The sequence below is a fragment of the Malaclemys terrapin genome, chromosome 7 (assembly GCF_027887155.1).
Source record: "Malaclemys terrapin pileata isolate rMalTer1 chromosome 7, rMalTer1.hap1, whole genome shotgun sequence".
Classification (NCBI taxonomy): Eukaryota; Metazoa; Chordata; order Testudines; family Emydidae; genus Malaclemys; species Malaclemys terrapin.
Genome location: NC_071511.1, coordinates 116,582,827 through 116,871,184, shown reverse-complemented (window position 1 = coordinate 116,871,184; position 288,358 = coordinate 116,582,827). Strand labels below are relative to the sequence as shown.

At 42.9% G+C, this 288,358-nt stretch overlaps 4 protein-coding genes and 1 long non-coding RNA gene across 14 annotated transcripts; 4 read left to right on the top strand and 1 right to left on the bottom strand.

Annotated features, from left to right (window-relative positions):
* The first annotated feature begins 15,560 nt into the window (after positions 1-15,560).
* LOC128839925 (uncharacterized) lies at positions 15,561-28,427 on the top strand. Of its 3 annotated transcripts, none has more exons than XR_008445573.1 (5): positions 15,561-15,805; positions 16,803-16,858; positions 17,793-17,824; positions 24,774-24,899; positions 26,941-28,427. It is a non-coding gene; the product is annotated as an uncharacterized LOC128839925 (long non-coding RNA). The 3 variants fall into 3 exon arrangements; XR_008445572.1 differs by having other exon boundaries at positions 24,732-24,899; XR_008445571.1 differs by having other exon boundaries at positions 24,729-24,899.
* An 85,296-nt stretch (positions 28,428-113,723) lies between these two features.
* On the top strand, positions 113,724-166,895 carry HABP2 (hyaluronan binding protein 2). 4 transcript variants are annotated; one of them, XM_054033984.1, is made up of 14 exons: positions 113,724-113,849; positions 128,443-128,482; positions 140,347-140,466; positions 142,573-142,680; positions 143,432-143,548; positions 143,856-143,975; positions 145,341-145,512; positions 146,072-146,166; positions 147,123-147,378; positions 149,899-150,041; positions 150,457-150,591; positions 152,200-152,345; positions 153,241-153,442; positions 166,259-166,895. In XM_054033984.1, the coding sequence occupies exons 1-13, from the start codon at positions 113,781-113,783 to the stop codon at positions 153,415-153,417; spliced, it is 1,698 nt and encodes a 565-aa protein (XP_053889959.1). In that variant the 5' UTR covers positions 113,724-113,780; the 3' UTR covers positions 153,418-153,442; positions 166,259-166,895. The 4 variants fall into 4 exon arrangements, with proteins under 4 accessions (XP_053889959.1, XP_053889957.1, XP_053889958.1 ...); XM_054033982.1 differs by lacking the exon at positions 166,259-166,895 and adding an exon at positions 159,403-160,451; XM_054033983.1 differs by lacking the exon at positions 166,259-166,895 and adding an exon at positions 159,398-160,451.
* On the bottom strand, positions 154,811-217,806 carry NRAP (nebulin related anchoring protein). 3 transcript variants are annotated; one of them, XM_054033978.1, is made up of 41 exons: positions 217,568-217,806; positions 217,108-217,202; positions 216,215-216,302; positions 212,055-212,159; positions 210,339-210,443; positions 209,400-209,507; positions 207,995-208,099; positions 207,560-207,667; positions 205,722-205,826; positions 203,085-203,189; positions 201,023-201,139; positions 198,249-198,353; positions 197,198-197,305; positions 196,379-196,483; positions 193,810-193,908; positions 191,993-192,100; positions 190,947-191,048; positions 190,221-190,418; positions 189,900-190,004; positions 187,650-187,748; positions 183,841-183,945; positions 183,243-183,350; positions 179,926-180,237; positions 178,610-178,714; positions 176,298-176,396; positions 174,370-174,474; positions 173,735-173,842; positions 172,743-172,856; positions 170,980-171,177; positions 169,427-169,531; positions 168,253-168,351; positions 167,383-167,487; positions 166,911-167,018; positions 165,231-165,542; positions 162,073-162,177; positions 161,308-161,406; positions 161,080-161,184; positions 158,481-158,588; positions 157,454-157,765; positions 156,557-156,709; positions 154,811-155,301 (listed from the first exon to the last, which is right to left on the bottom strand). In XM_054033978.1, exons 1-41 carry the CDS (start codon positions 217,637-217,639, stop codon positions 155,200-155,202), a joined length of 5,109 nt encoding a protein of 1,702 aa, XP_053889953.1. In that variant the 5' UTR covers positions 217,640-217,806; the 3' UTR covers positions 154,811-155,199. The 3 variants fall into 3 exon arrangements, with proteins under 3 accessions (XP_053889953.1, XP_053889955.1, XP_053889954.1); XM_054033980.1 differs by lacking the exon at positions 178,610-178,714; XM_054033979.1 differs by lacking the exon at positions 189,900-190,004.
* A 3,361-nt stretch (positions 217,807-221,167) lies between these two features.
* Positions 221,168-251,305, top strand: CASP7 (caspase 7). Of its 2 annotated transcripts, XM_054035814.1 has the most exons (8): positions 221,168-221,302; positions 225,101-225,174; positions 225,738-225,853; positions 244,114-244,262; positions 247,302-247,430; positions 247,848-248,023; positions 249,366-249,504; positions 250,840-251,305. In XM_054035814.1, the coding sequence occupies exons 2-8, from the start codon at positions 225,172-225,174 to the stop codon at positions 251,061-251,063; spliced, it is 936 nt and encodes a 311-aa protein (XP_053891789.1). In that variant the 5' UTR covers positions 221,168-221,302; positions 225,101-225,171; the 3' UTR covers positions 251,064-251,305. The 2 variants fall into 2 exon arrangements, with proteins under 2 accessions (XP_053891789.1, XP_053891790.1); XM_054035815.1 differs by lacking the exons at positions 221,168-221,302; positions 225,101-225,174 and adding an exon at positions 232,369-232,573 and having other exon boundaries at positions 225,775-225,853.
* Positions 251,306-256,131: 4,826 nt separating this feature from the next.
* On the top strand, positions 256,132-282,344 carry PLEKHS1 (pleckstrin homology domain containing S1). 2 transcript variants are annotated; one of them, XM_054035877.1, is made up of 15 exons: positions 256,132-256,217; positions 259,202-259,247; positions 261,569-261,657; positions 261,757-261,863; positions 263,511-263,645; positions 265,209-265,284; positions 265,797-265,907; positions 266,731-266,841; positions 270,919-271,029; positions 271,366-271,469; positions 272,803-273,012; positions 273,802-273,903; positions 276,731-276,866; positions 278,941-279,009; positions 280,820-282,344. In XM_054035877.1, exons 2-14 carry the CDS (start codon positions 259,217-259,219, stop codon positions 279,007-279,009), a joined length of 1,392 nt encoding a protein of 463 aa, XP_053891852.1. In that variant the 5' UTR covers positions 256,132-256,217; positions 259,202-259,216; the 3' UTR covers positions 280,820-282,344. The 2 variants fall into 2 exon arrangements, with proteins under 2 accessions (XP_053891852.1, XP_053891853.1); XM_054035878.1 differs by lacking the exons at positions 278,941-279,009; positions 280,820-282,344 and having other exon boundaries at positions 274,126-276,818.
* Positions 282,345-288,358: the final 6,014 nt, after the last annotated feature.

Genomic DNA, 288,358 nt, shown 5'->3' with positions numbered 1-288,358 from the left:
TGATGCGTGCGGGGGCTTGTATGAATTTATCATCTCTGTCAATCCTTAAATCTACTCTTCCATTGGAATTTCCTCCTCATTTGACATCTGCTTCTTGAGTCTGCCTATTACAAGTTAGAGTGACTAACTCTGTTAGTCACAGACCCTTCAGGAATATATCCTCGAAGGCGCATTGTAATTGACAATCTTTAACACAACACAGCAACTATTATGGTTTCTCTTTGCTTTAATTTTGTATATGCAAATTGGGTCACCAACTCAGGTCTCCTTTTTCACAAATGAGGTCTAGGGAAGACAGCATCGCCTGGTGATTAGAAGAAGGGGCTGGAATTCAGCAGGCTTGGGTGCAATTCCCCAATTCAGACACTGCCTCACTCTGTGAGCTTGGGCATCTATAAAATAGGTATGGTAAAGTGGATAGTATTCACTGCTGGTAGGTAGAGGCCAGAAGGGACCACTCTGATGATCTAGTCTGATTTCCTGTAGAACATAGGTCATAGCACCTCACCCAGTCATGAGAAGTGGACAGTTATAGGACATGGAGGGGCACATAGATCATTGTACTCACTGGTGAGTGGTGGCTGAATAGTAGAGATGACAGGGAAGCTGATTTCAGTTCTGTCCACATTTTCAAATTTTTGGAAACTGTTTTTTGTCATGAATCAGGATGAAAAGCCAAAAACTTTAAAACTTTTGCAGGTCTGAAATCCCCTGATATTTATTTTTGGAAATGCTGAAACAGGGTGTTTCTGAAATGAAATATGCTCCCTGGGATACCCAGTTGCCTGACTGGTGGGCTGCAGCCCAGCACCGACCTTGGAAGCTCTGAAATTGATATGATTCTTGTCAGTTTCACAGCTAAGGAATATGCCTGTTTCAATCCCCAGCTTCCAACCTCCCTGGTTCTGCTGCAGCCTGCCAGTCAACCGGGCAGGCAGCCAGGGTTCCCAACTAGATGGAAAGCCCAGGAAGTCTTGGATTCTTGGTAGCCTGCTGGGCTAACCGATGGGGAACTGGGAGTCTAGAAGCTCTGGGAGTGCAGGCTCCAAGACGCCCAGCCTGATAGACCGAGAACCTAGGAGACTGAGAGCGAAGTCTCCTATGGCTTCCAGATTCCCAGGCCAGCTAGCTTCCTGGGCTGGCCTAGGAGTCTGGAAACTCTGGGGACCCTGCTTCTGAGGCAGCCCACGTGGCAGTATCCTGGAGCCATGGACCCTGGAAAGCTTGAGGTCTCCATCTCCAGGGAATTCTGTCTGCTGGGCTGCCATGGAGCTTCAGAGCCTGGAAGGTGAGCTGGTGGGCAACCAGGCAGGAAATCTGCTAAAATCAATATGGCCCCCGTGAAACATTTCAACAAATCGGCAAACTCTGATGGAAGAAATGTTTTTGTCAAAAAAAATTCTGACCAACTCTACTGAATAGTCTAAGCGGCTATCATAAACTAGCCATCTCCCCATAAGCCATGGGTTCAAATCCTCCCCCAGCATATCTATACATGAGGTGTATGTATTATGAGTCCTAGTCTGTACATTCCATTATGTAATTTCTATCGTATGCATATAGGTGCATTTTTCAATACATCAAAATAATAGGTGCAGCATCAGCTGGCTGGATGCCCAGATATCACAGTTATATGCATGGTGTAAAACTCTAGATAGTTGTAACTGTGTAATGATTACAAAAGCCTGTATATAAAAAAAAACTAGTCATATAAAAAAATGATCAGGCACACATAGTCATATCCCCAGTGTTTGTTAGCGTAGGGGGCGCTATTATTCTGAAATTTCAGTTCCACCAACAAAACCCCATTTCATCTTTAGTGGTAAAGATGCTCCACAGGATTCATTAAATATGAAATGTTTTGTCCAATACACATCTTGTTGGTAGCTCATATAAACCCTCTGGCTTTGTACCACTTGCAAGCGGAGTAACAAAAGTGAACATTCCATCGTTTGTAAGTGTTTCTCCTCCCACTAGATTTCATATTTTAAGCTAATGTCAGCTTCCTTTGTTTAATTTATTTTTACAGCCTGCATTGAAAGGGGTTACAGCAATAGTAACGTTTTTTAAAAAATAAGGAATAAATGAATTATTATATTCTTCTTGTGGTGGAATAATGGAGAAAGGTCCTCATGTTAGGCTGGTGGAATGCATGTCACTGTTTTGATACTTAAGAATTAGAAGTGATTCACTGCACAGAGCAAAATAGCAGCTGTGTTCAGATCCCAGCCTTTCTCTGTTGGGAAAGAATGGCTATTAGTCATGAAAACTAGCATGCTCATTTTCTCCATCCTGGGATAATGGAACACTGTGGGCCTGATCCAACGCCCATTGACATCTTTTTCATTAACCTCACTGGATCAAGATGAAGAGGGTTTGTTTGTTTTTAAACAGAAAGGCAGAAACATTTCCATTCCCCCCTCTCTCCCCCCATGTAATTTAAGGGCAGGGGAATTATTTTATTTGCTACAAATAAAGACAATCAGTAAACAAAATGTACAGGTCCTGATTGGGGAATATTTAACAAGATTGACAAGACAGTTTAGGCTACAAATCCCCAGGTCTGTAAACTAACCCACAAAAGCAGATCCCTGCACCCATATGGAATACCATTTATCTCTAATGGGTATGTCATTAGCCATCTGCAAAATGGTATCTAGTTACTTGCTTGCTGTACCCCTCCCGGTTGGTGTGAAGCTTAGCTAATATTGGCAAAGTCTTTAAGCTTCTCTACTTAAAATCATAGAATCGTAGGACTGGAAGGGACCTCAAGAGGTCATCTAGTCCAGTCCCCTGGACCCATGGCTAAGGACTAAGTATTATGTAGACCATCCATGGTAGGCATTTGTCTAACCTGCTCTTAAAGATCTCCAATGATGGAGATTTCACATCTTCCGTAGGCAATTTACTCCACCCTGACAGTTAGGAAGTTTTTCCTAGTGTCCAACCTAAATCGTCCTTGCTGCAATTTAACCCCATTGCTTCTTGTCCGATCCTCAGAGGTTAAGGAGAACAATTTTTCTCCCTCCTCCCTATAACACTCTTTTATGTGCCTGAAAACTGTTGTTATGTCCCCTCAGTTTTCTCTTCTCCAGACTAAATAAACCCATTTTTTTCAATCTTCCCTCCTAGGACATGTTTTCTAGACATTTAATCATTTTTGTTGCTCTTCTCTGGACTCTCTCCAATTTGTCCACATCCTTCCTGAAATGTGTCACTCAGAACTGGACACAATATTCCAGTTGGGGTCTTATCAGTGCAGAATAGAGAGGAAGAGTTACTTCTTGTGTCTTACTTACAACACTCCTGCTAATGCATTCAAGAATGATGTTCGCTTTTTTTGCAACAGTGTTACACTTAACTCATATTTAGCTTGTGATCCACTATGATCCCCAGATCTCTTTCCACAGTACTCCCTCCTAGGCATCATTTCCCATTTTGTATGTGTGCAACAGATTGTTCCTTCCTAAGCAGAGTACTTTGCATTTGTCCATATTGAATTTAATTTTTACTTCAGACCATTTCTCCAGTTTGTCCAGATCATTTTGAATTTTAATCCTATCCTCCAAAGCACCTGCAACCTTCCCAGCTTGGTATCGTCTGCAAACTTCATAAGTGTAGCCTCTATGCCATTATCTAAATCTTTGATAAGATATTGAATAGAATCAGAGCCAAAACTGATCCCTGCAGGACCCCACTCGTTATGCCCTTCCAGCATGACTGTGAACCACTGATAACTACTCTCTGGAAACGGTTTTCCAACCAGTTTTTAAAACATAGTCCCTTGGAGTTTCTTTTTCATTCCCTTTGGGTTTCTTAACAATTAGGGTGCGAACACAGTATTGCCAAGTCCAAATGTTCAGCAATCAGGAGTCTGGCCCTAAAAGTCATGAGAGTGGCTTACAAATCATGAGGTGTCTTTAAAATAATAAATGTATGTGTGTGGAGGGGGAGGGTATTTCTCTTCTAGCTACATTGGGACAGAGTGTTAAGCAAAAGGGATTCACATACGTTGGAGGCGACCACTGAAAATGAAGTTGGCAGTTGTAGCATTAGCAGGCAGTGAGGTGTGTTACAAATTATGAGCCGTAAAACCAATGCCTGAATCAATGGTTTTTAGCTTCCAGGCTTGCCTTTTGATGGTATTGCGCAGGTTTCCTTTGAGGACAAGGACTGATAGGTCAAATATGGAGTGAAAAGAGAGTGGACAGCTTCCATCTCTGAACAGCCCTCGCAAATGCCCCCCGCATATTTTTCAGATCACTGTAAGCCAACTGCCCCACTGTTAATGTCTTTTACCGCACCTTGTAGCACAACGTTCAGAAAATAATAATTGGGCTCGTGTTTAGCACTTTTGCCATGTGTATCTGTGATAGGGAGGGGAGTTGCATTTGCACAGAGTGCAGGAGATAGAGGGGCTTTCGGCTGGAATTACAAGGCTGTGGACTAGCTCTATGCCTTGACCTGTAACAAAGGGCTGTAAATTCTTCAGCTCTTGTTATGTTTTCCAAAGGTCATGGTCTTTAACAGTTTGTTGAGTGGAGGAGGAGGAAAGACATCCTTTTAAATTGTGCAGTAGTGTATGAGGATTGTTTCCCTCAGACTGGCAGCTGGTGCTGACACAGTGCTGTTCTTCAGGTGTTACTTTGATGGGGACTGCCCCCTTACCCCACAAGGAGCAGCAGGGGTGGCGGGAACTTAACCAGCTTTGGTTGAAGAAGAACCTGCAGAGTCTGTCAGAGTGGGACCTGGAGCTGACTCTCTATCCTTTTCATTACATTTCAGATGGAGACCAAGCTTGGCTTCAGCCTAATTGCCTACAGCTATGGCCTGCTGAAATGAGCTTTTGCGGAGATCATGCACAACTGAATGATTGCCGTGCCAGGCCAGTATTGGTACAACAGGCAACCCCAGAGTAGTAGAGTATGGAGTCCTGGGAGGCAAAGACATTTAGGAACCCTTAGTGGGATGAGGAAGAGCAGATACAGTTTTACTGTGCCATGGGCTGTCTTTGTGCAGCAAAGCGACTTGGTGCTGTGTGATCACATTGCGACCCCACACCATAATGCAGCATCCATATTTGAAAGGATGTTACTATAGTAAATGTTGCGTTGGGAGGCTAGGTTCTCCCAGGCTTTCCTAGGCGGTGTCTTTCAGATGCATGGTTATGCCCTCCTGCTCTTCTCTGCTATTAAGATGGAAGGTAAAGATGCCAGGGCCCTTTTCAAAAAGACTGTTCCCTCCATTGCCTTCATATACATCCCCTTCATTGGATAACAGGTTTTAGACGACAAGGTTATGTGACATCTACAGCTGAGCACAAAATGGCTGTTGCATTTGCTCATTGCCCATATCCAGCTCCTTGCTAAGGCTTTGAGACCTAGAGCGTGAAGTATGTTATGTGAAACCAGATTCCTGAGGGAGATCAGGTAACTGGAGATGGCACAGGAAGACTCTAGGCCTGGTTCTACACACAGTTCCCATACAGTGTTCCCACTGAAGAGAAAGGGAGGTGGTTTGCTATCTAAGGCCCTGAACCAATACCCATCAGTAGCAATGGGACTTCAATGGCCTTGGGGTTGGGCCTTAAAAGAACAAAGTTTTTTTCACTACTCGTGCTGGTTTTCTCAAGGATAAATTAGGCTACGTCTTCACTAGAAATGCCGCAGTGGCACAGCTGTAATGCTTCAGTATAGGCAGTCAAAACAGTCCTGGGAGGGGGGTTTCCCATCACTGTAGTTAATCCACCTCCACAAGAGGTGGTAGCTAGGTCGGTGAAAGAATTCTTCTGTTGACTACTGGTGTCTACCCTGGGGGTTAGTTTATCTTAACTACATTGCTCAGGGGTGTGGATTTTTCACACCCCCGAGCAACATAGCTGGATTCATCTAACTTTTTAGGGTAGATCTGGCCTTAGATTAACAAATTCCGCCAGCGGACAACAACCACTCTACCTGCTGGTCTCTACAAGCACTTGTGTTCGGAGAGAACTCCCATTTGGCCAAACGGGTTGAGCTAGCTGGCCGTTAGGACCTTAAAAAAAGAATAAGGAGAAGAAAGCTTACTTTCTCCTAGGCGTGTGGTGAACTACACAAACCAAACCAACGCAAAAGACAGACTAGTAGAACAGGGGAAAATGCCATTAGTAAAACTCTTCCATAGTGACAAGAACTGTAATAAGACAAAGATTCTGTGTGTTTATCTTTTGCATGGAGGGATTAAGGTGAAAAGAAGTTCTGATACAAACCCCACATTTCTGTTCACGTTTCTTTCTTTCTTTTTTTGTTGGTGTTAAATGCATGTCTTTCCACCTTTTTAATTTAAAAAAGCATGTAGGTTAAGCCTACACTTCTCTGTGGCTAAGAGGAATGGGGTCTGATTGATTGTAATAAGGGACAGTCTAAATGAAGTGCTTGGACTTGCCCCAGGCTCTTCTATCTGCAGGTGCTGCTGAGCCCTCACCCATGAGAATGACTTTTTGGAACATAAGTGATTATTTACTGCTGAAACAAGCCAAAGGCTTTGCTTTTCCTCGCTGCTCCCAGCCCTCGGCCTCCAACAGGAAATGTATTTAGTTTTCAAATCCCTCTCCGAGCAAAAGAAATTCCAGCAAAATAGCAATAAACTTTCAGAGTCTCCTCTTCTGTACAACAACATTAGCTTGGGTTTAAAAGAAGATGTCCTGTGACTAAGCGACTCTAAGGCTGGGATGGAGTCGGGCTGTTGTATGTGGGAGTCAGTGACAGGACCCTGGAGAAGGCCACCTCACCCTATTCCACCCCACACCCAATTTTTGAAATGCAATAAATCACCCACAGGATGTTCTCAAACAATGCTCGCAAAAGGGCTCGTTGTCTGATCCTTCTCAATCTGTCACTGATTTCCCCATCAAAACAGTTTGTGCAACCAATCCCAGCTGTATCCCTAGTGTTTTGTAGCTAATAAATAAAATCCAAATGTTAATTCTTTGGCTCACAAACCTCAGTGCCAAGAAATGAATAATCTGTACAGGGCTAAACAAACAGTATATTGATGGGGTGGGGGGAGCAGGGTGGCTGAGTCAGAGAGACAGACATACACGAGCATAAGGACTGCAAATGGTGCATCAAAGCTTCTTCTGTCAGAAGAGTCGGACACATGCTATTTGTTTTTTGTCTGCTAATCTCGTTACGTGTTAAACTATTAGTATTTCCAAGCAACACTGTAGGCATTTTAAAACACAAAACCAGCAGAATTGTTCTCCTATACACTAACGTGTAGTAAGACTCGCCTTATTTGTCTTTCTACGTTAGCAATGCAACAGTAGCATTTGGCATCCATAGCTCTCGACAGGTGGCTAAATACGATCATCCTCATTTTACAAATGGAGGGAACTGAGATTCTTGGGATTTTCACAGGAGCCCAAGGGAGTCAGGCACCTACATCCCCTTGAAATTCAATAGGTTCAACTCCCTTAGCAAATCCAAACCATTTTTCCAAGGTCTCACAGCAAGTCAATGGCAGAGGCAAAAATAGGCCTGAAGTCTCCAGCATCTCAGTTTAGTGCCCTAGCCACTGGATATGGAACGGCCGTTACGGCAGTCCCTGGATACTGACCCCCATCACGGGACAGGGTATCAAGATTTGCAACCCCGACCCAAGTAAGGTGATTGGGGCTAGGAACTGAAGATGATCAATTTGCCAGTACTCCTGTGTGTCACACCTTTATCACAAGCCAAACTGCCCTTCTCCGATGGAGGGATAGAGCCGGTTTCCAACAAAAGCCGGGCAGTTCTATATGCTGGCTGAATAATGGAAACAAACATTGGTTGGAAAAAATATATTAAAGATCTCATAAAGTGTGTTGAATAAGTTGGTGGGTGACCTATTATTTTGCCGCTCTAATTAAAACAATAATACTTGAGTTCCTGATGATTCATGTTGGCTAGAAGGTGCTTAATTTGTGGAGGAAGCAACATGCTGCAATTTTCAGGTTGCAAAACTAGCTTAAATAAAAGACTTCTTCTGATCAAGGTCACATGGCATTAGTATTGAACAACATACACAAGGTTATTTGGCATTCAGAGGAATTCTCAGCTGTGTGCGTAGGATGGGTGGTTGGGGGTGGGGGAGAATTCAAGAAAAACGGGGAGGGGAATCCCTAATAAAATCACCGGTTGTGACAGGAAGTTATAAAGGTGGGTGAGCTAGTTAGGTCTGTCCAGGGTTAATGTAACTCATGTACTGTAGTTGGCACTTATGTGCAGATAACTGATGCTGCTGTCAGCATTACAGCAGGAAGATTGTATCTTCATAAGGATAAAGACTGTATTTTCACAAGGGTAAATTGATCTGGAAAGGGACATGTTAGGTATGACCAGGCTTTTCTTATGCTGTCTTTTATCACCTACTGTTTCCTTGATCAAACACACTCAACTTGTATGGTCAGTGCAAGGAAAGTCATGTTTCCCTTTATGCTGGATAAACCTCTTTGTGCTCCTTACAGTATCGCTGGCTCAATCTACCTATCTAATTACCTTCATGGCCATAGTACTGATGGAGCTGCAAAGGCAAGATTCTCCTTATTTTGTAATGTCCAGAGTTGTGCTAGATATTTCACAGAACACAAAAACCATCATAGAACCATAGGACTGGAAGGGACCTCAAGAGGTCATCTAGTCCAGCGCCCTGCACTCATGGCAGGGCTAAGTATTATCTAGACCATCCCTGACAGCTCCAGTGACGGAGATTCCACACCCTCCCTAGGCAATTTATTCCAGTGCTTAACCACCCTGACAGTTAGGAAGATTTTCCTCATGTCCAACCTAAACCGCCCTTGCTGCAATTTAACCCCATTGCTTCTTGTCCTATCCTCAGAGGATAAGGAGAACAATTTTTCTCCCTCCTCCTTGTAACAATCTTTTATGTACTTGAAAACTCTTATCATGTCCTCTCTCAGTCCTCTCGTCTTCAGATTAAACAAACCCAGTTTTTCAATCTTACTTCATAGGTCATGCTTTCTAGACCTTTAATCATATTTGTTGCTCTTCTCTGGATTTTCTCCAATTTGTCCACATCTTTCCTGAAATGTGGCACCCAGAACTGGACTGATACTCCAGTTGAGGCCTAATGAGCGCAGAGTAGAGCGGAAGAATTACTTCTCGTGTCTTGTTTACAACACTCCTGCTAATACATCTCAGAATGTTTGCTTTTTTTTTTTTTTTTTTTCTCAACAAGTAACATAGTCCTTGTCCCCAAACAGCTTATGAACTATACTGATGTGACATACGTAGGTATGAATAATAGTGGGAGTGAAGGAGATATAGAGGGAGAAGAAGGCAAAGAGATAAAGCAATCCCTTGTCTACACTGAAAAGGGATTGCTTGTATAGATATACCAGTAGAGCTTTAAACAGTGTCTGCACTAGTGTGGTTTGCTGGGATATTGGTCACAGTTCTTTTGCTGGTATAGCTTTTACCAGTTCCCCAAACAGAATAAGCTATATTGATAAAAGGACTTTTTTTGCTAGTATAAATGCGTATAGCTATGCTGGTAAAACTTTCTAGTGTAGACTAGGCCAGCAGGTTTTGCTGGTATAGTAATACTGACAAAACCCTCTGGTGCAGATACAGTTGTAGTTGTATGAAAGTGCTTAAACTGATATAGTTGCATTTATTGTAGGGCTTTTACTGACATAGCTACATTGGTAGAAATATTACACTCCGAACCGACATAGCTATGTCAGTAAAACGTCTAGTTGTAGACCAGGCCTAAGATCATGTGCAGACTCAGATTAGGGGAGGATACAGCAAGGCATCTGAATTAAACTGTGCTTGTTTTTTAAGAGAAATATTTGTTAAAACTGTTTATCACTGTATATCTTATTCTTGACAAAGATGCATTGTAGTCTTTGTTCTGTTCCGAGGACCCGATCCCATGCAGGGCTGAGACACAAGCTAGCTTCCTCTCCCTTCCACACAACATCACCCTGCAAAGCCTTACTCAAAACTTGAAGAGTTTTTGAAAAATGCGACTTTCCTTTCCAAGTGAGTGTTCTGTTTGGCACAGTTCTGCACTTCTGGGCTATGTCTGGAGCTACCTGAGGAAATGTGAAAGGCCGGAAATCTCCCGAGGCAGCCTACTTTGGCCGGTCCAAGCAGTCTGGTTGCTGTAGATAACCATCTGAATTTTGGCGCTCTTTATCTGAACCAACTTCACACTCTATGCCGCTTGAGATTGACGAATTCAGGGTTAGTGCAGTGGAAGCTGGCATCCCCGATTAAGAAATAAGTAGAGATTTAATGATTGTATGTGACCAATCCTAATAGTTTCTTGTCTTGTACTGGAGACACCCTTCCCTAGCACATGCTGGAGGTCAAATGTGGGAGGTTCGGATGGATGTCCATACCCCCGGAAAAGGAATTTCACACACTCACATGCTGTTAGAACATGTGCAAAAAGTGCCTTCATTTCATTTGCTCAAACAGAGTTAGGGGTAGAAAAAAACTCTAATAGGAGCTCTGGGAAAACTGCAGGGTAGCCCTCCATCCTGCCTTAGACACATCTATGAATTAGACTGAGCTCTAAGATTAGACCAGACAATTCATTGGACTGTATGGATCAGAACTACAAATTCATTCCCCCTCCATCTCTGACCCTCCACCCACCATTCCCTGCTCCTGCTGAATTGCCCTTTCTCAAAGAGATGACTTAGAAGGGTCTGTGCAGATCGTGGTGATTCCTTGCATGCTGCCCACACAGTAAGGTAGATAACATCCTAATGTTCTGAACAAAAGCAGAATGATGTGCTGAGACAGGGCACCTTGTGCTCTGTTGCTTGAAAGCAGGTGGGCATTGAGCAGTCGCTACCAGCCTTCATCATTTGAGGGCTTCCTAGTCTTTGATGTAGGAAGTAGTATAGAAGCCATCTCTCATGACGGTGAGTCTGTCTTTCATTGAAATGCTCTCTTTCCGCCAAAGCCCTGGGTTAGTGCTGCTGGGAATTGTTTCTTTATTGATGGCGGAGCACATGTAGGGCTCATAGATCACCTGTCTTATTGGTGTACTGGGGATTGAGGGGGATTGCCTCCAGGAGGGAGGTGCTGGCATACCAACACTGCCATTGATTATTCTTAATTATCATTTAATGTAACCTCCAATTAGAGTTAATCAATTGCCACTTTCTCCTGAGTTTTACTGCCGAGATGATTTAGAGCAAGGAGGACACTTGTCTTGAGCTTTCCCTGGCTTCCCAGATGGCTATTTTATATCCTTTTCTTTCATTTGTAATAGAGCCAGGCGAATAATTGATTTGCCTGAATTTAGTCTCCTCTTCTGCGTCAGATTTGTCCGCAAGCAGCTTTTGATTGTATTTATTAGTGAAAAATTATTTCTCAAGTAATAATTCTTGGGCTGCGGCTTGTGCATGAACAGCTGTTTGATAATGGAAATTCACGCTGTGTGTTTAGTTTTCATTAGATGTATAGTCAGGTAACATGGCATTGTTTCTATTTCCTGATTGGATAGGCATAACTCTTGGTATCCGATTTTGGATGATCAGGTTCAAAATTACTTTTTCCAATATTTGCTTAAAATGCTCTGGTTCCACTAATATTTTGGCCAGGAAAATCACTTGCTAATACATAAGAAGAAAGCAAACATAAACAAGAGTTACAAAGGGAGATTGCTTTCTGGCTGGGTTATCTGCAGGCGCTGAACCAAAGATCTGGGGATTGATCAGGATGAACTGCTACTGCTTTGGCTAAAGGACAACACTATTATATTAGAGGCAGCATCAGAGTCACAAACTTCCTAATGGTTCAGCCACTAGAGGTGGACAAAGACCTACCTTAGTATTGCTTCTCGGCTCCTTAGAGCTCAGATCATGTGTAAGTAGTCTCTCGGGCTACCCAAGGCCGTGATCAAGTGTCTTGATGTTTTTGGTCTTTTGGCCCTGAGATGAAAACCTGGTCTGTATCTCTTGGACCATGAAGTACAAAAATTATTTAATGTCAGTTACACAAGCATAGTCATTCAGTTTTCTATTTGGTTGAATAGTCCGAATTTTTGACAGGTAGTTGCCCACTCCATTGTAACAATATTGGTAATAGCTCTTTCTATCCATGTGCATTACAAAAATCATCAATTAAACACCACAATCGTTGTACGTAGGTCACCATTTTACTGGGAAAAGTGATGGGTCTTGCATCCTACCCTGACAGTCTGTAAATGAGGGCAATTCTGCAAAACAACCCTCTGTGATCTCTCTGAAAGATGAGGGCAAAACTAGTGGAGGGAAGTAACTATTCTCGCTAGGGCTCATTGGCATCTCAGCAATAGCTTATGGCATCAAAGGCAGCTCATAGGCACAGGTGCAAACTTTCATGCGGTAACTAAGCACCCCGACTTTCACAATCAACCAAAAATTAAGCTAATCCCATTTCAAAACAAGGCCAAAACAAGCCAATCCCTAAGAACCCCAACACTCTATGTGACTAGATCTCCATGGCATGCAGTCTGGGACTGTGGTGGGCCTGCTGTGCACCCCTGACTCTCTCTCCCCTTGCCCCTGCTTGCTGGAAGCCAATCCAAAAAAAGAAGCTACAAGCTACAAGCCAAAAACTAGCCAACAAGCTACTCACAAGCCAATTAAGCCAAAAACAAGCCCAATTTCTGCATTTTTTCGTGGGTTTGGCCTGTCTGCTCATAGGCCTAACAAGATCATTGCAGAACCCTGATTTCCATCCATCGCCAGAACTGCCTGTGCGGTGCAGTCTGTGTGCCGTAACCAGACTGACACAGGAAAAGATTGAGGCAGCCAGATATCCAGGGAATTATCTTCTCTACAAAACTTTCTCTCTAACCTTACCCAAGGGTGGAAGGATAGAGACAAGATGATAGCTGGCCAGTGTGTCAGCAGCCAACGGTGGCTGTTTGAGTGGTCGTAGAACAGCTCCTCTGTGCTTTGCAGAGGTGTCATGTATTGGCCAACTGTCTTTGGTTGGTCAGGTTGGCTCATTGCTCCTTCCTCCCCCCAGCCAGTGCTGCAGCAAAGTGGAATTTTAGTGCTAAGGGAAGGTGACAATTAGACAACCCTCGAGAGTGAAGTCCACAGATAAGATCAGTAAGGGCAGTGGCAGTAGAAGCTACCACCACCAACTCCTCTCAGGGTACCTTGGCCTGGCCTGGTGGGACCCCTGAAGGAAGGCAAAAGTAATTGTGGCTCCATGCTCATGGAGTTTCTCTTATGAGACTCCCAACATGGGTGCCATTTTTGCTGAGAGAATTTTCCATCTCACTAAACATAATAAACTAAGGGCCTGATCGCTGAGGAGCTGAGAACCCCCAACTCCCATAGAAATTCTCAGTCGGATTCAAGGGTGCTTAGCACCTCACAGGAAATACCCAGCTCCTTGCTGGACTTAACCCTAAGTTCCACATCTTTTGTCTTGTTTTAGAAACTATCAAAGTCATCAGGCTGGTTTAAATTGGGTACAACAGAGCTCTTCCTCTTCCTCTTCCTACACAGCCTGCTCCGACCTCAGCAGCTCGCGTTACATAGGCTTGTGTGTCCTCAGCAGCCAGTTATGATTTGGTTCAACATAATCTCTTTAGAAGAATTTAAGTTAGAGAAGAGTTTTAGTAAAAAAAAAAAAAAAAGGAACGGATAGAGTAAAGCAGATCCACTGCTCCGCAGAAATAAAAACCGACCCTGTGTTCCCCTAAGTACGTGGGGCTAGAGAACACATCCATTCTGTGATGAAAATAAAAAAATGTTAAAGCTTGTTTTGTTCCAATAAACACGGGACTTCAACTTTACTTTCCACAAAGCTTTGACAGGGCAATGGAAGAAATTTGAGCTATCTCACAATGTTCCCTTGGCATAACACGGTGCTTTCAGTCTCATTATTATTGCATTATATGTCGCACATCTGTTACTGGTCAGGAGCCAAACTATTTAATTCTATTAGATACCTCTATACAGCTAAGTGATAATCTACACCAGGTTTATGGAACAAGCACTTAATTCTTGGCAGGGAGCAGTTCAAGGCTCGCTACAAGAGCAACACAATATATGCAGCACAGTTGTAGATCAGTGTCAGAAACTGGCCAGAAATCATTTCTGCGTTCTTCTGCATGCAAGCATTCCAGTGTGGGAAACTATTCATTCAATTTATTGTTCTAACATCTGTAAGTTATTGTTGGGGAGGGTGGGGAGAGAGAAGGGGGGGGAATGCGCAGAGTGAAAAACGTTTACCTAACAAAATACTAACCCTTACAGGGGGTTTCACGTCAGCACTCTATAAATAATAGGATTCTTTTAATGCACATATGGTAGTATTTACCCTACGGAGAGGTACACAAATTCATGTCCTGTTCAGTAACTTCTGTGCCCTGGGGTTGCTTGGGCATGTATCTTTGCCATGCATATTTGAGCTAATCCATCTTTTATCTATTTAATGCAGCTACTGAAAAACAGGTTACGCTGCATTGCCTTTCTCCGTGTGTGCATGTGTGTGGGTCCACATGTCAGTCCTGGATTTAAAAATGTTGCTCTAAAAAGAATGAGCTCAGATACTCAGTGGGTGTAAACGGGCATAGCTCCCACTGAAGTTAATGGAGCGACACCAATTTATACCAGTTGATGATCTGGATTGTATTACTCCTTTCCCTCCTTCAGCACCATCTGAAGGCCACAAAACCCTTCTCAGGTGATAACGAATGAAGCCCTAGCAACATAACACCCTCAGCAAGGTAAGTAAATATGTGCGGGAAACTGAGGTACAAAGAGATTATGACTTGCTCAGGGTCACCCTGGGAAGTCTATGGCAGAGGTGGGACTAGAATGTGGCTCGCCTGACCATCAGCAGGGCCTGTACCTTTACCCAGCAGACGTTTCTTCCTTCCTCCTTCTAGATTGAAGAACTGGAATAATTCTGCAGCTCTGTAAAATATCCCCACCTACAAACTTCCCTGACCTTCTATTACCTGGGTGTGGTTTGGTTTGGTTTTGCTTTTAGTCTCTGTGCAGGCAATTGAACATATTTCTGAAAGAAGTGATGTCAGGAGTCTTACGTCTTCCAAGAACCGTTGTTTCCATACGCATGGGCTCTATAGACTGGGACAAATACATAGTTAGAGTTTGAAGGTATCTGGTCATTTGAATTGTGGTGATGGCCAATCTTTAAGTGTCTACAGCTGGAGAGGAATTCATTTACTGGATTGCCTTTAGGGACCATCAACATTTTTAACTGTCTTTTATCTACAGTGTTCTGTTCTTGCCCTCTATTGGGCATATAAACGAAATACTCTGAACTGATTTAATTCCTAAGGGCCTGATCCAAAACCCATTGAAGTCAATGGAAAGACTCCCATTGACTTCAGTGGGCTTTGGATCGGGCCCTTAAACCCCCATGTAAATGTAATTGCTGCCCATTATTGGACAATGAACGTTCTGTTAGCAGCAAGCTGATTGGCCAAATGTTCCATCCTATTACTGTTAAATATATACTAATACTCAAGTAAATGACACAGTCCCTGCCCTGGAATTCACTATCTAAATTCAACATGACAAGTGCAGCTCTGAACAAACAGGGTGAGAAAAGATAAGGGTGACAATGCTATCACATGGTGAGGCGCTGCAGAGTAGCCATCTGTAAAAGGAATTGACAAGGTTATGCTGCACTCTTGTAACTGATCCCTGAGTCCGAAACTGGCTGTCCCTATCGAGACTGGACAGGGAGCAGACTGGAAGCAAATCTCTGTGTGGGTGCTCATTCGGTCATTCCTGTGCTACACTCACGATGTGCGTATAAGCAGCTTGATGGTGAGGTTTAAAATTGTTATGGTTATTTTGTTACCTGCTTCTCCCCTTTCCTCTCCTCCCACAGGAAGGGTGATCCAGTGGTTAGAGCACTAACCTGTACTGTGGGAGACTCGATTTAATTCCTGCTCTGCCACAAATCCCGTGTCACCCTCGGGCAAGTCACTTAGTCTCTCTGTGCCTCAGGTCCCTGGCTGTAAAATTAGGATAATAGCACTGTCCTACCGCACGGAGATCTTGTAAGGATAAATGCATTGAAGATTGTAAGGTGTTCTATGGTAATGGGGGGGGGGAGCTGTATAAATACCATAGACAGATATACATACTTTTCATAGGCAGGACATAGAAGGAAAGCTATAGAAGGGACCTCATACTGTGAGGGCAGTGGCATGGCAAACCAGTAAGATTAGCTACACCTGAAAAAGAAACCAACCTTTTTTTTTTTTTGTATTTTTCCATGTTTTTGGCCAGCTGGTGAGAATTTCTGAAAAAGGTGAATGATTTCTTTTTAAAAGGGACAAAAAAATTTGCCACTTTAAAAAAAAATTTTTTTTACCAACCAGTTTTTCTAAATGACAATGTGATATTTTAGTGTTGTGCCTCTTATAACACACCCAAAGCATGGTGGATATTCACAGTAATAATACTTAGCATCAATATAGCGCTTTCTTCCCAGCATCTCAAATAACTTTATAAATAGGAATGAACAAACGAGTCCTTGTGAGGTTGCAAGATGTTGCATTATTAATCCTATTTTAGGGATGGGGAAACCAAGGCACAGAGGTTAAGAGACTTGCTCAAGGGCCAATAGATTGTTTGTAGCAGAGCCAGGAATAGAACTCAGATAGTGTGGTTCCTGGTACAGTGCTTTAATCACCCTGCTACTCTACAATTACCTTGCCTACCACCTCTTGTGTGACTATACGACATTCGTGTTACCATCGTTAAAAGTGCTGACACTTAAAAAATACTTCAGCTATTATTTGTTTGCCAATAGCAGATCCTTCCTGAATGAGGGCACTAGGGACCATGGCATGAGAATGCTATTGCAAGAAGGTGAGTGACAAGCATTTAATTTCCAGGGCTGTTAAACAGATTTTGTTGTTGTTGTTGAGCTCTTCCCGTGGGAGAGAAGATGATGTAAATGGAATACCCCAAGGGGAGTAGCTTGTTGAAACTTACCGTTGAGCCTGCAAACCAGACAGCGTACTCGAGTTAAATGTGCCAGCCCCAGCCTTTTATGTTAATACTATGAACAGAACATTGCTTGCTGTGTGTTTTGAGATACTTACCTTGTGGGCTGTCCTCAGTCATACAGCAATCTTGACTTTAGATGGATCGATTGGCTCCATTATTGTGCCATGGTGGTTTTGTCATTCACTGTTGTCAGTCATAATCTGGACTAGTCATCGGAATATAGATGTGGGGAAATAACCATTACTTCATTGAGTCTGCCCCCCTGCAACTATGGGATACAATCCCTCCTGAAAAAGAGGAGGCAAGACTGGGATACTTCCACCCAACACCCCAAAGGCCAAATATACTCATTTATTACAGGAGTGTGTGAGAGGGTGATAAATATAGTAAACCATCTCCCCATAGGGGAGGGTAGTCCAGTGGTTAGGGTCTAGCCTGGGTTCTTAGAGACCTAGGTTCAGCCCCTGTGCCTCAACTTCTCATCTATGAAATGGGGATAATACTACCCTACTTCACGGGGATTCTCTCTGGATAAACACATTAAAGACTGTGAGGTACTACAGTGATGGTGGCCATAGATACTGTTTCATCTGCACTAGCTTCTAGAGAATATAGGAATTTGATTTTTTCCCCATATCAACAGTACAGTAACCCCCCCCCCCAATTACCCAGAATGCCTCCAAATTATCCATATTTCCACACTATGTTGAATACCTGTGATATAGCACCATTGCTAGAAGCAGGCCTTCTAGCAATGATGAATAATGATTTTCATTTTCAATGTGCTTTACAGACATTAACTCATCCTCACAAGTTGCTTGTAAGGTAAGTAAGTAAAATAAAGTATTTCTTTTCCATGGGAGATTTCAAAACATTTGAATTGTGTTTGGAAATTTTCTGCAATTTTTTTTTTGGGGGGGGGGGGGAAGCGGGGAAGGAAATGAAGCCCAAACTCTTTTTCCATTTTGAAAACCAAAAAGGTTTTGGCTTTTCTAGGGTTTTTCCCTCTTTCTCTCCTCCCCCCCTCCTTTTTCCATTTTGGCATGAAAAGGGGAAAGAAGGAAAAAAAAGAGGACAAGGAGAAAAGGGAGATGGGGAAATGCTGAGATACCAAAATGCATTTCTTTTCTTTTTGTAATTGTTTCTTTGTAAAAGTGAAATTTTGAAAAGTACAAACATTTCCATGTACACTTTAATCAAAGGGTAATTTTCACTGAAAAATATTGTTGAATGAAAAATGTCAACATCTCTGGGTATTATCATCTCCATTACATTGATGGGGAAACCGAGTCAAAGAGGCAAGGTGACTTAACCAAGGTCACAGAGGAAGTCACTGTCAGAGCTGGATTAGAATCAAGAGTCCATGGATCCCCATCCTATGCTCAGACCACATTTGTCAAAAAAAATAAAAAAATCACCCAGGTGACCCTACAATAATGGGCACAAAGGTACCAAGGATACAAAGAGCCCAAGGAAACCCTCCATGGGGAGAGAGCTATGGGTTAAAGTGTGCTCCTGAAACTTGGTGCAATTTCCTGCTTGAAGATCTCAAGGCATTCTGCCCCCAGGAGGGATGGAAGAGAGGCTGGCAGCTTTGCAAGTGGGGTAGGGGCAGAAATACAATGGTTCCTGACATGCCAACTGGTACACCCTGCCACTGATTCCCCCTCCCACAGAATCCCTAAGAGAGCAGCAGCATCAATGTTAGGGTGGATTTCTCCAGGGATCGCTGATGGATTTTCAGGGGAGCATCCTCGGCAAAGCAGCCTTTCTGTCTCTGTGGATGCCCCTTAAAATCTGTGATGCCCCATGGTGCATGCTCTTGGAAATGACTTTTTACTGGTTTGAAGGGTGTAATCATCACTCCCCTCCTTCTGATCTTTTTTCGGGGAAGGGGCACTGGGGTGGGGGACAGATATAGGGCAGGAAGGATGGGTTGCAGATAGCATAGCTCCGTGTTGTATTTCAATGGGATGGGGGGAAGCAACAGGGGTGTGGTGTAGTATGGGGGGAGGGGGAGGTGTTCGTAGATCTATAGATGCTTGCATTAATTGGCTGCAGTTTACAGCCTGGGTTTATCGCTCAGCTTTTAATTAACTGTTTCCGGATTTAATCTCACAAATGTTCCATCTTCGTCCTTGTTTAATCTGGTATTCTAATGGCGAGCTTATTTATGCAGGTCAATACTGTTTACAAACATGAAAGCCGCCTGTTGGTTTTTGAACTTTAGACACGATGACATCGGTTATCAATAGCGAAAGCAGCCTCAGCAGGTGGCATGTCAATATGCAGCCAGTCAATATTCAGAGAGCAGCGAAGATTAAAAATTCTTTTAGCAGGAGTGGAGGGGGCTCCCTGATCTCCTTGTCCTATTATCATATTGAGGATTTAGGATCTCCCCCCATCCTTTATTCCCCCTTCATTCCCAGCCATCTGAATGGAGCACTAATGAGGATAATCAGGTTATTCAAGAACATTCATTGTAGGGGGAAAGAAACCCAAAACCATTGCACAAACCTGCTTGGGAAGGTCTTTCTTTTTTAGAATTTCCTTCAGTTGTCAGCGAGTTTCTCTCCATTGAAGACTTGAGGTAACAGGGATGAAAGGTGGGCTTGTATTTTTCACTTGCTCTCAGGACCTACCTTACCATTTATTTAATTTGAAATTACTGATAGCGCTGATTATTTTTTGCTGAGTTACTCCAGTTTTTTGCTAGTGAAACTCCATTGAATTCAGTGGAGTTACACCAGCATGAAACTGGAGGAACATACTGGAAAATCAGGTTTAGGGGCTATAAAAAAAACACCTTTAAAAAAACCCATCTTGGACAGTAATGGCTTGGTTTTGCTCCAGGAATAATATGAAGTCCTGGAACAAAGGACTGGGTAACACTTGATTTAGGACCCAATCCTGCAGTCATTACTCCTGATTCTCTACTCCTTTGCACCTTGCTTAGTCACTTTCACTGATGCAAATGTATGTCTGACAATGTATGTCTTCCATCTGTGTTGCACAGGGGTAAATGACTAAGGCCCCCGTCCTGCAAAGACTTATGCACATGCTTATCTTCATGTGCTGTGCGTGGTCCCAGATAAAGTCAATGGAACGATTTGTATTTGTATTTGTATAACGTTAAGCACACGGGGAAACCTTTTCAGAATGAGGGCCCGGGTCCTGTAGAGAACCAGGTCAAAGGGCGTTTTCCTCAGTAAAGATTACAGATCAGGGCCTGATTCTGATTTTATAGCAGTGTACTCCTAATTTACATTGGTGTAAATGAGCTTGCACAGCTCTATTATTATTATTTGTTTGTTTGTATTACCATAGCATATGCTAGGTGCTGTACAAATATATATGTTAATTCCATGCTTGCTGTAAATATGGCTGTTAGTTGCTACCCCTCCATTCACAAGCTTCTAATAATCAATAAACCAGAGTGTTGGTGAGCCAGACGCATGCATACCCCATCCTGTCTGTAATAATACTTTGCACTTAATTACTGGCATTGGGCCTGTTTCTTTTCTCAGTTATATCAGGGCATGACCAGGTATAATTCCATTCAAATCAGTAACATTGTAAAATGTGTGCCTTTTGGTGTAGAACTCTTTGTATAACGCCAATGACTGTTTAGGAGTATGTTATCGGACTGCGCAGGACTTTAATAATTCACTTCCTTATTACACTTCCTATTATATTACACTGTGCTGGTAAGGCCTGGGCATAGATTAAGGGATCCAGTCCTTTTATTTAAACTTTTGCTTTGACTTTTAAGTGTCAGACATCTGCCTTGTTAGCTGACATTTGACACTTTGCTTATTTTTGTGTCCCTTTTCAATTATTTCACCAGGGACAGGCTCCTTCTGTTTACAATCATGCCATTTGCATGCGGATCCCTCGCATTGCTTTTAGCAAAGACCCTCCACAGAATCCCAAGAAGCTATTTTATTGCAACCTGCCTGAGGATTCCGGAGGGAATGTCATTACTTGGGTTGATTTCTTCCCCCCAAATTACCTGCGAGAGGGAGAGTGCTCATTCCTGAACCAACTGCCGGAAACACAGGATCACACTGGGAAGCTACAGTAATGCAATGCTCCTTAAAACAAAGCCCTGAACATATTTTTACACAACCCACCCTTGAATGCAGTCCCGGCGGCTACAAAGCTGCCCATCTTTTCTCTAGCAACTTGTGGTTCACCACAGCCTTTGTAACGTTGGCAGAGTAGGAGCAAATACTCGATCATTTCTGCTTTATTCTCTTTAGCCACAAAACCCAGCTCCCAAAGCGCAGTGCTGTTTTTAATAATGACATCTTGAGCGCCTTTCAGAGCCTGTCTGAAAGAAAATACAGGCCTTTAATAAGTTATTTTAATGCCCTTAACTCTGGAGAAAAGGAAGCAGGGGGACATACATCTCTGCAAAAGTTTCAGAGTCTGGAAGAATCTGATTCAGAAACAAAAGCCTTTTGAATCTCTCTTGATTCCCCCCCCCCATTCCTGATCTTCCCCTCTCTTTCTTCCTTCCTTCACGGTCCCCCCTCCCCTGCTGAGCAATAACAGTGCCAACTTATCAGATACGTTTAGCTGCCAGCTTCCCAGATCCTTTCCTTTGAATGTGACCCGGCAGCAGCTTGGTGGAACTTTTCAACTGCTATATGTGTCATATGCTATGAAGAAGAAGAAGAAAAACGGAAGTATAATGACTACTGGAATACATGATTCATGGCAAAGTCAAGAGTGGGGGAATGCGAGGCAATTTATTTTAACCCGTAAGGCAACTAACTATCCAACAGGAGACGGAGATGGGGAAACAAGCATTGTAATATTTTGCCTTCATCTGAGGATCTCAATCCCCTTATAATCAGCTATGAATTAAGGCTCATGACAGCCCCTTGGCAATGGCATGAGAAAAAGCTAGGCAGGGGGAGTGAAAATGAAGGGGCCCTGAAGCAATATGGATAGCAAGCGGGCTGTCTAAAGTGGGTGACAGGACAGTGGTTACACCTGTGCCACAATGGTTGTGTCATTCAATCAGTCTGACACGGGGGAAATGAAGCACATAGCCGTTAAGTGACTTGTCCATAGTAAGACGGCAAGTCAGTAGTAGATTTGAGATTAGGAACCAGGTATCTTGACTTCCAGTCTTCTGCTTTAACCACTAGATATACTGCCTGTCTTTAAAATAAAAATCCCCAGCGTAGAAACATGCAGCTTCACCTCCGTGAGTGCCTGTTCGGGAAATGGTCTGTTCTAATACATCTAATTACTATAAAACAATGACCATCCTGTGTGTCGTTGTAATCATTTTTTTAAAAAAAGGGGAAAGTATGACTCAGAACACTGGTCCTCCTCCCAGCACTGCCACTGTCTCACTGAGGCCAGTCACCTAGCCCGCTTTGTGCCTTAGTTTACCCCTCTGTAAACCAGATATAGTAATCATTTTTCATTATTAAGTACCTGGAGGAAAGTCTCAGGCGCAAATAAAGACAGCCCTTGCCCTGAGGAGTTTGCTGGTCCTCAGCTGCCCCATTAGCAATGTCAGGAGACTTAATGAATTACTTTTGCCAAGCGCTTTGAGACCAGGGGTTGACAGGCACTATAGAAATGTAAAATATAATGATTAATTGCCTTTTCTTGGTGGGAAGTTGGTCACTTTGCACCAAGAGAGGTCCTCTCTTCACTTTCTGTGACTGGCAAACCAGAGGGAGTGTTTAACTTTAAAAAAAAAAACCAACATCTTTACAAAGTAACAAATTAAGATGCAAATCTGGATGGGGGGGTTGGTTTTTTTTTTTTTTTTTTTTTTTGCTAATTGGCAGAAAATTAATGAACGTGTAGCTGACTGAGCAGATGCTCTCGTCAAAAAAGGCAGATTTGGAGTTTCTCTAACCCTCCTTTTTGAAAACACATCAAGAAGGCAGTAGCATGTGGCAGGTCAGGAATTAAGCGAAGGTAACTGTACAGATTGTAAAGAACACAAAGGAGGGTTTTATGCGTGTGTGTGTGTTTTTTTCTTCTCTCTCTTTTGTTTTAACTTCCTTGCATTGGATTTTATTTTATTTTTTTAAAACCCATATTCCTCTGCAGCTCATAATTAGCAGCCAGGCCTCTGGGACCTAATTAACCAATTCAATTAACAAAAAAAGCATACAAGTCACCCTGACATTTGTCAGCCATTAGGAGGGATGTGAGGCTGGCTGGTTCTGCCGACATACTAATGATGATTAGCTCATTTGCAGCTCACTTTTACCCTAGGTGTCCACCTGGAGAGACTGGCACAAAATGCTCTTCAGAGAGAGAGGGGTTGGGGCTGGAGCTGGGACTGGGAAGAACATGGCCATGACCCTCAAAGGGAGTTATGACCTTTTATTGAACGTACAATCAATATGTTTTTGCCTCAGTTAAGAGAAGCTGCTGTCCCCTCCACCGGCTTCTATGCTTGCTAACCTTCAGAGGAGCACTAGCCCGGAGAGCCGGGGTCCCATACTTGCCTCAGGGGCTAAAATCCCTTGTTTTCAACTCCTTCGATGGGAGAGGCCTTTCTTTTCCTTGTCGATAGCACTCTTTGCTTGCTTACCACAGCAGGGCTCCTTCGCTTGGCTGGGCTGTTTCTTAGTTCAAGCCAAGCTCTTTGTTCTTGGGATTGATTAACTACAGCACTCTATATAATATAGGCAGATATTTATATAGGCGTCGCTCCCGTCCCTGCTTCTGATCTTTCTTAATTTAACTCCATTTCCCCAACAGCTCTGGTTTGGTAACAAGCGGCTGATTACGATGGAAGTGAAACCCCAGAAAAACACGGGGCCGAAGTGCTGACAGGTTGAGGGGGCATGTGCCAGTTGCTTTCTAACACCCAAGAGCAACTTTCTCTTTCCCATTTAGGGGGGATGTCGCTGCCCGATTTCAGTCTCTCTAGATATTTGCGAAGTGCTTGTCATCCGAGTGTGCGCCAGATCCAGCTGCTGTTGAAATCAATGGAAAGACGCCCATGGATTCAACGGGATCAGGCCCTTGCAGCGCTTTGTCCAGAGGAGTGAAATTCCCTAATGCTATAAAGACTTCAGGAGAGGCACTGTGGGTGTAGGCATGGGGGCGGGGGGCAGCTATGGACTTGGATTGTATGCAGTGGAGAGGTGTTTTGCACCAAGTCCAGCCTGGTAGGAGTTTTTGGTGGGATAGGAGCATGGTCCAATGACTTAGGCCCCGGGTTGCAAGCTAGCCAGCATGGGTACTATTCCCAGTTCTGCTGCTGACCTACTGTGGAAAGTCACTACACCTGTTTCCCCTCCTACCTGTTGTTTAGTTAGACTGCAAGCTTTTCAGACCAGGGACTTTCTGTGCCCATGTGTAGTGGGGCTTTGTTCTTTGTTGGCCCCCTGGGTGTTATGGTAAATCATACCATAATAATGGCTAGTGCTTATGCTGATCCAGTGGTCACAATCTCCTATGCAGGGTTTACACAGGGGTCATGGCAACTATTTCCCTCAGTACATCTGGAGGGGCTGTGGAGCTGACCCTGCCCTCAGTAGCGCTGGTCCCCGCACCCGTTTATAGATCTCTACACAATCCATTTGCCTGGAATCTTCCACGAGCTTGGGTCTGTGCATTTCATTCTCCTTACCTATTATTCTGGTCTATAATAGTTGTCTACCTGCCCCAAGAAATGGCAACTTTGCAGATCACTGATGGATATGCATAAGTAGGTTTCAGCCTGGGTTGATGTTTCTAGCAGGTTTTCTGCTGATGGGATAAACTGTCACCTCTCTGTATCCAGAGATGAGAACAACAGCAAAGTAAGGATTGAAAGACACAAGGAATGACTTTTTACTGGAGCAGAAAGCATCCTGTATTTTAAAGGGATCCGGAAACTGTCCTTAATTTGAAGTCATCTTCATTCCAGGTATGTCTTGATTAATTACCATGAGGCTGATTAAGCATCTTGTGCAAAACAGAATCTGTCACACTAGACAGAGCCAAACATTCCATCCAGGAAATGTACAGAGCACAATAGTAAACATATAGAATTGGAACCATTCATGTATTAACAATCTAGTGGCGGCAGCCTTTTATTGTCATACACATTGTTAAACTCACAAAGAGCAACTGGTAGGTTAAACCTATTTTAGCTGGCAAAGCTCAACAAAAATCCTTGCCACCAAGCATTTGATACTGATCACAGTGTCACATCAGGGAACAGCAGCTCAAAAGAACAAGTCATTTTTATTTCTGAACTTTACAGGCAACATCCTCTCCTCTGCTCCGGCTCCCCAGGTCTTAGTCCTCTTAGGAGGAGGAGGGGTTTTTTTGTGTGCCACTCAATGACAGCAGATTCATGGGGGGAAAAAAAGAAGGAAACATACAATGCTGCATTGAGGCAGCAGAGGTGAACTGGGAATTCATTCAGTGTGAATGTCGTGCACCCGAGGGAAATCAAATCCAAACCTTGGAATTACAACAAAGGGCGTGGCTTCGGGTTTGACTTTTGACGGCACCATTTGGAACAATTATGGAATAAAACAGCTGCAGTATAGTGGTGAGATCTCTGACCTAGACTGTCTCCCTAGAGACATCCTAAATGGGAATCCACACAAAAACCTCTACTCAACTTAGTTGGCAGTAATTTATATATTTTTCCCTTTGCGTTTTCTAGGCAATGGGAAAAATATATGCCCAAATATATATATACATATGGTTCAAGCTAGCCCAAATCTGCTGACCTACTGGGCATGCTGAAAAGACACTTGTTTGAGAGGGTTTTTGGAGAAGGCTGAGGGTTTGCTTCCCATAATGATGATGGGGTGGAAAGGAGTTTCTGGAGTTTTCTGCCTGGCTCAGTTCCTGTTCTAATAGTTTCTTAATGCTGCAGGGGAGTTTATTGTGTTTTTAATGATGTGTTAGAGCCTTGTATTATTGTTGTTGTTTTTTAAATCTAAATAAATGGCCTTTGATTTCAGTAAGAACCTCTCACCATGGGTCACTGGAGGACCTTGGACCTTCAGCACAGAGCTTGGTCGCTGCCATTTAAATTAAGGAGGAATTCCACTAGCTGGGAGCAATTGTAGTCCCTTATTTTCTATGCTAGCTACTAGCAAGACACACACCCTTAGTTAGTATGTTACATGTGGACTGACTATATGGATGAAGATGGCTTTTGGATTAAGAGCTGGATATTTGCAGGCAGAAATGAATTAGTAATGGAGATACAGAGTCTTTGACCTCTAAATCATGTTTTCAAAGCCACCAGCAACCAAAAATTGCTACTATCTGATGGCTGGTTGCCTGTGAATGACAAATCAGTTGGTGATACTAGTCCAGTTCTTAGGGGTCAAATATCCATGTCACCCAATGTTCTTGCTAGTCTACTCAGCAGAGAAACCCAAAAATGAATGTGTATGGAGGCTAAAAGACCATCCCCACCAGAGATTGAACTGGGGACCTCCAGAACTAGAAAAGCATAAGCTGCTACAGCTTGAGCTAAAGACCTATAGCTGGGGTTGTAACAGATGTATCCTCTGCAGATCAGGTCACGCATAGCAGTCAACACATACACCCACTCATTTACACTAGCAATGAGACCTGCCATGAAAGCAATAGCAGCATCTCGCTTGACGATAACCAAGCAATGTAATATGACTCCATGACTCACCGCTGCCCCTTCTGGTTCTCATGTTAGCCCCCTCATCATGTCATGGCTGAAATGAGTTAACAAGCTCCTCAGGACAGTGATCATGTCTCCTAGTCAAGAACCCAGCACACTCCCGGGGCGAACGGTAAGATAATAAGGGGAAGCCCATCTCACCATCCCCAGGGCCCATCAAGAGGGATCTAAGGTAACCTATCGCCATCAGCATACCTAAAGAGACAGGCACAAGTTGGCTATTGCCATGCTTTTAAAGTACCTTAAAACTCTTCTCTATCCTTCCCACTGTGTCCGTGCACAGGACTAGTCCCTAGAAGAGGTGACAGTGAATGGATGCACTATTCAGACTAAGCCCCACCAACCAGAACTTCAGTGCCCTGTGCAGCTTGGATTAATTGACGGCCCCAACACTGACCAGTGGCTCTCACACAGGGTCCAGTGGTGATGGCTTAGTCACCGTTGAGAATGCTGAGAACTGAATAACACCCCTACCTGCCCTGGCATCTAGAGTAACACAGCGTCACTGCTCTGATGTGCACAATGTCTCCGAGGAAGGCATCTTGTGCCTCTGCCAGCCAGCCAAACAGCACCTGGGGGCTGTTGGCTCGGCCATGGAAGTAATGCTGTAAATTGAACCCTGCCATCTTGTGGCAGTTTGGCAAGAGACAGCAAGAAGAAAAGCCAGTCAGGTGGCCATGCTGCTCCAAGGCTTGCGGACTTTAAAGAAGCTTCCAAAGGATGATTATTGTCTTGAAAATGAGTATAGCACCGCTGCCAATTTGTGGTCCCAGAGGCTGTCACTATGTTGCGCACTATGGCCAGTTTCACAGTGACAGTGGGAATAGAACTTGCATCCTCCTCCTCCGAAAGGTCAAACACCTATTACTGTGGTTGGAAGAGACTCTCCATTAGCTTTGGAGACAATGACATACAGTTGAGCTGCTTTAATTATATCCACTAACGGGCTGTGTGCACTAGACGGTATATTACAGTCTTGCTACTTTTTATCCCTAGCAACTATTTCCCCTTTGAACTTTCTGAACTGTTTTGGGAAATGGCTTACCCTGATTTGGTTTTGAGTCTTCATTGGCTATCCACCCTCGACCCGAAAGAGACAGTTTCACTGGCTATGGCTTGGATTGGTAAGCACTTACTTGCATACGTATGTGCTGCTCGTGCTCATTAAAGCATTCACAATCTGTCTCTATGATGCTATTGATCGGGAAGAAAATCCCATTGCCAAGTTGCAAACAGAGGGCTGCAGAAGCCCGGCACAAATAAGACATCTCTGTGTGTTGTGGAACACTGTTTTTAGACTCTTAACACTGATAGTACAGGAAACATCTGGCTACCGCTGAAGCGAGAATTTACACGGCTTCTGAGCACTAGTCAGGGTTCTGGAAGGGGGCTGATGGTACCACAGCATGTGTGTTATTACATACTCGCTGAAATATTCAAGAACAACTCAAAGGGCCGATTGAACAGCAGACCACCAAACCACTACTGAAAAGAAAGGTGTTTGGTTAGAGAAACCACATGAAGGACCCTGGACTCAGCCCAAGATGCTTGTGCTTGAAAACATGTTTGTGTTTATTTCTTTGGCTGTTTGCTACTGGTTGAATTTTAAGGTTTCGTTTACCAGAAATTAAAAAAAAAAATGCCCCCCACAGTTCAATGTGAGCTTCATTTCCACAAAGATGGGAGGGCTCCCACAAAAACAGAATGGCTGCAGTTTTACAAAGCGATGGGCAATTTCTCTGGATAGTGCACTTCAGCTGGAACCGTTCTCAGAATTGGTTCTGGGCCATGTTCTCCCCTTGGTACAGGCCCAGTTCAGCCCATTCTCTAATAGGCTGAACAAATAGGTTCTGTGCAAGGAAGTAACTGGACTCAATCGTCCAAACCATGGTCAGGTTGTAGGGCTGCAGTGCAATCTCTCTGTAGGGCAGCTGCCCCTCAAGGCCCTGTATACAGGGGTTCCTGGAAAGTAGATCTACAAACACACACACATTCAATGTCTCTTTCTCCACCCTGTTCCAGTGCTCTCCTCTGTGTTGGAGAATATCCCAGGCAAGGGGTTGGAAATGTGCTGTGCAGCTGTACTGCCCTTCCTCTTTCCCTGAACCCCCTGGTAATGCTGTGAGGGGAATGTGCAATGCACATACACTCTCCACACGGGGGCAAACTTTGCTCTTCGGGTGCTTAATTCTCATTAGCATGAATGAGATTACGCGTTACATAAGATAGCTTGAATTTGTCTTACTTCATCTTCCAGCCACTGCATTTCGGTGTGCCTTTTCCTGCATCCTACACGCATCCACTGAGGTGCTCTGTCTTCTTCTAGTGGTGCTTGGGCCACACATGGTTGATAAGCCTGCTTCAACAGCCTTGGCGCTCAGAGGATGTGGGTTATACTAGCAAGTCAGAGACTGAGACAGCCTTAACCAGTTTGGGATCCTAGCCAGAATTTCTGGTGTGCGCTCACACTGACTTCTGTGGGATGTTAGGGTGCACAGGGGATGGCCCCTGCTCTATACTTCCCAACTTTTCCTGTGACTAAAGAGGGACAAGACCGATTCCTGCTGCCAGGTGGCAGGAGGCCCAGGCATGGGAGGCCTGGTGCAGGCCCAACCTTCCCTCACTGCGTAGCAGCAGCTCCGGCAGTGTCTGTCCCAACATAATCAGCATACATGATGAGTAGAGCTGGGTGTAGAAAATTGTCACCAAAAATCTTCAAAGAATTGAATGAGATTTCCGATTTTTTTAAAATGTTGACCATTCTACAGGGAGTCCTTGGACTTACGACACAATTCGTTCCGCAGAATTGCGTTGTAAGTTGAAACGTTGTAAGTCAAAACCGCTTTTCCCATAGGAATCAATGGTATGAAGAGGGGAATTGGTTCCCGAACCAAGGCTTGATACACTGTTTTCACCACGATAACCCAGATTTTTGTACTAAATGAATTATAGATGACTAATGTTGCAATATCAATGTATTTACTGCGTACTGTATTTTGTAGCATTCAAATAAACATATAAACTCTCATATGCTGCTCAGAATGCCGGCAACACAGAAAGCCAGGGAGAACGGCACACATGCTGAGCCTCAGCCAATCACTGTTCAAGCTTTCTGATTGGCTGAGCCCGGGGCCGGGAGCCAATCAAAAACAAGCGGCACCCCTACCCAGCAAGAAGCTACCCTGCTGCCTCGAAGCCAATCAGAAGCGACCCCTTCCAGCTACATACCTGTATATATACCTGCACCCAGGAAGTGATTTCAAGTGAACTTTATGCAAAGTGAGCATCATAAGGGCGAAACAAGCGTCATAGGGGCGAAACAGGCAGTCAATTGAAAAGCATCGTAAGTGGCTTCCGATGTAAGTCGGGCGTCGTAAGTCCGAGGACTCCCTGTATATGCAGCTTGAAAACAGCAAAAACAGTCAAAACTTTGCAATCAGCTCTAATGAAAAGGGCACTAGATCATTTTCAAAATCCTTTTCTTTGAGAGGATCTGAAATGTTAGCGGTAACTCTGGAAAGCAGAGTCATGGTAAGGTCAAAGAACTGCTTTCATTGGCCTGCGTTTTCTAAATTCAAATTCTGCATGCAGAGGAGGCAGTGGGGTTGGCTTATTCTTTCCGTACTGCAGTTGTGTTTGGGCTTTATATATTTTAGAGCCAGAAGGAACCATTGCGATCATCTAATCTGACCTCCTGCATAGTACTGTCCATAGAACCTCCCCCCCCAAAAATTTCCAGAGCAGATCTTTTAAAAAACATCCAGTCTTAATTTAAAAATTGCCAGTGATGAAGAATCCACCACAACCCTTGGTAAATTGTTCCAACGATTACTCTCACTGTTAAAAATATACGCCTTATTTCCAATCTGAATTTGTCTAGCTTAAATTTCCAGATATTGGATCGTGTTATACCTTTCTCTGCTAGATTAAATATTTGTTCCCTATGTAGGTGCTTATAGACTATAATCAAGTCGCCCTTAAACCTCTCTTTATTAAGCTAAATAAATGGAGTTCCTTGAGTATTTCACTATAAAGCAGGTTTTCTAGTCCTTTAATCATTCTCTTGGTTCTTCTATTTACTCTCTCCAATTTTTCAACAGCCTTCTTGAATAGTGGACACCAGAACTGAATGCAGTTTTCCAGTGACAGTCACACCAGTGTCAAATACAGAGATAAAATAACTTCTCTACTCCTACTTAAGCTTCCCCTCTTTATGCATCCAAACATTGCATTGGCCCTTTTGGCCATACTATCATAGGCTAGGTCTACACTATGGGGGTGGGGAGGGTGTCGACCTAAGATACGCAATTTCAGCTACGTGAATAGCGTGGTTGAAGTTGCGTATTTTAGGTCGACTTACCTGGCTGTGAGGACGGCGGCGAGTCGACCGCTGCCACTCCGCCGTCGACTCCGCTTCCGCCTCTTGCCACGGTGGATTTCCAGAGTCGACGGCAGAGCGATCAGGGATCGATTTTATCGCGTCTTCACTAGACGTGATAAGTTGATCCCCAATAGATCGATTGCTACCCGCCGATCCGGCGGATAGTGAAGACATGCCCATATTGGAGCTCATGTTCAGCTGATTATCTACTGTGAAGCCCATATCTTTTTCAAAGACATTGCTTCCCAGAGAGTTCCCCCATCCTGCAAGGGAGGCCTCCATCTTTATTCCTAGATGTACACATACACTTGGCTGTTTTAAAATGCATTTTGTTTGTTTGAGCCCAGTTTACCAAGAGATCCAGATCAATCTGTTATAGTGACCTGTCGTCTTCATTATTTACCACTCTTCCAATTTTTGTGTCATCTGCAAACTTTACCAGTGATGATTTTGTTTTCTTCTCTGTCATAAAAAGGTTAAATAGCATAGGACCAAGAACCTGCAGGTCCCTAGTAGAAACACACCCACACTGTGATGATTCCCTGTTTACAATTACTTTTGGCCAGCTTTTAATCCATTTAAGGTATGCCATGTTCATTTTATATCATTCTAGTTCTGTGCCTCATCAAATGCTTTACAGAAGTCCAAGTATATTACATCAACACTATTACCTTTATCAACCAAGCTTGCAATCTCATAAAAAAAAGATATCAAGTTAGTTTGACAAGATCTATTTTCCATAAACCCATGTTGATTGGCATTCATTATATTACTTTCCTTTAATTCTTTATTAATTGAGTACCATATCAGCTGCTCCATTATCTTGCCTGGTGTCAGACTGACAAGCCTATAATTACCCAGGTCATCTTGTTTACCCTTTTAAAATATTGGCACAAAGTTAACTTTCTTCCAGTCTCCTGGAATTTCCCCAGTGTTCCAATACGCGTTAGATAAGATAGCTTGAATTTGTCTTACTTCACCTTCCAGCCACTGCATCTCGGTGTGCCTTTTCCTGCTAGATGAAAGAACCTTCTGTTGCCAGAAATCTCTTCCCCCTTTAGAGAAATAGGTACTTTGAGGGTGCAGGCTGGTAAAATAGGATGACATATTTTCTTGGATTGAGGGCGACATGCCACCTTAACAAAGATATAAAAACTTAACATATGGATATTCTTTATTCCCACCCCTTACACACCCCAATTTAATGCTGGTGAAAGGTGAAGCCAATAGACTACTCCTGTGAGTAAAGATTACTTGCAGGAATAAGGACAGTTGCATCATTGTAACCATAGATCATACAATGTGGATTCTAAAATCTCTCTTGAATTAATTACATCTCTTTTGGCTATGTAGCGACAGTCTACAGTATGATGAGGCATCTGCCCACATGATCACAGATCCTTTTTTTTTAATAGGCATTTTCAATTTTATCCACTCAGGAATGATTTATTTTATACATTTTCATCCCTCGCTTTTTAAACACAAGCACAAGAAATAGCTTCACCTCGGGCTACATCTGTTTTAGAAAGGTTTACTATAGTCCCAACAAAAACAACCCATTTTTATGTATAAATCAACATAAAGGACTAATTTTTGCTGTAGGCTAATTGTGAAATTACATGGACGTTTATAAAAAAAACAAAAAACAACCCCAAACTCCTTAGTGGAAAATGGGTGGTCAGGGAGAGAAAGAGAAAGAAGGAAGAAATATTTGAGTGAAGGCTGCTGTATCCTAGATCTCTTAATGGAAAGTTTTGTTTCCCCTCTGGATTATTTGCAAGGGACATCTGTGATTACATGGTTAAGAAGTTTGCAGGAAGTCATCCAAGGTGGAAACAGCCTGAATATTAATTTACCCTGAATCTCCCCACAGCTTTGTGTACAAAATCAAGGAGCTTATTAATGATTAGCAGAAAGCCTCATGCTTTTGTGATTCACACTATAAATTCTGTCCTGAGTCCTTTTCAATGGGACATACCAGCCTGCCACTCACTTCCACCGGCAGTGATTGACTTGAAGTGCCTGAAAGCACTTACATCTGATCAGTGCTGAGTAGTGGATTGATTTGTTATGGCTTGTCCTTCTCATGGTCAATTGTTTGAGTCGCTATTTTATTTATTTTGGATGCTGTTTAAAGCACTGGAATGCTGAGCAGCAGATACAGCCTCTTTTGTGCCAGTCTGTTTGGTCAAGATTTTCAAAAACTCATGAGGCTCCTGAATCCAAATTTAGGCACCTAAATAAATTGCCAGATTTTCAAAGGTGCTCAGCAGCTCACAGCACCTATTGACTTCTCTACGAGTCACTAAGGACTGGATCCTCAATTGTATTCAGCCACCTAACTCCCTTTGCAATCAATGGGAGTTAGGTGCCCAAATACCTTGGAGGGTCTGGGTCTTTGCTCAGTTCTTTTAAAAATGCAGCTGCTTATTAGGTACCTAAAATATGGATTTAGGAGTCCAAATTTCAGTTCCCATTTTTGAACATGTTAACTATTTAAATCAAGACTTGGTGTCTTTCTAAAAGAGAGGCTATGGCTCAAACAAACGTTATAGGCGGGATGCAGGATTAACTGGGTGAGGTTCTATCTAGATCTTAGATGGTCCCCATTAATGTAGTATCTAAGCACCTCAAAACCTGTAATGTATTTAGCCTCAAAGCACCCATGTGAAGTAGGGTAGTGCTATGATCATCATTTTACAGATGGGGAACTGAGGCAAGAGAGATTAAGTGACCAGCCCATGGTCACATACAAAGTCTGTGGCGGAGCAAGAACTTGAACCCAGCCCTCCCAAGTTCTAGGTGAGTGCCCCATCACTGGACCATCCTTCCTACGATGTATGTTTTGAAGGAAATCAGACCAGATGGTCATAATGGTCCCTTCTGGCCTTAAGGTCTAATAAAATCTTGATTTCTATGTCTACAGGAGGCACTTAATTTTAACAGCTAAAATTAGAGATAAGCCAAAGGCCCTCCAGGTCTGAACACCCCAAAGTTTGATTAGAGATGGACACCCCTAAACCTTCATCCGGAACTGGAGCCACTTCCTGAAATGCATCTTTTCTTATAGTTCAATTAACATTTTATAGCTGTGTTTTTAGTTTTTGTGCATGTGAGGGATAGAACTCAAGCAAGCCTAAGTAGGTCTGATAAATGTCCAAACTTCTGAGTGCTTCTCAGAGCTGACTCTACCAATCTTCTGATGTTTACCCATATCAACTGTGATTCAGCCGCAGATTCTTTGGGCAGTGGCCATTTGGCATTCAACTGATTGAATTAAAAGAGCTGAAAGGGTGGGGGATGGTCAAGAGAAAAATGGGCATATCTGCTTTTGAAAGCAGGCAGGGCCAGCTACCATTTTTCACCAATGCAAATGCAAACCAATCTGTGTGGTGCTGGGCTGAGTTACAGAGGACTCAATTTTGAAAGCATTGCTGAATCAAGCCCTAACTCAGCTCTAGTACACCTCATGATCCCTGGAACAGAGCACCCTTTTTTTTAACCCAGCTACCATAATACATGGTTGTACATTGTCCACACTGGCTGGCCAACTCCAGTCCAGTCCAGTCACAAGCCTGTTTAAATAGTGCTTTGGCATGATTAATCACTATGGCTTTTTGTGCTGTGGAGATAGCCCTTAATATGTACATCCAGACTCCGTTACATGAGGATTACTAAACCAATGTTGGGTCAATACATATTTAAACCTTTTCAAATGCAGATTATTATCTCAAGATAGTTCATCAGCTTCTCTGGAGACATTGTAGCCTATCTTCTCATACGCAGCATCAGGCTGCTAATAATTCTTAAGAAGGGGAAGAAAATCCTGTTAGAAAACAAGTTGTTTTGCACCTGCCAGAGGGTTTAAGTTGATTTTTTTTCAGTATTTGTTGTATTTTTAAAACAAAAGCTTTGCCATTCACCTTCACTCCAAAGGACTTGCTTTTATATATCCCCTCACTTATGCCTCATTCTAATCCCTCCCTCTTCACTGTAGGCAATTTCTCTACAGGATAGGAAAGATTGATTTCTATTGGAAAACGAAGGCAGTCAGGGCCGTTTGCCTGCCTCTGTGCTCTGAAAGTTCCCAAGCCCTGCATTATTAATAATCCCAGGCCAAAACCCACAGTCTTTGCTCAGACAAAACTGCTGGTGAAGTCCACAGAAGTCACATGCCTCTGCTGAAAGGAGAAGTTAGTCCAGCAAGCTTTCTACAACAGAATCGTCTTGCTGGAGGGGATATGGCAATCCTCAGTTATCAGCGGGCCCTGTTTGAGTAGCAGTGCCATCCAGGAAACTACGGCAAGCTGGACAGTCCCAGGGATTTGGGAGCAGATGCTGTTCCTTCAGCATGCAGCACTTCAGGATCCCTGCCTCAGTCCAGTGGCAGCTACAAGACGCCATCATGATGACCTTCCATGTGTACTTAGTGTAGGGTGATCGCAATCACCCTGTTTAGAGGTATTTGATTGGCATTTGGACAGACTCACCCTACTGTACCTCAGGGTAGCCAGCTCTTAGATCACCATGCGAGCAACGGTCCTAGGCTGGGGGCTTCTGGGTGCCTCATGCTCATGTTTCCTCATTCGGTTCTCTTCTGATTCAAATTCTTGATACTGTTTTTCCACTGAGGCCTTCCTCCTCAGTCATATAGTGGGGTCACCAAAGGCCACAGAGCCTCCCAACTGGACAAGCAGGAATGGGATTGGTGTTTGTCATGAGGGCATGGCAACAATATGGAAGAAACTAGACACTACAGTGAGTCCAAAAAGGGAGGGGCAAAACCAAAATATTTCAGTCGAAACAAAATATTTTGAATCAGAAATGTGGCCTCAGTGCCTCATGGGAGTTGTAATTCCAGTGCCTCATGTGCCCATTCTCCTCGACCGATTTTGCCAAGGTCTTAAAAAAAATGCATAGGACTGGGCCTATCTCTGGTGAGTTACTCACGCTTTGCTGAACCATGTCTATCCATTGCTGCTAATAGCTTATGTAACACCAACAGACTCTGGTCTTCGGCAGGGGGGGATCATAGAATCGCAGAATATCAGAGTTGGAAGGGACCTCACGAGGTCATCTAATCCAACCCCCTGCTCAAAGCAGGACCAATTCCCAGCTAAATCGTTCCAGGCAGGGCTTTGTCAAGCCGGGCCTTAAAAACCTCCAAGGAAGGAGACTCCACCACCTCCCTAGGTAACGCATTCCAGTGTTTCACCACCCTCCTAGTGAAATAGTTTTTCCTGATATCCAACCTGGACCTCCCCCACTGCAACTTGAGACCATTGCTCCTTGTTCTGTCAAAACCTGATCGAACCTAGGACCTCTGAAGTTAAATGCATGAGCCTCTACTGCATGAGCTAAAAGTCACATGGCCCTTAGTTAAGGCAGTAGAGCAGACTTATTAATCTCTAAGTGGTCTCGGTGCCACTAGACAGGACAGAGCACCACACCCAGGAGGTGTGTGGGTTACATACTTCCCCTAGCTGCGGAAGCGCATCCCGAGCTTCAGAGACTTCCCGGCTTCAAATCCCTGATGAGCCTCCACTTGTAACACCAACAGACCCTGGTTGTTGGCAGGCAGGATCAAATCTGGAACCTCTGGAGCTAAATGCATGAGCCTCTACCGCATGAGCTAAAACCCACAGGACCCTTAGCTGATACTGTAGAGCAAACTCATTAATCTCTTGCTAAGCGGTCTCTGTGCCACTCGATGGGACAGAACTCCACACCCAGGAGGTGTGCAGGTTACTCTTACAGATTTGAAATGTCATGCGGATAAATATCTTCTTCTCGGTATGTCTGCAGCAGGAGTGCTGTCTGCATGTCTTGGGAGGGGAAATCTCCCCTGAGTTTCAGACCAAAACTTTAAAAGTAGGAGAGGCAGGGAGAGCCCTTTAGAATCTCATCTTAAGTTCTACACAAGGCCCAGGTACATGGAAGGGCTTAGGTCAGGGGCGGGCAAACTTTTTGGCCTGAAGACCAGATCGGGTTTTGTAAATTGTATGGAGGGCCGGTTAGGCGAGGGGGTCGTGGCCCGGCCCACACCTCCTATCTGCCCCCCCCGGGACTCCTGCCCCATCCAACGCCCCCTGTTCCCTGTGGGCTCTTCTGGGACCCCAGCCCCATCCACACACCCCTGGTCCCCATCCCCTGACTGCCCCCGGACCCTCACCGCCCCATCCAACCCCTCCTCTCATTCCTGACAGCCCCCCCGGGACCCCTGTCCCATCCAACCACCCCTTCTCCCTCTCCCCTGACTTCCCCCAGAACCCCTGCCCCTGACTGCCCCCCGCACCTCCATCCAACCCCCCTCTCCTTCCTGACTGCCCCCTGGGGACCCCATTCAACCCCCTGTTCCCCCCGACTGCCCCAACCCCTATCCACACCCCCGTCCCCTGACTACCACCCCGAAGTCCCCTGCCTTCTATCCAACCCCTCCCTCCCTGCCCCCTGCCCCCTTACCGTACTGCCTGGAGCACCGGTGGTTGGCGGCGCGGCCAGCTGGAGCTGGGCCACGCTGCCGCTGCCCCCACCACACAGCACACAGCACCGGGTCAGGCCGGGCTCTGCAGCTAAGCTGCCCCAGGTGCTCACAGCTCCGCCCCCCAGAGCATTGCGGGGGGCGGCGGTGACGGAGCGAGTGAGCTGAGGCTGTGTGTGGCGGGGGGACAGTAGAGGAGGGACTGGGGGCTAGCCTCCCAGGCCATGAGCTCGGGGGCCAGGAAGGACGGTCTGGCAGGACAGATGTGGCCCGCGGGCCATAGTTTGCCCACCCCTGGCTTAATTGGTTCTAGGGCGATATCCCTGCTTAACACGTTTAATGTAAATGGCGAGGTTTTTTGGATCAGCATTAAAATGTCCAAACCTCAACTTTAAGCGATTTTAGTTCGATTTGGAGGTTTGGTTCACGCCATTATAGATATGAGCCAGCTGATTCAGACCTAGTTTTAGATTCTGAAATCCCCAAAGTTCACATGGAAAATCCTGGTTTCTGTTTTAGGCCTGTCTCTAAAGTTAACTCATGTCATCTGGTAACATGGGACAAAACAGCACCTCTAACCTCCCTCTCAGGTGAGCCCACCCCCATAAACAGTTATACACAGGTCTCTTGTCTGCCATTTTGTTTTAGTGGCAAGCTGCTGTGCAAATATTCAGGGCTGTTTTCAGTACAGAGAGGGGGAAAGAAGTGTGTGTGGGGAGCGGGCTGGGAATTGGATTCCCAAAGGCTCCATATGGGTTGGGTTTTAGTCTACCATATCAGCCTGCAAGACCACCCACATTCTGGCATGCTAGGTCACTTGAGCAGCACATTTATTCCCTGAATAAGGAACAAGTTTCGCAGACCTCTGGCTCCATGCAGGAAGGTACTCTGCTGGGTAATGAATGTGGAGTCCAGTGGGAATACAGCCTGAAAGGCCTCAGTAGCAGACAAGTGCTTCAGAAACAAATGCGCTGGTGAGAGTCCAGCACCAGGGGAAGGAGAATCTGTGCTGCTCACCTTCCAACCCTCCAGTCTGCTCCGAGGAGCACAAAAGAAGCCGTTTCGGGGCTTTGAGGAAGAACTGGACACGGCCCCCTCCTCCCTTCCTCACCCCCCCAAAAGACATAACAAAACAAAAGATTCACAGTTAAATGTGAATCTTTTCCCCTTGTAGCAGCAGGTTGAGATACAAGATCTCCCTGAGATGGGAATTCTGTGGTAAAAGCTGGTCTCTTCTCCCACAGCTGGAAGGTTTTCACAAAACTCTGTTTAATTAAAAAAGAAGAAGAAGGAAGAAACACTTGGTTGTAATCTTGGATGATGTTCCCCAAAGACTGTTCACAGGCCTCCCTGCTTGGCCCCTGTCTTACCGTGAAGGTGGTTGCAGTGCTACCAGATACATATTTAACTATCCTAGGAGGCAATTTTACATTGACACAGAGACTCCCAGTTTGCAGGAATCACCATTTCCTTTTTGCTCCCCACAAGCATTTGTTGCTTGGCTTGGTGGCTCAGACCCTGCAGCCGTGTAATTTCCCCTCCTAGTTTGCCCCTCAGATCCCATATTACCTCGTGGGGCTTCACCTTCCCCCATATGCTTGTAGTGTAAACCAGTTCCCCTGATTTCCAAAGGCTAACCTGCTGAGAGGCTACCACGACAGATACTCCCCACCACATGTCCATGCATGGCAGGCACTAGGCTCACACAAGGGGTGGTGGTGATGGTGAAGGGAGTGAGAAGATTCCCTGCATAACCAACTGGCAAGGGAGAAGCACTGGAGAGAAGCGGAGCTGTTTCATTGACTACCAGTAAATCCACCAATATGGAAAGTCCACTGGCCCAATATGGAGGCCTACTGATCTCTGTAATCTAGGAGGTGTATTAAAGGCAGCATTGAGACTCAGGTTTCAAGCAAACAGCCTGGCAGCTACCTTGGTATCCCCACTGCTCCTGACTTCCCGTGTCCCCTCTATCTCACAAACCAGTACGTGTTGCTGAAAGCACAGTAGCTGACATTTCCGTTCCTGCTGAGCTGCATGCACAAGCCGAGACATGTCTGCCCTGCACCCCATTTGTGTGCTAGTACCTTTGCTTCTGCATTTAACCTCTCTGTGCCTCAGTTTGCCCATCTATATAATGGGGCTAACAATAATACTGACCTATCCCTCATAGGGGCACTGAAATGCCATTAATGAATGCATACAAAGTACTCCAGGATGCAGTGGTGTTTAAATGCAAAATAACAAATAAATAAAATTGTGCCGCTTCAGAGCTCTGTTAGAGTGATGAAAAGGGGTTTTTAACAGATCTTAACTAAATGTCCGTTTGCTACTGGCCAGTGAGCAAAAACCAGGCTGCCTCACTCCATGGAAGAAGAGACTTTGAAGGCAAATTAAAACTCCATGCGAACGGTCCTAAGGTTATTTTTAGGAGAAGATTTTTCTGCAGTTGGAGGCCTGGCTGAAATTCACAGCCCCCAGGCCTCAGTTTGTGTAGTGTGGTATCTAGTGCTAATACAATGGGCGGCTGTATAAAATATGCAGGAAGAGGAATGCAAGCTGGATCTGCTACCAGCTTTTTCTTAGCTTTGTGGGCAATATTTTCTAAAAGTACCCACCTCATTTGCATGTAGCAAACTGGTAAATATGCAACTAAGTATGAGCAGACGCGCATCTGGGTTTGCCCATATGCTTTAATGGCTAGATTAGCAATTTTGTCCCCATATGGGCAATGAGACTCTCTGTAAAAGCAACTTGGCTGTCTAGTCCCACGGTCCATCTAGTCTAGCAATCTGTCTCTGGCAGTGGTCAGTACGAGGTGCTTCATGTAAGATGTAAGAACCCCACTGCAGGCAGATGTGGGATAACAAAAGGGAAGGTCACAATGCAATAAAACAAGGACCAACGAAACAGCTGGGGACAAATAAAGGAAAAAACCAGGGATGGGAATGAGGTCACAGTTTGAAATAAGGGCTGAAGAAGGGGACACTGAGCAAAGCCCCTGAGGCTGAAAGGTGGAATTCTCTTTCTCCACTTAATAGGCATAGTACTAGTCAGCGGTGGTTCAAACTCATCCCAATACCAACAGAAAAATCTCTAGGGGCTAATTCAGTCTCCTGTTTAGTACTTGGCCTCTTAGCTGCACCCACCAACAATGGTGCAAGTTACAAGGATGTGAACACCTGTCCACTAGGGACTGTAGAGCACAAACTGATCTCACAGGCAACTGAACCACCAGCCGCTTATGATCGCTACTGACCCTGGTGGGATTCAATGGGTGACCTAGGGGTGAAAGACTTTGTATCCTGTTACTAATCCCCTGATCCATCTATCCAGGCCTCCTTTTCTTGCTCTCTTATTTTTTGAAGGGTTTATGCTGCTCCAGCTGCCAGAACATCTCAATTGCATTGTGTCAGAAGAGCCTTCTCAGCCTGATATTTTATACTCTGTAGGTCGGGTTTGGCTCTTCTATTAAAAAAATAAATCCATCTGCATCCAACTCAAAACAGGCTCTGTTCTAAAAGAACAATAAATGTCGATGACTTGAGACATGCATGGCTTTTTATGATGTATGATGACAACTGGTATCACTTATAGAACTTGCATCATAAAGAAACAACAGTGATGTTGAATGTCATCGGACAACGTTAAATGTCAGAAGAAATCTTTTTACCCTTTGTTTTTAACTCCAAGTTTAGTTCAAGTGTCTAAATGAAATCTAAACATTCTGGTGTTTATCATGCAGCCTTATGCAAAGTGTTGGGGCTTTTTCTGTTTGTTTGCTTGGCTGTTCATTGGCAAGGATACATTCCGGTTCTTTTGCCTACTAGAGTTTTCCTGTTGTGAAATATTCCCTTCCTCCTCCACCCTCTCTTTCTCCCCTTTTATTTTTGTGGACCTTAATCCTATGATGAAATCATGGTTCTGACTGACTGCTAAAAACCCTAAGATAATCAATGGCTCTATTGGACATAGGATGAGATTCATGAATGTAATGTAATGGAAATAAACCACATGTTTGTTGAAGAGGTTTGGAGACAGTGAGTTATAGATGAGAACACTGTCTCTAAATTTTTTTTAAAAAATGCTATACAAAATTAGGACCTCCTGGGCAACTGCACCAGGGCCTTGTGGTTGAAAGAAAACAAACTCTGTCTTTGGATATGAACCTCAAGGTCTTATTTATAGCTATGTAAATTAAAAATAAATGGCATTATTATGATATGGTCCCTCTGCTAAATGTTCTACTTGCATCTATTCTGGGTGCCCTAACATCTATTGGTGTGTGTATATATTATATATATAATTAGCCCACATAGTATAAATATATATATTCATAAGAAAGGACCCAGGATATTTAAATATGTGGGCTAGCTAATTATAATATGGAGGGTATTTAAATTATATATATAATATGGAGGGTATTTAAAGGATGGAGGATATTTAAATGTATATATATATTCATAAAAAGGATGGAGGATATTTACATATGTGGGCTAATTGTGAGGTCCTTACTCTGTCTTTACTGAAGCAAAATCCTATTGAAGGCCTTTGCCTGAGTAGGGATGGAGTAATGGATACACAAGCGATTTGGCCCTATCTTTATTCGGTTGTTTTTCATTTTTTGCTTTTGTTTGTGTGAGGATTGTAACAAGAGTAGAACACTCTGTGTGTGTGATAACGCCATCCTTCAGGTGACAGGTGAAATGAGACAGAAAATACTGCTAGGCAAACCTCAGGAGAGTTGTCTCAGTTTGGATCAGCACTCAGAAGTTTGAGTGTGGGATTTTCAAAGCGCTCAGCGCTGGACTGAGTTTGCTCCCATTCAAGTCTATGGGAGCTTTAATGTTGACTTCAATGGGAGCAAATGCCAACCAGGACTGAGTTCTTTTCAAAATCCCACCCTGAATGTCTATCTTCATCTTCTGTAAATGCCCAGATGTCTGCACTGTGTGAAACCCAGCCGCTGTCTCGCGAGAACATCCTTTCTTGTGAGACTTCCACTGCCTCCTACATACAAGGCCTTTTTCAATATTTCAACTATTGAAGGTCCCCAGGTGACATCAAATGATGCATTTGACCCCTTTCTTTATCACGGGGGACATTAAAGCACACATCCTTACATGGTGGAGAAAGTTTAGATCCAGAACTGAATTTTGCAGCTGATCTCTATTTGTAAATTGATTTTTGACCCCTGAATCTGAGCATCCCTAAAGCTGGGGAAAGTTCACACCTGGATCTTAATTGTAGCTCAGGCTTATCTTTATCTGTGTGTTTCTCATTTTTGCTGCTAGATGGATTCTGAACATGTAAAGAAGTGGTGTGCACATGCCTGTTTCGTTGTTGGGTTTTGGGGAATCAGACCTGAATATTTCAGAAATTTCAAAACAAAGTTTGATCCAGGTCCAGTTCTGGAAATAAAGGTTCTAGCCAGTTTTTATTTTCTTTTTTGGAAGTATTTGTCTTATCCCTGATTAGGGAGGTGGCTAGAATAAATGTAGCAAACTAATTGGAAAGATTTTTTTAAAAAATGATGTGTTGTCCCTCAATTCACTGAATCAGAATAATCCTGGCAGATTGTTAGAACTCATTTAGAGTCCCTGACATTTTAAAGCGGGGGCGGGGGGGAGGGGGAAGCGGAGCAACAGTTATTTTCACAAAGGAATTTTATCAACATATTTTTTCTCCAGTTGAATTTGTGGTTGAATTGTTTAAAATATTCCTGCTCCCAAAGCAAATTGAGTTTGTTATACAAAATAAATGTTAAGGTTATAAGTCTGCTGGAAAAAAAATAGACATATTATAGCAGCCAAAATAGGAAAGTTATTCTGGGAGTCTACAAAAGCATCAAAAAGTAAATACAACCTAAAAAAAAAATTCTGGCTCTCATAGGCAATGGGAGAGACTGAGTTGCATTGCTTATTTGCATGTCAATACCCACAATGCTATGCCAGCTCATAGCTATTTCACAGCAGCATTGGTGTCTGAGCCGTAGGGAACCATACAAGAGGTCATCTGAACATATTTATGGGTTCGCTGGTTTCTTTTCAGTGTGCTTTGGAAAATAAAACAAAAGTTGAGAGATGGGAGCTGTATCCTACATGATGGGTTGTCACTTTCAGGTCTTCATCGAAAGCATGGTAGCTGGTTTTCCAGCTATACTGCAGTAGCTGTGTGCATTACACATTGCATTACAGGGAAAAATATGCCCACAGACTCAACAGTGGATTCTGGTACAGTAGAACCTCAGAGTTACGAACACCAAAGTTACGAACTGACCAGTCAACCACACACCTCATCTGGAACCGTAAGTATGCAATCAGGCAGCAGCAGAGACAAAAAAAAAAAAAAAAGCAAATACAGTACAGCGTTACTGTGTTAAATGTAAACTACCCCAAAAAAAGGAAAAGCTGCATTTTTCTTCCGCATAGTAAAGTTTCAAAGCTGTATTAAGTCAATGTTGAGCTGAAAACTTTTGAAAGAACCACCATAATGTTTTGTTCAGAGTGACAAACATTTCAGAATTATGGACAACCTCCATTCCCGAGGTGTTCGTAACTCCAAGGTTCTACTGTATTGTAATTGCTGGCTGTAATTTGAGATTTAGTGCAGTATATTTTTGGGGTATGTTTTATCCTAACTTGACTCTCCTCTGTATGCGTGAGCTTTTCCTTCCCTGAACTTAAACCAAGGTCAGAGTTGTTGAAATGAAAGAACATCCAGCTTCAATAATAGCTCTTTCAACTTCTATAAAACCTTTTCTCTGAAGATTGCCAGGCACTTTACAAACATAAAGGGACAAACTCTGCTCTCATTTAAACATGCACAACTCCAGTTGAGCCACATACACAGATCTGAGAGCAGAATTTAGACCTAACTAATGAAGCCTCATAGAACCCCATTGGTAGGTACTTTAAGAAGAACATTGATCATGTCACTAAGGCTGCGTCTACAATAGCACTTTTGTCGGTAAAACTTCTGTCAGGCAGGGGTGTGAAAAAACTCCTTATGTCTTGACTGACATAATTTTCACTGACAGAAGCGCCGGTGTGGACAGCACTCTGTCAGCGTGAAACCCTCCTGCTGACATAGTTACTGCCACTCATTGGGCATGGTTTAATTATGCCAACGGGAGAGCAGCTACACAGAAGACCTTACAGCGGCACAGCTGCAGCGATACCGCTGTGTCGCTGTAGTGTGGATATATTGTCTGAGTTCCAGAGTGGAGCATAGCAGCTTTTTTAACACATCCAGCAACATTCCACAAACATTTAGGACAAGAGCTGAAGAAGAAAACCATACCCAAACTGAAACGGGAGAGCGGAAAGGTAGGCAGGCCTAATGGGACAGATCTTCCACTGGTGTAAATCAGTGTTGCTCCGTTTACTTCAGTGGAGCTTTGTGACTTTATATTAGCTGAGGATCTGACCCAACATACATGAGTTCGCAGTTGGACAAGACATTAGAGCGAACACATCTCCTATTGCAAGCAGTGCGGTGATCCTTTATGACTCCAGTGGCCTCTGCCCATAAGTTTTTGTGACCTCTGTTTTACATCGTATCATGAAGCCAGCACTTTTCTCCAGCAATAGGGGAAGAGCTAGTGTAGAACAGCTGCCAGCTCTTAAACACCTAATGTCTAACCCTACTCAACGCAGGTGACACGACAGGGTAGTATAAACCCCACACAGTGGCTACCACTGATGATGGTGATGATAATTTATTGTGTTACCATAGCACCTTGGTGCCCTAGTCAGGGACCAGGACTCCATTGTGCTAGGTTGCAGTGCTAGAACAACAGTGGGAGATGTCCCAAAAATTCTACACAAGGCTTCAGAGGACTTTCATCCATGTACAGACTTGGCCCAACCTGTTGTGTAAGGAAAGAGGGCTTGAAGATCTAAAAACAAATTCAGCAACTGGAAGATGTTGGGGGGAGGAGCTGCCAGCAAGCTCCTTCTGGCCGATTTTAGCTCGTCGGCCATTGCTGACAGCAGGCAGAGATTTTCATTCATTACTATGTACCTGCCAAAGCAGATAATCAGAGCTTTCCACCTTAACGATGTGAGTTTTGCTCAGTTGTAATTTTTGAGTTATCTTTAAACTTCAGACTAGATGATCACAATGGTCCCTTCTGGCCTTAAAATCTACGAAAACCAGAAACAAAGCCCTTTTCTGGACTGAGATTGTGTTTAATTAATTACAGGATTGAGATTCTGCCTAATTTCACTCTGGAGCACATTCGTTAACGTCAAATGTTGACCCCTCTTTGGTCTCGGATGCAGTTCTGCTGTGCTCAGATGACTGTAAAGCGTGCTTCCCACTGGAACGGTCCCTTTTCATATTCACAGGAAATCTGCTTCAGAACTACAAATAGACCCCAGAACTCTTGACTCCCCCATCTGCGTCTGAACCACAGGTCATTTGTTGGGACACCTGTACAGAAGGAAGGGAGGCAGAGGAGGAACAATTTGGGGAAGGATGACAAAGGGAAAAATTAACCAACCAAATGTGCACTGAACATCATGTCAAATATATTGCTGCATGTTATTTGTCTCTCTTGTTTGTTTAGCTTGCTAACCCTTTGAGGAAGGGACTGTATGTAATACAAGTAATGATAAAAATAAATAACAACACATTACCTCTCCTGTTCAGTATTTAGGAAAAGGCCATGAAGGCTAAATGGGTTTCATCCAGCCTTACTCCAGACTCGTGGGATTAAACCTAGGGCTTTTCCTCTGAGTGCATTAATGTTCATGGTTATACTAGGAAGGTGTGAACTTAGCTAAACCTTCGCACAAAATCCAAGTCAAACCTCTCTTGAGATTCAAAACATTTTGGTTAACTACTTGGTGTGCTCTTGTACTTCCATGTTCCGGACTGAATGCCCCAAGTTCTGAAATCTTACAAAAAAGCCAGTTCCCATTAAATTTTCAGCCCGATTTTAGAGGCTTAAGAGGTTTGTTTGGTGGTTGCAGGGCTAGATGCGCCACTGTCTGTTTTGTAGTCTCTGATTGGACCCCCTCAAGTGTTGGGGCCTTTTGCCTTTACTTTCCTGGTGTGGAATTTTGCAGTTCTTCCACTTCTAGAACAAACCCTGGGCTACTGTACCCTGTGTATCAACCGTGCATACTCAGCAGGTCTGACTACGTTTTGTATCTGCAGTTTTTCCCTTTGAGACTCTGTGACCAGTGGTGTCTATAGTGACCAGACCAGGGCCGGCTCTAGCTTTTTTAGACTCATAGACTCATAGACATTAAGGTCAGAAGGGACCATTATGATCATCTGGTCTGACCCCCTGCATGCTGCAGGCCGCAAGACCCTTCCCTGGACTCTACCGTTGAAGTCCCCAATCCTGTGTTTTAGTGACTTCAATCGGCTGAGACCCTCCTGCTAGTGATCCCTGCCCCATGCTGCGGAGGAAGGCGAAAAACCTCCAGAGGCTCAGCCAATCTACCCTGGAGGAAAATTCCTTCCCGACCCCAAATATGGCGATCAGTAATACCCCGAGCATATAGGCAAGAGTCTCTAGCCTGACCCTTGTTGGCCATTATGCTGTTCATGTACCATTGCTTGGTTTTCCTTGGCTACTATGTTTTATCATTAAACCATTCCCTCCATAAACTCATCCAACTTAATCTTAAAACCAGACAGGTCCGTCGCCCCCACCGTTTCCCTCGGAAGGCCGTTCCAATATTTCACCCCTCTGATGGTCAGAAACCTTCGTCTAATTTCAAGCCTAAACTTCCCCCCGGCCAGTTTGTATCCATTCGTTCTCGTGTCCACATTAGTACTAAACTGGAATAATTCCTCTCCCTCCCTTGTATTAACCCCTCTGATATATTTAAACATAGCAATCATATCCCCCCTCAGCCTTCGCTTTGTCAGACTAAACAACCCAAGCTCCTCTAATCTCTTTTCATACGACAGGTTTTCCATTCCTCTGATCATCTTAGTCGCCCTTCTCTGCACCCGTTCCAGTTTGAGTTCATCTTTTTTAAACATGGGAGAACAGAACTGCACACAGTACTCCAAATGAGGTCTCACCAGCGCCTTATACAACGGAAGCAGGACCTCCCTATCTCTACTAGATATACCTCGCCTAATACATCCCAAGACCGCATTGGCTTTTTTCACCGCCACGTCACATTGCCGACTCATAGTCATCCTGCGGTCCACAAGGACCCCTAGGTCCTTCTCCTCTTCCGTTACTTCTAACCAATGCGTCCCCATCTTGTAACTAAAATTGTTATTATTCGTCCCCAAGTGCATCACCTTACACTTTTTACTATTAAATTTCATCCTATTTCTGATACTCCAATTCACAAGCTCATTCAAGTCTCCCTGCAGAGTATCCCTATCCTCCTCCGAGTTTGCAACTCCTCCCACCTTCGTATCATCCGCAAACTTTATCAGCCCACTCTTGCAATCGGTCCCGAGGTCAGTTATAAATAGATTAAATAAGATGGGTCCCAAAACCGAACCTTGAGGCACTCCACTAGTAACCTCCCTCCAACCCGACAATTCACCCTTTAATACGACCCGCTGCATTCTCCCCATTAACCAATTCCCTATCCACCTCTGGATTTTCATATCGATCCCCATGTTTTTCATTTTAACCAATAGTTCCTCATGGGGTACTGTATCAAACGCTTTACTGAAATCCAGGTATATTAGGTCCACCGCATTTCCCTTATCTAATAAGTCCGTTACTTTCTCAAAGAAGGAGATCAGATTCGTTTGGCACGATCTGCCCTTTGTAAAACCATGCTGTAATTTATCGCATTTGCCATTAACTTCAAGGTCCTCAACTAGTTTCTCTTTCAGAATCTTCTCCAGCACCTTGCACACTACTGATGTTAAACTAACAGGCCTATAGTTACCCGGGTCACTTTTTTTCCCTTTCTTGAAAATAGGAACCACATTGGCTATTCTCCAGTCTAACGGGACTACCCCCGAGTTTACAGATTCATTAAATATAGTCGCTAATGGGCCTGCTATTTCCCGCGCCAATTCCTTCAATATTCTCGGATGAAGATTGTCCGGTCCACCCGACTTAGTCCCATTAAGGCGTTCTAGTTTTGTTTCTACCTCGGATGTGGTAATCCCCCATCCCGTATGCCCCTCTGTAACGGTGCTAGTATCCCTAATACCTTCATTGGCCTCATTAAACACCGATGCAAAATATTCATTGAGATATTGCGCCATGCCTAGATTATCTTTAATCTCCTCTCCGGCTATAGTCTTCAGCGGTCCCACTTCTTCTTTCTTTGCTTTCTTCCTATTTATATGGCTGTAAAACCTCTTACTATTACTTTTAATTCCCCTCGCTAAGTCCAACTCTTCCCGGCCTTTGGCCTTTCTCACTCTATCTCTACATTCTCTGACTTCACTAAGGTAAGTTTCCTTACTGATCCCTCCCCTCTTCCACTCTTTGTACGCTTTCTGTTTTTTCCTAATCGCCCCTTTCAGCCGGTCGCTCATCCAGCTCGGTCTAAGTCTCTTGCTTAGTAATCTTTTTCCCTTTTTGGGGATACAGGCCTCTGACAGCTCTTGCATCTTTAACTTAAAGTAATCCCAGGCTTCTTCTGCCTTTAGGTCCCTTAATACGTTTGCCCAATCCACTTCCCTTACCAGTCCCCTTAATTTGTTAAAATTGGCCTTTTCAAAATTATAAACCCTAGTCTTTGACTTAATTCTGGTACTCTTTCCATTTAGTTTAAAACGAATTAGCTCATGATCACTGGAGCCCAAGTTGTCCCCCACTACCACTTCCTCAACAAGGTCCTCACTACTTACCAGAATCAAATCTAAAATGGCCTCCCCCCTCGTCGGCTCAGCTACCACTTGATAAAGGAATTGATCCGCAAGCACATCTAGGAACATTTGAGCCCTATTATTGCTACTAGCGTTTGTTCCCCAATCTATATCCGGGAAGTTAAAGTCCCCCATAATTACACAGTTTCTATTAGTATTTACCTCCCTTAATACATTAAACAATTCCTTATCCATATCCTGGGTCGATCCCGGCGGTCTATAGCACACCCCAAGCACTATCCCCGGAGAGGCTCTAGTAGTACTTTTACCCAGCTTGAGTATCGCCCAGACGGACTCTGTGTTATCTATTCCATCCACTATTATTTCTTTACAGCTTATTTCACTATTGACATACAATGCCACCCCCCCACCTTTACCTTTATCCCGGTCTTTCCTAAACAGCGCATACCCCTCCATACCTGTGTTCCAGTCGTGACCGCCATTCCACCACGTTTCAGTTATTCCTATGATATCCGGTTTCAATTCTTGGACCAAGAGCTCCAATTCCTCCATTTTATTACCTAGGCTTCTCGCATTGGTGTACAAACAGCCTAATGTATGTTGTTTAGCCTGTCTCCCATTACTAGCACTGTATGTTGCGGGCCTCTTTGTGTTCGTCCCCCCTGTCCCTCCTATGTCCAATCTCATCTCCCCGGCTATGTCTCCTCTTATTACACTCAGCTTTTCAATACCGGAAACTGGCGTGGAGATTAACTGTGCATCTCCCAACCATCTCCCCAAACTTCCTAGTTTAAAGCTCTTTTGATAAGATGAGCCAGCCTCCCTCCCAGAAGTCTATTTCCTTCCCTACTCAGGTGAAGCCCATCCCGCGAGAACAGGTGTCTGTCCCCGAAAGCCTCCCAGTGGCCATACATCCCAAAGCCCTCCTTATAGCACCACTCCCTTAGCCAACTATTTATCCTCACAATCCTTTCAGCCCTTTGCTGCCCTTCCCTCGGAACAGGCAGAATCCCACTAAAGATAACCTGAGCCTCTATCTCCTTGAGAGTCTTCCCCAGCCTGGCATAATCTCCCTTGATTCTCTCTAACGAGAACCTAGCCGTGTCATTCGTTCCTACATGAAGGATTATCAAGGGGTTCTTACCTGCTCCTTTTAGGATCCTTTTCAACCGCAGGTCCACATCGCGTATCTTTGCACCCGGTAGACAGCACACCCTTCTGTTCTCCGGGTCTGCCCTGGTCACAGGCCTGTCCAATCTCCTCAGTAAAGAGTCTCCAATTACATACACCTGCCGTCGCCTGGCAACAGTGCGATCTAGTAATCTAGTCTCCGATCCCTCTAGTCCTGACCTGTGTCTGCTCCTATCTTCCCTTATGCTCCCCCTTATGCCTTCCTGTATCCTCTGGTGGCCCATAATTGGTGCTGTCTCCATCAACTCCTCCCCCCTCTCTCTCGGACTAGCAGCTCTTCTCTTCTTCCTCACCCTCCCACCTTCAGTCACCACCTGCTGCCCCTCCACCTCGTTCTCCAAACACTCAAACCTATTCCTGAGTTCTATTCCCCCCTCACTGGCCCTCCTTTTCCTTGGCCTACTTCTCACAGTCACATGCTTCCACTTCCCTGGATCTCCTCCTTCCATTCCCCTCTCGCTGTCATCTACTACTGCCTCCTCCTGCCCCAAGCAGCAAAAAAAAGCGCTGCCCCCCCCAGACCCCCCGCCGAGCCCCACGATGCCCCCCGCCGCCGGAGCCCGCCCCCGCCCCCTGCCAAGCGCCACCGGAACCCCTCTCCAGCGCCGTGCCCGCGGCGCACCCCCCCCCGAGCGCCGAGCCCCACGCTGCCCCCCAGCGCCGAGCCCCGCACTGCCGGAGCCCGCCCCCGCCCCCTGCCACCGGAACCCCCTTCCAGCGCCGCGCCCGCGCCGCCCCCTCGCCGAGCCCCACGCAACCGGAACCCGCCCTGCCAGCGCTGCAACGCGCCGCCGGAGCGCCACCCCCCCCCGTGGAATGCCGCACTGCACTCCCCCCGCCGCCCCTTACCAGGTGCTGCCCCAAGCATGTGCTTGGGTGCCTGGTGCCTAGAGCCGGCCCTGGACCAGACAGCCTTCTTAAAGCCAAAGTATTGTTCATTTTAATGTTGGGAACAAGGCGTTTAGCGAAAAAGGATTTTAAAACAACAAACAGTCCACACACACACATCTGTCTTACCTAAAGACTTACCGTCCTCCTGATGGTAACCTAGGACAGCCTAATTTTTTCACACACACCAACAGGTGCCTGTGTGCCACTCTGGTTCCCCCAAACAACTCTGCCCCATTCTTGATAGAGAGAGAGCCATTTTAAACTGTTATGGTCCTTTTCTACTTCTGCTTCCCTGGGCTTTGGCCGTACTGGACAAAACCAGTTTTGCAGCTTTGTTGAAGAGGAGGTAAATCCTTCAAGATTAACAGTTCGGGCAATATCCCTTAACAACCCTCAAGTGTTTGCAGACAGGCGGCTTATCCTGAGCCATTCTTTGGCCTTCTTGTTTATTTCTCCTTGGAGCCCACTATTAATCCAAAACCACTATAGTCAAACAGTAAACATCCCAATAACCAGGCCAATATACCATTCGTAAATTAGATCAGCTCCAGTTTGGAATCTGCATATAAATTCCAGATGAGTCTCCAAACACTGGGCGATTCAGCATTTTGTATCTATTAAGTTGACAGTTCTGTTCACATGTTTAATTACCATGCTGAATCGGGGCCTGGGTTTCTCTCCATATAAATCTTGCAGTTCAATTAATCTCTGATGTATCTCCATTGACTTCAGTGGAGCTAAATCCTGGCTGATTTTGCCCTTGGAGTCATAAGTTGTTTGATTTTCCTCCATCACTAGCCCATATCTGAACAAAAATAGCTGGAGCTGTTCTTGTAATTCAGTGTCAACATTTTAAAAAAGAAAAGTCCATCAATGGCTCTGCTAATTGTGCTTACATATTTGTTTCCACATGACTGTGTTCAGCTGTTTAGCTTAACTCTTGGAACAGTCAGGCCCCATTAACTAATCAGACCTTCAGTGAAAAAAATTGGGTCTGACAGCTTCACGGACATAAATGCCCTCTAGCGCCTGGCAATCACTGTAAGTAGCTGTACTTTATATGTATGTATATGCTTTGGTAAACATCTTGTGTGGCTGTCCTGAAGAGTTACTTAACTGTAACTTTACTGGCCTCTTATTTCCCTAGTCAGTTAGAGGAGATTTTAATTAAGTTTATTTTTTAAGCAAACAGCTTTTTCCCCCCTCACCCTTTAGCTCTATTCCAAATTAAAGCTACTGTATGTGGGAAACATCATTATGTCACTGCTCTGTTTATTCAGCTTTCCATTGCCTTTTCCCCTTAAATATCAGGAACAGATGATAGTCATCACTGATTCCTGATCAACCTTGTTGCCACATTTTCTGCAGTCTGGATGTATTTTTTCTTCCCTTCAGCATGATTTAGTCCAATTGCATTGCTTCACAGCTGGAGTAAACTTCACTCACTCTAATGAGCGGTGAGAGCAGACAACTACGAGGCAGGACTCCTGGGTTCTATTCCCAACTCTTCATGTGAATTTGTGCAAATCACGGAGGGTCTCATCTGACTTCTATTCAAATCAGCAGGAGTCTTTCCATTGTCTCCAAGGGAAGTTGCATCATGTCTACTGATTGCCACAATTCACCCATCTGTAAAATGGGGATGACCATGTTTATTTATCTTGCAGGTGGCGTGGGGACACCTAATATTTTGACAGTACTTTGCTGGAAGGATAATAATTGTTGTAAAAATAATAATACTTCTATGGCTCTGCTGTTCTCTGCCTGTGGTGCACAACAATTTAGTATCCTGAGGGCTGAGACACTTTCTTCTAACTAGCGTCATTGGGCTCAAAATGGGGGTATCCGGGTGAAATTAAATGGCCTGTGATATGCAAGAGGCCAGACTCGATGATCTAATAGTCCCTTTTGCCCTTAAACTCTATTAAATGAGCCAGATCATGCTATCCTTCCACATAACTCCTATTTTGGAAATTTTGCATTTGGCCCTAAAAGTACAAAATATTATTAATATCCACCATCATTATTAGTTTATTTATTAGCAGATGGAGGGGAAATGCTCAGTTTAAGGAACCCAAAAATTTAAAATGTTGGTTCTGAGCAGATTTGTTTTTGATGCCTCTGTGCCATTAAGGAACAAGGATGATGAGGGCTTATGCCACTTCCGCGAGTCGTTTTGGGGGTTCTTAACTCTGAAATATTCATCTCAGTCATTTCATCCTCCTCTTCTTGTTGCTTCTAATCTTTTTTTGTGTACACATGCTGGTTTTAAGATTAAAGGGAGAAAAAGAATTCCATGGTATACTTAAAAATAATCGCCAATGTCTTAGCAAAGTCACTATCCTGTGCAGAACTCGTGGTAACACACCAGCACCATGGCGCTGTTGAATTTCCAGTACAAGCCAGATCCTGCAGACAATGACTCCGGGAAAATATGCTTACTCATACATGTAGTGTGGGGTAACTGCTTGCAAGATTGGGTTCTCATTTAAAATGTTATTTAATCTGCACATGATGGTAAAAGTTAACCCCCGTCGCCACTTTGTGAAGCTCCTATGTGAAGCGAATCCAGTGGTCTTAGCCCTTTTCCCCAGTGGACAAGTATCCACATCATAATAATGGCGCCCCTTCGTTTTCCCCCAGTTAATCTTTTTCTGTCTATTGTATTTTTTTAGGTCATCAATCCCCCATCACCTGGATTCTTTAATCAAGACCAGATGTCTTTCTAAAAGGGAGGTTGTAGTTAAACCACAGTTTTTTGGGGCTAGATGGGTGAAATTTTCGGGTCCGTGTTATGCAGGCAGTCAGAGTAGATGATCATGAAGATCTCTTCTGGCCATAAGTAAACTATTAATCTATTCAATCAATCAGTATCATACGGCGACACCAAATTATAGCAGAATTCTTTTAAAGAAAAAAATAACCGAGTTTTTGATGAAATTTCCAGCGCTTCCTGGCTAGAAATACTCTGGTAACAATTGCAAGCAGTCTCAACCACTGCCTGGATGTGGCACGGGCGTAGTTTGGGGAGGTGCAGTGGGGGTATTCTCCCCCCCCCCCAACAGAGGCGAGGTGGAGTCATGTGCCACTCCCCCACCCCGATTTCTGTAGCTGCCCTACAGGGCTTGTTCTGTTCGGCCTGCTGGGGGAGTGGGAAGGGGAAATAGAGGAGGCTCTGTCCTTCCCATACTGCACCTCCCCACTCCTGGCACATTTCAGCTCATGGTGGACACCACCTCCTGGGTCCTAGTGCCCTCCTGTTTCCTGAACAATGGTGAGTGCCTGTGGGGGGTGTGTGCGTGGGGGGGGGGAGAGACAGTGGGGAAAGGGAATAAGGTAAAGGGAAGAGAAGGGGATAGGGCAGCAGACAGTGGGGAGAGGGTGGGGGAGAAGATGGGGAAGACAAGGGGATACGGGAATGGGTGGGAGGAAGAAGGAGCCTGGCATGTGGCATCCCCTTGGCATCAGCAGCCCCAGCAGGGAGGTGGCCACAGCAGCACCAGAGCAGAGACATCGCTGCACCAGCCCATGCCGGAGTGGCTGCCAGCAGCAGTTGGAGCTCCCCTGTTAAGCCAACCTGTACCACCACCAGCACCGGCAGCCCAGGTACTGCTCCAGGTGTGGGGAGAGAGCCAGTGAGCCAAGGGATGGTATGAGATCCGGAAAAGGTATGTGAAAATGGAGGGAAGCAGCAAGTTCACTGAACTTTTTTTAACTTAAAAAAATGTTTAGATTCAGTTTGTGCTCTGGGTAAAAGTCCAGATGAATTTTTATAAATCATGTTGTAGCAGGGTAAGCTGGCCCTTTAAGACAGGATACAGGATCAGCACTGCTCTAGTTCCTAGTTCAACCCAGACCCAAAGCATTCTGGAACTTGTAGTCCAGAGGGACCATGGGAGCTGTAGGCCTCTCAGCAAGGAATGTTGGGAATAGAGGCTTGAATATAAGAGCTCCCTTTTGAACACTGTGGGTATATTTGAAGGAAGTAGGACCAGACATTGAATCTCTGCAAAGAAAGGGCTAAGGAGGGGCTTTAGAAGAGCTTGCAAAGGGACTTATATGGACAACTTGCTAACGTACCCTGAGGAACGGGTGGTATTTTGGCTAGGAAGCCAGAGAAGGCCATGAATTAAGGGACTGTAGCAGAGCCTGGGAAAGAGCCCTAAAGAAAAGTGAAGTGGTGATATTTTGAGATTACATAAAATGGCTGCTTCATTGTTTAGAGTTTGAGATTATCTACACCTTTGAAGGACCATCATTGTTGTTATACCTCAAAAAGGGAGGTAAATTGATAGACCCTCAAGGGTGAGCTGCCTGAAATGATTTGAATGAAAAGGTTATTTTTATTTCTGAAAAATGCCCTTTTTGACAACAAAAAATGGGAGGAGGGAATTTTTGCCCCCCCCCTCCCCCCATGATTAATAAAGCCATAGATTTTTTTAATCCAAATTAGCAAATTTTTTGTTTACTGAAAATACATTTTTCCAGTAAATAAAAGTCAGTAACCATTTAAATAATGATAAAAATTTATATTAAATTCTCTCATGAAAACTTTTAAAAAACAATGAACCCTGCAAGATGGAATTAACATTGAAAGAGAAAGAGATTGGATGAAGGTCTTGGATTCTTGCTGTGTTTATTTTGAACTTTGGCTACCCTGTAAGAGGCAGAGTTGTAATTTTTGTTGGAGGGCTAAAATCCATCCCATTAAGGAGGGACATCCTATTATATTCTGTCTGGATTCTTCTACCATAATAGACTTATAGACTCTAAGGCCAGAAGGGACCATCATGATCATCTAGTCTGACCTCCTGCACATTGCAGGCCACAGAACCTCACCTACCCTCTCCTGTAATAGACCCGTGACCTCTGGGTGAGTCATGATTTAAAGACTTCAAGTTACAGAGAATCCATAGGAGTAAGTGATGGATCCATTAGGCTACCAGGAAATAAAGGGGGCTGTTAAGGTGGATATGGACATTGTTGAGAAGCTAAATTATTTCTTTGGAACAGTGTACACCACAAAGACTTTGTGAAGATACATCTAAGCAGTCATGGGGTGAGAGGCAAAGTATTATCCTAGACTAGAAATCATTAGACTCATACTTCTAATGGATAATAAAAACCCAAAGAGTATATTATATAGGACTTTTTCAGGAAGGGATTTAAACCTTCATGTTTTGGAGTATAAGCCAACCACTAATCAACAAAGATAATTCCCCTACAGAAGGTTACGCCATAATTGTCCACTAGAGGGTTTCTTGCACCTTCACCTGGTACTTAACACCTTATGAGACAGGCTACCATGTTGGATTTGGTATGAAAATTCCTATTTTGCTATGAATTCTTTTTAAGGTGGGTAAACCTGACTAACTGAAGACTTCCTCCCCTCCTTCCTTATATTCACCGCTGTACATTCCTCACAGGTCTGCATGTACCCTTTGTTCACTCCAGCCCACACTGAGGTCCCACATATATATTGCCACTGCTCATTTGCATGCATGTGCAAACTGTACCAGCAAGCTGCCACTCGGGGAATGCAGTGCAGATTCTTGTGTTTATATAAATGCTGTTAATTCCTGGATCCTATGTAGGACAAATGCAGAACTGCTAGAGAGCCCTTTTTATCCAAGAAGGCTCCATAAATCCATACAGCAGGCACTTGAATGTTGTGGGAAAAGAGACAAACTCCTCTTGCTAAGTTTGACTATGTATCATGGTGACTGAAGGTTTTGCATCAGGCTCTGTTTTTGTTTTTGCTGCCATTGGACTAGTTGCATTATTTGTTAAACAAACATCTCCCGTGTGCCTTGCGGTGCATGTGTTCGTGTCTCTCTCTTCTCCATGTTGCCACTGTATGGATTCCTCATTGCAATTCATACGCCTGTCACTTTGGGGAGTCATTGCCTCCTGCCATGCTGATTAAAAACCAGAAAAAAAAAAGGGGGAGGGAATTGCCATATAAATAAAAAATTATAGACTTGTCACATTTGAAAAAGGGACCGATGTTAAAACTGCCAATTTTCAGCACAATGCTTGTTTCCTGATTACCTATAGCTAGGGAGAAAAGCATCTAATGTCTTGTTTTTTAGTGTTTAAGTGGTTAATGATTTAATGAACTAAAAAGAATCTCATTTGTTGCATCCCTTGGACTTAGAAAAAACCTCAAAGAGCTGATTTTCTGTGTACCTCAGTCCAATATTGCTACCTGCTGGGATATGAACACAATCTCTAAATAAATTGCAAGTGGCCTTGGGCAAATGGAAGAGTTTCGCTTTGATCTTGCTAGAGAGAATGAAGTCAAATGTTCAATCAATCAATCAAATTCATAACTTCTAGCTACAATCGGCCTGACAACAGCCTATTATTTATTTTTAAAATCACATATTTCATTATTGCAAAACACACAGTCTCTCGTGGGGGAAAAAGGACTAAATTATTGATAAGCCTTATATGTGACTGAGTTTGTTGTTTTTGACATGCTTGTCACTAACTATTGTCAGGAAGAATTTACTAAGATGTTGAGTCTGAAAAGTTGGCTGCGAATGTGTGTGGTGCCAGATTTAAACTGGGTAGAGTAAACTTTAATGGCCTCTTTCTTATTGAATTCCTAGTTGGTAAAGACAGCTGAAGGCAAACAAGCTTTCTAGTGTGAAAACAATGCTTTAAAAAGAGCCCCCTTTGTTTTAATTGGTACGAAACAGATGATTCAGGGTCTGAAATTATCCATGAGGTGGGGATATGAAACTTTTGATTTACACGTTTCTGGAAACAACAATTCTCAGTTTGCAGCACAACTGTATAAATAGAAAAGGAAGAACAATTAACCCACACATCTCAAGAGTCTGTCTTTACAAGAGTGTCTGTCAAAAGCATCAGAAGAGCTGCAAAGATAAGAATACATTGTATAACAATGTGTAGGGAGAGTTACAGTGTGCATTCGTTCGGTTGTACTATTGCATTAATCAGGGTGTTCCAATGGCTGCTCTGGTTGGATTTAATCGTGAGGGAATTGCGTGGACACTATATAAGTCTCTAAATTATTTTACAGCACCCAAAAATGTTCTAGGCACCTCAAATCTGTCTAATTGTATTTGTCCCCATGTCCAAATTATCTGAGTACCATGGAACAGAAAAAAATGGAGAGTTACATTCTGGCCCTACTGGATATGTCTACACTGAAAACAAACAAAACAAACAAACAAAACCAGAGCAGCAAGTCTCAGAGCCCAGGTCAACTGACACAAGTTTGCATTACAGGGCTAAAAATAGCACTGGTCTGTAGGTGTTCCCGCTCAGGCTGGAGTCTAGGCTCTGAAACCTGGAGAATGGGGAGGATCTCATACCCTGGGCTTCAGCCGACACGGGGACATCTAAACTGCTATTATTAGCCCTGTAGCACGAGCCCAAGTCAGTTAACCTGGGTTCTGTGACTCGCTGCCATTGGTTGTTCGCTGGTTTGGTTTGGTTTGTTGCTGTGTACAGGTACCCATTGAAATTAGTGGGAGCTTTTGCCATTAACTTCAGTGGTGCCAGGGTGTCACCCTGTGTGTTCCCTGCCCCATCCAGTGCTGACTGAGGTAAATGAAAAGATTATCAGTGGTTTCCTTGGGTACTGGCTCAGACCCTGAGGCCCCAACCCAGCAAAGAGATCCACATACTGGAGCCATATGCTCACATGTAGTCCCCAAATAATACATAGCTCTTATAAAACACTTTTCATCAGTAGGTCTCAAAGTGCTCTACAAAGGGGGTCATCACAGCATTATCCCCGGGGAAACTGAGGTACGGAAAGGTGAAGTGACTTGCCCATGCTCACCCAGCAGGCCAGTAGCAGTCACAGGTATAAAGCCCATGCTGCCTGAGTCCCTGAAGAGGGCTCTCTCCCCTAGACCACAGTCCTGATTTGAGGTCATGAAGGGGCGTAACAGACAGTAGGGGGGAGGACAGGGATGAGCAATCAGATCATGTGGTCACTTCAGAGATAGATTTGATACTTCTGGACGTTCAAAAGAACTGTAAGTCTGAAGGAAGGATTTAAGTAAAGAGGGCATTAGAGTGATCTGATTGTAAAGCACTCAGACACTTACAATAGATGCCACATATTGTCAACACAGAATAGCGATAGCGTTCTTGATCCTCTTTATAAACAATGAAACTGCAGCCAGCTGAAGAATTTTTTGGAAAAAAAAATTAGACAAGTATACAGAGTGGCTGAAATGTTTATAAAACTGCATCTCCCCCCTACCCCCAGTTCTAAATGAAACCTTGCAAGAAAATCAATAATATTATCCTTATTTTATAAATGGGGAAACAGAGGCTAGAGACTTGGTAATTTACTTAATTGTGCTGAAATGTTTGATTATTTTTTTTCATTAGGAAAACCGAAGTGAAATATTTCATTTCAGGTTGGTTTGACACAAATCAGAATATCTGTTTGCCGAATGAAATGCAATGTTTCGGGTCAATTTGACAAACAGAAATGAAATAGTTTGATTCAGGAAATATTGAAGTATTTCATTTTAATCAATGCCAAAACAAAACATTGTGCCATTTCTGAACCAAAATTTTTCAAAACTTTTTCTTGATATTTCCTCTTTTGATTTAGGATTTGAACAGGTTGCAGGTGGGCCTCTCTAGCTTCTGCCCCTGCTGTTCCCACAAACCAGCCATAGACCTCTGCTTTCCCACCACCTTGTAGCTACAGACAGCGTCAGGCTCACAGCCGCAGGGACTGCTATCTTCTGCAGCCAGCAGGGGAGAGCAGCCTCTAACTCCCTGGTTCCTCCATTTCCTCTCCCCTTTACTTCCTTCCTGCCAGCCTTTATGTAGCCCCTGGCTAATGAGGCCAGCAGCTGTTCCCCGTTTGCCAATTAGGCCTGGGCTTATTCAGCCAGCTCCAATTCCCCTTTCCTGATTGGAGCTGGCGTGACAGAGGTATGGCTCAGGGTTTCCTAGCCAGCACCCTGTCCCAAGGATCAACAATGCAGAACTATTGGATTTCCTGAAGGGTGGAAATTTTAAGTAGAACAGAGCCAAAATCAGGAGCCTAAGGCATTCTTGACAAATGTACCCTGCGACTAACAGAGAGAAATGTGAGCTTAGTGGTCAGAATTCCAGACTAGGAACCCTGAGCTCCTGAATGCTGCCCCTGCCTATCTCATGAATGTGTTCTACTGTACTGAGCAAGTCACTGAATCTCTCTGTGCCTCATTTTACCCATCCGTAAAATGAGTATAAAATGCTGACTTAACTAATATGGATGTTGTGTGGATTAGACCCTGATTCTTCCGACACAGAGGGTATGTGTACACTTATCGGGGATCGATGCTGCGGCGATCGATGCACGGGGGTGGATTTAGCGGGTCTAGTGAAGACCCACTAAATCAACCGCAGATTGCTCTTCCATTGACTCCGGTACTCCACCGGAACGAGAAGCATAAGGTAAGTCGACAGGAGAGTTTCTCCCATTGACCCAGCACAGTGTAGACACCACAGTAAATTGACCTAAGCTACGTCGACTCCAGCTATGTTATTGTGTAACTTAGGTCAATTTACCCTCGTAGTGTAGACCAGGCCTAAGTCACGTGGGGAGTCTTTACATAGCATGCTAGTGGGTGGGACTACTCATGTGAAAGGCTTCTCAATTAAGGGTTTACAAGAGTTGGGCCCTAGATTATTAGAACTTTTCCCTGTAGTTTTCCTTTAACTAATTTGAACCCTGTGTGACGGGATGCCACCTGATGTACTGGGGTACCACTGAGCCCACCTGTTCCACCAGTCTGGCTCCCTTACACTGCCCTGCTGAGCCAGACCCTCAAGCCTCCTGGAGCACAGACACTGGTGCAGAAAGACAGACACTGAGATCAGCTCTTCATAGGAAGACTCAGCTAGGGATTTTCCCAGCATTCAAGTGCAGCCCCCACCCCCGAGAATAAACCCAAAATTGTATTGTCTTGTGCTGCACAGAGAAGTGTACAGTGTAAGCTAATTGAAATTCGCCTCCTCCCTCAATGTGGAGGAAGATATGCACAGCTTTTTGTCCCCCAGTTATGAATTCCACAAACTGGTTTTAGAATAAACAAAAACAAGGCCTCCATGCATCTGAAGAAGTGGGTTTTTCACCCACGAAAGCTTATGCCCAAATAAATCTGTTAGTCTTTAAGGTGCCACTGGACTCCTCATTGTTTTTGTGACTAATATGGCTACCCCTCCGATACTAAAAACAAGATTATTAACTACAAAAGGTAGATTTTAAATTATAATAAGGGATAGCAAACAGATCAAAGTGGATTACCCAGCAAAACAAACACGCAAACTAAGCTTAAGATACAAAACTGGTTACAAGCAGTAATTTCTCACCCTAAATGTTGTTTTAGGCATTTCTTTCACAGGCCAGACACCTTTTCCAGCCTGGGCTCAGCTCTTCTCTCCCCACCCCCTTTTGTCTTTGTTTCTTAGATGTTTCCTGCAGTCATCCTGGGCAGGGAATCAGTGAAGAATGACCCTGATTAACTCACTCCCCTGCCTTAAATAGGATTTACATATGGCAGGAATCCTTTGTTTCCCAGTTTGAGCCCCACCCCCTATTAGTGGAAAAATACTAGTAGTCCAAGATGGAGTCCAGTACCAGGTGACATGATCACATGACCCAGGAGTCCAAGGTTGTTTGCAGCATCCCAGGAAGCTTCTCATGAAAGTGGGATATTAGCATCTTAAAAGTCCTATTGTTCTCCCTAATGGCTCATCCAGGCTGATTGCATTCTGTCTGTTAGGCGTTCACCAGGTATAAACACAGTTGTAATAGGTACATAGCCAATATTCCTAACCTCAGATACAAAAATGATACATGCATACAAATAGGATAATCATAATCAGTACATCATAACCTTTCCAATGATACCTTACACGATCCATCTTGCATAAACCATATCTTAGTTATGCCATATTCATATTATAACAATATCTCTATGAAGAATATGGGACATAGTGTCACACCCTGTACTAACCAACTTTGGTTTAGCAGTACTTCCTCAGTAGCCAGAACAACTGTGTGCCAGGGAGTGTATTATAATGAAAGAGGGATGGATTTTTCCTAGTGTTTGGCTCCTCAGTGGATGGAAAGTACGATAAGGCTTTTGATCTTGCAAAGTGAATGACTTGTAAATGCTGTAGTTCAGACTGGAATCATTTTCTGCTTCTGTCCAATGCCAGGTTACGGTTACTTTAAATAACCAGAGGATTTTAAAGTCAGGAAGAAGGTAACAGATGACAATTATGAGGATCACAAATGCCATTGTGCAAAACTTAGAGTGACAGCTCACTTAGCAAGAACTATACAGAGAGAAATCCTCCTAGTTCTGGTTAGTGCAAAGCGAGCTCATTGTCAGAGAACTGCAGTACGAAAGCCAAAGAGTGCCCAAGCTGTAGCATGCTGGCTAAGTGCAGTGCACACCCTCACTTTGAAGAGGTACAATTACTAGAGAGGAAGGAAGAGTTTGTGGCTAAGGCACCTGAGTGGGACTCAGGCGATAATGGGTCAATTCCAACAGGCTTCCTGTGTGATCTCAGGAAACTCCTTTTCTCTCTGTGTGTTTTAGTTCACCATTTATAAAATGGATATTATTTCTTCCATCTCTTGTCTATCTAGATGGTGAGCTCTGCAGGGCAGGAACTATCTCTTGGTAAGTATATGTACAGTGCCTAGCACAATGGGGCCCCATCTCAGATGGGCCTCTAGATACTATAATAATACAAATAATCTATCTAGATGACATGTCCCAGCAAGCCATGTTCCATATCAATTCAAGTAGGATATTGCTTGTATCAGACTTGGAATCTCTGTGGAATACGACATCTCCTTGAATATGATGATGGCTGCAGTTTGCTCCATTTGATGAAAACTAAGTTCACCACTATATGACAATTGCCAATTCAACCCTGGAAAGAACAACCTTAGCAACCTGTTCCTAGAGTAGCAGCAAGAGAACTTCCTGTGACATAAATAATCAGGATTTATGCACAGAAGTGTGGATGAGTTGGAAAGGTGAATCTTGCCCTCCAACTAAGGCCTGGGGTTGGAATAGTGGTCCCGGCACCTCTGTGCTACTTGCACAGGTCACCCGGGCCACTGGATAATGATTATGGAGGGGTAGGTATACTTAATCTGGTCTCAGCTCATAGGGACAGACTAGATGACCTCCTGAGGTTCCTTTCAGCCCTACATTTCTATAATTCTATCATTAAGGCTCTTCTGGCCCCTTGCTCAGGTCATTCCTGCTAGGTTCTATGCAAACTGGTTGTGCCTCACTACTCCAGACTGGCATAGCAACCAATTCTGCAGTGCGCAGGGGAGGTGCAACCACAAAGCTGACCCACTCAAAGCTCCACTGCACAGAGCTCCAACCCTGGGCCTAACTGGTAGAGACTTTCACCCCCAAAAGATCAGAGAATACTGGAAGAAGAACAGCAAAGCCTCACAAAGTCCTTCCCGGGGTTCCTCTGTTTGCAGAATCATTAGAGGCCATGCTGCAGAAGTATCCAGTCTATTTTGTTGATGACACTCAGTGCCAACAAACCTGGATGTGGTTCAAGAGATTCTCCTCCCTGAGTCTCTTATTGCAGTGTAGACGTACTCTTAAGGGCTAGAACCCCAGCTTCAGATTGACTTCAGTGGAGCATTGCTGATTTGCATCAGCTGATGCTCAGTTTGCAGTTGATCTTGTAGTTTGTGCTGACACTTTTTTAGCTCTAGCCCCTTACATTATATAATGCTGTATTCCCATATTTATCCTCTTGGTAACATAAAATAAATACATCTCCTCTTGCAGACATAAGACTTGGTTATCTGTAATTGCATGGGGGAAACTGGATTATGCAAATATGATTATTACTCTCTAAGGTTTGTTGTGGTGTTGGTGGCTTTTTAAAAAAAAATCGGGCTCATTAACACTCCAGGCAACATGGAATTTTTTTTTTTCCTGCCGTTTCAACAGAATATGCTGGGGAAAAAATTGCTTCCACATCTTTTCTGTCTGGGCTGGATGCATTTAAAAAAAAAAGACTTGAAATTGTTGACCGTTTTCCCAACCCCCTTCTCTCTTTTTTTTGGTCACAAGCTGTGAGTATCAGCCAGGAGCAAATATACAATGTTTTTGTAGTGGTTTCCATAGAAATTAAGGCAGGTTTTTGTGCGTCACCTTAATCGCGTATGTTGCAGATCATGGTCATAAGTCACCATGACAAAAAGGCCAGGAAACCTTAATATTTTTGTTTACAGTATGTTAGACAGATGTTTTTTTCAGTGTAGAGATAAGACTATGTTAAATATGATTTCATAAATAGAGCCTCTCTCAGTTCAGTTCCTCTTGGGACTGCTCTGTGATTTGTTCATTGGCTTATTATAATGGGTTTTAATTATACGTGTGAGCCAAGGTATATCAGAAGTAAATTCCAAAGCACCTTATAGTCAAGATTTTTCAACATACAATAAACTAAATAAGGCTTTTTGTCCAAAACGACAAAGAAAAACAATTTCCCCCACATTATTAACTTGCAAAAGTAGGCAAACACAGCCGTGATAACACAGAAGATTTAGCCAGATAAGCTCCTAAACATTTTAGGAGGGGCAATTAACAAGCACTTATGAGTTAACCCCTTATGAACCACAGAGTGGGCAGGGCCTTCTGTGCTTCTGGTATTTTCATACTCAACAAATATTAGGTGGAATGTCCAGCAATCAATTTTTACCTCATTGTGGCCCTAAGGCTTTTCATAAGACTATGGGAGCCAAATGTTATAATTAATTTAAAACTAAAATGGACATTTTAAAGAGAAGGACAACAAGACATAATCAGTACTCCAGCAAAACAAACAAACAAGCAATAACAAAAAGCACCATGGTCTAGTCTCTTTCTCTGAGTCATCTACAGTTGCCCCATAGACTACAATGTACATCGTTCGTGAGATGCACATTTAACTATTCCCTCTGGAAACATGAAAAAGGATGAATATTTTATCCATAAATAGTGCTTAGTAAAGTCAGAAAAGCTCAGGAATTCCACACAGACACATGGCTTGGGTGAATATGCTCGACAAAACCATTTTGAACAGCCCTTTAAGAATGTTACTTAAAAAGAAATAGGTGCTATTATCTATTGGCCCATTGAAGTCGATGAAAATACTCCCATTGGTTTAACGCCGATTGTGATCAGGACCTGAATTTATGGCTTCTGAATGCAGTTGCACTAATCTGAGAAACAGGGTAAAATTTTCAAAAGGGGCTAAGTGATTTAGGCTCCTACGCCTGTTTTCAAAAGTGACTTGAGCACTCTGATGCTAAGTCTTATTGATGGTCTTTAGTTCCTAATGGCCTAAGTCATTTAGGTGCTTTTGAAAATTGTATCCATTCATACAAGGTCTTAGCTAAGATTTTTTCCATGTAAAAATCCGAAGCCTAAGCTTATCTTTGCAGATGCACAATTTCACACTAAATGAAAAGCCTTGGTGTTCGGAAAATGTGATTCTGGGCCCTGATGTCTTTACACTGTGTCGCTTGGTCCTTAATCAAGCAAACCTCAGCACTTGGTTGTTGCATTTTGGGGCAGTTTGTTTGCTGACTCTTAGGTCTGGTCTACACTGGGGGGTCGGGATCGATCTAAGATACACAACTTCAGCTATGAGAATAGCTTAGCTGAAGTCGATGTATCTTAGATCGACTTAGATTGACTTACTCCGCATCCTTGCGGCACGGGATTGACGGCTGCCGCTCCCCCGTCTACTCTGCTTCCGCCTCTCACGGCGGTGGAGTTCCAGAGTTGAGGGGGAGCGCGTTCGGGGATCGATTTATCGTGTCTAGATGAGATCCGATAAATCAATCCCTGATAGATCAATCACTACCCGCCAGATAGGCCACGCAGTCAGGAGTAGGTGGAGAGTCCAACAGTATCCCATGCGAGCCTAGATGTGTTTGGACCAGCCCTGCTTTTCAAACTGAGGAGAGGATGAAGGTTCAGGTTGTTTTTAATTTAATTTCAGTGGTTTTTCCCAGTTTAATGATGGGTACAGTTATTCCACTTTAAACTTTCTGGTACTGCACACGATGTTCTACTCATTCCAACATCATCTCTGGGAGGCAAGCACAAAGAGATGCTGCTGTTCATCAGGGGAGTAATAATAGAGTTCAATTTAGTATAATTGGGAGCCAAGGTGCATTACACTGTGTGTTTGTTTGTAGAGGGCTGTGCGGTAAATGTGACGTGTAAGGAATGACAATTTTTTGACTTTTGAATTATCATTATGAAGAGTTATCATTGACCTTGCAAATAAGTCTTTTGACCTGTATTTCAAAAGCAAGTCTTCAAATTACTGGCTGCTTTGGTGAACTAAAAACATTCCTTAATTAATCATCCAGGTCTGCACGTTTTGAAAAGCGCACGAATCAATGCTTTCATAATGTGACTGTTAAATGTATCAGTCTATTTGAACAACAAGGCTCTGGGTTCTTTGGTGCTGTATAAAAAAGGAGCTCTTTGAGAGATCCGTTCCAAGTGACATTAGTTGACACCACCACGGGCAAGGTAAAAAGTAAATGCTAGCATCCTTTCAAAGTTACGAAGATTCCTGTTTGTTTATGGAAAAGTTCTTGATTTGTTTTTATCATTTTTAATTTGGCCAATGACAGACTCGGCTGAAAAAAGACAGGAAAAATGTTGATTGTGAATGGATGAATTATTAATTGTAAATATAGTTCTCAGAAAGCTGGTAGACAAACTGTGTGTAATCAGCATAATGATTTTAATAAGACACAGGGGAGGTTAGGAACACTGCAATAATACAGCGTATGCTTTGCCATTCCAGCCATTGTTAGGCATTTTACCACAGATGTGGTGGAGCAATGTGTTTGTGGCTGCTAGCTGGTGGCATGTAATATACAAATATTTCCATCTGTGCTCAGAGCAGCAGTAGTTCTAGGATGGTAGTACCAGAACGGACTGTTTCAGCCACTGCAGTTCTATCTGTGTAGATTGTGACACACAAAGCTACAACTACTGCTTGGGGCATACAGGTTTTGAGGAATGCAATTGCTGGGAAAGAATGTGCATGGGGCTGTGTGGTAATTGAGGGGCCTCTTTTCAGTTTCAGAAAGCCAAAGGAGAGCACAATCCATCCTTTGTTAATTTCATTGGTGCCCTGTGGGTGCCAACGCTATTAAAAATACACATATTTTAGCTGATCAAGCCTTTAGGGCCTGATGCAAAGTCAGCTGAAGTGAATAGGAGTCTTTTCATTGTCTTCCATGGACTATGCATCGGGCCTTGAATTGGCTTGGGGGAAATTAAGCTCTGGAGCAAGCAAGGGGTAACTCTCAGAATTTGGCCTAATGACCTATGGCCGGATGATGTAGGAAACCAATACCTTTTTGAAAAGAGGAGGTTGAGTTGTGTAGTGGTGATGCAGTGATACGGATACCTTAGTGTAATGGCTTTTATCCCAAAGGATGCCCAGACACCTCACTGCTAGTGTTTAATATGGCACAGAAACCCTACGCTACAGGAAAGTGGAGGTATAAGGGCAAGAAATGAAGAATGCCCTGACCTGTTGAAACTCCTGGAGGCACTTGGGCAGGCTCAATGGTGCTGCAGTACAACGCAACTTTGTTTGCTCTTGTTAATTATCCAGTCTGTAATTTGTCCAGGATCACCCCATTGTGTCTTTCATGACCAGAGCTGTGACCTCCATGTCATGCAGTAACTTAGTGTCTCGTGATGCCATGCTGGGTCATTATTTCTGTACTGAACTGTAGGCAAGTGTACAACCTACTGAATCACGAACCCCACTTCCTGCAGCTCCCCGTTTTCCTTAGACGTCGCAAGTACTGACCTGGCCTAGCTTGGCTTGTGAGAGCTGGCAAGTAGGGCTGGTCGGAAAAGTTTCTTCGGACTGATTTTCCAACAGCAAATGCCCTTTTCGCAAAATTAAAACTTTCTGAAGAAAACATTCTGTTTCGCTGAAAATGTTTAGTTTTCTGTTGGAAAAATCAAAATGGTGGTTCCCCAGCTGGTCAGAAGCTTCTTGTCGGTTTCACTTTCTGCCAGTGAAACTGACCAAAGCTTTCCTGGAGGGCTGCCCAGGCTAAGTACCCTGACTCTCTGCCACTCCAGCTCCAGAGCTGAGCAGGGCAGTCTCTGGACTTCCTGCTTCTCTGACCTCCAGACTGGAAGGCTCTGAAATTGACCAGAACCTTTCAGTCCCACTGCCAGGAAACTGAAAAATTCTCCCAAAATGAAATGTAACATATAAAAACACCTCTCTTGAAAATTTTCATGTTTCTATGTTTTGCCCCAATTTTGGACCCCCTTGTCCTCCAAAATACAAAATTTTTCACTGGAATTTTTCCATTTTCCAGCCAGCTCTAACGGCAAGCTAGAGTTGGTCTGACTGCAAACATCCACTTTTACTCTGCCAGAGCGGAAAACAATAATGCTATATAATGTGTTTCACTTACACAGCACCTTCCAAACGAGGCCTATAGTAGTCCTATAGATGTGTAGAATGGAGATGTGTAGACTTTGCTGGTCCATTCAAAGACAGTTCTTTACCTTTTTGGTGTATCCTTTGTTGCAAGATGCCTAGAGGCGTGATACTCAAAAACGCCTCGTGTTGATTTACCTCTGTTCCCACTAACTTCAATGGGAGCAGAGTTAGGCCAACAACGAGCGTTCTTGAAAATCCCATCCCTAGCGAACAGAATGCAATGGCTAGTTTCTGCTCTTGTGGCAACCAGAGCTTTGATCTCCAAACAAACTCTCCTTTTATTATAATTTGAGATCAGAAATGCTGATCCACAAAAGTGAAGATCTAAACACATCAAAGGAAACTAAACTGGCCTAATTTCTAGATTCCTTCTCTCTTTCTATGTGACAATCCAGCCCTTCACTGCCATAGAGGTCAGTATCCATCTGCCAGTGACAGATGAGTATGCCCACAATAACAAAGAGAGATACAGGAAGGTTATAACAACTGTAGCATATAGGATTCTAAAAAGTAGCTTTCAAACTACTGTCAACTTTGACAAGCATTCCATTGAAATTCAGCTACCTCATTCTTATCCTGAAAGCATAAATTAATTCAGCAAGAATCTGTTGCCCTAGTTCTAGGGAGAAATGAGGAAGGACCCACTTTTAATAATGATATATAATCCATAATCATGTCATACTGCGAGATCCTCAGTGCCCGTACCATGGCTCCCTATAAATATGCACATGCTTAGCACATTTTGAGTATTATTGTTTTATAATATAATAATGGGCAAAATCCCACATTTGAACATGAGGCTGGAATTTGGAATTGTTGCTGGGATTTTGGTAATATCAAGTGGAATAATATTACACACTTACATATGAAAAATCTACTTTAAGTCTTTACCTGCATTTAGAAGATGTTAATAAGTATTTCTGACACTCTAATATCCTTCCATTTAAACATTATTAAGAATATTCTCTCTTCCTTTGTTCACTGGAGCTAGACATTTCTGAGCTTTCTCGTCATCTGAGAAGCAACAAACGCACAACAAATTGCACTTGACTAATTTTGTTAAATTCTGCAGGAAAGCAAATGTGAAGTCAAGTCTCTGGTGGCTGGAGTCTTTGGCAAGAAGAATTTATAAGTGGCCTACATATCTATTTGTTCTCTGATTATTTGCCCTGCTGACAGTAGACGAAGGAAAGGAGAAGCAGAAGATTTGTACTAATTTAGAAAAATGTTTGAAAATGTTGAGCTTGTAGGTCCAAGTATATTAGCTAAATATTATGCAGTGAAAATGAGAAGGGGAGTGTATCAGTTGAAGGACTTTGAAACTATAGTAAATTAATTTGTATTTATTTAACCCTACTCTCAATGGCTCTTTGTTCACGTTTCTGTAGCTTGGATTCTCTTGAAACAACTGATCTCTCTTTCAATCTCTTCTTTATTTTAGGAATCAGTCGAAGAGTGATATTCCCTAATGAGGTTAGAAGAAGCCATAAAGTAAATACATAAAGTTAAGAGTTCACTTATAGGAGATAATATTGTTTGTATTAGACAGACAGCAACCAAAATCTGGGCCTCATTGTAGGCCTCCCAAAAGTCCCAGCTTTTGTTTTGCTGTCCCGTTTTGACCTACAAAAACTTGGATCCAAAATGAAAGGTGCTTGTAATTTGGTACCCGTTCAGCTGCACTCAAATCTCACAGACAGCTGGTTTCATGAGATTTTGGTCCAAGGTAGTAGAAATCTCGCATGTCCTGCTGTCTGAACACCATGTGTGAGCAACATCTCTCCAGCCTTGCTCTAATTCTGCATCCACATATTTGCTGTGTGATTTCATTCAAGTAAAATAGAGACATAATCCTAGTGCCTGATGTTCTACCTGCCTTGCAGGGTGGACTCTATTACATAACATTTGAGTTCTTGTGAAAAAGCGATTGCCTTCCTGCTCATGAAATGTCAAGTTAGCAGGACTGTGCAGAAAAGCAACACTTTCCTGGTTTTTAGGGTTACCTGGCTTCTTAAATACTTGCTTTAACTAATTTGGTTTCACAACAAGAATGCAAGAATTCCTTGGGTCTGGTAAAATATAAGGAAAATGGAGCAAACCAGCAAATACTGTAGATGATTTGAGATGTTGATCTGAGGTCTCTTCTGGTGGCTGCGCAGGTAGAAGTTAAAGATTCAATAACAGTTCATGAAAATGAGTAGACGAGAAGCCTTACCATTCCTCCCTTGTCTGAGGGCTCAGTTATTAAGTGTTAAGCATCATCTCCCACTGAACTCAATGGGAACTGAGGGCACTTGGCACGTGGCAGAATCAGGCTCTGAATGTAGAACTGCTGCGCTATTGCCTATACAATCGTGTTATCTACAGCAACTCGTTGCTTTGCAGGGCATGTTGGGAAAAGTCAGACAGACATAATTAAAAAAATAACAACTATCATAAATTATCATTTATTTCTTTAGTCCATCTGGATTTAGGAAATAAAACATTTGACAGGATGCTGTTTAGCATTAGCGCAAGCAGGTTAGCATGTGCACTCGAAGCTAGGGCTTCCTGAACTTCTAATATTAGCTATGACACTGACTCACTTTGAAGCCTTAATAGATCTTCTTTAGATTACCCATCTGTAAAATGGGCGTAAATGTACCTGCTTACCTACTTTTATAAGGGTGTTCTGAGGGCATATTAGTTATTATTCATAATATATGTTATGTGAGATGAACAGTGTTATCAAGAGTTAAATATTCTCATTTGATACTTAAGGTCTGATGCTGCAAATTTGACTTGTCCGAATTAGTTTTCAGGCCTATGAGTTGCCCTGTTGAAATCAGTGGGCCTTCTCCTTTGAGAGAGGGTCTGCAGAATTAAGCCCTGTCAATGCATTTAAAATAAGCTTGCTCTCATTGGGTTCAGTGGGAATCTTGCAACTGATTTCAGTTGGAGCAGATGCTGGACCAAAGTCACAGAAAAGGTTGCTAACCCTCCAGGATTGTCCTGGAGTCTCCAGGAATTAGAGATTAATCTTTAATTAAAAATAATGTCATGTGGTGAAACCTCCAGGAATTCATCCAACCAAACCTGGCAACCCTAGTTCCAGACCAAGGTTGTGGGAATTCGAATGATATCTAATATCTGGCTGTTAAATGAAAAGTACTTTGTTTTTCCACACTGGCAAGCAGCCTGTTTATAATGAGAATGTTGGTGTATGAAGGATGGTTTATTTGGATTTCTATAATGAAAAATGGGTAGTCTATGCTAAATGCTAGATAGAGCTGGGTGACATTTTTCAGAAAAACCTGTCAAAATGCAAATTTGGCAAACCTGAAATGTTTCATGAATTCCCGTCACTTTTGCCAAATTGTTCATTTAAAACACAATCAACGTTTTGTTGGGACATTTTCCAAACAAAATGTTGTTGTTATGGTAAAGGACATTTTTCAAAATTTCCTTTAATTCTATTTTTTTTTTAAATGAAATATTTTGATCTTGTGAGAAAGCGTTTCATTGAATCCACGATGACATTTTTTTGATTCTTGGATATTGCCAACAAACCCTGAAATTCATTATTCACCCAGGCACCCCTCTGCAAATTTAAAGACCAAAAATAAAATAGCAGTTTAGCTCCAAGCATCAGTGTAACGCCGACAGGCAGGATCGAACCTGGGACCTTTGGAACTTAGTGCATGAGCCAAAAGCCATATGGCTGTTAGCAGACTCATTAATCTCTCTCTAAGTGGTCTCAGTGCTAGTAGACGGGACAGAACACCACACCCAGGAGGTATGTGGGTTACATACTCCCTCTCGCTGAGGAAGCGCGTCCCGAGCTTCAGAGACTTCGCAGTTGAAATCCCAGATGAGCCCTCACTTGTAACGCCAACAGACCCCAGTCGTTGGCAAGCAGGATTGAACCTGGGACCTCTGGAGCTTAATGCATGAGCCTCTATTGCATGAGCTAAAAGTTAGCTCAGGGTGTAGAGCAGATTCATTAATCTCTCTCTCTCTAAGTCGTCTTAGTGCTCTCTCCCATCTAGTGGCACCACACCCAGGAGGTGCGTGGGTTACACCAGCAGAGCTCAACCCCCAGCCAAACAAACAACTCACCTCCCCTGCACATCTACTCGCCATGAAATCTCACCCTCTATGGCAACCTGCCCACACAGAGGTAAAACTATAGATATAGGCACATTATGTATATTTGTTGTGTATATAATCTAAAGTCTATATCCTCATCCATTTTAGCCAGGCTCAATGCAGTACTAGGGTGTGAGGGTGAAGGTGGCCTTAAGGCACCGCTGTGGTCCTTAGATCATGGGTCCATATGGGTATAAATCCAGTTCCAAGCATAAGTCAGAGGAACTTATGTCCAGTTGCCCACAATCCCAAGGGGCTCTTTCAGTAGCTGGGCATAGCCAGAGTACAGATGCCCCCTGGCCACTTCCTTGTTCCTGAAAGAGCAGTTCCTCCCTGTGACCATTGCACCACTAGAGATTTCCCTTACTCAAGAGGGAATTCCCATGTAGGTCTTCCAGACGAGCATAAGGCAACTGCCTCTCAGACCAGAATACATCCCTAAAGCCCTGCTTTGTTCATCAGTGTGAGTAAGGGGATGAATAAGACTTAGGTCACAATTCTTGGATTTAACAAGAAGAGTTTCTAATTTGTATTTATTTAGATATGATCCTAGAGGGGAGAAGGTCAAAATCCTATTGTTCCTGTACCATAAAGCCTATCTAAGAAATCGCTGGCTTTATGCCCCTGCCTCTTCCACCTTCTCTAAACCCCTGCAGTGAGTCTATATGGCTTTTTTTGGAAAGTGGTACAGAAAAAACATTTCCATTGCTATTTTTATGTTCTTGACTCAGAGGATCGAGGACAGATGTGAATATACTTCTTAAACTTTGTAACCGGCTTTAAACATTAGGCAGCTGGGGAAGAAAGATGCATAAAATATTATGTTATTTCCTGAGCTTTACTTCCATTTTAATGGGTAAATTGGGAGAATTGGGCTAAAGAATATAGCTATTTAATCGTTTGAAGAAATACGGCTTTGGGAAGCAAAGATAGCTAGACATTTTAGATACTATTTAAAAATTTCTCTAATTTTTGTGCACATCTTCATTTCATTATAGAACCCTCCAATAGCCAAAACACAGTTAAAACTGGCTTCATTCAAGCCAGAGGTATAATAATATATGATATAGTACAACCTAATGTGACAAGTAGGTCAAGATCTAGTTGTAATTTCAGGAGGGTTTTTTTTTTAAATACTCAGAACAACTGCTCCCTTCTATCAAGAAGCAATTTTCATTGGCTGTTAAAATGTCTTGTGCTGTACAAGGAACATATGGCTTTTTTTTCTATCTGGTAAATCTGAACCTCCGTTCAACTCCTCCTCTGTCTGAGGTTGAGCCATTTAAATTTCACCGGTATGCTAAATGTTTGGGGGAGTGAAATAGGAAAGTCTTCGAGCTAGTTAGATCTTCACACTGTATTCTTGGTATGATGCCTCCTGATGGGAAGCACTCTAATAAAGCTTCCATTTTCAAGTTGAGATAAAAGCATTACCTATCCGATAGATCTGTACGTAGACACTAATACCTCTCTGCTTTGTTTTCATATATTATAGGCACAACTAACATTAATTGTTGCATTTTTCTTATGTCTTTCCAGTATGTTTTTAATCTCCACAGGCTGTATTGATTTTTTTTTTTCTGTGTTGCTTCTGCACTTGCCACCAGGACCTCCTTGTAGATAAGGTGGTACAATTCAGTGTGTGATATTTCTTGGGAAAATGCACTAAAACACTTTTTTTTAATGTGTTTTTTTTTTCTCCTCTCCCTTTTGCGACATATTAAAAGGAAGACACTGGAAAAGAATTCTGCGCTCAAAGAACACCCTTGCAGTGCCCTTTCTCTTTTAGAAAACTCGTTTATTCTACTGTTGGGAATGAAGCACTTCTGTTATAGCAAATACAGACTCTTGTTTTATAGCAAAAGCTGTTTAAAAGGTTACACAGATGGTATATGGAGCCGAAGCTAGTAGCAAGCATGTGTGTGTGTGCACGCGCGTGTGTGTGTATGTGTGTTTTATATTGGGAAGAAGGAACTAGATGCTGCTAACCAGCCCTGTTAAGGAATGATCCATCCTCTTTCAATGTTACTGTCTTCCTCAGCTCTAATTTATAGTTGAGGAGGATTCTAGAGGAGAAAAGTTAAGGCAAAATGTTAAACTGCCATAGACTCAGCTGGAGGTTAAGGAAGGGTTATCCAAGACCATTCCCATTGTCATGACATCCATTCCTCCAGTACGATGGACAACAGATAGCAAAAGCAAGGCTTGAAATGGGGTGGGTAAATTCCGCGACTGCAGTGGCATACATTGCATCATTTGTTGTTGTTTTCAGGTGCATAATGAATTCCTTTAAAAAAAAAATAAGTGTGTGTGTTGGGGGGGCTCTTTATTGTTCGAGTCTATACAACATAAGATGCGTAACAGTATCACAACATTGCAGAAGGCTATTCCACCACTGCCTCAGGCCGAGGAATTTTTTTGATAGATGGGTTAAAATATTGTCACCATCACTGTAAAACGGGGAAGGGGGAGCCTGCGGATTTAGTGCCCAGGCTGGTGATGGTAATTACAATGATGCATTTCCACAGCACCACCTGCCCCCGAGCAGTGTGCACTCTGCATTGACCCTGACACGTGCCGAGAGTAAGGCTCAGGCTAGCAACCTGTTGTTAAAAATAAAGCTGCAGTTTTGTTAACTTCTTATTTATCAATTCAGAATTATAAATATTACCTCTCTGGGATTTTAAGGGGTAAGTTTAGCCATTTTGGGTGACTTCTGCATTCAGGACCATCACTTCCCGTCAAAGGGCCTAAGGAAAGGCTACCCCATTACCCCACATGCATCTAAGGCATTAGATGCTGCCCATCCAAGTTCTGCACCACCCCTTACTCATGCAAGAGTTATAAGCCAAGATGAGGAACAGCCTCTGTCCAAACCTTTCAGAGTCACAGCCCAAGCCCTAAGCCAAAACACACAGCACACGTTGCCTAATCTTATTGGGGCTGTCAGCCTGGGCCTTGCAAACTCCATAACCCCACTTGGACCTCTCCCATTAAAAATGCCAGTGACTAGCATGGATGTGTCCTCATCACACCTCATGTCCTGGCTAAGCCACTGCTACCATAAAGCTGTAAGGAAACCGTCCAAGACAATACCAGATGGATGAATCCCATCCTCCCTAACTACCCATACAGATTTTCTTGTTTTGGTGCTTGATTGACACATATCCTGGCCTAGTCGGAGAGCAGGCCTTCTTCTGGAGCATCACTCACCACACAATCAAGGCCACTAGAAAGAGCTGCTTAATTGAGCCCAGGTGTCTCTTATTTCTAATTAACAGTACAACCCTGAGGGTTAGAACCAAGAAATTTTCCTACAAATGAATGAGACCCTGTGATGGAGGGAATGTCTCTGCTGACAGCGTATGTAGGAGGGGTATGATTTGGTCCCACAGTGTGCCCGTCCTACCATGCCAGAATACCAATAATGTGCTGGCATACCCATAAGCTCAGTGGGCAAACTTGGTCGCACCAACTTGAAATGAGTAAGATGAAATGACAAGACCGACACCTCCTGCCCTTCAGTGACTCAAAACTCACTCCCTTAAGATCTCCGTCACACTTTAAAAACAACAAAAGACACTGACACTGAAAGAGAAGGGCGGATGTAAGAGCCCAACTATTGTGACTGCCACCATCCCCACAGACTGGATTTTACGGGCTTCCGTACCCAAGGAGACAGCAACTACAGCAGCCCTCTCCCTACAAGAGTGTGAGCCATAAGCATTTGGTGACAGGCCCAGGAATCTGATACCTTTCCTCACAACCACTGTGGAAAGCTGGCAAGGAAATGCTCATCCCGTTGTACGGAAAGGGGGCTTGATATTGCAGGCTGCCTTGCTAGAAAATCCCACAGTGCCTTACCCAGCCAGCCTGGTCACCCCCACTTTTCATTGGGACTGTCTGGGTATCCCTACTGACCTTATTGGAGTACTTTAACGTCAGCAATACGTAATCCCAACTGCACTGTAGAACGTCCCCCAATAATCCTCTACCTGACCTATTTACTGAGCCTGCTACAATCTCGCTTACCTGCAGGGCCCCAAAGGCTCTGACTATGGATGGAGCCTTCAGAAATACCAGCCTGTGGAGCACACCCGTGGACAAGGCCCAAACCAAATCCAACAGGTTCTAGTTTGTAATAAGTCACCATGGATGCTCTAGCTCCACTTGCTCAGAACACGTCTCTCTACATGCTTCACGCCATGGACTCTGAGCATGGGTCTGTGAATCGAGTCACTCTGCTACAAAATGCGAAGCTAGATCTCAGGAACAGAGAAAAGCTTGCCGTGGACCCAGCATAGGCCCCAAAATGCCCTGAACTCAGTGAACTCTGCAAGCCCTTGGAGTGACAGGGCTTGCCACCAGTGCAAATGGAGTCAAAAGTCAAGTTCCATAGGGCAATGGAAGTAGGGGCTGGGCCCCGCCTCGCCAGGTCGATTTGTAGGGAAGACAGAGCTGTCTTGTTGATTGTGATTGATTGGGACAAATCTCGCAGTAACATGAATATCCTGTGCCAGACATAGAAGTGCAAAATCTTGCACCAACTACTTAATCTCTGGGAAATGGGAGACAGACCGTTCATTATCCACACTGGAAGTTGGGTGTCACTCCAAAACCCAACCCGCTTACTGAGTGATTAATTCCACAATGGGCAAGAGCTTCAGGAAAGCGATGTCCCTGCCGTGGCCCTGGTGGATCCAGTTCTCTGGCCAACACTGACCACACCAACTAACCTGCAAATAAATCCCCCAAAGCCTTTCCCTCTTGCGGCGGTTTCTGACTGCACCAGCAGATCTGTTGTTGCCAGCCAATCTACTTGCCAGAATGAAACCCTGTTTTAACCTTGTCGGAAGAAGATCTGTCTCCCTGACTGTTGCCCAGTCCACAAGGGAGCTGCATGTTTCATAAGTCACACAGGATAATGAAGAGCTCAGTGGCATACAAACAGCACTTACCCTCCAATCAAAAGCCCACTAGGTTTGAAATCAGACAGATGCATGGGAAGAAGGCTGAATGATGACTTACTGTCACACTCTTCCAATGAGTCCCATACATCCTAAGCATGAACACACCAGAATCAAATGACAAAAAGCAGATTGAACAGAGAGCCTGTGTCAATTGTATAATTCACCAAATTCCCTCTGAGGGTAAGCTAAGTGATGAATTAATTGATATTCCCTGCAGCCTACTTGGGCTCCTAAGGAAGCAATACACAGGTCCAGAAGGGGCTAGTTAGCCTAATATATGGAGATATACCTATCTCATAGAGCTGGAAGGTCATTGAGTCCAGCCCCCTGCCTTCATTAGCAGGACCAAGTACTGATTTTGCCCCAGATCCCTAGGTGGCCCTCTCTAAGATTAAACTCACAATCCTGGGTTTAGCAGGCAAATGCTCAAATCACTGAGCTATCCCTCCCCCAAATCCTGCCTGCCAAATCACATGGGCTAAGCCCTTGACTGTTTTCAGATTTCTGGCCTTTCTCCTTGATTCCGTGTTCTGAAACCCACACAGAATCATCCCCATAATGAGTGCCAGCATCCGTACTCGGGCCATCTCACAACAACAATCTGAGAGTGCTCATTTTGAGTCGGCCTGAGGCCTTCTCCTGCATTACCTGGGCCAATGGCTGCACGTAGGGCTCACTATCTTACTGCCCACCCCATGTGCCCCTTGTGGGCTGTGTGGAAAACACATGCTGTGTTGCCCACTGCCCTTGGAGCATTCACGCCGATACTTGTGAACAGCACAAACACATTTACTCACATTAAATGTAAGCATCACACTGGGCACGGGCCTGCATTGGAATCCAGTTACTACACTCTGCCTGTGAGGTGTTCGCTGGCAAAGTCAGCTGCTCCAGCCACAGATCATTATCTGGGCATTTCCATTGGATGCTTTAAATCTTCAGCTGCTCTTTAATGAAATTCTGCATACTAGCCACACTGCGACATGCACCCCAAAAGCGTTACATGGGCCCTCCTAATTATATCAATATCCTTGAGGAATGACGCACTGCTCCCTGCATCCTTTTCACAAATCGCTAGCACAAATCAGGAATGCAGCACTCCACTTGTCCAGATGTTTGGACCCCTGGGGCTGGCTTGCCCTCTCTGATTCCTTTCTGTTATCTTCTGCTTTGCTCTGCACACTGTTTTGTCTAACTAGTAATGGAAATGTATCTACGTATTCACCTCTCTAAGTGTTAGCCTTTAACTTCAGAAGATGCTGGCTTAGCACAGGCTGTTCTGGAGTCCCCCTCCCTGCTAGCTTCCCCTGGAGGCCCAGCCACAGCTCCCCTCAGGGCCTACCTCCTATTGGACTAAAGCTAAACCCTGGAGAGTGGGGTCACCAGCTGGGTTGAACTTGGGTCCTCCAGCAAGCAAACCCCAAACCTGAGCCCACGCACGGGTCCCTGCAGCCTCAGAACCAAAAGCACAACCTCAGCTCCCACACCCACTACCTCCTCGCCTCTGTGCCGCTGTCGGGGGGAGGGGGAGAAGGGCAACTACCTCAGTCATTCCGGCCAAGCTACCCCCCCTTCTTCTTCACCAGCCCCTCCAAGCATGGAATAAACCAACTGAGAGATTCTGGGAGCTGAAGGCAAGCAGATTGCTCCCTGAAGAGGCCCCAGCAGCCCTGACTGTGGCCCTGGCCGCACATGTGCCAGGAGGAGCCCTCAGGGACCTCCCCCCGAGCCTTCAGTTACAAGCCCCTCATCCCCCATTGTGCTCTGTGGTGTGAGACTTAGAGGGACTCATGTCCTCACATCATTGCAGGCCAAGCACTCCTCCAAGCAGGCTCTCCAAACAGCTATCTGCTCCTAGAGCACCTTCTTCAGTAACAGTCCTGGAGACGGAAGGAGAAATTGGGCCCTGGGGAAATTAGCCTCCACTCACCACCTAGTGCAGGAGGGCTTTCACCTAACATGATACCCCTGCTCCCTCCCCCAGTTGGGTCACAGCCCTGTGCTCTCTTTGTTCCTGCTTGGAAGGGCTCTGTGGGGTGTTCTCCTCGGCTGCGGGTGGGGTGGCATCACCTTCTGCTCCCAGTGCCATCCAACCCATCCAGGGTCATGAGCCAAATTACCTCCAGTAAGGCAATACCGGCTGGTGAACTTGGGCCACCAGAACTTCAGATCCCATATCAGGGCTACATCTGTGTCCCCATCCTCAGCTTCTACTCCCAGGAATCTTCCCTCGGCGCCGCCGGCTGCCAAATGCAACCTGGGAGGAGTAATAAGACCTCCGCTGTGAGGAGGTGGAGGGAAGAGAGGGAGGAGCAAGCCAAACAGAGCCCCTGCTTATTCAAGCCAGCCAATCAAGGGTTAGGGAAGCAGACAGGACCACATCATCAGTCCGGCCCAGCACACATGGAGCGGGGGCAGAAGCCTGTAGCCCCATTCCCACCCCCAGTGTCCAGACTGCACCAGAGGGAGAACTGGATGGAAGGAGCAGCAACCACCCTGCCTTAGCAAGCCGAGTGGGTATTTCCAGTGTCTAATTATCCATTTCCACCCCTGCCCCGATTATATAATTATCCATTTTATAATTAACATAATGATAGTGTAAAATCCATCCCCTCCACCGTTCAGTATGGGCGCTGGAATTATGCAGCTGTGCAAGGTGCTTTGTATAAAATACACCCCTCTGGAGAGCCAAAGGTGAAGCCAGCTCTGCTCTGAAATGCATCCCAGCTGTTGAAAAGTTTTGCAAAAGGTGAACAATTCTGCAGTTCATTTCGCGTCTAGACTGATCCAAGTAACAGTCAAAGAAACTGTGTAGGAGTCTGACATTTGAAAAGAAAGAAAGAAAGAAAGAAAGAAAGAAAAAGAGTAAGGGACTAAAAAAAGCAAATCAGATTTTCCCAAAGAATTAAAAAAAAAAAATTCTAAAGGAAAATGTGGCTAGAGCTCTGCTGGGCTGATGTTTGCTCTTGTCGGGAAGAATATTGCTCTATAAACTACCCATTGGGGCGAAAGAGAAGAGTATGTGTATGTGTGGGTGTACTGATGTCAGGAGTGCTTAGTGATTTAGTTCAGGGGGAGGAAATCTTTCAAGAGATCAGTTTTACCTACATCACAAGCTGCCTCAGTTGACAATAAGAAAAACTTGTAGAGGTTTTTATAGGCCATGGGAGATTTGAAGCTGGAAAATACTGAATGCGCAACAGACAGAATATTCACCCAGGAGTTTGACAAATATTTACTCTTCTTAGGCAATGAAACCACAAAACCTTGTGATTTCATTGACTAGGAGAAAGATCAAATTGGGGTAAATCTCCTAATCTCTGATGTTTTAAGAAAAATTAAGGGCAAAATTCTCTCTGATCCTGCAAAGGGATGGTCGGTGCAGTATTCTGTAGTTGTTCCACTCGCGGATGCTAACAGAAGGTGTGCATGCACAATGAGTGCCAGAATGATGAGTGTGTAATAGGGGAGAATTTAGCTTTAAGTAGTTCAAATAAAGGCCTCATTCATGTTGAACATGATGGTTAGTTATTACATAGGCTGGTGGTAGTCAGGGATGGAAAAGACATATTTGATTAAGTACATTCCCTTGAAAGGGCAGGATATAGACCTTGATCCTGCAAACTTTACTCACACCAATTGTTCTTACTCATAGGAGGCTTCCCGTGGGAGTAAAAACAAACTCCTAAATTATTCCTTCCTCTGAATTTTCCAATATCTTTTATTTTTTCCTTTCTCTCCATTGGATTATAGAGGTTGGGACTGTCCGGTGTTTTTGTGTTTTGTACAGCACTGAGAAGGGAAGATTGTCTGTGCTTAACAAATAGTAAATAATGCTGCCCATGTGAGATTAAATTACCAAGTGGCTGTTTAAAAAAAAAATGCCATTGGGGTTTCAGTAGTTAAAACTAGCATCGACATTTATTTAATAGTTATGTAACTATCTGCAATCATTTTCATTTAGCATAGTACCTTATTAGAGTTACCAGAAAAATTTCAGTCAGCCATCATTTATTTATTTCTAGGGATTTGATTTTTAATCTTTTTTGTTTCATATGAGAAAGCTAGGAATCCTGGCTGATGGGAATTTTTTTTGTAAAGGGAAGAAACTAATAGTGCTTAACAGTAATAGTAAAAAAGTATAAAGTATAAGAGAAATTATTGTTAAAAAGGGACCAGATCAGATCATCAAATTATTCCTTTATTGGGGAGGTTATCGCTTGAGAAATTTAAGGCCGCATTTTAGCAAGCCTCTTTTAATATCTACATCTAGCTTATTCCAGTCAGCTTTTATATATTTACTATTACCTTGGTGTGGTATCTTCAGATTTGGGGCTGTTAGTCTTTATGTGTTGAGGATGCCTTTTTAATGTTTTTTCTTTTACAGCTGTATTTTCACTGTATTCCTCTTCATAATAAAAAACCCCGCAGGTGAACTGAAGTGCACCAAATTCCCTTATAATATAAAAAGGATTTAAAATAAAAAGGGGCATTGGGGAAAAGAAAATCAAACTTCATGGTAGAAAAGTGTCTGTAATCAGTCACTATAGGATATGCATAAAAAGCCGGCAGAGTATAAATGATAATTTGGAGAGGGAAAAAAAGAATGGTGGAAAGACAGAAAGAATGAAAGGATTTCAATTAAAATATACCAATCTTAACTGATTGTACAGCTAGAATATCTTGATGCAATGGTAATGAACACTATAAAAATGCCTGAGATAGATTCCCAGGGCACAGCAAACAATTTGATTCTAAATGAATTTCAATACAATTATTGTTTTTGGTCTGACAAACAGCTACAACAGAAAGTCACATTTTAGAGTACAAGCTAGCAATATATGAAACATTGCATTGTACAAGAGTTATGAACCCTATTTTTGTTTCGAACCTCATAATGGACAGTTGAAACATATAGCAATGAATATACCCTTGCATCGGTTCTTTGTTCTGGAATTTTATCTGTAGATATAATTACAGCAAAAGAAGAAACCGCATCAGATCTAGGAACATCCCCCTTGCACAGTGTAGTTTCGCACATTTTCAGAAGTTCAGCGGTTTCAGTTTGTGTAGCCTTGTGCTTTAATGCCCTCTAGTGGTTGGCTACATTATCATCTGTTGACAAGAAGAAAATATTAAAAAACGACAAGCATGTCCAGATGTAGAAAGCAGAGTCAACCTTTGTCGGATAAAGAGACAAGTAGGTTCAGATCCAGCGAAGCACTTAAACATGTATGTAACTTTAAGCCCAGTTTTTGTCCCATTAGCTTCAATGGGACCACTCACATTTTGCATATGCTTCATAGAATATCAGGGTTGGAAGGGACCTCAGGAGGTCATCTAGTCCAACCCCCTGCTCAAACTGGGACCAATCCCCAACTAAATCATCCCAGCCAGGGCTTTGTCAAGCCTCACCTTAAAAACCTCAAAGGAAGGAGATTTCACCACCTCCCAAGGTAACCCATTCCAGTGCTTCACCACCCTCCTAGTGAAAAAGTTTTTCCTAATATCCAACCTAAACCTCCCCCACTGCAACTTGAGACCATTACTCCTTGTTCTGTCATCTGGTACCACAGAGAACAGTCTAGATCCATCCTCTTTGGAACCCCCTTTCAGGTAGCTGAAAGCAGCTATCAAATCCCCCCTCATTCTTCTCTTCTGCAGACTAAACAATCCTAGTTCCCTCAGCCTCTCCTCATAAATCATGTGCTCCAGTTCCCTAATCATTTTTGTTGCCCTCCGCAGGACTCTTTCCAATTAGCCTTCTTGGCAACGACACACTGTTGACTCATATCCATCTTCTCGTCCACTGTAACCCCTAGGTCCTTTTCTGCTTCAATATAGGTGCTGGAACTGCACCCCCAGGCTTGAAATGGTTTCCATTATATACAGGGTTTACAGTTTGGTTCAGTGGCTTTCAACATCCCCACTATAAAAATTGTTCCAGCATCCCTATGCTTCAATGTAGTCCTGGATCAGGGTCTAATTGGGCATCTACATAAATCTCAGAAATGGGCTTAAACCATAAACTTAGACCTAAGCACCCCCAAATTTTTGTGAAGTTTCAATCTGGATTGAAGCTTCTTGATGGTCTCTCACTATGTAATAACCTGTACGAGCATCCTGGATCTGAACACCAAAGAACTTTGTAGCTCAGACCGGTTGCTAATGGATCTCTGTCTATACAACTTCTTTTATGAGAGGCGCTATATGTATTATAGGGTGGCTGCATTAGTATCACTTGCATTTCAGAGTTTCCCTGTGGAAAACTTTTAAACACTTTCAGTTTAAAATGTACCTCCCTGTCTGTTTTTTCTTTCTACCGCTTTTCCAATTCCCCTCCCACTTCCTATATATATATTGAGTTTTATGAATTGCAGTGCTCACACAAATTAGACTTGATAACCTTAGCTGGAGGACTGGAGATGGGCATGCTATGGACAGTTGCTGTGTAAGCTTCCTTCACATATCACTGTCTATGCTCTTCATTCCTGACATGAAGCTCCTTTTCTGCAGCCTAGCCCTGAAGCCTGCTGTCAGTCATGCTGATTTGGACCAAGCTGTATGGTATGTATGTTCTGATATGGACAAATTGAAGTCATTTATCACCACGGTATCTAAAGTCTATTTAGGAGTCAAGCTGAGACCATCACATTCAGATCACTTATGACATAAGCTATATTTAAACACTTATCTCAAGATGTATAAGCCTTCTGACTTTACTTTGGTTTTAGATTATGGTAGAAGTCAGAACCACCACTATAATTATATCTATACCTCACCCTCAGAGATTTCTATAGTTGCCCATCACCATGGATATAGGATATAATATGTGAAGGCTAAAACAATCTAGATCTGGTATCAAACGTAGATCTTTTGGGTTGAGTTAGGTTTTCTTTGCAATTCCAGAATTGAATGCAATATTTTTTGCAATGCCAGAACTTAGTGTGAGGAATAAGTCCTGTCTGTGCTGAGTGTCTTCTATAGTTTCCGTAGCTGTGTGGTACAGCTTCAGAATTTTAAGGCGGAGGAGGTTATATAAATGGCACAGATCTATATTACAGGCTAAACTCATCCCACTTTTAATTCTACTGAACTCAGTCGAGTTGCAACTGGGACGCATTTGTCCCAATACATTTGGTGTAGCCATTTTTTGTTGAGCAAACAATCACACAGTCCCCTCCTCCATTTTGTGTCATGGAAGGGACAAAAGGAGCAAAATTAATTGAGCAAATACAGCATCATCCTGCTTATTTTTTGTGACAGCACCTTCCTCTGAGCATCATACATGTAGGGCTGTATGGTTTTGAGGGGCAGAGATGGGAAGGCCTGCTTTCTGTGACATCATTGCCTTCCAGACCAGTGGAGATTTCCCCTGTAAGCTTGCGCTGATCTTGCTGGCCTTCTCTCTCATGGATTCCAGGGATATGTTGCCATTCCTCTTGCAGAACAGATATGGCCAGGGAGACTTCTGAGAAAGTCATGCTACCATGAGGAATGGGGAGGCAGAAAATCCTGCAGAGCTATTGGTATGCTGCACAAATGCCCTTGTTCTCGCTTGGCCAGCCAGAGTTTTTAGGGCATCCATAGCAACAGGGCAGGGACTGCTTTTGTGTTTTTTGTCTGTACAGTACCGAGTACAATCAGAGTCAATCCTTGTGTGGGGGTCCTTAGATACAACCGCAATAGAAAAAATAAATAATAACAGAGAGCCATGAGCTCTGCCCACTCAGCAGTGAGGCAAACCCTAATCCTGAGGGGATGATTCAGTGGGATACCTTCACTCTTGTTGAGTTTTCCACATCACTTTGGCTCTCCAGGACCTCTCTTGTAGGAAAGCACAGCTCTTTGTACATATGTACATGTGTCCAAACCCAGTATTTACATAGAACATCGTTATTTAAATGAAGGTGGATGTTCTCATTTAACGCCCATTTATGACGGGATCATAGTCTACAGCCTTCACTGTTTCGCGTTGAGGGAATTAGCGGAGTTAAACATTTTCACCTCAGGAGGCAGAGCTTCAAATCTTGTTTTCAAGTTACAGGTGAAAATACGTTAGTGGTTTCATCTGATTTCCTACTTGCCTATGTCACAAAATGCTGCATGATTTGAAGTCTCTGTCCTAGGGAGTGAAATCTCAGGAGATGCTGCCATACAGGACCAAGGCAGCGACCTGGCAGAGCTCTCTAACAAGGGGTGGTATCAGAGCTGCATAACAGGAGTGTTAAATGACTGGGCCGAGATGCACTGGTGGAGCTGGGTGACAGGGCCAAGAACTAAAATACAGGGACAATGCAGGACTGAGGTGCCAGTCCTGGAAGTCCCTTCATTTTCACAAGCACTAAACTTGGCAGTCAGTTTTAACAAGACATTTTGTCTTTGAGACGGCTGGCACAGACAAGGGCCACATGACTGGCAATGATTTCTGTCTAAACACTGTATTATAGCCATTTAATTGTAATTCTGCTAGGGTGACCAGATAGCAAGGGTGAAAAATTGGGACGGGGGTGTGGGACAACAGGCACCTATATAAGACAAAGCCCCAAATATTGGGACTGTCCCTATAAAATCAGGACATCTGGTCACCCTAAATTCTGCACACATGCAGATCTCAATCCTGTACTGTATGAACCCATAGAAAGAAAAAGTCTCCTTTACATACTGGAGACTCACTTCTCTTCAGACCTCAATGTTTCAGGTATCTCCAGTATTTTTGGTTGACGCACTAGGGGGACGTGGCCAGACAGTAGGTTCACTCAGCTAATGAATAGACTTGCTAAAGGAGATTCTGAGCAAGTACATTACTGAGTGCCATTAATGATGTTAAGGTGAACTGTGGACATCCAGTGACCCCCCTAAGACTCGAACCCTAAGATGTATGCCAGTTCCCATGGTGGTGGTGGGTGCAGTAGAAACAGAAGGCTGTTGCAGTCGATTCTGATAATGTTGATACACCGACACAGCACTGCCACCGACAGTCCAACTGTGACCCGTTTTGTTCAAGACGGCTCTATTAGGCAAAAGAGAACTTCATCTGCTCAGGCCAATGGGATCCATGCTAAGTGTGCGTCAGCCTGAATTCCCTCTTGTAAAGCTCACGTTCCAATAAGCCCTCAGAGCCTCAGGTCTGTGTGGTCTTGTTGCTGACTGCCATTTCATCAAAGCTAACTGTTATTTACAGAATGAAAGGTGAATGCTCAAAAAATGACCTGGAAGTCGGTAACTAAGGCCAGGTTAATGGTTAGCTGTGTACTAACACAGACTCTGACCCGTCCATTGCAGCCATTCTATCGGAGGGCATTGCTATCCTCTTCTCACACAATGCAGGATGGAACAACATGGAGACAGCGAAGAGCGTGTCGTCTCCTGGTGTTTTTCCCTCATCTCTCATTAGCAGCAGTCTCTGCTGCAAGTGACACCGCTTTCAAAAGTTAAAGTGGGTGTGAATGCTTTTCAAAAGTGTGTTAGAAGAGTCAAGCTGAATGGCAGTCTAAGCTGGGGAGATATATGGAACTTAAAACACCATATATATATACTTACATATTAGCCAGCTCATGTATGAGCAGACCCCTAGATTTCATGACCACGGAAGAAACAAATTGAGTAATTCACCCATCATCAGAACACTTCCCCCTTTCTGCTGCATGTCCCTGGAGCACTGGTGTCATAGAAAAAAATGGTATTTGACGGACCACTAGTATACATCACTTCTGCCTTTCTCTTTTCCCCTTCTGCCAGCCAGTACAGCAGGCCACCTAGTTCTCTGTCTCCAGCATTTCCTCGTCAGAAATGTGTCCCGGTTGCTACATGTGCTGGGATTAGTGGGGACTAGAGCTGCTCTTCACTGAAATGATTTTTTGAGGAAAAATGTTGTTTTCATCAAAATCGACCCATTTAGAAAACTGTCGATTATGACAACATTTCATTTAGAAAAAAGAAACAAAGTGTTTGGATAATGTTGAAACGTCCCATTTTGACATTTTCCAAATGGAATGCTTTGATTCTTTTTGTTTCAAAATGAGTGTTTGAAACAAAATTCCTTTTTATATACTTATTTAAGTTTCAAAAGGTCAAAATATTTTGATTTTATCAAAATGAAATGTTTTAATCGGCCCCAAATGAATTTTTTTTTTCAGAATTTCATTTCACAGGGCATTTTTGTAATTTTGTTTTGTTTTGTTTTGCTCCATTTTGGAACAGAACCGCCCCCCAAAATTATGGAATTTCCTGCCAAATGGAAAATCCAGTTCCCGCCCAACTGCAGTGGTGACCAGTTAGGTGGAAATTATGCAGATGGAGAAGATCGGTATTGTCAAGCTGGTATATAGTGACTATGGTCCCAGTATTGTAGCATCTTCTTACGTTGTGGAGCTTCAGTTAGCTGCATGCTTAGCTTAGAAAGAGGAGACATAGTTTCATTATGTGTGGAAAGGAGAGAAGCCATTTCCAAACTGCTTCCTGGGTAGATGTATTCCTCAAAAGAAAAGCTTCTCAAGGAGGCAGTGTTGAGAACTGGGCTAGGTTGGTTCATGGTTTAGGTTCCAGATCAACTCTGTGCTAGGATTTGAGTCCGCATTCAATGGCACTGAACTCTATATATTCCCAGAAGATTTCTGCTCCAACCCACAGAAATCTCTTAGCAGGCAATCACTCTTATTAGGTTTCTACCCTCTCTGATCAAAACTTGCAAGAATGGCTGTTTTCGAGAAATGTTAACAGTCTCAACACCCGCACCAGAAAATAGGCATCTTCTGAGGTTGGATCTGAACCAAAACCATAACAATGGGCTCAGAGCCAAGGTTTCAAATCTGAACTCCTCAAAATTCAAAGTTTTTCTGATTCAAGGATCCATTCCCTAGAATAGGCAAACACTATAATGGAACGGAGGCAGAAAGTGTTCTGCTCAGACACATATATATGGCATTGTGCTAATGGACACAACTCCATCATATTAAAATTAGCCAACTAAGCCAAGAAAGTGTGTCCTTTCAGTCTGCATCTGGAGCAAAGAGGCCAGATAAGGGATACTAGCCAACTATTAGTGCAGGGAGCTTGAAATGATAGTGGGTTCATTTCACTTTCTTTAACCTCTCCTTGATTCAGCATTTCACATATAAATGTTTTACAGTAATAATTTATATTGCAGCTGCCCTGGAAGAGGAGTGAGGTAAACTTGCATTTTAAATGAGCGACAGTTGAGAAGTGCGAGCATGTCTGATACTTTGTCATGAAATGTTGACAATGTTGCTTGGTAGCCTTCTGCTAGCTGGTGGGCTTCATCACTAATATTGTCTTATGCACACATGATTTTGCTTCCACATCCACCTGTACCCTCACCCTTTGTGCACCATCACCTTGTGCTCATATGATCTAATTTATCACATATATATTTATCCTGGGTGATGGAGTTTACACATATGGAATTCTGTCATACTAACAGTGACCACAGCCGTGTGCACCTACAAATTGCATTCATGTAAGTGGTTTCCCTGAGAATTGGGCCCACGGTGCCTTCTGTGGGCTACACTTTGGCTTCAGATATTTGCATGAAACGCCCACCGAAGTCAATGGGGGCCCCATACCCACCTCCAAAGCCATATGATCCCATGTATCTTTTCATTACAAATATGTGGGCCAGATCCTCAGCATAACTCCATTGACTTAGATGGAGCTAATTTGATTTACATTGGCCGAGGATCTGGATCTATATGTATGTAGCTTCACCTGTGCCTGCAGTTTACAGGTTGCATTGGTGTTTCCGTTATAAAAATCATTCTTTTCAAGGGATGTGTGTCTGGGGTGCAAACTTCTGAGCTGAAACATGCAGCGTAGCTCCACAGCAGTGAGGAATTTTACAATGATGTTTACTATTTACATCTTTGCTTAGAAGCTGCCCTCCATTAATAGCCAGCTTCCATTTAACAGACATCCCTTTCCTATGTGCATTTACCATGCAAGCTGCAGGGGAAAGTAATTATGTTTAAAACAAGCCACCCTTAGCTTGAAGCCACAGGGGGAAGTAATTCAATTGAGCAGAGGCCACGGCTTCTAGATGAAGATGCATAGTGTCTGTCTCTCAAGCAGTAATAAAGGACAGGGTGGGAAGTTACAGACTGACAAAGAACCACACTTGAGGCTCTGTGTATTATGCACACTAGAGGCAAATTTGGTAGCACAACCCCCCAGACAGTGCAACAAATGGAGAATTATACAGCTGGGCTCAGGATTTGGGTGTAAGAGGGGTAGGCTCCTTTTCTTACACTATATTACTTAAAGATCCCTTCTTTGCATCTCACCCCCAGAGGACATTGTTCTGCCTGCCACTTATACCTTAGTTTAGTGTGTTGGGCCAAATTGTGTCATTGGTTTTATTGACTCCAGGGGAAGTGACATGCACAGAGCTGAAGTTGGGATTTAGCCCATGGGGTGTCTTCTTTCCCCATTTAAAATGTTTTTAAATATAATTAAATTGATATTAGGCCCAGATTGATAGAAAAACTGTTCAGCTTCAATGCCATACAATGCTGCCAATGCTATTATGCATGTATTTCCAGAGTGCGGAAGCCAGATATATAATATTACAGTAGTATCAACAAGTCTCATAGAGATCAGACTCCGTTGCCCAAGGTGTTATATGTTTAGTAGTAGACAACGCCGACCCGAAGAGCTTACTGTCTAAACAGACAGAGGATGGGAGAAAGAAAGTATTGTTATCAGGAGCGCCGCCAGCTTTTCTGCTGCTCTAGGCAGTGGAAGGTCCCGCCCCAAAATGCCGCCCCCCACAGAGGCGGCGGAAGGTCCCACCGCCGAAATACCGCCACGGTCGCCACCCGCCAAATTGTAGTGCCCTAGGCGAACACCTAGGTCGCCTAATGGGTTGCGCCGGCCCTGATTGTTATCCATGTTTTTTCATATGGGAAACTGAGGCGAGGAGAAATTAAGTCATTTGGCCAAGATGACACAAAGTGTCTGTAGACGTGCCAAGAATTAAACACAGATCTCCTGAGTCCCAGTCCAGTGCCTTGGCCACAAGACCATCCTTCCTCTTTATACATTGTTTTTGACAAATCAGGGCCTTCATGATTACTCTCTCCAGCAGACAGGCAACATTCAAATATCTAAGGCTGGTCATTCACACATCTGCCCTGACATTTCAAATCACTGCAAGTGGCACCACTGTTTCCCATTTGCATGTCAGGGCTACCATGGTTTAACCTGAACTAATTTCTCAAATGAAGACTTATGCAAGGAGTCATATAAGGGTCTGAAAAGGTAGTTATTGTGCTTTTATATTAATTCCATTTCTTATTAAATGTAGATTTATACTGATTGATTAATACATTCACTGCATTTCAGGGGCCAGGTCCTTAACCGCCATAAACCACAGTAGTTCCTTTTGTCTTCAGTGAAGCTAGGCTGACTTATAGAAGCAGAGGATCTGGCCCCAAACATTTATATGCATACTTTTAAATAGACTCCTTCATGTCATTATGAAGGCCAAGGTTACTCCTGCATTGTGCCTAGTTTGTCTGAATGCAACTCTCAGATGTATTCATAAATAAGAAGGTAACCTTTTTTATTCTTGATCCTTTCCTCCAGGGATTTGATAAAGAATTTCCATCCCATCTACTTTGTTCACATTTCAAGGAGCTGATGACAATTATTTTATTAGCCATTTTTTTTGTTCGAAACCCGGTTCCTTCTATAGATTTCAAGCTGAAGGTGAACCCATGACGATCGTGAAATATACTATAGATTATACAAGGTCAATCTACAAAACATGTTCCATTGCATTGTCCTCTATTCCATTCAAAATCTCCTCCAGTTCATAAACCCATAGAGTAGCAAGCCTATCCAGGTTTGTAATAGGATTTTTAAAAGAGTTTTGTAAGAAATGTAAACTCTCAGGCATAAGAGAAAGTGTAACTATTGGGAGTTGGGAAGAAACTTTCCCTGCTCCATAATTTCCTGCTTCTGGGTTTCTAAGGTATGTCATACTGGCCACTATCTGAAATGGGATGCAGGATTAAAAGGACAACTGGTGTTACCCAGAAGAGTAGCGGTTCTCAAACTGTGGGTCGGGACCCCATTTTAATGGGTTTGCCAGGGCTGGCATTACACTTGCTGGGGCCTGGGGCTGAAATCCAAGCCCCAGTGCTCAGGGCTGAAGCCGAAGCCCGAGGCCTTCAGCCCTGGGTGGTGGGGCCCAGGTTACAGGCCCCCCACCCGGGGCTGAAGCCATTGGGCTTCTGGCTTCCATGCGGGTGGGTGAGGCTCAGGCTTTAGTCCCCCACTCCTGGGGTTGTGTAGTAATTTTTCTTGTCAGAAGGGGGTCGTGATGTAATGAAGTTTGAGTAATTCCTTCAGTAGAGTAATGCCTAAAAGTCACTACCTAGTTGGCCAATTCAGCTAGAAATCAAGAAGGCCCAAGTAAACCTCCTTTTCCGTACCACCAATAACCTCATGGTGCTTTCACTTTTTATCTCTCTTTATTGCTGAGTCGGATGGAGGTTGAATGAACTTTCTTTCTGTACTAAACTGCACAAGCCCTGATTCAACTGAGCATTTGTTGTAGTTGATTGAGTTTTGGTGAAAGGTGCTGGATTAACAGCTTTGGTGATTGAAATGCTCCACTGACCTACCAAACAGGAATAGCTTGAGTCAGGGTAGATCAAGCTTCGCCACATCTTGCTCCATAAATGTGTCTCAAGTCTGAAAGGCCCACCTGGAAGGGAATGATGGTATTTCAGCCCCCATGACTCAGCAGGCCTTTGTCTCCTTACGGAAACTGCCAGTAATTGTATTATAGCTACTGTAGCCATAGAAGTAAATACACCCATGTAGAAACATAGATTTTTATTTTGCTCACAGTCTGGAACTGAGGGTTCTTTTCAATATTTCCCTGTGCAACCATGGATCACTTTGCACCAGAGCTGGGTGGGAAACCGTTTTCCCATTCCATGAGAATTTTTGAGTTTTTGAAAAATATTCCTTTCTCAAATCAGGACAAAAAGTTGAAATCTGAAAATTTTCACTAACCAACCCTCCCCCGCCCCAAAAAATATTTGGATTGGGTCAATTGAAACATTTTGTTTTTATTAATTTTGACATATTTCATATCAATTTGACTTTTTTAACTATAACTTAAATTTCAAAAGGAAAAGTCATTCATGGTCCTTTCTGGCCTTGGAATCTATTGTGATTATCTGGTCTGACCTCCTGTAAAGAAAAATTGAACTTTGTGCTTTGAAAGTGTTGAAATGGGTCATTTTGACAATTTCCACACTTTTTTTTATTTATTTTATTTTCAAAACTAGAAGTTTATTGAAACTGATCCTTTCCCACCAAAGTTTTGGTTTCAATGAATTAGCCTTTTCCAACAACAACTAAATTTCTGTCAAAAAATTCCAGACCTGCACTGCTTTTGATCAGCTGAAGATTCACCCCTGTGGGGCTATAATGTATGTGCTGAGGACTTGGTGACAAGTACAAGCTAAAAATATTCTTTAAAAAACAATTAGCTTATAGTGTTCCCTCCTCCTTGTGGCTCTCCTCTGCTACGGAGAACTGCCCCCTGTTTAACTGCAAAACTTGAAGCCATCAGAAAATTCTTAATCATCCCATTTGAGCTATTAAGGGAGTCATCAGAAAGAAACCATACTAATCAGTGGGGAATAATAACTTTATTTATAGAGTAGCCCATGCTTGCAACCCTCTGAGGAGCTAACAAAATACAGTATAGCAAAAAACCTGTCTCATTAAAACCTCTCTACGTGGTCCAGTAAATGCCGAAGCTGGTTCAATAACTTTATTTTTATTTATTTTGGCCTACTTTAAGGGATGTCAGGAGGGCTTTTAGCTCATGTTCTATGGAGTGTCCCCTTCTGTGAATGGCTGGGTGCCATATATGATAGTCTGAGGAGAGAGAGACACTCTAGCAGCACTGATGAATTTAAAAAACTGATGAGGTTTTAATGAATACTAAGTTCAGTTACTATTACCCACAGGCTCATCACTGGAATATACCTCAAATTTTGAAGTGTTTCTCTCTGCAACCACAGGTTGTTCCCATCCCACAAGAGTAAATTCTTAGCTAGAGGCCTGTGGTTAGTGGATTATTGGTTACGGCTGTAGTCTGATCCTTTAAATCAATGCGAAAGATGGAAACACACCACTACCAAGGGAGTGAATCCAAGATGGTGAGATGTGTTTAGTCATGTTAGGTTGTAAAGACCACTGGGTCTGTCTTTGGTGGTGTGGTTTAGTAGCCAAAGTTCTGCCTTGAAAGGTGAGGAGACCTGGGTTCTGTTCTTGGTTCCACTCCTGGATGATACCAGGCAAGTCACTTCAACCCTCTGTGCTCTGTTTCCCCACCTGTAAAATGGGGATGATTATATTGACCTCTTCTATAAAGTGCTTTGAGATCTACTGATAAAAAGCTCTGTATCAGAGTTAGGTAACCTTATGCACATAGAATATGCATAGCATTGAACACAAGGTTTTGAGAAGCCCATCACTATTGACATGTGGCTGGGCCCCCTCCCTTAATATAGTTTTGGTGCTTGTGAAAGTTGCAGGATTGACAGAAAAAGAGAATTAAGAGTCAGATCATTAGCAAGTGTAAATCAACATTGCTCTGTTGTCTTTAGTGGAGCTGTGTTGATTCACGTCAGCTGAGGATTTAACCAGAAGTCTTCTGCTTATTCACAAGTGCACTATGGTCTTTGGTAGTGCACGCTTCCTGTGCCCTTGAAGTACATTTCATCCCAGACCAGGACAGATCACATCAACCTCACTGCAAAAGAATAGTTCATTTTCAAATACCCATTCAACTTTGGCCTCTCTGTTGAGACTCATATTTGCTTTCTAAGGAGGATGATAGTGAGTTTTAGGATGGACACTACTGAAAACCAGGGCGCTGGTGAGCATAATTTATGCAGGTACACTATATCTCTTAATATCTTCATTCCAACTACAGTCCCTGTATATTGTAGCTTTTATTTTAATTATTGCATTCCAAATGACTTGCCGTTCAGTCAGCATGACTGAAAGATCTTGAAAGACCCCAGAAGTAATTTATGTGCAATTATCTGATTTTCATTTTTAGCAGTTTGTACTGTTCCAGTTTCTATCACCTTGGAATATTCTTCGCTGCAGCCTAGATAATTTAACTAATAGGAGGGACACCCATTTTAAAAGGGAGCTTTATAATGACAGGCCCTGCTGAGCCTGCTGACATTGGCCTGGGTAGTTTGAATTATTATGGTGACTCTCCGCATTTTCATTAATCTCCTCTGCACTCTCAGGGGTTTCTGATCTGACTCTTGCCGTGCAAGGTTTCAGCGAAATAACAATCTTTCCACTCTTTGTGGCTGTTGGAAGAGTGGATTTAAAAAAAAGTGTTGAAGACGTTCTCAAGGGCACAAATTAGGAAGCCTACACACAGTGGGTTTGGGTGGGACATAGGCCTTGCTCTATCTCTCTGCACAGGGGCGAATTACACCCAACCCAAAACAGAGGGTTCAGGGAAATAGAATCACCTCCCTGAGGATGCTGATCTCTTTCTGAGCGGCTACTGCATGCCCAGAACGACAACAGCCTCAGTGGCTGTTCCTGCCGAAAGGTTAGTGCCACCCACTGGATCTATTTGCTGCAGGCCCAGTGGTCATATTCTTGCTCTAGTTCCCACCCTAAAATCTTGCCTGCACCTAAGTGAAGAAGAGAGCCTGCAAGGGCCCCCTGAATCCTCTCCACCCCCTAATTCTTCCTTGTGCTCAGCTGAAGATGCTCCTCTCTCTTTAACATTACAAGCGGCAGTAGCACCCGGGGTCCTGCCTCCACTTGGTGGGGTTGCAAGGCCCAACCGGGAGCATGACGGGCTTTCTTTCTCCGCTGCCTCTCTAGGCCAGCCCAACGCGGTTACAGTTACCCTGCCGGCAGCTGGGGAGAGGAGAATGTAAGGAAAGCAGTGTGAGGTGTTCCACACAGACAGGTGAAGTCCATGCTCCCTCTCTCTTTCTCTCCAGCAAGTGGAGATAGTGTAACCAAAGAACGAAGGTTTTTAAGGAGCAGTGAGAGCAACAGGGGCTAGGGATGGGGTGAGGCCCAACCAAGATGCCTCATTTCCCCAGACACACAACTAAGCAGGGCATCCCTCTGGGTGTACCTAGGCACATGGGCCTGGGAAGGGAGAACAAGAGCTCCTGGGTGAGGAGCTATCTCCAGAAATGGCAACTGCCCTGGCAAGACTAACATTACTCTTGCTAAACTTCATTCTGTTTGCTCACTTAGGGCAGGTCTACACTGAAAACTTACCTCAGCATAGTGACATCTCTCAGGGGTGTAAAAAATCCATCCCCCCTGAGCGATGTCGCTGTTGTGACCTAACCACTGTTGTAGTCAGCACGAGGTCAATGGAAGAATTCTTCTGTTGAGCTATCTACTGGCTCTGGAGGAGGTGGATTAACTACAGCGATGGGAGAGGTGCTCCCAGTGCTGTAGTGAGTATCTACACTTAATAGCACCGCAGTAGTGTTTTGAGTGTAGACGTACCTTTATATGGTGCAGCCCTTTCCCTCCTATCTTTTGTTTATCTTGTATGTTTAGACTGTAAGCTCTTCAGAGTAGGAATTGTCTTCCTATGTGCCTATGCCTGGTGAAGGAAGGATGGTTTAGTGCTTAGGGCATTAGTCTAGGCCAAGTTTGGTTTCTTGCTCTGCCACAAACTTTCTGTGTGACCTTGGACAAGTCACTTAGCCTCTTAGTGCTTCATTTCCTTATCTGATGAATGGAGAAACTAGCACTACCCTACCTCACAGGAGTATAGTGATGCTCTCAGATACACCTCTACCCCGATATAATGCGGTCCTCGGGAGCCAAAAATCCGTACTGCGTTATAGGTGAAACCCCGTTATATCGGGGTAGCGGCGACAGGGCTCCAGCGGTGATTTAAAGAGCCCAGGGCTCCAGCTGTGGGGAGCCCTGGGCCCTTTAAATCACCTCCCGAGCCCCAGGGTAGCGGCGGCAGGGCTCCGACGGTGATTTAAAGGGGCCAGGGCTCCCCACAGCGGCCAGAGCTCCAAGCCCTTTAAAGCGCTGCCAGAGTCCCGGTGTAGCAGCGGCAGGGCTCCAGTGGTGATTTAAAGGGCCCAGGCTCCCTGCATCAGCCAGAGCCCTGGGCCCTTTAAAGCGCCACCCGAGCCCCGTTGCCGGAGCCCCGGGGTTACCGTGCTATATGCGAACCCGTGTTATATCGGGTCGCATTATATCAAGGTAGAGGTGTACTGTGTTCATGGGGGCCATATGAATAGCTAAGATAGATGTACAGGGCCTGAGTCTCAGCTGGATGCTAAGATAATACAAATCATGAATGTCATTGAAAAGCTTATAATTTCTTTGATTTTTATGCAATTTCTTCTTTCCGATAGGTTTACAAGTAGATACTTGGTAGCGGTATGCTTTTTCCATAAGCAAACAGTATACATTTAATCAGAACAACTTATATTTTTTTATTACGTGTGCAATGTGGGGGAGGGGGGAAAAGAGAAAAGTAAAGTCTCTAGGAAGGTGTTTGTGTGTTCTCTCTGCAGTAATGCACAGCATTGAACACCAAAATGATTGCCTGGCCTTGCAGACAGCAAAGTCCTTAGAGATAGAAATGAGAAATAGGCAGAAAAAAAGCATGACAGGTACACAGCGAGATATATCCCAGTTCGCTGGGAGATTTCCTCCCCCCCCACCTTTATATCTTTTTCTATTCTTCTTGAGTGTAGTGTGGGGAGATGGCTCATGGGATTTGATACATACTGGCTCTGTGGAAAACCAATCCCTAGTGTTGGGTATCTTCTTCTCCCAATCTGAAAGTCACAGCCTCAGAAACGTTCACTTTCTCCCCCCACCCACGACATGTTCACTTTCTCCCCTCACCCACGACTCCTCGGGTCAACTTTTTTCATGTGTTACTCATAGTTTCTTTAAAACAGTGTTTCCACTGATACACCCCAACATGATGAATGTTTTTCATGTATTATTAATGTATTCCTTTGTACCATGTTCTGAAAAAAAAAGTTTTGATTTATTCTGCACCTTAAACCCGATGTGACAAAATTGAGAGAAGGCAGCGGGCTGGCTCTTTCTTTCTCCAAGATTTGAAAACTGAACTTAAAAGTCTGGAATTACACTCAGATGCCTTCCGCTCTTGGAACATTAACATTTTTTTTTATTACCTGAACTATTTCCCCTCTCTCCCTTGACTCCCACAGCAGGGACCCTCATATTATTTCCTGCAGTGTTCCACCCCCGCTTTCAGAGACCTGGATTTGAGGAGCTGCCCTACAGTTTATCAAAGCTTTTCCCTTGGTCATCAGAGAGAGTCTTGTCTGGTTTGGGCTCTATGAAACTGTCTGCGTCTACTTTTTTCCTTGCTTTTTCTTCGTTTTCTTTGTATTGAGTTATCTGTTCAGAGATGAGTAATGTCACTAGAACTGCTGGGATGGAGATCTTCTTCTCTTGTGTCAAAGACACAGAACCTTTCTCAGCTCCGCTGAGGGTTTGTGATCTAGATGTGTTTTTATAGCTACACAAACAAACTGGCTATGAGGAGAGTGTGGTGGCAATACCCTTGCAATTAACTGTATTTATCAGGCGTTTTTTGCCACCTCACCTGTAGCTCTGCCCACTAACTCATTCCCACTAGGACTAACGACTTCTAACATTCTAAGCCACTGAGCATCTTTCAGGCAGTCGCTATCTTCAAAGAAATCCAACCACCCACAGAAATGGGTCCTTCCTTCCTCAAACAGGTGGCATTTCCTCCCCAATTACACACGTCTGTGGTGTAACATTTGCAATATTCATTCTAGTTGACAGGGTTAAGGTGTAATATTTGGTCAACCACCCAGGTTAATTAAAGGCAGCGTTACCTATTGGAAATTTGAGAATGCCCAGTTTCCATAGATGAATAAGCTTTGGTGCAGCATTGCTACGTAGAGGAAACATTTTTTAGATCATTTTGAGACTTTCTAACATATTCGTTCTTTTCTGTTGAGACCACTATAGCTAGACTCATGGTACTCTTTTGGGCAGGGGGGTGGAGTATATAGTATGAATGCAATTTTAACCATACACGTGATGATGGTGATAAAGTAAATGTTTTGTTAGCACTTTGTGTGAAAAGCTGACAGATTCATGCCAAATATCTTGCCTTCCTCCATATGGTATGACCTCTTTAAGCTCATCTTCAAGGCTCCTACCCCGTTTATGGTTAAGTCCCTCTTAGGGTATGTTTACACTGTAGTCTTCGCCCAAGTCTGTAGGGTGTAACTGAGCATCCGCACTGCACTGCAAACCTGGGTTTACAATTGCTGGACCTGGGTCTCACAGCTGTGCTAACATGCCCATGCTGCAGTATGCAGACCTTCTGACTCAGGTCTGTGGACGGACCTTACTCCACACTGCAAACTGACAGGGCTTACACCCCTGTTTCTGCAAGAGTAGGGCTCTGATTCACACACGCCCAGCAGAGTCTTCACACCCGTGTCCTGCGAGCTTGCTGACTCAAGTCAAACTGATTTGTGTGTGGACAGAAGGCAGGCTTGGGCTGAAACCTGAGTCCGAGCCCAGGCTTAGTGTGCGGTATAGGTGTACCCATTAAAACCCACTTCTACCATGCCGAATATAGTGAATCAAGCTGGTTTGTATAGAAATTGCCAGTGGTTGTTCCTATTCTTCTAACCTCTGTCTACTTGTCTAACTGTCCTTAGAGTGTGAACTTCACAGAACAGCTGCCATCCTTTTTGAGCTGTTGTGAAGCATCAGCCCAAAGCAGACACTACTACAAAAATAACAGTGACCTGCAGAAATGATGTGTGGCTTTGCCTTGCTGGGATAATGCAGTCATCCCACCTGGTGCCAATAGACACCTTTACACAGGACTGTGCTGTGATGTTATGAATATGTGTGCTTGAGCTGGTATCATACGGGTCATACCTCATAGACCTTTTCCATGAATATTTGCTTGAATATAAATTTGAATTTGCTTTGTCTGTGTTTGCATTAGAGCTGGTTGGGAAAAAATTGAATTTTGAAATTTTTTGATGAACACCAGACAAATTTGTCATGAAAAATGTTTGATCTAGTTGATGCCATTTTGTGGATTCACTTTCTGTTAATCATTTAGTGAATAAGTTTACTGGCAGGAATTTTTGCAGAAATGGTGATTTGTTATGTGAATTTTAGGAACTAGTCACACAGAATGAGTTTTGAACTCCAAAATGTAAGTGTTTGGATGGGAAACCTGTTTCTAAGAGTAACAGTCGTCATCAAATCAGGAGACAAAAATGAATACCATGTGATTTCATTACCAACCACAATTAACCCGGCTCAAATTTCAAATACTGTATGCTTGCAACAAACTGCTCGCGAACAATCTACAGAACATGAAGACATTAAGGTTCACATGTTTGCAAACAGAAAAAGTGAGAAAATCCATTGAATAAATTGCTCATTAAAATTTTTGCTCCACTTCTTTTGTGCGCCAGCGTAACTCTACCCATACTGTGCTAAAAAATGTGTTTTAACTCATGTGTGATCTTAATTGTTGTATCTATATTTATGAGTTGCCATGATGTATCTGTAGTAATAGAATTATTAATGTCTCTCTTGCTTACAATGGAGCACTAAAACAATCAATGCGTGAAACTCACCAGCCTGCAACAGTAGCTGGTTCATTAGTAGTGACCAAGGAACATTAAGGAATATGCATTTATCCTTAGTTGGTATTCAATATTCTGTACAAATCCAGCAAGGGAAGGAGGAATGGAATTTGTGAACATTTGATAGGCAAAGACCTTGTTTGAAATAGAGCTCTTGTAAAGCATAATTGGGAGGAGTAACCTTAAATTAACTGGTACCATCACAATGCCCTTGGGAAGAAGGGTGCATTTCCAAAACACTTACTAAGGGAGTTAGATGCCCAACACCCAGTGAGCTGATACACTTGCTTGTGTTGAATTGAGCCCCACTTTGTGAGTAGCCCCATTGATTTTAGTGGGCCTACTCACAGTAAGGAACAATTCAATGTGAGCAAAGGTGGCACAAATTTAGGTTCTGGTGAAAATCCCAACCCTAACCGGGCAACGCCCATGTAATGTTGCAACTACAGTATACTCCCAATTATTCAAATAACCTGGGGGGAGACACATTTTATCTGGATAATCAGGAGTTTAGATAAACAAGACAGCAGGAACCACTCAGCAGCGGGGTGGCCTCCCCAGTGGTTGTTGGCTTGTCTTCCTTCTTCTCCTTGCAGTCCTGGTCAGGGATCTCTGCTCTATTATCTGAATTTCTGTATTATTTAATTCCCTTCCTTGTCCCCCTTGAATCTCATGCTGGGGACAAGGAAGGGATCTGGGTAATGCGTAGGCTTGGATAATAGAGTTACAGATCAATGGGAGCATTCTGTAGCTGAGGCGTTCTTGTAGACTGTGAAACACCTAGATGCTGATTGGAGCACACACCTCCAAGATCTCAGAGGTCAGTTCTGGTACCCAAATTGCACCTACAGAATCAAGGTGAGGAAGGGTTCTTTGATTTAGGGAGCTATAGTAAGTAGATCTGGACAACACAGAATGTGTATCTTATTCCGCTTTTAAAACATCAGTCAAGCAGCCTGGAAGTTCTGCTGGTCATCTGAAGAGAATCAATTGCAATATGATGAGGTAATGACCATTTAGGAAAATTTCATTGTCTCTAGCATTGCCATTATGCTTGTGGCTCTCAGCTGTGTGTCCATCACAATAAAGTTACATGCAGAGTATTTTTCAAATTAAAGAGGGCTGTGTATGTTTGATGGACATGTCAAACTGAGGACCGGAGCTGAAGTTGGGATTAAGCTATCCTGCTATCTTAAATCGAGGATACTTTTTTTTCCATGACATGATTTTGTTTATTAGGTGAACCAAACCTCCCGTACTCAGATAGTTTTAGGATTTCAAAGTCCCTTCATACAGGTTGTAGGAAATAACTTGCAAAACATGCAGGAATTTATACAGAGATCTTTAATAAATCAAAGAGACACTTACAACAAGGAGCATCACTCAGTCTAGATGATTAGTTCTTTACAGTCATTAGGATTGGAGACCAGAGTGTGTGTGGACTAGTCTCTGTATAGATGATTGATGGGATAGGAGAGATCAGAAGCAATATTGTAGACAACAGATGAGCAGAGAATATTAAAAAAAGCAAAGGGGGAGGATGGAAGCCCTGCTGAAAGATTAAAGAATAGAAAGAAGTACAAATGAGCAAATCAATTCTTGTGTGAAGATTTCTAGGATGTTGTTTAATTCATATTGGTCTGTTCTATATTTGGTTTCCTCACCGTTTCTTTTTATTGATGTTTCTTTTAGCTCCCTCTCTGGGATCTGATTCTAAGATGCCTCCTTGAATGATCCTTTGAGGGGAAATGTTACAAAACGGGGGGACGCGAGCCTGCCAATGTTTTCTGACACAAGTCATCCTTGCACACACAAGCAGTTGTACGGACTTCAATGAGATCATGCCCGTGAGTGAGGACTACTTAGGTGAGTAAAGTTGAGCAGGACCAGGCAGTTGGGGAGGATGTGTGTGTGTGTGTGTGTGTGTGTGTGTGTGTGTGTGTGAGAGAGAGAGAGAGAGAGAGAGAGAGAGAGAGAGAGAGAATATGACCATAGAAAAGATTTTGCCCTCCTTTAACGATTTACCAGGTCTGTAGGGAATCTAGCCTCTCATCACGTAGACAGAATGGCTGGAAAAACAAAGTGGGGGCAGATCTAAGAGGCAGTGTGACTAACATTTGCCCCTCCTGAAATAGAAACAAGGGGCCGGAGTTGCTAGCCAACTCTTCAGCTCCTGCTTTTCCCCCAGGCTGAAGCCCCCTTTCCCCAAAGATGTTCCCTTGTGCCCAATCGCAATACTTTCTCCTCCCTCACTGCACTGTTTGCTGCAACCGTTGGGCCCAGCTCACTTATCTGTGCAGCCAGCCGGGGGGAGGAAACTGTTTCTGCTGTGCTTCCTCAGTGGGGGCACTATGGGCAGCCTGCAGGGGCAAGTTAGAACTGTTCCCTCCTCTCCCCCGTTTCCCTACTAAGCCTGAGGCATAAAACAGCACCATTGGTGGGTGGGTGGGGAGGGGCGAGGGCAAAAAAGGTATGGGGGACAGCCATGAGGAGAGTGAATGGAGGGGTGAGGGGTAGATGAGGGCATGAGTGTTTGAGGGGGTGGGTTGGGGATGTCAGGAGGGTACATGAATGTACTGAGTCTTGACATGTACATAGGTCACAGAGAGCACACTGATGGGTATTAGTGTTGAGGGTGACACCATGAAGGGAGCGAGGGGGAAGGAAGACAAAATTATGGTTATTACAGGGCAAAGGCACGGTTGGCTTTGTGCCCTAACTGTGCAGTCCCACACTTTAACATGTTCTGATTTCTTTAAAGTTTCACCCTGACTCTGAGTTTCTTGGGTTTGGTGTAGTAAAGTGGTCATGATAGGGTGAAGTGGCTTACCCAGAGTATTATGAGCCAAGCTCCACCGCTCCCCTATTTCCTGTTTTGTAAGTGCGAGACCCCCTACCTTGTCCTCCACGCAAACACTTTTGTGATGAAGCTGCACAAAGCAGCAAGTTCCCAGCCTACAGTCCTATGAGTTGAGAGTTTTGTTTTTGCTGAACTGAGCAGTCTCTTTACAAAACTTGTAATGCTTGTTTTTGGGATAATTACACATCCCAAATGTTTTACCCTAACTCTGAACCTTAATTCCATTTTTAATTGGAGGCTGATTGACTTTTTGTTTGTTTGTTTAAAACTTTTTGATGGAAAATTGAGTTTTTGACTAAACAAGATCTTTTGTGAAGAGCATTTCCTTTTTGTGGAAAATTTTAACTTTTCATCAAAACTGAATGCTGCAAACCCCAAAAGTTTTCAGCTGAAAGCAAAACATTTTGATTTGGAACTATCACTCTGGTGCCTCCTGGGAGCTGTAGTTCAGTGCCTTCTGCTTCCATTCTCCTCCGCGGGCTGGATTCCCTACTCAGACTACACCTCCCATGATGCAGTGTGGGCAAGGACTCCCATAATGCTCTGTAGCAGCTCAACAAGAGGGGTTACCATGATGGATCCTGGGAGATACAGTTCAGCCAAGAAGCTCCCACCCCCAATCCCCATAGAGAATGGGGACATGAGCAAACTGAACTACAACTCTCATGAGGCATCAGAAAGGCTTTCCTGAATCAAAAGTTTTCAGTCTAAAATGTTTTTTATTTATTTATTTATTTATTTATACTGGAAAAATTGAAGGTTCCATGGTGGGGAGATTTTTTTTTCCCCCAGACCAGCGCTAATCTTAGAATAGATTTGCCTGAAACTATTAACCTAGAGTGACTGCTGACTTTCCAGTGAGCTGATATAAATCTCTTGGGGTGTACTTCTTACTTGTGAGGCATCCCATTAACTCCAGAAGAACTACAAAAGAGAACTCACATGCCAGATTTCTGGTTCATGGGAAATTATGCGTTTTTAAAATTTGGTTTTGTTGCAAATCAGAACGAATCCAAATTTGTAAAAATTTTGTATGATCCAGTGTAGAGGGGTGGACTCACCCCTGCGGCGCCTCCTGCTGGTTGTCTTGGGAATTAGCTCTCCCAGTGTCCAGAGTGCCCTCTGCAGGCCGGTGATCCGCCTTACCTGCGGTCCCGTGTCCCGCCCTGGACCCCGGTGCCCCTTTAACTGGGTGCTGCCCCCTGGCAGTAACCCCTCAGTCTTAGGGTCTCCCCTCCCAGGGGAACCCCCACCCACTATTCCCACCTCTCCTCAGTATAAGGCTACTGCCAGTCATCGTCTAGCCCCACGCCCTGGGGCAGACTGCAGTATCAGCCTACACATCACAGGCAAGGTTGGGTTTGGACCTGCTGCCTTGGCCTATCCCTGGGCTGCCCTCTGCAACCCCTAGTACCCCTTGGCCTTCTGCTAGGCTGCAGCCTGGGGCTTTCCAGGCTGGAGCTCCCCAGCCTGTACCCAACCCTGCTCCACTCAGGTACTCTGTATCTAGCTCCCTGCAGCCAGGCCCTTCTCTCTCTGAATGCAGAGAGAGACTGGGTCCTTGCTCCTGGCTCCCAGCCTTTATAGGGCCAGCTGGGCCCTGACTGGGGCGTGGGCCAGCTGCGGCTGCTTCCCCAATCAGCCCAGTATTCAGAGCTGCAGCCCTCTCCAGGGCTGCTTTTACCCCTGCAGCCCTCTTTAAGGACTGATTTCAAGCCCTTCAGGGCAGGAGCGGGTGACCACCCCGCTACATCCAGAAATCCTGAAAATAAAAATGCTTTGGAAATTCTGACAGGTGATGTTCTGTCCATGGAACCCAAAAAGCTCCTTCATGAAATCAGTTTTAATACCAGTAACCAGCTCTGCTAATATGAGTACAGTGATGCATGATTGAGTCTGGAGTAAGGATTTGTCTCTTATTTTATTAATATAATAGTATAGTCCTCAGCCTTTCCAAAGAATCTTAAATCTATGGGTTTGTCTTCACTATGGCAGTAAGTTGACCTAAGTTACGCTACTCCAGCTACGTGAATAACATAGCTGGAGTCGATGTAGCTTAGGTCGACTTAACCCAGTGTCTTCACTACGCTGGATCAATGGGAGATGCTCTCCGATTGACTTCCCTTACTCTTCCCAGAGATCTGGAGTGCTCTGCTGTCGATTTAGTGGGTCTTCACTAGACCCGCTAAATCAATCCCTGCTGCAATCGATTGTAGCAGCATCAGTCTCCCCATAGAGAAGACCAGCCCTATGATCCAGGCAACCTACCACCTTCAGAAATTAGTATCAGTGTGTGAATAACAAATAAGTAAAACTATAACGAGAAAACAGATTGGAGAGGGTGTGAATTTTCAGATCAAACAAATGTTGTGTAATGCATTAATAAAAGGTCAGAGGACAGCACTGATGTGAAGCCCCCTACGAAATTCCTCTGTTTCTCTATTCTATAGTAATAGCCTTGAGTTCACTAGTAAATATCATTTCATTAGAATTGAATGAAAAAAGGCTTTTCATCAAAAATGAAAATTTTCATAGAAAAATTTCATTTTGTCATAAAAATTTCTAGGTTTTCACTAAAAAACCCAAACCACACCCAAACATTTGTTAAACATTTTCAATTTCCAAAAACTGCACGCTTTTTTTAACCATAATCAGTTTTTCCTTGGGATATTTTGACCCAAAAAAAAACCCCACTACAATTTTTCAAAATTTCCTGCAAGCAGTAATTGCCATTTTTCAACTATTTCATGTAAATTACTCAGCAGACGGGAGCCCACAACTGTTATAAGAACAAAGGCCTGAATCTTGTAACTTGTTCCATGTAGCTGGATCATTAATGGTGCTCTGACCAGGGAGCAATTGATAAAAATTCACCATCTCACCAGTGCTGTGCAACCTAAAATGCTATCCTGCCTCATGTCTTAGCAGTCATGATAAATTAATAATGTACTTGAGGTTAGTGCAGTATCCACACCTCCTGAAAGTGGATGTCATCCGAACATCCCACTGAAGATAATGCAATCTCTGTTTAAAATGACTGCACAGAAGCAGATAGGGAGAAAGGAACTGAGCAAAAACAGTTACTGTTTTTTGGCACGTGCTCTAGAGTTTTAAATGCAAGCATTCCCTAGTTCCCGCCACCCGCGAGATGCTAACATAATTGCATGGAATTCAGACGTCTTTACAGTTTTGTTTCTTCAACAGAAAAAAATCACCACAATGTTTGTTATACTCATCTTGTTTTGGGATTATAAAAATAAAGAAGTGTTGAGAGTGGGCTCATCTCTATCACACCGTGAAGGAAACACAGACTTGAATGTTAAACGAAGCACTAAAAAATTGCAACAGGGCCTGATCCTGAAAACCGTGGCTCATCTGAATCCCACTGACTGCACTGTTTACGGTTTTGCAAGATCGGATCCCTGGAATGGAACTTGCATTTTGTAAAATATGAAGAGACACAGTATAGTCTAGTGAGTAGGGCAATGGGCCGACGCTTGAGACATGTGTTCTGTTCTCCCTTTTACCTCTGACCTACTGCAATCTTGGCTAAGTCAACATCACCTCTTTCTGCCTCTATTTTTCCTCCCACTTCTTGTCTTTCTTGTCCATTTCGATTGCTAGCTTTTTGGCACAGGGACTGTCTCACCAGATGTTTGTACAGGGCTGAGCACGATGATCTCAGTTGTGGACTCTAAGTACTACTATAATACAGTCTTCGTTAAGTGTTTGTCTGCTGGGATTTTAAAGGAGCTGGTTCTGATCTCACTTGTCCCAGGATAGATCAGCAGTAACTCCATGCAAGTCAAGGCACTGGGCCAAGGAGTAACTAAGGGTTTTCCCTTGTGGACTCAGTATTGGTTTCTGTTCTTTCTCTCCCCTACATTCAGCAGCTTTGCTTATTGTTTTTTAATTTTTATTCTTTTGCCCTGGCCTCTTCCTCCTCCTCTTTTGTCATCTTTGTAATTCCCTGCCCAGGCTTGTTGTGGAAAGGCAAATTTTGCACTTTTTTGTTTTTTACCTAACCACCAAGCTTTTGCACAGCCACTTGCTCTCTAAAACAAGCAGGCCTACATTCACCGCTCACGTCACCTCACTTTTACACCGAGGCTGTAGAGGCAAGTTCTCTGCTTCACAATTCACCCTTTGCACTGATCGGGATCAATAGCTGCCTGTAAGTCCCCTGTTGGGGAATTTCTTGATGTGAGGGAGTCTCCAGCGCGGGTGCAGAGCTCACGCCTCCTCACAGCCCCCTATGCAGAGAAGGGTCACAAGGGGTGTGTCCAGTGTTCGGTGTGCCCCAGCAATACCCAATGGTGGGTGGTCCTTTGCGGACCATTATCAGCAGGCTTTTGTTACAGTAGACCTCAGACTGCTCCAATTTGTACCTGAGGCCTGACAGAGAAACAGGAAGGCCTAAGTGGCTCCCTGATGGCCTACCCTGTCTGTTATGGCCTGCGTAAGATGGTCAGTCACAGCAGAGAATCTGGCCCTATTCAGATGGGTAGTTCTTCTGTATCTAACCCTATTGATCAACCAATGGCAGAACAGGCCTTAGAGTGGATTTCAAGGATCAGGGGGCATGATCAGTGTCCACCTAACTTGGATTAGTCCATTAGTCCATGACATTCCAGCTCAGGTGGAAGCTTGGGCTCTCAAGCCCACCTGACCCCCTAGACTTCAGACCCTGAGTGCTAGCCTGAGCCAGAACATCCGCACTGCTCTTTTTAGCACTTTAACTTGAGTCCTGCTAGTGGTTTGCTCCCCACTGCAGTGTAGACATGCCCTGTGTATCTAACAAATCTTGCATTTCGACGGCCTGCAATCATTCCATTTTTGGCTGTGCTTTTGATCTGACACACAGGAAGCAAAATCATCAGTGAGAATTTGCCGCTGATGTGGATTATTAAACAAAATGCAACCACAACATTTTACATTTCAAACTGAGTGGTGTCCAGGCCTCGCGCCAGCTCTCTGCATCAGGATGAAGTTCTTCCAGAAACTAAAAACTCCAAGATTTGGTATTAAAAGCCAATCCCTGATACTCCCTCTCAGTTTTGAGCCTTCTGTATGGACTGTAATAATAGAGCTGCTGCTTTCCTTTTTTAGTCTGTGGTGTTTAAAGGTCGGTAAAGAAATCATGCCCATCTGCAGGGCTTTTTACGTTGTGAGGTTATTGAAGAAAAGCCAGGCTGGTGATGGTGGAAAGTGCCAAAGTAATGGAAAGATTGGCATTGAGCCTGGAAACTTCTATGCTTTTTTGGCAATCCCACTGTGCTCCATAGGACTGCTTGTGGGGCCTCATGGAAAGACCTCATGAGCGTCATTAGGCGTTGGATCTGGTCCCATGTGCATGAAGTTGCTCATAAGGAAATTATTTGTTTTTGAAAAGTCAAGTGTTACAGGAGTAGATTTTTACTCTAGTAATTTTATTTCCTCATTTATTATCATGGTGATTTTTCTTTTTGGTGCTAATAATTAGATCTGTGGGCCATGTTCAATATGTTTAACATGGACTGGGGCTAATGTATGTAAATCTTGTCAGACTTGGCACAATATCCTTTAATGCTTGTTTGTTTTACCTGTTGGCATGAAGAATCACCATTGACCATGGAGGAGTTCTCTGTCACTCAGGATTCACTGGTATTGTCCAGGGCTCTTAGAAATTTTTCCACAGAGAAGGTTTTTTAGGAAATGGCTAATTTTGACCAAAACAACCCCATAAAAATGAAAATAAAATAACGGGGTTATAACCAAAAACCGAAAATTTGGTTTTTGGTAACCAAAATGAAAACATGTCAGCTGAAAACTCAAAAGTGAAAATGAAATATTTTTTTTTTGGGGGGGGGGGGGAATGGTTTTGTAGGGACCTGCCTCTAGTCTTGACCTTGGTGTGGGCCAGAATTTTTGCTGTACTGTTGTTCTCTCTCAACTCTCATGCAGTCCTGGGCATAGCCTGACGCCTCTCAAGGTCAACTTGGAAGCTGTTTCTTCCGTTTTATTATTGAATCCTCCCACCTACTCAAAATCCAAATGTCAAGTCATTAATGTTTTTAAAAGAGTGAAGATCCGAGTCCACTACTCCAGTGGCATCAACAAAATAATGTAGCCCTGCATGTGCTATTTATCCTATGTTGGGATGTGCTTGTGCAGACCCTTGTGCCAACTTGCTTCAGTGGGACTCCACACTGGCAAAAAAGGATCTGTGAGACCAAGACCTAACGAGACACATCCAAAGCCAGGTCGCTCACACGTGCAAATCATCGGGCTGATGATCTGTAAGTGTCATGGCTGGTTCCAAATAAACTATCCTCAACTACACGCAGGCTGTTAGTTCCCTTTTAAATGTATCTTCATATTAATTGTTTTAAAAACCTCAGCTCTTTAGATAAACTATCCCCAACTAAACATGGAGGTGATTCATCCAGTGGTTTGAGCATTGGCCTGCTAAACCCAGGGTTCTGAGTTCAATACTTGAAGGGGCCATTTAGGGAGCTGGGGCAAAAACCTGTCTGGGGATTGGTCCTGCTTTGAGCAGGGGGTTGGACTAGATGATCTCCTGAGGTCCCTCCCAAACCTGATATTCTATGATTCTAAAAGGCCAGCATGAGGCTTATGTCTCACTGAAACCCACAAAATAGGGCTTCAGTAGCACGTCGGCCTTGTGCTGATGCCTTGCACAGTGGTGAACTTTGCTGCATGTGACTTGATTGATCAATAAATGCAATATCGGATCTTTGTGTGCAGTCTGACATACCCATCACATCTCCTCAACGTCATGTGATTTTTCTTTTAGACTGAAAACATTTCCTCCCCAAATATTCTATCTCTTGGGAGGCATTCAGATATCACACTGCTGGGCCCTGTGTACCTACCTACAATAGAGAAATAAATCACCTACTGCAGTGTGGTTTCTTCTGTACTGGAGCCTATAACCCAGTGGGCAGAACCACCAGCGATGGAAGAAGTATAATGAAGATGAGTAACACTTTCACCAGCAACAGTTTCAACCCCTTTCCTCAAGGCTTCATCACAAAAAGCAGTGGGTCCCAATTGCCAGAGACCTTGCTAACTGGGAGAGGAAAGGACAACCCTTTCCTCCCCCCAGATAGGCACTACCACAGCCATTTCCCCTCCACGTTTATATTCCAGTCCTGATCACCCATGTGTCATGGATAGGTCTGGGTCAGCCCCTCATGCATTAGGACTTTGGGCTTTCCACCATCTTGCACATTTCCAAAAGGTCATTTGTGTGAGTAAACAGCTTTTGGGAGTAGTCTGATGACTTGCATGCACAAATGCTTGTGGTTTGCAGGTGCAGATGATTATGTTGGTAACGCTGCAGTTGTAAATGTAGCAGGTGGGATGAGGCCTCAGAGCTACTGGAAAGGATTTACCAGGTTTCAATGTGCTAATAGAAGGGCTTGAATATAGCAGAATTGCACACCATCGTACTGTGTGTGGTGGGAACAAGTTTCAGAAACCCTGTCTAGGATCACTATATCTTCCAGTCTATAGCACAGCTCAGCACAGCAGAGCTCCATGTCTGTTCAATGCACTGGGATGTGCAAGGTGCATTGGAGGGGGTGGGAGAGTGGTTCCATTCACAAAACCGAGCTGCTGGCCGAAAACCTTGCACCGGGGAGGAGCAGTGCAACATGTTTGATGCTCCTTCCCATGCCTTGTAGCAATGACCATGCTTGGTAGGTTGGGGGTGAGGTTTTCATTTTTCAGCCCAATGAGTTTCCACATAGAGCTAAGCTTGGTTACCCAGGCCTCATTATTTTTACCCAGTCTAAACTTTCTGTTAAGGTTATTAAAGTTCCTTCATTTGTCAAAACCATAGTCCATCTTCTCCCATTAGCAGAAGATGCTACCAAGCTTCTCTTTCAGTAGAGCAAAATGTGACAGGAGGGCACCCTTGATTGACAAGTATAAAACTGGGTGGTGGAGTATTCACAGAGGGCAAAGTTGTCCCCTGGGCAAAGGGTCAACAGAAGTTCTATAAAATAAGTTTGTTATTGAAGACTTGTGCAAGATTTAAGTGCTGGCCTTCAGCACAGGAGTGAAGTTCACCCAAGAGCACGAGCAGCTCCTTGAAGTGTTAAACAGCATCCAGGATAATACGTTGAGATGACAATGCAGCGCACAACCTTTTCATGTAGCTTGTGCTATGCACAAGGGCACATCTAAATAAAATGCAGAGGAAGTAGCATCACCCAAATATGATCTACATTTTTGTTGATCAAAGAGGCTGTGGAGAAAAAAAAATAATTAAAAAGTAAAAGCCTTACGCAATGAGATTTAAAAGAAAACTTTGGAGGCTGACAAGATGCATCTGGCACGACTTCAAAGTACATATAATCAATGTTTGTCAATAGCAGTTTTGCATCCTTTAATTTATCTTTCATGGATATAAAGCATGATGTTATTAGGATCCAGTCCATACCTTAATTCTGTTTGAGATTTCATGAATCAGGGGTCTATTAAAATTCAGGGCAAATCAGCTTATTCAAGGACACATTAGCTAAAGCTGAGCATTATCTAATTCCTTTTATCTTACTGTCTTCCTAACTAGTTAAAGAATCTTGAATTGTTCTCTTTAACTTCTGTGCGTGACCACCAACATACAAACACCTCTATTATGGTGGGTGGGTGTGTAAATTATATATAACACCAATATAAAATATACTGCATCTAAATCGTATATTACATACTCCAAAAATTCCTTAAACATACAGCTTGCAAAGTCAAGCCCTCAAAAGTTAAGAAATGCCACAATTAAAGTCGCATGTGCAACCTTAATTCAGCCCTCTTGTGTGTTTGCATAATGATACAGTCTTTAATTACATGATCACATACGATTTTTTCCACAGGATGGCTGCCTCATTCAGTGCACAGGATGGACTGTGCTCATTTAATGAGCAGTTTTTCAATATTTTCTTTTCTCCTCATGGTCTCGTGTTTTATTTACTGCCCATTATTCACATCCTGCTCTGAAGACAGAATTATTCATTTCATCATGGGCTTCTATGGCACTCATCACTACAATATCTGAGTCCTTCACGAACATACATGAAATGTATTAATAGGACTCCCTGAATGACCTTGGGCAGGTCCCTTAATCTCTCTATACAATAATACTTCCCTTCCCTCACTCTTTTCTGTCTTTTTACTTAGGCCTGGTCTACACTGGGGGGGAAGGGAGAGGGGGAGGAGGAAGGGGATCGATCTAAGTTACACAACTTCAGCTACGTGAATAATGTAGCTGAAATCGACGTACTTATATCTACTCACTGTGGTGTCTTCACTGCGGTGAGTCGACTGCTGCTGCTCCCCCGTTGACTCCGCGTGCGCCTCTCATGGCGGTGGAGTACAGGAGTCAACGGGAGAGCGCTCGGGGGTCGATTTATCGCATCTACACTAGAGGTGATAAACTGACCCCCGCTGGATCAATCACTGCCCGCCGATCTGGCGGGTAGTATAGACATACACTTAGACTCCAAGCATTTGGGGTCAGGGTCTTATGTGTCTTTACAATGCCTTGCACATTGGAACCCCTAATCTTGGTAGGGCCAAGGAGTTGCCAACAGTTGCCAACTCTTCTGCTGTTTTTATGAATCTCATGACATTTGGTATTTCTCTTAAAGCTCCTGCTCCTGGAGTCATGTTATTACATGAGATTCTCTGCTTTCATTTTAAAAAGAAGTTAAATTCCTAGCTCTCCTGGTTGTTGGGGAAAGCTTGAAAACATAGCCCCTAAAGAGTCAAAACCCAGAAGCCAATAAAAAAGAGCCCAACATGTATTATTTTTAAAAGTCTCATGATTTTTAAGCCAAATCTCATGAGGGTTTTTGCTGTGGGATTGTCTCTGACTCATATCTTTGAATGTCTACAGTTGACAATAATGTTGATATTAATAAATACATACTACTTCTATTTATTACGCACTAGGTTGTTAAACTTTGTAATTTTGACATGTTCCCCAATGATCAAGACAAGAATGTACTGGAATGGATTCACCGGTAGCACATATTTGATCAGGATAGTCTGTTGACCAAACATTAAACATTAAACAATATTTGAGGCGTAGTTAATCATTTGCATTGCATGAACTTGCTCTCTAGCCATTTGCAGAAAAAAACATAGTCAACAAATGCAAGATTATTTGTAGGAAAATTTAGTTTGTGAGGATGGTCAATGGCGCTGTATCCCTTTGGGTTCTTCCTCTGATCCTATTCCTGGGGAATGCACCTTTCTGTGTAAGTATCCTTTTAAGGTAGTTACTGCTTGTGCAGTTCTTTGCAGAACCTTTACCTAGCAATTACAAAACTAAGCTATATCTCAGAGCAGTGCTTAATTTGTAAAGAAAGAGGTGCCGGGGCTGAAGCAATTTTTTTACATTCATAACTGATGCAGCAAACCCAGAGGTGCTGGGGGTATGAACTGCCACGCCCAGAGGTGCCGGTGCACAGCCCTGGCACTAATTAAGTACTGTCTCAGAGATTGGAAGTACTGATTTAGCCTAGATTCAGATCCACTGGAATGTCATGGGCCTAAAAGGTGGAAACCTGAGCATTATAGAATAGGCATTACACCTCAGAGAGCCCCTTGGGGGAGAGGGCCCCCAAACGGGACAGAGAAGGAAAATCCAATGTAAAAATAGGTTGAAAGATAGAGCAGAATAAAACAAGCAGAGAGCGAGAGTATAAAGAGGCAGATGGGGAACACAGAGTCTAGTGAAAAAATACGTACTGTGGGCCAGATCCTCTGTTAGTATAAATCAATAGAGCTCTATTAAGGATCTGCACTTACATCTGCAAAACACACAGTATTTATTTGACAATGGTCAGGCAGCTGGTGTGCTGAAACCACTACCTATTATACTGACCAGTATTGTCTCATTGTTTCCTTGTACTCCCCTGCCTATCTGGATCCATCTGTTGATTGTTGTCTTATACTTAAATTGTCAAATCTTTGACATCGGGACTGTCTTTGTTCTCTGTTTGTACAGCACCTAGCACCATGAGGTCCATGACTGAGGCTGCTAGGCGCAACTGCTATGAAAATAATAAATGATGATATTAACATAGTGCACCCATCTAGCCCTTGTAGAATATTCTTCTGTCCCTAATACATAGAACTGATTTCACTATAGCTAGGAGAAAACATATGTATTAATAAGTCTCCTAATCAACACACTTTCAGAGTCAGCTTTTTAAACTATCCCTAGTTCCCAATTATCCTTGACAACTGGACCCAAATGATCTAGTTTTGACTCCTCCTGTATTATTTATTATCCATATAGTGTCAAGGCATACATGGAGCTGTGCAATATGTGAACAGTGCCAGACATTTAATTGTACCTTGCTCAGAAGACCCGAGAGTCTCAAAACGCAGAATGTGGCATGTGGTTCTTAGAGCTAGAAAGCTTCATGGTTCAAATGGGTTTTCTAAACTTTTTGGAGGAGACATTAAACAGACGGGTTGCCTGGATGGGGTGGTGCGTGCATTTGTGTGAAACAAAATGTTGGAGTTCGTTTAGTCTAACTCTGGTGAACGTTAGTGTTATTAAGTGCGAAGTTAGTACAGTGGCTCTGGATAGTGTGAAGCTTACAGCTCTGCTAATGTTTCCATACAAATACTAACACATCCCAGTCGTTGCTAGGTGGAGATGGCTTCCAAAAGAGGCTAAATTAAAAGGTACTATTTGGCCAATTTGTGTGAGGAGACAAGTACCGACAAAGCCAGTAGGGTGTTTCTTTTTCCACAGTCCCACAATGCAAGAAAGGGAAACAATATGTTTATAGCCAATAAAAGGCAATACATGTTACATCTTGTTAACCTGTGGAACAACCTGCCACTGGATTTATTGAAGCAAAGATTTTTAACAAGTTTTTTTTTTTTAACTATATAAGATGTTGGAGCTTTTGCTTACTTCTATTAAAGTCAATGGAAATATTCCCCCTAATGACAGTGAGAGCATATTAGGCCCTTAATAAGTCGGAATCTGAACCAGAATTGCAGTTGCTGTGATAAAAATAAGGGCTCCCAGTCTTCATGTTTAATGGAGCTCCTGGAGGAATTCGTCTCTCTGTAGTACAGTATTGCAGTTAGGTCCATATGCGTTTTTTCCAATGACCATTGATGCAGAAAGGAGTCGATACTCACCTAAAAGGGTCAGTCGTGTTCTCGGGTTTGTTAATTTTGCAGACTTATTCAAAGAGGATTAAATTCGCTTAGCCAGGTGAGTGCTTGCGTTGATTTAGTAGAGTAGGTGCTATTCCCTGTGAGTAAGGGCATGAGAAAGTGGTGCTAAGCATGTGATCTGCCTGCCAGATAACCAGAGATGCCAAACAGCAGCTCCTCCGCATCAACAGAGCCCCCAAAATATTCACATTTCTGACTGTAGGGGGAAAAGGTTAACAGCAAAACATTCAACACAACTAGAGAACCCCCAAACCCTAGTCTTATCAGAGCTAGAGAGAAATACTTTTCCAGATCTGTTCATCCCATCACTAAAGAAAAATAAAAGATGGGCTTGTAACCCAAGAGAAGTTAAAAATCACTTTTAAAAACATTCCCATTCCTCCAAACATTTCAGCACGCAGATTTTCTCACAAAAGAGGTGGTTGTTTTTTTTTACTTATTCTTTAATGAAGATTCCAGTTGATGAGATTTCAGGTTTACTGAAATTCATTCTGAAATTCTAGACGTTGATGTGCTTAAATTCAGTCCTTTGGAAGAAAGAGAGAGAGGGTTTTTTAATGGCTTATGGATCTTTTTGAACAGGCTGGTGAATACATGATCAGTGATTTCACTACACAACAGAGTTTTATTTAAATAGTGTATTGTTAGGGCTATCCATCCACAGGCAACAATGCATACCACACACTTGATCCAATGATGCATTTGACAACTTACTGGCGGCATCAATACTAGGGTGCTTCAGTGTCAGTTTTACAGATTTTGTGGGAACCCAATCAAACAAGTCCAGAATGATGATGATGCTTTAATTCACACCCATTGCAGAAGGTTGGATCCTGTACTAAATCATGTACAGATTTTCCTAACTAATCCTTAATGTTAGAACAATTAATTAGCTTTGATGGTTTTAATCTGACTTTCCTGTGAATATCACTGAGGAAAATGGAGTATATATATATTACCCTCCACCCTCCAAAATTTCATTAACGTTGCTAAAATGCAAAAGCAATTCTGCTGTCACCGAAAAGCAGCACGACAGAATATTCAGCAGGCTAGTTTTTAATAAAACATGTTTTTATTCATAATTAATATAACAAGGTTTTTTGGCTTAGCACTTGGCATGAATCCCAGCGGAAAAAAAAAAGGCCCGGTTGCTGTGACGTGACCATGACATGACAAACATGTTACAAGAGGACATTTTGGGCTTAATGATTTGTTCCAAAGAAGTTGCATTGAAAGCAATCGGTCAAAAAAAAAATAAATAAAAATAGACTTTACACTCTGCCAAACTCAGTGGAAAAAATAAATTAATGTTTCCTTCCTTTCCATCATCATCCTCTTCATTTTATTTTTTATTAGACTTGGGTTTTAGGAGTTTTTATATGTAGCAGTATAATTATTAAAGGGTTATTGTTATAATATTGAAGAAGCCAAACAACATTTCATGCATTAGTTCCGTCTAGACAGAACTGAACAGAAAAGCACCAGGATTTCAGGATCAGGGTCGAAGGCGAAAGTCTCCTGTCAGTTCGATGCAATATGATCGGAAAAGAAACCAGTTACAAATGTGAAAATCTGGAGTAAATCCATCAAGGGTTGTGGAATTACAACATTGGTGAAACTGAGAGCAGAATTTGGCCGTATTTAAACGACATAATTGAACTATATGCAAGTTTTGCTTCAGTGACTAGAGATCTTTTACAGTTTTTATTCAATTTATTTTGCTTAGAATTTCAGTAGGAATTCACTGGTTATCACATCACTATTCTGAGAACCTGGGCTTTGCTTTTTTGTTTTTTAATGACTGTCTCACTTGACTTCTTAGCAAATATTTAGTAGCAGAGACATTCTCAGACTAAGGTCTGATATCGTTAAGGATTTCTTATTTTTGCAAAATTAAAACAAAAGACTCTGTTATTGAAACACTGAAGTTGTAGCGTTAAGCGCAGTAAGAGTTAAGACATTGCTTCAGCAAAGTATCCTTTCTCAGCAAAGTACCGAAGCTTGTGGTTTAAGTGCTTTGCCGATTTCAGCGTGGGTTTAAATACTTTGCTGAGTCAGGGCTTCAGAAGTCAGTAAATATGAGAGCTATGTTTGTGCACCGATTTCATGATGATGGGTGAATTTAGAAAAGTTCAATAGGAAATTAAGGCCCTGATTTAGCAAAGCACTTGCTCACATGGTAGGCGTTGATGGGACTTAAGTATGTGCTTAATGTTAAGCATGTGCCTAAGCGCTTTGCTGAACTGACGCCTTAATATTCAAACCTTTCCTCATAGGAATAGTCCCACTGACTTCACCAGCACTACTCACAGGAGTAAGGTTGACTCAGGTGAGTAATGGATGCAGAATCGAGCCCTTACCTCTGCCCATTGATGTGGACATTTCAGAAAGTATGAAAACTAAAGAAGGCAGGGTTGTAATGGAGAATGTTTTGAACCCACCAACATGACCACTATCTTAACCTACAGTATATTTGCTCGTGAAGTGTGAATTATTAAGAGATTATTACGATTTTTAAAATGCTCGGCGAAACCCACTGTTCAGAGTTTGTCATGCATCCCACTGCAGTGGCTGGGCCACAGGGGATCTGAATCTCCTGTAGCTACCAGCTAAAGGAGCTATTTCTTCAGCTCGAGTGCTAGATGCTCATCACTTAGTGCTAGAAGTCCCAAAGTCAGGCTACATCTACACTACCACAGTAAGTCGACCTAAGTTACGCGACTACAGCTACGTGAATAATGTAGCTGAAGTCGATGTAGCTTAGGTTGTCTTACTGCAGTGTCTACACCATGCTGGGTCGACAGGAGACACTCTCCTGTCAACTTGCTTTATTCCTCTCATTCCCAGTGGAGTACTGGGGTCGACCGGAGAGCGCTCTGCCGTCGATTTAGCAGGTCTTCACTAGACCTGATAAATCGACCCCCAGTGCATCGATCGGCACAGCATAGGAACAGGTCATGATGCCGGCTGCTGCGTTTGTCAACAGAATGCATTGATTAAATAAATCAATGATGCTGGTCTATGCATATTGTCCCCATAATTCTGTGGTATGCACATATGGGCATCATAAAACAATTCCCCGTACAGAGAAATATGAGTAGTCAAAGCAGCATTGATCACTGGTCCATCAAGGCCAATATCCTGGCACGGCAACTCTGGCCTAAGTTTGCCTGATGCTGCAGGAAAGCAAAAAGCCTTCACAATGCCCCTAGCTAATTGTGCAATGCTATAACATAGACGGAAATATTCCTTTCTGACCCCCGAAGGCAATCAGCTTATGCCCTGAAGCGGGAGGGTTGATATCCCTTGTAACTAAAGGGACTTAATGGCTTTGCATAAGCTTTAAGTCTAGCAGCATAACCTGCATTCTCAGCACTGATTGCAGAATGTTTGATGATACCCAGCACTTCTGTCAGGGTGATAGAATCTGCTTTTGCAGCCCCATTGAAACAGATTTTGCAGCCCCCTTCTTTGCTCCTGATTCCTGAAACTGAGCCTGTTTTCCATGTAAGCACAAATGCACAAGCTCAACAACTGAGCCGGTTTGAAAACACCCACACTTTCCCAGGAAGCTTCTTGTGGTGCAAGATTAACTTGTGGTGCAAAGATTGTCTTGAAATACAGTAGCCAGGAGCCCTTGGGTAGGCAGCAGAGGTGGTTACAACAGCATCTCCAATAGCCATGCCTTCAGCTCCCTTCTGGGTCCCAAGGGGTTCCTGTATCAGATGCTAAAACGGGAAAGGGTGTCAACTTAACAGTCCCAAAAATAGAGACATGAAATAAATTCAGTTTCTGATATTCTGAAACCAGGCACATTTGGTGCTTGTCATCTGATCTCCTAAAGCAAATAAAAAAAGATTGCAGCATAAATATCTGATTAGAATATGTTTGGTTGTCTTTTCTCCTCAAGACTCTAGGGCTTGTAATGGAATCAAGAGGCAGGCAGTATGTGTATTCCTAACTTGGAAAAGGCAGGGGTTGCCATATTGGGAAAGAGAAACCTAGAACCCACTAATCATGATGAAGTCCTTTTAAGTAGACCATTTCCCACTCTAAGGATAATGTGTATATGTTCCCTGTATGCTCCATGTGAGAACACACCCTGCTTCCATTATAATCCAGTTATAACATTGACTGAGTAATGCAATGCCGTTGGGAGCGTGGGGCTTTTCCAGCAAAGTTCCTGGAATGCTGCCGTTCAACAGGGTGGTACCCAAGAGTTTGGATGCTTGTTAGACTGTCAGAACATCTGATTCCTTTCTAGTCTGTCAAAAGCCCAGACAAAAGATCCCTTTGAAAGCTGTCCGAGTGGACAAGAGATTCACAATGGAGAGGCAGTTGTGGCTATGATTATAGCTCTTTCAGACCTACTGTCGGTGACAAACAGAATTTGCTCAAGCGCTCTCCCGTGTCTTACAACCAGTCTCAGTTCTGGATCTATTTGATTGTAATGGGGAACGGCAATGTGTAATCTCCAGGTTTATGGTTAGGAAGGAATTTTCCTTGGCAGGGCCTGTAGGCAGGGAAGGTTAGGGGATAGTCCGCTTCCTCTGAAGCATTACGCAGTGCAGCCAACTGGCTGTATCCCACACAATCATTTCCAGCAACTGCACTGGTCTTTCCCATCTTCCGCCTCTTTCTTTCAAAGATCTTTTGTCATGTTCTGCCTAGCAAAGGGCAGATATTTGAGAGTTCCCTGCCCTGCTACATTTCGCTCTTTCCCCAACCTGTCTCTTTATGAGTGTTACCCCGGGTATTTCTGTGGATTTATTTTATTTATTTTTATTTGAATTTTTATGGCAAGGGTCCAAGGAGAAAATTCTGGCTCCATGTGACATGCCATGCAGAAATAGGCACAATTCTCACAGGGAGCTTTAGAGCTGAGAGGTTGAAATATAGTCTCAAAAGCACTCAAGTGACTTAGGCTTATAAGTCCTGTGTCCAAAGGAGACTTAGGAGCCTAAACCCACTGACGTCCATTCACAAGACTTAGGCTCCTAAATGTTTTTTGTAAATTTTACCCATTATCATGGTCAGGTAGACATTTTTCTCAAAACAAGAAAGATAAGAGTTTTAAAAAGCATTCTGCAGCTATACTGTGTACAGGTGGACAAACTAAAAAATCAGTATTTATCTTACTGTGGCTACAAGGTATAGGAAAATATCACAACTTACTCCAATGAGGTAACTAGCTCAATTCATGTTTTGTTTTTGTTCATATATTCAAATGTTCATATATTTTAGGACCAGAGGAGGCCATTATGATAATCTAGGCTGACCTCCTCCATAATGTAGGCCATAGAACCTCTCCCAGAAATTTCTTCATCAAGCTCATAATGTCTGTTTGAGTTTTAACATATCTTTTATTAAGACATCCAGTTTTGATTTAAAGACTGCAAGTGATGGTAATCCAGCCACATCCCCAGGTAAGGTGTTCTAATGATTAATTGCCCTCAGTCTTCAAAATTTGCACCTTATTTCTGGTCCGAATTTGTCTCGTTTCAGATCCAACCATTGGATCTTATTATGCCTTTTTCTGCTAAATAAAAGATTAGTCTACTATCATAAATCTCTTCCCAATGTAGGTACTTGTAGACCATGATCAACTCACTTCTTAAACTTCTCTTAGGGTACGTCTTCACTACCCGCCGGATCGGCGGGTACTAATCGATCTATCGTGGATTGATTTATCACGTCTCATCTAGACACGATAAATCGATCCCCGAATGTGCTCCCTGTCGACTCCGGAACTCCACCAGGCCGAGAGGAGGAAGCGGAGTTGATGGGGGAACCACGGCCATCGATCCTGCGCCGTGAGGATGCGAGGTAAGTCGATCTAAGATATGTCAACTTCAGCTACGCTATTCTTGTAGCTGAAGTTGCGTATCTTAGATCGATTCCACCCCCCCCCAGTGTAGACCAACCCTTAGATCAACTAAACAGACTGAGCTTCTTAAGTCTCTCAATATAAGGTATTTTTCTAAACCTCGACTCATTCTTGTAGCTGTGTTCTGAACCCTTTCAAATGTGTCAACATATTTCAGAAGTGTTGACACCGAACTGGACACAATATTCCAGTAATGGTCTCACTAATACTGTATACAAAGGTAATCGTACCTCCCTAACACTACTTGACCCCTGCTTATACATTCAAGGACCACGTTCACCTTCTTAGCTACAGCTTTGCACTGGAAGCTCATGTTCAGCTGGTTATCTACCTTGATTGCTAACTCCTTTTCAGAGTAGGACCTACATTCTTTTATTTGTAGATGTATAACCTTGCATTTGGCTGTGTTAAAATGCGTGCTGTTCAAATGAGCCCAACTTATTACCAAACGATCCGGGTTGGTCTGTATAACTGACCTGTCCCCTTCATTATTTACCATTCCATCAATTTTTATGTTACCTGAAAATTTTACTAGCAATCATTTTATATTTTCTTCCACATCGATTAAGATAATAAAGAGCATTGGTCCGAGAACAGATCCCTGTGGGACCTTTATAGAAACACTCCCACTGGATCATAATTCTCTGTTTACAATTGCTGTTTGAGATCTATTACTGATCTAGTTTTTAATCCACTTACTATGGACTGCATTAATTTTATATAGATCTAATTTTTTATCAGAATGTCATGCAGAACTAAGTCAAATGCCCTACAGTAGTCTAAGTATATTACGTAAATGCAGTTACCTTTATCAACCAAACTTGTGATCTCATTAAAAAACAGCATCATGTTTGTTTGACAAGATCTGTTTTCCAAAAAATCATGTTGCTTGGCTTTAATTACACGACCATTTTTAATTCTTTACTGATTGCATCCAGTATCAGCCTTTCCATGATTTTGCCTGAGATTGATGTCTCTTGTTTCCCAGGTCATCCTATTTACTCTTTTTAAATATTTGCACAACATCGGCATTTTCCAGTCCTCTGGACGTTTGCTAGTGTTTCAGGTTTTCTTAAAAATCAACATTATTGCTTCAGAGAGTGCCTTAGCCAGTTCCATTAATACTCTTGGGTGCAAGTTCTCATCCTACAACTTTAAAAATGTTTAACTTCAATAGTTGCTGTTTAACATCATCCCTAGTTGCTGATGGAATACAAAGCATTTCATTATCACTGTGAAATATTGCATTGTTCTGCTTCTTTCCTAACACAGAACAGAAATATTTGTGGAATATTTCTCTTTTCTGCATAATGTTACCATCCCTGTACATCAGAACAAAAATCTGAGCTATAATATTGCTAGGATTTTATTTGTTCCTGATAGATTTAAACAATTTCTTATTCATTTGTACCATTGTGTTTCTTGCATCTGACTCAGGTTTGAAGGCTCTTTTCCAGCCATCACCTGAGGTTATAGCCACTTTCAACCATTCTTAGCGCCTAGTTTCTCAATTCCCATGATGCGCCAAAGGAAGGACACCCATTTCTGAGCACTTGAGGGTGAACATTGCACAAGGGTGAACATTGCACAAGGGTGAACAAGTGCACATTTCTGAGCACTTGAGGGTGAACATTGGCAAATCAGTGAGTAAATTTGCTTCATGAAAAGGGACTTGCAACAAACAGCCAGATGCTTATTGGCAAGTCCTGCTTACAGCTAGGGCCATATCCTGTAGTCTTTTCTCAGGCAAAATTGCCATGGGCTTAAATGGCTGCAAAAGAACTGTAGGGTTTGGGCTTCAGTGCACAAAGTGCACAGTTCTGGCATTAGGAGGTCCAGTCTGTTACATTTAACTAGCTGAATCCTTTTGCTGTCCATGAAGTTAGAACACAGATGATAAACACCTAAAATGAAAAAATATAAAGTAGCAAACATTGGTAGGGTCTGCCTTTTGTGTTCTAGATCTACTTAATGAGCTAATGTTTGTCAGTGCTTTGGAGAAATGAAGCATTGGATAATTGTTTATTCTTATTCTTATTGCTATAAAGTCCAGTCTAAGTTTGGCCATTTCAGCCATTTTTCCAATACACTGGTGACTCCAGGTTCAGCAAATTAACCAGATACATTTTATCTTAAATATTTTTGTAGGGCTTTTGTTTGTTATGAGACTGAAGAATTAAAATGTACAATGAGGTGCCTCTGACATCTAGCTTCCTCTTTTGTCTCTCTAATGCCCTGATGCACACAGGATTCACACGTTCAGCAATTTTTTTTCTCTCTTGAGAACACAAAGTATCCGTGGCAAGCTGCAGAAATGATCATGCTTGGTGAAAGAAAACCCAGAATCTATTATTTTTCAACTTCTTTTGTTTGAATCCTGCTTCTGACTTGTTTTATGATACTTCCACTGAAGAACAAGTGCCCCCTCTGGTGGCCTCGTGAAATATAGCAACATGCCAGGTGCAAGCATATAAAACATAGAGAGGGCTCAGCCCTAGTCTTTGATACTCACTGTGCATTGCTGTGAATCTCGGAAACTTGGCTACCCTGCTGATTTCACACAGCAACTCAAGGTGCTAAAACAAGAGCAAGGGATAGACCTTAGGGGCTGAGGAGGGTTGCACTTTCTGTGCCGTCCAAAGATGAGAGCTACAGAAAGTTTTGTACACGAAGCAAAACGTGGCTTTGTGCCAGTAAGAGAAAATGCCTTTAAGCCAGTATGGTTTGGTGAAGCATTTCAAAGGCGAGAGGCCAATTCTCTCCTTCGTTGTGCTAAGGTGGCTGGGTCATTACAGGTAGCACTGAGGGAGTGGGGAACATAACACAAGATCCTGATGGTAAGAGTAATGGTGAACACACCGATCTGGTCTGGTATGTAAACGTTTTACCCACCTAGCTATGCTGAGAAAAGCACAGCCCTCACCCACATAGCCCTGGTGGCAAAGCCCTCGCATAAATGGAGTTATATAGAGATGCAGCTTATTTAGCTGGCGGGACTGCTACAAGCTATATTGGCAAAATACACCTCTACCCCGATATAACGCTGTCCTCAGAAGCCCAAAAATCTTACCACGTTATAGGTGAAACCGCGTTATATCGAACTTGCTTTGATCGGCCGGAGTGCGCAGCCCCGCCCCGCCCGGAGTACTGCTTTACCGCGTTATATCCGAATTTGTGTTATATCGGGTCGTGTTATATCGGGGTAGAGGTGTAATGCCTTTGCCAGAGTAAACTAGACACCCACTAGGAGGGTTTGCCAGAATAGCTATACTGGTATATTTATACTGGCAAAGAGAAAGCCTTAGACATGCACTATACCCCCATTTATGGAAAAGTCCTGTAGAAATCCATATGGCTCTCCAGAAATTAATTCCTCAGTACTAGGTGTAATGTCTGTACAGTATTGCAGCAGCACCTAGAGGCTTTAGGATCGAGGCTTAAAGTTAAGCATCTGCTTCAGTTCTTTGCTGAATCAGACAAGGCGCCCCGCAAAAAGTGATTGGCAGTCCCAATTGGACAGATAATGCAGTGAATGATGGAAACCGACAAGGTGGGGAATTTGGGTTAAGTGCAGAGAGACATCTCTAACGAATGGGAAGGATTCTTACTTTTGAGGGACGGGGATTGTAAATGTAGCTTTGCTTTGTACCATTCTTTGCTACTTGCTTGTTTCTTTTTGTTTAGTGTATTTAGCCAACCAGGATTAAGTTCCGTTTCAGCGTTTTGATTTAGACTCATCTCTAATATGTAGCCCAATACCCAATTTTGTACATTGCCTTACCTTGCAAAGGGTGAAGTCAGATGCATTTTGCTTGTACAATTGCCTCTGTATCTGGGCTCTGGCAAGGGACTTGGGGAAACCTATGCCTGCACTAATGAATATATACCTAGTATATTGCATTTATGGCCCTATAATTGTCATCACCCCAGTCATTGACCTGAAAAAATTGCATGAGTGTGCATCATCCTAGTTGCAAATGATTTGGTTAGAGACTTGGATGGTTCATTTAATTGCAGCTGTATGGAGGCTCTGCTGAGAAGTCTGGGGAACTCTGCTCTGTTAAGGTTCCCGTTGTAATCAATGGAATGGTTGGATCTGGAGTTTCTGTTCTCCCTGTTTCAAACACAAGAGGGGCACAAATACACCCACAGCAAACTAGTTTACATATTCAAGTTTGTATTCACAGAATGTTGTTTTCTGCATTATTTAACCAGTTCATTGTCTATCAAGCATAGATAATGAACCAAGTAAATAATGCAAAAAAGCAAAACCGAAACTCTCCAAATCATTCTGTGAATACTAGTTTGAATACATAAACGAGGTTGCTTTGGGCATATTTGTATCCCTCCTGTACTGTGAAATAGGGAGATCTACCTTCTCTGTACTATTCAGTATTCTGTATAACTCTCATCCCATCCACAAAATCATGTATATAATGTAACTGTATGTGTTTTAACACAAGAAGAAATGCCAGGTTAAAGCCTATTTAGTGTCTCATTGCTAGGGGTGTTCGTGCCAGTTTGGATTCAATAAAACCCTCTTCAGCCAAACCGTCTCTTAAAACTCAAACAGCTCCAAAGGTTTGCTTAGCTTTCTTCATTATTTGTCCTTGTTGCACATTCAGATGCTGCCTGGGATCCAATGAGGAAGGGACAGAACTCTGCAGGAGAGGTTGAATGTGTGGAATTTCCACACAGGAATGTCTGGAAAGCCCAAGCAAACTCCTATCATTGTTGTGAGCCTTCCAGCTCAGAGTTTCAGGTCCTGCTGATTCAAATTTTCTTTAACTTCACCCATTGATCAACAGGCATCTTTGCATTGACTTCTCTCACAGTATTCTTGCCGCCAAGTTAAAGAAGTATGGGCTGGATGAATGGACTGTAAGGTGGATAGAAAGCTGGCTAGATCGTCGGGCTCAATGGGTAGTGATCAATGGCTCCATGTCTAGTTGGCAGCTGGTTTCAAGCGGAGTGCCCCAAGGGTCGGTCCTGGGGCCGGTTTTGTTTAATATCTTTATTAATGATCTGGAGGATGGTGTGGACTGCACTCTCAGCAAGTTTGCAGATGACACTAAACTAGGAGGTGTGGTAGATACACTAGAGGGTAGGGATCGGATACAGAGGGACCTAGACAAATTAGAGGATTGGGCCGAAAAAAACCTGATGAGGTTCAACAAGGATAAGTGCAGAGTCCTGCACTTAGGACGGAAGAATCCCATGCACTGCTATAGACTAGGGACCGAATGGCTAGGTAGCAGTTTTGCAGAAAAGGACCTAGGGGTCACAGTGGACGAGAAGCTGGATATGAGTCAACAGTGTGCTCTTGTTGCCAAGAAGGCTAACGGCATTTTGGGCTGTATAAGTAGGGGCATTGCCAGCAGATCGAGGAACGTGATCGTTCCCCTTTATTCGACATTGGTGAGGCCTCATCTGGAATACTGTGTCCAGTTTTGGTCCCCACACTACAAGAAGGATGTGGAAAAATTGGAAAGAGTCCAGCGGAGGGCAACAAAAATGATTAGGGGTCTGGAGCACATGACTTAACTGAGGGAACTGGGATTGTTTAGTCTCCAGAAGAGAAGAATGAGGGGGGATTTGATAGCAGCCTTCAACTACCTGAAGGGGGGTTCCAAAGAGGATGGAGCTCGGCTGTTCTCAGTGGTGGCAGATGACAGAACAAGGAGCAATGGTCTCAAGTTGCAGTGGGGGAGGTCCAGGTTGGATATTAGGAAACACTATTTCACTAGGAGGGTGGTGAAGCACTGGAATGCGTTACCTAGGGAGGTGGTGGAGTCTCCTTCCTTGGAGGTTTTTAAGGCCCGGCTTGACAAAGCCTTGACTGGGATGATTTAGTTGGGAATTGGTCCTGCTTTGAGCAGGGGGTTGGACTAGATGACCTCTTGAGGTCCCTTCCAACCCTGATATTTTATGATTCTATGATTCAGAGGTTACTGAATCAAGACCCAGGCAAACATCAGAACCAGCTATAATTCTAAGAGGCAATGTTTAGTTGAACAAACAATGCAGTCACTTAATAGGGGAACAGGCAGTTTGAATAATTCAGACAGATTTTCTGAAGTACGCAGGACAAGAGTGGGTGGAACTTTTTGGCCAAAAGCCCCCCCCCCCCCTTTTTTTTTTTTCTTTTTGCTGAAAAACACAGATTTGGGTTGACTGAAACATTTCCCAAATTTGTGTTGAATTTGCCAAATTGTTTTGGTTGAAACCAAAACCAAAAAATTCAGCACAGTTTGTTTTGAAATTTCCCTTTAATATTATTTGTTTAAAAAACTAACCAGTTAAAAATGCTCAAACTAGAAATGAAACGTTTCATTTCACCCCAAATACATTTTTTCCTGACTTTTGGATGAGCTGAACATTTCAAAAATTTCATTTTTGGTTTGACCAAAACACCTGTGTGTGTATGTATAGTGATTTTTTTGTACATTTAATTATTTTGAGGAATTACCAGCAAACCAAAAAATCTCGTATTCACGCCAAGCTCTACTCAAGACCCAGAATAGCAGCTGGACTTTCACAGCTCAACTCCTATTTAGGCTCTTCAATAAAGTGTGTGAATTTTCAAAAGTGTTTTTGAGAACATAGGCGCTAATGGCTCCTGAGTGCTTTTGAAAATGCAGCAGCTTCATTCATTAGAATTCTTGGGAAACTGAAACGGCAAATACATTCAAACGAGGCTCCTATTGTATTTTGGATTCAAAAACTTACCAGTCCACCATTCTTTGTCTTCTATGCAGCTTTCCAGCCTCTTCTCTTCACTAGTTGACTTGCAGACAGGTAAGTGGTTCTGATTTCTTTCATAAAATGGTCTCCGTATATTATATTGTGATTGTGTACCTGATTCAGCAAGATACTTCACACATATCTGAATAAGGTCCTACTTCCCTACTTAGCTCCCCTACTTAACTACTTCAGTGGGACTACTCATGTGGGTCTGTATTATTTCAGCTGCACACAATGCAAGTGTGATTTCTGTTGCTAGAGTTCTCAGAACACAAATTTAATTGTCATTTTATGTGAGCATTTGAGGTTATAATTTGGCTTCTCTGAGCATTTGGCCATATAATTGCATAGGTCTCAGGGTCAAATCGTGCCCTGATTTACAGCCTGTACCATCCAATTCATTGGGATTGTATAAGGTGTAAAACAGATTGTAGCCTATATGATCAAACTGATATTATCCACCTCTAACTTCCATGAATCTATGGTTTATTCATGATAACAGGGTCCTGCCCTAAAAGGTTTGGTACAAGCTTAAAATTTTAATTTATAAAACAAAAAGTCACTCATCATAATGTTGTGGGTATACACCTGAAATCCCACAAATAATACCCATCCCTTTAGTTTAATGGCATTACTGCTTGAGAAAATCAGGATACACAGCCTGAGAGCTACTTATATGGCAATATTATATGGACTACCAAATAATTCAGTTGCATAGGGGATAGCAAAGTATTTAAAACTAATTGCAAAAAATGTAACGTGCTGAAGAATCAGTCTTAGGACCCATCTTATTCAATATTTCTGTCAATGACCTTGGCACAGAAAGAAGCTAATGAAATGTGCTGGTAATACCAAGTTAGGAGGCATGGTCAATACAGAGGAGGATTGGAATATTATCCAGGGAGATCTGGATGAACTTGAAGCATGGAATGATAGAAATGGGATGAAATTCAATAGTACAAATTTCAAGGTTGTGCACTTCGGTCTAATAATAAGAATTTCTGCTACAAGCTGGTGGCTCATCAGTTGGAAGCAGCAGAGGAGGAGAGAGACCTCGGTGTGTGGGTTGATCACAACGTGACTATGAGCCATCTATGTGATGCAGCTGTGCAAAAGCCAAATGTGATCCTTGAACGTGTTAGGCAAGTCATTTCCAGTAGAGAGAGAGAAGTATTAATGCCATTGTACAAGGCACTGGTAAGACCTCATCTGGAATACTGTGCACAGTTCTGGTCACCCATGTTCAAGAAACATACATGTAAACTGGAACAGGTACAGAGAAGAGCTATTATTTTAAGAGAGGAAACTGGAAGAACTTGGCTTGTTTAGTTTAGCAAAAAGAAGGCTGAAGAAGGCTTGCTCTTTATAAATATATCAGGGAGGTAAATATCAGGGAGGGTGAAGAGCTATTTAAGTTAATGGGCAGTGTTGGCACAAGAACAAATGTATATAAACTGGCCATGAACAAATTCAGGCTGGAAATTAGAAGAAGGTTTCTAACCATAGAGGGTAGAGGTTCTGGAACAGCCTCCCAATAGGAATTTTGGGGGCAAATAACTTAATTAGTTGTAAAAGAGAGCTGGACAAATTTATGAATGTGATTGTATGAGAGGGGTTGCATGTGATGGTAGGGGGCAGGACTCAACAGCTCTGGGGCTCACTTCCAGTTTAAGTCTTATGTTCCTACAGCTCATGCAGGGTTTCAGCTGGCCACAAGCAGGGATCAGGAAGGGATTCCCCACACCCTCCACCATCACCATTGTATTCTGGGAGGAGGTTTTTTATGTCTTCCCTCTGAAGCATCAGCAATGGCCATGGTTGGAGATGGGACGCTAGGCCGGGTGGGCCAGATCTCTGAGGTGGCACGAGGCATTCTCTCTCTCAGGTGCTTCGCTGGCTGGTTCTTGCTTACATGCTCAGGGTCTAACTGATCGTCATATGTGGGATCACGAAGGAGTTTTTCCATCAGGCAGATTGGCAGTGGCCTGGTGGGGTGGGGTTTTTCTTCTGCAGCATGTAGATTGGGATCACTTGCCAGGATTACCTGGATATATCTCACTTAATTATTTCCCAAACACTGCAGGGGCCTCAGACACTGGTGAATCCCTGCTATGCATTCCCTGCAACACATAATAGTCTAGTCCCCTGTGAGCTGTAATGCTTTGGTCTCATTTTGGTTGTTGGATTTGGGTGGTGTTGGTGGCCTGCAATATACAGGGGGTCAGACTAGATGATCTACTGGTTCCTTCTGGCCCAAAACTCTGTGACTCTAATATCATCCCAAAGCAGAAGTGGAAATTAGTGTTGATGGCCTGAGAAGAAGAATGACATATACTGATGGGACTTACACTGGGAGCTAACTAGATGGCGCTTTAGCCACTTCTGTCTTCCTGTACCAGTGCCTCTGTTTGGAGCATGATCTTTGTTGTTGGTTGGAAGCTGAAGGAATAACAAACCTATCTAGCTGTTGTGGTGCTAGGTAGAGCCTATGGGTCCAATCATGCATCCTAGACTGGGTGTAGGGCTTTCCACAGTGAAGCAACATTAGCTCCATGGGGCTATTCACTGTATTAAGCACTAGGCCCTGCCATAAGTGTTTTCAGGACTGGCCTCAATAGCAGAACTTCCCCTCCATCCCGTCCCCTCCCACCCCGCAAGCTTCTATATTAAATTCAGACCCAAATTCAAATTCAGACCCAACTGACACCATGGTGGAATTATTTAAAAGTGTGGTTAATTTTATTATTTTTATTTCTTTGGCAATTGCTTTTCAAGGTTGCAGCTACTTCCAGCCAGGATCAGAGGTGTAAGGGCCAAAATATCCTGGGTGAAGTCTGGGCTCCATTTGGAATTTTGCCATGGACTAAAATGGGGCCAGGGTTTCACCCCAGGAGAGTAGCTTTTCCCATGTTATTTTCAGAAGAACTGGAAACAGAAAGTGCCAGAAACCTTGCAAGAAAGCCCATCCCAGCTAGATCAATAGCTCAGTTAAGCAGTCCCAAGAGTTTCTGAGAATTTGAATAAAGCTTGGATAAGCATGTGGCTACCTTGGTTCTTATTTGCGATAAATTTTAGCTTTGCACGGCACTCATCTGAATGCCTACATCCTAGCAAAGTTACCGTGCAATTCATTAGAGAGACAAGGTGGGTGAGGTAATATCTTTGACTGGACCTACTTCTGCTGATGAAAGAGACAAGCTTTAGAGTTTTACACAGAGCTCTTCTTCAGGTCTGGGAAATGTACTCAGAGTGTCACAGCTAAATACAAGATTAAACAGATTGTTTAGCATAAGTAGTTAACACATGTTTCAAGGGACCATTCAAGATTAAGTGGCCCTGCTAACACCCCTCCAGTCAGAGGGAGGAAAGGAAGTGGAGGGGAAGGCAGCTCGGGGGGGGGGGGGGAAGGGGGTGTTTTTAGTGGATAATCGATTGTTGTAATAATCCATAAATCCAGTGTCTGTATTCAGTCCATAATTTTTAATGTCTAGAAAAGTTATGAATTTAAGATGCCAGGCTTGTCTTTTGCAAGTGTTGAGCAGGTTTCCTTTGTGGATGAGGATTGATAGGTCAGATATAGTGTGATCGCTTTGTGAAAAGTGTTCACCCACAGGTGATGTGGTGTTTTTGTCTTCTATCATTTTCCTGTGTGAGTTCATTTGAGATAATAGTGATTGTCTGGTTTCACCCACGTATTTGCTATTGGGGCATTTAGTGAATTGGATGAGCTATACCACATGTTATGATAGGCATGTATAGGACCCATGGATCTTGAAAGATGTGTTGGGGAAGTGTGTAGATCATTGTAGCAGTGGAGACATGTCTGCAGTTTTTGCATCTTTTGTTCTGGCAGTGTCTGGTGCCACTCTGCGTTGGTGGGTCCTGGTCTGTGGGGAGCTTGCTTATGATGATGAGCTTGGCAAGGTTGGAGGGTTGTTTGAAGGCCAGAAGAGGGAGTTCAGGAAAGATTTCTTTCAGGATAGGGTCCCCATTGTGTAGGGGTTGTAGTTGTTTGATGACACCCCATATGGGTTCCAGTGTGGGGTGGTAGGAAACAACTAGGGGTGTTATTTCTGTATTGAAGCAGGTTCTCTTGGGATATTTGGGTGGCCTGTTCCATGATGTGATCAACTTCTCTGTGGTGGAGTGTCTTGTTTGGTAGAGGCAGTTTTGAGTGTGTTAACTTGTATATTCTGGACTTTCTCCTCAGAGCCTGTTCTGTGGTATCTGATCGCCTGGCTGTAGGTAACAGATTTCTTGGTGAGTTTGGGGTGGTTACTGGATCCAGGAAGGTAGGTGTGGTGTTCTGTGGGTTTCCTGTCTATTGTTGTCAGTAGAGTTCCATTGCTGATGCTGACTTTGGAAGTTGATGCTGGTGAGGAAGTGTTCTAGAGAGAGTTTAATGGATGGGTGTTGGTTGTTGAAGCTGGGGTGGAAATCTATGAGGGAGTTTGTCGTCTGGAATCCATGTCACTCAAGTGACATGCCATTTCCACTTGGAACGTTAGTCGCGGCTTGATCCACTGATCAAAACAGCATGACTGCCAGTGTTGGGACAGCTATTCTCTCAATAACAGAGCCCATTAAGCTAATGAATAAGAGGATATTGATCAGAAATCCACTAATTGATTGACTGGTCTCAGCAATGAAAAAACCTGGAGATGAAAGCTTGAGCAGTTTAAAAGATCATCCAAACCTCAAAGATGATTTGAAGCTTTACAAGTCAGTCTCTGCCTATCAGTTATGGTGGGGTGGGTGTGTTTGTACTACAGAGAGGAAAGTTATTCTTTGAAAATTTGCATGCAGGATGTCTAATTTAATTTCATGTAATCGTCACATTTCAGTGACAAATGTCAGATCACTGCTTTTTTAAGCGTGTTAAGGTTTCCCGGCACTTACAAAGAACGAGCCCTCTGATTCAATAATATGTTTAAATCAGCCAGTGTATCAGACTTTGTGCGTTAATTATGTGCTCAGATAAAAAAAAACTGTTGCTTTTGCTTTACTAAACCTATGGCTTGTTATGAATAATTAAAAAAATGGAATGGGAACACTTCTTAAATAAGAGATGTGGAAGCCAAATAGTTATTTAATGCTGAGGCAATGATAAAGAGGAAAACAAGTCTTAGTTTGATGCAGGAATGTCACGTATCTGGGTGTGGGAGGGAGGGGAGTTATTGTCATATGTAGCTGGCAGAGTGTTGGGTAAATGAGAGATGAGTGGACGCCCTAGGGAATCTGTAGTAGTTACTTCAATTTAATGAACTTGTAGTTAAGGCACTGGAGTGGGACCTGGGTGATCTGGGTTCTACTGCCAGTCTTCTTTGGCAATGTTGGGCAAGCTGTTTAGAGGCAGGTTTTCACAAGTGCACGGCCAGCTATTCCAAAGTGCTCTGCACCCATGGACGGGGTCAGATTTTCAAGAGTCCAGCGCCCAGCAGCTCCCATTGCTCTCAGCATGGGGGGGATTCTTTGTTGTTCCCAATGGAGGCTGCTGCATCCAGAACACTTTTGAAAATCTGGACATAGATTATAGGGTGCTGAGCCTTTCTGAAAATTGAGGCCTTAATATCACTGCCCCTCGGGGGGAGGGATAGCTCAGTGGTTTGAGGATTGGCCTGCTAAACCCAGGGTTGTGAGTTCAATCCTTGAGAGGGGCCATTTAGGGAACTGGGGTAAAAATCTATCTGGGGATTGGTCCTGCTTTGAGCAGGAGGTTGGACTAGATGACCTCTGAGGTCCCTTCCAACCCTGATATCTATGATTCTATGTGTCAAATGGGAATGATACTGCCCTATCTCGCAGGGGTGCCAGGAAGATTCCTTCTGTAATGTCTGGGAGGTGCCCAGAACCTGTCTACTGGCCAACACCAAAGGTCCCCTGTTAAACTCTCTGTCCCCTGGCATGGCTGAATATAGGGACCATGCTTTATATTCAAGGCACATCTATAAATAGTTTATAACAGGTCAATACGTGATTAGCAAGTGGTTAGTCAGTTGTTAATGAATGGCCATAATGTTTATAAAGGGTTAAATAACGGAAGAGATAATGATATTGCCACCTGTTAAGGTCCATTTAAAAAGCATAATAGATGACATTCCGCATTCAGGTTATTGATTTGTACTATGGAACAGGTCAATAGGTGCTTCTAACCCTCTCTATCACAATGTTATACATTATTATTGTTATTATTATTATTATTATTATATTGTAACGTTGTTTGTATCGTGGTAGAGCCTAGGAGCCCTTGTCATGGACCAGGCCCTGTGACAGAATATATCCCTGTGTCCACACCCTATACACTATTGTAATAATCGTTGTACAGAGTATGTTTTGTGAGATAGCATTTAAAAACTCACAATTTGGTGATCAATAATATCAGGGCAAAATGTAGGTAGCAGCATTATATGTGAAACTGTAGAATCATAGGGTTAGAAGGGACCACAAGGGTCATCTAGTCTAACCCCCTGCCAAGATGCAGGATTTGTTGTCTAAACCATCCAAGACAGAGGGCTATCCCGCCTCCTTTTGAAAATGTCCAGTGAAGGAGCTTCCACGACCTCCCTAGGCGTCTGTTCCATTGTCTTTCTGTTCTTCCAGCTAGGAAGCTTTTCCTGAGATTGAATCCAAATCTGCTATGCTGTAGTTTGAACCAGCTGCCGCTTGTCCTGCCTTCTGTGGCAAGAGACAACTTTTCTCCATCTTTTTGTGACAGCCTTTCAAGTATCTGAAGACCACTATCATATCCCCCCTTAATCTCTTCTTTTCCAAACTAAACATACCCAGTTCCTTCAGCCTTTGCTTATATGGCTCACATTCCATCCTTTTGATTATCTTTGTCGCTCGCCTTTCTATACATTGGTGTCCACGTCCTTTCTAGACACTGGTGATCAAAATTGGAGACAGTGCTCCAGCTGAGGCCTAACCAGCGCCAAGTAGAACAGTACTATCACCTCTCATGACTCGCATGCTATGCCTGTGTTAATGCAACCTACCATTGCGTTTCTTTTTTTGCAACTGCATCACGTTGCTGACTCCTGTTGACGCTGTGATCCACCAAAACCCCCAGCTCCTTCTCAGCATGCTGCTGCCCAGCCAGTTATCCCCCAGTCTGTATTTGTGCATTTGATTTTTCTTCCCTAAGTGTAGCACCTTCCATTTGTCTTTGTAGTATTTTGTTGTCTATAGCCCAGTTCTCCGATTTCTCAAGAGCCCTCTGAATTTTAGCTCTAGACTCCAAAGTGTTGGCAAACCCCCCGCCCCCCAGCTTTGTGTCATCTGCAAATTTGATCAGTATGCTCTCTATTTCTACACCCGAGTGTTTCATAAAGACGTGAAACAACACTGGACCCAGAACAGACCCCTGTGGAACTCCACGTGAGTCCTCCCTCTAATCCCACATCATTCCATTCAGTTACTCTTTGTTTGCAGTTATGTAACCACTTACATATCCACCTAATGGTAGTTCCACCAAGCCCACATTTCTCTAGTTTACTTATCAGAATGTCAGGGGGGGCTGTGTCAAAAGCCTTGCTGACATCTAGGTATATTATGCCCACCACATTTCCCCTGTCCACCAAACCAGTTACCCTGTCAAAGAAGGAAATTAAGCTGGCTTGGCATGATTTGCTCTTGGAAAATCCATGCTGGCTGCTAGTGATCACCCCTTCATCCGCCATGTATTCGCAAATTGAATGTTTTTATACATTGCTGTAATAGCTTCCCAGGTATTGAAGTCAGGCTGAGTGGTCTATAGTTCCCCGGCTCCTCCTTTTCTCCCTTTTTAAAAGATGGGCACTATGTTATCCCTTCTCCGGTCTTCTGGGACCTCTCCTGTCATCCATGCGTTTGCAAATGTGATTGCCAGTGGCTCTGAGATTTCTTCAGCTAATTCCTCCAGTATCTTGGGTGAATAGCATCAGGCCCTGCTGATTTCAATTCATTCATTCCAACAACAGTTTTCAGTTAGCGGTCTGAAGCCCCCTGGGGGGGCAGTGAGCAGGTTTCAGGAAGTCCGCCAAGCAAGGCTGGTATTAGACTCACTGGGGGCCAGAGCAGAAAGCGAAAGCCCCACCACCTGGGACTGAAGTTGAAGCCTGAGTAATTTAGCTTTGTGGGGCTCCCTGTGGTGGGGAGCCCTGGTCAAGTGCCCTGCTTGTTATGTGTTAATGCTGACCCTGGCTTTTATATGCAGGAAAACTGATGTTGTGGCACAGGTGGGATGTGGAGTTTTGATAGCATGTTGGGAGGGTCTCAGAAAAACGAAAAGCTGAGAACCCCTGGGGCAGAAGATCTGACGTGTTTTTACTTATTCCGATCTGCATCCCTTCCCCTTTATTGTCTATGGTAAACGTAAGCTGAGATCACGACTTAGAGTATGTTTTCCAGAGAAGTCTAGGAAGTCCAGATAAAGGGCAAGCTGACATCTCAGCCAGGTGTAAACACTCCTGATGGGCCATTACTTGCCAAATGACCATTCTTTGGCAGGAATGGGGGCAGGGGCAAAAATGAATCATAGAATCATAGAATATTGGGGTTGGAAGGGACCTCAGAAGGTCATCTAGTTCAACCCCCTGCTCAAAGCAGGACCAATCCCATACAGATTTTTTCTGCAGATCCCTAAATGGCCCCCTCAAGGATTGACCTCACAACCCTGGGTTTAGCAGGCCAATGCTCAAACCACTGAGCTATCCCTCCCCCCAGATCTTAGCAAAGAAATGGCATGGAGTTCCCTTCCACACTGAGTGCTTGTCACCTTGCTTCCCCATTGGAAATGCTTCTCAAAAGAAGGTACCCCTATGCCTCCCTCCCTTTCTGTCCACTGCATGAGAAGGAACAAAGGAAGCATCCATTAATCAAAAGAAGGGGTCCTGACCTAAGAAATTTGGCCAGCAAGACTGTTGAAAGTATGTGGTGAGAAAAACTTTACTTTGAATTTAACATAGCTTGTTAAGTTAGGCACTAGTTGTGTTTTGTCTTTATTTTTCTTGTAACCATTTCTGACTTTTATGCCGCATTATGTGTATTCACTTAAAACCCATCTCTTTGAAGTTAATACATTACTTTTACTGTTTTGTCTAATCCAGTGTTTGAATTGAAGCATTTGGGAAACTCCGTTTGGGGTAACAAGATGCGTGTGCATGAATTCTATTAATAAAATGACGGATTTTATATACGTTTGTATTGTCCAGTAGAGGGCTAGGCAGTACAGGACATACGTTTCTGGGGGGAATATAGGACTGGGAGTGTGTTGGGGTCACCCTGCAATATAGCCAAGGCTGGTGAGAGCCAGACTATAACCCACGTGTGGCTGGCAGGCTACAGTTGCACGCAGGCACTCAGGCTGTGGCTTGCATGCTGGAAGGCTGCTTGTGAGCCGCCCCGGTGGGAACATCTTTTGCCAAGGCATTGTAAGGCACGCAAGGTTGCAGGGCAGGGGTGACTCAACTACTCATGAGTGTGGATTATACCCTGGGTATGTCACAGGCCTCCATTGTGCAAGGTGCTGTACAAACACAGAACAAAAAGATGGTCCCAGACCCAGTTTGTTGCAGTCCAAGATGTATAAGACAAGAGACGACAGAAGGATATTGCATCTATTACTCATTTATTAACCCTGCATAGACCCTTTATACATTTATTTTATATAAAGTATGTGCTAGGATCTGGCTACTCAGACCTTCACAGCAGCTACTTAAAGACGCCTATTGAAACAAAGCCACCTTTCCCGGAAGATATTTAATAATTAAAGGGAGTCGGCGGTGGGGTGGGGGGGAGAAAGGAGGGCAGGGAAGAATCTAACTCCTGCAATATCTTCCCTCCCGCACAATGTCAGCTTGAAGGTTGAACTCTGGGCAGACGTTCTTTTTGTTTTCCTTTTTTAACTTCATCACTTTAAACTTTATTTGCTTGCTGAAGACAATGGCTTTATCTTCCTGCCAGATCCTTATGTTCCTCAACCAGGTGTGCTCTCCTGTAGCACTTTCATATCATGGAGACTCAGCTCCTGACAAATAATGAGCCAGGAAAAAGGAGTCTGGACTTGACATAATGATAAATGAGGTGAATCTTTTTTTTCCCCCCAAGAAACCAGGATTGGTGCATAGAAAAAAGAAGGGCGGAAAAAAGACATTTCTATTTTAATATGAAATATAAAACATCCATTGTACAAAAGTAGATTTTTTTTCTGAAGCAAAGAAGGAGTAAAGATAAAGGCTACAAGCGAACAAATGAGGAGAGGAAACTAAGATAATGCAGTCGATAATCAGTTGAAGGTACAGCATTATCCGCAGGGCCATCGGTCCAGCCCTAGGGGAGAGCTTCTTTAAAGTTTCCCTATATGCATTTTGGTCTGCTCATTAGCATACCTTGCCTTTGAAACTCATCAGAGTGACTCCGACTGTCTGCAGTGACACCTGCTGGAGAGATGGGGAGGCCCAAGTTAATCGATTCTCCATCTGCAAAACATAAGCTGGAAGCGCTGCTGGTTCTGGCCGTGTTTGGGTGCACTCCAGGCTGCTACCTGCGTAATCTGGCTATTCACAACAGCACAATATTAACTTACATACTGTCATTTAAAATTAATGCTGGAAACTTACTGGCCCGTTCAAAGACGCAGAGACTGTCTTTTTGCCCTGTGTTTGCACAGTGCCTAGCAAAACTGTGTCCTGGCCAATGGGTGGAGTCCTCAGCACTACAACAATGCAAATAATAAATATTAAAGCAAATGAGAATCTCTTAGTTGCGCCCTTTAGGATCCTGAACCTTCTTTCTTACTGCCCTCTAAGATTGGAACAATTATTATTTGTCTTCCAGTAGTGTTTAAAGGCCCTAATTGGGATCAGGGCCCTATTGTAATAGGTGCTTTGTCTCCAAATAGTAAGAGACAGTCCCTGCTCTGAAAACTCGCAGCCATCTTATAACAACATGTAAATAATTGCATTTTTAATACAATGGGCCCCAACGATATTAAACTTAATTCTTGGTCCAGGATATTGTCATATGTCACAAGGGGGCGGGAGGGGGGGAGGCAAATAAATAACAGGACCTGAGATGCTGACTGTCTATAGGCACTGAGGGTGTGATTCACAAAGATATTTAGACATTTAAATCCATTGACTTCAGTGGGAGAGGGGCACCTAAGAATCCCACCCTGAGGGTACAAAATAGTGCAATGAAACGCGAAACAACCACAGAACAGTGGGAACATCCAAATTATATTGGGGCACTGGACATTTTCAATGCTGTGAATGGATGCATTCACAATATCCTGGACAAAGTCTTCTCAATGGCACCATGACATGAAGTGGCTTCCAATTCTAGCAACTTAAGGATCTGTGAGACTGTTGGCTGATCCAGATTTCTGATTCACTCCAGCCCTCTCAGGTGAAGCCATGAAGGAAAGGTAGCCAGAATGTTGTGAACAACATGTTCCTGTGTGTGTGTGTGTGTGTGTGCGCGCGCGCGCGCAGGAGTGCCACTTCCGTCTATTGGATAGCCTCAGACCAGCTCATGTGTTACAGGCCACAAGGCTAACAAAGAATACTTGTTCAGAGTGGTAGACGTGTTACTCTGTATCACCAAAAAGAATGAGGAGTACTTGTAGCACCTTAGAGACTACCAAATGTATTTGGGCATAAGCTTTCGTGGGCTAAAACCCACTTCACCAGATGCATGCAGTGGAAAACACAGTAGGAAAATATATATATATACAGAGAACATGAAAAAATGGGGGCTGCCATACTTGACTATTTGTACTTTTATAGGATCAGGAAGATCTATATGTGATGCCCATTGCTGTCATGACATCCCAAATGGCCCCGGTGTGCAGCAGAGTGCCAACCCTGGAGAACGGATATTTTACAATACTATCTTTCTTTTAATAATATTTTCTCCTCTTTCCTTCCATGCTCCTGTAGACAGGACAGATTACTATGAATACAGTGATGAGTATATCCCGCCAGAAGAGAACACCGCCGCCACAGACAGAGAATATCTCACATATCCCGACTGGTTCTACGAATACTTTGGCTACAACGGTATTAAAATAGGTGTTAGCAATGCAACATTTTTAAAGTATGTTGGGAGGTGTCAGGGGTAGAAAACCCCAACCCACCATTCCAGTTCTGAGTGTGGCAAATCTCATTGTCTCACTCCCCATCTTATCTTATCCACCAGCATCCTCTCAACATGTCTGCATCAAAGGAATTAGTTAGGAAGGTTTGCCTGCAATGTTCTCCTTTGTATTCCTCTTGTATGGAGCCCGTGTTTCATCTCTTGGTTTCGCAGAACGGATTCTGATCATGCAGAACGTTTCTGATTGCTACTACAAAAAGCCCCAGCTTATTTGTCTATAGACACTATGAGATGTAATTGCTGCTTTCATGGGATGTATGTTCTGTAACCAAATGTAGAGCAGATGTTTTTTTCTTAGTCACACGTTATTTTCTATTTTATCAAACTTCAGTATAGCGAGAAAGTGCCTTGAGCCAGCGGCTTGGCACCACTCCGGTAGCAGAAAGGGAACCGGAAGCTGGGTTAAAGATCCAGGTGGGAATTCTCCTTGCATAGGGGAAAAGTAGAGCTGGGTTTGCCAGATTTGAGCCATGAGCTGTTGGCTTCCCCTCCCACCACCTGGGATTGTGGCTTCAGCAAACTTCACTCTAGAGAGCCTCTGCTGGTGGATAGCTCCTGGGGACCTCTAGCCAACCAGGTGTGGTTTAAAGCAGCACTGAGGCCTACACCAGAAACCTAAACAGCTCCCAGATATCTCCAGGGTCAGAGGCAGACCCTTCACCCCTCCTACCCCCAGATGCACTGCACAGAGGTCTGGCACTCCTTTATATCTAACCCTTTATTTTCTACAGTGCACAGTAATTTAGGTGAGAATAAGTTTTGTAGGGCCTAGCTCAATGGGGTCCCTCTGAGTAAATAGTAAATAATAATGATTAAGGCTACGTTTTAGTCACAGGTATTTTTAGTAAAAGTCACGGACAGGTCACGGGCAGTAAACAAAAATTCACGGCCCGTGACTTGTCCATGACTTGTACTATATACCCCTGACTAAAACTTGGTGGTGGGGGCGGCTCAGGAGGGCAGCCCTGGGGGCGCCACAGGTGCTGGGGGTGTGTGGCCTGGGGGGTCGCCACGGGTGCTCGGGGAGGAAGTCGTGGCTGGGAGGGGCGCGGGTATTGGGGGGGTTGTGGCCCAGGGGGTTGCAGATGCTGGGGGAGGTGCTGCCTGGGGGGGGCATCATAGTCGGGGGGGTGTCATGGGTGCTGGTGGGGCGGGGGGGCTGGGGCAGGCTCCTGGAAGCAGCGACCCCAGCTCCACACTCGACCTGCTACCTCCGCTTTGCCACAAGCCCCGGTTCTGCAACTTCAATTGGCTAGGAACTGCAGCCAATGGGAGCTGTGGGGGCAGTGCCTGCAGGCAGAGGCAGCATATGGAGCTAGGAGCTGAGGGAGGGGAGTTCCTGTCATCCTTCTGGGAACCCCCACCCGAGGTAAGCACCGCCCCGCACCCCAATCCCCAGCCCTGAGTCCCCCCACACCCAAATTCCTGCTGCAGAAGTCATGGAGGTCACGGAAAGTCACAGAATCCGTGACCTCTGTGACAAACGTGGAGCCTTAATAATGCTATATGACATCTGCAGGCGGAATCTAACAACTACATTGCTCCTAGTGCCCAAACACTTCCACACTTTAGTGAAGTCCTTCATACCTGGAGCCAAACTCATTAGCTTGGGGTCATCTCTGTTCCTAATGCATCTGGTCCCGCAAGCCTTATTCAGGTGAAATCCCCATTAACTACAATGGAAGTTTTGCCTGAGTAAGCGGTGCAGGTCCTGATTCAGTGCTGACTGGCTAACTGTTGTTAGGCATGCGTCTGTGCTTAGGAAGACAGCATCAGATTGCTCTGGAAGGGGGAACCTGTCAACTTTAGATCAGGGTCACATTTTGGGGGTGATCTGACCTGAGGTTCCACCTGAAACCATATTCATCTCAGACGAACATGATCCAGAAACTATCTATTATCTAAACACATGAGATTGTTGAGACTCTTCCGGCAATGTCAAGCTAAGAGCCTAGCAAAAAGTCGAGACTGTCGGGTGTAAATAAAAAGTCTCCGTGCTCTCCTGGTAGATCCATGCTCGTCCAAGCCTTGCAAGAATAACGGGGAGTGCAAAAGAAACAGACATCGCTACAGCTGCCTCTGCCCTATGCCCTATGCGGGGACTAGGTGTGAGAAAGGTAGGTGCTGCTTTCATAATTTCATAACTATTAAAGGGAGGAAACAACTCTAGCCAAAAAGCTCTAGAAAAATACATTGCCTTTGATTCACTTCTTAGAAAGCATCTGTTTGTGAAATAATCCAAAGGAACTGGGCAATGTGTGTCAGGTTTTGACTAGAGCGGGTCGACAGTTCATTGTTGAAATGTTCTAGGGGAATGTGTCGATTCCATCAAAACTTTCAGTGGAAACCAGGCAGGTAGGTAGGCAGGGTAGGTAGGCTAGCTCACCCACCCTCATGACTTCTTGGCAGGGCTTCTTGGCTTCTCACTTGGCAAGTTGCTGGGGAGCCCAGGTTTCTAGGCTCCCCGGGGTGGTTTGGTAGCTGGCCAGCTCCCAGGCAGCCAGGTGGTAAGCCACAAAATTCCATTTCAGTTCTGCTGAAATGGATTTTTTGCACCCTTTTCTTCCCATGAAAAATTTCAAGATGTATTTTGTTGTTGTTGTTCCAATTCAGAATGGAAAAAGAAATCATAGTTTTGAAATTTGTCACAGGAAGGAAAATTCCATTTCTGCACAACTCTAGTTTTGAGGTTAGATGCTTAACAAGCAGTAGCACCCAAAGCTATAGCTAAAAAGGGTGCGAGAGATTCAACTGAAAGTACATCTAGCCTGGTGTCTATGGGACTCCACACCTGTTCAGTGAATACATGCATAAAATGCGAGCAATTAATCTTATCTTGCTTTTCTGTTTTATCTGGCTCCACCACAGTGAAAAACGTGTGTGAAAGGAATAGCTGTAGTAAAGGAGACTGCCTTATATTGCTAATGCCACCTTATTCTCAGTGCACTTGTAGACATCCATACAAGCCACCATACTGCAACAAAGGTGAGAATAACATCCGAAAAAAATCCTACGTGTTTGTATGTTCAGTAAGTGGGCATGGAGCCTGCGCTACCTGCTCACCCCAGAGAGGTGGTCTCTCCAGGCAGAGTCAATCTGGCAGGATAATGCTCGGGAAAGCCTCTGTTTCCTGTTGAATAGTACGTGTTACGCATCCGCTCTGTGACGGACCCACCAAGGATGAGCCTATTGTCTCTCCCAGCTAGGGGAGTAAGTCCCTTAGGGGAATCGGTTACTGCCAGCCACCTTCTAGCAGAATAATAGTGCTGTTTTGTGCTTTAAATGTTGACAGTGTCTTCAGCTTGCAAACCAAACCCATGTAAAAATGGAGGCGTCTGTCTACAGCAGAGAATCAGATCAAAATTCTCCTGCCAGTGTGCTGAACCCTTCAGAGGGAGGTTCTGTGAAATAGGTATGTCAAGATTTGCCTTTTTTTTCCCCCAAGGGTGGGGAGAAGGTAATTATTAGGCTGTATGTGTCCAAAGCAAGGTCCAAGCCTGCAATCAGATTCAGTAGCGCAGTTCATAGACCAGGAGCCCAAACACATATCCAGGGTAATCCTGGGCTCAGGAAGGTTTCAGAGGATTTCTTTAACCCATCGTAGGTTCTCTGTCCTCCCCAAGTGACTAGCGATAGGATGGTCAAGTTTTAGCAACATTAACTCCCCACATTGCTGGGCAGGCACATCAGTTGTCTGTAAGGTTTCCCAGAGCTTTTATTGTCCCCCTGTGAACTTTCCTGTACAATCTCCCTTCCTCTTCAAAAAAAAAATCTTTCCCAATTTCCTCTCTCTGGGGCCCCCTTCAGGATGTACCCACACGTTTTGGGGTTCACCCAGGCCAGTAAGGCGATTGGTCACTGTCTGCCTTGTAACCCTGGAGTGTTTTGTGGCTGTGAAGCTCTGGCTCAGAACTCTGACCCCAACAACCAGAAAGCCCACCACAAGACACATAGGGTTACAAGGCAGATGGTGACCAAACCCTTTACTGGCCTGGGTGAGCCCCAAATGTCACAAAAGGGTTCCCCACTCTGATGTTCCCTAAACTGTGCTCCAGCCATTCCCCACTTCTGGAAGAGTGTGACTGAATGAGGGTGCAGGGGCACACATTTGTAAGGGTAGGAGCGCAGGAATCGTATTTTCTCTCTATATGTATATTAAAGGCTTCAGACCAGCTCCACGCACACGGACAACCTTCTCATGAGCGCTCCTCATTGCTATAATTCCTTCATTAACCTTTAACCCTTTCCTCTTGCCGGTGTGTCCATCCTTCTAGCATGATACCAACTCTGTGATCAGGTCTGTCCATCATGCTGGCACCCTCTGCTGTCCACAGCTCAAGTGGCAGGTTGATACAGGAACAGATTCTGACCAGTTGCTGACTTTGTAATAATGGAAGCTCTCCAACGCTACTTGGCTGAGCTGTTTAGAGCATGAGGTCTCAACCTGGGAGTGGCAAATAGGTTTCAGGGGGTTGCAGTCATTTTCACTTTCCTTATAGCTAGGTTGGAGTCGGGGGTCCTGAAACTTTTTTCCATTGTAACTTGGTGTCACAGTATTGATATGGTTGAGAATGTGGCTTAAGGTTCAGTTATTCCCACCTCCCTTGTCCAAGACTACATTTGGTCCAGTGGCTCACTGAACCGAGGGGGAATCATACATCAAGATCTTGCAACAGGCATGAAATTAACCCATGTTGTCCTTGGTGGGTGACACATCCGCTGTGCAGGAAATGAGCAACAGGACGGACCTTTTCGTATCAGCATTGTCTTCTTGTAGGACCAGAGGACTGTTATGAACAGGATGGCCATGAATACAGAGGGAAAGTGAGTCAAACAAGGGCTGGAGAGACATGCCTTCATTGGAATTCTAACCTGCTCTTGGACGAGAGTTATAATGCATTTATGGAGGATGCTGAGTATTATGGCATCGGTGAACATAACTTCTGCAGGTAATCTACTGAAGCTACATATGTAGAGGTCTCCTCTCAAAAAATGTGCAGAACCCCCAATGATTCCAGGGTGAGCAGCTCATAGGGAAGCACAGGGAAATCTCCAGGAGATGTAAAGCTGCCATCGCCTGCTCTACGCAACCTGCCATGGAGATAATAAGAGTGACAAGGTGGGTGAGGTAAAAATCTTTTATTGGATCAACTTCAGATGGTGACGTACACAGACTCTTCTTCAGCGTCTGACATAGTGGACATTCTGGAGCACCCCTCTAAAGAGTTCTGATGCTCCTGTCCTGGAAGAGACCACTCTAATTTGCACTAACCTGGCCCCTAGCTAGTCCCAGGGTCAGGAGGGTGGAAAAGTGGCAGAGAGTCACCTATGCCACCCATTCGCTCAGGTGTGTCCCTTGTTAAAAATAAAAATAGCTTCTAGAGAAGCTTGGATCTTTACTTGGAGCATTTAGCGGATCTGTTATGCACCCTTCAATCCAACGGTTAACCGGTTCTCCTGGAGATTTCCTCACTCTGATTGGTGGATGTTGGAATCTGTTCCCTTCAGGAATCCAGACGGTGATGTAAAACCCTGGTGCTTCATCAAAACAGATAACAAGGTGAAATGGGACTCCTGTGATGTTTCACCCTGCTCAGCAACAGGTAGAGTGGAGAATAACACTGAACCTGCTCAGTGAGGCTCAGAGGTGTTAAGGGCTTTCTCTTTGCCCTTCCCCGGGTTCTTGTCTTGCAGATAGAAAACAGAAGCCCAGAAGTCCAAAGTGCAGGCAATGCAATGTTTATTGGGGAAATCAAGCAAACATATAAATAGCTCTGTACGCCACAGAGCCTTTCCCCTGTGCCCCTCCCCTTTCCTAGCAGGCATAATTATACCTGTAGTGCACACCCTTGATCCCAACCCTTATAATTTATGTCATGTTCTGTTTTGGAGGGTCTTGGGTCTGGGGGCTTCAGAACCACCTCTTTTGTATCCCATGGGAGGAGTAAGGAGTGAGGTTATGCTTCGGTCAGGGTCAGGCATTTCTTTGGCTTTTAGTGTTTCTTATACCTCCCCTCACCCATCCCCCTCGCCTCTCCCACCAGGTTGCTTGACCTTATCTCAGGAGAACAATTGAAACAGGACAGTCCTTCAAATGTGTGCTTGTATATTAAATTTCCACTCTACCCAACAACACTTTAATTTTATTTCTTATCTCTTTTTTACCCCATCTGCCTGTGGGCTGATGTAACGCACAGTGTCTTTGTTCACACATATTAGTAAGAATATAAAAATATCAAAAGTCAAATGGGCAAACAAGACCCAAAATTCTATCTCAGGCAAAACGTGCTCCTAAGCTTCCAAGAAGCTCTGGCAGCCAATCACCACTGCTGAACAGTGCTGTAGATGATCCTCCAAGTGGTTCCTACAGTACATCTGGCAGGATTTCCAATGTTGCTCCCAGCCCCATGTCCCCCGTAGTGTGTCATAACACTTCCAGTCCTATAACTGTGCCAGACATTCCCAACATGCATTGCCTTGTCCATTCCTGAGATTTATAATCATTATAGCAAGTTCAGTCTATGCCTGTAGCAAGTTCAGTCTTATATCTCCCCTGCAGAAAATATTCCAGCGACTACAGTCACCCCAGCTGTTCTTCCTGTAGTGGGTAAGACATTCAATACGTGTGGACAGCCAGAGGCTGAGAGAACGCTCAAAAGGATTTATGGTGGGGCCAAGACCATGTCTGGCAAACATCCCTGGATGGCATCTCTGCAGAGCAAGCGTCCATTGAGGCCCTCTATGCCAAAGGGACACTTCTGTGGAGGAGTGCTGATTAAACCATGCTGGGTTCTCACTGCTGGACACTGCATTCAGTAAGTGCATTACCTGTGTCCTGTTAAGCATGAAAAAAATCATAGTAGTTATTTGGCTGAAATTTATCTACTGGAAACCGTTGCTAACAAAGTGCCAGATTGAATTTTTTTGATGGAAAATGTCAATGTCAGCAACATTTTCTGATTAGTGTTTTTAATGGGAAAATTCCAAACAAAGCATTTCAATTGAAAGTGTCAAAATTTTTCATTTTGACATTTTAGTGGAAATTTTTCTGAGCTTCCCATTCCATTACAATGTTTGATATTTTGATATTTTTTTCGTTCTGTTTCAGGATAGAAAAAAAAAGTCAAAATATCAGAATTTCCTGCAGGATGGGATTTCTGTGTTCCGAACAGCTCTAATAGCATTATAGAAATACACCTCTACCCCGAAATAACGCTATCCTCAGGAGCCAAAAAATCTTACCACATTATAGGTGAAACCGCGTTATATCGAACTTGCTTTGATCCGCCAGAGTGCACAGCCCTGCCCCCACAGAGCACTGCTTTATATCCAAATTCGTGTTATATCGGGTCGGGTTATATCGAGGTAGAGGTGTATATGGTGTTGTAGCCATATGAGTCCCAGGTCATTAGCGAGACAAGGTGGGTGAGATAATATCTTTTATTGGACCAACTTCTGGTGGTGAGAGAGACAAGCTTCTGGGCTTACACAGAGCTCTTCTTCAGTCTGGGAAATGTACTCAGAGTGTCACAGGTAAATACAAGATGAAACAGATTGTTCAGCATAAGTAGTTAACACATGTTTCAAGGAACCATTCAAGGTAATGTAGCCCGTTAACACCCCTCCAGTAATAGGGAGGAAGGGAAGTGGGCAGGAGAAAGACAACTGCAGGGGGCAGGGAGAGCGGGTTGTTAATGGGTTATAGATTGTTATAATAACTGTTTATAGAAATGCTGAGTATGTTTCCCAGACCTGAAAAAGAGCTGTGTGTAAACTCAAAAGCTTGTTGTTCTCACCAACAGAAGTTGGTCCAATAAAAGCTATTACCTCACCCACCTTGTCTCTCTCATTGAAAGATGGAGTCAGATCCCCAGCTAGTGCAAATCAGCATTCACTTCAATGCAGCTACACCACTTTGTCAGCTGAAAGTAAAACCCTAAGAAGTTACTTAGGACTCGTATTGGGGGTTGCCAGGGGATGAAGAATGAGACGGTAAAGGGATGTTGTTACCAGATAGTTATAAAATCACAGAAAATTTAGATCAAAAACGCCAATTAAATCATCCAGTCCACTTCCCTCCCACTGCATGAGTGTCCCAGAAGCTCATTAAAACACATTGTCCCTTTCACGCCTTTGCTGCAGTTGCTCAAAGAGGATCTGACTTCTGCTTCCAATCAAACCCTAGTTAAGTTGAAACAAGGTTATACCATGTGTACTGTACCCTACAGAAGGGGCTGTGAAGTGAGAGACAAGGGAAGAGAGTGGATATTTCTACATGGAATATAGGGAACTCCACTTCTAGAGCCAGTCCATAAATCGACCTTCTCAAATTGGATTACAGTTCAGAGGAGTCAGTTTCTGCTTGATTTAGCTGTGGTTGGTATTTTGATTAAGATCACATGCTAGCGAGTAGCTATGTACAGGAGGTTAAAAGGATATTATAAAAACATGTACTGGGCATCCCCCCAAAAGGTGTTACCAATGAAATTCTCTCCTCCCTCCTCTTACTCCTATGTAGTGTAGATAAGGCAGTTGGCTGACGTGTTGGTGTTTTTATCACACCTTGCTGTAGGACTGATTCAAGCCTTCAATTAATTCCTCCGGGAAATGTTATCCGTATCTGAAGGGGTCCCCTCTCTGAGGGTTTTCAGCATCTGCTGGAGGAAAAGAGGAGGAATGTAGCAAAGCTTTCTGGTGGTTGAAAGGAAAGTCCTCTGAAGACCTGGGGTTGGGGTCGACCACATAACATGTGACACCACATGCCATGGCATAAGGAAGAAAGCAGTGAGAGCTCTAGAACAGCTAGTCTGTGATTTTTGCCACCTGTTGCTAAACACCAATTAGCCTCTGCCTGGAATACTAGAGTTCATTTTCGGAGGAGCTTATGCCTCGTGGGTGTATAGAAATCTCTAGGTAGGGAACGTTTGGAGACTGGTAAATTACAAAATGCAAGAGGTCATTCCAGCCTTGCTGACTTGTTCAGCATTCTGACTGCCTGCATTCTAAGCAGGCCTGCCGACGGGGGTAGGGGGGCAAAGTGGGCAATCGCCCAAAGGCCTGGGCGATTTAAAAGGGGCTGGGGCCCCTGGCCCTTTTAAATCACCCACGCAGATCGCAGGGCTCCTAGGCGCACATGACTGCGCCGGGCCCCACGGGCCGGTGCAATTGGCCAGCACAGTCGGTCCCGAAAGTGACAGATTCGTCACTTCCACCCCGGGCCCCACCCCCCTTTAGGGACTGCCCTGGCCGGCCGGAATTGCTGTCGGTGGGCCTGATTCTAAGCACCAGAGCTAAAAAGTTCAGCAGGTGATTTGCTTTAATTTTTTTCTTCTTAGATTTCAAGCAGACAACATGCAAGTGTCCCTTGGAAAGCAAGACCTGGAGAGGACAGAGTACCATGAACAAAAATTTGATGTGGAGAAGATAATTCGACATGGACATTACAAAGAATGGAACGATATTCCATTCAATGATATCGGTAAGCTCCCACAGTGTTGCAACATGTGTGGCAAACTCTTTGACGAGGCATTGTTTGTTGGATGGACCTTTTCACTGATGAAAACTGAGGTGTGGTTTCTATGGGCTGCACCTCTCTATGGGACTGATCCTGCTGTCACTGAAATCAACGGCAAGACTCCTGCTGACTTCAATAGTGCAAGGACAGGTTCTAGAAAAGATGAAGCCAGTGTGTGATTATGTACAGTGTAGACATTCTAGATTTTCAGGATGGTTACATAAACAAGTAGGTACATAGTAGAAGAGGGCAGCATCCAGTAACCGGTACAAATAGTAGATTTCGGGCATTTACACAGGGCACATGTGTACATTGTAGACTGATAAAGATGAAAGGGGATTAAAATTAATCAAGGTATTCTTTGTTACCCTGTATACAGCTTTGCTTAAGCTGAAGCCAGTTGATGGCCATTGTGCTCTAGAAACGAAATACGTAAAAACAGTGTGTTTGCCCAATGCTCCATTTCCTGATGGGACTGAATGCTACATCTCAGGATGGGGAGTTACTGAAACAGGTAAGGTATTTGATGGTTAGTTGATCTCAGTTATATCCATGTTAGCATAGAGTAACTCTCTCAGCAGAGTTGCTCTGCAATTCCCTGGATCAGAATCTAGACCCTCGTATCTAAAATTCAGATTAAGCAAAGAAATTTAACCAAAAACTAAGCATGTATTAACCTGTCTAGGTAAAATAAGTATTGACTTGAACCTTTATCCAGTATCCAAACCTTTCTGGGAAATCTGAAAAAATTCCGTTAACCTTTTTCTTTGCCACCTGACACAGCGCTTCTTGGCTTCATTCAGAGCCAAAATAGAAGCACCAAGGTACCGTGAATGAGGCGATGCTTTACTTACAGTATTTCCAGACAGGATCAGGCCCTGGAACTCTTGCAAGTTTTCCATACCTATTAAGCTTTTGATAAGCAGCTCCTGGATTTGTTTGATGCTTCTACAAATCAAACATCCAAATCATTTCAAGTTCAAGCAATTCTACCCAAAACTTTACTGCAGCCAGTAACTCTGAGTGGGAATTATGCTTTTTTTAAAAAAGATAATGGCAATTTTCTGGAAAATGTATTTTCTCATAGTCTGATTGATATGTTGCTGTAAAGTAACAGAAGGACAATGTTTTAGGTGTCTTAGGGTAGGTCTACACCCAGCCGCTAGTTCGGCGGCTGGCAATCGAAGTTCTGGGTTCGACTTATTGCGTCCTGTCTGGATGCGATAAGTCGAACCAGGAAGTGCTCGCTGTCGACTGCGGTACTCCAGCTAGATGAGAGGAGTACCGCGGAGTCGACGGGGGAGCCTGCCTGCCGCATGTGGACCGAGGTAAGTTCGAACTAAGGTACTTCGAACTTCAGCTACGTTATTCACGTAGCTGAAGTTGCATACCTTAGTTCGATTTGGGGGTTTAGTGTAGACCAAGCCTTAGTACTTTGCAACTGATATGACACATAGGGCCAAATTCTACCTGTTGATGTAACTCCCATTGAAGTCAACAATAGCAAAGCATGCCCATTTGTTCAGAATGCGCCAATAGAATGTAATGGATTACTGAGATGGTGAAATGTTTCCTGTAACTCTGAAGTAAGACCAAACTTATAAACCACATAAAGTACCCTTTAGTAGCTTCAGATGTGGTGCTTTGAATCAGTGGCTATATCACCTTTTGAGGATATGTTATGTCTTTAGAGTCCCATTATCTCCTTTAAATATTGTATGATTTTTACCTTGTTTGTCTTTCTCATTATTTTGGGTGTTGAAAAATATATAGTGGCTTGATTTTCAGAAGTGCTGAGCACCTACAAATCCGATTGAAGTCAATGGAGGCTGCAGGTGATCAGCACCTTTGAAAATCAGGCCATTGAATGCCACTAGCAAATGTGTAGATGCAATGACCAAATCCTGTAGACCTTCCTCTGCCTCTAGTCAGGCAAATCTCCCAATGACATCAATGTTCTGAGTGAAGTTCCCAGGCACGGGCTCTAACTAAATTTGTATAATTTCAGACAGACTCCCTCTTACCCCATCCAAATTACAAACAAACGCATAGATTAAAAACATAACATGAAGTGGGGAAGGGGAAGGTGACTTTCCGCATTTTCCTGGCACACATCTTGTAGGTGAAGGATCTCGTCAGCTGTTAGATGCCAGAGTAAAGCTGATCTCCAAGACGCAGTGCAATGCACGGTGCGCATATGATAACAGACTGGATGAAAGCATGCTTTGTGCAGGAAATCTGCAGGCACCAGGAGTTGATACTTGTCAGGTCGGTTGCTTTTTCTGTATTTGAACATTAATTTCTCTCTTTAAAAAAAAAATCACATAAATAGTCAGGTTGTGCAGCATAATGGCTCTGGCAGGGTACTATATATGTATCTGTTTCTCCTATCAACACATTAAAACAGCCTTCTTCTTTCTTCAGTGTGATTTGAGAGACACATTCCTAGAACTAATGTCATCACTATCAGTGACAAAGAAGGTTTAGAGGTTCCATTGGAAAAATTCAAAAGTTCAAATGCTTACCCAGAACTCTTCTTAATGCAGATACCTTCTAATCTTTTTCTCTCTCTCTCAAATCTATCAGATTCTTCTTTGTCATGAGCACCAGCCCCCCAACTTGATCTTCCTCATTAGAGCTCATATTCATGGGGGAAGTCAGGATTGATTTACTCTGTTACTCTGGTGTAAATCTGAAGCCACTCCAGGGTTGAACTATTGTAACACAGCAAAACCTGGCTCAGTATGCCTTTGGGGTTTTTCCGTAAAACCTTTAAATGAAATAACAAAACTAAAAACTCCCTTTTACAGATGTTTTGATACACAAGCTAAATCTGCCTGTATAGTTATGAATCAAGGTTATGACCAGAATGCCAAGTGACTTCCATTCATGACTCTGGAAATGTCATGTGAACTTGTGAGATTTCCGCCAGTTTGAGCCAAAACTTCACAAGAACAGTTTGAGTTTTCACTGTCATTTTACCAGAATCCAGAGAAGTGTCCTAAACCTAATCAGGATCTAACCACCACCTCCTTAGCACATCTGTATAAAAAAAATCATTCAAAACCTCAAAAGCTGGTGCTTGAGAGAGAAATGTTGTTGTTGGGCAACATTTTGCTTTATTTTAGGATGCAAAGAATGGCTCTTTTTTTTTTCTTCTCAGGGAGATTCTGGAGGTCCTCTAACCTGTGCACAAAATGGTTCCTATTATGTCTATGGAATTGTGAGCTGGGGCGAACAGTGTGGCATAAAAGATAAACCAGGAGTTTATACACAAGTGACAAGATTCCTCAATTGGATTAAATCAAAAATTCAGCGGGAGTCCGGTTCACGCGAGTAAGCGACACTTTCTGGAAAGGCAAATGGTAAACCTGAGAAATTTAATTTTCTTTATCCCTCCTCCAACATTATTGATGGCACTGTGACCATGACAACATATCCAAGATGGTGGTGGCTATAGAGAAAATAGCAATAGCTGCTGCTTCAGACCTCATGCATCAACACAAATTTCAATCTCCGGTGAACAGTACCAATGTACGTATGTAATATTTAGCTGAAAACTGAAACTCCCACAGATTCTTTTAATGTCTTTTAGTGACTTAAAAGGGCCTGATCCAAAGTCCGCTGAAGTCTTTTGGTGGATCAAATATAAGGAACGAGAGCTGCTCTGCTTTGCCCAAAATCAATTGGACAGTCATTTTCTTACTTTCTTCTGAGATTTTTGTCTTGTAAAACACTTATGCATGTGAACAGCTTTGCACCGCTAAGTATTCCCATTGACGTCACTGGTACTATGCACATGCATAAAGTCACTCACATACATGTGTTTGCAGGCTCAGGGCCCAATTTATGTATCTCCGGCTGTCAGCAATTGGATGTAAAATATTTCTATAATGTAAATCTAAATTATTTCAAAATAATTTCGAAAATGTTAATGATTTTTTCTGTTTTTTTCCACTTTTCTTCTTTGTATCTGATGATAGCTGAATTATTTACTAAACCTAGATTATAATCTCTTAATTGTTAGACATAGAACTGGAATTTCTTTTTACAGATAGAATTGCGTATTTTTGTTCAGTTATTCTGCAGTCTTTAAGGAAAATTTGCAAAATATGGGATTGACGTTAATTCTGAGATGGAAGGATGCCCACTGGTTTATGTGAAGGGTTGGTCTGCAAAGTGTAACAATGTCTCTCTCACTTGGGTATTTTTGGCTTTTTATGGTTGATTATAAACCAGTGGTTCTCAAACTTTTGTATTGGTGACCCCTTTCACATAGCAAGCCTCTGTGTGTGACCCCCGCCCCTTATAAATTTAAAACACTTTAACACCATTGTAAATGCTGGAGGCTGACAGCTAGTGACCCCCCCCCCCATGTAATAACTTCGTGACCCCCTGATGAGGGGTCCCAACCCCCAGTTTGAGAACCCCTGTTTTAAACCTCATGCCATTGGGATGGTCTATAAACAGCCCCATAATCCATCACAAGCTATTCCCATTGCAATAATTTTGAACCATCCTCTTCAGCAGAAGCCTCAGGTACTAATTGTGATCTCTGTCAATCAGGGATCACTCCTCTGAAGTCCCTTAAAGAATATGACCGAATTAATCAATGCTAATTTAGCTTCCATCAGCCCTTGCCTTGTGCATATTCACCCGCCAAGAGATTTTTAAAGCCTTATCTTGTGTCCTTTAATGTCAAGGTGCCAATAAATCAGGAACCAATTCTAAAATATCTAAAGGCATCATTTATGGAAACAACTGCATTTGATTTATTCAATACAAATGATTTTACATTCTACAAATCAGGGCTTATTAATCTTTAGTACAAAGCTGAGCCGGCCAGTCATCTAGTACTAATTTCATTGACAGCCATAAATAAATACCATACTTTGTATTACATACACTTATAAATCACTTGTCTATAAGTATCCACACAAAAATATAAAGATCAATATTAAATTGCAGGGTCTGTGTGGTTGTTATTTTTTAAAAGAAACGGAAATAGACCAAAACAGTTCTTAGATGCCATCTACTGTGCTCCTTAGTCAGGAAAGCAACAGGACAAGCTGAAAAAGCGAAACGTTTTCATGTAAGCTTCAGTGCTGCCTCATCTTTCTATTCATTTCTTAAACAGCTGCATTTTCCTCCGCTTGACTTGCAGAATTTCTGAAGCATCAGGGTTGACGCTGACCTGCTGGGATCCTCCTGCCTCTGCCCCCTCCTGCAAAACCAAACCAACTAAGTTGTGGGGAAGAGCCAACATAAAAGGAGTGTTTTATTATCGAGTCACAGCTGAATTTAAAAAAAATCCACCTGGCATAAAAATGAGCAAAATAAGGATTAATACTGCCCTTAGGCCAAACTCCTGCCCTTAGCTATGTGAAAAATAGCTAACATGGTTGTGTAGCTGAGGGCAGAATTTTGCTACTGGGTCCCCATTTCTAATTTACACCCTAAATAAGGAGCAAGCAGTCGAGAGCGATGAGGAGGTGTCTCTGTGTGGGACTCAAGCAGTCATTCTATGCAAGCTGTCTTATTCAAGTAATAGACTTCTAATTATTCCCCCCTCATCACTTTGCAGATGGGGAGTATACGATGTGTGTCTTATATTTCTCTTGGGCTGGTCTTGTTGCGAAAGATAAACTTTAAAAGAAACAACAAATGAAAATGGAATGCTGCCATTTCATTGGAGCATAATATTTAACAGTATCCAGGACACTACCAGGGTCATATGCTCCTCTGCCATGCAGCGGTGTGAAGAAAGTAACAAATTAGGGGCCAAATCTGAGAATGGGGAGACAGGAAATGCTGAAGAATCTCCACCCTCCCACTCCATGCATTAGGGGCTTTAATCTGCTGCTCCCTCTAGAACTGCAGAGCGCTGCATGTTCCCCCCACATCCAGGTGGATCTTGAAACAGAAATCATCCTGCAGTTACTGCCATAACACTGCTGCAAGCCCACCTAAAGGGGCTTTCAACATAGCTGTCAGAGGGGATTCAATGGCAGAATAGTTCCTAAAGGCATCTTGCTGAAATTAGGGAAAGGGAAGACCAGGGGAGCCATGCAGGGACTCTGAGCCCCCTGCTCTCCAGGAGTACCAAGATCCCTGTGGACCGAAAGCCATTCATAGGACAAAACCCTCTGTGCATTCCACAGGGGAGCCAAATCCCGTTCACCCTATGGAGTTTCCTAGTTTCCTGCCCTGAAGGCAGACCCTTCCTGGAGAGTGACCTGTGCTCTCCTCCCTAGAGGAGATGCCTCTAGATTAGGGTTGAGGCACAGTGGTAGGGTTGTGTGGGGAAAGCATGAATGGACACTGCCCTTGTTCTGTGCTTAAATAACAGGGAGACCGCAGTCTCTAGGGCCTCCATCTGGTCACTTTCACAAGCGCTCAATGGGATGACTGCTCAGATCCTGTCTAGGGGACTGTGTTGTGTCAGCGGTTTTGTGAGAAGTGCGGTTTATTCCACTTACCACTCCTTGTTCATATTGGCCATAAGTACCCTGAGGTGCCATTCCCTGAGCAGATGCCAGTTCCGCAGCTCTTCTTGCCATTTCCACTTTATAAGAGCCTGGGGGAGTCCAGCCAATGCCTCTGATCCAGTTCAAGTCAGACTTGTATTTGACCTGGAAAAATGCAATAGACACCATTGGGTATTATCGGGTGTGGCTCTAGTTAGACCACACACATTAAAGGTTAGACCCGACCAGGGCCGGCTCCAGGCACCAGCTGAGCAAGCTGGTGCTTGGGGCGGCAGATTGTTCGAGGCGGCATTCTGCCCAATCCTAGGGCGGCACGGCCGCTTTTTTTTTTTTTGTTGTTCCGCTCCGGCCGCCCCTGTAGGGGGCGGCGGCGCGGAGAACCAGAGCGCCCTGCAGGGCAGTCCTCTTCCTTCCCTCCCCGCCAACCAGAGTGGAGCTCTCGCGGCAGGAGGCGGCGCAGCGGGAGGGGCCACGTGGCAGCGCCCCTGCTGTAGCCCAGGCCGCCCCCTTCTCTCTCTCTCCCGCCCACTCCCTTCCCCTCCCATCCCCCCAGGCGGTCCCCCTGTACCCGCGCTCCGGCCGCGCCGCAGGTTTTTTTTTTTTTGCTTTGCCGTTCTGGCCGCCCCGTTTATTTTTGTTTTTTTTTTGCTTGGGGTGGCCAAAAAGCCAGAGCCGGCCCTGGACACGACACACACCAGGTCCTACAGGATCAAGAATCAAACAACTATTTATTCTTAGAAAGCGGATGCTCCTTTTTCTTTCTTACAATAAGATTTTTGTAATAATCAAGACTAGTAAGCAGGGAGGGGTCTACCAGGATCACCAAGAGTAGCTGATAGCACCTGGAGTGAGTGCTGCAAACATAGCCTGTAGTGCACATATACTTACATCACTCTGGAGTTTGTAGACCTGTTTTGCATGCTTCAGATTCAGCTGTTCGGGATCACAAGTGTACTGGGGCAGGGGCTGTTTGTAGTTGACATTGCTGATTAGCTGCTGGCTCTTCTTAGCATGGATGAATCTGGGCTGATTCATGTGACTCGTGAACTGTGTCCTGTTTTGGGCAAACTCCTTCTTGTATTGGTTGTCGCTCTGGAGTTTTCCCACCCTGATGAAGTGCCTCATTCTGGGATCGTCATTCACATTACGGAATCCGATCTGTTGGCCTTTATCCCTCAGGAAGGCCTCTCTGTACCTGAACTGCGGGGTGTTGGAAAAGGAAATCTCATTTGCACATCATACAACTGCCTTATGAATTGAATTCCCACCCCGCCCATCAATAGCTCTCTCTTCAGCAGGCACAGGGTCCCCTCTGTGCACTTAAACCAAGAGAAGTCTGAGCCACGTGTGTCTATATTTTTTTGTAAAAAAAGCCATTATTTATAGTACAACTATGTAACCACAGTAGAATAAACTCATTGGTAATTGTTAAAGAAACAGGAAAAATGTGTGAAGCCACCACCCCAGCCAATGTAGGACCATTTCTTGGAGAGCTGTCTACTTTTTTCCTTGAGCTGGCTAGTCCGTTTATAAATGACTCAAGCAACGCAGCTTCTGTTACTGCAATTTCTTCGCCTGTGTGTTCACAGGGGGGCCCAACGTCTTTTGCGTTCACACTCAATCTAATAAGTGGCCTAGGTAAGCCCACTATTTTGACTAATCAAAATCTTGTACCCAATTTACAATACTATATCATCAGAAACCTACCCCATGACTAGGTCCTTTAAAAATACTCCTGTCACGTACTGTATATTATTAAATGGCATTCCTAGAGGAAAACTTCGAACTTAATTCTGCACAAACATCTGGTTTGACTACATAACCACCTCACCCAAACTGGCTCCCAAGGCCCACTTTTTATGTCAGGGTTTAATGGCTTTGCAGGGGTGTATTTTGTAAACTGAACACTTCTTACATCACTGGCAATTTCTCTTGAAGCTTTAGCGGTCTGGAATGGGATGGCCTCCAACCTAAAATCATAGCCAGCTGCCCTGGTCTGTTCCCAGGCTGTTTTATACATTTTCTGTGTTAAAAAGAAGAGGAGAAAACAGTCAGTTTATTAAATCTATTTTTGTGGCTGCAGTAATAAATGTTTTATTCTAAAGGATTCATTGTCCTGATGAATTTGGACAGCAATCTCCAAAGATTTGGGATCAGAGTCTATAGCACTTCAGTTTCTTTCCTATTGAACATAATGATGAAATCTCTCATGTCTAAATACAACCATCAGGCTTTCTTTTTACCTTTTCACATGGATTGGTTTTGATTTTATTGAGTTTCTATTAGCGACTTTGATGCATCAGGCACATCAATATTGCATCGATATTGCCCTTATTCTGTCTTTTGATGCATCCACTTGTAGTGCCTTGGGTTTTGTGTCTTCAGAATTTCAGTACCAGAGTTTCAGTAACCAGTCATTTCAAGCTTTTCTAATGTGCTCTGTTTCAGTCCCATGTTACATGTGGTTTCATTAACTCATCTGGAATAACATCTGCCCGTAACATATTGGATATGACTTTGAGGCTGTGAAATGCATTCTCAAAGTGAAAGTGCTCTAGTTCTGGTTCTTTTCCAAGTAGTGGTATTTATACAATAGCTTTCAGAGTGGATAGGATGCAGTGTCAAATCCTATGTGCTGGCTACATAAACTGCTGTATCTGATTCTTTTTAAGTCTCAGCGGACACTTCTATTTTTTCCCTTTCTCATTTTATTCACCTGCACCCTTTGAGGCTGCAGTCTAGTTTTTCTGATGTATGTTTTACACCTGAGCACGTCACCAATATACATTTCAAGTTCTAAAATACATTAACCTATTTCTTATGTTTTGCAAGTGAAGGTGGTGGTTGTGCAAGACAGCAGACTGAGCCAGCGGACGTTCTGAACAGTTACAGGATGGGAGGCGGCAGTGCAAGGTCCACTAATGTGCCCTAGTCATGGTTCAGTCTCCAGACCCAATCTGCCCCTTGCTTCTCTGCTGAGAATTCCAACCAGGAAGTGGAAACTGGGACAGTTGTTTTTCAGGTGCGGACACCTACGATTGGACTGAGGCCACGCGGTAGCCTGCAGATGGCATGCAACTTTTGGTCATTATTAGCGTGGGCTTTATAACACGATCTGCTGCAATGTGAAGCCAAAGATCCTTAGTCTCTCCCCAACAATGACATTTGCCCAGATTTTGAACTTGTACCCACAATGCCCCTTTACATTTAGTAACTGCTGGGTGCAGGCTGTATGCTACATCACTGTCATTTCCTGTCTGGCTTTTTTTTTTATGTAATCTCTCAAAGCTTTTGCGTTGCCACTGTGAGTCTTAATACTATTACATGGGTCCTTTGATCTGGAACCCCAGGAGTCATTTTCTTTATCACAGTGTGCAGAGTTTTGTCCTCATCCTCACACATTACATCCATTTGATTCATAGTTATCTCCACAGCTTTAAAATATCAATTTTTTTTGTGTACTGTAAGGTCATTCTCCCTCCACAGCCTTCCATGTGCAGCACATGGTCCAATTCTGTAAATACCACAAACAATTTGATGTTTAATGAAAGGCTACAAAGATCTCCATGTCCTCACCGCTCCTCTGGTAATGCTAGTTCAAAATGTTGGTATCTTGAGAAGAAACATTACATGCAGATCTGACAATTATGAGATTTGTCAAGTTGTGGCAAAACGGCTTTAGCTGCGTGAGCAGCAGATCGTCTTTACTCTTTTCCTCAGACATGAGTGAGGAGGTTTGTAAACTAACAAATTTTCCTCCCCGTATTACAAAGGATAACAAGAAATGTATTTTTTAGGCCTCGCTTGTACCTCCATAACTGGCCTTTCAGCCAGATTAAGGCTTCAAACTATACAATAAAATCTTACATGTATATAGCACCCTTCACCCAAAGCACATTGTGAACTAATGTAGATCCAAGGATCTCTCTGCCCATCACTGAAATGTAGCCCCCAAGAGACCAGCTGTTTAACAGCACATGGCATCACAAGAAGTTAGGGACAGAAATACTGTCTGGGCCTGCACTGTGGAGACAGAATCTGTTAACCCAACTCTGCTTGGCTGACACAGCTGCACACACACAGGTGACTAGTGTGCTAAAAGGATCAGTTCAGGCCAAAAGGTGCCCCCCCGCCATGCACACAAATTACATATCCCGGAACAGAGACTATTTTCCCAAAGGTGATTGAGTGGGTCTTAATTTGCCCAATAATCACAACTGGATTGAAAGATAGAAATTCCTGATAGCTTTCCACTCTACCAGATAGAATTGCTTCTCAAAGGAGAAGAGGAGAGTTTTATTTCTCTGGTCAATAAAACTATACAGCCTTCCAATCCCATCTGGACTCAGGTATGTCTCTGTTGTCCTCTGGCTTTTTCATTTTCAGTCAGGCTCACCAAAGGGCACCTTAACTTCTGTATCTAGAGGAAAACTTCCTAAAGCCTGTTTTCCTTAATTAAGCAGTCCAGTGTATTACAAAGTCTACCGCCTGAAATGAAATGATCTGTCACTTACATCACTGATATGAAGTGCATTCAGGCGGGCTCTGACAAAATCTGGGTGGTCAGGAGGCAGGGTGTATCTGTGCATTGCATCAGAGTCTCCAGATCTGTACAGCCTCTGTGAAATCAAAAAGTATTCAGCGTGACGACTCTGGTGCTGGCAGCAGCGTTGAGGAAAACCAATTGATGCATGACAATATAACAAAAGGTTTAAGGTCTATTACAGTAAAAGGAAACATACATCACTGCACTGGATGTAGCTATGCTTCGCGTGGATCAGGTCTGGAGAGTCAACCACTGTGGTGAACTTCATACTCCCTGGCTTCTGACGATACTTTGCCTGCAAGTGAAAAAAACAAGAGGCTTCTATTAAATAGTGATCAATGAGAATTTTGCATATGTGACAACAGGAACAAAATGAAAAAAAAAAAAAAAAACCACTATCCTCAACCATGCTGTTAAAAACAAAGTGTTTTTCCTTTAGTGCCAACCCTTATTTTAATGCTGGCAAATGTGGTTCCAATGTGCCACTGCAGTGTGCACAAATAAAAGTTTCTTTTCTTTTTGCAAACAGGAGTTTGCTCTAACAAATTCACTTCTTATATACGGATCTCATAAACTCTAGTTAGGAATGGTACACAGTTTCTGCAGTAATAAATGATGCTGATTAGGCTAAATCACCCTCCTGTCAATGTTATGCGCAATAGCATGCAATTTAAAAACCTGTAGCTCATCCACTTAGCATTTCATACTGGCGTTTACTGCATTTATTTGTTTACATATTTTGTTTTTAGACAAGCATGTCCGTTGGAATAGAAAATATGCCACGAGTGTCACAAGTGGACGCTCATCTCCCATACTGCTCTTTGGTAACTTACGCTTTGTATAAACAGGCTCCCACATCAAAAGGAAATGATAAGCTACATTCGTAAGTGTCATGTAACGAGGAGCCTTGATGGTAAACAATTCCTACAGACGTGCCAGCCCATAAAAAATGTATCAGTACCTCACTGATGAGCTCTCCAGCCTTCTTTACATTTTCTATCTGTGGAGATCTTAGAGCCAGCCAACCAACCCCTTTCATGAAGTTCAGGTCTGCTTTATAGCGAGACTGTTAAAAATGAAAATGGTTAGCTTTTCTCAGTTTTGCATCCGCAGCTATTAGGTTTTTTAAAAAGACTGCCCGATCCATATTAAACTTTTCGACTTTTTCATTCTCCATGCATATATCACGTCATAAAACCAAACTGTTTGCATTTCTTCATTCCACCAGGAATTAAATAATGAATCATATGCAAGTCACGAGAGGAGGCCTCACAAGTGAATTAACATGATTCAAAGCAGAAATAACCTGTTTGTATGGATGTAAAAGATCCCTTTTTAAAATAATTATTTGAAGTAGGTTCAACTCAGCAATACTAATTATTTTATCCAATGCATGTTTTCTAATTAGCCTGACTTTGTAAGAGGACAGCAGTTCTCTGCTCTGTATGGTTTAGGGCCCCATCTACAAAGAGAATGGGCTAACAAAATGAATAGGGCCAATTGTTAAAGCAAGTGGAAGACGAACAAAAAACCTTGAGGTTCTCGTCCAGATTCTGCAAGTGACCCATTGTGTGATTTTGACCAAATCATTGAACAGTTCCATGCCTCCAGCTCTCCATATTTAAAATGGAGAGAACAGCAATTACTTATTTCAAAGGGGGGCTGCAAAGCTATCAAACGTCTCTTGGCTCCTCAGGTGACAGGTGCTGTATAAGTGCAGAACTTTTATTCTTACTGGGTGGTAGATGGGACGGCAAAATCTGTTGTTTCATCTGATAAACTCCTAGATTATTTGGGTGACATCCCTCATCAAATCATCTTGATTATTTTTCTGGCTTACTCATAACATTTCTAAACACATGAGGCCACATCCCGAGGTCTTTATCAATTCTTTACTCAGTCCCTAACAGAGAAACTCTTATGAACTCCAGTGGCAGTTTACCGTGTAAAGATTGAAGGGTTTAGACCATAGAAATGTTACTTTCATGTAATATAATGCACAGGTTATCATAGTTCCTCTATATCAGGACTCTGTGTGCCATTTGGTCCCTGATGTGATTTCAGGCCACAAGAGGGGATTGGATGGAAAGGTAGCAAAGGACTGGTGTAAGACAGGCAGCCTGCAACAGCCCCCCAAATGCCATTCCAATGGCAGGGAAGCATCAGAGCACAAGGGTACTCCAGCCAGGCTCTTGAAACCATTGTACACCTCTGTACCACTACAGAACTCCTCTACACAGGAGTTGAGAACACCTCAAGAACTGAAAGGGACTTATTCCACAACTGACCATCCAGCCCCTCACCAGATAGGACCCATTCCCCACCTAACCAAACACAACAAGAGCTTGCAGGACAACCCAGTCACCATCACCACTGCAGATGTGAGGACCAGCTATCAGATAGAGGGAGCTGCCAACAGGAGTCTCAGTGATATGCTGAGGGGGTTGGTAAGCATGGTGAGTGATGGGGACAAGGCTGGAAGGCGGGGTGGAAGGACTGATGGATTTGAGAAGGGGAGCACATGGAACTGAGTGAGGTTTTGGGGTGGGTAGAAGTGGGAGGCGTATGGAATTGATGGACAGGTTGAGCAGAAAACAGAGTATTTTATGCAAGAAATATGATATGTTGCTGACTGCAGGGGAACATTTTGAGGGACTCAGTGAAACTTTCAGCAATACAATCCCAACCCAAAAGAAGTTGGCAATGCCTGTTTTTTCCCCAATGTACTCTCTAGTGATTAATGTCTGTGTGTAAACTCTGTGCTACTGTCAAAGCAGAAAGGAAAGAAATCTAAGGCTCCCCCCTCAACACAAATTAAGCCCCCTGCTAATGGCTCTCTTTTTACATTGGGATCCTCCAGTTTCCACTTGCAAATCTTTTGCTTTCTTTCCACTCTAACAAAGAACAAAGACAATTGGATACATTTATAACATAGAGAGGCAAATCCAACAGGGATCCTTCAATCGGATCGTTGGCTTTCATCTGAAGAGATGAAGTGCCTAAGACTCTTTCAAGGTGCCTTTTGTTGCAAAGAAGAGTACGGTTGGGATGTTACATTGTAGGTACAGTAAGTAAGAAAGCAAGATGCAAGCTCTCCAGAGCTTTGATTGCTGTTCAGACGCTCTCATAAATGGACTGTCTACTAATATTTCTTCATCCAGATCAATTGAATCTAACAAATATCCTATCATTTGACCTCAATAAGACCTGGAGTTCAGCAAACAATCAGTTCCCTAAAGATGTATTAAGAATTAGATCAACATCACAAGCTACATTCTTACACTGTATCATTCAACCTCGCTTTTCCCATGCAACAAAAAGGCAGCCAAAGGAGCTTTGTGATATGTAGTTAGTTATCAATTAAAGAAAACCTTTGTGGCCAAACTGTCCAAATGTGGCTATTTGCATGCAGGCAACTTTATACAACTCTACCTTGATATAACGCTACCCGATATAACAGGAATTTTGATATAACGCGGTAAAGCAGTGCTCCGGGGGGGGGGGGGGGCTGCGCACTCCGGCGGATCAAAGCCAGTTTGATATAACGCGGTTTCACCTATAACACGGTAAGATTTTTTGGCTCCCGAGGACAGTGTTATATCGAGGTAGAGGTGTATATGCAGTCACCTGTGCATACAATTTTTGAGTACTTTCAGTGCCATATGTGAACAATAGTACGTACATGTGCAAAACCATTTGCAAGTGCAAATGGAGCATGGGTATGGCCTGTGTAGAGTTTATCATTTACATAACACACTGGTGTGCAAAATCTGCATGAAACAAGCCATTTGCATGTGTATATTTGTACATAAGTAATTAGAAGCTGAACTGACTCCTGTTTGAAAATTTGGCCATTGATATTACGGTCTCCATTTGCAAAAGCCTCCACAATTGAGACTTGCAAATTAATCTCTGAACATGCAACCTCCTTCCCAGTGCACATTTGTGCCTGGAGAAGATGTGGATCTAGTTGTGCATGTGATCAAACATTTTGTAGATGCCCATGTAGGAGTTTGCAGGCACATTTTCAATGTCTGGCATCAACTTGTAGTTTGTGTCACTGGTAAGTTTTGCTGTTTCTAAACCTGTTTGCAATTAACAAGAGGGTTCTGTCTTTACCTCACTCTGTAGCATGTGGGCTCTCTTTGCCCATTGCATCTTCAAGTCTTCAGGTAGTGCTGTATACACATGGAATCTTTTCCTATAATCTTGCTCGCTCACTAAGGCCTGGGCCTTCCTAGCATGGACTAGATTCACCATGTCCATGGGCAAATGGTACTGAGACCAGATCTCCTGGGACCCTTTTTTATACTCCTGTTCGCTTTGCAACTTCCCAGCATGGAAGCAGTGTAGCAACCTGGTGTCATCCACAATGCTTCTGGCACCGATGTGCTTTCCTCTTTCCATCACAAAGTTGTGCTTGTATTGACACTGAAAATAAAAGGATAAGGTGCTTAACAAGCATGCTTAACTTCAGATTGTGCATTATTATTTTAACTCCCATGAAATTCCCTTTTTAGATACCAATTGTAAGAGGCCAAAAGAGAATGCAAAATCTATCCAAAAGAGAAACATTGTGCACACTGTCTCCAGTTTTTTGGGACCAACTGTTCCTGGACCATAAACTGATTTGAGAGAGAAGCGTAGGGTACAGGTCTAAGCATAAGAATAAGCACCAGGAACGAGTAAATTCTCATTGTAGCTCTGACTATGATTCCCTCTGTGACTGTGCATTTATTCTCTCTGTGAAATGGCAAGGGTTATTGTTGTTGCATAAACAATGTGCAGGGAACTTTAAAGAGAAGGTCCAGGCCTGGCCTGAAGATGTTATAATGTAGTCTAAATGGAATAATAATACTTATCTACCATGCAGGGGAATTGAGGGGATTAAATTACAGTAGCTAATGTTTATCAAGTGCTTTGAAGATGAAGGGGCAAATTCAGACCTGCTGTAAGTGGACGTAATTTTATTACGGAATTGCAGATCTGAGGCTGCAGCCACAAGCACTATATAATCGCTAAGTGTAGCTACTTCGTGAAATGTATATACATGTTTAAAGCATTCAGATTTTATTCCCCTGGACATAACAAAATATGCAGCTCAATGCTCTGCAAAATCAAATATTTTTATTTCATTTTAATTATAGGTGACTCTTATAATTTGTTTACGAAATCCCTCGTGGGAAAGGAAAGGACTTAAAACTACCTACAGATAAAACAGTACCATGTCCTAATGTGTTCTGAAAATGATAATCCAAACCAGAGAAAATTCTGAAGAGGAGGGACATATGTATTCCTTGCCTGGGAAGTTATTGAGATATACATTTGCATGAGTCCACTAATTTTCAGTGCCCAACTTGAGATGCCTATGACCTGATTTCTGGAGGATCTGAACTCTCAGCTTCTTGTGACTTCAGTATGAATTATAAGTGCTCTGCACTTCTGAAAATCAGGCCCAAGGTGGGTGTCCAAAAACAGGCAGACACCCATAATTAGTGGATACGTTGAAAGTTTGGGGCTGAAGATCTACATAGATTAGAGAGGGGAAGAATTTCCCTACCTTGCACCATACTTAAAATCACTGGATGTTTCCCAGCTCTTTGACTGGGTTTGGTTTCTGATTAGCTGTGACTCTTTTTAAAAAAAAAAATATCACACAAAGAATCTCATTCATAAGTAATATAGTCTGTCTCACACGGTTATAGGGTTGCTTTAATTCAGTAAAATCTGCCTTAGACATTGTTTTACATGAAGTTAACAGAAATTAGGCAAGATGGAAGGTTGAATCATTCAACTCACATCACTGGCAATTTCTCTGGAGGCCTTGGCAGTCTGGAAAGGGATCGCTTCCATTGTCAGCTTGTAGCCTTGAGCACACAGATTATGCCAAGACTCTCTGTACTTCGCCTAAAGTGGGAAAGGCACATGTAGATTTCTCTGTTTCATTTTTAAATGCATGAAAGAACGAACAAAGAAACCCTCTTACATTTGTTGTACAGTTAGTGAGTCAATTTCTTACTACCAAAGGATTTTTTTATCATCTATAGAAGATCTTATTATCTCAAACAAACACGTGTAGCTTATTCTTTATGTAGATTTATTTTACTCACATATGTATACGTGCTAATGGCCACAGGTGTACATGCATTCAAATCAGAGAAAACAGAAATGGAATAGATCCAATAGGTCATCTAGTCCTAAACCCCTGCCAGTACAGAACTGTTCCTCAAGGTAAATCCAAAAATGCGTAAGGAAAAAAACAAACACTTACATCACTGAGATTAGCTGCATTTATTCTTGCCCGTGAAAACTCAGGCAGACCTAGGGTTAGTGTGCAGTGATGCAGAATGTCTTCTCCAGCTGCTTTATACAGGCGCTAGGAAAGAGATTCGAGAATATAATTGCCACTCATTTGCTAGAATGTTTAAATAACATAACAGTGCACAGCCTTAAATATTTTGCTAGAACAAAAAAAGTACAAAAGAAATATACCAAAGCTTACTGCACCTATATAGGTTTGTTGGGGTTTTTTGTTGTTTTAGAAAGAGGTTTGGGTTGGATTTTTTTTTTTTTGAGGGGAGGGATTGTTCCAAATATCCAGGAAAATATTTCAGAACTGTTAGTTCTATCAGAAATACCAGGAGCAGATATTAGGTAAGAGGGTCTCAATGGGGGGTGAACTTTGGGGTGGTTGGATTTTTCCTGAAGTTGGCATGTTTGACAGGTCACGGTGAATTTTGCAAAAATGAGAAAGAGGTTCTTGTTCTCAGATAGCATTAGGTGGGCTCTAACGTTGCTTATTCAGTACTATGCAAATGAACCTCCTCAAAAATGTACTAGAATCTACCTTCTTTGCATTTTGTTTGCTTTCAAGTAGAAAAACCTGATTACAGGACTTCATCTCAAATGGAGGCTATCTATGAAGTTTTAAAGGAGAGATCTGATTGACAAAATGATACTAAATGTTTGTCCGGAAATAATAAAATGTGATCTAACTGTGCCAAAGCACAAATCAATGATGCCTTCTTTCCTTTTGATGTATTATGTTTCTCAGAATGAGGTTCTCTCCCTCCCACTCCTCCTTCCCCAGCTCATTGCATTTTAAAAAGCACATTTTCTGATCCACGTTACTAGAGCCTACCTCATTAGCAATCATGTTGCTGAATTTTGCATGAAGGAGGCCAGGAGAGTCTGTCACCGATGTGTACTTGAAGGAATGTGGCTGCTGACGATATTTACTCTGAGTTCACACACACAAAGAAAAATGAACAGAAGCACTAAATTGTCTTGTCAGATAAGGGACCTGTCTCCCTAATACTAGTGCTTTGGTTTTACTTCTTGTGCTTAAAATGGTGCTTTGTAAAGAATGTTCATCTATTAACCATTAGGCCAGTTTATCAATTGCTCCCATTAATCTGGTGCATTCATGTCTCATTAGTGAGAATGAAGAACAGATAGGGAATATTGTAGGGTTTAAATCAGTGTGCTGCCAAACTTGATGTAGAAATTTTATTATTTTACCTCTTCATGTCACTGGTCCTGACTATTGAAATCAGAGTTTCCTTGTCAAAGGCTCAGTCCCTAGTTACTGCAGTTGAACTTTCCACTTTCAAGCCCTTGGAAAAGTTGAGGTTCCACTTACTTTGAGGAGGTAAGTAAGAATTATGAACAAAAACCAGAGCTCATCACAAGGATCAAAGCACCTGATCTATTCATCAGAGTAAGGCTAGAGATGTGCAAACTCATTTTGCCTAGTTCCAAACCTATTTGAACATGGTCACTGGATTCATCTTTTGCTTTGGAGAAACTAGCAAGGTGAACAGCAGGGAGAGAGCGGAGAAGGAAAAATCAAATTGGAAAATAGGGTGGAAAACAGAATTCTGAGGAGGCAGAATGCAAAACACAGAAAAACGGTGAAAAAAGGAGCAGAGTGGGGGCAGGGAACAATTCAATGTTCAGGTCACTCCAATGTGCCAGCCTAGCTTTTGGGGAATGTTACTATGTGTAATAGAGGGCACAGGATTCCTCTTAGCTGGAAATACACTTTTTTATATAAAATAATGTATCTTAAAAATACCAACCACATGCGTTCAGAACACAGGAGGAAAAGATTGTGGAAATAGTTAACGAGGTCTGCAAAACCTCGAACTCCATCAGGTTCACCCATGTGAAATGAGAACATTAATGGCGTGATCAAATAAAGGGGGAGGGAGTCTACCATTAATCCAATGAGTCACTTTGCCAACCCAGTTTAATAGACCCACATCTGGCGAATTCTTGTTTGTAGTGGAGAAATCAAACCCCTCTTTTGTTACCTCGCTGATGAGTTCAGAAGCTTTCTTCTTTCCTTCAATCTCTAGGGCCCCTGGAGTAATACAGCCAACTCCTTTCATAAAGTTCATGTCAGACCTGTACAAATTCTAAGGGAAACCAAAGAAAAGTAATAACAAGTTTGTATTTAAAGATGCCCCCTCAGCACCCAGGTAGACACAATCTTACATTTTACAGCATATCTGAGTGAGAAGCCTAGGCTATAACAAGACAGCTCAAATTATCATAAAGGGGTAAAACTGATCGATAGGGGCATACAGAGACGTCTTTCTAAGCAGGGCCGGCTCCAGGCACCAGCCGACCAAGCACGTGCTTGGGGCGGCACCTTGGGGCGGGGCGGCGCTCAGGTTTTTCTTTCTTTCTTTATTTATTGGTTCATTGGGGCAGCGCTGGAGGGGTTTTTTTTTGTTTCCGCAGGGAGGCGCTTGGGGGGGGAGCAGGGGCTGGCGGGCACGGCGCTCAGCGGGGAGTGGGGGCTTGGCGCGGCGCTCGGAGGGGGCAGGGGCTGGCGCAGCACGGTGCTCGGAGAGGGGTGGGGGCTTGGCGCAGCACTGGGGGGGCGGGGGCGGGGGCTGGTGCGGCACGGCACGGCGCTCGGAGGGGGGCGGGGGCTTGGCCTGGTGCTCGGAGGGGGCGGGGGCTGGTGCGGCACGGCACGGCGCTCGGAGGGGGGTGGGGGCTTGGCGCGGTGCTCGGAGGGGGTGGGGGCTGGCGCGGCACGGCGCTCAGAGAGGGGTGGGGGCTTGGTGCGGCGCTGGGGGGGGCGGGGGCTGGCGCGGCATGGCACGGCGCTCGGAGGGGGGCTGGGGCTTGGCGCGGTGCTCAGAGGGGGTCAGGGGCTGGCGTGGCACGGCACTTGGAGAGGGGTGGAGCTTTGGGCGGCATGGCACTCTGGGGGGCGGGGCTTCGGGCAGCGTGGTGCTCGGGGGAGCGGGGATTTCGGCGGCGCTGGGGGGGGGTTCGGCTGTGCGGTGCTCGTGGGAGGGGGGCGGCGCTTTTCTTTTTTGCCTGGGGTGGCAAAAAAGTTAGAGCCAGCCCTGTTTCTAAGGTACAACACTGCCTGTGGTGGTGTAGGCCCTGGATTTGTAATGAATTGTGTAGTTCAAGATTACATAGTGGGCCAAATTCGTCCTTATTAGAACTCCACTGATCATGTAGATTTAGTCTTAGGCTACAGTTTAGAGGTCTCTTATGAATCAGATTTTTTAAAATTGTATGCAGCCTTCTTCTAGATATATGCACCAATTACATTCAGATTCATAGCAGGTCAAAGGCCACAGGGCAAACAGTTTACACAATCAACAGGGCCTTTAGAAGGCCATCTCACTCATTGCAGAATTCCTTCTATTGTAACTCTTTACTACTCAAGTACCAGACAGATACACATCTCATTCATCAATGTAATCAAGGGAGAACAGGCCCTGTTTACTCCACAATTGCTGCTCAGATACATATATCTGTGGATGTAATGGTCTGGAATATAACTATCATGTGTCAGACCCAATAGGATAATGGCACTGGGATGACTTTCATTTACCTCACTCTGGAGTTTATAAGCTTTCTTAGCACACTGCAATCTCACATCATCCGTCACAGAGGTGTACTGGTGAAGTAGTTTTCTGTATTCCTGATCGCTGACCAATGACTGGGCTTGCCGGGCATGCACTAAGTTTACCATATCCAGTGGCAGATGGAACTGGGTCTTCATATGCTCAAAACCCTTTTTGTATTTTACCTGTTAAAAAAATAAATGGATCACTTTATAGACTGAGGTATGGCTTAAAATTCAAGCTCTGATTAAAGGGATAGTCTCCACATTCCTCCAATTTCCTATACAAATCATTCTCTTATTTTAATAAATTCCCCAACCTAATTTAAGCATACCATGAAATTAGATTACATTGCAGTCAATTTTTGGCCAAAAAAGAGTAGTCATCGACATTATTTTAAAATAACTGCAATGTTATCTATATTTGGCGTCCTTTTAAGGCTGAATATAATTAAAGCTAAAAAAATAAGTTATTGGTAAAATTGCAAATCTTACAGTTGATTCTTAAAAACTAATTATATTTTTACAAAGCACTAACAAACTCTTAAAGATATTTCATGATAATAAACCTATAGAGCAATATCTGAACCTTTTTAGCGAAAACCAGAATTAGCCCAGACCTTCACACAAAATAATTTTAAAGTTCTAACATACTTGGGTAACCTTTTATAAATGTTTACAATTATTTTCACAGGAGTCTTTGCACTACTTAGTTCTGGCCAGAAAAAGATGAAATACTAGAAAAATCCAGAGAAATCTTATTCTCATGAAATTTCCATATGACTTATGCTGACTCAGGAGGTTCAGATAAACATTCAGAGTTTTTGGTGCTAATCAAAATGATGTAATAAACTTGATGGGTGGTGCAGATGGTTCTTTATTATTTTATTAAAATCTGCTCCAAACTGACCTTTTTTTTAGGTTTTCAGATCACTAGAACGAATAACCATTGTTAGGTTTACAACAAAAAACATGATGTTCTCACCTTGATACAACAAAACATTCCAGTACAAACCCAATCCAACAGTTGTTGAAGTTCATGGAAACATTCCTATCTACTTCAATGAGTGCTGGTTGCATTGAGTGCCCCTCATGAATAAAACTTTTAAGCATGTGACTAGCCCTATTGACTTCAATAAGACTACTCATGTCTTAAACTCATACAAGTGAGTAAATGCTTTGCTGGATCAGGGTCATAGGGTCTGATCCTGAGTGGCACTGGGTAGCCACAATTCCCATAAGAAGTCAATGAAAGTTGTGGTGCTCAGCACCTTTCAAGACCAGGACAATATATTGAATGTATGACAAAAGAAGCAATCTGAAATTCCATATGTGCATTCAACATATAGGCTCTATAGAGTACAGTAAGTAGAAAATACTCAATGTAAAAGTTAGATCTCCAAATTATATAGTTTAAATCCTTACATGAAAACTGGTAATTCTTCTTAATCATTTATAATTGTCCCTTGGTGATATATATACACAGAATAACATACTGTATATCTGGAAACAGTTGCATGGAGTAAGAGGCCTGTAGAGAGAATACAGTGTAGGGCTATTTTACACTCAGATTAATAATAATTTATTTAATGTAAAAGAATAATAATCAATTAATGTAAAGTATTTAGCCAGTGAAAAGGAAGACTTGAGTCTTATGTAATATGCCAGAGAACCTATCCATAGCAAAGTCTGTTTTCCATGGTCATTAGAAAATTGTTTCTACATGTTCCTTCCCAGGTCCTTGTACTTACATCACTTTGTAGCAAAGCTGCATGCACTGAGTGAGCAACGTTAAGATCATCTTCCAAGCCCTGTGAGCCAATCATCTGTCCTTTCATTTTCTCAAATGCCTCCTTGTATTTGTACTGAAGTGGAAAAAATAACAGAAGTTTGATAAGAGCCAAGTAACAAGAGAGGTGAGTTTTTGACCAAAATTGAGCCTTGCTTTTTTTTAACAGTAATTGAGCAAATGAACTGAATGAACAAGAACTGTTGAAGCAGTCAAGAAGCCTATTCCTCTTTTCGACACAAGTCATAGATGGTGTAAAGAATTCTCTGACGAAGCAGTTGTAAATCTTTGGACTATACATTTTAGTTACTATTATGTTTTGCCAAGTCTTAAGAGATGAACACTGAATAAATCTTTAGTGAATGTTGAGAGAGCCTCGTCAGTACACATCGTTCAGTATCTTGACTTATTTAGAAGAATATACAAATGCAGATATTTAGAAAGCAACATGGGTCCCACTACATCATATAATGGATATGACATTCTTTCTTAATGCATTTCTCTGTGTATGACTATATTGACATAGTCTTTTATATACATAAAGCCTGCTATACCTATTTGTTCAGTAAAAATTCAGTTTCAGAGGACTGTGTTTTAAGAAATTAAAGTTTGATTCTGAAATCTCTCTCTTACCTATAGATTTCTGCTTCAAATGTAGTCTAGGTTGATAATGACTGAAAGCTGTCAACAACCCTTATGGCTGTTCAGTGTGTATCTGAAATGAGTTGGTCATCTCAGTACAACTCCATATTTAAAAGCCCTCAGTCACCAATGACACCTCATTGGGTCTTTAGTCTCAGAAGGGAGGCCAAGAGTTGAATGGAGCATGGGATAGATCCCTCTCAGCATGTAGGCTGGAAATACTGTTTCCATGAACACTGACACACCACAACAGAAACAGTCTGGAGTAGCTGGTATTTTATATTGGACAAAATTAGCAGTAATTTCACTTACATCACTTATGATTTCACTTGAAGCCTTTGCTGCCTGGAAGGGAATGGCATCCAATTTCAGTTTATATCCACCATCTCTTAGCTTACTCCAGGATTCTTTGTAGTGAGTCTGTTTGGAAATATTGAACAGCATTTAAATTCATTTACTACACAGCAGGTTGACATTGCACCTTTGTTGTTATAATAGAAGCATCATTGTGTTTGCTTCATTTTATTCAAATAGATGGGGCTGGTATAAATAAAGCTATCAATACAAGACAGATGTACAACAGAACACAAGTCTCAGTAATGGGGCTGTAACTCACTTTCTCAGTTGTTCATTTCTAATTTGTCTAGTGGTCTGACTTATAGATTTGTAAATTCCAAGGCCAGACAGGACTATTGTGATCATTTAGTCTGATTCTCATGTATAACACAGGCCAGAGAATTTCCCCAAAGTAATTCCTACAGCATGTATTTTATAAAAATATCCAATCACATTTGATTTCTTATTTTACCAAGAGGATAATCGGGCCATAGAATGATCATATATGAGGGGCAGGAAGTACATAGAGTACTGTAAAATTGGCAAGATACTCTAGGGATGTTTTTCACTCTTCCTCTGAAACATTAAAGGCCAGATTCTGATATCCTCACCTCACTGATATTCAAAGCATTTAATTTAGCCTGAAGGATTTCAGGAAGATCTGCTGTTTGTGTATAATGATGCTTTATGTTCTCTCCGTGCTCCTTGTACAGCCTCTGAAATGCAGAAGAATTTCAAATAGAACACTCACTACACATCCGATCACAGGTTGAGATAAAAACAATAAGGTCTGAGTTTATTAAAAGCAAAGAATACAGAAAAGCAACAGCAGTACTAATAAATGCAGGCAACTGTATTCATCGAGAGGTCTTGAAAAGAGCTGGGGCCTGATACTTCTCTCAAGCAGGGTAAACTGGAAGGGTAAACTGAAGTCACGTGGGTATAAAATCAATGTAAGACCCTAGATTTCTGAATATTAAAAAACTGTTATCAATTTAATATGTGACTAAAGAGATAGCTAATTATTAACAGGCTATTCATTAAGGACTTGCAACTATGAGGGGCCTGATTCTGAGAGTGGCTGAGACACCTACAATTCCCATTGAAATCACTGGGAGTTGTGGATCCATTGGCACACCTCTTTAAAATGATTGTCAACAACGAGTAAATACACTTGGAGACAGTCATCTTACCATCTCCTGTTTTATAGAACAAAATGGGACAATTATGGACTATTGAAAGTTTGGGTAGTCAACTCCGTAGGATAACACTGCAGTTGTTACTACATGTGCTACCAATACACATATTCTAAATAACGAACTGATACTTGGCATACAATAAATGTTTTAGTATATCTAAACCTTTTGTGTGCAGATACACCTTCTGAAAGATTTTTCCACTTTACCTCTCAGTTTCCCCTTGCATTTAGCTTTACAATGTACCTACTGGGAGGACCAGTACAATTGTCCAACATTTTGACTGCTTTTGACCATTTCGTAAATGCGAGATCCTCTCATGGACCATCTTCTCTTTCAATCTACTTGCCTTCCCTATAGAATTTTCTGTCTGTTCTAGTGTTTAGGGAGTCCACAGCTTGAGACCCATTAGACTGCACCCCTATGCTCCTCAAATACTCTACTCTGCCCGCTCTTCACTGATATAGAGGGGCCCAATTCTGTAGATGCTCCCGAGTGGAAAGCCACTGACAGCTCCAAACATGGAGTAATTGTAACATTGTGCAGACACTGAGTGTTAACTCATATTTACCCTGCTTTAGTATTAAGGACTTTGATTCTTATTAAGTCTACCAAAGGCAAAGGTACTAGAATATCACATTAGCATTTGCATTACACAAAGGTCTGTCATCTTTTTCTTGATTTTAAAAATACCTATTTTCACAAGTGTTTTTTCTCCTCATTAAAACATTCTCTCTTGGCTGAAACTTGTCTTTGTTGGGTGACTTTACTATTCACTTCCACATTATCTCAGTTAAGCCTACAACAATTTCAAATAGTCCTTCTATTAAAAATAAAGACCAAAAACCTTTTAGGTTCCTCCTCCTGGATTTCTCTCTCAGCAGGATGACAGCCTAAAATTATTAATTTATTTTTTCTGTCATCACGTCACTTCACATTCTGTTTCTAAAGTCTCAACAGAATCTAAAATTTAAAACGTCTGGGTTTGAAAATAGTAACCACGCAAATGTTTTTTTTCTGTGCTAGACCTCAAAAGGTCAAAAATTTCTAAATAAGGAAGGCAGGTCAGTCCCACTCCCAAATCATATTCCTGCAAAATATTTTTGTATAGAAAGCCTTCTGTGTGTGGAAGTTCCATTGACTTCAATGGGAGCTCTGTGGGTAGAAGACTTCCATACTAAGTAAAAATCATGCCCTTTGTAAGGTGCACCTCACTAGAACATAGAAGCTTCATGGTTCCCAAGAATAATCTTAGAGAGAGAAAGAGAAAACCAGTTCTTCAGTCAGGTCGTTCAAAGAGGATACCACTCTTATAATCATAATGCATATACATTATAACTTACATCCACAGCCTGGTTATAACTAATTCTAGCCTGGATCATCTCAGGAGTGTCTTTAATACTGGTAAACTTCAAAGCACATGGATGCTGACGGTACTTCTTCTGTTGAGCAGAAAAAGATCAAAGCTGTGAATTTTGTGCTGCTCTTTCATGCTATTTGAAAGGGAAAAATCATAGGTTGCTCGAGATTAGAGTGAATTTGTGAACATAATTATAATTCCTCTTTCCTCATCTTTATGTCCTAGGTACTTTCAGATTAATATTTGTTTCAATTTAACAATAGCCATTTACCGATTAATATTAAAGCATTTCTACCTAAATATAAAGGAAACATTTCAAAATCAGATTATGCCTACTAGAATACTCTGGGACCCATGGTAAGAAAGCATTTTTTAAGTGGCTTCAAACACAGTACAATTGATTACATTTTTTATTTATAGTTCCTTTAAACAAGAAATGGTACCCACTCGAACTGCGCTAAAAAAGGTCGTGATTACACTTCTTGTTGGAAGTTTTATATTTCCTGCTAACACCTGAGAATGGCAAACTGCACTGAGATCACTAATACTGTGTTTAATTATTGCTGCATATTTTACAGGTGCTGAGATTAATTCCGCTTATTTGAAAGGGCCCATAGTATCTTCTGAGAGGTCTTGAAATATAAATAATTAAAATGAAGGCTGCATATTGTCAAGCTTACACTTTGTCCATATGGCCCAATCCTTGAAGGCCGTACATGTGTAGTAGTCAAATCAGCACCCACTCTTCCTGCATTAGGCTGTACTACTTCCATCTTCAGTCTTATCTCCAGTCCACACAGAGTCCTGCTGCCTGAGTGGGGCGTTTGTGGCTCTTTTAGAAACTGCTCAGATTTCAATGTCCAAGTCTAAATCCCTATCCCTGTTACATCCCTTAACACAATTTTTAGGCTACAGGGCCAAATCCTTAAGTGATAAACAACCTATAAGACCTACAGACTTTATGGAGATGAAGGTGGTTTTGGACCTCTCAGAATTTGTCCTAAACTGAAAACAGATCTGTAGAATAATTGACTAGAAATTCATTTAATTAAGTGCTGAGAGATACTGCTCTTGGAGATGCTTTTTAATCCCATCTTGCCAGATGGGGTCAGACTTTTAAATAAACAAACAATATTATTTAGTGTTCATAAAAAAGGCCAGATTAACAGTCTTGGAGTCTGAAGTTCTGTATTCGAAGACAGAGCAGACACAACATAGGCAGTAGCAATACAACTTTGCTAAACTATCCTGCCAATGTGGGCCAAACCTCACCTACAGGGACCACTTCAAGGGGTTCAGCCTTCATATCCTACTGAAACACTGGCCTCTCTACTGACAGTGGTGTCCAGTTAGTGACAATGAAATGCAGATTTTTGTGACATCAGCATGATTTAAAAGTTTGTGGGCCAGATTCCCAGCTTGTATAAACAGGCAGAGTTCCATTGGCTTTAGCAGATCTGGCCGAATATGTGGTCAACTGTCTTTTAAAAGTCTGTTTTCTCTTACTGCTGAAGATTATATGGAAATATGTCAATACTGCCAGCACTTAGCCACATGCTAAAGGATAACTGAAAAGCTAAATTATTTGGTGCATCTTTATACTCAATGTGTGGACAGGTGACCCCTCTAGGTTTTACCATTGGCTATCTAACGTGTTGTAAGTCTTTCAGTTTTCTACTGATGAAGATTTGGTCATCAGGCCCTCCTTCAGAAATCTGCAAACTATTGAATTGATTCTGCCAGTGGTTCCTTTGAAGGACCGCAAAAACAGGCACAAAGGATTCTTGAACTCATCTAAAGAGCATTCTTTTTGAGTGGGTAATGTGGGAGTCATGGGGATAATAAGGATCAGAATCCACAGACAGAGACAGCTGGATTGAGAGAGATCCACGTGGATGTCCATGTCCGATGTGAATATATCCAAAAAAGAGAGAAAGAAAGAACGTGTACAAAAGGAGGCTCTGGGTGCAATAAGTGCATCTTTTCATCAGCTCTCCTGTTTTGCTTCATTAAAAAGGTAGGCTAGTAGGTAGCAATTGAGCACTGTTTGATTGTCATTATTATTCATAATATCATTTGTCACCTGCTTTGTTTTTGCAAAGGCTAGATGGACTCCTACTGGTGTGTGTTTGGTATCTGGTTTCCCTCTAATTACCAGTCCTATTCCTGGTTTTGAGGGCTTTCATGTGGTATGCCTTTTTCTTTCCCCTTTGAGTGGAAATTATTTTAATTTTATACAGACATTTTGCACACATTATGCAGCAAGTTCTGTTACATGCTGTCATGAAATCTCACCTCGCTAATGAGTTCTCCTGCCTTCTTAGCCTGCTCCACATTTAATGACCCAGTAGCTATCCATCCAACTCCTTTCATCCAGTTCAAATCTGCTCTGTATTGGTTCTGACAAAGGGAAAAAATGCCCCATTGTTGGTGCTCATACATTTAAAGTGCCATTAGAGGATTCAGACATATCGGGAACACCAACTGAGTCAAATTAGTGCCTGCTTTTGTTTTATCCATGGCTGCGCAATTGCAGGTAAAACAAAAAAATACAGAAAGACGGCAGTATAACCATCTATTATCAGTTCTGCTGTATGCTTTGCAAGGCAATCTTTTAAAAAGGTTGGCCTGTTCCCTCACTGTCATCTTCAATTCTTACTCTGAATACAAAAAGTAGGCTTGTTTCATCGTATGCAGTATCTTCCTGGATATTCTTTGTTTAAAAGGACACTGCAGAGACAATGAAGATTCTGAGGGTATAGATCTGTTTCAGAGGATTTCTTGTAACACTTAAAATGTCACAATGAGGGGAAATGGTCTCAGCTGATATCGTCCAAGGACCTGGAACGGTGAAGGGCGTTTAAATGAACACTTTCCCCTAACACTGGTGACATTTTTCTATTCAGCAATTACAACGAGAGACCAAGCCCCTGCTTCTCACCATCCTGCCCCCAAGCAACAAAATAGCCAGTCATCAAAGCTGCAATTTTCAAATGAGCCTAAGGGAGTTAGGCCCACAACTCACACCAAGTTGCCAGGAGATTTGGGCACCTAATTCCCTTAGGTGCCTTTGAAAAACCCCAGCCTCACTCATTAAAGAGGCAAGTCTGTCTTACAGCAAACACATATCACTTTCACATAAAGGAGGCAGTGTCTCTAGTGGTTAAAGCAAGAGACCGGACTCTGGACTCCTGGGTTCTGTAATTGATTCTGTCATCATCTTGGGCAAATTATTTAGCCTCTTTCTATCTCAGTTTACCTGTTTGCAAAAGGTGAATAATAAACCTCATGGGAGAGTCCTGAGGATTAATTAATGTCTGCAAGATGCTATGCAAGCACAAAGACTTGACATACTGAACCGGGCAAATATGTGCTGATTCTAAGGGCTCTATTTTCAGATCCAAAAAAACATTTGTCCAGGACAAAAAGTTTCATTTATTCAAATGTTCTTATGTTCTAAATGGATTTTGTCAATGTATAAGGTACATTTTTCTGGTCCTAAATGTATAAACCTAGACTTTAATTCATGAGCTATAGAAATTCATTTAAGTCCTAACCATCTGAAAGAGCTGAATAAAACAGTTAAGCAATGTATGAGATTGTGAACTTACATCACTTTGCAAACCATAGGCCTTCTTGGCCCATTCCACTTTCATGTCAGTAGGCAGAGCAGTATAACAATGCAGGGTTGTCTTATATCCTCTATCTGTGATCAAATTCTGAGCCTTTTTGGCATGGACAAGGTTTATCATATCCATGGAGACATGAAACTGAGACTTTGTGTCCTCAGATGCCTTCTTATACTCCAGATCACTCTGTAACTTGGACATTTGGAGAGAATGCGCTATCTGTGAGTCTGCTTTCACGTCTTTCACTCCAATCAATTTACCCTTGGTCTTCTCATAACTTTCCTTATACTTTATCTGTGAAGAAGAAAAAATGGATCATAGATACAAAGAGATGCAGCTGGGCTGTAGCCATTTATTAACAATCAAATGGTAACTTAAAGTAAAGACTGCATTTCTTTTTTGCCATTATTCAGGTTCTCCCAAAATGCATTTGCCTTTCCGTCTCCGGTAGAAACACTACAGTAGTGAGATCCACATTTGGAAACTGAACTCTTCTCAAAGATTCATAGATTCCAAGGCCATAAAGGACCATAGAACTTCCTCCAAATAATTCCTACAGCAGATCTTTTAGAAAAACATGCAGTTTTGACTTAAAAATTACCCGCGATGGAGAATCCACCATGATAATTGGGAAGTTTTTCCAATGGTTAACCACTCTCGCTGTTAAAAATTCATGCCTTGTTTCCTGTTTGAATTTGTCTAGCTTCAACTGCCAGTCATTGGATCATGTTACACCTTTCTCTGCTAGACTGAAGAGACCATTAAATATTTGTTCCCCATGTAGATACCTACAGACGGTACTTGTCCTCTCTTAACCTTCCCTGCGTTAAGGTAAATAGACTGAAAGAGCACAATCGATCACTATGAGGTACGATTTCTAATCCTTTCATCATTTTTGAGGCTCTTCTTTGAACCCTCCCCAATTTGTCAACGTCCTTCTTGAATTATGGACACCAGAACTGGACACAGTATTCCATCAGCGATTGCACCAGTGCCAAAGACAGAGGTAAAAATAACCTCTCTACGCCTTGTAGCGGGGTGGTTACCCGCTCCTGCCCTGAGGGGCTTGAAACAGCCCAGGAGAGGGCTGTGGCTGGGGCAGGAAGCCTGGGCTGCCCCTATAAGAGGCACTGTGCCAGGAGCCCAGTCAGTCTCTCTCTGTTTGTAGAGGGAGAAGGGCCTGGCTGCAGGGACCTAAGCAAGACACCTAGATTGGGAGCAGGGCTGGGGAAGGGGCAGGGGAGCTGGGAGCTCCAGCCTGGAAAGCGCCAGGCTGCAGGTCTGACTATAGGCCAGATAGGTGCAGGGTTGCAATGGGGCAGCCCATGGGTAGGCAGAGGCAGCAGATCCGAACCCCTTTGCCTGTGATGAGTGGCTTATACTGCAGTCTGTCCCAGTGAACGGGGGCTAGATGGAGACTGGGCAGTAGCAAAGACTGAGGTGAAGTGGGAATAGTGGGTGGAGGTTCCCCTGGGAGGGGGAGACCCAGAACTGCGGGGGTACTGCCAGGGAGCAGCACCCAGTTAAAGGGTCCTGAGAGGGACACGGGGGCCAGTAGTGGCGGCGAGACACCAGCCTGAAGAGGGCACTCCGGAGGCTGGATGCTAACTCCCAAGGACAACCAGCAGGAGGCGCCGCAGGGGTGAGTCTGCACCCGCTTACACACCTACTCGAGATCCCCTTGTTTATGCATCCAAGGATCAGGTTAGCCCTTTTGGCCATAATGTTGAACTGGAAGCTGATGTTCAGCTGATTATCCACCATGACCCCCAACTCTTTTTCAGAATCACAGTTTCCCAGGATAGAGTCACTCATCCTGTAAATATGGCCTACATTCTTTGTTCCTATGTGTATACATTTACATTTAGTGGTATTAAAACACATATTGTTGGAGTGTCTCACTTACCCATTTAGATCGCTCTGTTTGAGTGACCTGTCCCCTTCATTATTTACCATTGCCCCAATTTTTGTTTCATATACTAACTTTATCAGTGATGATTGTATATTTTCTTCCAGATCATTGACAAAAACATTAAATTGCAAAGGACCAGGAACCAATCCCTGCAGGATCCCACTAGAAACACAACAGATCAATGTGGACTAGGGACCGAATGGCTACGCAGCAGTTCTGCAGAAAAGGACCTAGGGGTTACAGTGGATGAGAAGCTGGATATGAGTCAGTGTGCCCTTGTTGCTAAGAGGGCTAATGGCATTTTGGGCTGTATAAGTAGGGGCACTGCCAGCAGATCAAGGGACGTGATCATTCCCCTCTATTCGACATTGGTGAGGCCTCATCTGGAGTACTGTGTCCAGTTTTGGGCCTCATACTACAAGAAGGATGTGGAAAAATTGGAAAGAGTCCAGTGGAGGGCAACAAAAATGATTAGGGGGCTGTGGCACATGACTTATGAGGAGAGGCTGAGGGAACTGGAATTGTTTAGTCTGTAGAAGAGAAGACTGAGGGAGGATTTGATAGCTGCTTTCAGCTATCTGAAAGGGGTTCCAAAGAGGATGGATCTAAACTGTTCTCAGTGGTACCAGATGACAGAACAAGGAGTAATGGTCTCAAGTTGCAGTGGGGGAGGTCCAGGTTGGATATTAGGAAAAACTTTTTCACTAGGAGGGTGGTGAAGCACTGGAATGGGTTCCCTAGGGAGGTGGTGGAATCTCCTTCCTTAGAGGTTTTTTTAAGATCAGGCTTGACAAAGCCCTGGCTGGGATGATTTAGTTGGGGTTGGTCCTGCTTTGAGCAGGGGGTTGGACTAGATGACCTCCTGAGGTCCCTTCCAACCCTGATATTCTAAGTTTCTATGAATGATGATTCCCAATGACAATTATATTTTGAGAGGCCTATGATTTCACAGTAGCACAGGAAAGAAAACAGCAAGATCTAGTCTCTAAGGCTTGTGAGCTTTCCATGCAAGTAATCAACATGTCTGTTTCCAAAAGGGAATCAGAGTGGCTTTAGGCTTACCTAAAAGAGGAAGCTGTTTTTCAATATTACATGTCAATCTAAAAAGATAAAAAATTCAGCCAAAATAATCTTTATTTCTTTGAAAAACAGCCTCTCTCATCCAGAAATTTTCTGGCTTATTGGCCAGACCAGTGACTTAGATGCATTATTCTGCAGTGCCACTTGCAAATTTTTGGTCAGTTTCTGGTTCTGAACATGCACCCTAAGGGCTAGAAGGGGCTGGGGAAGAGGTTGCATGGTCAGGTTTGTTGAGAAGGTTTATATTTCTCTACAACAAACCATCAGGTTAATTATGAAATACCATCTAATTAGAATCTATACTCACATCACTTGCCAGATCCCTCTTTGCCTTAGCTGTCAAGAAAGACAGTGCATCAAGACGAAGTTCAAATCCTTTTTCCTTCTGCTTCTCCCAGCTACTCTTGTACAATTTCTAAAGAGATATCAGTAACAGCACTACTTTATTATCAATAACACAAATAATTTGCATTACAGTAGCACAGAGATCCATATAAGATTGTAGCTCCAGTATGGTAGTCAGAGACGGCCCCTGTACCAAACAACTTAGTTTAAGGGCCTGATTCGGATACCTTTACTCACACTGAGTAATATTTCCTCCACAAATTGCCCCCCATTGATTTGAAAGGAACTATTCATGTGCCACTAAAACTAGTGAGACTACTCACATGAGTAAGCTGAGAATGTGTTAAAGACTTTGAAGGATCGGAGCCTTCAGAGCAGTACTGGAACCGGCCAGGTATTCAAGCAAAAGCAAATAATTTGGTTCTGAAGTTTCTGAATTTAAACATTCAGATCAGCTTAAGGGAAATGTCCTTCTATTAACTATAGAGCAATTATTTCAACAGCAGTAAATACCATTTGATAAGTTAAAGGGGTGGTGCCCAGCCCCAACCATACAGCACCTCACTAATATTTGCAGCATTTGCTCTGGCCCGTATGAAGAGAGGTTCATCTTTGCTGATGGTGTAATGATGAAGAAACTGCTCTTTTCCCGACTTGTATGCAACCTGTCCATAGAAAACAAAACAAATAATGTCAGTAGTATCAGGTTATGTTCAATTTCAAATGACAATTGAGTCTATGGGAAGAAACAGGCAAGAATATTTAAAGGGAAATTTACTTGATGATTTAGTCTTTAAAATCAGGGTCCTTTTTCCAAAACCTGAATTGAGATGTTCTCCCATAAAGCCTAAATCAATTCCAGGTTAGCCAATTCATTTATTATTAATTGTCAGTGATGTGATATAAAACACACACACTTCATAAAATAATAAGCAACAGAGGGTCCTGTGGCACCTTTGAGACTAACAGAAGTACTGGGAGCATAAGCTTTCGTGGGTCAGAACCTCACTTCTTCAGATGCAAGAAGTGTCTTCTTCTTGCATCTGAAGAAGTGAGGTTCTGACCCACGAAAGCTTATGCTCCCAGTACTTCTGTTAGTCTCAAAGGTGCCACAGGACCCTCTGTTGCTTTTTACAGATTCAGACTAACATGGCTACCCCTCTGATCCATAAAATAATAAACACCCTTTTATTGGGATTCTCTATTTTATCCTGATCTATACTACCTTTCCTCAATTTCCTGTGCCTCATTGGTCTTCCTTAGCCAAAGAGGGAGGGATAATGATATATTTATACAGAGCTATTCATCCCAAAGTACTTTATTTCAATAGACATACAAGCTGATACAAACTAATGTTCTGTACAAAGTTTACACAAGACATTATTTCATCTATCATGGAAATGTAGCTGCCTCTGTCATGGAATGAGTTAAGTTGTTTAATAGCACACAGCAATGCTACATTTTAGGGCAGGAAATGAAAAAGAATACAGAATGCAACTAAATCTGCAGGGGGTATTTATGTGAGCTGGATATAATTAACCACATTATAATTTGGCCAGGGCTAACACCCCTGCTTTAAATGAAAGTGCCAAGGATCTTTAATGGTCTGAAGCAGCAACCACCTTCATTTTACATCTCAGTGCATTTCTAACGGCGCGTACATTCCAGGATGAGACACTCTACTTCAGAATCCATTGAAGTTGCTCGTGGATTGACTAGAAGGTTGCTGCATTCAGAGCTACATTTTGCTTAAAGACTCAACATCCTGCATCTCATAGAGATTGAAAGGGGGGGGAAAGTTGTGTCTCCCACAAAGTGGCACAGAACCCTAACTCCAGGGCTACCAAACTTGCCTCAAGATATATTCTTTATAGCTATAGGGAGGCAGAGTAATCTAGTGGATAAGACAAAAGAGAAGAGACTCAGGAGACCTACATGGTTTTCTGATTCACTTTTAAAACCAACTTTTTAAAGAGGTTTGAGCTATATGGATGCAAAAATGCAAGTGCCAAGTATTTGTAAGCAGGATCTGAATGAGTTCTCCCCTGACAGCCAGCTGGGAGAGGCAGAGGCTTCAGGAGCAAACTGTATTTACATGAACACACCACCTCTGCCAAGATATCCAGCAGATAGAGCTGTGTTGCTCAAAGTGATCAACTTTGGCTGGTATTGGGATGGTGTCCCTAACTTCTGTTTGCCAGAAGCTGAGAATGCGCGACAGGGAATGGATCACTTCATGATTACCTGTTCTGTTCCTTCCCTCTGGGGCACCTGGCACTGGCCACTGTCGGAAGACAGGATACTGGGCTAGACGGACCTATGGTCTGACTCAGTATGGCCATTCTTATGTTCTTCTGTAAATCACTTTAGTATTAAAAGCAGGGGGAATGAAAAGTAAGAGGTGTGTGGGGTGTGTGTGTGGAGGTTTGGTGTCCCAGCCAGTAGGTGTGGACTCTTCCTTAAGGATCCCCTGGTCTGGTTTAACCTGTTCCTCCCCACTGTTCAAAGATAGAGATAAACAGGCTCCATGAGGAGCCTTTTGTTATTTTAAGTGCTTAAATGAGAGCTGAAATCACTCGTGGTGGGACAGCGTTTCTGCCCCACCTGCTAAAAATTGAAAATCACTAAGAGACTGACCTGCAGAGGTCATAGCAGAGAGGCAGGTGCCAGCAGAAGGTAACTGACAGTTGGCCAGTGGGAGTTAGCCGGCGGGAGTGGAACGAGCGGCTAGCAGGGTAGCCAGCAGAGAGGAACCATGGCTGCCGGGGCAGCCAGCTAAAGCAAGTGCTCAGATGGCAGAGCAAGCCAGGTGCCTTCTTCCCCGGGTGGGAAGTGAACTCACACAGATGCACCTCTCAACCCTGGATCCTCACTGACCAAGGACAACCGCTGTAAATGTGGTATGGTGAGGGAGCAGAAAGGGGCACAGAAAAGGAACTTTTGGTTGTAAAACTGAAGAACATGAGGCGGAAGGCTCTGCCCCACACACTCTGGGATGGGCGTCCTGCTCACAGTTTTATGCTTATGAATCCTGCTTGTAGCAATTTTCCCTAATTAATGTCCAGAGACGTCCCGTCTTTCATTAAAAGTTTCTTTTCTACACTCAGACTCTGTGCTTGCGAGTGGGGAAGTATTGCTTCTCAGAGGTGCCCAGCGGTGGTGTGTAATTTTCCCAGGTTACTGGGTGGGGGCTTGAGCCAGTTCCATGTTGTATTGTTGAAAAGGAACCCCTAGATATTGAACCCAGCCCTGGTTGCTGCCGGCTCCACTGGCAGAAGGGTTACATATTAAAACACAGATGAACAAAAAAGGAAAGAAGGCAGCTGTCTAGGAAAGACCAACCAACTGAGGATTAAGTGTTGCTCACGCAATACCTGGACAGCTGCTAGTGTCCTCAGTTCAAGTCACAACATGTAACATATCTCACTATCAGCAGTTACCACTCTCACTAAATTAGGTGATCAGTACATTTAACAACAGGTGTCCCTTGTTTTGAAAAATTAAAAACTGGTTGTGGTCCAGCTGGGCCTTCACCACAGCCAGGAGTTCACAGATACCAGCCGACAGGGTCCTTGCTCTATTTCTCACATCTAAGGAAGGAAAGGGGATCGGGAAAAAAAAATAGTCACCTTGAGAAAAGCTTTATTTCCCTAAAAATAGCTTAAGCATTTGTGCTCAAAAAGATGCAGTCTTAAGTGCACTAGGTATAGTTAAGGATCTGAGGTCTGGTCTATACTACCCGCCTGAATCGGCGGGTAGAAATCGACCTCTCGGGGATCGATTTATCGCGTCCCATCGGGACGCGACAATCGATCCCCGAATCGGCGCTCTAACTCCACCAGCAGAGGTGGTAGTAAGCGCCGCCAACAAAAAGCGGCAGAAGTCGATTTTGCCGCCATCCTCACAATGGGGTAAGTCGGCTGCAATACGTCGAATTCAGCTACGCTATTCACGTAGCTGAATTTGCGTATCTTAAATCGACTCCCCGCTGTAGTGTAGATGTACCCTGAGTGAGACAGGCAAAATAGTCTCACTGAGGAAAGAAAAACAGCAGAGGTCCATGCCAAATGCAGAAGTTGTAAAGGATCCGGTTTAGTCTCTATTCGTCTATCCAGATGCCTATATGGCCCTTATCACCATAGTATCTGAAGTCTGAAGCTTTGCATATATCTGTTCCCTATCAGGTTTAAAGGTTTCTAGCTGTGAAGCAGGGGAAAGTTTTTTAAAAAAATAAAAGATTTAAGAAGTAAAGCTCAAAGTTATTTAAAGCCATGGCAAGATTCAGAACTGAAGCCAATTTCTTTTTCAGTGGTTCCCATCTGTCCCCAAGAATTACCAAGTTAATGATAAAGCATCAGTGAGGACTCACATCACTCTGCAGTTCCTGGCTTTTCTTCGCGTGTTTGATCTGGGAACTGTCGGCCACACTGGTGAACTTTAGAGCATCGGCTTTCTGTCTGTACTTTCTCTGATTTAAAAAAAAAAAAAGAGCATTCAGAAATTATCACATTTATTTTCCCAAGTGAATTCAGTGCTTATCGAAAGGGGAAGACTGAGAGTTCTGGAAACTGACGTCTTTTGTTTAGAGCACAGGTATCAGCATTGTAAGCTTCCACAGTCTATCCTCTCTGAACCTGAACTGGCAAGATGACTGCTAGTGCTGAGAGCAATGCCATATGCATGCCCAATCCATGTTCTCTCTGCTGAGACTGAAAACATGCATACTAATTAATGCCAGATATGCTGACTGTATGACCTAGATCTCTTTCTTGTTTCACATTGACCAACCTTCCTGGCCTGGATTTGAACCAGTAACAGAGAAGTTTAAAGGCTCTGCATGCCATTACCATTGCCTGAGCCCCCCAGTGCATGTTACCACCACATTTTACGATATAAACCTTTTCAAACTCAAGTTTCTGTTGTTCTTTTTGTAGTTTGTTAGATTATGGAAGAGCTTAATGCTGCTGTACTATTTAATAAAGAGCACAGAGGACATATTTTAGCCCTCTTGATACAAACTTTCCCCATATTGAACCTTGTGACAATTCAAGATATTACCCTGGCACTTTTCTCCAATATCAACCGGGTGCTAACTACGGAGGGTTGTCTGTAGTGGCAGCTGTAGGTGCCCCACACCCAGGTTCTAGGTTTGGTTGTCAGAAGGAGCATTCCATTCTGCCCAGCCCTGTGCATTAGTATCTGACAGTGAGCCCTTTTGCAGAGATTTTGTGCAAGGAACCAAAGTTTCACCTTGCATGATTAAGACTGTCCTTCTGATTAATACACCATAATATTCCTTAATGGCCTGATCCAAGGTCCACTGAAGCCATTAGAAAGACTCCTATTGACCTTTGGATCTAGTCTATTCTGAATTCATCTCAACGTTCGAGTCTGGTGTAGTGTTCCTTTCAGAGCAAATAACAAATTTCTGTCTGCTTTTGAGACAGTATAAGAAAATACATCATAACTATTTCAAGACAGCGTATGATGGGGAGACCAGGCAAACTCTTCTTATGTACTTTTATTGACTGTTTATTAATCTAACGATTCAGCAATCAAACCAACCATTCCATGTTGCAGGGATATATGTGAGTGTTTCTATTACATCATTTCGGCAGTGGAAGCCACTGTTTGAACTGATAGGTGAACAGATCAGTTCACACTGGGACTTTCCCAGCTGCACACAAAACAGAAGTTAAAAAAGCATGCTCTGCTTCAAAGAGGTGCTCATTTTGCTTTGTATTTAGAATTTAGAGGGGACAGAGGCAGATTAAGAACAGTGTGGTTTTGTCACAATTGTATGCAACATAACATAATGACATGCTGCAAGTAAATGACAAAATGCCAGCTTCTCATTGGAAATAGAAATATTTAAAATAATATATACGGGCTTTCATCTTAGGAGGTTAGTGTCAGGCAGATCGCCACAAATTAAATATTTGTGGCAGTGATCATTACTATTGCAAGCCACAGCAGTAAATGTCAGTCCATCTCTAGTAAGATATTGGATCTGAGCTGTTGCTTCTTCCCTTGGTTCTGATATTTATTTTTCATTTTTGGGAGTAAAGAGTTGGATGTCAAAGGCCTACGGTATCAGAGTATGTGATTTCCAGTAACTCTAACAGGTTTCTTTTCCTTCCTTTTCCTCTTCAAACTTCTCCTAATTGTTTCTTCTTTCTATCCTCCTGCTTTACTGTCACCAACGCTACCACTAGACTGGAGCAAGAAGGTTGAGAAAGTGTATTCCCATGAGGTTAATGGCAATGGAAGGCAAAACAGAAAATCCCATTGTTTCCCAGTGCTAAAGGTGCAGGCAGATGGAGAAGGGTAGGAGGGAACAATTATGATTACACAGAGATCTGTCTGAGAGCCCTGTGACACGAATACTAAGTTCCAGGGAAGAAGAGTATAGTTGCATGATGGGCAAATATTTCCCAAACTGCAACCCAAAATCTCCCAAACTGCCTTGCCACACATGCACCATCCCCATCAGCTCAGACAAATCTCAAATTTCCAATATACTTGAGTCTCCCAATCCATTACACATACAGCATCTATACTCCTGGCCAACCACGCTTCAACCTTCCAGTCAGAAAAACAGCCAGAAAGTGCAGCTCACCTCGCTAACAAGATCTCCTGCTTTTTTGGCTTGTTCTACATTAACACTCCCTTCTGTCATCCATCCAACTCCTTTCATCCATGTCAGATCTGCCCTGTACTGCAGCTACAGAGGGAAACAAATGTTTTAGACTGAGACACAAGTCTGACAGTTAAAGTATGCATACTTGCCAGTTCTGCATTTGTGAAGAGACATTTTGAAGATGAAAACAGATATATAAGTGCTAAGGAATATTAAGTCATTTTGATCACCTAATATATCCTGATAACTCTTCAACCCTTAACCTGCAGCAACATTTAAAATGGGGGTGTCTGACCTTACCTCACTCTGAAGTCCATAGGCCTTCTTGGCCCACTTTGTCTTCATGTCTTCTGGAACCATTGTGTACTCATGGAGTTTCTTCCTATATTCAAGGTCACTAGCCAAAGCCTGGGCTTTCTTGGCATGCTTCAGGTTTACCATGTCCATGGGCAAATGGAAATGTCTCTTACTCTCCTCAAAACCTTTTTTATAAGCAATCTAGGATATAAAGGAACAATACATTCACCATTACTTTAAGAGAAACAAGAAAGCAAGCAATGGCTTATAAGTACTTTATTTGATATCACTGTATAATCAGGCATTATTTATCCACAAAACCTATACTTAGCCTCCATCATCATTTGTGATAGGGTGAAATAAACTTGCCCACCCTGCTGCATATTAGGCAAAGACTTGTAGGACTGAGGTTTCAAAAGGGGCCACATTGTAACCCCAAAATGGGACCATCGATTTGCAGGTTCCACTGGCAATTCCTCTCATGGATCCATAACACGGTCCAGCTCACTTCACTCTGTACTTTTATCTTGCAACCCTTTGCAAAGTCTATGGGTTTTGTTTTTTTGTTTTTGTTTAGTTTGTTTTTTCAAGCCCAGGGTTCAATGTGCTTTCCTCTTCTGAAAATAAGATCAATACCAACAATGCAGTGTTCAAGAGCTCCAACCCTAAACTAGCAAAATAGTATAATGATGAAAAACATCTTTTAAGTAAAAGAAATCAATCATTTACCTCACTACTCATCTTGGCCACTTGCAACGAATGCAGAAGTCTTGAATCTTTGTTTCCAATTGCTTTGCCTTTTGTCTTTTCATATTCTTCTTTGTATTTAATCTTTGAAGAGGAAAATAATTTACTGTAAACAACAGACCATTTTCCAATTGCCACAAAGATATGCAGTATGTTTAGGGACAGGCCATTTGAATGTAGGGCCTGGTAGCCAATTCAGCGCTCTCAAATATGCTTATGAATTCTGAAAGGCAATCAGGTTGGCCTTAGTTGTGTCTTCTTTAACCTATTAGAAGGGCTAAGCCTTTCCTCGCATGGATATTTTTCTAGATATAAAACCTTTGAAACAGCTAAATCATTCTTTTGTTTTTAAGAAAAATGTGTTGGATTGAATCCTGACGTTCTTATTGAGCCAAATATGTAATGGGGTTCTAAACAAAAACTGAGCAAGGTCTTCGGGGGTTGACTCATTTTAACATAAACAGCTTCTATTCTATTCTGTAGGTTGTTATATTGCCCTCAGCAGTGTAATATGAATGCCTTCCAATAATTAATTAAGCAACTTGACTAACCGTTCTCATACATGATTATTCTCTCCCTCAACCTCTCCACAGGGGAAAGAATGATGCATGCAGTGTAGCGGTTTGTTTTGGTAGGGTTTTGTTTTTAGGATTTTTTTTAAATATACATGCTATGTGTTTATGTTAAAGAAGGCAAATCAAAGAAGCACGCCTTGTACTTGCATTGGAGCTGGTGAGGTTTGTGTTGGTCTAATTAATCCAAAATGCTGAATTTTACAACATGGACATGGAGCTACTGCTCTTTTTCTAATTTTATTTCTTTATATACACAAAAAAAATAAGCAATTTTTCGGAGAGTGGGACTGGTTGCCTATAGGAATTATTCTGAACAAATTTTCCTAGAGTTCATCAACCATCGAGAAAGATGAATGCACAACGGTAAAATTCAGGGCTTAAAAACCCAGGTGAAACAACCTATTTATTTCCCTATGCTATTGCTGACTTCCTAGTTAATTAAATACAACCTACATCACTGGCAAGATCCCTTGAGGCTTTGGCAGCAAGTAAAGACATGGAATCCAGATTCATTTCAAAGCCCCGACCCTTGGTCTTCTCCCAACCTTCTTTGTACTTAATCTGAGAACAGAAATACAAATAGCATGTCACTAACATGAATATACCTGCCTAAACAGCTAAAGCAACCATGGAAAATCGTGAGGAACTAAACAAAAATATACTATACTCAGTTAAATATAATATATTTATTTACCATTATTTTATGTTAAATAATTGATTCTGGAAGAGGCCAGATTTAACATTCCTGGAGCTTGTGGTCCCCAGTTATGCACAGAGCAGGTGGCAGGAGTACTTAGATCATAAGGGTGGGATTTTTGAAGTGCCTAAAAGAGTCAGGGGCCCAACTTCGATTGAGAGCCAATGGAAGTTAGGAGGTGCCCAATTCACTCAGCTGCTTTTGAAAATCCCATCCAAAATTATTTGGAACAGAGGCCATCTTTACCTCTGTGTTTGTACACCACCTATCACAATGGGGCCAATTCTGGTTGGGGCCTCTGGGCATGACCATCACAACAATAGAGATAATAACTGTACATCACGGGCACTATGCATCTTCCCACATTGTTCCACCAATACGCCTCCGCCTTGAATTGGAGGAAGCACAATGGAATGTGAAATCCCCATTAAGGACTTGCAGAATTGCCACAAGATTGGCTTAAAAGTAATGAGATTTGTAGCAAATAATAAATGTACAGGGTGGGGGGTAATTGTCTTCTGTCTGATTCCAAGAGTTGCAGCTTTAAGTAAAGCACCAAATATTGTGATAAATCATGAGAGTTGGCAACAGTGGCACTTGATCCAAAGCCCGATGCAATCAATGAAAGCCTTTCCCCTGACTTCAGTGGGCTTTGGATCAAGATCTAAATCCTTGGTCTTTGCACTAGCCCTGCCAGAAGAGTAATACATCCAATGAGCACTAATTTGGGTGGTCAGTTTTGAGGTGTGGACATTTAATCTACTAGTCAAATTCAAGTCATTTCATGAGATCTCACTCCAAGGTTGTGCTTCACATTGTATCCCTACTAATCTGGATAACTTTGTCTCAGATTGTTGAATAAAGGCAGAACAGAGATGCCTAGTTCTTCCTGAACCGTCTCCGCATCCGTGTGTTTATTATTGCTCATATTTGAGGACACTACATAGATCTACATTTGCAAGTCACTTTGCTTACCCCACAGTATAGCTCAGCGTTGGCTTTCGCCTTGACTAACTGAGGAACGTCCTGTGGTAGAGTGTAATTCATTTTGGTTTTCTCATACTGGGCTCAGTAAGTCAACTGTCACAGACATTGAAACAAAGCACCTTCAATAAACCAAATGTAATTCCATCTAACTTGAAGTGATTATTGTTTGTTTTAATGTGTTAAGGGCCATAATAGAAGTCTGTAATAACTAAACAAACTTGGAAATAAGAAGAAAAGGCAAATATAACTTTCCCCTAGTTATTCAAAGAAAATTCCAGGTAAATGGTATAATGTAAATAGGCCTGTAGGACAAGTCCAATAAAAACAAGTATTAACAAATCAAATAGCCAGAAACTGAAGTTATATAACTTCTCAAAGTTCAAGAAAGGATTTCATATTTCTTGATCTACTGATGTGGCCACTTGGCCTTGAAAGCAATTTCATTCATTTTCTATGGTTTTAGTTGTAAACCTACCTATCAACTATTATCAACAAGAAAGAAGACATATATGCAGTGAGAACATTAGGAAATAAAATATTTTCTTATCGCTAATAAACAGAGATGGTCAATGGCAGCAGGACTTACATCACTGAGCTGTTGTGAGTTTATTTTGGCTTGAATAATTTGTGGAGTGCTGGTAACAGAGCTGTACTTCAGTTTGTCTATGCTTTGTCTGTAGTTTACCTAAGTTAAAATAAGAAACAAAAAAGGAAATGCTCAGATTGGCATGTGAAAGGTATGGTAGAGAAGTTTCGTTTAACTGAAATTTGGGGTAAACCCACCACTTAAGTCATAAAAACTGACATGTAGAACAATTCCCAAAGCCAGGAGATGTAGATGAGATTAAGCATAGCCAGTAATTAATCCTCAGAAAATTCCCTGTGCTGAGATTATTACTTGAAAACAAACTTCCCTCAAACACAGTGTATGGATTTTATTAATGAGACACAGTTTCAATTGGTTCTTATAAAGCATTCCTATCAAATTAATATCCTGCATATCTCTTAGGCTATGTCTACACTACCACAGTAAGTCGACCTAAATTACGCAACTCCAGCTACGTGAACAGTGTAACTGGAGTTGACGTAGCTTAGGTCGATTTACTGCAGTGTCTAAACTGCGCTGTGTCAATGGGAGACGCTCTGCCGTCGATTTAGCGGGTCTTCACTAGACCCGCTTAATCGACCCCCAATGTATCAATCACCAGAGTGTCGATCCCACATGGTATAAACATAGCCTTAGAATCCCTTTTATCTTTGTAATCAGGAATTTACTTCAGTAGTGGTCTGTCCTGCCATATAGTTACACAGAACAAATTGTATTCCAATGGGCTCTATTACTACTTGTCTTTAACTAGTTTTTAAAATGTAATAACTGATAATAAAAGTTTCTTGTATGGTAAGAGTTTGTTATGGAAGGGAAAATATATATGGTGCAGGAAAAAAAGCATTTCAATGTCAGCCATCAGTAGGAGTGCATTAGAGTGCACTAAATTCCTAGTATATGAATACAGTTGCAGCAATAATAATCTATAAAGATAAATATATTAAATCCCCAAACTATGCAAGATAAAATGTCGTGGAGAAATTTTCTTTTAAACCTATTCCTGACAAAGGCCTCAGGGTTACGTTGCAGGACACAATTATTATTCTCTTAATATAAATTGTAGTTAATCACCAAACATTGCAAATTGTATGTTGCTTAAAACTAGTTCTTTAAGAACTTTTTTTGCCATGAAGTGGAGTATAATTCAAAGGCATTTAAAGCTATGAATCCATTTTAATAGGATCCTCTTTATCTGAGACACCTGCATATATACACACTTCTGCTACCCACCATGTTAACTCACATTAGAAGAATTGCATGACTTATCTCACAAAGCCAAAAGCGATCAGTGTACTTAAAAGAGTATATTCACTCTTTCTATGTAGATATCTAAGGCTCTCTTCAGCAGACAGTTTCTTTCTTTTCTTCTTTTTAATCTCCTTTTTTCTTTAAACTTAACCACATGTACTTATTGCTAATGATGATCTGAGAACTGGGAATGTTGGCTGTGTGGTAATACACATAACGCACATCCAAATTGCTCAAGTGAGCTCTAGCCTCTGGGCAGGTTTGGCCTAATGCTGTATTTGCTTGCAGGTCCTTTCTTTGGAGCATATAAGGGTAGGTCTACACTTACCTCTGGGTCCAGCGGTAAGCAATCGATCTTCTGGGATCGATTTATCGCGTCTTGTCTAGACGCGATAAATCGATCCCAGAAGTGCTCGCCGTCGACGCCGGTACTCCAGCTCGGCGAGAGGAGTACGCGGCATCGCCGGGGGAGCCTGCCTGCCGCGTCTGGACCCGCGGTAAGTTCGAACTAAGGTACTTCGAATTCAGCTACGTTATTAACGTAGCTGAATTTGCATACCTTAGTTTGAAATGGGGGGTTAGGGTGGACCAGGCCTAAATCACTTTGCCGCAATGCTAGTCATGCACAAGTCCTGCCTGGAGTCATGGCAAACATGTACTAGACAAAAATGCTCCAAGCCCAGTCTGTTCTTGGATAAGTGAAACGTTGGTGCCTACAGTCCCTGCCCTTGACATTCTTGCTTCACCTCTTGGGGGGATGTAAGTCTTCCACATGGCAAGAGGAAGAGAATAGTTAATTCAAATTCTCCTTCTCCCCTCCTTGTCTCCCTAGCCCTTTCCACAGACAAAATGTAACTATTGCTGGAGAAGAAGCAATACAATACCCATTAGCAGTTAGAATATTAAGTATTGAAGAACCCACAGAAGAGATCAGCTATACCTATTCAGCTAATATTTTCAGGGGGGGAATTTAGTGCTTGGAAAGGTGCCAGAATGACAAACTGTAGACTGAAGTCCTCAATTTATCCATACAGCAGGTACAGTATGGGCAATAGTAGTGTAAACTTCCCCACACCAATTCACCTTTAGGTTACCAACAATCTGGTCTGAACTGAAACCAGTGACTTGGGCTGACAGCCTCTGTATCCCATTCCCAATCCTCCCAGCCTTCCTGACCCCACTGAGCCTTGTGTTACCAGCTGTCTGCCACCAGGATAAAATCACACACTAGGCTTCAGATTTTCTCCTCCAGGAGATGAGCCGTACAAGAAACAGCATGAAAACCCATACGATTATTTACATCTTTCAAAGGAGCCAACTTCCTTGTTGTTTGATATGAAGGAGTGAGTGTAGCTGGGTAATTGTAGTCAACATTGTCGTGCTTGTAATCAGATTTATAGGCTATCTGAAACACAGGGAGAACAAAAAAAATCAGTCTTTTTTTAAAGCTGTCATTTGTTTGAATAATTATCAGTCAAGAGGAAAGGAGAAACAATAATATTAATATTAAACACAAGAAACAAAGTAAGTTCAATGTCATCAACGACAAAGAAAATGAAATTATTTGCGTAGTTTAGCCACTAATTGATTCTTTTTCAACTACACAATTAATCCAATGCCAACAGTGGGAGCATTAACTTAACTTCCACCTATGACATATCTCTTTTATCTTTCAGCTTAGTTCTTGAGTTTCTTACAGATTTGTAAATAATGTACTTGAAGGAATGGTATGTAACAAAATGGCATTGTGACTAATCCAGTAAATTACAGGGTTCAGAAACCTTCATTAAAGATTGTTTTTTCACCTGACCCTACACTGTGTTGACCAACCTCAGCTCCAATTGACGTCCAAGGGAATTGAGGGAGCTCAGTATTTTGCAGGATTGGATACCTAAGTGAATTATTTTAACTTCTCCTGCATAATAAAATATGTGTAAACTAGTGCAGAAGGGTTTCCAAGATTTATAGTCTTCTCAGCACATCCATCCTTAGCACCTCACAACATAATTCGATCTAAGGTTTCTCATCAATTGAAGGCTGAAGACAAAAAAAAGAGAACACATCTACATAACTGAATACTACCGCACTACCTACTATAATATAAGTGCAAATGACTTACATTGCTTGCCAACCTGCCAACCTTCATAGCATGCAGAGTGCGCCTGTCCATGCCAATGCCTTCATAATGACCTTTCATTTGATTCTGGTATTTTTCTCTGTATTTAAGCTATACACAAAAATCAAACGTCTCAGAAAATGTATTTCATTTCACTATCTGTTACAGCAAAGAGACAGGTACTGAGCATAGGAAAATATAGCCGGTTCAAATGATCTACTAGTGGTGCTATCGTGTGAAAACTCATCGTGATTATACAACAATTTTTACACCTTAAAAGAAAAAAAAACTATTGGCACACCTCCCAAGAGACCTTCATTTCAACAGATGTCAATTGTTTTCCCAAAATTACCTACGTGCCACACAAATTTGGTGCCTTCTCACTTCATTGCTGAAAATTATTTACCTCAGAAATAATGGATCATTAAACTGAGAAAGAGTTACTTATAACAAAGGAATTAATCCCATGATATTTTAAAATTTCTTGCATGAATACTCTTTTGTGTCCTCATTTAGGATAGTCACCCATTCTGCCCTACCTTTGTGCTGATGGAGATCATCTTACTAACGTATTTTAGTTAAAGATGTTTTTAAAATGAGTTATTGCTACACCAATAATAATAAACATTAGTTTTACAGATATTTAATTATGTTCTGCTCAATAATTTACATCTCAAAAAATGGCTCCTGAGATTATCTGCATATATTTCACTTCAATTAACACATGGACATAAGTGATGAAGTAAATGAAAGTGTGACAAAGAATGTTAATAGTCATTTTTGATTGGATTAGCAATGCATTGTAGTAAGTAATCTCTTTTCCCTATATTAATTATTATTATTTGTATTATTGTAGTGCCTAGGAGCTGTTATCACAGACCAGGCCCATGTTATGCTAAGCATTATACAAACACACAAAAAATGACTATTCTATTCAAACTCCCAATGCAGCTTTTACTCAAGGCTTATATGGAACACACACAGATGAACTGTGATTCCAGCAGCTGCTAAGTTAAACTTCCACTGCACTGCATGCAAGATACTGAGGACTTACATCACTAGTATATTTTGAGATCTTGCTCACATTCTTGAACTGGGGAGTCTCACAGTAGTTAATACTGTGGCCTTTACTGTTTTCCAGGTCCTTCTTGTACTTCACCTTAGAAGCCAAAAAATACAAGGGTGAGATGTAGCAAAATCTGAATTCACTGCATAAAATATCTATGTACATAAGTCATACCTTAAATCCAGATAAGTTAACATAAAATGATTTTATTATATGGCATACAGTAAAATGTAGGTTCCACACTTCTGATTTTACCCTTTCCAATAGTGAGCCCTATGGCCTTGATGATGATTTTGGGGCCTACGTTTTCAAAAAGCGAATAGTGATTTTAGACGTCTCAGCTTTGGGTCCCTAGTACAAGACGTTTTTCAGAAAGTGCTGACTGCTCAGCATCTACATATGAGGCCCCCTGGGGTATGCCTACGTTGCATCTGGGAGTGAGTTTCCCAGTTCAGGCAGATAGACTCGCACTAGCAGAGCTCGAGCTGGTGTGCTCAAACATCGAGCAGCGGGGATGTTGAGGCTCAGGTTCTCAAACCCACCTAAGCTTGAGTAGAGGAGATCGAGCCTAAGATGCAACATTCCTACTGCTATTTTTACCATGTTAGCTTGAGCTCCACTAATGTGAGTCGTCTACCAAGAGGCTCACCCCCAGCTGCAATGTAGACATACCCTTAAAGACCTCTTAAGTGGGGCCCCCAGATCAGAGGCATCCAGAATCACATATCAATTTTGAAAAAGTTATCCTTCTTCTCTAAAGCTATCACAGCACAATTCTATGAACAAATTAATACATGCTAATGTTCCTGACAAATAGACTATGTAGTTGCACCCCCAAAGAACGGACACGTTATTTCAGTTATACTGATACAAAACAGATTTGGAAAGTTTCTTCTAAGAAGACTTGCACTGGATATCGCAAGAGTACCCAAATGTGGGAGGTTGTGTCCTAGCACTTCAGCTGAATTGTTCTGGGTAATTGGAGAATACTCCTGACGCACTGCATCCATTAATTGGATAATAGTGGACATGCCTTAACAACTCAGAATAGTTTGAGAATTCCTGTACACGATTCTCTTACAAGCAGATGTGTCTTTTTTGCATTATTTGTAAGCGACAGTCTTTTACAGGATGCTGGATTCTGTTCTCTATACATTAATAGAGGCGCACAGATATAATGGAAATTGGATTTTGGCCCATTTTGCATATATTTTTCAAAGGTTAATTTTTCCAATTATCTGCAGAAAACCCTTTAAAACATGGTAATATGCACTTCTGAATTATCCTAAATTACTTATGTTTCGAACCCCAGAAAATGAGAAACACGGCACTAAGAGCCATGCAAAGGACTTCCTGAGGTTGGCCAGAATCAGAAATATGCTGCTTTCTCTTTCTCTATAACAGTGATGTCACTTTATAAGTCAAATTGAAATTCCTTGTATGAAAGTATTAATTAGTACATGCAGTGCTGATACTACGGGTCTAATTCTTCTCTTTAATTCACATGCAAGTTTCCCATTGATTACTTCATATGTATATGTGGAGGCAGAACAGGGTACAGAATTAGAGCTCAGCTGTATATTGGATTTTGATTTCATATTCAAATAGGTAAGCAAATCTTTCCCCAAAAATTTGCAAGTTCTTAAGTGTAGAACTTGTATTTAAGCCTAATCTAAAATACATTTTAAATTCAGAAAAATAAAATAATAATACTCAGCATTTATGTAGCACTTCTCATGTTTAGAGCTCAAAGCACTTTACAATAGAAGGCAAGTATCATTACCCCCATTTTACAGGTGGGAGAACTGAGGTGATCAGATTCCCAAGGTGACACAGCATGTCAGTGGCAGAGCTAGAAACAGAACTCAGGTCTCCTGACTACCAGTCCAACAATCTATTCACTAAATCACATTGACAACATTTTGGAAAACTTTATCTGAAACAAAATTCTGCATCTCTTGATCTCCTCTGTCTATAATATGTACACTCCTGGTTTCTTTTCCTTTAAAAAAAAAAAAAAAAAGGCGGAGGAGGAAGGAAGGATGTTCCTGGAGAAAGTGAGGGGTGAAAGTGGGCCGCCAGTATCAGCCCGTACACTGCCGCGGCAAAGGACCCTGCTTAAAGCACTGCCACGGCAGCACTTTAGCGTCGTTGCCCCTTTTGCCTCCTCCCCCCCCACCCCGGGCCAGTGACAGTGGGGGACAAAAGGAGCACCTGCCCCACGGCCGGTGATTTTAAAGGGCCAGAGCCCCGGGCCCTTTTAAATCGCCACTGGAGCCCTGGGCAGCACGGGCCAGACAGCACGAATGGGCTGAGGCCGGCCCCCATACCAGTAAGTGTTAAATATTACTTTCACTGCAGAAAGGAATTACATGAAAAAAACACATGCAGTGAAACGTGTCGTTCAAGAAACAGAAAAGTTATTTTAGTTCATCTGGAGATGCTTTCATTTTAAAAAACACGGAAAGGTGAGGAGAAGAGCCTCAGCTGGTGTAACTTCTCAAACGTCTACTGAAGTCAATGAAGCTGTGACAACTTTCATCAGCTGAGGATCTGTCCCTGAATGTTTCTCCTAAGGAATGGCCATATTTTATAACTGTACTACACATTGATTGTTTTCATGTGTGGTAGTCATTAAGGACAACAACTTTTTACTTTCCTAGCCGGAGAAAGCAGAATTTACCTGCCAGAGATAAATAGATATAGCTGTATCTAGTATGGGCTGCTCTCCTATCAGTCCATAATTCTATTTGACTCCTTACCTCACTGACAAGCTTGTTGACATTCTGGGCTTGTTTAAGAACTAAGTTGTCTTCGGCTGAAAGAGAATGGAAGTGGGCTGCCCCTTTCATCTTTGAATGATCCTTTTTGTATTTTATCTAAAAAAGGGAAAAATAATCCAAACAAAGATATTTTTGTCATTGTTGTCATTTCCATTCACTGGAAGAGCCAGAGTAAGACTTTTCCTTAATTTCTATTAGTTTTAATGTGCTTGAACAAAAGGGTAAATAAGTTGGAAAGGTAAATTAATTGCAGGCTGTTACTTCTTAAAATCATCTCCATTGAAAATCACCAGTCTTGTAATCATATGAAACCACTTCACAATTTAGTATTTTTCTTCAAAAGTTTTCCCATTGGTTGGACAGCACTGGTTCTTAGTTACTTGAACAGACATCTTCATATTATTAATCACTAGCAGATTCTTGGCTAGCAACTGATTGAGGCTTGTACTCTATTCTATTCACGAATTCAATTCTCAGTAGTCTAATGTTAAGATGCCAGTCAGAGAATTATAGATGGTTACTAAGTATTCACTAGAGCAGGAGTGCCCAATCTGTGGCTCCGGAGCCAAATGTGGCTCTTCAGTAGTTAATATGTGGCTCCTTGTAGAGGTACCAACTCACGGGGGAGGGATAGCTCAGTGGTTTGAGCATTGGCCTGTTAAACCCTGGGTTGTGAGTTCAATCCTTGAGGCCAGTTGGGGATTGGTCCTGCTTTGAGCAGGTGGTTGGACTAGATGACCTCCTGAGGTCCCTTCCAACCTTGATATGCTATGATTCTATGAACTCTGGGGCTGGAGCTACAGGCACCAACTTTCCAATGTGCTGGGGGGTGTTCACTGGCCCTGCCCCCTCCGCTGAGCCTGCCTTGCCCTCGCCCCTTCCCCCCCTATTTTAAAAAGGAGGGAGGTGAAGGAGGTGCCAATTTGGATTCGGAGTTCTACCACTGACTTAAATATGATCAGGATTCTACCCCTGGGTCTGGATGTTTATATTTGTGCTTTGCCTAACTTCTGCACACAAATCAATTCATTTTCACATGTACACAGACAGGCTCCTCACCTCATGCAATCACAAATGCCTAACTTTGAAATTCTACCCCGTAAGTTATGAAACAAAAGATATTTTAGAGTGTGCTGAAATGTTATGATTGTTCATATTTGATTTTGGTGTCTGTGTTCAGTTTCTCAGACTTTAAAAAAAAATTAATTGCCTTATACTACGATATGTTCACCCTCCTCATACAGCAAAAAGAAAACCATAAAACCAACCCTCATAACAATTGCCAATTAGGAAATATAATTTTGATTTTTAGCACATTGGAGACCTGTTACAATGGCATCTTTAATCAGGGAAGATTAAATAGTCATTCTTAAATTGGTCATTACTGGATTTGTCATTGAAATAGGCCACAGTCACAGGAGGTCTTAGAGAGACAAGGTGGGTGAGGTAATATCTTTTATTGGACCCACTTCTGTAGGTGAGAGAGACAACTTTCGAGCCACATAGAGCTCTTCTTCAGATGTGGGAAAGGAAAGAACTGTGTGTGGCTCGAAAGCTTGTCCCTCTCACCAGCAGAAGTTGTTCCAATAAAACTCATCTACCTTGTCTCTCTAATATCCTGGGACTGACACAGCTGTAACTATACTGCATAGGAGGTCTTAGTTTCTTTATATTCTCCCAGTCATTAGTACAAGTTATGGGATACTATGTTCTCTTGTCTCAGTGTCAATTGCTTTGTACTAAAGATATACTACAACATAATAAAAAAAACTAGAAACTGTTCAGATCATTCAAGCTATATTTACTCACTATGGGAGTTACTGTAGCAAATCTCACAACTATAACTACTAAATACATAGTTTGCATTGGTGATAACGGACATCATCAATCCCCCAAGCCCTCTAGTGCTCTGCAATGCAATGAAATGTCATTGTTTGTTTTTCTAGTTTAATTTTAGCATTCTGCTTCCAAGCACTACTTCAACAAACTGCTGCTTTTAATTGTTCATGTATTGTATTGATTATTCATGTTTTATACTTACGTCACTTGCCAGTTCATTTGCTTTCTTGGCATTTTGATAAGCTGGAGTGATCATAGCAGGAAAGCTTCCTTTCCCTCTGTGCTCTTCATATTCATCCATATAATCCTGCACAAAATTCAGGGTGTTTATTCATTACATATGAGCAAGTGGATTATTAATGACTTTTCTAAGCTCCCCAGTCTCTGTAATTTGCATGTATAGTTCATTACTTCCATTTATCTGTAAAGTTTGTTCATTTCATACTAGAATATATGTATTTAATCACCCACAGTGTAAACTTTCTCTATGGCCTCTTTATTTATGTTGCAATGGAAGCACGGGTAACTTAGCTACTTTCAAGATGGTATTCTTCCAGTACAGAGAAGATGAATATAACCTCCAAATCTTACCCCAACTCTCCCAGGCCAAAAACTAAAAGAAAAGAAGACTGGGTCTCATGGTTAAGACACTCAGGAGATCTGGTTCAAGTCAGGCTCTGCATCACATGCCCACTGTGATGCTGTGCAAGTCTCAACATCTCTGTGACTGTAGTCCTCATGGGTACAGTAATACTTCTCAACTTCACAGGGGGGTTTTGAGGATGAATTAATTAATGAGTGGTGCTCAGATATTATGGTGGCAAATACCTTAAAAAACAAAAACAGTGCCCACTCTTTTTTTATTATTATTTATTATTATTCTAGAATTAGTACTATGAAGTGAAATGTGTCTTTAGACCAGATTCTGCCCTCAAAAGCATATGAGTAAATCTCTTTAGCTTTCAGATTGCATGAGAATATCCAGGACGTTATCCCTCTGTCAGGACATAATTGAACCATTTTTGGACTAACGCCAGGTTTACAGAGAAAAGGTTGTTTTGAACTTTAAAATCATTTAGCCAAAGGATTATTTTTAACTTTTTCATAAACATATTAAGGGTTTGTGAAAAAGAAATTGTTAAATATTTTATTTTAAACAATCTTAGCAAAAGAAAAAACAATTTCCTCATTAGAAACCATATCGTGTATGTGCTGATCATGTAACGGTGTATAAATCTTTTGTAGTAATGTGCCAGATCAGGTGAAATGAGGATGCCTGCTATGGCAGTAGTGTAAATGCTACAAATATTCATAGTATTTCTCCTATGACTTCTCTCAGCAAAGGGTCATGCTATGTCAGATCACATGTCACATGATAAGTTGGGTCACACTACAGTGAAGTCTGTCAGTAATATGGTAACAACATCTATAGCTATTCTATATCCAAAATGTGCTATAAATATGTACAGAGAATCCAAAATAACCATGAAAATAAACTGTCACTCTTTTAAAATACCACTCTTCCAGCTGAATTCTAACTTGCATTCTAATTTCTGTTTTTCATAACTTCCTCAAGCAAATTTCTTGAAATTTTCTATGCTTGTTCCAAGTCTGAAACCAATATTATTCATATTACGTGGTATCTTAAAGCAAACATAGTCTGTTCACTTCTGTGGGACTATTCGTGGAATAAGATTAAATTAATCAGAATCTGACCCAATGAGATTAAAAAAAAGCAAGTCAAATTTAACGTTTGTGATATAAGGTTCAACACCATGCTCAAAGAAAATACGAAAGTTAGTTTTAAGGTCACAAGCATTTAAATTAGCCACCTTTGTACAGGAATATTAGGAATGTCCTGTTTATTCTTTTATTTTTTGAATGAAACTTTTGTTAGTTTAGAAGGTATATGGTGATTTTAAATTTCTGCTACTGTATATGCTAAACTGATTTCTTTTTCAAATGTGGCTTGTTGTTCACACTTCTAGGGAATCTATCAAATAAGCCAGTTTTGGGTAAAAATAGTGAGGAAGTTTAATGTTATGAAGATGTTAAGTCAGTAAAAGCATGCACCTCTTTTCACCTGAAGACTTTGATTAAAAAGCAAAGTCTGACTATCTACAAGAACAGTATGTGAAAATAATAATTATCCTCTGAAATATAAATTCCTGAGATTGGGACCCCTGAGTTCCATTACTTCCCTGGGACAGACATAATTTAACTGAAATGTTAATATTATGATATTAAATGTTAATGAATATTAGGATTTTTTTAGCATTGCCCACAATAATTATATTTCCTAACAAATGGAAAAACAGCAAAGATGAAGCCATAAAGACCAGGGTTGAAATGGTCCCCTGCCAATGGTACACACTCATTTACATACAGTAACTCCTCACTTAACGTCCTCTCAGTGAACGTTGTTTCAAAGTTACATCGTTGCTCCATTAGGGAACATGCTCGTTTAAAGTTGTGCAATGCTCCCTTATAGCATAGTTTGGCTGACTTTACAAGGGAGCATTGCACAAGTTCCTCTTCTCCGCCTCCTCCCCCTTCCTTCCTCCCTCCCACCCAGCACTTCCCCCCACCAAACAGCTGTTTGGTGGCACTTAGGACTTTCTGGGAGGGAGGGAGCGAGCGAGGAAGTGAGGAGTTACTGTACTCAGACTATGGTATTATCAGGCTGCTCTTCCCTTGAGGTCTTGATTTCTCATATGGGAAAACAAAGTTTACAACAGGGGACAGCAAATCTCATTGCCATTAGTAAACTCTAAGCATTTGGCAGTATTAACAACCAGCTGTAGCATGGGTACACGGGTATCTCTTAGTTGTTGCATACCTGGCTAAAGTGATCTATATTTTCTTTTGTGAAAGCATCATCTGCTCCAGTTGCATGGCTGGCTTTTCCCTTCATCTCTTTTTCATATCTTTGATGATACCTCACCTAACAGAAAGAAAAGAAGATCAAGCCAGATGAGTTCAGCCTGTTACATACATGCCGTATAATAAATCACATGCACATGTTAATAATAAAGGTTTGCCAAAAAATTTCCACTGCAACCAGTCTTCAGAAGCCAAGTTTTCTACTTGTATTTCATAACATTTTAAGAACATAGGACTTGCTATATCAGTTCAGATCATTAGTTTGCTAAGTATAGCATTCTACATCTGGCAGTGGCGAACATCTGATGTGCCAGAAGGTTAAAAATAAACACATAAGTCACATAAGTGCAGAGTCTCTATATAGTGCTTTTCATCCTACCTGATCTCAATGTGCTTTGCACACTCTACTGCAGGATCATTTGCCCACCAATAATTATTTTTAATAATAAAAGGCTTGATTCTGAGAGGTGCTGATCACTAGCATGTCACTAGGCCCAGTGGTAGCTTTAGGTGAGCAGCTTTCAAGTTCAGGCCCAAGATTTACAATATCTCTATTGAAGTCAAAATAATGCCTACAAGCTATATGCAAGCTTGCCCTTTATCCTACACAGGTGATTTTTTACACCAATAAGAGTTCCTCCACAGATCAAGGGCAGTGTATAAAGTTTTATAGTTTGGAACTCATCTGCCTTTGTCTTTAAGACTAAGGGTCCTTCTTGACTTTCACTGATGAATTAATAACCAGAAAATTCTCCATTCTGGTTTTAAGCTACATTCCATGTAGCTAGCACAATATGCTATACGTATTTCCTTTCACTGCCTGAGTAAAAATTGATACTAATGAGTCAGTTTGAACACACATGATTTAATTTAGCCTCGTAGGAGGCTGGTAATGTTATCGTCCCTTGAAACTGCTTTTTTAAAATCATCACAGCTTCTGGCAGTGGGGCTGGTACACATTTAACAACACAAACGTACACAACAAACGTAATTGTGGCACTGAGGCAAAGGCAGACAAATGACATTCACTAAAGATCCCAGGCTCACACTGCTCCATGGAGGGTCAATCCTGAAAGGTGCTTAGAGCTGCGACGTGAGTTCAGCTCCAAATGACTTCAGCAGGAATGCAGGGCATTCAGCCCCTCACCAGAGTGCTTGGCACCATGCACAATAATACTCCAAGAGAATGGCAAGAGAGGGGGGTGGTTCTGAAATAATATCAGTCCAGAGCCAACATACATTTAATAGGCTTTCCATATTTAATTTTATTTATACATATATACTTAATACTCAAAAGACTGGTTTCTCTAGTTCACTTTGTGCCTCTTAGTCAAAGGTCACTCCTGCACCAACATAAAGGGAAGCAGAGGGAATCAGGGGTGAGCAAGGGCAAGGGCAGAGCTCTGCTAAAACCAATCCTCCTGTAAGAGGGACCTTGTGCCTGTGGTATAAATTAGAGCTGCTCCTCTAACTTATGCCAAAGCTGAGCAGAGTGGGATCAGAGAGTCACAAGTGGCTCCTTATGGCCACGCCCCTCATTCCTCTGTGTCCAAGTGCAGCTTGGCAGGGCCTTCTGCCCCCAGAGATTAACAATATTGCTTTCAAAATATAATGGCCTTATTTTCCCTTGTGTATAACACAGGACCTGTCCATGCAAAAATAATTACCTGAAATCCTACAGGCCACATTCTCTGCTGATGTAACTCCACTGGCACTGATGGGATTTTGCCAGAAAAGAATTTGGCCCTAAGTCTGTTGGATTTTTTCCTCAAAAGAATTGCATTTGATACTTACATCACTGGCTAGTTCATTAGCTTTCTTGGCTATCTGATAAGCTGGAGTGATCATAGCAGGAAAGCTGCCTTTCCCTCTCTGCTGTTCATATTCTCCTGTGTATTTCAGCTGTAAAAAAAGCAAGATAATGTAGGAACAAGTATATCGCGCACATTTATATCTGCTACACACAAAAAAGCTACCTTAAAAGAACATTACTGAGGTTGCAGAGTCAACCACTCAAAAGTCAGGAAATGTCAGAGTAAAGGTTGCCTGCGCAACCTTCATTCACCATCATCCCTCACCACCTCACAGCCTTGTATGTATAGTCGTTAATTACATGATCAAATACTATTTTCCCAAAAGACCCCAGCCTCATTCTGTACTCAGGATAGGCCTGCTCTAGGGATTATTCAGGATTGAAACAGGTTGCCTGTTCTCTCCTGTTATGCTTACATCACTCATAAACTTCTCTCCAGCCTTTGCGCGCAGTAGATCTGGAGTGTCTACAACAGTAGTATAGCTGGAAACTCTGTCTTCATGTCCTCGCTTATATGCCACCTGGGAGACAGAAGATATAAAATGCGTTTTAAAACTATTTACTAGCAAATATCTGGGTATTTCCTTCCATAAGGCTTGAAAAGGCAACAGAAGAACTGACCTTTGTTTCAGCTAATGAATTATTCACAGTTTTCTGTTCTTAATATAAGTCCCTCAGCTGTAAATACAAAGGCAGGTGTATCTACTACTGACTAAAAGTGGCTGTCACTACAGTGTGTTCTGATTTTACTCATCAAACTATGTGCATTAGTTTAATTGTTCTATTATTTCACTCAGCCTGTCTGGATCTATCAAGTGCCAAAGGTGTTCATTTTATGGCAATGAAAGAAAACTGCACTATGGGGAAAAAATATTTTTTTCTGGTACTTTATACAGCATTCTCTCTTTACTAATACAGGTAAATAGAAAAAAAAATAAGAGTGGTTATGCTGATATCTACAACATAGTAAGCTGTCTTCATTTTAAGGCCCCAGTGCAATGCCTATTAAAGTCAATGGAAAGACTCCAAACTCAGTGGGAGCAGCTTGATATGGTCCAAAGTGTTTGTTTTGGGTGAACAATATTCTTCAGTAAAATCACTACAAGATTCTTCAGTAATGACCCAAACCCCTATAAGCTTACAATTGTATTATTGCAATGGTTGATACTATACATGGAAGCCACGGCAGTATTTTTCAAATGCTTTGTATGGTTCTTATTTTCACCGGATTTCTTTGGATTGGATTGTTATTTTTATAACATGGTACATTATGTGCATAGATAAGTTAAAGTAAATTCTAGGTAAATTAATTTACTAGTGTACTGGTATATAATTTTACATACTAAAAGGGAAAGAGAGATGAAAAAGTTAGAATAAGTAGATAAATAAATGAATAAAAATACAAAAGGAAAATAAGAGTAAATAATTCACAGGGTATAGAATGGTACAGCGATTCATTTTTTTTTTAAATTTGAGATGGCCATGATGTCATAAGTGTCCCATAGATCTTAGAAAATGCCCATACTGTCACTTGTTATACATGAAAGACAAGGTGGGTGAGGCAACATCTTTTATTGGACCAACTTATGTTGGTGAAACAGACAAGTTTCAAGCTCTACTTGTTATCTGTGACATTCTTCCAAGGCTAGCTAGTTTGCTAGAGACTCCTGTGTCAATGTATCACATTCAAGGTTTTTTCACTTTTACAGGAGTTATTTTACAATTATCGTTGGCTATGGAATGCACCTTTTAACATGAACTGTTTTAAATCCAAGTTTCGCTGAACTTCAATAAGTTTGACACACACAAATTGGGACTTACTTCACTGCTTAGCAGAGTGGCTTTCTTAGCTATCTGGTAAGCTGGAGTCATCATGGCTGGAAAGCTGCCTTTGCCTTTCTGTTGTTCATATTCTTCTGTGTATTTCAACTAGAAAATTATATAATTTTTATTTTGTTAAAGAAAAACCCTCTGTCCACCTCTTTTAATGCACACATTATAATTGTTTTGGGTTATATTATCCTGATGACTTTTAAAAACCTATAATGGACTTAACCAAAGTGGAAATCACAGGACCCATCGGTTTGGCTACACGTTTAAAGAGTTTTAAAATAATTGACACATAAAAGAAAATGTATTTTATAAGTTCAAAATTTAGGAACATTTCCTATGTAAAGTGGAATCTTTCCTACGTAAAGATGAAAAAATCTGTTTATAATCTTTTCCTTCAATATTTTTGCGAACAAAATATTTACATTAGTCACTAGTTTAGTAAAGACCACCTTGCGTAGGCACAGATCTTCAATTCTTATACCAAGTTTGATTTCCATTCACTTCCGGTTGATGGAACGGCAATAGATCCTTGTCTACTCTACAAAAAATAAGATGTGTAATCCACTGTGGGTGCAGCCTATAGGTGGTAGCACCACTGGAAGATGTAGAATATGTTGGATTCCATCTACAATCAAAGTTACTTAAGATGTTACTCTCCTGTAGCTGAAGTGTATCTTAATTGCAGAAGTTCATGGTAGTTCCACTGAATATAATTTCTAAGCTTGACAGTAACACTGTTAGGTGACCTTGACGGTATATATAGAGAGCGCTCACAAGGCTCAACACGCTCTCTCAACATAGCAGTAAATGCATGTCACCGTCTCCTTTTGTAATTTGTTATTGAAAGTTTGGCTATTCTAACCTGGAAAGTCCTCAGAATACTATAACTCATACAAATAAAGTTATTGCAAAAGTCAGCCCACATACATCACCGAGAGTCTTCTGTGCCTGAGCTATCCTGACCGTTTCGGGATCTGGGATGGTTCCAGAATACCAGGATTTGTTTTCCTCATATGCAGCTTGGTAGGCTTTCTAAAAAAGGAAAGATTAAGTCAGCGGAAATGTGTCTACTCATTTTTAAACCCGAACAGTTAATCTGCCAGGCAGGGAAAAGAAAACTATCATTCATTATGGGTGAAACATACTCCTGTGCAGAGGGAAAGCATGAGGTCTATGCTCCTCTTCAATCTCATTTGGAGAACATAGGCGGATCTTAAGTGTCATGAATTTTGTGCTGACCCTTTCCACATCAAAGAATATTTCTGAGCACGTTCCATAAGATTTGCTTAAGTGATATGAAATTAGGGCCCATTTCCCAAAACTCCAGTAAAACATTTGCTGAGTAACGCCAAACATCATGCAGACAGCAATGAATTTGCTAGACCAGCATTACTATTGGTGCTAAATCTGTGCTAAATGCGCAAGCAAATCTGAAAACTGAAAATTCAGCAATTGAAGATTGATATTTGCTTTTTTGTCAGACTTATTTCATAAGAATCCAGAGTGTGAAAAGTGCCAGATTGAAAGCTCTGAAAAGTGAAGTCCTCTATTTGCTTGCACAGGCAGCATCCAGATTGCCCTGCCAAAAGGGACATCTTCTCGAGAGGACAGTTATTTATAGACTTGTGAGTATTTGGGCTGTCTGCTGAGACTGCCAAGAAGAGTGATAATGGGCTTAGACCATTTCAAAAGCAGCATATTTTACTTATTACTAACGTAGGATGGGTCTGAACCACCAAAATAAGATGAATGGTTCTATAGCCCAATAAATCATCGAGCTAGCCCTTTACATTTTCTATTATTGTTCCCGTCTCTATGTTAAGGGAGATTTATTTATTTTTTAACACTGGCAAAAAACTTTAAAAAAAAAAATAGTTATCTTGGGCAGTAGTTTTCTGTTCTCCCTTTATTACTAGCTTGCATAGATGAGTTTAATCAGGGATTCCTAACTCCCTGCCCACTTTCTTCCTGTCCCTGATCCTGTGTTTGCGACACTCACCTTGAAAATTAATACTGTCACAAATTCAGCATTACGGCTCTACTTCAGGATCAAGTCAGAGGAGAAACTGGGGTAGGCAGAAAAAAAACACTAGCAAAACACAATGGGTGAAATCTTGGCCGCAGTGAAGTCAATGGGAGTTTTACCATTGACGTTAATGGGGCCAGAATTTCATTCAATATTTGCAGTAAATAGAAAAAGTGGCAAGACAAATGTTGGATTATAATAATACTTAGCACTTACACAGCACTTTTCATCTGAGGATCTCTGAAAGTTTTACAGAGATGGGCAAGTCTGATTATACCCATTTTTCAGAAAGGGAAACAAAGGCACAGAGAAGGTAAGTGACTTGACCAAGCTCACGCATGACTCCATGACTGAGTCAGGAATAGAATCCAAATCTCCTGACTCTTGCTATCCTCTTTTTAATGACTAAAATATGCTACCTGGAAAAGCAAGTGAAAGTTAATCAAGCTATTAAGGAAATAATAATAAATGGACTCTCATGACTGAAATATGGTGAATAAAAGCACAGCAATAATCATCCCATTTAGCATGGGGCAGTAGCTCATACCAGGCCAATGCTTGGTGGATTGCATACTAGCTGCTCACATGAACATGTGTACTTGAAGAATGTCTCTAACCTGTCTGGCCAGCTGTTGAACTCTATGGGCTGCTTCCATATCTCTGGATGCCACATCCCAGTGAAAAAACGATTTGAATCGTTCCCCCTCTTCTCGATATTTAATCTACAAAAAATAATGGCATCATTATGTATAGGTTTTTCTCGCATCATGGATGCCTGAGGCCATCATTTTAAGGTGGGAAAGTGCTGAACATGCCTGGGTACTTAGTACTATATAGTAAGTGCAAACTGCAGCGAGAATAATTTTAAACCAGTGCAAGACTTTGTTTACTTCCTAACATCATAAAGCTATGAACAAATGCACACCTCTGCTACTTTGTGTATGTATCTATGTACCAGATCCTCAACTGGTGTAGACTGGCATTGAAAGCTATGCCAATTTTCATCAACTGAGGAACCAGCCATATATTTTTAAAGATATACAGATATAGGGCTTGTCTACATTACCCGCTAGATCGACGGGCAGCGATCAGTCCAGATGCAATAAATTGACAGCCAAACGCTCTCTCATCAACTCCGGTACTCCACCGGAGCGAGAGGCACAGGCAAAGTCGATGGGGGAGCATCAGCAGTTGACTTATTGCAGTGACGACACCGCGGTGAGTAGATCTAAGTACTTCAACTTCAGCTACGTTATTCACGTAGCTGAAGTTGCACAACTTAAATCTATCCCCCCTTTAGTGTAGGCCAGACCATAGAGACATGCCATTTTATGTTAGGACCTACAAAACACACAGGCCTAGACAACCCAAACTCTGCGGCCTTTGAGAAACCATTGCTCACTGCACTCTCTTCTTCCTTGCCACCCCACCAGAGTCCCCTTTACTTGCCAACTCTACTTCGATTCTTTTGTTTATCAACCATCCTCCACCTACCAACTGCCATACAGGAAGGCCACACAAGCACTAGACTCTGTGCCATGCAAGGAGCACAGACCTGCATTCTGCGTGCCTTCCACCCCTGCCTAAGGTATCGGTGGAGAAGGAGGTTAGATTTATCCCTTAGTGCAAACATCTGTTCTCTGATCCACATAAGTGGCTTCTGACTAAGATATTCTGCTGACACTGGAGTTATACATATAGGAGGAGCAGCACACTGGAGTTGAAACCTACCATGAAAATCTGAGAAGAGAATTTGGTTCTTAGACACCAGTAATACAATGACAACTGAAATCAAGAGAGAAATCTGCACAGAACATACAGTTCAAGTGTTACTATGAAACATTGGTCCTGTGTATCAGTCAGTGGGTAATATTCTACCTCCTTTATCCTGTGCAACCTCAGTGAAGTCAGTGAGGTTGCACAAATGTAAATTATTGGCAAAATTGAGCTCCATGTCTTCACTTTATTATAATTTAGTATTTGTTTTGCAATAGCACCTAGAAGCCCCAACTGAGATCAGGGCGCTATCGGTGCTAGGTATTGTACCTGCACATAAGAAACAGCTGCTGCCCTGAAGAGCTTACAATCTAAATAGACAAGACAGAAGAATGCTGAAAATATGTATCAATATCTCCATTTTACAGCTGAAGAGAAGCAGCAGAGATAGATTAAGTGACTCCCTGATGTTTCACAGGAAGTCAGTGGCAGAGCAATGAATTGCACTCATATCTTGAGTCCTAGTTTAGTGCCTTAAGAGCAAAACCATCCTTGTTCTCTAATGTAATGTAATGTTCTCAAGTAAAAGCTTATTCAATTTTACCAGTTGAATATGCTTTTTACTTGACATCATTAACATTTCAGCTCAAGTGAGAATTCTTTTATACATTTAGCATACGCAGTTCTAGACCAAAAACTGCCATATAAGTGAATGGGGACTTTCAGTGAGTAAGGACTGCAGAATCAGGCCCTTAAATACACTTAGCAACCCCCCCTTTGGAGTTCAAAATTCCCTATGTGATTGAAAGGGACAGGAGCTGCTCTAGGTGAGAAAGGAAGGGAAAGTGATCTCTGAACTATAATTTGCCTTGCATGTATATATACACACAAACACACTGGAAGTAACAGCGATCTCATATCACAGTCTGCAAACAGAAATAGAACCTGCAATAATCCCAGACTCATTCCAGACCAGCTCTGTCACACGCAATTTAAAGGAAGTATACTGGTTGTTGTTGTAAGAGTGTCTGAGTTATTGCAAAAACCTGATGCATAAAAATGGCGTGCAAGAAAAATGGGAGAAAAAGTGCAACGTATGATGAATGCTGCTAAATGTATGATGCCTGCATTGTCCTTAAAGCAGAGAAAATATGAAGAGTGTGTGCAATAATTTAAATAATACAACTTATTTACAGAGAATTTTTAGTAGGATGTGAAATCATGTATGAACACACTGTTTATGCTTACTATATATAATAATAATAGTAGTAGTTTTTATAGTATCAAAGGGGACTAAAGTCAATAAAGCAACATTACATATGGAAATGGGCCAGTTACCAGTGGTTATTTGCAATCTTACTATGTACTTTTCTAATGTTAAAGTTACCAGAAATACAAAATTGAAACTAATGTCTTTGGAGGAAAACACCACAAGACAGGAAAGAATGCCATCAAACAAAAAGACTTTGAGCTCCCCCAGTGTTTTTCAGGAGCACAACAGCCTTTGATACAGATACAGATACAAGAAAATCCAATGCACCCATAATATTTCAGTAAAAATGTTCTCAAAACAAAACCATGCAAAACCTGACTTTGTATTTTTTATAAATCTCAGCCCAAGTTCATAAGATGCTTGAAAACCCTCCTGGGTACAGATTATAATAAAACTGAAGCTACTTTGTGGCTTGGTATCAAAGACTTGGGGATTTCAGTCAAGTTTTGCTTAGTGTTTTCAGATTCATTTGAACTCAGAATTCAAAACAAGCGATAAAAAGTTTAAGAAAATGTCTTCATGAACCCACATGACTGACACTATCAAGTTTACACAGCTTTGTTCAGCATTCCTAGCAATTTTCTGTGAGCACTGCCACTTAGAATATTAGATAAGTATCCCTTTACACACTGAGCCTGCCCTTCTCAATCAGGAAGATTCCCAATAATATTAAATCGATTCGTTGCCTGAGTAAGGACTGTGAGGCCCCAAATGTACAAGAAGTAAGGCTATAATTCTACCTTGGGGTTTCCTAGTGATACTGACAAAACTATTGTTTTGCTCTCTTTCTTTGCAATGGAACTCAAAGGCCTTATAATATAGAGCTGTCTGAAGTGTTGTAGCCTTGTAGAGTGATAACACAGATGAGGTAACATCTTTTATTGGACCAATTTCTGTTGGTGAGAGAGACAAGCTTTTGAGCTTATGCAGAACTCTTCTTCAGGTCTAGAATACATGTAATATGTGTTAACTACTTACACTAAACAATCTGTTCCGCCCTGTATTTAGTTGTGACACCCTGAATACATTTCCCAGACATGAAGAAGAGTTCTGCGTAAGCTCAAAAGCTTGTCTCTCCCACCAATGGAAGTTGGTTCCATGAAAGATGTTACCTCACCCACCTTGTTTCTCCATTGTAGAGTTGAACAGGGACAATACATTATTCCTCTTTTTAAAATGAATACTGAACACATAGGATACAAATTCACCAGAGATGGAAAAAAATTTCTTGTTGAAAAAAGGAAAAAAATATTCCACAAAATTACCTCATCCACCTTGTCTCTCTAATATCCTAGGACCGACTCATCTACAACAACACTGCATATAAAATTTTAGACATTTTCCCTCATTTTGTCTAAATTTCAAAATTTTCCCACCAGCTCCAGCATTCACTGAAATATTTATAACAAATGTTACAAAATGTGTCGTCCTCTACATAAAATTGATATATTTCTAAGGGACAATTGTACCAATTCTATATACCAGCATAACCAAGCTACAGATGGGATCAAACTGGGAAATTTGAATCCAAATCTGGATTTCAAACCCCTTAAGTATGGGTGTATTTGATTGTTGTGGCCCATTATGAGCCCATTTGCAAAATTCTGATCCAAACCTGGATACAAACTTTTAATACTCTCAAAGAGACCATGGGAGAGGAGAAGGAGTTTCTGTCTGGACTGTGTGTTTTAGAACATTTCTAGAACAGAATACATGACTACAATGGTGTCTTTTTTAAACATAAAATACATCTGAATATAAAACACACTTGTTCCTAAAGCTTCTTACCTCACTTACTGCTTCTGATTGTTTCTTCACATTTATATTTACTGGTGTCTCATATATGCTTGTGAATGTGTTGTTTTTTGGGTTATGGCTACAAAAGAAAGTGTAATGGGAAATTAGAAATGTATGTTATTGACCACCAAAAAGATAGGTTTTCTTTTTAGTTTGATATTTCTTAAAAACACTGAACAAACCTGTCCCCCACCCCAACATGACTATTGGGTTACACACAAGTTATTGTTTTATGAAGTAGGTGCCTACAACTAAATTAATTTTAATGATCATATCATATCAATGCTGTGTTTCTAATAACAAAAGAGAATAATAGAATAAAAAACAACTGTCATCTCTTCCTTTCAAATGACAAATTTGACAGGAATTGATCATTATGAAATAAAAAACTTTCAGAAAAAAACCCTCCCTCTAAAATCTGCATTTTACATATTTTTCTGGCTACTAAGTGAATTCACATCTTGTTAACTCTTAATCGCCGATACAGAAATCATAGTATAGTCACAATAGTTTACTTTTCTAAATACTTCAAATGACACTTATTTTGGTGTCTTTTAAGCCACAAGACGACATGACAAATGTGGAAATGTTACATATGAGGTCAGATTCTCATCTCATCTGCCAGTGCTGCCCATATTAATCCAGAGTAATTCCACTGAAGTATCATGGAATCATAAAATATTAGGGTTGGACGAGACCTCAGGATGTCATCTAGTCCAATCCCCTGCTCAAACCAAGACCAACACCAACTAAATCAGTAGAGTTATTCTGGTTTCACACCACAATATGTGAGACCAGAATCTGTCCCAAACATACTCTTCTAATGAATTATGGTAACTTAAATTTTACACCATGATTATTTTTTTATAAGGAAACACACTTACGCTTGACAGTAAGGCTTTTTCTGATAGCTGATAAAGTTATTTACAGTTAGCATCATCTTGCAGACTTCACAGTGAAAACAGGCTTTGTGCCATGTCTAGAATTCCAAAAGATAAAAATATAGTGAAAGTTACTTGTATTTCATATTGTATTATTCTAGTGATTTTAAACAGCAATATTGATCCCTTCTATCCATATAATTAATAACCATTTCCCACTGTGTGAATGAACATGTACTAAATAGATCTATTGTCATTTCGAATTTGTTCTTTTTAATTTTGTTCCAACAAACTTTTATAATGAAGTTCATCTCAGTTCTGAAATCCAGTAGGAATAAAGAATGTATAGTCTGGGGGGCTTTGGCAGTGTCTTCAATGGAAGCAGGATTAGGCCCAAAAGTAAAGTACCAATGCATATGTTTATTAACGTTCAAAATGACCAAGATAGAGAATGTCTACTGACCTGATCTATACAGTTAATCTTCTCAGCAGAGTAAACCCCAAAGCCGCATCTAGCACAAGGCTGCACATTCATCTTGAAATCAACAGAGTGAAGAATATATATATCTATATATACACAAAAGGTTTGAAGACTTTCCAGTCCGTATGTAACACACTCCAAACAGCCCAATCAAGCCCTTTTGCTCTGCAGTCCAGGATCACATTAAAGTTCTGAATCGAAGTTCTCACTCCCTTTTGCTGACCTTCTGCTTTGAAGTCAGCTGCTGGCTGGCTTTTAAAGCTGCCAGTTACTAAGAGGGGTTATTTTGGCAACTGGGTAAGTACGTACAGAAGGGGAGCTCTCAGTGACATCTTTCTCTAAATAGAAGAGTGAACTCATAGAAAAGAATCATGTTCATATGAATGATAGAAACTGGTCATTCAGTTTCTAGGCTTTGCAGTTTAATGCTAGCTGTCATAATCCCAGGATGGAGCTAATGGTATCAACAGTACCATTATCAAATTAGTAGGTAGCTGGTCACCTCCATGTGGGGTATATGAGCTCACTACGGGATAGTCTGTCCCTTTAGGAACAGCCCTGTGTAAGGTAGCTGTGCCACCCCAGAAGTTCAGGGAAGAAACGTTAACTCAGAGATTCACAATTTCTTCTGTGCTCCCCATTTGCTCCTGCTACATCGCAGACCATAGCAAATTACTTCCCCTTAACCCAACTCACCTGCACTTGGTGGGCTGTGGGGAGGCAAAGCCAATACCAAGCCCATTCTCTGCCCCTCTCCTCCTCCTATTGCTTCTGCCATTGAGATACAGGGAGGCCCCACATGCGGTTGGGGGAAGCCTTTTATTTCAAAGAATTCCAAACATTAACAAACGGGACACTTGGCCTATCAACCACAAAAGAGCAGTCACAAAGCAGCTATTTAATAATGTACCGCATCAGCAGAGCAGTGTAGATCAGAAAGTGAAAAATGCCTCATCCAAATGGAACTATGGAATAATGTGAATAGGTAAACTGTTTTGTTAGTCTCTAAGGTGCCACAAGTACTCCTGTTCTTCTTTTTGCGGATACAGACTAACACGGCTGCTACTCTGAAACCTGACTCCTAACACTGGAGGTTACCAATCCTCCCCTTCAAAAGATACCATGAAATTTTTCACAACTGCAAGTGGTCAGGACCTAAGTTTTACATCTCACCTGAATTACAGAACTTCCAACAGCAGTGTCCCTTAACAATGGGACATTGCTAGGTACTTTCCTCTAGAGTAAACTACAATCTATTGAATTCCCAACACCACTCTCCTTAGCAGTTAGGTACTATAAGGAAGCCTCCTATCCAATTCCTGCTGATACCCAACTCTGCTTAACTTATTACGTTTACTGAATGCTAACAGCGTACTAGCACGGCATAGAAAATGGAGTTGACAAAGTCCCTGCTCTGAAGAGACGCAGTAGTAAGCACTATGGCCCCAACTGTACAAAGACTTACTCATGTGGTTAATTTTAAGCACTGTGAATAGTCCTGTTGACTATGTGTAAGTCTTCACAGGATTAGGGCCTGTGCTTGGTACTAAATATTAACAGGATGAGCCCTTTGGTCTCAATACTGCTCCCACTGAAGTCAAGGATTGAGAGTTGAGTTCTTATACCCAGAGTATATCAGGTACACAAAAGATTAAGAGGACAGTACATTTGGGATTGGCTCTGTTGGGTTCCTGGGTATAATGCAGTAGGATGGTAAAAGGCCATAATCACCTAAGCTGCTGCATGCTGAATACGTTGGAATGATGAGGAAAGTCTACTGGAGCCAAGATAATAGCCCTAGTTACATCACAGCTAGAAAATCTAATATAATAATATTATTAAATAACTCACTTGAGGTTCTTCTATCCAGGAGAGGAGATGACAATGGCCATTGCAGCAATGATGTTGCTTATATTCATATTATGTATTTTTAATTACTGCGAAAGCAGCCAAAGCCATGGATGGGGTTGAAGTAAAAATTATAAGAATAAATAAAAATAAATGTTTTAACTACTTTTAAACAGTGGCCTAGAATTGGAAGAATGAAACAGGACTGGGTCCAGTCTGGCATTTCCAGTTCTTGTTGGAGTTCCTTAGAGGGGTGCTGCTCTCTATTTGTTGACTTCATTGCCCTTCTGTTTTGGTGTAAGGTCACCAAGTTTTCACACCTGCATGTTAAAATCAGGGATACAGATTATGCTGTGCATCTAGGATTTTTTATCTAGATAATCAATTTTTAACCATTTAAGGCTTTGATCCTGCAATGTGGGTTGCACCTGCAGATCTATGCATGTCACAGGGGTTTTAAATTATTTTACCACTGTAATTTATTCTGCAGGGTACACATTTTACTTTGTAATCATCTGGCAGTGGGTCCTTTACTGTAGAAAAAAATTGCTTAGCTATGTGAATTTTACCAAATGAAAAAGGATTTGAACAAAAACCATGCTTATTAGAAACAAAAATTTAGCTGTTCCAAGTAAAACCAAACCTGTTTCCTAGCAACAACGGCCTTGCTTTTAGAAGAGGGTGTTACCAAGTTTTGTGATTTTATCACAAGTCTTGTGGTATTTGGGGTCTTTCTAAAACCCTAGCTCATGAAGTCATATGAATACATGAGAAGCTCAGCTTTAAAAAGAAATATTTCAGGTATTGCAGGTATGGAGAAAACCTTAAAAATGTGACCTAAATGCAGTGTTGATTTTATTGGGGGTCTCACACATTTTAGAAAGATAAGGTCAGTGAGGTAAGTCTCTTTTATTTGACCTTCTGTTGGTGAGAAAGATAAGCTTTTGAGCTTACACAGTGACCTGTTAAGACCCCAGCAGTCATAAGGAGTTAGTTCAGTCAGTTACAAAATTTTTAGTTCTTCTAAAAGGCCCATCTACTGGAACCATGAGACTCTCAGCTTTCATTTAAAAAAGAAATAGGTTTCTAACCCTCATGGTTGTAGAGAAACACTTGAACACATGAAGCAAACACAGCTCAAAGATTCAAAAGCTAGAAGAGAAATACTCCCCCACACACACACTTATTATTTTAAAGACACTTCATGATTTGTAAGCCACTCTCATGACTTTTAGGGCCAGACTCCTGATTGCCGAACATTTGGACTTGGCAATACTGTGTTCACACCCTAATTGTTAAGAAACCAGAAGGGAATGAAAAAGAAACTCCAAGGGACTATGGATTTGGTTTTTTTTTTCAACCCCTCCCCCTCATGATTGTTAAACCAAGCTCAGGATTTTGGGTGGCTGGACACAGGATTTTGAAGGCTGGGGGTTGGCAAAAGGGCAACGAGATTTTAGAAGATTCCCTTTTCAGGGCTCCAATGCCGCAAAATAGCGAGAAGGTGGCAAATTTCCGCACCAAATTCTGCCCCCGAGGAGGGTCTGCGGGGCGCAGGGCTCCCCATTGGGGTGATGGGGGGCAGGTGTGGGGAGCTTCGCCCCGCCCCTTCTCGCGCTAGGGGGGGCGTCAGGAGTTCGGTCCCCACCCCCTGCCCCTCGGGGGCGGCATAGGGGGCCGCAGCCTGGGAGGCGGGGCTCGGATCTGCCCCTGAGCCGGAAGAGCGGCCGCAGCTGCCCGCCCGGCAGCGGGCGGGTCTCGCCTGGGTCCCGTCACTTTTCCTTTCGCTTTGCCCCGTGCGGTCCCAGAGCACCGCGCTGACGGGACCGGGACCGGGACCGGGGCAGACACAGGGGAGGGCGGTGCAAGGTCAGTGCCCTGGCTAGGCGAGTGCCCCCCGCCCCGCAACTATCCCCGTCTGACCCCTTCCTCCTCCGGGGCGTGTCCGGCTCTCCGATCCCCTTCTCCCACCCCTGCTCCCAGCCGGGCTGCTCCTCTCCCCCGTTCCGGACCCCAGCTCCATCCCCCTTGTCTCCCCTTCCTTCCTTCCTTCCTTCCTTCCACCCACCCCTTACCTCACCCTTCCCTCAAACCTCCTGCCACCTCTGTGCCCAGCCTGACCCTCTCCCCAGTACCTGACCCCAGCTGCATCCCCCTTGTCTCCCCTTCCTTCCTTCCTTCCTTCCTTCCTTCCTTCCACCCACCCCTTACCTCACCCTCCCCTCAAACCTCCTGCCACCCCTGTTCCCAGCCTGACCCTCTCCCCAGTACCTGACCCCAGCTGCATCCCCCTTGTCTCCCCTTCCTTCCTTCCACCCCTTACCTCACCCTTCCCACAAACCAGTTCCCAGACCCTCCCCTCAAACCTCCTGCCTCCCCAGTTCCCAGCCTGACCCTCTCCCCAGTACCGGACCCCAGCTCCATCCCCCTTGTCTCCCCTTCCTTCCTTCCACCCCTTACCTCACCCTTCCCACAAACCAGTTCCCAGACCCTCCCCTCAAACCTCCTGCCTCCCGTTCCCAGCCTGACCCTCTCCCCAGTACCTGACCCCAGCTGCATCCCCCTTGTCTCCCTTTCCTTCCTTCCTTCCTTCCCCCTTCCCACAAACCAGTTCCCAGCCTGACCCTCTCCCCAGTACCTGACCCCAGCTCCATCCCCCTTGTCTCCCCTTCCTTCCTTCCACCCTTTACCTCACCCTCCCCTCAAACCTCCTGCCTCCCGTTCCCAGCCTGACCCTCTCCCCAGTACCTGACCCCAGCTCCATCCCCTTGTCCCCCCTTCCTTCCACCCACCTCTTACCTCACCCTCCACTCAAACCTCCTGCCACCCCTGTTCCCAGACTGACCCTCTCCCCCGTACCTGACCCCAGCTCCATCCCCCTTGTCCCCCCTTCCTTCCACTCACCCTTCCCACAAACCTCCTGCCTCCCCTGTTCCCAGCCTGACCCTCTCCCCAGTACCGGACCCCAGCTCCATCCCCCTTGTCCTCCCTTCCTTCCTTCCACCCACCCCTTACCTCACCCTCCCCTCAAACCTCCTGCCACCCCTGTTCCCAGCTTGACCCTCTCCCCACCACCTGACCCAGCTCCAACACCCAATTCCCCCTGCCTGATCCGCTAACCCATTCTGTCTACCCCAGGGAGGGGTTCTCAAACTGGGGGTCGGTACCCCTCAGGGGGTCACTAGCTGTCAGCCTTCACCCCAAATCCCGCTTTGCCTCCAGCATTTGTAATGGTGTTAAATATATAAACAGGTGTTATTAATTTATAGGGGGGGAAGGGGGTTGCACTCAAAGGCTTGCTATGTGAAAGGGGTCACCAGTACAATAGTTTGAGAACCACTGGTCTACCCCCTTCCTGGCCTCCCCTCTATCCTCTACCCCCCATGCCTGATACTCTCTAACCCTGTCCTCCCACCCCTCCCCGATCCTATTCCCTCCTTCCCCAGTATCTGCCCCTACCGGCTTAATCCCATGTTCTGCCTCCTGTCAGATCCCTCTAACCTCTTCTCCAGTTCTCTCCTCTCCCTTCCCATATCAGACTTCAGACCTCAGCTCTAACCCCACTTTTTCCACCTCATGCCTGACCCTTTAAGTCTATACACCACCTTCCACCCCCACCCGCTCTCTTCCCAGCACTTAAGCCCACCCTGTAACCATTGATTGCCCCATTTTTGTCCTGGCATATCTGTAAGGGGACTCAGTACACCATGCCAGATGTCCTGTCTTATGGGCTCAGGATCATCCTGTACTTTGTACTTCAGAGGTGGCAACCCTACCTCTAACCCTCCTTCTGCCACCCCAGCTCCTGGACCCCATCTTCCAACATCATCTGTCCCTTTTCCCTGTCCCCAGGAATCTGACCCTGTCCTCCTCCTTCCCTTCAGACCACTAGCAGCTAACCCCCTCTAAGCTCCTTTTTCTCCCTGGCCCCAGAGTCTGATCCTGTCCTCCTTCCTATGCACCCCTGAGCTTAATCCTCCTTCCCCCATTTCTGGACACACTTTCTAACCCCCTGCTTCCTCCTAGCATCTGACCCTCCACTTCCAGTGTCTGAGTCTTCCTCCAATCTTCAATGTTTTATCCCTTTCTTTTCCTCTTCTTTTAGCCCCAGAGATTCTTCCCTTCCTCCTCCTCCCCCCCACCCCCGCCGCCTTAGGCCTTGTCTACGTGGGAATGCAGTTCTATTGGTATAAAGGCGTTTTATGCCACTGTCTATTCCTGTACAGGAAAGGGAATAAGCTATATTGCTATAAGATAACATTATACTGGTATAACTGCCTCCACACTAGGCATTGCACTGGTGTAACTATTTTAGTTTAAAAAAAAAAAATCACACCCATGAGAGGCTAACAGTTCATTTAGAATCCCGCAATTCCCATAGGTAGTACAAATTATTCCTTCTATTTGTGCATTATTTTGCATTTATTAATACTCATTTTCTTTCATGCTTTCATTCACCTATCTGTATTGGGTTCCTTTTGAAATTCCTTGTCTTCCCTAAATAATCTTGTGTAATTTACAAATTCCAGCACCTCAGAGTTCATGTCCTTTTCCAGATCACAAGAAACATATTAAATATCATCAGACTTATCCCTAGTCCTTTATGAACTGTGAGTATTCCCAATGAAATCAAATTAAAATCTGCTGAGGCTGAAAACAACTTTCCCTTTTACTTTCAGCCTGCACTGGGGTTGGTACACAGTATTCAGATCAATGTCCACACAACCTATCTAATATCTGTTTGCATAGTCCTACAATCCACTGGTATCTAATCTGACAGTCCGTGTTTCTAATCTATCACTTGATGAGTTTGATAGGACATGCATGAGTAAGGACTACTTTAATCAGCAATTGTTTGCAGGAATGGGGCAAGCATCAACTGTTCTGCTCTCCATTGAATACTGTAATTAAAAAAAACCTTTTCACCTGGTAAATAGTATGTTTTTTCTTATACAGGGGAAATGATTGCTTTCAGTTACACTGGTGTAATTCTGAAACAACTCCACTGACTTTAGTGAAGTTACTCTGAATTTACATTGGAGTGACTGAAAGCAGAATTTGTCCCAAGTGCCATAATTTGCCTAAGGAGCTGCTACGAAATCTTAGAAGAGTAATATGCTTTTTAATTTCTGAGCATAACTTTCTTTACTTTTTTAAAAAACATACTAATCTTAGGAAAATATAAAACACATAACGTATGAAGTAGAGAGAAGTAGTGACATTCAAAATTAAGACTGATCTACATCCATGAGTCACATCATTGTACTTTTCCACCAAACACAATTGGATATATATGTATGTATGTGAGAAAAATTGAAATCTTCCATTATTGTATGTTGTTGTAGCCATGTTGGTTCCAGAATGTTAGAGAGACTGAGTGAGGTAATATCTGTTATTGGACTAACTTCTTTTGGAGAGAGAGAGAAATTTTTGAACTTACACAAAGCTCTTCTTCAGGTCTGGGAAACTAGTTAGTTTGAAGTCTGAAGAAGAGCTCCATGTAAGCTAGAAAGCTTGTTTCTCTCATCAACAGAAGTTGGACCAATAAAAGATATTACCTCACCAAACTTGTCTCTAGAAAAAGCAAAATTGTTATTTTTGAGTTTTCAGGGTATCTTCAAATTGGATTATAACTTCAATGGAATAACATAAATATTTTGATTTCAGATTTTTAGTGCTGCCTTTCCAACATACTGGTTTTGGTCCACACTGACAGGATTACAAAGCATCTTGAAAGCATGGTATGAGGACTTTTCACTAGAAATGTATTTTTATTTTTGATCTTAGCTGCAGTTTATGGACAGATTTTTAAAGTCAATTTTAATAATTATGATAAAAAATGTAACAGCAGTGGTTGAATACATGTAGTATCAGATTGATGCAGGATCCAAAAAACCATGGCTACTCCTAGGGTATGTCTACACTGCCCACCGGGATCGATTTATCGCATCTAGTCTCGACACGATAAATCGATCCCCGAGCGCTCTCCCGTTGACTCCTGTACTCCACTGCCGCGAGAGGCTCAGGCAGAGTCGACGGGGGAGCGGCAGCAGTCGACTCACCACTGAAGTTGCATAACTTAGCTCAATCCCCCCTTTCTCCTCCCAACCCCCCCAGCATAGACCAGGCCCTAGCCTATGAAACATCACGCAACATAGCAGACTGATAATTAGCCCCAAATGTATTTGGTGTAATGACTGGGGGGGGTTATTAGGCTTTTTATTTACAGAAGTGTTTAAAAAAATGGTAGCACTCCTTGAAGGACACTTGTATTCTAGTTCTCTGTTTTATTCTGTGTGCATAGATGGAAGGAAATCAATCCGGTCCTGTGACCGCACAGGATGAAGACCAACGTGGAGATCAAGGTGATACGGTGGATGCAAGGCCAGACAGAAGTTCCAGACTCTCCTGGTTTGAAAAGTAAGCCTAGTTTTTATTTTATTTTTACATTTCAGGCTATTTGCAATGGAATGAATCCCAGATCATCTTTGCCCCAAAAGTGAACAAATACTGCTAGAAAAAATCTTAAATATGCCATAAAAACTTTGTCAGGATTTAAAAAATTAAATTCTGTCAGTGCTGCTTATGAATTTATACACCTCATATCCATTGAAAGTATTTCTCTATCCAGACAGTGCATGACTGTATGGGAAGGAGAAACTGACCACGATGCATGATGCTGATTCTTCACTTTTACTGTACTCCCATGATTTCAAAGATGAAAATCTTGGAAATTCCTAGTTGGCTTAATTTTAGGTTTTATTAAATAATAATAATTCTTTGTGGTTATTTTTCAAACATGGATGGTTACAGTGTTGTTTTTAAATCTATATGTGGCCTGGCTTTCTTTCTTTCTTGAACAGAGAGTCTGATCAAAGGGTTAAAGCACAAGCCTATGAGTCAGATGATCTGAGTTTTCTTCTTGCCACAGACAGTGTGAGCTTAGGCAAGTCCATTAATTTCTCTGCCTCCATTTTCTTATTTGAGTGTTTTGTGAGGCTCAGTCAATCAACATAAAGCACTTTGAGGTTCTTTGGGGGAAGACCCAATAGAAAGGCTAAGTATTATAATCAATTTCCTAAATATTTTGAGTACAGCATTATTATTATTATTATTATAACCACAACCTCACAATTTCTGCAGATATAAAATGGAGGATGTAACATTTCACTTCCAGAACCTGACAAAACTTTTTTAAAAGGCTTATTCATTTAAAATTAATTAAACTTGTTTTAACAGCATAATAGCTTGTGTGTTCTAAGGGGAAATAGTCGATTTCCATCCTTATGCTAAATTGCTTACAGTTTACCTCTTGTTAATGAAGACCATTGTGTGTTGAGAAATTATTTGAGCAGTCTGACTAGCTACTGTACCAGGCATCCATTCTTTGGGAATACCTTGAATCTACAAATTGAAACTATATCACTCTTAAAAAAATATTTCTGGACATTTGTTCTACCTTAAAGCCAGAGTCTCAAAGTTAAAGGCCACATACAGTAAGTCAGAGCAGGGCATAGAATCTAAGTGTCTTGTCTGCCAGGACCATGCTCTAGTCTACAAGCTAACATTACAACCCAGTAACACCTCAGTATGAGATATTTCCTGGTGGCTAATTTTGGTTGTATTTAATGGTCGTTGGCTTTGTTCTTGCCATCAACTTTTCCTACCAGGTGGTCAGTACTTTCAAGGAAATATTTGTTATGCACTCAGTTTATTATTGCTAAAGTACATATGTGGGCACGAAAGGAAAACAGTTAACTTGGTGCTGTTAACAAGGCACCTCTTTGTTCTAAAGTAGAAGGGAACAGAACTGTGATACACCATAGAAAGTGAATTGCAAGCCATGCAGAAGGGAAAAGAACTTTGCAGCTCCTGTTAACCCCTCTGGCTGCAGCTTGGGGATTCAGTTCCATGCAGCCCTAGAGTCGAGAACAGAAGTAGTTGAAAATCTATGCCAGTATGGTGTATTTCTCTCAGTGCAGTAAAACTTATGATGCAGACCACAGCATAAATTGTTGCCGATCTGATAAGAAACAATTTCCATTCTGTGGCTTTTCCACAGCAAATCTGTGATGCTGTCAATCCAGTTGTGGACCTCTGCCTTAGACACATGCCAAGTGGCCCAGGGTCAGCTATTGATTGCAACATGGCAATTTTTCTCTTCTTTTCTTCCAGTTAGGGGAATTTAATTCTGTATGTTTCATCTTTTTGAAAAGCTTTCTAGATTTATTACCATTTTAGGAAACAAGCTGATTTGTTAAAAATCACCTGCTTTTTTGTTTTGTTTCATTACCACTAGATGGCAGGCTAATATCGTTTTTGTTGGTTAAAAAAAAATCACCAGAGAGTGATCACTCTGTCATATAGAGAATCACAGTTGTATGAGCAATTGATATGGTTTTTATTTTGCTGAGCAGAAATCGCAAGGTACTGCATGGCAAACTTGATGACAATAAAAGTGTGAAAAGTTAATGGTTAAGAGAAAATTTGGCTGATAATTTGAAAAATGTATGTGCATTCTTCATGTGATCTTTGGAAACAAAAATACATATCACATTTTTCTCATCTGCTTTGTGTGATATTGTAATACTTTTATATGCCTTTATCTCTTTGTAAAAAATTCTCATTTCTCCACAGGATGCTTTAATATCTTATCTTTCATGCACTTAAGCATCACTTGGAATTTCAAAGATGTTACCCCAAATAGTAACAAGGCATTTTAAATTTTTTTAAAATCCGTGTCCAGTGTCTGGTTGGCTGCCACGTTCCTGGCGGGGTGCTAAGAAGCCTGGTGCGGCTGCCCCATTCCTGGTGGGGAGCAGGAAGCTGAGAGCTATGGGTCAGCCAGGCTTCCAGTGGGGACATCCGCACCCAGAGTCTGGTCAGCTGCCGTGCTCCCCTGGGGAGCCGGCACCAGGGGAACCATGGTATTGGCAAGAATGACGGCCAGTAGGTGTAAGTAAGGCAGTGTCTGCAGGGACACTGTGTTGCCCTCACTACACCAACATAAACCCTACGCCTCTAGTGGTGGTGGAGTTATGTCAGTGTAGCAGGGCACTAGGCTGTAGTGTGTATACTGGCATAGTTAGGTCGACCTAAGGCATTTTACACTTTAGTGTAAATCAGACCTCAGTTGGAAAGCGTTATCTAGTATATAAATAAGTATCTATTTAAGAACTCTTAAGTTACTGTAACAGCTTCCAGGCTTAGACCCCCTCAAGTGCACCCCTTAAATCAGGGTGGGCAAACTACGGCCCGCAGGCCGGATCCAGCCCACCAGCCGTTTTAATCCGGCCCTCAAGGTCCTGTTGGGGTGCGGGGTCTGGGGCTTGCTTCGCTCCGGCGCTCCAGCCAGGGAGCGGGGTTGGGGGCTCTTCCATGCAGCTCCTGGAAGCAGCGGCATGGCCCCCCTTCCGGCTCCTACGCGGGAACCGCAGTCAATGGGAGCTACAGGGGCGGTGCCTGCAGACAGGGCAGCATGCAGAGCAGCATGCCTGGCTGCGCCTCCGCCTAGGAGCTGGAGAAGAGACCTGTCACTGCTTCCAGGAGCCACTTGAGGTAAGCGCTGCCTGGAGCCTGCACCTCTGAGCCTCGCCCCCTGCCCCAGCCTTGACCCCCCTCCCACCCTCCGAACCCCTCAATCCCAGCCCAGAGCACCCTCCTGCACCCGCAACTCCTCATCCCCATCCCCATCCCAGACCACACCCCTAGCCAGCGCCTGCACCCCTTCCCTCACCCCAGCCCCAGCCCTAATCCCCCTCCCACCTTCTAAACCCCTTGGTCCCAGTCTGGAGCACCCTCCTACACCCCAAACTCCTCATCCCCAGATCCCCCCACCCCCAGCCAGAGCCCTCACCCCTCCTCCCCCGCACCCTACTCCCCTGCCCTAGCCTGGAGCCCCCTCTTGCACCCTGAACTCCTCATTTTTGGCCCCATCCCGGACCCACACCCCCAACCAGAGCCCTCACCCCCTCTCGCACCCCAACCCCAATTTTGTGAGCATTCATGGCCCACCATACAATTTCTATTCCCAGATGTGGCCCGCGAGCCAAAAAGTTTTCCCACCCCTGCCTTAGGTGACAGGCCTAGCTTCATGCAGTTAACTCTGTATGGAGTCACATGCTTCTACCATCTTAGACAGGAGCTCCGGGCTGCAGCCTCCTGTTTCTCAACCACGTTAACAACACAGGCACAATTCAATTTTGGCACCTGTAAGCTTTTCCCTTTGGGCGCCTGTGACAGTATACGTTTGCTGCGATGTACAAATAGCGTCTTTGCAACAAAGCATTATTTATTCATTCCTCAAAGGTGCAAAGGGTAAAAACAATAAAAGGTCCCTAACTTACCCCGTAAGTTTTTCTTGAGATGGAGTTAGCTGAGCTGATTGGGTCTCTGTAATATTGCTACAGTGTTTCTATAAAGTAGTTCATTTTGCCTTCAGTAAGGAATCAAAGCACAAAACTATAACAATTTGAGAGCTCTAATTTTAATTAAACAGAGAACGCTTATTTTAATCAATTTGAAAGTCGCTTTACCAGAAACATCATCCATCTGTGTTTTGCTCTTCAGCTCATCAGCGGTTATGACATCCTCAGTTAAATAGAATATACACTCACATTTTACATGAGCTTTTTTCTTTTTTGCGAACTGAAATTCAGATGAAAAAGACTTACAAGTATATAGAACTTTTTCATATTTCCTGTTTCTCCTGTGGCTATAGAGCATCAGGTTATGAGAACCATGGACTGAAATTCTAGAATGACAGAATTGTAGGGGCTTGTCTATACTTACGCGCTGGTTCGGCGGCAGGCAATCGAACTTCTGGGTTCGATTTATCGCGTTTTGTCTGGACGCGATAAATCGAACCCAGAAGTGCTCCCCGTCAACTCCGGTAATCCTGCTCGGCGCGAGGAGTACGCGGAGTCGACGGGGGAGCCTGCCTGCCGTGTCTGGACCGCAGTAAGTTCGAACGAAGGTACGTCGACTTCAGCTACGTTATTCACGTAGCTGAAGTTGCGTACCTTAGTTTGAATTGGGGGGTTAGTGTAGACCAGGCGTAAGACTGGAAGGGACCTCAAGAGTTCATCTAGTCCAGTCCCCTGCACTCAGGGCAGGACTAAGTATTATCTAGACCATCCCTGACAGGTAATCTTTTCACCACCCATGTCTCTGTGTATCAATTTTTTTAAAAACAAAGAGCCAAATCTTTAGCTAGTGCAAAGTCTGCATAGCTTTATTGAAGTGAATGTACCCCAGTAAACACCAGCTAAAGATCTACATTAAAATGTCATCAAAAATTCACTTTTTTTTTTTTTCTTTTCTTTTTGGAAGCGGGGGTTAGGAGTGGGAATTATGGCATTAGTGGTGCTATTTTTTTTTTTTCTTCATGTATTTGCACAAAACCAGAGTCTGCTGCGTGACTCTCATGCTGGAACTAGAATGGTAGGTTGGTAGAGTACTTTGTTCAATCAGACCTGAATCATTTGAAGAATATACGTGTACATGGATTAATAACCTGTTACAATGACAGCTTTGGAGATGTAGAGGGATGGGGAATTTAAGGCTGACAAGAGACGCTCTTTTGTTGTTCTCTTTCATCCTCCTGGGAGTTATTTTCCACCCACCTTTGATTACCAGCAGTTTCCTTTTATTTGTTTGACAAGATACATCACAGGTAAGGATTTCAGGATGAATTGTCTCTCAGAGCGCGCACATGTTTGGCTTCCCCTCACATCCACATACATTTTTATAAGTTGCCCACCCTGTATGGTGCAGGCCACCTGAAATGCTGAACTTTGGGGAAAGAGGCCCCTCAATATGGAACAGCATTGCTTTATTTACAGAAAAACAAGTAGGGTTGTCAGCATCTGCTTCCAAAGCAAATGTGAAATTAGTCACTCATGAAGTCTAAGTGCTCCTGCCTTGTCCTAGTGTTGAATGACACCTCATTTGTTTCAGCAGCACCTTTGTACATTTTTTACCGCAATGCGTAGTTAAACTGTGAGCTTTGCTGCCATTGAATATTACAGATTATTTAAAAAAAAATGAAACATGTATATGAAAAGTATTTCCTGTGTCCTCACAACAGCCAGGATAAAAATTGCCAGGCTGTCAGGCTTCCTGCTACAGTTAATAGCTGATTGATCTCTCACTATCTGGAACCATAGACTGATTGTGTCCAGATACAATGGTGATGGACACAATGTGGGTAGATCAGGAAGATATTTTGTCCACATTGTATTGAGAGGAGGGATGGGCTTGTGATTATGGCATTGGACTAGGAATTTGGGAAATCTGGATTCAATTCCAAGTTCTGCCTCAGGCTTCCTTTTTGTCCTTTGGCAAGTCACTTACTATCCCTGTGTCTTAGTACCCTAGCTGTCAAATGAAGATAATGATCCTTCCTTTTCACCCATTCTTTCTCTGTCTTGTCTAGTTCAATTGTAAGCTCCCTCAGGTAGGGGCTTTCTTTGTGTTTCTAGTGTACCAAGCACAATGAGGATCTTGCAGGTTTGGGGCTTGCAGGTGCTATTATAATATAAACAGTACGTAACAATGATAAAAATCATATGTGCTTTCTGTCTGAAGCATTTGGCATTTCATCAGTTTGAGAGAGGATTACTGGACTAGGTGGTTTTTGCTGGTTATGGCAATTCCTGTGTGAGTAATAAAAGTATACTTTGGAAGATTTTTTTCTAATATAACACACCAGGAATTTTTCACTTCTAATTAGTGTGTGTGTGTGTGTGTGTATGTGTGTGTGTGTGTGTGTGTGTGAGAGAGAATCTAGAACTCAATCACTAGAAAAGGCCTGCAGCCAGGCTGGTATTGGCATAAAGTTCATTAAACCCAATCGGTACTTGTTCTTTCCTCTTGGAGACATTTGCGTATGGTACATCGTGTAAATGCTCAGCTATCTTGGAACTTTATTTTAGTAATCACAGCAGCAGGTAGGATTTGCACCTCTGAGGTACGAAAAACCAGGACACCCAGGATAAATACCCAGGACATCCATAAAATCCAACACTTGGCAGTGTGTACTGAGCACCCTTACAGATATCTTACAGGACAGCTACTTCCAAAAAGTGATCCTAGGAAAACCTGGATAGGTGGCAAACACAGCAGCGGATCAAGTATCAGGTTTGCTTTTAATTATAGTAATTTGTCTGTCTCTTTGCAAGGAAGCCAAGATAATAAAAATAATTCAAAGTTTAGGGGAAAGCAAATCACACATGTCATTTATTATTTTTTCCATTTTTACATAACCAACCAACAACAAAGAAATGGAAAAATGCAAACAAAATTAATAGGCTTTGGAATACATAAAGAGTAAATCTATAGAAATTATTTCTAAGATACAGAGTACTAAGGGTTTGTTCTTTTTTAACTGTCTGTTCGCTTGGGTTAAAAGTTTTCAGAAATGCTCTTTATACTGCTGTGGTGGGTAAGAGTTTGTTAAAAGGTAAAGTTGTGCCCTTCCACCTCACTTTCCTTTCCTAAACTCCTGCACCAGAGCACTGATAGAATCATAGTGATGAGATGTTTTCTGCCTGTCAGCAAAGGTGGATCAGGCCTGCATGACCTCAGCAGCTTGTTAGGCCATAGCCATGGGGGTTTGAATAGCCCCACAGAAAAGTCCAGCGTAACCCACTGCTGACATAGGCGAACCTTTGGGCCTGAACGCAGAGCATCCTGCTTCACTCTCCATTATAGCCCTGAGCATGGTGGGTTCCTAACATCTCTAAAGAAGATTAATTGCTCTTGGACACAAGGGTGAAACTATTTTCAGATGCAGAGTGGAGTGATATTTGATGATGAGCCAAGGTACTGTACAGTGACATATCTCTCCTTCCTCCTCTGTTGCTGCCTTTGTGGGAGTGTCATGAATGAATTCCCTAAAATAATTCAGACATAGTGTTCTCCCCAGCTAAAGGTCACTCTGAGGGCACAGTACTCTTGCCATTTCATATGCAAAGGTATTCTGGAAAAGTGTACTTTTTGCTTTGCTTTGTTTCGTTTTATTAGGATAATGTTGATATAAAAATGTCTCTTTAGTTTATATTAATACCTGTGGTGGTGGTGTTACATAACATAATTAGAAATTATCTGTGTATATTATGCAGCCGAAAATCTAATCCTGCGGGATCTCAATTTGCACAACTCCGATGGGAGGTTCATACATACAGGACTTGCAGAATGGAACTGACCCTGAATACTTTATGCACAAACTTCATTGTCAATCCTAGGGTTACCATACGTCCGGATTTTCCCGGACATGTCCGGCTTTTTGGGTGGTGCTTGGCCGGGGCCGGCGGTGCGGGGCTGGTGCGGGGCTGGGGGCATGGTGCCGGGCTGGGAACCAGGGGCGCAGGGCCGGGAACCAGGGGCGCAGGGCCGGGCCGGGCGTGGGGCCGGACGGGGAGCCAGGGGCGCGGTGCGGGGCCAGGGTCCGGGCTGGGAGCCGGTCAGCCGGGCCGGCGGGGAGCCGGGCCGGCGGGGAGCCGGTCAGCCGGGCCGGCGGGGAGCCGGGCCGGCGGGGAGCCGGTCAGCCGGGCCGGCGGGGAGCCGGGCCGGCGGGGAGCCGGTCAGCCGGGCCGGCGGGGAGCCGGGCCGGCGGGGAGCTGGTCAGCCGGGCCGGCGGGGAGCCGGGCCGGCGGGGAGCCCGGGGGTGCGCCGGGCCGGCGGGGGCCGGCAGTGCTGGGCGGGCCGGGGGTGGTCGGCCGGGGCCAGCACCCCAGGGCCCGAGCCGACCCAGGCTGGAGCCGCCGGGGGCCAGCCTGGGCCGCGCCTCCTCCCCCCCACACCCCCCTTACCTGCTTCAGGCTTCCCGCAACTCAAATGTTCGCGGGAAGCAGGGGAGGGGGCGGAGACTTTGGGGAGGGGGCGGGGTTGGGGCGGGGGTATGGGCGGGGCTGGGGGCGGGGCCGTGGGCCGTGGAGTGTCCTCCATTTGGAGGCACAGAATATGGTAACCCTAGTCAATCCCAATGCCAATATTAAAATCTGGTGTTCAAGTCTGTTTCAACTTGTGTAGTTGGGGAAGGCACTCACCAAATATGCCTACTCCTTAACCCACCTAAATATCCTTTCTGTTTAAAGACTAGTAACACAAATGATTCTTTGCACAAATAAAATACTGGGCATTTGGACATTCAAGCATTGGCATGTTCCTTCCACCCCAAAAAAGGTATTTCTCTGCCCACCTAATACAGCGTTCAGGGGAAAAGGGGACAGCATAATTATCTATTATTTGTAGTCTGCTCTGAGTGTACGTGCCACTTTACTCAAATAGATGTATCAAAGAACAAAGTCTCTGCTTCAAAGAATTTATAACCTAAAAAGTACCAGTCAGGTACAAACAAAGAGCGGCTTGTGTCTGTTATTGCAGATAGGCTTCCAGTACAGGTACTTGTAAGACGTGATTTGAAATAGGAGAGAGAAGGGTAACTGGGGGTGTTAGATTAGGAAATCTGAAGAGGAGGAAGGAGTAAAAGAGAGCGGTTAGGAGTGAATCTTGAGTAAAATGTAGGAATGCCATGAAAACCCTATAATAACAAACCAAAGCATGGTCATAAAAATGCAACAGATAGAAACTGACCATGAAAATTGTATCACTTAAGTTGATGCTTAAAAACAAATATGATACCAGAGACAGCTATTTTTAGAAGTGCTTTGATAATGAACATTTCCTCCAGACCACTTCAGAGGCATAGAGCAACACATTTTCCATGCTGAGGAAAGCTACAAAGTCCTTACAAGGTTCTGTTGAGATTTTAAACTAATACTGTTTCTGGCTCACCCGTCCAACTTACAATATTGTGACATGATGGGCAATATTCTCAAACACAGATTAGTAGTTAGATGTCAGCATCACATCACTATTATTCATCCATCCCTTGCTGGCTCTTAGTAGAAAGGCAAAGATGTGACGGGTTGGGTCACAGAAACTCCCTTTGGGACTTCTACCTGATGTGCTGGGACTACCTCTGAGCCCGTTTTCCCTGCCAGCTTGGGACTTCAGTGTCTTGTCTTGTTTGAGCCAGACACGTTTGCCGGCTGCAAACACAGATCCAAGTCTGAACCATGTCCCCCACAAGCTGCAGGCTTAACTGAAAACAGCTTAAGAAGTGCTCCTGTCTCCAGCACTCAGATACCCAGCTCCCAAATGGATCCAAACCCCAAATAAATCCGTTTTACTCTGTATAAAGCTTATACAGGGTAAAGTCATAAATTGTTCGCCCTCTGTAACATTGATAGAGAGAGATGCATCGCTGTTTGCCCCCTCCAGATATTAATACTTACTCTGGGTTAATTAATAAGTAAAAAGTGATTTTATTAAATACAAAAAGTAAGATTTAAGTGGTTCCAAGTAATAGAACAAAGTAAATTACCAAACAAGATAAAATAAAACATGCAAGTCTAAGCCTAATACAGTAGAAAACTAAATGCAGGTAAATCTCACCCTCAGAGATGTTCCAATAAGCTTCTTTGACAGACTAGCCGTCTTCTAGTCTGGGCCCAATCCTTTCTCCTGGTACAGTCCTCGTTCCAGCTCAGGTGGTAGCTAGGGGATTTCTCAGGACTGCAGCCTCCTTTGTTCTGTTCCACCCCATTATATATCTTTTGCACAAGGCAGGAATCCTTTGTCCCTCTCTGGGTTCCCACCCCTCCTTCTAAGTGGAAAAGCCCCAAGTTAAAGATGGAGTCCAGTTCAGGTGACATGATCACATGTCACTGTAAGACTTCGTTACCCACTTGCCAGCACACAGGTATACAGGAAGACTTACAAGTATACAGAGCCATTTACAACCAGTTGTCCTGGTTAATGGGAGCCATCAAGATTCCAAGCCACCATTAATGGCCCACACTTTGCATAATTACAATAGGACCTCAAAGTTATATTTCAGATTCCTAGTTTCAGATACAAGAGTGGTACATTTATACAAATAGGATGAACACACTCAATAGATTATAAGCTTTTTAATGATACCTTACAAGAGATCTTTTGCATGAAGCATATTTCAATTACATTATGTTCACACTCATTAGCATATTTTCATATCATATGGAGTGCACCGTCACAATTCTCAAACACAGATTAGTAGTTGGTAAATGGATGTCAGCATCACATCACTACTATTCATCCATCCCTTGCTGGCTCATAGTAGAAAGGCAAAGATTGAATGGGCCATAGCAGAACTGGCTTCTGACACTTAGGAGCATAGATAATCATGATCAGAAGTATAGGATAGTTTATACTCTATAAATAGAAGTCTTCAGTTACTAGAACAGGCAATAAATTCTCTTCAATAGAATTTTATGATCAGTCATACAAATGAATGACTGTCCTTGCAAAGCATATGAAGGCAGCGGTGCCCAAACTTTTCCTGTCATGCCCCCACCCCCTTACCAGTAATGGAATCTGTCCATGCCCCCCCTCCCATTACTGCACAGTTGTCTCAGCAGTGGCTGAAAGCAGAACTGGGGATGAGGGAGGAGCTGGGACTAGAGGAGGAACTTGCCTGGGGTGGAGAGGGAATGAGGGCAGAGTTGGGCTGGGGCTGGAGCTGGGCTGGGGACAGAGTAGAGCTGGGTGGCACTCCTTCCCCCCTCTCCATCCATCAATAAATCCCCAAAAGCCCCTAACCTTGTGGGGGGAGGGGACCTTCTAAGCCTCCTCCCTGCTTTCAAAACCAAAGTATAGTTTACTGCATAGTTCATAGATTCATAGATTATAGGACTGGAAGGGACCTCGAGAGGTCATCGAGTCCAGTCCCCTGCCCGCATGGCAGGACCAAATACTGTCTAGACCATCCCTGATAGACATTTATCTAACCTACTCTTAAATATCTCCAGAGACGGAGATTCCACAACCTCCCTAGGCAATTTGTTCCAGTGTTTAACCACCCTGACAGTTAGGAACTTTTTCCTAATGTCCAACCTAGACCTCCCTTGCTGCAGTTTAAACCCATTGTTTCTGGTTCTATCCTTAGAGGCTAAGGTGAACAAGTTCTCTCCCTCCTCCTTATGACACCCTTTTAGATACCTGAAAACTGCTATCATGTCCCCTCTCAGTCTTCTCTTTTCCAAACTAAACAAACCCAGTTCTTTCAGCCTTCCTTCATAGGTCATGTTCTCAAGACCTTTAATCATTCTTGTTGCTCTTCTTTGGACCCTTTCCAATTTCTCCACATCTTTTTTAAAATAGTGTCACTTTACAATTCATTTTTGATTAAGGGCATCCAATTTCCTCTTTAAAATATTCCCTTTCACACAAGAGTGGAACCTTGCTATTTGTAATTTTGTCTTTATTCTCCTACTTCTCTGTATAGCCAGACTGACTATTCTCTTCCAGGCAGAGATGTTGTTTCCTTTAAATATAAATCACCATTGAGCCTATTCCTCACAAGGGAAAGAAGTGCATGGTTTTCAAAAGATCCCAAATGGAAATGGATCACTGTCAGACTTTTTTTTTAATCCCTGCTAACTTTCAGCAGCAGTAATGCGATTGGTTTAGCTACAGGTTGCGTGGGTGAGATCACATTTTCTTCCTGCCAATACTTATCGTCTCTTCTTGCTCTAGAATTTCCCGGTTTATGTTGCTTTTCCAAGAAGTGGCCTTGCTTACCTGAACAAAGTGCTATTACAGACTCTGGCCTCTCGGGCACAATGTTCAACATTGCTGGAAGCTGCAGAGTTGAATCCCTTTTGCAATGTGCTGGATATTCTTATTAATAAGGTCCACCACTCATTGGATCCAGTTTGATAATCACGTTGAGACGGCAATATCTTTTGTGGAAATATACACTGCTACAGTTACAGAGTCTGATCTGATGTCTTACATGCATGGAGCTCCCACAAAGTCAACTGGAGTTCAATGCACAGAGGGCTTGTAGAATCAAGCCTACAGTATGGATTGGAGTAAATAAATGAGCTGGGGTTACAAAAGGAAAGACTAGAGCACTCAAGGGGGATAACAGTCAATGCACTGAGCTTATTGCACATCTTGTGGATTCTGAGAATGGTAAATGTAGTGCATTGGAAGTGGGGGAAGGGGGCAGTGAGCTCCCAAGGAAAGAAGCCCTCCAACATGAAGAGAAGAAGACAGTAATGCTGAGAAACTCCATTCTCAGCAAAAGAGCTCTTCCCCCTTAAAAGCAGTCTTTAAATATGTTTAACTATTAAATGGTAAAAATGTTTTCTAGCGGTTTAAACCCATGGGCTCAAATCCCCAGGTCTTTACTCACTGGAGTAAGAATTTGATCCGCAGTGAAGCAAGATGGAAATTACTTTATGTCCTCTCCGTGAATCTCTAGCGTCACAAAGTTCAGCAACAGGGTGGTGAATAGGATGAGACAGGCAAGCTGAAATACTAATTTTTTTTATCAACGTTGCGCTCATTTCAAAAATAGTAATCATTATCCCAGGGTAGACGGAGAGTAAGTCCAGCCTTTGTAAGGTAGGACTCTCAGACACAATACTACTGTCAAGCCTAAGCCAGGACTTAGTGTGCACATTGTGGTTTTCATTCTGTGGACAAACTGATGTTGCCAAAGGGGAATTCAATTTTGCTGGACTCTTGCTCTGACCAAAAGAAGGAGGAGGAGCTCAGTGCCTGAGAGGACAGAGAGGCACAGTAATATTCCTGTCTAAGTGTGGGACTGGGCTGAGTGACCAATGGAGAGTGACCAATAGTGGCACAACACAGAAGAATTATAGCATAATTTAGATGTAAAAGCTGAGAGACCACAACCATAAAATACCATTGATCTTTTAATCCAGACAAAGTTGAATCAAAAAAATGGGGAAATTGGAGATTTTGGATTTCAGTGATGCAATATGAAAAATAGAAACTGAAACTGAATGTTCCTATTCAATCTTTTTTGCAATAGGAAAATGAGGGGACATCCATTGAAACTGACAGGCAAACAATATAAAAGTAGTAAAAAGAAACGCATATTTACACAACTGATAATTAACCTGCCGAATGCCTGATGCAATAAATTATTGTGACCAGGGAGGTTAGTAAAAACAAACAACAAAAAAGACATTTATATGGCTAATGAGAACATAAAGTTAAACAAGTTAAAGGATAAAAATGTTTATACATTTATAAAGCTTCATGCTTCCAGTCATAAACCAACTTCTTACTTACTAGTTTTAGGTAGGAACTTCCCCTATGGGCAAATTCTTATATAATTGTCCATTATGCGCATTTTCTTCTACCTTTTACTTATATATCTGGTATTGGACTCTCTAAGATAGTAGATTTGTATCTTCTGCTGCTACAAAGACCATTGAACTAGTCCAGTATGGCAATTTGTATTTGCCATTTGGGCATGCGGAGACATAGGGTGATCCAAAAGTTGGAGTCAAATAACAGATTGCGTGCTATCTGGGTTGAAGATCCAATATGTACATACACCACAAGTTTGCTTCCTTAGTGATTTGTCAGGCATTGGCTTGGACCATTACCGGGAGAAATTTGCTAGAATTACTTTGTTGACTGCCAGTAAGTACACTGTGGGTCTGATCCTGAGAGGTACTGAGTGGCTGTCTCGTCCCTGCAGTTTCCATTGAAGTCAACAGAACTTGCAGGTCCTGTGCTCTTCATGTCACACAGGAACAGCAGAGAAATAGAATAGATTCTTGCGTGCTTGGAGAAGGTCTCATACTATGATAGGGATCAGCTAAAATATTTGATGGGGGCTATATAGCTGGGTTTTGGGAAGAGTACAGGTTTTTATATGCAGTTGGGAAGACAATGGGTTACTGGATGCCATGCGAAAGTGTCAAGGAATGTTCATGGGATGGGTGCATCCTGTAAATTAACAATAATTGTGTGCTGACGCCACTCAAGGATGTTGTATTGCATGTAGCAACAATGCTTGTTTATTTAGGAAACCAGTTAAAATATTTTTTCTGCCAAAACCGAAAGTTGCATAAGCCTGAAACCATTATGGGTTGAGGAAGCTATATACTGTGCATTTACCTGGATATTAATTTTTAAATGCTCTGTTCTTATTTTGAAATTCCCTTTCCTTGTATCTTTGCCAGATCTTGTGTATTACTGCAGGATCAGATTACAGACGGAAAAGATAATTTTAGAATAAAATAAAAATTGAAGCCTTCCTTGAAAGTCCAATTTAATAGTACTATATTGTGGAGCTAAATGTGGATAACTCTTTCTGTAACCTCCTGTCATAACTATAAAGGGAAGGGTAATAGCTGTCCTGTGTACAGTACTATAAATCCCTCCTGGCCAGAGACTCCAAAATCCTTTTCCCTGTAAAGGGTTAAGAAGTTCAGGTAACCTGGCTGGCATCTGACCTAAAGGACCAATAAGGGGACAAGATACTTTCAAATCTTGGGGGGGAAGGCTTTTGTTTGTGTTCTTTGTTTGGGAGTGTGTTCCTTCTCGGGGACTGAGAGGGACCAGACATCAATCCAGGTTCTCCACATCTTTCTAAGCAAGTCTCTCCTATTTCAAACTTGTAAGTAAATAGCCAGGCAAGGCGTGTTAGTTTTCCTTTGTTTTCTCAACTTGTAAATGTACCTTTTACTAGAGTGTTTCTCTTTGTTTGCTGTACTTTGAACCTGAGACTAGAGGGGAGTCCTCTGAGCTCTTTAAGTTTGATTACCCTGTAAGGTTGATTTCCATACTGATTTTACAGAGATGATTTTTACCTTTTTCTTTAATTAAAAACCTTCTTTTTAAGAACCTGATTGATTTTTCCTTGTTTTAGATCCAAAGGGGTTTTGGATCTTGATTCACCAGGAGTTGGTGGGAGGAAGGAGGGGGGATGGTTAATTTCTCCCTGTTGTAGATCCCAGGGAGGGTTGGAACTGATTCACCAGGAGTTGGTGGGAGGAAGGAGGGGAATGGTTAATTTCCCCTTGTTTTAAATCCAAGGGGTTTGGATTTGTTTTCACCAGGGAATGGGTGAAGGTTTTTCAAGGTTTTTCCCAGGGAGGGAATCCATTGAAAATGGTGGCAGCCGAACCAGAGCTAAGCTGGTAATTAAGCTTAGAAGTTTTTATGCAGGCCCCTACATTTGTACCCTAAAGTTCAAAGTGGGGATCTCAGTCCTGACACCTCCACTTAGGGCAAAGTTGAATAATTGCCTTGAGTGTTCTGATTGCTTCCAAAGCCCACAAACAATCTGAAGGGATGAGAGTATCAAGCAGGTAAATGGCTGACTACCAGAAAGTTTAATATTAAATGCTTTTGAGAGTCTCCATAACTAGAGACTATTCAGGGGCCTTAGTGATCTAAGGAAAAGAGGAAATATGATGGAAGTACAGTGCCATAATGAATGGTGCAGACAGGGCCGGCTCTAGGATTTTTGCCGCCCGAAGCAAAAACATTTTTGGCCGCCCCCCCTTTTTTTTGGTGGCCCCCTGGCCCCGGCCCAGCCCCAACTCCACCCCTTCCGAACCCCTTCCTCAAATCCCCAGCCCCGCCTCCTACCCTGGCGTGCCGCATTTCCGCCCCCCCATTGCTTCCTGCAGGCCCTCCCGCCCTAGCTCACCTCTGCTCCGCCTGCTCCCCCAGGCGCGCCACTGCTCTGCTTCTCCCCCCTCCCTCTCAGGCAAGGGAGGGGGGAGAAGCGGAGCGGCGGCGCATTCAGGGGAGCAGGCGGAGCGGAGGTGAGCTCGGGTGGGGGGCGTAGGAAGTAAGGGGGGGTAGATGAACCGCTCCCTGCTCCAGCTCACCTCCGTTCCACTACCGCCGCCTCCCCCGAGCGTCCGCTGGTCGGCTTCTCCTCCCTCCCAGGCTTGCTGCGCGAAACAGCTGTTTCGCGCGCGGCAAGCCTGGGAGGGAGGGGGGAGAAGCGGAGCGGCGGCTGCGCACTCAGGGGAGCAGGTGGAGCGGAGGCGAGCTGGGGCGGTGGGGGCACTTTTTCCCTATGTCCCGGAGTCAGCGCCTATGATGGCTGGTGCCAGAATGCCACCCCTAGAAATGTGCGTCCCCAAGCACCTGCTTGTTTTGCTGGTGCCTGGAGCCGGCCCTGGGTGCAGAGAACATCTCCTAGGTGCACCTATTTACTTCGGCCCCTATCAGCAGAACAAGAGGACACTTAAAGTTAAAAGACAACCATTTAAAAATGGAAAAGATATTGCTTATAAAAATGACAAATAGCATTGAGAAGAGCAGCCTGGTCTCTTGCTTAACCTGTCCCTAATAGTAGAGCAGGAGGGTACTCAAAGCTAAAATTGGGGGGGAAAAGAAAATCAATTTTTTATAGACAACAATTAATCAACTTGAGCTCTCACTGCTGTAGGATATGGTTGAGGCAAATAACTTAGTAATTTTCTACAACGGCTTAGATATAGGAATAAGAATAGCAATAGTAGTTAGGTTAATTAGGCTAAAATTGCAAGGATATAGGCCCATCATCCACTTGTATTAAAAAGAAATTTCCCCCTATAATATAGTGTTATATTGTTACTTGTGTTGCGGACAGGAGATATGCCTTCCTCTGGGGCATCCAGCAACAGACACTGTTGGAGACAGGATACTAGATAAACCCAAGAGATCTGCTGATTCTCTGCCCCCCGCCCTGACCATCGCTTCAGATGTTGCATATGATCCAAAGTTCATTGAAGTCACTGGAAAGACTCCCATTGGCCTCCAGAGGGGGTTAAATCAGGCTCTTTGTGGACTGTTATCATCTGACTTTTGTTTTATAAGCGGAGTAGAGGCTGCAGTCCCTGTGTAGGAGACCTTTGCCAGCACCAGATGCCTGCTGCCAGGGCCCTGCCAGCAGACTGATCAGGCCCCATTGTCTCTACCTATAGTAAAATCCGGGCCTGAAATAGCAGCTAACTTCTCCCACCTAAAATTAGCTAGAGGAACAACATTACTGCCGTGTTTTTGTTTGTTTTAAAACTTCACTTACAGTAAAAACTGTGAGTAATCTTCCTGTCATCTCTCTATAGAAAAGGTCCTTTTGACTCTAATGCAATTGAAGTCTCTCATAACGCAGGAGGAAGCACAGTATGTAATTACATGAAAGAAGTGTATTTTTATCTTTCTAAAATTGTGTTGTATTATAAGAAAATCATAAAAAGAGTGCTGTGTAGTGCAGTATAGTGCACTAGCTCAGGTTAAAGATACAGGTGTTTAAACCAAAAAATGAAGTCACATTCACTTTCTAAAATAGGAATTTGATACTTCATTGGCAAACAAATTTTACATTTGTCACTAGGTCATACGTTACTTTTAGGAGTGGAAACATTTTCATCCTGCGTTCTTACTCCCAGGGCTTGAGCAAAGGGGCCTGTTGGGGCAGTCCATTGGCCTCTGCCAGGTCATGAAGTCAGCTCAAAACCCTCTGGGGAGCAGCAGTGGATAGCTGCAAAGAAATCCTGATCATTTCTTCCTTGAACTGTTTGCAGTGCAGTAGGCTGGTAGATTGTGACTGGGACCATAGGCTGCAGGATTGTAGTTCCAACTGGACTCCCAAACCAAAGGATGATGATTGTGACATGCAGGGTCAGAGTTTTTGTATGGAGAAATATGGGATGATCTTTATGGGTCTAGCTAGAATATAGAGGACTCTGTAGGTAAAAGAAGAAGAAGAAAAGGTGGTGTGGCAGTGATTCTGGAATAAGATAAGGGGCTACAGAGCATGTGATTTCTGTCATTCAACATCCCTTCTGGTTTTGTTCTCACAGAAAAAAGAAGAATGGACTGGAACAGCAGCCAGAGGTCCCTGTCAGTAACCAGTGCCGAATTGTTAACCCAACATTCAAGTATAATATGGACTACAAGAAAGTTGGCAAATGTATTATTATAAACAACAAAAATTTTGAGGACCAAACAGGTATTTCTTATGCTCGTCTCATACTTTAATTTGTTTCCCACCCTTTGCATTAACATTCTTTAGAATGACTTTAAGCCGGGCCTTAAAAACCTCCAAGGAAGGAGATTCCACCACCTCCCGAGGTAACGCATTCCAGTGCTTCACCACCCTCCTAGTGAAATAGTGTTTCCTAATATCCAACCTAGACCTCCCCCACTGCAACTTGAGACCATTGCTCCTTGTTCTGTCATCTGCCACCACTGAGAACAGCCGAGCTCCATCCTCTTTGGAACCCCCCCCTCAGGTAGTTGAAAGCAGCTATTAAATCCCCCCTCATTCTTTTCTGGAGACTAAACAATCCCAGTTCCCTCAGCCTCTCCTCATAAGTCATGTGCTCCAGACCCCTAATCATTTTTGTTGCCCTCCGCTGGACTCTTTCCAATATTTCCACATCCTTCTTGTAGTGTGGGGCCCAAAACTGGACACAGTACTCCAGATGAGGCCTCACCAATGTCGAATAAAGGGGAACGATCACATTCCTCGATCTGCTGGCAATGCCCCTACTTATACAGCCCAAAATGCCGTTAGCCTTCTTGGCAACAAGAGCACACTGTTGACTCATATCCAGCTTCTCGTCCACTGTGACCCCTAGGTCCTTTTCTGCAGAACTGCTGCCTAGCCATTCGGTCCCTAGTCTGTAGCAGTGCATGGGATTCTTCCGTCCTAAGTGCAGGACTCTGCACTTGTCCTTGTTGAACCTCATCAGGTTTTTTCTGGCCCAATCCTCTAATTTGTCTAGGTCCCTCTATATCTGATCCCTACCCTCCAGCATATCTACCACGCCTCCTAGTTTAGTGTCATCTGCAAACTTGCTGAGGGTGCAGTCCACACCATCCTCCAGATCATTAATAAAGATATTAAACAAAACCGGCCCCAGGACCGACCCTTGGGGCACTCCGCTTGAAACCGGCTGCCAACTAGACATGGAGCCATTGATCACTACCCGTTGAGCCCGACAATCTAGCCAGCTTTCTATCCACTTTACAGTCCATTCATCCAGCCCATACTTCTTTAACTTGGCGGCAAGAATACTGTGGGAGACAGTATCAAAAGCTTTGCTAAAGTCAAGGAATAACACATCCACTGCTTTCCCCTCATCCACAGAGCCAGTTATCTCATCATAGAAGGCAATTAGGTTAGTCAGGCACGACTTCCCCTTGGTGAATCCATGCTGATTGTTCCTGATCACGTTCCTCTCCTCTAAGTGTTTCATAATTGATTCCTTGAGGACCTGCTACATAATTTTTCCAGGGACTGAGGTGAGGCTGACTGGCTTGTAGTTCTCTGGATCCTCCTTCTTCCCTTTTTTAAAGATGGGCACTACATTAGCCTTTTTCCAGTCATCCAGGACCTCCCCCGATCGCCATGAGTTTTCAAAGATGATGGCCAATGGCTCCGCAATCACATCCGCCAACTCCTTTAGCACCCTCGGATGCAGTGCATCCGGCCCCATGGATTTGTGCTCATCCAGTTTTTCTAAATAGTCCCAAACCACTTCTTTCTCCACGGAGGACTGGTCACCTCCTCCACATACTGTGCTGCCCAGTCCAGCAGTCTGGGAGCTGACCTTGTTTGTGAAGACAGAGGCAAAAAAAGCATTGAGTACATTAGCTTTTTCCACATCCTCTGTCACTAGGTTGTCTCCCTCATTCAGTAAGGTGCCCACACTTTCCTTGACTTTCTTCTTGTTGCTAACATACCTGAAGAAACCCTTCTTGTTACTCTTAACATCTCTTGCTAGCTGCAACTCCAAGTGCGATTTGGCCTTCCTGATTTCACTCTTGCATGCCTGAGCAATATTTTTATACTCCTCCCTGATCATTTGTCCAATCTTCCACTTCTTGTAAGCTTCTTTTTTGCGTTTAAGGTCAGCAAGGATTTCATTGTTTAGCCAAGCTGGTCGCCTGCCATATTTACTTTTCTTTCTATACATCGGGATGGTTTGTTCCTGCAACCGCAATAAGGATTCTTTAAAATACAGCCAGCTCTCCTGGACCCCTTTGCCCTTCATGTTATTCTCCCAGGGGATCCTGCCCATCTGTTCCCTGAGGGAGTCAAAGTCTGCTTTTCTGAAGTCCAGGGTCCGTATTCTGCTGCTCTCCTTTCTTCCTTGTGTCAGGATCCTGAACTCAACCATCTCATGGTCACTGCCTCCCAGGTTCCCATCCACTTTTGCTTCCCCTACTAATTCTTCCCTATTTGTGAGCAGCAGGTCAAGGAAAGCTCTGCCCCTAGTTGGTTCCTCCAGCACTTGCACCAGGAAATTGTCCCCTACACTTTCCAAAAACTTCCTGGATTTTCTGTGCACCGCTGTATTGCTCTCCCACCAGATGATAGGGTGATTAAAGTCTCCCATGAGAACCAGGGCCTGCGATCTAGCAACTTCTGTTAGTTGCTGGAAGAAAGCCTCATCCACCTCATGCCCCTGGTCTGGTGGTCTATAGCAGACTCCGACCACGACATCACCCTTGTTGCTCACACTTCTCAACTTTATCCAGAGACTCTCAGGTTTTTCTGCAGTTTCATACCGGAGCTCTGAGCAGTCATACTCCTCTCTTACATACAATGCAACTCCCCCACCTTTTCTGCCCTGCCTGTCCTTCCTGAACAGTTTATATCCATCCATGACAGTACTCCAGTCATGTGAGTTACCCCACCAAGTCTCTGTTATTCCAATTGCATCATAGTTCCCTGACTGTGCCAGGACTTCCAGTTCTCCCTGCTTGTTTCCCAGGCTTCTTGCATTTGTGTATAGGCACTTAAGATAACTCATCTATCGTCCCTCTGTCTCAGTATGAGACAGGAGTCCTCCCCTCTTGCGCTCTCCTGCTCTTGCTTCCTCAAACGTTTGTGAATGTTTGTTTCAAAATCACATCACCATATTATTTTCTAAGCTAGCCAGTAAATTATAAACCTAGAAAGTCACCTGTGAACATTCAAGTTATTTGCTTTGCTTTGCTTTGTGTGTAGCCAGCTGTATTCTTCTTCATTTTCTGTCAGGTATGGGTAAACGCAGTGGCACTGATAAAGATGCTGGAGCGCTTTTTAAATGTTTTAGAAGCTTAGGATTTGAGGTTGATATATACAACGATCAATGCCGTGATGATATGAAGAAATTACTCAAACAAGGTAACAGTTCACATTCTTCGTGTTGTTGTACTTTTCCATATAATAAAAGACGTGGTACCAGAACAGACTGAAGCTTTCATGTTTTCCCCTTAATTCAGAGCTATTTTATTCTCTTGTTTTACTCAACTGAGAAAGTGGCCTATGCCCAGTTGCTCTGCCTGCCCGGATCTTGGGTCTGGTACAGAGCTCAGTTCCTGCTGCCCGGATACTCTCCCAATTATCCAAAAGTGGTTTATGTCTCCCCTCATCTGCAATCTGTATTACTGAAAAATCCCCACTTCCCTTCCCCTGTTGGAGTTGCATAGAGGGTCCCACTGTACATCTAGTGCTGCAAAGAGATGCTGTTTATAGTTCTTTCATTTATATTAAGTTTAATGTAATTTCCTTTGTGCTGAGAAAATGTTATTTGATTTTCAGCTGCGGATGAGAACCACGATGATGCTGCCTGCTTTGCCTGTATCTTTTTAAGCCATGGGGAAGAGGGCTACATTTATGGCACTGATGGAATGTTGGAAATCAAGGATCTGACCACATTCTTCAGAGGAGACAAGTGTAAAACTCTGATAGGCAAACCCAAATTATTTTTCATCCAGGTAACAACCTTACAAAGTAGATACTGCTGGGAGGAAAAATGTTACCAGTGGTTTCCTACTGTATTGTGGCCCTGTAGGTTAACTTACTGAATTTTTACAAAGATGTTTGACCAGCAAATCATAGATTGGAGGGTAGCTGGCTATAGGTATTGTGCATTTGACAATATATCATACATATATAATACAAATGTGTAAAAATGTACATATTTTCATTGTAATTCTCTCCTCCCACCTCTTGTATGTTGCTTCTCTTCCTAGATGCTAATACAAGCTCTTCAAGCAGAAGGATTATCTTTCTGGGTGTGTAGGCAGAGCTGTGAATGTAGGCTGTCCCTATAGACTATTGCATTCTGTCAGGAGAAATCTGTGCATGCAATTATTATAGTGTATTATTACATCATACATATAATTAATGACATTTTACTGAAACTAGTCAATAACCTGCTGTGCTGGTGAAAGATGCCCAGTTGACAGCCCAGGGGACTGAAGCCCCCTATTTGTCTGTTTAGTATGTACATTTTGGGGTGACAGCAGGAGTGAAACTTCCCCTAAGCCACTCCACCATCTTCCCTCAACCCTGTTGTGGAGGATGAGAAGTACGGCATTTCAGACTCTTGGCCCTCTGTAGATTGCCAGCAAGAGTGTCAGAGTGACACTTGTGATGTGTACAGTTTCCCATAGCAAACAACCAATTCCTCGCACATAGTCCCACCAAACAGCCATCAGATGGTAACAGCTTTCAGTCAGAGGTGAGCTTTCATCAAGAGGTGAAACATACTTGTCTGGAGTTCGTTCCAAGGTGTCAACTCACCAAGCAGCATAGCTAAAGAAGGGATTTGGGATATGTAATTGTATAAATGTTAAAAATGTAAAGTACTTGAACTACAATGGCATGGCAGTGAATGACTTTGGTACTAAGGAGAACATATAATTCTGTACTTCATTGTTACAAGAAATTTAAACGTTACTATACAGTGTAACTTATGGACATAATTGATCATCCACTCAAACTAATAAACTAGTAGACTAGCAAAATTGGTCATGGTTTAAAATGTTAGCGAACACATTTTAACTAACCCAGTTTTAAACAGGATTTTGTACTTTGTGTAGATATAAGGATATATCATGTTTAAAAATGCATCACTAGTTGTGGTCAACCCTAGATTCCCCCTAAGGTTCAGTATGATCAACTAACACATTTTCCAACAAGACTTTCCTTGTCTATACTAGGTGCAAAGTCCTGTTTTAAATTGTCAGTTAAATCATACTAACCAACAGTTTTCAAAACATGACCAATTTTCCCATTTTAGACAAGCTCTTCTTGTCTTTACCATGTTTTCAGGCATGTAGAGGATCTACATTTGATGACGGGATACAAACAGATTCTGGACTTGCAGACGACACAGAGGTAACAGATGCGAATCCCAGATACAAGATTCCAGTAGAAGCAGATTTTCTGTTTGCATATTCCACAGTGCCAGGTAAGCAATGGGAAAGACAGGCTGACATCCGTATGCAATTGGATGCATTGGCAATTGGGCTTGCATTTTTGCATCTGAACTTTAGAAATTCAGCCCCTAAGTATGGATAAGTAAATGTAAAAGAAATTTGAATATTTTGGGACAAAATCATTTGCCTGTTTTAAGTGTATTTTCTTGTAATTTTACTGAGTGACATTTTATCCATTTTATTGTGGAAAGAATAATAAATAGAAGTGCCAGACTAGCTTTCTTTGCCTTTCAGTACTTCATTTACCTCTGTTGTTCTACTTTTCTTTTTTAACAAAAAGTGTAATTAAAGAATAAATATTCTGTATATCCATAGTGCTCTGGGAATACAAATTATGATTTTTGGTGGTGGTAGGCATTAAATATAAGGTACACAGAATAAAGAACACAAAGTTGAAAATGAAGTTCTGGCCATGAAAACTTCTTTAAAGGAACAGAAATAAGTTGCCTTAAAATACATGCTGAAGTATAGTGGACTGAACATGAGCATCGGAGTCAATAACTCCTGAATTCTAGACCAAGCTTTGTTGATGACACACTGTGCAACATTGGGCAGATCATAAACTCCTCAGGTCATAAACTGCCCCATTTACACTGGATCAAAGGGCTGGACTATCATAAAGGGGGCTCTGAAAGCTCCTGATACAGTCAGGGGAAAATTCCCTGACACTGGTAGTCTGGAAGACAGCTGAAAGGCTGAGTTCTGAGGCCCCTTTGAATGTCCTGACGTAGTGGGCATGCGCTGGTAAGGCTGCAGTACACACCATATCCTCAGATGCACGGCACAGAATTTCACCCCTTAAATCAGTTTCCCCATTGCTGAAATTGTAAGAGTGATACCTCATATGGGTATTGTGAGGCTTAATTAATTATAGACACTACCTTGATGATATAGAATGTGCTATATAAGGGCTAAGAATTATTAGCTTCTTTTCTAAATTGCTTCAAAAGGGAGTCATAACATAAGAATATAAAAATGGCCGTAGTGGGTCTGATCAGTGGTCCATCTAGCCCAGTATCCTGTCTTCCAACAGTGGCGATGCCAGATGCTTCAGAGGGAATAAACAGAACAGGGCAGTTTATCAAGTGATCCATCCTCTGTCCAGTCCCAGCTTCTGGCAGTCAGAAGTTTAGGGACAGCCAGAGCATTAGGTTGCATCTCTAATCATCTTGGCTAATAGCCATTGATGGACCTATCCTCCATGAACTCATCTAATTCTTTTTTGAACGCAGAGTCCCCTTCCCCTCTATATGCCAATAAGGGAGGAAAGATAATCCATGTGCTTTCTTATCTCTCTCTCCGTGTAGGTTATTTTTCCTGGAGGAACCCAGGGAGAGGCTCATGGTTTGTGCAGTCTTTGTGCTCCATACTAAATGATCACGGGAAACAACTTGAGATAATGCAGATCCTCACCAGGGTCAACTACATGGTGGCCACAAACTATGAATCACAGTCAGATGACCCCCGCTACAGCGAAAAGAAGCAGATACCCTGTGTGGTCTCCATGCTCACTAAAGAACTTTACTTCTGAAAGTATATTCAAAGGGTTGATGTTAGGGCACACTTTTTTCCCCCCAAGGAGATTTGATTGTACACTCAATGCATATCTCATGTAATAGCAGATACAGATTTGTACTGGCTTCTTATATTTGGAAAAGGTGATGTATCCGATTGCTGAGCCCTAATTAAGGCTTTATAGGATGAAAAAGCAACTCTGGACCAGACCTTCAGCTGATGTAAAGTCCATAACTCCATTTTCGTATATATATATAGCTATACACTAGCGGAGGATCTCATCCTCCATACGTAGCAGCAGAGAAAGACTGGAAGCTCTTTTCCATATCACTTGTTCTGTACACTCAACTGGATGCTGTTGACTCCTCTCTGGTAACTTTTTTCAATTTTTGTTTCATTTTCTATAGTTTGATTTTTTTTCTACCGCTCTCAGAAGTTTTGGAAATCAAATCTTTTTTTCTATCTAATTTTGTCCCTTCCGTTTGATTGCTGATATTTTTTACTTTACATTGTTTCTAGTACTGCATCACTAAAAAGGTGGAAGCCTTTCTACTTATTTCTTCATGTTTAAGAAGAGCTGTACAATTATACATAGTTCTAGGAACCAATGTTAGTTAGCAGTTAGAAGGCAGCACAGGGAGAGTACCGCTTGCATTGGGGTGTGACTAATGCAAATTTTGTGGATGATTATTTATTTTTGCTGCTTAATCTTATTAATTAAATGGTGGATTTACAGACATTGATATTTAAAATCCAGAGAACAGTTCCCTCTAGCAGCTCAAAATTAGTCTGAGTTGGCTCTAAATAAGGTGGCAGTGTCCCGTTCTAGCTTGCTTCCATTAGAAATCTGGTGATTGTATATAAAAGTGTCTTTTTGCAAATCTTCTCATTCTACCTCCTTTTAAAAAAAAAAAAAGTTTTTGTAAAACTTAGGAAATACTTGAGCTATATCTTTTTCCAAGATGGAAAAACTGCAGTGTATCGACATTCAGATTCTTGCTGAGTAATAGTTATTTCTCTTGACTTGGCCTTACCTTTCTTGCATTCTGATCAATGCTAAATAACTGGATAGCGAAGATGCATCAGAACTCAACAGTTATACCAAAAAAATTGTTTGGTCAGTCCAGAGAAGTTAAACAATTATGGAAAGCAGTATGTAAAACTTCTACATTAAATACTAGCAAAATAAATACTGTGAATCTTCCCTTAAATTACTTCTCCCATAACAACAGCTCCTTCCCAGAAGTCTTCCTAGGGCAGCACCATTATACATCACTTTTTATTATGGTTTGTGTCCTTAAAAATCTAACCCATAGTTGGGGTGTGGTTTCTGATCTCATACATAAACCTTTTTCTCTAAGAAAAAGGAAGAATAGTGACAGATATCCTTGGTTTACAGTGCTCTAAAATTTACTTAGTTATAAGTCAAAAACAAGGCAGGTAAATAAAGAGAACATCTATAGAGAGTTTGCTAAATAGAAATGTAATGTTAATGTGGCAAAGATTTTCATCCAATTTTCTTATCACACAAGTAGATTTTTACTTTGCAAATTACATATAAAATGTAAAAGCAACCTGAAACAGTGAAATTACTGATTTTTGCTTGCAGGTAATTCAGATTAGAAAGTGTCTTATTCAGAAATCGTTTTAAAAATCAACAAAATCAATTAGTAGGTTTTATTTTAAAACATATAATTTTATTGTTGAATAGAAACAATGACATTCTTCAGTAATAAGTGTGATTATTTAGGTTGAGTTTGTCTGTTTGTTCCATTATGCATACACTGAAAGTACTGCATAGCAAGGTAAACATTAAACAGGTAGCAGAACAGCTTTTAACTACTGTGCTGTCTTTCTTTTTTCCTTTGGATCAGAGCTAGCAAATGCTTGAGTTCCTCTTTAATATGATCTCTCATGAATATTCAGTAGCTATCCCAAAAATGTGAGGCTAACCAGTTGTTCACTTAGAATACTTCACCCATTACTAGTTTTCTTTTCTTAATCAAAATGTACAGAAGGGTTCCTTGAAAACTTCTAAAAATATACATATTAGTGCCAAATTACCAAATTTGTAAGTTTCAATATTTTCTTACTGTTGTGACAAAATGAGGCACTTTTTCTTAAATCAAATCTACATGTCTGTGAATTTCATAAATAAATATTTTATGGAAAACTTGATCAATAAAGAATTTAAATTTCCTGCGAACGTCTACTTGAGTGTCATTTCAGGTGGTAATACAGAATGCAACCTAAATGCAACCAAAAGCTCTGTTCAGAAGAGATGATGGGTCCTTTATGCCCTTGCCTACATGAGCTTTTCAGCTATGCCATGGAAGTATTTTGGAAGAGTTGACTGCTCTCCATGGTTTTGATTTCGTGGGCCAGATCCTCAGTTGGAATAAAACAGCATAGCTCAAGTTACTCCTCTCGAATTATTCTCATTTACACCAACTGAAGATCTGGCCTTTACTCAGCAGACAAACCAGTTTCATGACCTGGTGATTAATCCAGGTAAAAGTTGAATTAATCATTTTATAGAACTGGTTGGCAAGCGTTTTTATTTAAATCCCCTTACCTAGGGTCCTGACATGAGGGACTTGCCTCTGTTTGATCAAGAGAAACAGTATTTATTTTTCCAGAGTTTTTCACGCTCGTCATGGCCTGTTAGTAGCTGGTTTACTGGGATTTCGCCTGCCTATAGCGTAAAGTTCCCCTAAAAATGTTCTGCTGTCTCAAAGGCTCCTGAATTGGATAAACTATGGGTGCAGAGCCACGAAATGCTGTGAAACCTGTACAAGCAACTCTGCTCAAAGCATAGCCAATCCCCAAATGGCCCCCTCAAGGATTGAACTCACAACCCTGGGTTTAGCAAGCCAATGCTCAAACCACTGAGCTATCCCTCCTCCCTTTTTTCTGCATATGCCCTTGGGAACTACAATAAAAGGCACCAAGAGATACAGATAGCTTTGAGGATTTAAAGCTTTTAAAATGATGCTGAGAATTGTAATACTTTTACTTAACATCCTTTTAAGCAGCAGTTCTCTCTTCTGCTCCAGCCGTGCTCTTGGTTAAGAGTGGTAGAAAATTATATTTAAATAAAAGAGAACAACTGTGGCAAACTTATTTCAAGCAATATTAGTTACTGGGGTAAAATTACCTTGTGATGAGGAAGGATGTGCAAGGCCCTTTTTACTACCCTTTGTGCATCCCCAACATACTGTGGAGTTGGTCTCCAGACCAACCTCTGTGGAGCTGGTGAGGAAGGCCAGTTTGGAGTTAGGTTGGGTGAGGATTCTGCATCAGCTGGTTCCATATGAGAGCAACTACATCTGCTAGCCCTACTTTGCCAACAGAGTGATCTGAAGTTAGACACCAGTGAGGACAGTTTGGGAATTCCTGGTGAGTAGAGGAAATGGCAGCTGTTCAGCTAAGGACGAAAGCGACCGAGCTGTGCTGTTCTAAGAGGGGTTGAATCACTCCTCTGTTCTCTCCCAGAACTGTTAACCTGGCGCACTCCACATTAGTGAGACGGCTTTGCTGCTAAACCAAGTGTGAGCTGGAAAAGGATGATGCAACCAAATTCCTCTCTCATTTAGGCCCTGATCCAAAGGTCAGGGAAGTCAATGCCTTTGCTTCAAACCATAATATAAACACATTAATAGCTTTATTTCCCCCACCCCCTTTAAAGAAGGACTGGACATTTTTCTGTAATAACTTGGTATCTTCCTCTAGGGGAAACCCAGCTTTGAGAGGAAACCCAGAGACAAGTTATTTGGACAGGAGATGGGACAATTTCCTGAATTAAAATCTTTGTGTTACACTCCTCTGAAAACCCCTTCATGTATATTTATTGTGATATTTCAGGGGCTGCATGTATGCTTCTCTGTGTGGGAGGTTTGTTACTATCCTTTCAGCTCTATTCAATACTTGTGTCTCCCACCTCCATAGTGTTAGCGAGCATAGCAAGTGTATGTGCTGCTTTAGAAAGAAAGAAAAAGACAAAGGCTCAGCCCCAATCATCTTTCACTCCAATTCCAGCAAATACAATATAAAGATCAAAGATCAAACCTACAGTGTGTGCAGATAATGCCAGAGAGGAGGTCGACTTTGGAAAGTTATCCAAAAGAAAAGGGTTTTGTGGAGGAATTTGAAGAAAGAGAGAGAGGCTTCTTGACTTATAGGGAAAAAAAACTTTAAAGTATAGGGACCAATTTCTGTGTGTAGATGGAGTATTACTTGAAATTATTTCTGCAAATATTCTTTTTGAATGATTTCTACAGACACAAATAGTCTCCCACCAGGGGAATTCTAAGCTGACCACCTATGTTCACATTCTAGCTCCTTCACTTTGTCTGAACAATGCAAAGTAACCAATCAGGAGAAAAGAATCTGACCCAATATCTTTGACTAGATGACTGAGTCATAACGAGCCAGAGAGCATTTTGGTAGCGATATTCCATTTAACAGGCCTTTTGGTGACCTATGTGACATGGGTTGTTGGACAACCTGGTTCTAAGTGGGCAGGTATCAGAGTGACTAAACTCATTACAACTAGCACCCCTATTGGATATCTCAGCAGAGAAGCCAATGAACAGGCATGGGACACCTCTAAGGTAGTGTCTCCCTACCAGGCTGGAAGTGCATTGACAGGGTAGTGTAGGGAAGGCTGCTCTATCTTTCAAGGGCTGTACATTCAGTTCTAAATTATAATTTCAGACTCCTAAATGTTTGCTGGATTGTAAAATAACATCATCTATAAAGAATGATATAGTAAGCAAAATGTCAGGCTCGTGCCAAGCTAAAATATGGACCAACAGGAAAGCTGAAACAAGATTATCATTGTTTTTCTCTTGCCTGGGGGACATTTATGGCTAAATCAAGCATGTATTTTTTTTAATTAATGTATATTAATCTCCTGGATTTCCCCTTTTTGAACAATTTGTCATTCAACTAACCTACTCTGGTAAAATGTGCCATACCGTGGAAGCTTGGGAATTTCCTTGTGGGTCATATTTCACATTGTTTGTGTTTAGCTGACTGGTATAAGTAGGTAGTCGCAGTGTAGGGCAGCAACACAGAACAGTCTGGTTGGGAGACCGGTACAGTGGATCTGTGAACATATAAAGGTGCATGTTTCTAAGATCATCTACACAGTAGACAGCTGTTGCCTGTAAGTACTAATACAGCTTGTTTGTCTTTCACAGGGTTATGTTTGAAGTTTAAGATTAATCTCCTTCTTAATTCATTTGCAGGACTTAATTTCCATTTTTAAAGGCTGAAAAAAATCAAATCTCTTAAAACAAAAGCCTGAGGAAGTAGAATCATGAAATTGCCATTGTCTATCCTGAATGAGATCTTCTCTGTTTAAAAAGGTCCTCCGCGCCCCCCCTCCCATTTAAAGAAAATGATTAAACTCAATGATTAAACTGGTTTACAAAGTATCAATTGAGATAATGTGGATGACTAAGAGCCCTATTGTAATTTAGTTTCTTTTGTCTTTCTACCGACGTATCTTGACCTTTACTCAAATTTAGACGAGTCTTTTTTTCCCGCTCCCTTTGTAAACTCATGGAATGTTGCTTTTGTGAATGTTATAGCATTTGCGAGTTCTGAAGACTTTGTTAATCAGGTTTTAAAGAGCTTTCCTGAGCCATCCATTGAAACAAAAGGGGCGTCAAAGTAATATTAAAACGAAGAGGTAGAATGCAAGTGGCTACACATTCTTTTTTTTGTTTTGTTTTTTTCTCCCATGTGCCAACTTTTGTATTTGTAGTTTTAAAGGGCAATGGATGAAAATTGTATTCAGTAAATTTGATAACAGATATTCTGCCATAGCATTTAACTACAAAGCCCCCTCTCAAGGCAAAAACACGTTTCCAAAAAAAGAAAAAAAAAAAGTACAAATTCTCTATCGAGGTCTGTAATGACACTAGGTTTGCAGTGGGTTGTCTGCCCATCTGAAACAACAGCCACCTGAGTTAACTGCTTCGATCTCTATCCTGGGACAAGGGAGTGGTTGGGGTCACCCAAGAAGTTAATGGCAGGAGACTGAGGCCAGAAAATAAAGAGCAATCTCTTACCACCCACGTCTCTGTCACACAGTGTCTGATAAAATTGGAGCAAAAGAAGCCACCTGAATCCCTCAGTCTGGAAGGGAACCTGGCTGAACATTAGAGGAGGAAATTGCAACACTTACCGATTTTCCTGGCAAGGGGAAGGATTGCAACTACATGTGGCAGATTGATTAGTTATTGGTGCTATAACTGATAGCCAGGTCAAATCAAAGTTATTATGAGAAGCAGATCTGAATTTACAAGTAACAGTGGATCTTTTTAGGGCTATTGAGAACTGCTTCCCAAGTGAAAGAACAGAACGGTATCTAACTGAGGGTGTCACCTACAAAAGGGAAACAAATGAAAGAGACCAGATTTGTTTTTCAATAAAAGTGGAAGGACTTGCACTCCCATGCACTGCTACAGACTAGGGACTGAGTGGCTGGGCAGCAGTTCTGCAGAAAAGGACCTAAGGGGTACAATGGATGAGAAGCTGGATATGAGTCAACAGTGTGCCCTTGTTGCCAAGAAGGCTAATCTCATTTTGGGCTGTATAAGTAGGAGCATTGCCAACAGATCAAGGGAAGTGATCATTAACTCTCTATTCGGCATTGGTGAGACCTCATCTGGAGTACTGTGTCCAGTTTTGGGCCGCACACTACAAGAAGGATGTGGAAAAATTGGAAAAAGTCCAGTGGAGGGCAACAAAAATGATTAGGGGGCTGGAGCACATGACTTATGAGGAGGCTGAGGGAACTGGGATTGTTTAGTCTGCAGAAGAGAAGAATGAGGGGGGATTTGATAGCTGCTTTCGACTACCTGAAGGGGGGTTCCAAAGAGGATGGATCTAGACTGTTCTCAGAGGTAGCAGATGACAGAACAAGAAGTAATGGTCTCAAGTTGCAGTGGGGGAGGTTTAGGTTGGATATTAGGAAAAACTTTTTCACTAGGAGGGTAGTGAAGCACTGGAATGGGTTACCTAGGGAGGTGGTGGAATCTCCTTTCTTAGAGGTTTTTAAGGTCAGGCTTGGCAAAGCCCTGGCTGGGATGATTTAGCTGGGGATTGGTCCTGGTTTGAGCAGGGGGTTGGACTAGATGACCTCCTGAGGTCCCTCCCAACCCTGATATTCTATGATTAATTGTAACACAATGCAAAGGCATCCAGCACATGAAGGATGGTGACATACACACAACAAAGTAACCGGTTGGCACAAGTTCATTGCTCTCAACCCAAACTGCAAAGAAATAGGAAGGCAAAGTATAGCTGGAAGACAAAGCTGTGATTGTGATGATGCAGAAACGGAGTTCTTAGTGGGATAAAAGTGTTGAAAGGCAAGATACCTAAAGCAACAACAAAAATACAGCAAATGGAGTATTCATCTAAAATCACTTCCTACCACCAACCTTCTTCAGGGTTCAGCTCCACATTAGGATTCTGATGTAGGTCTGGTCTTCCTAAAAAACTTATTTTTTAAATGCTGTTAGAAATACACCTCAAAGCACCTCTGCAAAATTCTGCCCTACTATTAGACAGCTTCTCTTTCCATCTGTTACTCACTGGTTATATAACATTGGGTGGATCACTTAGCTTCTCTTGGTCACAGTGCAGTCTCAATTACACCAATGAAAATGTGGAGTAATTCCAGTGAAAAGGAGTTACTCTGAATTTATACCAAGATAACGGAGAACAGATGTTCTCCTTCAAATACCGAGTCTATAAAATGTATGCCTACCTTTGTTGTGTGTTATGGGCCCAGATCTTCCTAACTCCCATTGAAAATCATTCTGTTTTTCAATGCCAATCACACTGGACACTGCCAGAAACAAATACTCATAATAAACGTTGTTTCATGGTTACAGTTGCTGTTTGTTTGTGAAAGGGACAGAAAGTTAAACTCTTTGGGCAGGTTTCGTTGGTGGCAAGCGAATCCCGTTGGTCTATATAAAAAGATACTTGATCATTTTCGGGAAAGTTTGTGAAGTGTTTTCTTTATTAAGTGCTAGATTCTGCCAGGGGGATCCTTGCCAACAAAGGCACTGCTCGGCTCGTGTCAAGGTGAAAGAATCTAGCCCTAAATCTCTGTTTGTTTTGATTTTCCAGGTTGAAGCAATCGGAATGGCTTTCAAATCTACAAAAAACTCCACAGGTACAAATTAGAATCTACTGAGATTTGTCAAATGAAAATTATTTGCTCCAGCTTTCAAATTATTACAGTTATGTAACATCCCCACCAATGAGGTGCTAGGCATCTCACAGAGATGGAATGAGGCAAGTCTCTTTCCTAAAGACATTTCAACGGACAACATAGAACACACAGGAAAGGAATGCAGCATACAAAAAAGTGAGAGGTTAAATTGGCATATACCATATGTTAATGCTATAATTCCACCCCTCTGTGGCTTCTCCCAGTAACCACATGCCCCGATGCAGCCTTCTCCCCTAAAAAACAGCATCTTTCCCCATCCCTGTCAGACTTGGTTTGGACTGAGTTTGAGATGGATACAGTGTAAAGCAGTGGTCCCCAAACTTTTTATGTTGTACCCCCTTATCTCTGTCTGCACCCACCTCACTCACTCCCCCTCTCCGAGAACTGCAGTCACTAGCTGGGGCTCTGGTCAGGGCTGGGGCCAGGGCCAGAACTGCAGCCATGGTTGGGGGCCAGGGACCAAGGCTGAGGCTGAAGCCACAGCTGGGCCAAGGGCCGGGTGCGGGAGTGGAGTTGCTGCCGGGCCACTGAGCCACTGCCAGGCCATGGTCAGGGTCAGCAGCCGGGTGCGGGAGCAGGGCTGGGAGCTGGGGCCATGGCTGGGGGTGGGGCCAGAGCAGAGCTGAGGCAGAGCAAGGCCCAGGGGCACTCCCTCCTCACCCTCCTGGGGACTGGCCTGGATCCCTCCCCCAAACATTCCTCCATGCCCCCCAGTTTGGGGACCACTAGTGTAAAGGAACTAAACCAAACAAGTAGGAGACATGTTCAGTAGTTCCAAGACATTCATGGCTTTTCTTAAGGCAAAACTCCCCTTGGCAAAACTCCCCTTGACTTCAGAGAGAGAGAGAGAGAGAGAGAGAGAGAGTGTATTGTGACAAAGTTCCTCCTCTATCTTGGTGGGTCCTGCACTTATTGGCAGATTTTCTTGCCTCAGAGATTCACCATGTGGGTTGGGGAACAGCCCAGAGACCTTCCCCTCTGGAAGAACTCACAGTCCAGGTCAATTGGGAGGTTTGGGAGGAAACCCAGGCCTGCCCTCTACTCCAGGTTCCAGCTAGGGCCCTGTGGACTGCCGCTGTCTATAGTGCCTCCTGTAAAACTTCCTCCAAACACCTTCCTCCTAGTGTCTGATAACGCTTGTGCTCCTCAGTCCTCCAGCAGCACACCCTCTCACTCTCAGCTCCTCACACTCACACCACAAACTGAAGTGAGCTCTTTTTAAAACCCAGGTGCCCTGATTAGCCTGCCTTCATTGATTCTAGAAACTTCTTCTTAATTGGCTCCAGGTGTCCTAATTAGCCTGCCTGCCTTAACTGGTTCTAGCAGGTTCCTGATTACTGTAGTGCAGCCCCTGCTCTCAGGGAACAGAAAACTACTCATCCAGTGACCAGTATATTTGCCCTCTACCAGACTCATGTATCCCACTGGTCTGGGTCTGTCACAATATTTGTGTGGTGGTATATATATATATTTAGATAGGTCCAAGATGGGGTTTGATGTGGGTGAAGGCGTGACCTTTATAGGCTCTCCAGCTGCCTCCACATAGTCCTTGGGCACCTTAAAAATAAATCTACATCTTAAAGACTGGCTTCCAGGTTATAAAGAGTTAAGACTAGAACTTGCTTATGTACAGGCCATTTTGAGGAATTGCAAAGCACATTAAATAGGAAGGAGTTAGCTTTTGATTAGTCAATTCCACCCAGTGATCACAAACTGAGCTAGCTTGCCACGGCATGCTGGGTCATGAGTCTATGTATTTGGATTTGTTTTGCCCAGAGGCATTAGCTTGCGTTTTCCCCATTTTACTTTCTGTCCAAGTTGCTCCTCTTGTTAGATCCTGCCTTGCACTAAAGTATTTTCTGTCCTCTCTGGTGTTTGTCACTCTTCCAAATTGAATGCCATCTGCAAATTTCATTAGTGTGCTATTTACTCCCTCTTTCAAATCACTGATGAAGAAATTAAATTAGACCAGACCTAACACAGACCCTTGCACCTCCTCAATGCAATACATTGTCCGTAATCACGACTCTGTGTTTACAATTTTGGGGCAGTCGGCAGCAATAAAATCAACAGAAATGGGAATGTGGTCGGACCCTGCATTTTATAGCCGTTATTTGTGCTTGTCTTCTCACCGACCAGGTTTCATGGCTTCTTAAGCACGGAAGCCCAGTGCTCAGCAACACATTGCAAGCAGGCCCATGTAGGAGATTAACTAACAACAAATTGAGTGACGGTACCATTCATTTCTCTTTGTCTGGTAGGAAATCAAGTCACATTTTTTCAGGAGGATGAAGTCTGTAAGCACGGTGACTTTATCAAATCCCCACCGCCTCAGCTTTTCACTACACAGGTACAAACCCAAATTAGTCATTCTCCCAGCAATCCCTTAACAAACCTCTGTTATTTCTGCTGTTCTGAGGTTTATCGAGGCAAACTTTCCTTTCTGCAGAGTTCTTGGAAAAAGCGAGGTTTCATCTTGTGCAAGTCTAGCGAGAGATGCTACACCCTGAAGTACCTTAAAGGCCAACAGATAAAGGGTTTCATTGCAATTGACCAGTAGGTATCTGAAGTTCATCACTTTTTCTCTTAAACCACACTTCAGCAGTCTGAAATGAGATCACAGATTTCACCTTTTGCTGCTGATTTAGGGTCTGATCCATAGTCCTTGCAAGTCAATGGAAAGACTCCCACTGACTTCAGTAGGCTTTGGAAGAGCTTAAGAGTGTTGTATTATTTGATAGACTTAATAGGATTTATATATACAAAAACCAAGCTACGGCTGTGTAAAGGATCCAAGTATTGTATCAGCTGCACACCGCTAAAACAAAGGCTTCTATTACCTACAGTCATAGGTCCCTTATCTTCCCCAAGGACAACACCAAGTACTCCTACATGCAAAGGGATTCTGCCACACTGATGTTGACGAGCACCTTTCTCCACATTGGGACTTTACATGGAAGGATCTCTTCAGCTTTGGGAGGGCTTTCAGAAACTGGCCCGAGGCTGGTGCATTTCAGCTGGATACACACTATAGGCCTGATCCCACTCTCCTTGTGCACTCCAGATACCTACCTAGTCCTAGCAGGGCCTAATTTTGTCAATTAGGCAGTGGCCCCTTGTGGGGGGCTCAGGGAGGGATTATATGGGGGATGGCACAGGCTGCCCTGCCTCTTCCCACCAGCACTGAGATAGCATGCGACCGTGGCACTTCACAAAGAGATTAGTCACTGCACAGCACTGGGCACAGTTCTTTGGGCAGGCTACGGAAAGGTTGGGAGGTTCATTGAGCACTCGCCCTGGCCCTTGGGCTGCATGTACAAGAACCGATCACACTCTAGCCCTGGGTGTTTGGGATATATAAGAAATGCAGGATCGGGCCCAGAAACAATAAGGCTTGTCCAATGTTTTCTCCACCTTGGGCCTGATCCAAAGCCCACTGAAGTGCACAAGAGTCTTTACATTGGCTTCAAAGAACTTTGGATGGGCCCTTCTCCCTCCCCCATAGTCCTCATATTTCTGTTGTGCTTCTTCCGTTATCAGAAAGCAAACAGTGCAGTTCTCTTTAAGGAATTCTTTATGACTGAAAACTTTCCAGCTGGCTGAATCAAAAGTGTTATTTTTAATTATGTAACAGTATAATGCCACCCAGAAAGCTGTGGGGTTGTTTTTTTTTCTTTTAAGAATATAAAAATAGCCTTTTCCCCTCCAGTTGATAAATATTTTTTGTTTCTTTTAAAATTTTCTGATTTAAAAAAAAAGGGAAGGAAGGAAGGAAGAAGTAGTTTCAGGATCAAAAAATTGAATTTTTTCCATTTTCAAAAAACAAACATTGTGGGAGTTTTTCCATTGAAAACTCAGCACATTTTTATTTTATGTATGTATTGACTTTTGTGTAACCTTTCTGTGGAAAGGCCTTACATTTCTCAACCAGCTCTATTATTAATGTTGGCTGTGTCTCAAAAAATGCTGTAATCATTACAACAGTGCCTACCACAATGGGGCCCCATTCTTGGCTGGCCCTGAGGTACCACTGTAGTAAACATGATTAATTAATCCCAGAGGAAGAGTTATTTAAGCAATAGCACAGAAATGATCTAGCAAGTCCTTGATCCTCATTGCTTTTATGGATGATCATTTCACAGTGTGCATCAATGCATGGGATAAGCCTTATATAAGTAAATGTTTCATATGCATGTCCAACAGGATTTCAAATATTGAGATTGGCATAAGTAATTATGAGAAGATGACAGCAGTAAGGAAGATGTTCAAATGCCACCCTGAGGAAGTGCTATCCATCAACACAGAGAGCAGGGATTACTACCTCATTGCGAAGGACAGGTACTCGTGGCAAGGAGGGGAGATGGCAGAGGGCATAGCCACCAAAACAAGTGGCTCTTGGGATCCATGGGGAAAGAAATTCTTAGCCCTGCTCATGGGGAATCAACTGTAGGGGACACGCCTGCTCTGGGGGAAATAGGGCAGGATCATCGTCTACAGTCCAGAGGGAGAATAGACTGTAGGGGAATGAATCAGGGGTTAACCCCTAGCTGCCTGGCTCCCGCACATGTCCCCACTGCACCTAGAACCTACTACCACTCCACAGGTGGAAAACAGAGAAAGAACCTGTGGAATTCTTTGCCAGAGGATGTTGTGAAGGCCAAGACTATAACATGGTTCAAAAAAGAACTAGATAAATTCATGGAGGATAGGTCCATCAATGGCTATTAGCCAGGATAGGCAGGGATGGTGTCTCTAGCCTCTGTTTGCCAGAAGCTGGGAATGGGCGACAGGATCACTTGATGATTCCCTGTTCTGTTCATTCCCTCTAGGGCACCTGGCACTGGCCACTGTCGGAAGACAGGAACTGGGCTAGATGGACCTTTGGTCTGACCCCGTATGGCCGTTCTCATGTTCTTAAAGAACAGGAATTAATGCTGCGTCAACAGCCAATAGAAATTTGGTCAGGAGAGAGCATGTTTGTAGAGGGGCTCCCCACTGCTTTGCCCCAGCTTTTCTCCCTTTTCTTCCCCTCCTGCAGCTGTGTCAATGAGAGTGTTTTTCATCAAAGTAAGTACTGCAGGATGGTACACTGTACTCCTAACCAAAGCCTGAAGAACATACCTGAGCCCAAAGAGAAAAAATGCCAAATACCAGTTAGCATTCAAGCATGCATTCACGCAGTGCATTGTTCCCTAGTCATCTAGTGGGAAAAGTTCCAGAGCCCATCAAATTAGTCCTACTTGTGAACAAAATGCAGCATCTCCTTCTTAGTTGTCTTACAATGCGACCATACGTTAGTCTTTTCTGTCTGCCTGTTTAAACATATTTCTGAAAGTCACAGGCCATCTTCTATGGACTGCTGTGCATTCCTGTGAATCACATGGTGTGGAGCCTGAGAAGCACCTCACAGGAATTCTCCACACATGGCAGAAGTGAGCTTTTAGAGACCATCTTTCCACTGTGTAATCTCACTGGCCTTTTTAGCCAATGCTCTGTGTAATGGGCTGTAGTCATATGCACCTATGCATAGCCCAAACTTGGTTTTGAATGGGCTACAGAAACAGAAGCCTCCCCACAGCACCGATCTATCAGGGGACGTTTTGGCCAGTGGGTCTCCATAGTTTTTTAATCTGCTGGCCACACTCCTACAATTCCCTAAGGCCACCACACTACAGCAGAGTGAACTCCGCTAAGGCAGTGCTCTAGCATTGTAAGGAAGAGACAGCTTTTCCCTGCTTGGCCTTTTTGGGGCCTGATCCAAGGCCCACCGTAGTCAATGGAAAGACTCCCATTGACGTCAGTGGATGTAGGTTTAAGCCATTAGGAAGACACAGATGCACCATTTATTTTTTCTTGTGCATGATAATAATGGACTTTTCATTTCGTCATTCCAACCCGCAGGGAACAAGTTGAGGACTGGTTCACTTCCCTATCTTCAGCCCACATGGAGGCAAAAGACGATGGATGCTCTGCTCAGGTGATGTTATAGTACAAAAAAAGTCAGCTGTTAAATGCACAAATCAGCCTCTTTAAAGAGAGCGGTTTGTAATTTCATTAGTAATTTATGAAGAGAGGGAATCTGTACATTGATATTTGCTGGTATAGACCCTAAGTATATTAAGTGCACTTTCCCTATAACACCAGTTCCGTCATGAAAAAGAGATTCCTTTACGGTGAGATCTACCCCTGTGTAGAGGACCCGCACAATGCCTGCTCACCACTTAAGACCCACTTAAACATTAAAGAATCTCTTGTTCATTAGGAAACATGTACTTGTAGAAGTAAAGTGCACAGGACTTAAAGAGTACATGGGCCTTGTGCAGGGGTGAATTTCCCCCGTCATCTCACAGAATGACAATGTATCCCTAATTCTCATTTCTTGAGCCTTGGAGCTAAAATTCTGCATCATTGGGAACCACATGGGCTTCTAAGAGCAGACTTTTGTCCAAGGACCCATCGGTCCTCATACTGCTGTCACTGAATTCCTAGAACCAGAATCCTTCAGCTCAGAGAAGCAAAGGTCGGTCCCTCTCTTCGCCACCAGCCTTCGATGAAACAGTTTTGAGCACCCACGAGGAGATTCCGAGTGACTGCGGTGAAGTAAGGGGCTGTTGCTAATGATTCTGCTGCTAGGGCTACATGTGATAGTTGATTTGTATAATTGAACCTCTCCATGAAAAGGAAGTTCTCCTGAGCTCGGGGCAGCATGCACTCAGGCCAGAGGAGTGACAGGAACATTTTGCTTTCTCTTGGGATTGGAAAGTAGATGTTGAGGCTTGAATGTGAGAGAATTCCTGTAAAAGGCTCACGCTGTCAGGTTTGTTTCCTGGCCTATCTGCATTTAAGAAAGGTGGGGGGTTTGGATGGTGATGGCCTCAGCTGGAAACCTCACTGGCCATTTTAGCAAATGGGCCAAGGATGATGGGCTTGGAGACTGAATGACCCTCCCATCCCTAAAGGAGGTCCCCGCACATCAGCGTTGGCACATCTTACCAAAGCCAAGTGCAGGATGCTTCCACTGCTGCCACCGGTGAAGTTCCTGATTGGTGGTTAGGATTTAAGGTCTGAAGAGATAATCAAAGGCACAAATGGGAGGTAGGTGTCTGACTTCCATTGACTTCCTATGGGAGTTGGGCACCTAACTGTCCTTTGTCAATCCCCCTCCCTCCTCAATATTTAAATAGAAAGGAAAAAAGTACTGCTGCTTTCCTGGTGTGCCTGTAGATTTGTCTAGAGAAAGTAAATCAAGAGCAGCCTGGAAAACAGTGCTTAGTATAGTCACAAAGTACCACACAAACAGGGAGTGTAACAACGGTCTGGAGGGAGCATAATACAGACTGTGCTCTGTTACCAACCGACCATGCCAATAAAACACCTGCAATACTTCTGCCCAGGTTGTCAATGTTTTTCCTTTGATGTGCAGGTGGAAGATCCTGCAGACGACAAGAAAAGGCCTCACTCAGATCCTGGCTCTCGTGGTCTCCCTAAACAGCGGCCTCGCCACAGTTTACCAGCACCTCTTCTTCCAAGCCTGGTGAGCATAGCTAGCGGGGCCTGGAACGCCTCTTATATATGTAAATGTTGCAGGAATGCTCATTAACGTAGGGCACTACTCTGTGCCGCTGTAAGTTCTCTCATGTAACTGCTCTGAGCCAACAGGAGAGAGCTCTCCCATTGGCTTAACTACTCCAGCCCCCGCGAGCAGTGGTAGCTATGTCAGTGGGAGAAGCTCTCCCGCCAACGTAACGCTGTCCACGCCAGCCTTATGTCAGTGTAACTTCTGTCACTCAGGGAGGTGATTTAATCTGCAGTGTAGACCTAGCTTTATTGTCATGCCTCATCTACCCTGAATATCTGTATGAACGGTGACTCAACCACCTCCCCAGCAAGTCTAACTGACTCCAACTGCTAACCTTTTCTAACTGGCTGTAATTATTTCTTGTGTAGCTCTAACAGTTGCTCCTTCCCCTTCCGAGAGCATGACTGAGATTTCCCTCACAGTGGGGGCAAGTTGTCACAGCTCCATTGACTTCAATGGAGCTACAACAATTTACACAAGCCGAGGCTCTGTCCTTGCTAACATATTTGTAGACTGTGCCCATGTTCTTCCTGAATCGTCTTTCTAGCATCTCTCAGGGGTTGTCTACACACAAAAATTGCACTGGTTTAACTCAAATTGATTCAAAACCTCTTTAGTTAAACTGGGTGCCCAGCCCTGTATGAATACTCTTGAATCAGCATAAACCTGGCTTAGGGTTAGCATGGCTTAGTTTACACCTGTAACTGATTTCAGCCAGGCTTAAAATAGGAGTGTTTACACAGACAGTGGCACCAGTTTAACTAAATCAGATTAAAATTACACCACTCGTTAAACTGGTGCTATTTTGTGTGTAGACCAGACCTCTGGCTCACCCGCTTCTCTTTTACCTGCGAATCCTTCTCAGGTTTGTATTGCCTTGGACCCAAACGCTGTGCCCATGTTGTGCAGCAGGCAGCGCAGAAGTCCCTTTCTGCTGCGGATGCCAGTTCTGGGCTGACTGGCTGTGGACAGGAGGGGTGGGGCGCACAGGGACTTCACATGGCCTTCAGTTTGGATTGGGGGAGTATGGCAGGGAGCTCTGTTTTCTGTTCGAGACTATGCGGAAAGTACAATTTATAGCATTGCCCAACAGCTAATAAGAGAGAATAAATTTCTTAGTACAATATTATCAGCTCCAGATCATTCCTGCACGTATTGCTACTTGGACAGCCGTCTCTGGCTTGTACCTTTGTGTTTATTTCCTTTTCTAGAGGTATGACTCTACATTTACTGGTATTAGATTGCATTGAATTACTAGTGACTCACTATTGTAGACCTCGATCATGCAAATTCTTCCTCGGGTAATTAATCCTGACTCTCACAAATAGACATGAATGAGTCTACTTGTGTAAGGACTCATTCACCTGAGTGAGGGGTTGCAGGCTCTAGTCCCTAATCTATCCAAGTCACTCCACACTTTGAGGCCAGGGACCCATATCTTTGTTGTCCCTCTGGTTCCCATGACAACTAATTCCAAGTTGAATTTACATACTCTAAATAATGAATATGTTAAAAAGAACCCGGGTCCTGACTCCCACTCCCCGCTACTAACCCCTTGTATTAAGATATTTATTAAGATTTTATTACTTGTATTGCAGTAGCAGCTAAAGGCCCCACTCAGGATGGGGGCCTTACTGTACTAGGCACTGCACACACACATAATGAAAAGGACTCCCAAAGGGCTTATATTCTTGGCAGAACTCCTGATAGGCACTCCAGGTGGGGGAACACTAACAGTAACAATTCCCCACAGATCACTATTCAGCCAGTTTTACATCCCTCTTTATGCTATTTTTAATCTGTGTGGTACTTATCCAATTTCTTCCTAGTTTTATGATGTGCCACTATGGTCTGGATTCAACAAGGTTCTGTATTCAAGTCATGCCCAGCTTTAAGAATACTCTCACTGAAGTTAAATGACACTACTCAAGTGCTTAAAGTTAGGTGTGTGCTTAAGCATGCGGCTGAATCAGGGCCTATATCAAATGCCTTTTGAAATCCAGCACTGCTGCAGTATATCCCCTGCATTCCATTTTTGTCCTGAATCTGTGATAATGCCAAATAAGATTATTCCATTTGTTTAGCAAGAGAGAATTTAGATATGCATGTGTTGGTGTAATTTAGGGCTCAAACCTGGAAGGAGTAGAACTAGGAGGGAAATAGTTTTCCCATCCCAGAAAAATTTGAGATTTCAAAAGAGATTCCCATTCCAAATCAGGGCAAAAAGTAAAAAAACAAAAACAAAAAAACCCAAACGAAAAAGAACCACCTTAATTTTTCATGAATCAACGATCCCCAGAAGATTCTGTTTAGCTCAATCAAACTGTTTCATTTAGACTTTTTTTTAAATGTTCCATTTTGTGATGGTTTTTAAAAAAGAGTTAAACTATAATTAGCTTAAATTTTGAAACAAAAAGTTGTTTTGAACCAAAAAACTGGAATTTTTCACTTAAAAAAATGTCAAAAATACAACTGACAGTTTCAAAACTGTTGGGTTTTTTTCCAAAAAATATTTTGAATTGAGAAATTGGTCAAAAATGACCCATTTTGCATGACTCTTTCAGATTTGACAAGTCAGCATTTGACGAAAAAAACGGTTAGTTGAAAAATTCCCAGCCAGCTCTAGTGACAAGCACTCAACTCTCACTGAAGTCAGCAGGAGCTGAGAGACCTCAGCATTTCACAGGAATGTTCAACACCTTACAGAATCAAGCCCTTAGATATCTTGTTCAAGTAGGGCCTCATTGAAAGTCCACTGAAGTCAAGGGGGCGTCTGTCTCCACTGACTTCAGTGAACCTTGGATCAGGAGTGTAGAGTCCCATCTTTGCTCCCATTGGCTTTTATGGGAACATTTTTGGACCTGTGTTGACTCTAGGCTCCAATAAGTGCCACCCTTTGTTTTGTAATCAGTGACTACCCACAAGGCACACAAAAAATCGATTGGTCATTCCTCATTTCTATTCAATGCCAGTCTCCTCCTTTTCCCTGTAAGAAAGAGGGTAATTAGTTTACTTTATCTTGAAAACAATAATATATTCGGTGGCACATTTAGTAGCTTTAAAATTTATTGCCATGGAAGAAGTAAGAGAGAGATAAAGAAGGAATGCATCAAACATGGCATGGAGAGGTTTACTGAGAAGAAGCTAAATATTAATTATACTCTGCAGGACAATCAGATCAATGAGTGAGAGGGAACGAAAGGATGGCAAATTTAGCTTGAAGAAGTGACTTGTTCTTCCAAGACTTGTCAAATACTCCTGGTCTTTATGAAGGACCATTTTGTGCTAGCTCTTACTGAGGGCAAAGCAAAACACCCAGCATATACTGGGCTCAATTTCTACTCTCAGATAGTCAGGCATAGCTTCCAGCCCACTGAACTTTGCAAGTCAATAGCTCAAACTGCTGTCTAGCCAATAATTCACTCTTTATCCAGGCAAGACTCCCATTGCTTTTAATAGTGGGGATCAAAAATGAATCATTTCTCCTTTTCATTGAAAAAAGTTGACATTTTCCAGCCTGTTTTAGATTTCAATGAGGGGGTTTGTCTAAGTGAGGACATCAGGACTGGGTCTGTAGCAAAGAACCCTGATACAGATCTTCAAAGATTGTTGTCAAGGGCGTTAAGCATCTGGATAACTTTGAGGATTTGGGCCCTGGTGTGCACAAGTGACACAACATCATGTGTACATTTTTGACCATTGGACCTGATTTTTGAACACAGCAGCTATTTTTGCATATGCAGTCAATGGCAGGTACAAACATCGCCTCCACGAGTCAGCTATTTAGATATCTACAGTAAATGATATTAATACTCACAGCTTTGCACATGCAGCTGCTTGAGTGTATAACTGAGCACAAAGACAGAAGCCTTGTTTAGAAGTCAGATGTATGGTGATATTATTTCTGCCTTTGAAGAGCAAATCTTCCCACAACCCTTCCCAATGGATTTTTCCAAGTAAACGGAAAGAAGATGTCAGATGTAGAGAATGTAATGTCCTATTAAACATGGAAGCTTTTTTTTTTAAATACAGAATAACAATTCTGAAAAGACCAACATAAGTCAGCTGCTGTTGGACTCAGATGAGAACACCGGAGAGGAAGGGGAAGACTATTATGCTTCTCCAAGCAGTATTCTAGCACAGGTAAGCCACATCAGGGAGGTTTCTCTGTTGATCCTGCTCCAAGAGAATATTCAGTTGTCCAAACCCAATCGTAGCAAGGTTGCTCGAGTACCAAACTCCCAAATCATTGGCAAGCAGGAAATTACAATGGGAGCGAAGAACAACGTAGTGCACACTGGTTTGGGAAAGAGGGCGTCTAAGCTGGGATTCGCTGGGTATTTTGGTTAATTGAGGTTTGGCTGAGCTGTTTTAGCACAATACAGCACAAACGGACACTACATAAAGAAGCCAAGGGGACTCCTTGGTGGATGTAGAGAGAAAACGTTTACCTCCCATGTTGTTTTTCGTTTTCAACAGCTGGACAGTGAGCTATCAACGTCTGATCCCCCAGTTCAATCACACAACCCAGTGGAGAATGAGGATCCTCTCAGCAGGAAGTTGTACGTGTCGATGAAACCTCTGTAAGTAGCACTTTCTTTTAGTATTTAAAAAAAAATCAATGCAATGTCACGATACGGCCAGAGCTGCATTCCTGCTGTCTATATGAGGAAATCTACAGAGCGCAGGCTGTTTGGGAGAGGCCTTTCTGGGGTTATGGGGGGCATTTACCAGAGTGAAATTCAAGGTCATTTCACAAATTCATCCAATAGGACATCCTGACAGGCTTACACAGAATAAAATGTGGCTCTGTAAGAAGTTGACTGATGTTTTTTCTGGGCTAAACAATGTAACAGCTGCAGCCACGTACATTCACAGACACCCAAGCCAGACACTCATTAGAGCAGGCAGTGTTGCGTAGTTGTTAAGAAAGAACTGTTTCCTGGTATGCCACTATCTCACTGGGTAATCTTAGACAAGTCACCTCTCTGTACCTCAATTTTCCTACCTATAAAACAGGTCTAATACTACTTACTTTATAGATGTGCTCTATGGCTTGATGTTTGCAATATGCATCAGTATTGTCACATGAAAGACAGTACAGAAGTGCAGAGTATTAATCCATGGTCACATAGAAACTTCACAGCTTTCACTATGCACCAGAGAGTGACCACTAAGAACTTCAGTGACAACAGCAAAGAAGTCAGATCCTCCAGTTCCAAAATATTATTCTCCTAACTCTTGAGTTATAGGATAATGTCCATTGGCTGTTAGTCATTAATACTTGTGACACACAGATGAACAATTCTGATTCTAGCCAATTGAAGACAGTAGTACGTACTCATGCACATATACACCAGTTTATTACAATATTATTTAATTGCACATGTTCTATTAATGTTATATGTGGAACTGGGAATAGAACTCAAGACCTTGCACTCCAAGTCACAAGCCTGTCCCATTTGAGTTAAAGGATCTCTCCATTAACTGTTGGTACTAATTACACCTCTTTTCGGACCTCCAGCCACTAGAAGGCGCAACAAATAATCTGACAAGCATTTGAGCAGGTCTGACACATTCTATCCAGTAGAAGTCAATTATGCATTCTCACACAAGCCAGTATATTGCAGTGCCAACAATCTATACTCCTTTTCCTTGTTAAACCATGTTGCTTGGAATGGTTTTTATTTTTAATAAATATTCTTTCAATATTGTAAGTGTTTTGGTTTTTATGTTCCATTTTTAGGAGGCCAGTTTAGTTGATTTAGCTGTAATTTTGGCCATTCAATTCACTACAAGAACTTGTTATTCTTTGCCTCACTGACATCTATTTGACACAACTTCAAACACAACAAGAGTAACCGTGACTTGACATGCCAACCCAGTGCATTTTTTATTAGCATTCTTCTTCATTAGGTTGCCTGAAGAGAAACCCCAGCCCACATGCAGAAGTGATGAATTCCTGACCCTTCCCAGAAGTCAAGAAAATAGCATAGATTTAAGAAACTGCGAGGCAGATGGAAACCAACAACAGCTCACGCAAAGCAGTACTAATAAGCAGCTAACCCAGGAGAGAAAGCCAAATGTATCGTCACTATCAGTGGTTCAGTTATCTATAATAATCAAGTAAGGATGTTTTGGGCTGAAATATGTAATGTAATTACTTTTAAAGAGGATTCTATTAGACCCGGATCTTTGAGATAGCAGCATTCTTCCTTGTTCTAATCAATATCACACAAACCAGAAATGGATGAATGTAAGAATTGTGAGCTTTGAATTTGCGATGGCCAGATCAAAACCAAACCCACCACATAACACCTTTAAGAATAGGCGCTGTTGCTCTTTAAGGTCTGTTTTGGGATGAGAAAGGGGATTAAGGCCCTGATCGTGTTTGGAAAGCGTTTACTGGTGGTGTATTTATTTTTTAATATGCACAATTAGAAGTTTTCTATCTACTTCCTTGTCTCTTGCAAGATAGTGAAGAGTGTGATTTCTAGCACAAAACAGCAGTAAAAGCGTTAGAAGGTGTTTAAGCATTGAAATCAATGGGAGTTAAGCATTTAAATGCCTTTCAGGATCAGGGCCAGAAGAGTCTGCCTATTAAACCCCCTGTTTTAACCTATCTCATCCAAGCAGAAAGGTGGTTACTGTGTTAGAAATAAAAAAGGGCCACAGCTTCCCCATCATCTAGACCTTGGGCAAGCTTCTTAGTGGTGAGATCTGATGGAGCAGAATGTTCTCCAAGAGAAATGCTGGCAAATCCAGCACCTGCAAGATTTAACAGTAGGCTGGATAATGCCCTGAAGGACAGATTGTAGGAAACAATAATGAACTCTACTTCCTAGCATTAGTGAGTATGTGCTTCAGTTGTCTGATTGGTAGAGTCTGACTTGTCTACAACATCTTCTCTTACAGTAAAGTCACAGATGACAGCCAACTACAAGAGGTGGATATTTGCATCCCTCATGCTGATGTCACCAGTAATCTAACGCTTATTGAAGCAGCAGGACAAATATGGTAGGGCCTTTAAGTCTTATGGTGGTGGGTACTTGTCCAGATGTAAATGCCTGTCAAACACTATATAAGAGCTAGGTATTTCTTGTGTGTCAGGCAGGGTGTAGTAACCATTGGGAAAGCATTAGCCTAAAAGGCTATTCTTCTAATATCAGCATGAATGGCATAATTGTCAGTTGTCCTTCATGCATATGGTAAATTGACTTGTGTTTATGTGACTCTCAGGGGAACAAGGGCAGAGAAAGGCTACTAGGAGGATCAGAGGAATGGAAAACCTACCTTACAAGAGGATACTCAAGGAGCGTGGCTTGTTTAGCCTAACCAAAAGAAGGCTGAGGGGAGATATGATCGCTCTCTATAAATACATCAGAGGGATAAATACCAGAGAGGGAGTGGAGTTATTTAAGTTAAGTGCCAAAGCTAACACAAGAACAAATGGATATAAACTGGCCATCAACAAGTGTAGGCTTGAAATTAGATGAAGGTTTCTAACCATCAAAGGAATGATGTTCTGGAACAGACTTCCAAGGAGAGCAGATTAGGCAAAAAAAAATTGATTTGTTTCAAGACTGAGGAGATAGTATGATGAGATTGCCTACAATGGCATGTGGCCCATCTGCAACTGCTAGCAGCAAAAATCCCCAATGTCTGAAGATGAGGCAGACTCTGACTTACTACAGAGAATTTTTTCCCCAGGTATCTGGCTTGTGGATCTTGCCCATGTGTTCAGGGTCTAACTCATTGCCATATTTTGGGCCAGGAAGGAATTTTCCCCTGAATCAGATTGGCAGAGACCCTGGAGGGTTTTCACCTTCCTCTGTAGGTCACTTGCTGGTTTAAACTAGAGTAAATGGTGGATTCTCTGTAACCTGAAGTATTTAAACCATGATTTGAGGACTTCAGTAACTCAGCCAGAGGTTACAGGTCTGTTACAGGAGGGGGGTAGGTGAGATTCTGTAGCCTGTGATGTGCAGGAGGTCAGACTAGTTTATCACCATGGTCCGTTCGGTCCTTAAAATCTATGAGTCCATATGGCCAGAGGGAGTGTGTCTTTTAAATTGGTTAAATACCAATAAATAAAACTTTTCTACCAAAAATCTCCCAGCATTTTGTACAGTTGGACACATTATCATCTACATATTATGGATGGGGAAGCTGCAACCCAGGAAAATTCAGTGGCATGCACAAAGTGTCCGATTCTGACCCCAGGCTACCACTAATCAAGAGGCGGTTTTGTGCAAAGATGTGATAATCTTTGTGTGTGTGGGGGGGGGGGGGGGGGGGGAAGTGTGCTTTGATTGTTCAAAGCATCAAAAAGATTATGGGCTCGTATTTGGAGCAAGGACCTAGGAGGCAGGACTCTTGGATTCTACTCCCAGATGAATCGCTTGTTTGCTCCGGGTCTTAAAGCAAATCACTTCAGCTCTCTGCACCGCAGGTTAATATTACTATGCACAGATGAGCAAACTATCTCACATGGCTGTGGTGTGATTTAAATAAGAAGCGTCGGCAGACAGCTTCGGGTTAAATGCAGACTGTAAGTGCAAAGTGCTACTGAGTTGTTTCAGACAGGCTGACCTGAGTGGGAGTCCCAGCATAGACCTGCTGGCCGCCAGGGATTTGCTAACCATTTTCAGCACTGGGAATAGTCCATCCAGCAGCCAGACATTGTCACTCTTGGATGCTGGGGGCTGGAGGGTATCAGTTCTCCCAGCAGCGGTGCAGTGTAAGTAGGTAGTGTGGAAGTCAGTCCTCTCCCTAGATCTTCAGTATCAATAAAGTAGGAGAAAGGAAAGAGGAGAGGGGTAAAGGACAGACTGCGTGGAAGATTAATTCAGTGTCTCATCCTGGCCCCCTGCTGTGCCGCCTCTTGCTCTTTCACTTCTGCTCAGCGGTAGGACTGGCTCTCGCCGCGGCTTTGATGTACCACACTTATCAGCGGCACTGCGGGTCTGGAGGAAATAGCTTTTTCAGCCCCTATCAGCGAGAGCAGGAAACACCACAAAAGAATCTGAGATGGGGCCCAGCTGCAAAACTTGGATCTGGGGCTAACCACCCAGGGCAACCCTAGTGGGAATTCGTACTGAAAGGATTTGGCTGGTTTCAGCTGGCAACAGTTTTGGAATAGAGCATCAGATCGAGGGGTCAGTGGGCTCCCAGGCTGCTAATCCGCCAGGAGAAGCCAGGAGAGATCAGCAGCAAAGAGAGGCCAGCTGAAGGATTCTAAGGGAGTCTACTGAAATTGTCACTGGGGTAGTTGGAGGCAGAGTTTTGATGCATCCCTTTACAGGGGCAGCCACAAAGCTCTGATCCTGCTGTTCAGATGTCCAAGTTTTAGTTCAGTCTGGACTGCAAATTTGGCCTGGAAAGAGTCACTCAGGTAAATGAAGGGCTAACTTCTCTGCATCAGAGGCAGTGTAGTTACATCAGCAGAGTGTTTGTCCCCACACTAATAAATTTGTTAGTCTCTAAGGTGCCACAAGTACTCCTGTTCTTCTTTTTGTCCCCACACTGTACAGAACCAAACAGGGTAAATCCCCTCACTGCCTGGTGACCCTCCCCAACCCAGACCTGTTAGATTAAGGGATGACAATGCTGCATGACCTGTAATCAGATCCCTTTGGACGTACTGGTTGGAATGGATGAAGCAGTTTGTTTAAAACCAAAAATCAGACCAAAAAGCAATTATCCCTTTTAATCCGTCTACCGCTTCCTATTTTGTGCAGGGCCGGGCAGCACAGCTGGAGTGAAACAGACCTGTCATTTGTGTTTGGACAGTGGGCCCAAACAATCCCATTCATGCTCTTTGTCTCTTCTTCCGCCTCTCTAGCGTCTCGCATTGGAAGGGTCCCTGCCGCTTAGGCTGTATATTTCACCATGGGGATCACATAGTGGCTGTGAATGACTTGCGCACACAAAGCATTGATGAGGTTTCCTTGTTTGTCAGCAGGTCCATGAGACAGGAGGTAAGCCCCAATGGTGATTGGTCAGGGAAGAAGAGACATAGCTTTGGGGGTCAGGTCAGCACTGGAATGGGTTACCTAGGGAGGTGGTGGAATCTCCTTCCTTAGAGGTTTTTAAGGTCAGGCTTGACAAAGCCCTGGCTGGGATGATTTAGTTGGGGATTGGTCCTGCTTTGAGCAGGGGGTTGGACTAGATGACCTCCTGAGGTCCCTTCCAACCCTGATATTCTATGGTTCTATGATTATGATCTTACAAGGGCTTCTGCCAATCCAAGCCTCAAAGTTTCAGGAGCTCACTCTTGTCCTGAGGAACTATGAAGAGTAGCTGAGACTAGCCGTGTTCCCTCACATCTCTTGCCCCCTAGCAATATCTAAATGGATACTGATCACCATCATATGACTGGGGGATTAGCCTGGGGCAGGATTCCAAAGGTTGTGACTCTGGCCAGGAAGAGATCCAAATGCATAACACAGCAGTGCTGGCAAGAAATCATGACACCTTTCATAAAAGGCAGACACCCACTGAGAGTTAACCCTTTCTTGGCAGTCGATTCATGGCACCCACTCCATCGTACAAATGGACATATCTGTATAGTTAAGGTTGCAGAACAGTTTAACTTATAACCTTGTGTTTTCACTCACTGATAACTGCCCACAGGTCACACTTGGGACTGATGATTTCCATGCATGCTCTGTCCCAAATGGGGAATTTCTTTTGGGGGGGGAAAAACAGAGCAAACTTCTTTTTGCCATTTTTGAGCTCTGCAGGGGTTTATACCCACCCTTTACCCCAGTGCAAAATCATTCAGCTTTGGGACTTGTGTGACAAGGGCTATTTACGTGCCCAAAGTCGATTGAATTATTTTTTTTAATTGGTTGGATGCTAATGAAGTTATAAGCAACAGAAAAAATCATTTCTGATCAGGAGCCTCAGGCTTGAGGATTCCACTCGGTACAACCTCTGGTGTCCAATAGCTTTCCTTTTTAAATCTTAAATGCCTTCTCTGTGCCTCCTCCTTAGCCTTAGCTATAACCTGATTCCGCTCCACCTCAGATCACCTGACTAAGCCCTAGCCTGCCCTTGGGGAGAGCATGAATGCGAAGTAACACAAAGGGCAAAGCATCAGGCCACCTAAGAAATGCTGAGACCATTTGCACAAAAGGTGGTTGTGAACACAAAACCCACCACAACCACTGCTGTCTTAGCTCCAGGCATAGGAGGAACTCATCAGTAGCATCAACACCAAAATCCCACTCTGTACTGATTTGCAATAGCACCCCAGACTCCCATGGAATGGAAGGGCCAGAGTGTCCACACGGTGATTCTTGAGATGCTGAGCAGCTATAAATCTCACGCAGTCAGTCAATGGATGTTACAGGTGCTCAGTATCTTTTGGTTTCAAGCCTTTAGGCTGTTGGCTTCTTGGGTTAAGGAAATACCTGTTTATTGTGTATGTAAGAGGTTGCTTGAAGTGTTCAATCCATAGGATGCTTTTACTCACTCTCAGAATGTTGGGAAGAGAACCTAGGACTCCTGACTCCCCTTCTCTAACCACTGGGCATAACTCCCTGTTCAACACTCATCACCTTCTGGAACAGGGCTGGAAGTTTGAGTAGGCCCTCACAGTACATAGCGTTGGGTCCCATGTGGAGAGCTACATTTCTCCCAGCTAGGGTGACCAGACAGCAAGTGTGAAAAACCGGGACGGGGGTGGGGGGTAATAGGCGCCTATATAAGACAAAGCCCCAAATATTGGGACTGTTCCTATAAAATCAGGACATCTGGTCACCCTACTCTCAGCTGGGCTGCAGTCTTGACACTCGTGATCTCCGCCCCCCATACGGGTACCTTTATGTTTGGATCTGCTGAGGTCACCCAATGCCAGTGTAGCCTGAGCAATAGAAAGCCTATCCCAAGAGACAATACAAATAACACGGTTAATAGATAAGGGCATTTAGGTGGGGGGTGGGGGGAGGGAGGCTGGGGGGAGCAGTGATATTTTATCAGATGTGGATTTACTGAGCTATAACAAGATGACCCTTGTGTGTGTGTGCGTTTTGGTTTGTTTTTTTAAAGGTGAAACTTACTGTCCGTCGGATTCCAGATTCAGACATTTTCCATATTAAAGGATGCTCATGTTCCTAGGTAAGTGCCACCATTTTAATGGCACCTATTAACACAAAAGAGGTTGTTTCTTCTCACCCTGGCAGTAATGTAATTCACTGTGCTCAAAGCAATACACGTTTATTCTACATGAGGTGAGGCTTGAGTTCGTGTAGGAAGGGAAAAAAATCTATGTTTTTATTAATCCCATTTATTGCAGTAGTGCATAGGGACCCCATTGTGCAGGGATTGTACAAACAGTTGTATAGTCCCTTCCCCAAAGTGCTTAAACAGACATGCAGACAAAGGGTAGGGGAAAGGGATAACATGTGATAAAGAAATCGTGCTTTCATATTCAGTACCACACAATCCTTCCAAATAGCCTTCCCCAGTCAGAGCTATCGCTGTTATGTGCAGCTCTACAAAGAGTAAGAACTGACTGTTTGGATTTGATTTGCCATTTAAAGTCCCAGTTAAATATTTTGGGCAGATGACTGTTAACCGTGAAATCAAACAGAATAGCTGTAGCAAACTTGATAGTCAAATCCTGATATCTAAGCTTGTGTACTGCATAATCTGGACTCACCTTTGTTTGCCCATTAAACTCATTCATCAGTTATGAGCGTGGGAGAAGGGGGGAAATTACCTTTGGAACACAGCCACGTTTTCCCTTGGGTCCTGCTCTGGGAAGGCAGGAGGCCAGCTTAGTGGAGCACAACTTAAGAGCGGTGGCACTGGACACGTGCCTGGGCAGTAGAATGCTCTGTGGATGCAGGGTTTTAATTGGGGCCCCTCATGTTACAGCCACAAAAAAGACATCAGGAGGTCCTGGACAGTAGACTTGGTTGGGAGATGGGAGCCTGATCCAACCTATTGGGCTTCAGTACGAGCTGCACCAGGCTCTAGATGAATACGGGGAGGGGTTGGGGACAGATGTTTGGCCTACACTGGAAGAGTCACCGCTCAGAGCAGAACACACACTGATCAGGAAAGCAGTGAGGGTTCCTGCGAGTTGCCATGCAATGCAGCATAAGGAGCCATGAACAATTGGCTCGTGTGTGAACAGACTTTAATCTGAGGGCTTCCCCAGGTTGCCAAGCTGTCTGAGAGAGACAGACTTTTCATTACTACATCACAAGAGTCACGATCACAATTGCTCGACACCTGAGTTAGCAATGAGGGCAGAGGAGTGAGGATGAATGGCAGTGGAGTATGAACTAAGCCAGGTCAGGATTCAAGCTGGGAAAACTGGAGTGGCTCTCAGTTCTATAGTTAAGCAGTAGCAGCCTGTTGCCTTCACAAAGTCCTACGTTCACTTCAGTATAAAGGAAAAGAGGGCACATCATAGTGGAATTTCCAGAGATTTATCTGTTTCCCCAACAAAGGATATCTCACATCAATATTCCTGGCTACGTGCAGCTGCAGTACAAGAGACTGAAGTTACACAAACTCCTGCTATCTTGCAAATATGCCTGATTTGCAATGCTCTCCAGACAAAAGTATCTCTCTCTTCTTGATATGGAAACCTCTGTAGTGGTGCCCTCTAATGTGTGCTAAAAGTCGACCTTGTCCTATGCTGTAGGGACTTCTGCTTACCGAAACAAGCGTGATCATGTTCTGTTGTAACATATACGGATTCAAAAGAGTCTTATAACAAAGCAGGGAACACCTTGCTTGCCATGGTCTCCTTGAGAGTAGGTCAAATTTATTATGCCAACTAGAACAAGATTGAAACAGTATCAGTGAAGCCAATCATAATGATTAATAATGTTTATACAATGAATTCACTTTATTTCCGCTCAGAAGGTCAATTTCTGAAGGTTTTCAAGTCTCTCTCTCTTCTGTTTTGTAGATAAGTGGTTGCCATGTGCATATTCCTGAAGATGGAAGGATCATCATTTAATATTTCTATTCCAGTTGCACTCCGATGCCTCATTGTGTTGTGCTCTGTATAAACACATAGGGAGATATGGGTCCTATTTAGAAGGCATCAACTGTGACACTGAAGGTAGAAGGAAAAGGACAACATCTGCCTGAAGAACTTCCATTCGTTCAAAGTGGTTGTGGGGCCGCTTCTCTTTAAATTGTCTTTTTTGACCAACATCACTGGTGCCGCAACAACGCCGTTACTTGATCAGAGGACTAGATTTTTCATGGCTAAGATGGCTTTGGATGTGATCACTTTCTACCAAATTAGGATTGGAGTCTTCTCTGGTTTTGCAGATAAATCAGCCTTCAAGACAATCTTCCAGTCTTGAAAATGGCCACGTGCCACTGAATTGCAGTACAAAGAACTAACTTCCTTTCCCCAACTAGGGAGGAACAAAGGAGGTAGAAATGGTGTTAGAAGTAATTTCCTGCCACTTCCCGAAGCAAATGTTTGTGAAGTGAGGAATTAAGGGGTATATGATTTGTCTGTAGTTGTCATTGGAAAAACACTACTGCAGGGAAGTTTGCATATATCCGTTGAAGCAGAAAATGAACCATGCACTCTGTATCTCTCTGTTACAGCTCTCACTATTATGGCAATAGTGTTGTTCCTATGGCAACATGAAGTTTTGGTAGATTTGTCTAGCACTGCATGTTCATTTGTATTTCAGATAATTTGGGATTTATTTCCCGCTTTTGCGAGTCAGAACCAAGATGCTACCAAGTCATTGTCAGCTGCTTCTTACTTTTATGTCAGATTGTATACGGTGTAGATGTGCATTACAGTGAATGTTACATGGTGTGATTTTGTTTGTGATGCAGATTGTATTCCAGCTATGAAACACGGAGGTGAGAGCCATGTGATGAATTAGAGGGACATGGGCTATGTTCCACAGGGATGTGATGCAATTTAACACATTTCTATGACTGCATCACCTGCCCAAAATTATCCCAGTGGGACTCGCTCTAACATTCCAAACCTTTCTGGGGTTTCAAACACACACACCCCTTTAAACAAAAATGGACTTGCCACAGAAGTATTGCTTTCTTTCCCCAAGTATATCATTTCCCAGAATTACACCTGCCCAAAGCCCTGGATGGGCAATATACAACCGGGGTCCAATAACAACTTTTCTAGACCTACAAGCATCATGGCTTAAATATTCAATATCTCATGTCCCTTCTGGGCTAGGAACAGCAACTCTATACTAATGGGAATGGGAGATACCCACCTACCTCCCATTATGACCCCAACACTCCCTTCTAGCAATGGAAGGCCCAAAGGCAATGACTTTAGACTTGTGTTATTCTTAGGTCTAGAGGTGTTATTTTTAGATCACTTTTAGGTGTTTTACCTTTAATTTTAAAGTTCTCTGAGCTGTTCACAGCTGAACCATGGTCCTTCTCGTTTAATCTAAGAAGTGTTATATAAAATATAATATGTTGTATGAATGATGTATGTGCCTTTGTAGCCATTACGTTCTACTGTGTGTTGTCCTAGCCAGCCTGGTGTAAGTTTAGAACTACCTTAGGTGGGTTTTTTTAAAAGCAGTGAACTTCTGATGCAGTGCTTAGGGCCACATGACACCAGAAACTGAGGTAGTTAGCAGCAGATGCTCTGCCGGCTTTAAGAAGGCTGCCTGCCTAAATCTATGGCAATCCTGCAGGAGTGCCAAAATCGGCTCACATTGCCGATGCCTTAAGCTAACCCACTCGGTGCCTGCGGCCAGTGTCTGCCATAATATCTAGCAACTCTCTAGGTGTGTCAGCATCTGCAAAACTGGGCTCACCGGCTAGGGCAGCAAGGAGGAAGGGAGGTTGGAGCGTTAATTGACGTGATTAGTTAAAACATTAACAGGCTGCACATTTATTGTACTGTGATTTCCTGTAATCTAATGCAATAGATGCCTGTAAGAGGGTGAATAACTGACAGTTAATTTCCATGTTCCCATGGCACACACTTTCATTACTGGCCACTTCTTTTTTTTAAATCTCAAATATAGACTGTGACCTTTGTATCACTCCACATTTTTTATGGTAAAGTCACTGTCGGGGGCAGGGGAGAATCCACAATTGCTCAGAGAGAAGAGGGGCTCACCGAACAGAGAACAGTTGTGGGAAGGGACTTCTCCAAATTGACATGCCTGTATTGTGAAGAGGGGGAAAGGAAGGCACAAAGTCTAATGTATAAAACAGACCATGGCTCATAACTGTTCTTGGCACTTCCCGTGCCGTGAGACACACCAGCTGGGAACACCTCCTAATGGCTTGTCCCAGAGGACACAGAGGTCTTGATCAGTTGGCCAGATGTGGGTCTGTGCACCAGACACAGCAGCACGAGTCTCTGCTAAGTAGCTAAGCCCACTCCCCTATATAGTTACTGATTAACAGATGCAATGGTACAGCATGTAGCCAAGATTTTGTAAAGTGACTAGTGATTTTTAGTGTCCAACTCGATACCTTAAAGGGGCCTGATTTTTAGAGGGCAGGTGCTCAGCACTTCCTGATCAGGCCTATGAAGGTGTTTCAAGCTGGGCACACCTTGGGCAAGGCACTAAGGTTAGATCCTCAACAGTTGATTAAGCCACTTTGCCTCCTGCTCTCAGCTGCACTGACTGTGACCTCAGTACCACTGAGTTCTCTACAATCATATCCCGCTGTATGAAACAAAAGAGGGGGTCTCCCTCTGAGTTTCAGATCAGTCTATCAGGCCAGGACAAGACAGGACCGAGAGAGATTCACCAGTGGCTCTCTCCTGCAGTGGTGAAAAATCTACACACCCACCTGATTCTGTCGGATGATTAATGCTCTAGAGGAAAGTGACTTTACCCTCCCTTCTCCCCATTAACCCTGCCAGTATGCCCTGGGGAAAGTGTATTCATGGCTGCAAATTAGATGACGCATCCACTTCTGTGCATGGGAGTGAGTCACCCTGGTTAAGTGCCTCATCCCACTTATAGGCAGTTGTACCACTAGACTAAGAAATTAATCTCACCCAGGGCCGGCTCCAGGCACCAGCAAACCAAGCATGTGCTTGGGGTGGCACATTTTCAGGGGCGGCATTCCAGCCAGCCTCTTTTTTTGTGGGGGGGGAGGCGGTAAAAGCGTAGAGCCGGCCCTGGCCGCAGCAGCACATCCTGCACGGGGGGCGCCCTGGGGCCACTGCAGTTCGTGTCAGGCAGCAGCGCCCGCACCTTATGGCCGGGTGGGCTCTGAGCGGGGGACACTTGGGTTGGGGGCCGCCCCGCCGGGCGCACGGAGCCGCCTGCAAGTGCCGCAGGGCGGCCGCCCTCCAGCGGTGCAGCCGGGGCAGGGCGAAGCGGCTTGAGCTGCCCAGGGACTGCAGCAGGGTGGCCAGGAGCAGCAGTAGCAGCAGAGGGACCATAGTGGGGACTGGTGCCTGGGGCGCTGCCGTGCGGGGCCCGCGTCCCGCTCTCCGGGGCTCCACTCCCTCTGGGGCTGCCCTGCCCCGGCTCCTCAGCCCTCTGCTGGGGCAGGCACTGGTGGGGGGAAGCCCAGGGCTGGGGCAGCAGGGAGTGTGGGTGGGGTGGGGGGAGAGCCCAGGGTTGGGGTGGCAGGGGGTGCGGGGGGAGCCCAGGGCTCAGGTGGGGGGCAGCCAAAAATTTTTTTGCTTGGGGCGGCAAAAAAACTAGAGCCGGCCCTGATCTCACCACAATGGATCCTGCCACTGCTTCACTCACACTGTTGACCCAAGTATGGTCAGTTAAACTTAGCCAGGCCTTTGCCTGTGCCTCTGCTGTCAACACAGGGGATGCAGAGCCAGGAACTGAAGCCCGATCTCCCGAGTGCTAATATAGCGCCTTCATCATGAGCCCATTGTTAAGGCTAGGATTTAGTCACAGGTATTTTTAGTAAAAGTCCTGGACGGGTCACAGGCAATAAACCCAAATTCACAGCCCGTGACCTGTCCATGACTTTTACTAAAAATACCGGTATTTAAATCTTGGGGGGGGGGAGCACGGGGGGTGTTTGTGGGGGCTGCTGCTGGTGGGGGCATTGGTGGGGTGGTGCCCTGAGCCAGCGGCATCAGCTGCTGCCTGGGGCCACGGACTGCAGCTGGTCTCGTGGCCGCTCCAGCAGTGGCTGGTGTGGCTGTCCTGGGGGGGCCCACGTGAGGAGCTGGCCCCGGAGCCAGCTGCTTCGGAGGCCCTGAGATCAGCCACACTGGTCCCTGCAGAAGTCATGGAAAGTCACGGAATCCGTGACTTCCAAGACTGACACGGAGCCCTACCCGTGGTCCTTCAACTTTCTGCTGAGTATTTTTCCCCAGGGACTAGCAGCCACCCCACATGTGCAGCTCTAATAGCCTGAATTCCCTTTTGCACACGCTGTTGTTTTGGCCAGAGGATCGCTATAAGGAACTTGTAACTTGTGAGGCAGTTCCTAGAAATGGCACTAGAATTTCAAATGCTGCCTTTGGACCTTGATTCCGATCTAAATTATTGCAACACTTCAAGAAAAGGAGAGGTTGGCTGAGGTTAATGAGAATCTACATGTTCTTTCGTTTAACAGAAAATGAAAGCCAGCCCATTTCCGCATTCTCCAGTTATAAAGACAGTCATCAGCCTAGGGCTATTCACTACGCTTTATGACTTCATGGCTCTCATCCTCCAGTTAGAAATCACATGAAGGTCAGATCCTCAGCTGGTGTAAATCTACCTGACCCCTTGAAGTCAGTGGATCTATTCCAGTTTAGAACTGAGAGAACAGAGGCCAGATCCGCAGCTGGTAGAAAGTGGCTGGATGATTCTTAGAGTTAAGTACAGTTAAAGTCACTCTTCTGTTTGGAGTCTATTTTCTTTTAAGTCACACTGGTAGAAGGTAAGAAGGGTAAGCAGTCGGCTTTAGTGCTTAAACACCCGAGTCTATATGGACATGAATCTCAGATTTGAAAAGTCTATTTTTTATATTCCAGTAGGGCCCAGAATCCTGTTATGGAGCAGGACCCTACTGTGCAAGGTGCAGAACAAAAACCTGGTCCCTGCTCCAGGGAGCTTACAAGCTAAGTGGCAGCTATTCATTTCTGACTGTTCTTGACCAAAAACTATGAATCACCTGGCTATGGAGTGGCATTTAGGCCTGGAGAAGTCTGTGGATCAAGGAGAAAAACCTTAGATTGCCCCTCTGAATCCAGCTTGTTTCCTCAGACCCTGACATAGTGGGACAGAGGGGGTTGACAGGGCCCATGGAGCTAAATAATGCAATCAGGCAAGTGAGTCCAGCTGCTCACACATCCACAATACACAGCAGTGCGATTGCCCTGTTGGGAATAGTGAGGCAATGGCCATTTGGAGATTGTATGCAACTCAGGAGTACTGGAGACAGAAGAGAGCATATGTGTTAGTCAGGCTGAAGCAAGCACGGACTGAACTCAAAGCATATTGTGTCGGCCGGTCAAGAGGTGAACCCAGATGCATTTCCAAAGAAGCAGGTGAGAAAAGAACCCCAATTTCGGAAATGCAACACAGATGTCAAAACGCCGAGAGCATTATCAGTGATTGCTGCCATCCTGTTACCATGGCCTTCAAGAGCAGCAAGTCTGTTTTCTTTCCATATGTGAGTTTACATAACCTGTTTTCCTTTTCCTATTTGCACCTGGGATTTGTTGTTTCAGTGTATGTTGTATGTCCCCCCTCTAGTGGCCAGTTCACAGGACAGCCTCCTGTGGTCCCTGCTAACGGTGTCAGTCTTTTAGCTTAAGTGACAGAGACCCATGCTTGTAGTGTAGGCACACCTGGGTTCTGTCCCCATTGATCACCCACAGGGAGGGAGGTTGTTACACACAGTTTACTCAGAATATTTGTCATTCTGTGTTTTTCAATGTGCCCTTGAAGCTACTAAGAGACACCATGAAGGATCATGGGCCCCCACTATTTGACCCACCTTTAGTTTCTTTTAGCTACAAGGTCCATCTCATTCTTTGTAGCTGCCAGTTTGCTTCAGAGCAAACGTACCTATGTGGTCTTTTCTAAAAAAGAAGAAGAATGAGTGCCAGCCTCCCACAATAACAAATCATTGCTAAGGGGCAGGAATCAGGAAGGAAAGACATTTGAGTTTCAAGGGGCTGCATTAAATAAAAGAGGGAAAATGAAGGCATAGCCCGAAGAACTGGAATTATTTGCTGTAAATTCATTTTTTTTCTATATTTGAAAAAAAATCAGCTGACAGAACGTAGCAACAGGCAAGGGGCAGCACCTGCTTGTAGAGACCATCTGAAGCGTCAAAATAATTCAGCGTAAATGCGCCCAGCTGCTCTTGCACTAAAATGCTGCAGTCAACAGTCCCTGGTAGCAGCTCCCCGAGGAAGGGTCTTGCAGCCATTTCCAAAACTTAAAGTAAAAAGAACTGGTTGCTGAGGAAGAGCTATGAGTCTATGGAGAAGCTAGGAATAGCTCAGGAATGTTTTGGGATCACATCATTGAGATACAAGGACAATAGAACAGAAAGTGCCTAGGAGGCCTGAGAGTTTAAAAAAAAAATTCACCCTACAAGGGCTATTGGGCACCATGAGTGCTGGAGTAGAACATTCCTTGGCCTGTACCCCGTTTCTGGGCATGAACACCTCCTGATAGCTACTTGAGTCATGCTACTAGGACTGGGTCTATTGTGCTGAGAGCTCTAGCAAACACAGGGTGCCTCACACACCCACACAAGGGAGTGAGGGTATAGGTACCCACCTATGCAGTGCGTCGTTGGTCTGTAAATGGGGGGCAAGGGAGGGAGAGTGATTGTCACAGGGCTGCTAGCACCCCTCCCCACGCAGGAGGGCAGGAGCAGGCCAAATCTTTGGCTCCACCCCATTAACATCCTGGTCAGCACAGCTATCCTGGTATAGAGGAGGCAGTAGACTACATCACCTTAAGGTTTCCTCATGGTACAGCATAACTATGGGCTGCCACCTATACAGGGCTTGTGTCAAAGTCACAATTGAGCCTGTTGAGTGAGTGTGGGGGGAGGGAGGGGGGAAAGAGAGAAAACTGAAATGGGTTTCCTCTCCATACATATCTTGGGGGCACAATCTGTGTCAGAGTCCTGCACCTAAGAGGGACCTAATTTCAAAGTGCTGAGCCAGCTCCCATTGGCTTTCAAGTGTTTTTAAGCCACGTACTGGTACAGTGCTTTATAAACAACTCACAGCTTCATCCAGTGTCCACTGAAGGCAATGGAAAGATTCCTTTGGACTACAACAGGCTTCTTGCTTAAGATGAATGGGGTGGGAACAGACTGGGCTGACAACAGTGGAAGGCACCGTACCAGAAAACAAGATGCTCCCAACATCTGCTACCTTGGATTGAAAAGTCAATGAGCATTCTGTTTGTTGCCCTGTGCACCTTGAAATTGAACTAATTGCTTCAACATTTCAGTGCAATGCTCAACCCTTTCAAATCCTCGTGTGCTTTAGAAAGGGCTGCTGTCATATTCATGACAGATGCGCATAGAG

Bases quoted from the DNA above. Each gene is read 5' to 3' on its own strand.
- HABP2 (XM_054033984.1), top strand. From the start codon at position 113,781: ATGGTCAATGGCGCTGTATCCCTTTGGGTTCTTCCTCTGATCCTATTC. The intron at 146,167-147,122 runs GTAGAGTGGAGA...TCTCCCCTGCAG, and splicing joins TTCACCCTGCTCAGCAACAG to AAAATATTCCAGCGACTACA. The intron at 150,592-152,199 runs GTAAGGTATTTG...CACATCTTGTAG, and splicing joins ATGGGGAGTTACTGAAACAG to GTGAAGGATCTCGTCAGCTG.
- NRAP (XM_054033978.1), bottom strand. From the start codon at position 217,639: ATGAATGTGCAGCCTTGTGCTAGATGCGGCTTTGGGGTTTACTCTGCT. The intron at 208,100-209,399 runs GTAAGTCCCAAT...TCTGTCTCCCAG, and splicing joins CCACTCTGCTAAGCAGTGAA to GTGGCATATAAGCGAGGACA. The intron at 196,484-197,197 runs GTAAGTCATTTG...CCTGTGTTTCAG, and splicing joins TTGGCAGGTTGGCAAGCAAT to ATAGCCTATAAATCTGATTA.
- CASP7 (XM_054035815.1), top strand. From the start codon at position 225,775: ATGAAGACCAACGTGGAGATCAAGGTGATACGGTGGATGCAAGGCCAG. The intron at 248,024-249,365 runs GTAACAACCTTA...CCATGTTTTCAG, and splicing joins CCAAATTATTTTTCATCCAG to GCATGTAGAGGATCTACATT. The intron at 249,505-250,839 runs GTAAGCAATGGG...CTCTCCGTGTAG, and splicing joins TGCATATTCCACAGTGCCAG to GTTATTTTTCCTGGAGGAAC.
- PLEKHS1 (XM_054035877.1), top strand. From the start codon at position 259,217: ATGGCTTTCAAATCTACAAAAAACTCCACAG. The intron at 259,248-261,568 runs GTACAAATTAGA...TTTGTCTGGTAG, and splicing joins ATCTACAAAAAACTCCACAG to GAAATCAAGTCACATTTTTT. The intron at 265,908-266,730 runs GTAAGGGGCTGT...TTTGATGTGCAG, and splicing joins TTCCGAGTGACTGCGGTGAA to GTGGAAGATCCTGCAGACGA.